This window comes from Molossus molossus, unplaced genomic scaffold, assembly GCF_014108415.1.
Source record: "Molossus molossus isolate mMolMol1 unplaced genomic scaffold, mMolMol1.p scaffold_m16_p_1, whole genome shotgun sequence".
NCBI lineage: Eukaryota > Metazoa > Chordata > Mammalia > Chiroptera > Molossidae > Molossus > Molossus molossus.
This window is the reverse complement of record NW_023425344.1, coordinates 53,023,197-53,286,017: the sequence shown is the minus strand read 5'-3', so window position 1 is coordinate 53,286,017 and position 262,821 is coordinate 53,023,197. Positions and strand designations below refer to the sequence as shown.

Sequence of the window (262,821 nt, the reverse complement as noted above, 5' to 3'; positions counted from 1 at the left end):
TCAGGAGGGAAACCTCAGCTGGGAAGGTCCTCCCTGAGGAGTGAGGGGTCCCTGTCCCACACCAGGTACCCAGCTCAGGGTTCCAGTGCCAGGAAGAGAAGTCCCCATAACTTCTGGCTAGAAAAACCAGTGGGAACAGACTGAGGAAGGCTGAGGCAGCTGGAGCCCCAGGCAGCTCCTCTTACAGGGCCCGTGCACGGACTTACTCGGACTCACACCCTCCAGGCTCCAGCAGGGGGAGGTAGCTTGAAAGGCACCGGAGACACACAGGGAAGAACTGAGTTGTTTGACATTGGAGCCAGGGCTGGAGAGGAAGCTTTCCCCTGGACAGACATGCTCTCAGAGGCCTTTGTTCCTGCAGTGAGTCCTTCCCTGGGGGGGGCAGACAGCCACCACATCTGCGACTCCAGCAACTTGGTTAACACTGTTTGCCCCACCCTAGTGATTCCCTGAGGCCCTGCCCCACCCAACTTTCAGGCACACCCAAACTGTTGCCAGTTGCTTTACCATAGGATTGACCTGTCTCTGATCCGGCTTCAAGTTTTCTTAAATTCTTTCAAATGAGCAGTATCTGGTCTCAGCTAGCTCCATACCTCTCATTAAGTAATATATAGAAACAAACACAGGAAGGCAGCCGAAATGAGGAGACAAAGAAACGTGTCCCATGTGAAAGAACAGAACAAAACTCCAGGAAAAGAACTAAGAGAAATAAAGATAAGCAACCTAACAGATGCTGAGTTCAAAACACTGCTTATAAGGATGCTCAATGGACTTAGTGAGAACTTCAGTGAAAAAATATCAAAAAAAAATGTCCTCAAGTAAGGATTAAAAAAAAAAAATTACCTTACCTGATTACAATAAAGAAGTGATGTAAATGAGATAAAATTTGGTAGTCATTAATAAAAAATTCTGCCCTTCAGTTAAAAAATGCAGTCTCAGAAATATAGAATAATGATCATGTGAAAAAGATTAGAGGGTTTTAGTGGATCCCAGGCTCACAAAGAGCTAAAATATTATGTGAGTGCTTAAAAAAGAGCTAATATAATCCCAGATTGCATTAACATAAATATAAATCCAGTTCATAGAGATATATAACCTCAAAAGTACTCTACATTAGTCAGTCAACACATGGAATATCTTAACAAGGACATTAGTGAAACAACACATGGAGTATCTTAACATGGATCATTTAAAAACTGTCTGGAGCCCTGGCTGGTTTGGTTTAGTGGTTAGAGCGTCAGCCAGCAGTCCAGAGAGACCCGGGTTCAGTTCCCGCTAAGGGCATGAACCTCGGTTGCAGTTTGACACTGTCCCTGGTTGGGTGGTGCAGGAGGCAGCCACTGGATGTATCTCTTTCACGTCGATGTCTCTCTCTCTCTCCCCCTCTCTCTCCTTCCCACTCTATCTGAACAAAAATAGAAAAATGTCCTCAGGTGAGGATTAAAAAAAATAAAAACTGTCTGGAAACTATAAAAAAGGCTTTTGTTTATTTCAATGGAAAATATTTTTTAATGTATTTTCTTAACTAATTGCAAGATATACTTTTTTTAATCACATGATAAGTGGAACCACTAGTCTCCAAAGCTATGCATTTTATCTATATGAATCTTTCTCCATATTTTTACATAATTCTTCCTGTGATGTCTATTTGTATTTATAACATGTTTACATTTTTCTTCCTGTTTTCTTTCCATGTGTAATCAAAGGGAAGGGAAAGACACCCAAGCCCTTACCTGTGTTTGTTTATGGAGGTGGGAAAGTCCGTGTATTTAAGAGTAATATCTTCTATAACTTCCTGAAATTGGGTCTATCTCTGTTTACCTATATTTGCATAAGCTGTACACTTCTGTGCCTACAAATATATCTTAGAGGTTTGAGGTAAAAGTCACTGCAGAAACTTGAAAAAGAAGACCAAAGTAGGAGGGATCACATTACCAGATTTCAGGTTATGCTACAAAGCCAATCTAATCAAAACAAGAATAGGCAGATAGATCAATGGAACAAAACAGAGAACCCAGAAATGGACCCAAGACAAGATGCTCAATTAATATTTGACAAAGTGGCAAGAGCATACAGTGGAGTCAAGACAGTCTCTTCAATAAATGGTGTTGAAAGAATTGGACAACTATTTGCAAAAAATGAAGCTATAACACCAAATTACACCATACATGAGAATAAACTCAAAATGGATAAAAGACTTAAATGTAACTTGTGGATCCATAAAAATTCTAGAAGAAAATGTAGGCAACAAAATCTCAGATATCATACGCAGCAGAATTTTTACTGATACAACACCTAAGGCAAGAGAAATAAAGGAAAAAATGAACACATGGAACTACATCAAACTTAAAAGCTTCTGCACAGCAAAAGAAACAACCATCAAAACAGAAAGGGATCTCACTATACGGGAGACCATACTCGCCAATGATGCATCAGATAAGGGGTTAATTTACAAAATATATAGAGTGCTCATACAACTTAACAAAAGGAAGACAAAGAACCCAATTAAAAAATGGGCAGAGGACCTAAATAGACACCTCTCCAAACAGGACATACAAATGGCCAAGAGGCATATAAAGAAATGCTCAACATCACTAATCATCAGAGAGATGCAAATTAAAACAACAATGAGGTATCACTTCACACCTGTCAGAATGGCCGCCATCAACAAATCATCAAACAACAAGTGTTGGTGAGGGTGTGGAGAAAAGGGGACACAAGTACACTGCTGGTGGGAATGCAGACTGGTGCAGCCACTATGGAAAAGACTATGGTGTTACTCAAAAAATTAAAAATTGAACTGCCATTTGACCCAGTAATCTCACTTCTAGGAATATACTCTAAGAAACCTGAAACACCAGCCAGAAAGAATATATGTTCCCCTATGTTCATAGCAGCACTATTTATAATAGCTAAGATCTGGAAACAACTCAAGTGTCCATCAGTAGATGAATGGGTTAAAAAGTTGTGGTACATATACACAATGGAATACTATGCAGCTGTAAGAAAGAAAGATCTCTTATCCTTTGAGATGGCATGGAAGGACCTGGAGAGTATTATCCTAAGTGAAACAAGCCAAGCAGAGAAAGACAAATATCACATGATCTCACTTATTTGTGGAATATAATGAACTAAACAAACTGCCGAACAAAATTAACCCAGACACATGGAGGTGGGGTACAGACTGACAAGCCTCAGAGGAGGGGGTGTTTGTGGGGGAAGAGATAAACCACAGAACTTACATGCACGTATGCATGACCAATGATCATAGACAACAAAGCTGGGGATTGGGGGGGGGGGGGGGAGGAAGGTGTCAATGGGGGGGAAATGAGAAACATCTGTAACAAAAACAAATTAATAAATAAAAAATTAATTAATTTTTTTTCAAAAGTCACTGCAGGAAAAAAATGCCTGTAGAAACAAACAAAAAGCAGTTAATTTTAAACTAGTTCTAAATTCACTTTTATCCATGTTATAAATGATAAGCATAGAGACTAACCAGATGTTTTAACTTATTTGAGTTCAAAGTGTATTTTGTTTTATTGTTGGAAGTATTACAGATGTCTCCCTTTTTTCCCCATTGACCCCCTTCAAAGTGTTTTTTAACCAAAATGGGTTAAAGACTTAAATGTAAGACTTAAAACCATAAAAATCCTAGAGGAGCCCTGGCCAGTTTGACTCAGCCGTTGGAGCATCAGCCTGCGGACCAGAGAGTCCCACGTTTGGTTCCCGCTAGGGAAACATACCAAAAAAAAAAAAATCCTAGAGGAAAACATAGGCATTAAAATCTCAAACATCTCTCATAGCAATATTTTTTTCTGATATATCTCCTTGGGCAAGGGAAACAAAATGAAACATAAACAAATGGGAATATATCAAACAAAAAAGTGTTTGTACAGCATAGAAACCAACAAAATGAATGGGAGAACATCCTCACCAATGATACATCTGAACAAGAAGTTAATATCCAAAATTTATAGAACTTATAAAACGCAACACCAAAAAATCCAATCCAATTTTATTTATTTATTTATTTATTTTTTATTTTTTTTTTTTAATCCTCACCCGAGGATATTTTTCCATTTTTTGTACAGATAGAATGGGAGGGAGAGAGAGGAAGGGAGAGAGAGTGAGAAACATCGACGTGAAGGGACACATCGAGTGGCCGCCACCCGCACGACCAACCAGGGCCGGGGACAAACTGCAACCGAAGTACGTGCCCTTAGCGGGAACCGAACCCGGGTCTCTCCGGACCGCAGGCCGACGCTCTAACCGCTGAGCCAAACTGGCCAGGGCTCCAATCCAATTTTAAAATGGGCACAAGACATGAATCAACATGTCTCCAATAAGGACATACAAATGGCCAATGGACATATGAAAAGATGCTCAACATCAGCTAATTATTAGAGAAATGAAAATTAAAACCACAATCAGATACCACATCTCATACCAGTGAGAATGACTATCACCAAAAATCAACAAACAACAAGTGTTGGTCGGGATGTAAAGAAAAGGGAACCCTCATGCACTGTTGGTGGGAATGCAGATTGGTGCAGTCACTGTAGAAAGTAGTATGAAGTTACCTCAGAAAATTAAAAATGGAAACTATGACCCACGATTCTATTTCTAGGAATTTATCCATAGAAACCCAGATCAGTAATTCAAAAGAATATATTTACTCTTATGTTCATTGCAGTGTTATTTACAATAACCAAGATTTGGAAGCAGTCTAAGTGCCCATCAGTAGATGAATGGATAAAAAAGCTGCAGTACAGCCCTGGCCGGTTTTGCTCAGAGCTTCAAGCATAGGCCCACAGACCAATAAGTCACTGGGTTGATTCAGGTCAAGGGCACGTACCTGGGTTGCGGTTCACCCCTGGCCCTGGTTGGAGTCATATGGGAGGCAACCAGTTGATGTGTCCCTCTCACGAAAATATTTCTCTCTCTTCCTTTCTCTCTCTCTCTCCCATCCTCCCACTCTATCTGAAAATAAATAGAAAAATATCCTCAGGTGAGGATTAAAAAAAAGCTGTGGTACATTCATGCAATGGAATACTACTACTTGGCCATAAAAAAAAAAAAAAAAAAAAAAGGAAGGAAATCTGACCTTTTGCAATAGCATGGATGTACCTAGAGAGTATTATACTAAGTGAAATAAGCCCGTCAGAGAAAGAATGACCATATAATTTCACTTATTCGTGGAATCTAATGAACAAAATGAACTAACAAGCAAAATAGTGACAGACCCATAGATACAGAGAAGAGACTAACAGCTGTCAGAGGGGTGGAAGGTTGGGCTGGGTGAAAAAGGTAAAGGGATTAAGCAAAAACAAACAAATAAATTCATAGATACAGAATGGTGATTACCAGAGGTTAAGAGGGGTGGGGGAGGTAGAAGAAGATCAAGCTGGGACAAATATTGATGGAAGACTTGATTTAGGATTGTGAAAACACACTGCAATATTCAGATCATGTATTATGGAATTATACACCTGAAACCTATGTAATTTTATTGATTAAATAAATCAATATCACCCCAATCAGTTCAATAAAAATAAATAAATACACTAGTGTTTTTGACGACTTAAGAGAGACGCAATTAGCTTAATTCATTCCTTACGTACTATAAAATCTACTCTCTCATTGTTTTTCTAGAAAGCTACTGCAGGTTATTTTACCCTTTTAGTCCAGGATTCCTTGTTGTTTACTGTTATCTCTGAGAAATTGTTCTGATTGTGGTAAGCAGTGACTGACTAAGATCCAGCGGCTTCTTCAGCTTCCATACCAGCCAGAGGGAATACAATCAGGGAGGAACAGTGATAAGAATAGCCTTTGATGCTAAACTGTTGGAAACAGAACTGTGGTGGCACTAACAAAATTCTTGTTGGGTAGGGTATTTCCTCCTCAACATGAGTACATTCAACATGAGAGAAAAGTGGCTGCTATTTTAACTCTAAAGAAGATGCAGACTTTCACTAAGTTGACTCAATGGTGAGAAAACACAAAGGAAAAAATAGGAGTGATAACACTTCTGCTTATATTAAATTACTATTTGAATGAAACCACTTAAATACTTAAGATAAATTTAAATCTCAAACATATATTTGTGTAATGCTCACATTTGATTATATATATTTAAAATAATTTTTTAATTGATTTTAGAGAGAGAAGAAGGGAGAGGGAGAGAGGTAAAGACATCTATGAGAGAGAACATTGGTTAGCTGCCTCCTGCATGTTCCCACTGGGGACTGGGGACTGGCCCACAACCTAGGCATGTGCCCTGACTGGGAATTGAACTGGTGACCTCTTGGTGCATGGATCAGTGCTCTATCACTGAATCACACCAGCAATACTGGTAGCCCTCAACAATAAACTTCATTTAATATTTAAATCATACATCATAATACTGTATAAAAACTTTTAACTGCTAAGGGTATTGATGGAAATCATCATTATGATAAGCTTCTTAATTATGAGTATCTCCAGCCCTGGCTGGTTTGGCTCAGTGGTTGGAGCGTCAGCCTGAGGACCAGAGAGTCCCGTGTTCAGTTCCTGCTAGGGGCACGTACCAAAAAAAAAAAATATATATGAGCATCTCCATAAAAAAAGTTATTTCTTATAACTTTGACTGAGAACTAGGAGATGAAAAAAATGCTTTTAAATTGTAATAACTTAAGGGAAAAGAAGAGAAAACCAGGAATAAAATAAACTGGTAAATTAACCAGCTTGCTAAAAAGGAAATTATAAACATATTGTACATGGCCAGCCTTTCTATTTATATATGTATTACAAAGTAATTTACCAGAAATTATTCAAAGTGAATGATTAGAAGATGACTAAATGCTCAATATACTTTCACTTGTCTGAGAATTGGAAAGCTACATGTCCAGAAAATATTCTTTCTGATATGAAGTATACAGTTATGTGCCAACTGCACCTTAATTTTGAATTTGAGTTTTTTGTGTTACCATGTATTGGCCATAACAGATACATGGGTCAGCAAGAAATGAAAATGCCTATAGAATTAGTATTGTTTGACATATAATTTATCATTTAATTATTATCATATATACTATTATTTACATTATTCAATATCTTTATTATAAAATTTTATATACATATAGTGCATATAATTCCTTTATTTTTCTCCTGATTTTATGAAGTAAACAAACAAAATGGCAATAAAGAAAAACAAATACTATTGACATGCCCCTCTCATACAGTCACTCTGTTCCTTTGTTCCCTTATGAATGTGCCCATATCCATGTATATTTTAAATGGTTGCTTTCATGATAGACAAAATGTTATGCTTTAACTTTTTCACTTGAAATTATATCAAAATTGGTTTACTACTTGCTACAAGGATTCATAATTATCATCTTAATGTGTAGATACTCAAAGACTTTGAAAAATTTCCCTGGCCAGTTTGGCTCAGCAGTTAGAGCGTCAGCCTGTGGACCAAAGGGTTGCGTGTTTGATTATGGTCAAGAGGATATACCTTGGTTGCAGTTTGATCCCCAGCCCTGTTTGGGGTCCTGTAGGAGGCAGCCAGCCAGTGTGTCTTTCTCATAATGATGTTTTTCTCTCTCTCCCCCTCCCTCCCATTCTATTTTAAAATCAATAGAAAGGTATCCTTGGGTGAGAATTTTAAAAAGAAAAGAAAAAAGCCCAGCTGGTGTGGCTCAGTGCTTGAGCATCAATCACTCAAGATGTTTCCAGTTCGATTCCCAGTCAGGTCACATGCCCAGGCTGTGGGCCAAATCCCCAGTGCGGGGTATGCAGGAGATGACCAATCGATGTTCTCTCTCATTGATGTTTCTAGCTCTCTTTTTCTCTCTCCCTCTTCCTTCCTCTATCTCTAAAAATCAATAATGGCAAAAAAAAAAAAAATTTTTTTAAAGACTTTGTAAAATAGGATATGGTATCACCTATGGGAGACCAGGTGACTAATCATGTCCACAGGTGCCACTTACCTTGGTAAATTCCTCAGTGTCCCCTCATTTTCCAGACTGGGATACTGAATTTGTTCCTTGTCCTAGAATGGATTGAATACAGGATATCAATTCATTCTAACAAACCTCAAATAGGTTGACATATGATGAAACTAAGATAGCAATACATTAATTTACAATAAGAAATAAAGGTACAAGCCTGCATCCCTGTGTTTGCATTGACCAGACTATCACATTGTATACCTCTAGGCATGCTACATGGTATGGCTAATGGCAGGGAGGTTGCCTGATTAGAATAAACTACTTACAAACAGAAAGGCTCCCTAATGTAATCTGAGTGCCTATCCCATAATAGCTTCAAGCACTCCTAAAAAACAGGTAAGGTCCTAATCAGTAGAGGATAAGCACACCTGTTTTGTCTTCAAACCTTCTTTATTTGTTGTTTCCATTGCTGAGCTGCCCTATCCCCAGTTAACACATTTTTCATTAAAGGTGTCAATAAGTTCATTCTGTTACAGTTATTATACTATGGGCCTGGGAACCATTCTCCTCTTCTGCCTTGATCCATTAAGCTTTGATTATACTGCCTCACTATTGCAAAAAATATATATTTTTTCTTAAATCTTAGTTATTGAGAAACACCTTACTGTTGTCCCCATGTACCTCAAGTATCCTTACAAATGGCAACATAGCATTCCATTGAGTTCCTAGACCATAACTTATTTAAGCAATTCTCTAGCATTAGGTATCAGTTTTTCATCTTCAGAATTTTTCTCTAACATTCATAGAATAAGTTCTTATGACTATAAGAGACTCAAAGGGAGAAGATATTTTACAACTTTTTATATTTACTGCCTGGTAATTTTACAAAATGGTTTGAGCAATTTATACTAGTACCAGAAAAATATAAATACTTCAAAATAATTTCACCTTTACTCATTGTAATTTCTCTGAAAATTTTAGTATAGGAATAAAATTATAATATGTTGCTATTTCAAGTTACATTTTTAATTACTACTGAAAATAGTCGTTTTTCCATGTCTCATTATTAATTTTTTGTTGTTAAATGAATCAAATTATAGTCTTTGTTCATTTTTTTTGAGAATGTGCTATCTAGCTTATCACTTTATATGAACTCTTTATATGATATAGAAGCTAATATTTTCCCAATTTATTGTTTTACTTTAAAATATCCAGATATATTCTATGTTTTATAAACCTCTTCAAATTGTGTTCAGGTCACCTAATATATTTTAATGTTTGCTTTTTAAATTATTTTTATTGAGATTTTAGAGAAAGGAAGGGAAAAAAAGATAGAAACATCAATGTGAGAGAGAGAAACATCGATTTGCTGCCTCCTGCATGCCCCCTACAGGGAATCGAGCCCACAACCTGAGCATGTGCCCTGACCAACAATCAAACTGGGACCTCTCAGTCCATGGGATGATGCTCAATCCATTGAGCCATAGCAGCCAGGCAAATATTTCCTTTTTTGATAAAACTTCCTCATTAACTTCCCCATTGTTTCAAAATACATGATTTGTCAAATGTTAAAATAATACATAATTACATAGAGCTACTTTTCTTCCCAGTATTTCTTAGGAGATTCATCAACCATCCTTAATAATGAATAAATCCCTACAGCCTCACATTCCACCACACACTACATAGAGATGCCCATAAGAGAAGCAACTCAATTGCAAATCAATGTCGAAAATCAAAATTACACCCTGGACAGTTTGGCTCAGCGGTTGGACTGTCGGCCTGCAGACCAGAGAGGCCTGGGTTTGGTTCCTGCTAGGGGCACGTGCCAAAAAATAAATGAATGAATGAATGAATGAATAAATAAATAAATAAATAAATAAAACAAAAATCAAAATTACTTCCTTTGAGAATTTTGACTGAGGCTTAAAGTCTTGTCTGTTCTTTTTGTTTAGTGTGTTTTAGTATATAAAACCTATCTCTCACAACTAAAGTATCACAGGCCTCAATTTTAGTTTTTTTTGTTTGTTTATTTGTTTTTTTATCCTCACCCAAGGACATTTTTTGATAATTTGTTCAGATAGAGTGGGAGGGGGAGAGAGAGAGAGAGAAACATCGACGTGAAAGGTACATATCGAGTGGCTGCCACCACATAACCCAACCAGGGTCAAGGACAAACTACAACCGAGGTATGTGCCCTTAATGGGAACCAAACCTGGGTCTCTCTGGACCGCATGCCGACGCTCCAACAGCTGAGCCAAACCGGCCAGGGCTCAATTTCAGTTTTTTCAGGCAATTATGGCCTATTTTTTAAAAAATGCTTTTCATAAAGAGAATTACAGGTGCTCCTTGACTTGTGATGGGGTTATATCCTGACATATCTATCATAAGTTGAAAATATCATAAGTGAAAAATGCATTTAATACACCTAAACTACTGAATATCATAGCATATTATATGTGTGCATCTCATGGCATAGACTATGTGTGCCATGAGATGAAAAAGGTTGAAAATTGCTGCTGTAGAGTATAAGATGTTTACCCTTGTGATCACATGGCTGATAGGGAGCTGTGGCTCGCTGCCAAAGCCCAGCATCACGACAGAATGTTGTACTACTTATCACTAGCTCCAGAAAAGATCTAAACTAAAATTCTGACGTACAGTTTCTACTGTACTTCAAATGCATAAATAAAAATACATTTAATACACCTAACCTACCAGAAATGTATTCGGAACACAATATCCAAAAAACACTGGCAACGGGGTATAGTATAGAACCGTGATTTTTCAACCAGTATGCCACAAAAGGCACACTGGTGTGCCACAAGAATTTTTAAGATTAAGCGACTGAGCCCTGGCCAGTTTTGCTCAGCAGTTAGAGCATTGGCTGGTGGACCAGAGAATCCTGGGTTTGATTTCCACTAGGGCACATACCTCGATTGCAGTTTTTCCGAACCCCGGCTGGAGTCGTGTGGGTGGTAACCAGTCAATATGTCTCTTTCACATCGATATTTCTCTATCTCTTCCCCCTCTCTCTACCTCCCGCTCTATCTGAAGATAAATGCAAAAATGTCCTTGGATGAGGAATAAAAAAAAAGATTAAGTGACAGAGACTAAAAATCAGCCTGCAAGCAGATGTGGATCTCTGGGGTATTTGAATCTTTGCCTGACCTGAGACTCTACCCTGAACAATAAGACAAGACATTGGTATTCAGCTTGGTCCCTTCCATAAGCATCCAAACCCAGCAGAGGCAGCCACAATCTCTAAAACACTGATATCACCAGGGAGATTTTGGCTGGCTCCCAACCCTGCTGAGACAGCCAAAATGGTGAAACAAACAAGTCCCAAATGAAAGAACAAAAGAATTCTCCAGCCCTGGCCAGTTTGGCTCAGTGGTTAAAGCGTCGGCCTGCGGTCCTAAGAGACCCGGGTTCGGTTCCTGCTAAGGGCGCGTACCTCGGTTGCAGTTTGTCCCCGGCTCTGGTCAGTCATGCGGGTGGCAGCCACTCAATGTGTCCCTTTCACATCGATGTTTCTCTCTCTCTCTCTCTGTTCCTCTCTCTCTCCCTCCCACTCTACCTGAACAAAAAATGGAAAAATGTTCTCGGGTGAGGATTAAAAAAAAAAAAAAAGAATTCTCCAGAAGAAGGCTAAATAAAATGGAGATAAGCAAGTTATCAGATATAGAATTCAGAGTAATGATTATAAGAATGTTCAAAAGTATGACAAAAGATAAAGAAGCAATGAAAAACAACCAATCAGAAATCAAGAATGATAGGGCAGAAATAAAGAACACATTGGAAAGACTAACCAGTAGATTAGAGGAAGCCATGCATCAGATCAGCAAATTAAAAGAAAGACAAAAATCACTCAATCAGAGAACCAAAAAAAAAACAATTAAAAAAACAGTAGGACAATATGAAATGTCACAACATCAGCATCATAGGAGTACAAACAGAAGAAAGTGACCAGGGTTACAAAATCTTATTGAAGAAATAGTGGCAGAAAACTTCCCTAACATGGTAAAGGGAAAAGGCATACAAGTTCAGGAAGCACAGAGAGTCCCAAGTAAAAAGAACCCAAAGAGGCTCACACCAAGACATATCATAATTAAAATGCCAAAAATGAAAGACAAAGAGAATCTTTTTTATTTTTAATTGATTTTAGAGAGGGAGAGAGATAGAAACATCCATGAGCGAGAACATCACTTGGCCGCCTTCTGCATGCCCACCACTGGGAATCGGGCCCAGAACCTGGGCATGTGCCCTGACCGGGAATTAAACCAGTAACTTCTTGGTGCATGGGACCATGCTCAACCACTGAGCCACATTGGCCAGAACGAAGAGAGAATCTTAAAGGCAGCAAGAGAAAAGCAACAAGTTACCTACAAAGGAGCTCCCATAAGGCTATTAGCTGATTTCTCAACAGAAACACTACAGGCCAGAAGGGAATGGAATGAAGTATTCAAGGTAATGAAGAACAAGGATCTGAAACTAAGACTACTCTCTCCATTAAGGCTATAATTCCAAATAGAAGATGAGAAAAGAGCTTCTCAGACAAATAAAGGCTAAAGGAATATATCACCACCAAACCAGCATTGCAAGAAATGTTAAAGAGACTGCAGTAATCCGCAGAAGAAATAGAGAGAGAGAGAGTAATATAAGCATACTCAATTAAAGTGGAAATACAATAAGCACATACCAATAATACCCTTGAATGTAAGTGGATTAAATGCTCCAATCAAAACACACAGAGTAGCTGAATGGATAAGAAAGCAAGACCAAGCCCAGCTGGTGTGGCTCAGTGGTTGAGCATCAACCCATGCACCAAGAGGTCACCAGTTTGATTCCCAATCAAGGCACATGTGGGCCAAGTCCTCAAAGGGGAGCATGCAGGAGGCAGCCAATTGATGTTCTCTGTCATCGATGTTTCTATCTCTCTCTCCCTCCTTCTCTCTCTAAAATCAATTTTAAAAATAACGAAAGCTCCCCTGGCTGGTTTGGCTCAGCGGTTAGAGCATCGGCCTGCAGTTCAGAGAGACCTGGGTTTGGTTCCCGCTAAGGGCATGTACCTCGATTGCAGTTTGTCCCTGGCCCTGGTTTGTCATGCAGGTGGCAACCACTCAATGTGTCCCTTTCACGTTGATGTTTCTCTCTCTCTTCCTCTCTCTCCCTCCCACTCTATCTGAACAAAAAACAAAAAAAATTTCCTCAGGTGAGGATTAAAAAATAAAATAAAATAAAAATAAATAAATAAAATAAAAATAATGAAAGCATAACCGAAAAATATGCAGTTTACAAGAAACACATTTAAAAACAGAAGACTAACAGGATGAAAATGAAGGGATGGAAAAAAATATTCCAAATGAATGGAAACAGACCAAAAAAAAGCTGAGGTAGCATTCTCATATTTGATAAAATAAACTTCAAAATGAAGGCCATAACAAGAGACAAAGAAGGCCACTACATAATATTAAAAGGATCGATCTAACAGGAAGATATAACCTTGGTAAACATATGCACCTAATAGCGAAGAAGCAAAATATACTTAAAAACTTCTGGAGGACTTCAAGGGAGAGAGTGACAGCAATACAATCACAGTAGGGGATTTCAACACCCCACTAACATCATGGATATATACTCTGGACCAAAAATTAACAAGAAAACAGAGATCCTAAATGACACACTAAATCAGATGGATTTAATTGATATTTACAGAGAATTATACCCAAAACTGCATAATATATTCTTCTCAAATGCACATGGGACATTCTCAAAGATAGATCACATGTTAGGACACCAACTAAAGTCTCTACAAGTTTAAGAAGATTGAAATCATATCAAGCATCTTCTCAGATCACAATAGCATGAAACTAGAAATTAATTACAATAAAAATATACAAAAGCATTACATAGAGGCTAAATAGCATGGTAATAAACAAGTAATAGGTGACTAAGGAGATAAAGAAGAAATTTTAAAAACCTTCCTGGAAATCAATGAAAATGAATACACAAAAACACAAAATCTATAGGAGGCAGTGAAAGCAGTCCTGAGAGGTAATTCATGGCATTACAGGTTTATCTCAAGAAATGAGAAAAATTTTAATAGACTATCTAACCTTACAACTTAAAGAACTAGAAAGTGAACAAAAAGAAAAAAACCAGAGTAAATAGAAGAAAAGAAATAATAAAGGTCAGTGCAGAAATAAATGACATAGAGACTAAAAAAACAATACAAAAGAATAATGAGACCAAGAGCTGGTTCCTTGAAAAGATAAACAAGATTGGTCAACTTTTAACCAGACTCACCAAGAAACAAAGAAAGGGGACACAAATAAACAAAATCAGAAACAACTGACACCACAGAAATACAAGGGATTGTTAAAAAAATACTATGAACAATTATATGCCAACAAATTGAACAACCTAGGTAAAATGAACAAATTTCTGGAATCATACAGTGTTCCAAAACTCAACCAGGAAGAGTCAGAAAACCTGAACAGACCAATAACAACCAAGGAAATTGAAGTAGTAATCATTAAACTTCCAGCAAACAAAAGCCTATGTGTTTGGACATCTTCACAGGGAAGTTTTACTGAACAGTCAACAACTAACACTTATTCCCTCAGATGATTCCAAAATATTCAAGAGAAAGAAAGACTTCCAAGATCTTTTTATGAAGCCAGCATAACCTATTTTCAAAACTAGATTAAGACACTACAAAGAAAGAAAATTACAGGCTAATATCCCTGATGAACAGAAATGCCAAAATCCTTAACAAAATATTAGCAAATTGGATCCAGCAATATATTTAAAACATTATTCACCACAACCAAGTGGGATTTACCCCAGGAATGCAAGGCTAGTATAATATTTGCAAATCAATAAATGTGATACACTACATAAACAAAATGAAAGATAAAAATCATATAATCATATCAATAAACACTGAAAAAGCATTTGACAAAATCCAGCACCCATTTCTGATAAAAATGCTCAATAAAGCAGGAATAGAGGGATCATATCTCACCATAATAAAGGCCATATATGAAAAATCTACAGCCAACGTCATACTCATTGGGAAAAAACTAAAAGCATTTCCTTTAAGAACAGGAACAAGACAGAGATGTCCACTTTCACCACTCTTATTCAACATGGTATGGGAAGTCTTAGCCACAGCTATTAGACAAAAAGAAAAAAAAATAAAAGGCATCCAAAGTGGAAAAGAGGAAGTGAAACTGTCATTATTCACAGATGACATGATATTTTACATAGAAAACACTAAAGCCTCCATCAAAAAACTTCTAGATTTAATATATGAATTTGGCAAAGTAGCAAGATACAAAATTAACATCCAGAAATTGATGGCATTCTTATACACCAATAATGAACACTCAGAAATGTAAACTAGAAAAAACAATCCTGCCCTGGCTAGTTTGGCTCAGCTATAAAGCGTCGGCCCATGGACCAATGACTCACAGGTTTGATTCCAGTTCAGGGCATGTACCTTGCTTGTGGTTTCTCCCCAGCCCTGATAGGGGTCATGCATGAGGCAACTCTCATGGTGGTGTTTCTCTCTCCCTTTCCTTCTCTCTCCCTCCCACTCTATCTGAGGATAAATGGGAAAATACCCTCAGGTGAGGATTAAAAACTAAAACAAAACAATCCCATTTACCACTGTAGCAAAAAAATTAAGACACCTAGTGTTGGGAGCCGGCTGTGTCTGACAAAGTCCAGGGAGCCTGGAGATCTTCAGTCAAGATTCAACCTTCTCCCCAATCTCAAGGAATTAGGCTTGCATTGTGTTTATGCAGCTCAGGACTAAGTGTGACCCAATGTACCTTGAAATACCTGAGTTAACAGACTGGGTGTTCCTGGGTGGGCCTGGGTGTTCTGGGTGTTCCTGTTATCTGCAAGGCGAACTAATTCTGTAAAGCATTGTTGTAGCCCTGGGCATTATATCAAGAAGATCCTATTTTCTTTTATCACTAAGCTTTTGCTGTAAGGTATAAAAGGCATGTAATAAAGCATATTGAGGCTGATCCTGCTGAGGACAGTCCTCCTGATCCCATATCCATGTCATTGTCTTCATTCCCATGACTCGAATTCAGGGATTCTGCTCTCCAGGTTGGTTCCTGGCAACCTAGGAATAAACTTACCCAAGGAAGTAAAAGACCTGTTCTCAGAAAACTACAGGACATTGAGAAAAGAAAGATAGCAGAAGATATTAAAAAAAAAGGAAACATATACTATGTTCATGAATTGGAAGAATCAACATTATTAAAATGTCCATACTACTCAAAGCAATCTATATATTCAATGCAATCCCTATTAAAGTACCAATGGCATATTTCATAGATCTAGAACAAATACTCCAAAAGTTTATATAGACCAAAAAGACCCCAAATAGACTCAGCAATCTTCAAAAAAGAACAACAAAGTGGGATGGATCACAATACCAGATATCAAGTTATAATCAAAACAGCCTTATCCTGGCCAATTTGGCTTAGCGGTTGGAGCATTGGCTTGTGGACCAGAGTAACTTGGGTTCGGTTCCCACTAGGGACACATACCAAAAAAACAAAATAACGTCCTTGTACAGGCACAAGAACAGGCATATAGATCAATGAAACAGAACAGAGAACCCATAAATTGACCGAGGACATTATGTGTAATTAATAATTAATAATCAATAATAAAGGCAACAGCATACAATGAAGAAAATACAGTCTCTTCAATAAATGGTGTTGGGAGAACTGGACAGGTACATGCAAAAAATGAAACTAGGACTTCCGGTCAAGATGGCGGCATAGGTCCTCCCACAACCACATCAAAGTTACAACTAAACTACAGAACAACCATCATTCAAAACTGCCTGAAATCAAGCTGATGGAAGTCCTACAACTACGGAATTAAAGCAGCAGCCACATCCAGACTGGTAGGAGGGGCAGAGGTGCGAGGGGCTGGTCCCACACCCAAGTTTGGCGGATAAAAATCAGGAGGATACCTCGGATGGGAAGGTCCTTCCTGAGGACTGAGGGGTCCCCGTCCCACACCAGGTGCCCCGCTCAGGGTTCCAGTGCCAGGAAGAGAAGTCCTCGTAACTTCTGGCTGGAAAAACAAGCGGGAACTGAGGCTCAGAAAAGTTGAAGCTGCTGGAGCCCCAGGCAGCTCCTTAAAGGGCCAGCGCACAAACTTATCGGGCTCTCTCCTTCTAAGCTTGGAGGGGAGGCAGCTTGAGGGGCGCCAGAGACATACAGGGAAGAACTGAGCTGTTTGGCAGTGGATTGAGGGCTGGAGAGGGGGCTTTCTCGGGGACAAACGTGCTGTCAGTGACCTTTGTTCCTTTGGTGAGCCCTTCCCTGGGGCAGCAGACAGCCGCCATATCTGGGACTCCAGCAACTTGGCTCACACTGGTAGCCCCACCCTACCCAACTTTCAGGCCGCTTGCTTAACCATAGGATTGGCCTGTCTTGGATCCTGCTTCAGGTTTTTCCTAAATTCTTTCAAATGAGCAGCATCTGGTCTCAGCTAGCCCCATACCTCTCATTAAGTAATACACTGAAACACAGGGAGGCAGCCAAAATGAGGAGACAAAGTAACAGGTCCCAAATGAAAGAACAGAACAAAACCCCAAGAAAAGAACTAAGCAAAATGGAGACAAGCAACCTAACAGATACTGAGTTCAAAATACTGCTTATAAGGATGCTCAATGAACTTAGTGAGAACCTCAGTGAAATTAGTGAGGGCCTCAAGAGCATAAAAAAGGACCAGTCAGAAATCATGGATGCACAATTAGAATTGAAGGAGGCATTAAGTGAAATAAAGAATAATTTACACAGATTCAATAGTAGAGAAGGTAAATCCAAGGAGCAAACCATTGACTTGGAGTATAAGGAAGCAAAAAATGCCCAATCAGAACAGCAAAAAGAAAAAAGAATACAAAAAAATGAGGATAGTGTAAAGAGCCTCTGGGACAACTTCAAGCGTGCCAACATTCGCATCTTGGGGGTGCCAGAAGGAGAAGAGAGAGAATAAGAAATCGAAAACCTGTTTGAAACAATAATGGCAGAAAACTTGCCTAACTTGGTGAAGGAAACAGACATACAAGTCCAGGAAGCACAGAGAGTCCCAAACAAGATGAACCCCAAGAGGCCCACACCAAGACACATCGTCATCAAAATGCAAAAGGTTCAAGACAGAGAGAATCTTAAAAACAGCAAGAGAAAGGCAGCTAGTTACCTACAAGGGAGTTCCCATAAGACTGTCAAGTGATTTCTCAAAAGAAACTTTGCAGGCCTGAAGGGAGTGGCAAGAAATATTCAGAGTGATGAAAAGCAAGAACCTACAATCAAGATTACTCTATCCTGCAAAGCTGTCATTTAGAATCGATGACCATATAAAGACTTTCCCAGACAAGAAAAAGTTAAAGGAGTTCATCACCACCAAACCGCTATTATATGAAATGATGAACGGTTTTTTTGAAGAAAAAGATAAAATAGCCCTGGCCGGTTTGGCTCAGCGGTTGGAGCATCGGCCTGTGGTACAAAGAGACCCAGGTCCAGTTCCCTCTAAGGGCACATACCTCGGTTGCAGTTTGTCCCGGCCCTGGTTGGTCGTGTGGGTGGCAGCCACTCGATGTGTCCCTTCACATTAATGTTTCTCTCTCTCTCTTTCTCCCTCTCTCTCCCTCCCGCTCTATCTGAACAAAAAATGGAAAAATGTCCTCGGGTGAGGATAAAAAAAAAAAAAGAAAAAGAAAAATATATGAACAAACAAAATGGCAATGAATACATATCTATCAACAATGGAATCTACAAACAAAATAAACAGGTAGAACAGAAACATTCTCATAGATATAGAGAACATCTTGTTGGTTGCCAGTTGGGAGGGGGGTTGGGGGAATGGGTGAAAAGGTGAAGAGATTAAGAAGTACAAATTCATTGCTAGACTGACAAACCTCAAAGGGAAAGGGGTTGGCGGGGGGGGGGAGAGAAATAAACCAAAGAACTTATATGCATAACCAATGGACACAGACAATAGTGTGGGAAAAGGTGGGAGGGGAGCTGGAGTGGGGAGGAGGGGGTCAATGGGGGAAAAATGTGGAACATCTGTAATACATTTTACATTCAACAATAAAGATTTTTTTTTTAAATGAAAGTAGACCACCAACTTTCACCACACACAAGAATAAACTCAAAATGGATAAATACTTAAATCTGGGTTGTGAAACCATAAAAATTCTAGAAGAAAATGTAGGCAACAAAATCTTACATCACATATAGCAGAATTTTCACCAATACCTTGGCTAGGGCAAGAGAAGCAAAGGAAAAAATTAATAAATGGGACTACATCAAACTAATAAGCTTCTTCACAGCAAAAGAAACCAGCACCAAAATGAAAAGGGAACCCACTCTCTGGGAGAACATATTTGCCAATGATACATAGGATAAGGGGTTTAATATCCAAAATATATAAAGTACTCATACAGCTTAACAAAAGGAAGACAAACAATCCAATTAAAAATTGGGCTCTTCTGCTCTGGCCTGTTTGGCTCAGCGGTTGGAGCGTCGGCCTGCGGTACAGAGAGACCTGGGTTCGGTTCCCGCTAAGGGCACGTACCTCAGTTGCAGTTTGTCCCCGTCCTTGGTTGGTCGTGCGGGTGGCAGCCACTCGATGTGTCCCTTCACATCGATGTTTCTCTCTCTCTCTCTTCCTCTCTCTCCCTCCCGCTCTATCTGAACAAAAAATGTCCTCAAGTGAGGATTAAAAAAAAAAAAAAATTGGGCACTTCTCCAAACAGGATATACAAATGGCCAAGAGACATGAAAAAGTGTTCAATGTCACTAATCATCAGAGACATGTAAATTTAAATGACTCTGAGTTATCACCTCACACCTGCCAGAATGGCCGCCATCAACAAATCATCAAACAAGTACTGGCGAGGGTGTGAAGAAAAGGGGACTCTAGTACACTGCTGGTGGGAATGCAGACTGGTGCTGCCACTACGGAAAACAATATGATGTTTCCTCAAAAAATTAAAAATGGAACTGCCAGTTGACCCAGGTATCCCACTCCTCGGAATATATCCTAAGAAGCCTGAAACACCAATCAGAAAGAATGTAATGCACCCTATGTTCCTAACAGCACTATTTATAATAGCTAATATCTGGAAGCAGCCCAAGCGCCCACCAGTAGATGAGTGGAAAAAAAGTTGTGGTACATTTACACAATAGAATACTATGCAGCAGTAAAAAAAAAAAAAAAAAAAAAAAAAGATTTCTTACCCTTTGAGACGACATGGAGGGACATGGAGATCAATATGCTAAGTGAAATAAGCCAGTAAGAGAAATACAAGTACCATATGATCTTACTTATTTATGGAATATAATGAACAAAATAAGCTGATGATCAAACTAGATCCAAAGACATCGAAGTAAGGAACAGACTGACAAACCTCAGAGGGAAGTGGGATGGGAGATTGGGAAGAGATAAACCAAAGAACTTATATGCATACATGCATAATCAATGGACATAAATAATAGTATGGGGAAAAGAGGAGGGGGGTGGGAGCAGAGAGGAGGGGGACAATGGGGGAAAAAAAAGAGGGAACATCTGTAATACTTGCAATAATAAAGATAAAAAATTAAAAATAAAATGTCTTTTTCCATTTAAGCATTGTATTTTATATCATTATCACACAACACTGTACTTTGAAAAAAGAAAAGAATTTTTAAAACATGCAATACCTGACTGTTTAGTCTAGGGCACTAACGGACCTCTTTTGCCTTAGATAGTTAGATTGAACAATGACAATGTGCCCTGGACAGTTTTGCTCAGCGGTTGTTAGAGCATTGGCCTGTGGATGAGAGTCATGGGTTCAATTTCAGTCAAGGGCACATAACTTAGTTGTGGTTCATCCTCGGCCCTGGTCGGGGTCGTTTGAGAGGCAACCAGTTGATGTGTCTCTCTCACATCAGTGTTTCTCTCTCTCTTTCTCTACCCCCCCCAACACACACACACACACACACACACACACACACACACACACACACACTCTATCTGAAAATAAATGAAAAAATATCCTCGGGTGAGGATTAAAAAAAAAAAAAAACATGACAACAGCCAACACAACAATAGCCATTTGGTGTGAATGAATCAAAATTATACCTATTTGTTTTGTCAGATTGGCAAAAAACATATTTTTTGGTGGGCTGCAGAATTTTAATATTTAGTTTATGTGTGCCATAAGATGAAAAAGGTTGAACATTGCAGCTATAGAATATAGGTTGCTTACCCTTGTGATCATGTGGCTGACTAGCTCCAGAAAAGATCTAAACTCAAATTCTGAAGTACAGTTTCTACTGACTGCTGTCACTTTTGCACCATTTAGACTGGGTATTCCTGGGCTTCTTTTTCTGAGTACATATCATATCGTATTTATTATATCATCTTATATATTACATTTTTGGTCACTTCATTCTTTTGCGTTTTGATTTGCATCTCAACAGTCTAAGGGTATCCTAAAACTAATCATTACATATATTGAAATAGGTTAAAAATAATATTCTTCAAAGTATAATAAACACTCTCTGTTACATTAGCTATCAAACTCTGCAAATAGAAAAATAAAGAAAAGGAGAGAATAGAGGGAGCAAGAGCAAATGAGAATTTACAGTTATAGTCAGCTAACATTTTTTAGCATATAAATGAAAGCACAAACTCTATTTCTTATATTATTTGTAAATGACAGCTATTTTAACTTCCAAGATGCAAGGTTCTCTATAATTCCTGAGAATAAATACTATCCTGGGTTTCAGGAACATTTAGACATTCTGTAAGGTATGATTGTGTATATCTTTCAACCTTTGTATTCCTAAATTCTAAAAACAGGAATGTATAGATTTTAGATATATACTGCCCAGGGCAAAAAAGAGAACCTTTCAGCTATGCAGACAAGTTTTTTCCTGTTAGTCTGGTGTCATCTGTTTCACTAAAACTTTAATGTGTATTTCTACATTGTCAAAATGTTCATCAGTGATGTATGGGAACACTGAAAGTTAAAAAAAAAAAAAAAAAAAAAGTAGTGCATAAGACCCTGGATTAAGGGCTCTGAAATAATTAAGGCACATTGGGGGTAATAACAACTAGTATTTATAAGAGGAAGAGAGTGTTACAATTTTTCTCTTAGTATGAGTAAAAAGGGGAAGATGGGGTGGAGAAAAAAATCAAATATTAAGATGCTTACACTACTCTTGGGTAAGCCCCATGACTATGTTTAAATGATCCCTGATATTCACCCAATGTATTCACATCACTCTGGAGGATAATAATTTTTAAATCTTTACTACCCTCAACAAACATACTTAAAGGTGGAATTTAACACTTAGAGATTAACAACAAAGTTTTCCAGTTAAGACATTTGGGCCAATAGATGGTTTTGCTTGCAACAAAAAATATTATCTGCCATTTGAACGTGAAACCAACCGAAAGTATTAAAAGTTATAGACAATCACAATTGATTTTTTTTCAATAACAGTTTACATTCAATATTATTTTTAGTTTCCACAGTTGATTTTAATATTTTGGGTTTAACATAAACCATAAAACCCTAACTGAAAAATAAGTTTTTTAAAGAAGAATCTGTCATATAGATATAAAAATCTTTGGTAAGGACATCTAATTTAAATTCTCAAAATGATATTATTTGCCCCTATATACATCTTATAGAAAGGAAGTGATTTTTTAAAATCTATTTATGTTTTTAAAATATAAAATCTTTTTTATTGATTTTGAGAGGGAGAGAGAGAGGAAGAGAGAGACAGAGATATTGATTTGTTTTTCCACTTACTTATGCTTTCATTGGTTGATTCTTGAATGTGCCCTGATTGGGGATCAAACCTGTAACCTTGGTGCATTGGGACAATAATCTAGCCAATTGAGCAACCCAGCCATGGCTAAAATTTTAATTATGCCATAAAGTATATGAAGATAATTTCTGCATCTTTAAATGTATATGACTTAAGATTTTAATGCACTGTTGATTTTTTTTCTATTAATGTGTCATCATGCCCCTTTTTACATGTTCTAACTTCTAGCTAAAGGTTGAAGTAGAAGGCACAGAGTAGAAGTTACACAAATTGTTGCCAATCTAACCTCCTTTTAAAAAGGGTTTTCAGCAGAGTCCCTATTCTCAGCTAACTCCAGTCTAATCTATTTCTCTGAGTCCCCACCCTTTCCTTCACTTCCAAACTTTAGTAAAGACTCCTAAACAACTGCCAGTTATCCCCAAAACTCCACTCTATCCTTAGAAACTTCTCTGAGCTCTCACTTTACTTACCCTTGTTGTGATTGAAATCTGGCTGTCCCCTGAAGATACTTCTCCTAAGCTCTGTAGTGCATGCTTGCTGGCAGGTAAATGAGAAAGTTCTTGTCTAATGGCTTCTATTTTCTTAGTAAAATAGGAGATAAGATCATCTTCTAAAAGTGACCAAAGAGGTATTGGGGTGTGGTTAGAGACTGGATAAAATACTGTCCTTCATTTCCAGTTCATCAACAAGTTTTATTTGCTCTGATTTCAAAATATATTTCAAATCCAACCCCTTCCAGCTACCTCCACCACAAACACAGTAGTCTAAGCCAGCATTACACCTTGCCTAAATATACTAAATCAGCATTCTGACTGGTCTCCCTTTATCCTTTTTGTCTCCTCCACTTATATAACTAAGATGATCTTTTCAAAACACAGATCATAGCACTCTCTGGCTTAATACTTTTCAATGGCATCCCATCTTTCTTTGGGAAAAGACAGAAATCCTTATAATGGGCCCTCTATGATTGGCCTTTACTTGCTTCCTAGACTCATCTGGCAACATGCTTTTTACATGCTTTCTGACACAATGGCAACAGAAGTGTTTTTTTCAGCTACTTGAACTCCACCATAATTACTTTTACCACAGGGACTTTGGTTGGATATAGTTCATCCCTTCTTTACCTATTTAGTTCCTACTTTTCCTTAAGATCTCAGATCAACCATAATTTCTCAGGACAGCACTATTATATTCTCTTATAGTATCATGTACTTCTTCCTTATAACATTATAACATAATTATAATTTTCTCTTAATTATAGTTATATTATTATATTTATATTTGGTTAAATAGGATGGTTATATTATATTTAGTAATAATTTTCATTAAATAATTTTTGGATTAATGTAAAATATCTTTCCCCAATTTAGCTTGTATGCTCAGCAACAATGGGGACCATGTCTGCTTTTGTTCACCATTGTATCCCCAAGTTCTAGCCCAGTGCCTAGTATATACATGGTCAGTGCTCAATAAGAATCTGTTAAAGCCCTGGCCGGTTTGGCTCAGCGGTTAGAGTGTCTGCCTGCGGTCCTGAGAGACCCGGGTTCGGTTCCCGCTGAGGGCGCGTACCTCGGATGCAGTTTGTCCCCGGCCCTGGTCGGTTGTGCGGGTGGCAACCACTCGATGTGTCCCTTCACATCGATGTTTCTCTCTCTCTGTTTCTCTCTCTCTCTCCCACTCTACCTGAACAAAAAATGGAAAAATGTCCTCGGGTGAGGATTAAAAAAAAAAAAAAAAAGAATATGTTAAAAAAAAAAATGAAAGCTTAAGCTGACAGTCTGGAACACTGAACAAGCAGATTCTGTAGCTCTTCTCATAATAGCTGTGTATTACCCATCACTACTTTCTAGCCTACAAGGAACAAGGTTCTTGATTCATGAAGTACAGATCTTCCACTTCTAGATTTACCATCCTTGCCTCCTAAATTCATTTTTATTAATCTCTGTGCACATGGTCCTAGAACTCCACTTTGAAAGCAATACATTCGCAACTTACCCCAAATGCCAGAGACAAGGAGCCAAAATACACAGTAGGGAATGATCTGGACTTTGCCATCATTATAGCTAGCCCTGGTATTTCATCTGGTGGAGACAGTACTTAGTAGAAAAAAAAACACATATAAACAACCACTGACGTGATTCCCTCAGGTAAGGTCCAGTGGTTTTGGTTGAGGCACTACTCCATAACCAGAAATTGGGGTTATGGTCCCTATAGAAATGGGGTTGAATTGCTACAGAATAATGAAGATAAAGTAATTTGAAGTGGGAATTATCATTAGAACACTTTTTTGGGAGCAAGCCGAGAATCAGAAAGAGGAAACCAAATACCAAGTCTAGTTCAAAGGAAAGGAGCAGGACTATAAATTGGGAATGGAGCCACTGTCAAAGGTCAGATGGACTATGGAATGAATGAGTGCAGATCAGACACCAGGAAGTTGTGTAGACAATAATTACAGTGAACAGATCAGAGCAGGCAAATGCCTGGGGCCATGGCCATGAATGACTGAGTTAAGACATATAGGTGGAATAGAACTTCAGACCAAAGAAAATGATACCTTCCAGGGCAAGCCCTGAGGAAGTCTTCCCTTCTTTGAGAGGGCAAGCCTGGGTGTGTGTAAAGGTCAGAGGGAAAATCCCCCTAACCAGTTTCCTTTAATTCAGGACCCTCATACACTCAGCATGTGACCCATACCCAAGCTTCTCTGGTAACTACAGGGAGCTTCACATAATCTAACCCTTCTCACATCTAGAGTACTAAATACTCTAGCCTCATTGCCATCTTGCTCTTTTCTCCCTCTGTATTCTGGTGTTGACACAACTCATGACTGACTTGTTTTCTGGCTTTGGCCCAATATCCATTCCTTACTTCTGACGACAGATTCAATTTCATCAACTTGTTCTCTAGCTTCTTACCTTGGGCAATGCATTATACTTATTCTTTCCTCCTTTTGCTTCTAGCTACTCCAGATAATCACCTAAACTACCTGATATTACCTCTGGAGTCCCTTATCTAGCTTAAACTTGAGTGGCTGATTTTTCTCATCATGTCCTAAACCTTCCCATTCCCAGAGCAGCAAGGGCAGGACTTTTAGAATATACAACTTAATATGCATTTAGTTATTGTCTTTTATTTTATTTTATTATTATTATCATTATTTTTTAATGGAAGGGCCTTTGGAGCTTGGGAGCGAGGGTAATGCATGGGGGTGGGAGGGTGCTCCTGGGAGGGAGTGTGAGCTGGGTGTTCTAGTTATTGTCTTTTAAATAATTGGCCAATCCCTTTTGTTTCCTGTGTATAGGTGTTATTTCACTAAATAAACATTAACTTTCTTGAGGAATGAGAGAGATTTTATATTGCCTCTCTGAGTACCTAGTCAATATGTTGAATTTGAAAATAACAAATTGTAGGTGAGGTATAATGGGTTTGACAATGTTAAGCCTAAGTTCAAAGCTACCAGATCTCACTCAACACTTCTACAATCAAATTCAGCGAAACACAATAGTCTTAATCAGTAAGATAGTTTTCAAAATGATGAGTTTGTTTTTAAAGAATATACATTATAAGCCCTGGCCAGGTAGCTCAGTTGGTTAGATCATCATCCCCATACAGCAAGGTTTTGGTTTTGATCCCCAGTCAGGACACACACAAGAAATAACCAATAATGCATAAATAAGTGGAACAACAAATCAATCTCTCTCTCAAATCAATTTTTTAAAGGAATGTACAAGGAATTCTGGTCAAGATGGCAGCGTGGGTAAACGCGGTCTCATGTCCTCCCACAACCACATCACAATTACAACTAAACTATGAACAACCATCATTCAAAACCACCTGAAATCAAGCTGAATGGAAGTCCTACAACTACGTAATTAAAGAAGAGGCTACATGAAGCCTGGTAGGAGGGGCAGAGGTGCTGACGGGTTGGTCCCACATCCACATGTGGCAGATAAAAATCAGGAGGATACCTCATCTGGGAAGGTCCTCCCTGAGGAGTGAGGGTCCCCATCCCACACCAGGCGCCCAGCTCAGGGTTCCAGTGCCAGGAAGAGAAGTCCCCATCACTTCTGGATGTAAAAACCACTGGAATCTGAGGCTGAGGGAGGCTGCGACTGCTGGAGCCCCAGCAGTTCCTTTTAAAGGGCCCATGCACAGACTTACTCAGACTTGCTCCCTCGGAGCTCTAGCATAGGGGAGGCAGCTCAAAAGGCAACAGAGACCTACGGGGAAGAACTGAGTCGTTTGGCATTGGGGCGAGGGCAGCTTTCTCCTGAACAGACGTACTATTGGAGGCCTTTGTTTATTTGGTGAGCCCTTCCTCCCATGAGTTTGGCAGATGGCCACCATATCTGGGACTCCAACAACCTGGCTTACACTATTTGCCCCACCCTGGTGATTCCCTGAGGCCTTGCCTTACCCAACTTCCAGGCCCACCCAAGCTGTTACCAATTGCTTTACTATAGGATTGGCCTGTTTTGGATCCTGCTTCATATTTTCCTAAATTCTCTCAGACAAGCAGCATCTGGTCTCAGTGATGCTGAGACTCATACTTCTCATTAAGTGGCCCCAGGCCTGGCACTAGAAGCAGCCAGCCTTGGTTCACAACTTGGCTTTTCCTGGGCACCTCCAAGCCCAGCACAAGAAACAGCCATTAGCAAACAGCTTTGTAACTTATGCCTGGTGGCCCTGGGTAGAACACAGGCAGTGGCTGACCTTGCCCCAGACCCAGCAACACCTAGTGGACAGCTTCAGACTACATCAAAACACCACCACCCAACCACCTCCACAAGTGACACACTCGAGGAATGGACTCAGTGTGTACCAAAGACTTGCTAAAATAAGTCTTTCTCTGTGTGGTGGGCCCCTGCACAGCTGATCATCCAAAGTGGTCAGAGGTTGGTGGATAGTGGGCACAGCCAGTCCTTGCATCTGATCAGCCTGAGTAAAACCGTCTCATTGATGTGCCAACTGCAATCAAGACTCAATTACAGCCCTGGCCAGTTTGGCTCAGCGGTTAGAGCATCAGCCTGCGGTCCAGAGAGACTCGGGTTCGGTTCCTGTTAAGGGCACATAGCTCAGGTGCAGTTTGTCCCTGGATCTGGTTGGTCGTGTGGGTGGCAGCCACTCGATGTGTCCCTTTAAGGTTGATGTTTCTCTCTCTCTTCCTCTCTCTCCCTCTCACTCTATCTGAACAAAAAAATGGAAAAATGTCCTCGGGTGAAGATAAAAAAAAAAAGACTCAATTACAGCAGAAGTGTAAGTTCACACAACGGGTGCACACCGAAGGCCCAGATGGGAGACCAGGGAGGCTGTGCCACTGGACCCTACAGGACATCTACTACAATACACCACCCTAGGAAGCTTAGGAGACACAGTAACTCTACCTAATACATAGAAACAAACACAGGGAGGCAGCCGAAATGAGGAGACAAAGAAACATGTCCCAAGTGAAAGAACAGAACAAAACTCCAGAAAAAGAACTAAAAGTAATAGAGATAAGCAATCTAACAGGTACAGAGTTCAAAACACTGCTCATAAGGATGCTCAATGAAATTAGTGAGAACTTCAATGATCTTAGTGAGGGTCTCAAGAGGGTAAAAAAAGGTCCAGTCAGAAATGAAGGAGGCACTAACTGAAATAAAGAATAATTTACAGAGATTCAATAGTAGAGTAGGTAAAGCCAAGAAGCAAACCATTGATTTGGAATATAAGGAAGCAAAAAACACCTAATCAGAACAGCAAAAAGAAAAAAGAATCTAAAAAAATGAGGATAGTGTAAGGAGCCTCTGGGACAACTTCAAGCGTGCCAACATTCACATCATAGGGGTGCCAGAAGGAGAAGAGAGAGAGCAGGAAATTGAAAACCTATTTGAAACAATAATGGCAGAAAACTTCCCCAGGAAACAGACATACAAGTCCAGGGAGCACACAGAGTCCCAAACAAGATGAACCCCAAGAGGCCCACACCAAGATACATCATAATCAAAATGCAAAAGATTCAAGACAAAGAGAGAATCTTAAAAGCAGCAAGAGAAAAGCAGTTAGTTACCTACAAGGGTGTTCCCATCAGACTGTCAGCTGATTTCTCAAAAGAAACTTTGCAGGCCAGAAGGGAGTGGCAAGAAATATTCAGAGTGATGAAAAGTAAGAACCTACAACCAAAATTATGCTATGCAAAGCTGTCATTTAGAATCAATGGCCATATAAAGAGTTTCCCAGACAAGAAAAAGCTAAAGGAGTTCATCACCACCAAACTATTATTATATGAAATGCTGAAGGGTCTTCTTGAAGAAAAAAATAAAAAATATGAACAAACAAAATGGCAATACATACATATCTATTGACAAGTGATTCTACAAACACAATGAACAAGCAGAAGAGAAATATTCTCATAGATACAGAGAACATTTTGTTGGTTGCCAAATGGGTGGGTGGTTGAGAGAATGGGTGAAAAAAGTGAAGAGATTAAGAAGTACAAATTGGTTGTTAGGTTGACAAACCTCAAAGGGAAGGGGGGGGTGGAAAGAAATAAATCAAAGAACTTATATGCATATATGCATAAGCAATGGACACAGACAACAGTGTGGGGAACGGCAGAAGCGGGGTGGGAGTGGAAAGGAGGGAGTCAATAGGGGGAAAAGGAGGAAAATATATAATACATTCAACAATAAAGATAAGTTAAAAACAAAGAATGTACATTCTATTAAATCATATACATTTATAATTGGAAAGGCTCTCAGAAATTATTTAACCAAACACTTTGATGTATTACCGAATATCTACTTAATATTAATGTTGATCTCTAAGCTTATGGAAACAATCATGAAAAGATAACTTATTGAGGGAGGCCAAGAATGATTTCCCTGAAAAAGTGACATTCAAGGCAAACTCTAAATTATAGGTATAAGTTACTTTGGTAAATGGGGGTGGGGGTGCACACAGTATGGAGTAAAGCATGGGAGAGGAGAAGCAGAAGTGTCTGCTGAGTTTGAGCTACTGAAAGAAGGCTTGTGTGGCTGAAACAGAAAGAGTAAGAGGAGAGTGGCACAAAAATGAGCTACAGGCAGCCAGATTTTGAAGACCTTCCCAAGAATTACAAACTTCATCTTAAACACAGCAAGAAGACATTGACAAGTTTTATTAGAACAATATACTTAAGTGTTCTCACCATCCACAAAAAAATATTACTATGTAAGGTAATGCATATGTCAATTAGCTCGATTATGGAAATAATCTTACAATGCAGATGTATACAAAACCGTATTGTACACCCTCAACATATAAAATTGTTGTCAATCATACCTCAATAAAGCTAGAAAAGATTTTTTCTTATTATTTAAATGACTTTAAAAGAAAATGGACTCCTTAAAAAAACAAAATTTAATAACATACTGTGGAGTTTATAAAATACATAAATGTAAAATGTAAGGCATAATATTCAAAAGTCAGAAAGAAAAGAGAATTACACTGTTGTAAGATTTTTACACTACACATTAAAGGTAATATAATATATATTATAATAATATAATACTTGAAGGTAGAACAAAATAGTTTAAAGATATATAATATAAACCCAAACTCAACAATTAAAACTATATGTGTATCTTTATTGTGAATAATAGTTATAACTAATAAGCCAACAAAGGAGATAATATGGAATAAAAATTGTACAATTACTCCAAAAGAAAACAGAAAAATAAGAAAATGGGAACAAAGAACAGATAAGACAAGTAGAAAACAAATAGCAAGTCAATGTATTTAAGCCCAAATATATTAATAATCATATTAAATGTAAAGGATCTATACTCTTATTTAAAAACCAGAGATTGTAAGATTGGGTAAAAGCAAGACCCAACAATGTTAACATATAAGTTAAAATGATGAAAAAAATACCCCTGCTAACATTAATCAAAATAAAGCTGGGGTGGTTATATAAATATCAGACAAAGTAGATTTCAGAGCAAATAATATTATTCAAATTGAAAAGGGACATAAATAGACAAATTCCTTGAAATACATAAATTGCTAAAGTTCATTCAAGAAAAAATACGTAACCTAAATATAGCTATTACAGATATTGAGTTTACTGAATTTGTATTAAAAAACTTTCCCATTTAGAAACACTGTGCCCATATAGCTTCACTGGCAAATTCTACCAATCATTTAAATAAGAAACAATACCAATTCTACACAAATTCTTTCAGAAAATTGATGAGAAGGGAATATTTCCTAAATCATTCTGTGAAGACCACATTCCTTGATACAAAAACAAGAAAATGACATCATAAGAACACTGAAGTCCAATATATCTCATGAATATAAATGCAAAACTTCTTAACAAAATGTTATGAAATCAAATGCAATAATATACAAAACAGACAATAAATCATGACTAAGTGGGATTTATCCCAGCAATGTAAAGTAGGTTTAATAGTAAAAAACCGATCAATGTAATTGATTGTAATAACAGACTAAGCGAAAAAAACACATGATCATCTCAATAAATACGAAAAGACATTTGAGAAATATAAAGTGTATGTCTGGTAAAAACTCTCATAAAACTAGAAAGAGAGAGACACTCCCTCCACCTGATAAATGACATATATGAAAAACCTACAACAAAGATCTTATAGTGAAAGACAATGTTTTCTTCCTAAAATCAGGAACAAGGAAATGTTGCCTATCTTACCACTTCCAATCAACACTACTGTACTGCTCCCATGAAATCAGGCAAGAAAAAGCAAAAATCATTCAGACTGGAGAAGAAAAAATGGCAGAGGAATGAATGGAGCTACTCAGACCATCTCCCAGGACCAAACTGGATTTACAACGAAAATAAAGACAAATCTTCAGGAAGGAGCAACCGAAAGGCAGCCTGGAGGACCACATCATCAGGAACACTGACTCAATCCTGGTAGGCTTGCGAGGACGCGAGAGGGGGCCGGGAGCCCATGGCCCGCAGCGGCCTGGGCTGGGTCCAGCGAACTCGGTTGGGACCAGGGGGCTTGGGGGGAAGCTGCTGCCACCTCAGCTGCGAGCAAAGCCCTCGGCTGGTGCCGCACAGACTCAGCTGAGACCAGGGAGCTCAGCAGGAAGCTGCTGCCGCCTCGGCTGGTGCTAAGCCCTTGGCTGGTGCCACACGGACTGGGTGGAGACCAGGGACTCGGCAGGAAGCTGCTGCCGCCTCAGCTGCAACCACGGCTAAGTCCTGCGAACTTGGCTGAGTGCTGCAGACTCGGCTGGTGCCGCAGCATCAGCCGCACTTAGCTGGAAGCAGCGCCATTGGGTTAAAAGTCCCAGGTGGCTCCAGGACACAGAGTCTGGACAGAGGCTAAATTGGCAGTAGCCACTTACCTTGGGCTCCAGCAGAGGGAAGGCAGACTGGACTGGAACTGTGTGGGGACACTCAGGATTTGGAGGGTGCTAAGAGCTTTTGCTGAGTGTAGCCACCCAGGACTGTAGTCATCTTACTCCTTCCCAGGGACCTGGGGAGAGGTGGTGGCCCTCCCTCAGAGATTCAACCCCATCTGGTGGCCATTGAAATGCTAATTGAGGCCCATTAACAACCAGCTACCCCACCCTCGGGAAATCCTCTTACACTGAGCACCTGAGGAAGTTTTTCAGGCAACTCAGAAAACAAGGTTCTTCAGGTGACTTCTACTAATAGCCTCCAGGCAAAAAAAAAAAAAAAAAAAAGCTAGAGGAAAGTTAAGACTTGACCGTGGTGTTTAAAATGGGTCCTACCTGGCTCATCCAAACCCAGGAGAGGGAGCCACAAACAGCAGAACACCAACACCCACAGGGAAAATTTAGCAGACTCCAAAGCCCACTGTGATAGCCAAAATGGTGAAAAACAGAAACAAAAGCCAAATGAAAGAACAAGAGACCTCTAACAAAGAAGAGATAAATGAGGTGCAGTTAAGCAAGTTAACAGAACTAGAATTCAAAGCCATGATCTTGAGGAAGCTCAACAGCATGTGTAAGGACATGAGCACCATGAGTAAAGACATAGAAATGTTGAAAATCAACCAGTTGGAAATTAATAACGACATATCAGAAATGAAAAACACATTGGAAGGTCTAAAAAGCAGAGTAGAAGAAGCTGAGGACTGGATCAGTGAATTAGAAGACAGGGTAGAAAAAATCAACCAATCAGAAAACCAAAAGGAAAAAACGATTAAAAAACAGGAGGACAGCTTAAGAGAACGGTGGGACAACTGGAAACGTAATAATATTCACATCATAGGAATCGCGAAGAAGAAGAAGATGAGCAAGGGTTAGAGAATATATTTGAAGAAATAGTGACAGAAAACGTCTCTAATTTGGTGAGGGAAGAAGGCATTCAAGTTCAAGAGGCAGAGAGAGCCCCAAGTAAGAAGAACCCAAACAGGCCCACACCAAGACACATAGTAATCAAACTGCCAAAAATTAAAGACAAAGACAGAATCCTAAAAGCAGCAAGAGATAAGCAACAGGTTACCTACAAAGGAAACCACATAAGGCTCTCAGCTGACTTCTCACAAGAAACACTACAGGCCAGAAGGGAATGGCATGAAGTAATCAAGATTATGAAAAACAAGGATCTGAATCAAAGACTACTCTACCCAGCAAGGCTATCATTCAAAATGGAAGGTCAAATAAAGAGTTTCCAAGACAAAAAAAAAGGCTAAGGGAATACATTAGCACCAAACCAGCACTGCAAGAAATGTTAAAAGGACTGCTGTAATTAGCAGGAGAAATGGGAAGAAAAATAGAACCACACTAAACAAAAATGGCAATAAATAAGTACATATCTATAATCACCTTAAATGTAAATGGATTGAATGCTCCCATAAAAAAACACAGAATAGCTGATCGGATAAGAAAGCCTGACTCATCTATATGTTGTTTACAAGAGACCCACCTCACAACAAAAGACTCACATAGATTGAAAGTGAAGGACTGGAAAAAAATCTTCCAAGCAAATGCAAAGGGAAAAAAAGGTGGGGTAGCAATACTCATATCTGATAAAATAGACTTCAAAATGAAGGCCATAACTAGAGACAAAGAACACCACTACATAATATTGAAAGGATCTATCCAACAGGAAGATATAACCTTGATGAACATATATGCACCCAATATAGGAGCACCAAAATATATCAAAAATCTTCTGGAGGACTTCACAGGAGAAATCGATAGCAATACAATCATAGCAGGGGACTTCAACACCCAGCTGATATAACTGGATAGATCCTCTAGACAAAAAAATTAGCAAGGAAACAGAGACTCTAAATGAAGCACTAGACCAAATGGATTTAATAGATATCTACAGAGAATTACACCCCAAAACTACAGAATTCACATTCTTCTCAAGTGCACATGGGACATTCTCAAAGATAGACCACATGTTAGGGCACAAACTAAGTTTCTACAAGTTCAAGAAGACTGAAATCATATCAAGCATCTTCTCAGATCACAATGGCATGAAACTAGAAATCAATAGCAACAAGAACATTCAAAGACATTTGAACACATGGAAGCTAAATAGCATGTTATTAAACAATGAATGGGTCACCGAGGAGATCAAGGAAGAAATCAAAAACTTCATGGAAACCAATGAAAATGAAGACACAACAACAAAAATCTATGGGATGCAACGAAAGCACTTCTGAGAGGGAAGTTCATAGCATTACAGGCCTACCTCAAAAAAACAAGAAAAATCTCTAATAGACTATCTAACCTCACAACTTAAAAACTAGAAAGCAAACAAAAAGAAAACCCCAGAGAAAGTAGAAAGAAGGAAATAGTAAAGATCAGAGCAGAAATAAATGACATTGAGACCAAAAAAAAAAAAAAAAATTCAAAGAATCAATGAAACCAAGAACTGGTTTTTCGAAAAGATAAACAATATTGATGGACCCTTAGCTAGACTCACCAAGAAACAAAGAGAGAGAACCCAAATACACAAAATCAGAAATGAAAGAGGAGAAGTAACAACTGACACCACAGAAATACAAAAGATCGTTAACAACTACTATGAACAATTATATGGCAACAAATTTGACATTCTAAGCAAAATGGACAAATTTCTAGAAATGCACAGTCTCCCAAAACTGGACCAGGAAGAAATAGAAAACTTGAACAAACCAGTATCAACAGAAGAAATTGAAGATGTAATCAAGACTCTCCCAGCAAACAAAAGCCCAGGCCCGGACAGCTTCATGGGGGAGTTTTACCGAACATTCAAAAAAGAACTAACACCCATTCTCCTCAAATTATTTCAAAAAATTCAAGAAGAAGGAAGACTTCCAAACTCATTTTATGAAGCCAGCATAATTCTAATCCCAAAACCAGAAAAAGACACTACAAAGAAAGAAAACTACAGGCCAATATCCCTGATGAACATAGACCCAAAATCCTGAACAAAATACTAGCAAATCGGCTCCAGCAATACATCAAAAAAATTATCCAACATGACCAAGTGGGATTCATCCCAGGGATGCAAGGCTGGTACAATATTCACAAATCAATAAATGTGATACACCACATAAATAAAATGAAGAATAAAAACCACATGATCATATCAATAGATGCCGAAAAAGCCTTTGGCAAAATCCAGCATCCATTTCTGATAAAAACGCTCAGCAATGTGGGAATAGAGGGATCATATCTAGACATAATAAAGACCATATATCAAAGACCTACAGCCAACATCATACTCAATGGGCAAAAACTAAAAGCATTTCCCTTAAGAACAGGAACAAGGCAAGGATGGCCACTTTTGCCACTCTTATTTAACATAGTACTGGAAGTCTTAGCCACAGCAATCAGACAGGAAGAGAAAATAAAAGGGATCCAAATTGGAAAGGAGGAAGTGAAACTGTCATTATTTGTAGATGACATGATACTATACATAGAAAACCCCAAAGACTCCATCAAAAATTTACTAGACTTAATAAATGAATTTGGTAAAGTAGTAGGATACAAAATTAATGTCAAGACATATGAAGAAATGCTCAACATCACTAATCATCAGAGAGATGCAAATTAAAACAACAATGAGGTATCACCTCACACCTGTCAGAATGGCCGCCATCAACAAATCATCAAACAACAAGTGTTGGCGAGGGTGTGGAGAAAAGGGGACTCTAATACACTGCTGGTGGGAATGCAGACTGGTGCAGCCACTATGGAAAACAATATGGTGTTACCTTAAAAAAATAAAAATTGAACTTCCATTTGACCCAGTGATCCCACTGCTGGGAATATACCCTAAGAAGCCTGAAAGCCCAATCAGGAAGAATATATGTACCCCCATGTTCATAGCAGCACTATTTACAATAGCTAAGATCTGGAAACAGCCCAAGTGCCCACCAGTAGACGAATGGATAAAAAAGCTGTGGTACATATACACAATGGAGTACTATGCAGTGGTAAGAAAGAAAGATCTCTTATCCTTTGAGACGACATGGAGGGACCTGGAAAGTATTATCCTAAGTGAAAGAAGCCAAGCAGAAAAAGACAAATACCACATGATCTCACTTATATACGGAATATAATGAACATAACAGTCTGAGGAATACAGTAGACCCAGACACATGGAAGTAGGGCACAGACTGACATCCCTCAGAAGAGGGGATGGGGGGTGGGGGGGGTGGGAAGAGATAAACCACAGAACTTATATGCATGTATGCATGACCAATGGACATGGACAACTAAGCCGGGGACAGGGTGGAGGGGGGGTAGGGTGGGGGGTGCCAATGGGGTAAAAAGGTAAAATATCTGTAACAAAAAAATAAATAAATAAATAAAAATTAATGTCAAGAAAACGATGGCATTCTTATACACCAAGGATGAACTCACAGAAAGAGAAACTAAGAAAACAATCCCATTTACCATCGCGGCAAAAAAATTAAGATACCTAGGAATAAACTTAACCAAAGAAATAAAGGACCTATTTGCAGAAAACTACAGGTCATTGAAAAAAGAAATAGAGGAAGATATAAAAAAGTGGAAGCACATACCCTGTTCATGGATTGGGAGAATTAATCATTAAAATGTCCATATTACCCAAAGCAATCTATAGATTCAATACAATCCCCATCAAAATACCAACGGCATACTTCACAGATCTAGAACAAATACTTCAAAAGTTCATATGGAACCAAAAAGACCTTGAATAGCCACAGCAATCTCGAAAAGAAAGAACAAAGTTGGAGGAATTACATTACCAGATTTCAGGTTATACTACAAAGCCACCGTATTCAAAACAGCCTGGTACTAGCACAAGAACAGGCATATAGACCAGTGGAACAGAACTGAGAACCCAGAAATGGACCCAAGGCAATATGCTCAATTAATATTTGACAAAGGTGGCAAGAGCATACAGTGGAATTAGGACAGCCTTTTTAATAAATGGTGCTGGGAAAACTGGACAACTACATGCAGAAAAATGAAACGAGACCATCAACTTACACCCTACACAAGAATAAACTCAAAATGGATAAAAGACTTAAATGTGACTCATGAATCCATAAAAATCCTAGAAGAAACTGTAGGCAACAAAATTTCAGACATTATACGCAGCAGAATTTTCACTGATACATCACCTAAGCAAAAGAAACAAAGGAGAAAATGAACACATGGGACTCCATCAAACTCAAAAGCTTCTGCACAGCGAAAGATACAATCATCAAAACGGAAAGGCTACCCACTGTATGGGAGAGCATAATTGCCAATGATATATCAGATAAGGGGTTAATTTCCAATATATAGAGAGTGCTTATACAACTCCACAAAAGGAAGACAAAGAACCCAATTATAAAATGGGCAGAGGAACTAAATAGACAGCTCTCCAAACAGGACATACAAATGGCTAAGAGACATATGAAGAAATGCTCATCATCACTAATCATCAGAGAGATGTAAATTAAAACAACAATGAGGTATCACCTCACACCTGTCAGAATGGCCACCATCAACAAATCATCAAACAACAAGTGTTGGCGAGGGTGTGGAGAAAAGGGGACTCTAGTACACTGCTGGTGGGAATTCAGACTGGTGCAGCCACTATGGAAAACAGTATGGTGTTACCTCAAAAAAATAAAAATTGAACTTTCATTTGACCCAGTGATCCCACTGCTGGGAATATACCCTAAGAAGCCTGAAACACCAACCAGAAAGAATATATGTACCCCCATGTTTGTAGTAACACTATTTACAATAACTAAGATCTGGAAGCAGCCCAAGTGTCCATCAGTAGATGAATGGATAATAAAGCTGTGGTACATACATACAATGGAGTACTATGCAGCTGTAAGAAAGAAAGACCTCTTATCCTTTGAAACTACATGGAGGGACCTGGAAAGTATCATCCTAAGTGAAGCAAGCCAAACAGAGAAAAACAAGTATCATATCATCTCACTTATTTGTGGAATATAATGAACATAACAGTCTGAGGAATGGGGTAGTCCCAGAGACGTGGAGGTGGGGTACAGACTGACAATCCCCAGAAGAGGGGATGGTGGGGAGAGATAAACTACAGAATTTATATGCATGCATACATGAACAGTGGACATGGACAACAAACTGGGGATAGGGCGGGGAGGGAGGGGGAGAGAGGAATCATTGGGGGGAAAAGGAGAAACATATGTAACTAAAATTAATTAATAAAAATAAACAAAAAACATTCAGACTGGAAAAGACAACATGATTCCTTAAATCCACTTAACATTGTTCACTGGTGAAAACACATTTCAGTCACTCGAGCAAGTGATTATAACCACTCCAAAATAATTATAACTATGTTGAATTGAGAACTATATATCAATAAATTTGACTCTATCTAACATTGTGTTCTTTTCTTCTTCATCTTTATATATATATCCCAGGTTTTTTAAATTAGTAAAATCTTGCCCTTCTTTTGTGCACAGAACTTCACTTAATGGATTATGATCATAGTTATAGATTTGGATGGATACAAGAAGTGGTAGTGGTGTGATAAGAGGTAGCTCCCTCAAGTGAGGTTGCTTCTGGTATTTCAGCATGGAAAGGGCAGTCTCAATATAAAGGGAAGAGGTGCTGCTGGCAAGAAAGACACACTCAGGTTTGATGTTTTGTGGACCATTTAGTTACCTGAATTCACCCAAATGTTCATAAGGTCCCATTATATCCCATACATAGAGTCTTTGCTTTATATATCAGCCCCATAAATCCTGTAAATTCAACTTTCATTTTAATTCTGCAATTTAGAAGCTCAGACTCTATATTTTATTATCAGATATGATTGCTTTGGACCTAAAGATGAAAGAGTTTCATATAGGGTAATTATAGAAGCTCTCTGAATCTGTAATCATGCCTGGAGCCTGAAATGTAAAATCCTGGGTTTGTCATGACCTTTGTTTAAGCGTTCTTGGTACACGTAAGAGCAGACAGTCCACCTTATAAAACTTGTACTCCTCATCCTCACTGTAGTCATATGGTTTTCAAGGCTTGCCTTCAGTAGGACCTTCATTCCTGGCAATCACAAGTAACTAAGTAAAAGATTTCCTGTTTCCTACCTGCTGATGCTAGAGTATTTTTGCTTTCTTAAATCCCACCCAGGTCATGTAAGTAATCACAGGTCCCCATTTTCTTTTCTTTTTTTTTAGGCCCCCATTTTCTTGAGAGGATACTGTCTATAGCAACTTTTGGTACTACTCTATTGGTCAGAGTTAGGTTGAAGAGAGAACATACTGTAGTTTAAGCAGAAAGAGATGTATTACAGGGCAGTAACTGACTTACAGAATTATTTTAGTGGACAAATGAGATTGATTTTAGGTGAGCTTCCAGAATTAATACTTAAGCCCACAACTCAGAATAGGGCCACCAAGGGAGTTACTCCTCCTGCCAAGATTAGGAAGGTGCCTGACAAATTTAAGTCATAGCTGAAGCATCTGGCTCTAAAATCTTTTGTGCCTCTGTCGCTAAAGCTTTTGGGTAAAAATATCATCTTTGTTACAATCAGAAAACTTCCTTCCAAATCTTAAAGTTTATGTTTTTCAAGTTTCTGCCACAATTTGTACCAGCAAAGCACATATCCTACACCCTTTCTCTCCCCTTTTCTCAGTTCTTTGTTCGTGTCTTTCATGATTTGTATGATTGGAGGAACCCATATCAGATATGGACCCCAATTTGCAAGGTAGGCTGGGAAAAGTAGTTTTTACTTTTCCAATGTCTTCTGTATACAAAGACACACTAAGAGGAGATTAGGCCTTTCTATTCCCCTGTATGCAATGCTTGTCCTCCCAAGTACTTGCATTCTTCTCTTGTTCCTCCATTCTTTGTTCAGCTGTCACTTTTAGAGTGCAGCTTCTCCTAACTAACTTGTGGTACATACTAGTCTCCCCCTCATTCAGTGTGCTCTAGCTCCTCCTGCCTTTCTTTTTTTTTTTTTTTATTCCTTTTATGTTTTATTCTCCAACTGGAAAATAACCTAAATACAGGCAGGAGTTTGGTTTATTTTGTTAAAAGCTGAGTCCCCATTGACTAAGTAAATATTCATTATGTGCATGAATTAATGGTGGGCCACCAAATTCACTAGATACATTGTAGGTATCTTTGGTCATGTAAAATGTTTCTTTGGTTAGAGAAATTTATCATATTTTTCCTTATGAATTATGCTCTTTAGTATCTTGCTTAAAAAGTCCTAACTTCCCCTGTGACGTATACATATTTTTAAGTTTCAAACTTTTGCTTTTTTTATTTATTTTTTATTTTTTGTACGTGCCCCTATCAGGAACCGAACCCGGGACTCTCTGATCCGCAGGCCGACGCTCCAACCGCTGAGCCAATCCAGCCAGGGCAAACTTTTGCTTTTTATATTAGGTTTTATGTATGGTATTCAGTGGAGTTCAAATTTTGTTATTTTCCAATTTTGTCCAATTGTCCCATCATTTTATTTAATAGTCTATTTTCTCCCTCTTAGGGAGGATAATTATAATATCCTCTCTTTCATATACCACGTTCCCATATATGTGCTTCTGATTCCGGACTTGCTATTGCATGGGTCTATTTCTTTATTCTTGTTCTATTATTGTACTACACACTTTCTTTGATTTACCCTGACAACCTGTGTACTTTAATTAATATATTAACACCATTGCCCCGCCAGTGTGGATCGAGCATCGACCCATTAACTGAAAGATCCTGGTTTGATTCCTGATCAAGGCACATGCCTGGTTTGTGGACTCAGTTCCCAGTGAGGGCTGTGCAGGAGGCAGCTAATCAACGTTTCTCTCTCACTTGATGTTTCTATCTCTCTCTTCCTTCCTCTCTCTCTAAAAAATCAATAAAAATGTATTTAAATATATATATATATAAACACCATTAACCTTTTATAAATCACATAAAAGTGATTATTGATAAAGTTAAATTAATATGCACATATTTGTTACTATTTTCTCTCCTGTCTTAATATATCCATTATGCTTTTTAAAAACACTTTTAGTGGTTTTCCTAAGATCAGCAATATACATTTACAACCAATCCAAGCCCATTTTCAAATAATACTATATCATATTATACGTTATAAAAGAATATTCCTAATCCCTTCCTACCATCCATTGTATTGTTATTTTTTTTACTTATACATAAGCATGTATAGGCATACTTCATTTTATTGCATTTAATTTTATTGTGCTTTGCAAATATTGCATTTTTTTTTTTTTTTTTACAAATTGAAGGTTCGTGGCAATCCTGCATCTTGAAAGTCTATCAATATCATTTTCCTTATAATATTTGCTTACTTAATGTCTCTATGACATTGTAAAATATTCTTAAAATATTTTAAATTTTTTTCATTATTATTATATTTTTAATGATGATCTGTGACAGAAAAATCTTTGATGTTACGATTGTAACTGTTTTGGGCAACCACAAATTGCACCCATATAAAATAGTGACCTTAATCAATAAATGTGTGTATTCTGACAGCTCCACAGATTAGCAGTTTTCCCATCTCTCTCCCTCTTGTTGGGCTTTCCTATTCCCAGAGACACAAAAATATTGAAACTATGCCAATTAATAACACTACAAGGGCCTCAAAGTATTCAACTGAAAGGAAGACTCCCACATCTCTCACTGTACCTCAAAACCTAGAAATGATTAAGCTTAATGAGGAAGGCATGTCAAAAGCTGAAACTGCCTAAAAGATAGGCCACTTGTATCAAACAGATTGCCTAGTTGTGAATGCAAAAAGTTCTTAAAGGATGTTAAAAGTGTCACTGCGGTGAACACACAAAAGATAATAAAGCAAAACAGCGTTATTATTGACATGGGTACGTTTATAATGACCTAGATAGATCAAACCAACCACAACACTTCTTTAAGCCATAGGCTAATCCAGAGCAAGACCCTAACTCTTCAATTCTGTGAAGACTGGGAGAGGTAAAGGAGCAGCAGAGGACAAGTTTGAGGCTAGCACAGGATGGTTCATGAGGTTTCAGGAAAGAAGCCATCTCCATAACGTAAAAGTACAAGGTGAAACAGCAAGTGCTGATGAAGAAGCTGTAGCAAGTTATCCAGAAGATCTATCTAAGATAATTAATGAAGAGCTCTGATGGGATGTATGATGAATTGATTTTTTTTTTCATGCCTGCTAATAAAACATCCATTCTGCAGCCCATGGATCAAGGCATAATTCTGACTTTCAAGTCTTATTATTGAAGAATATACATTTTGTGAGGCTAGAGCTGCAATAGATAGTGATTTGTCTGATTATTCTGGGTAAAAGAAACTGTGGTAAATAGGTCTTTAGTTGTAATGGTAAGATGTGGGGAGAGGGGAAAGATTTTATTGTCCTATATAGGTCTCAATTTCTGGTGAGTTTGTGCCCCTAGACCAGTGATTTTCAACCTTTTTCATCTCATGGCACACATAAACTAATTACTAAAATCTGCTGCACACACAAAAATATATTTTTTGCCGATCTGACAAAAATAGTTGTAAATTTGATTGAGTTACAAAAAAAATAATAATAGTAGTAATTACCTACATTTTTTTTGCTGAAAAGTAATATTTAAAAAAATCAGGTGCCTATATTCGCATAAAAAGATTTCTGGTAACAAGAATTAACAAATTAGACACAACCTTATTATGCAATATGATCAACAACATGTAACTCTATTACATGACCTATATATTTATGGTTTAAGACAGGGCATTCACATCAGAGGGCTGCTGTGTTGACTTTTGTCATTTTTTAAATTTGACAATCTAAGGGAAGAGAGGTCAGTTCCCCCTACTAAGTAGTCAAGTATTGCATGTTTTAAAAATTCTTACCACACACATGTTGAAAATCACTCCCCTAGACTGAATTTCAACAAGCCTTCTCAGTCTTCTTCCCTTCCCTCTTCCAGGCCTCGTAGGAGGGGCAGGATGGTTAGAGGGACGAGGTTTGGGTAATACCCTTCCCCCAGGAAGGTTAGACTGATAAAATTCCAGCAGGTTAGGCTTTAGTAAAAGTTTCTTTTCAGGGCAGGCCTTGTTAAGAACACAGTGCTCTGGCATATTTTATTAATTTTATTTTATTTTATATTATTTTTTTATCCTCACCCGAGGACATTTTTTTGATATTTTGTTCAGATAGAGTGGGAGGGAGAGAGAGAAAGAGAAACATCAACGTAAAAGGGACACATCACACATTGAGTGGTTGCCACCCGCCCAACCCAACCAGGGCCGGGGACAAACTGCAACCGAGGTACGTGACTTTAGCGGGAACCAAACCCGGGTCTCTCCAGACCGCAGGCCAAGGCTCTAACCACTGAGCTAAACTGGCCAGGGCGATTTTAAAATGATTGCTTTTCCCCTCCTCTTGCCAGAAATATGAACATACAATTTTCCTCCAGTATTCACTGTTAGGACTTAATAGGGCTCCTGAAGGTAAAACCCACTAAAGAAAGCATAGGGCCCCTCTTTGATTAGATCTTCCTGGGGTCTCTAACTCTCAGGCTTATCCACACTAAGCCTATAGCATTTTTTTTTTAATTACAGTTCAGGTTTCCCTACCCCAGCACTGGTTCTCATGGAGGTTTCTGCTCTAATAATTGCAATTCTGTGTCTATTTGTCTGTTTATCCAATTTTGGGCTAATGGTTTGTTCTGTGACCTCCCTTCCTTGATAGATCTATGAAGAGTTGTTTTTCGTTTGTTCAGTTTTTAGTTGTTGTGAGGATGGAATGGCAACTTCTAAGCTGCTTACATGCCAGACCAGAAACTGCATTTTAAAATTTACATGTGTGAAAATATCAAAGATTAGTTATAATTACTCTATTTTCTGGATTAAATTATATAAAATATTTACATATTTGAAGACTTAAGGTCATTGGGAGAATCCCTTGAGTGTATGTCAAGAGTCTATTATACTATTTCCTGCAGAAAATGCATTCATAGCCCTGGCCACTTTGGCTCAGTGGTTAGAGCGTCGGCCTGCGGTCTGGAGAGACCCGGGTTCGGTTCCCGCTAAGGGCACGTACTTCGGTTACAGTTTGTCCCCGGCCCTGGTTGGTCGTGCGGGTGGCAGCCACTCGATGTGTCCCTTCATGTCAATGTTTCTCTCTCTCTCTCCCTTCCTCTCTCTCCCTCCTACTCTATCTGTACAAAAAATGGAAAAATATCCTCGGGTGAGGATAAAAAAAAAAAAATGCATTCACAAACTTTGCACTTTTCTATTAGCTATAGTACTCTGTGCCCTAAATAGTGCATATCACACAGGAGATATTTAATAAACATTTGTGGGATAATCAATAAATGAATGAATAAAAGATTTCCTTGGGAATCCCCAACTTTCTAATGGATTTGTTTTGTCCTGAGAAAGAAATAAGCTAGAAATAGTTCTAACTTGTGATATTGCTGCTAGTTGTTAATATACTTGCTTGCTCTAAATCTGAACTCTACAAATGTTTCTCTTAATGTTCAATTTGAAAGTAACAAATTTAAGAACTCACTAATCTCTTTGTAGGAGTTGTTCTATGCAGTAACTACTTTAAATCTTCTAAATAAACAAAAGGACAAAAATGATCAAACTAACATAAAATGGAATACAAAAATTAAATGTCGGTTGCTTATTTGTTTAATAACCAAGAGCTAATGCGTATTACTAGTGGTAGATTATCCTTGGCATTTTTTTTTTCTTTATTGATATTAGAGACAGAGAGGAAGGAGAGGGAGAGAGAGCATCGATTGGCTACCTCCTGCATGCCCCCCCACTAGGGAGTTGGCCCACAATCTGGACTCGTGCCCTGACTGGGAATCAAACCGGCAACCTCTTAGTGCATGGGTCGAAGCTCCACTGAGCCACACAGGCCAGGCTTTTTTTTTTTTTTTTTTTAAATCGCGGACTGGGTTTCTCTTGCTATACGGGAATCTCTGTTTTTCCATTCAAATTTATTTCCCTCTTTGTTCAACCTACGAGTATGAACAGAAAAACAATGCTGATTTTAAATGTAATTTATGTGAAATTTAAGAGACACATTTTTAAAACAAATTTACATTTAAAATAAAATATATATTCTTTACTCAATAATATTTAATTGATTATGAATTATGTAGTAACTGGGTTCTACCAAAGTGGCCAGTAATTCATTAGTATTTGTGTTAGATTGTCATCCACTCTGCTTAACTATTTCTTACTTGGCCCTTTTCAACTCAAATGTAAAACAAAAACAACAACCGACAAACAAAAAACCCACCAAAACACAACAGCAACAGTAAAATAATAACAGGTAGGTGACCAAAACGAGTGAATATACTGGGAATAAAACAATAGGCATTCATAGAATTGTGGAAACCATGGGGAATTGAAGAGAGTTGCTTTTATGTAAAGGCATTCAAAATTCAAACAACTTTGAAATGCTATGATGACAAAACGTAGCCATGTCCATATACCAGTTTTGGTTATGGTCTGCAAGTTTGTAATGCTTATCTTAAATAAATTGATACATTCATTATATGTTCAGTACAAATAATATTCTAGAGGACATTTAATGCCATGAGAATATGCCCCCATAGTTTTAAAAAGCAGCAGCAGCATTCTCATTTTAATTAAAATGCACTGAAAATTTCTGCATTAAAATGTCATCAGTGGCAGGCCTGGATGGGTGACTCAGTTGGCTAGAGCATCACCCCATATACCAAAAGGTTGTGGGTTCAATTCCCAGTCAGGATGGACTTGCAAAATGGCGGTGGAGTGAAAGGAAGCTACACAGACCGTCTCCCAGAACCAAACTGGAATTACAACTATAACAGACAAATCGACATGAAAAAGCAATAAAAAAACAGCTTGCAAGGACACTGACTTGATCCTGGTAGGATTGCGGTGCAAGAGAGGGGCTGGGAGCCCACAGACAGCAGCGGCCTTAGCTGTGAGCAGCGCCTGCAGGTTAAACTACCAAGCGGCTCCACAGCACAGAGCAGGGACACAGGCTAAAAAAGCCACAGCCACTCACCTTGGGCTCCAGCAGAGGAAGGGCAGACTGGTCTGGAACTGTGTGGGGACACACGAGATCTGGAGGGTGCTCAGAGCTTTTGCTGAGTTGCTGCCACACAGGACGGTGGCCCTCATGCTCCTTCCCAGGGCTCTGGGGAGAGGCAGCAGGCCCTCCCTCGGAGATCCAACCCCACCCCATGGGCATTTGAAATGCTAATTGAGGCTCACCAACAACCAGCATCTGTCCCACCCTTGGGAAAGCCCCTTACGCTGAGCACCTGAGGGAGTTTTTCAATCAACTGACAACACAAAACTCTTCAAGTAACCTCGACTGCTATCCTCCAGGCAAAAAGCTAGAGGATAACAATACCTTTCCTGGACTAGCAACTTTAACCAGGAAAGTAAAACTTGACAGAGGTGTTTAACGTGGGTTCTCCCTCGCTCACTGAAACCTAGGAGAGGGAGCCACAAACAGAAGAACACCAACACCCACAGAGAAAATTTGACAGACTCCAAAGCCCACTGGGATAGCCAAAATGGTGAAACACAGAAACAGAAGCCAAATGAAAGAACAAGAGACCTCCACCGAAGATGAGATCAATGTGGAGCAGTTAGGCAAGGTAACAGAGCTAGAATTCAGAGCCATGATCTTGAGGAAGCTCAACAGCATGAGTAAGGATATAGAGAAGCTGAAAATAAACCAATTGGAAATTAAAAACCATCAAGAAGAGATCAAAAACGACATATCAGAAATAAAGAACACACTGGAAGGTCTAAAAAGCAGAGTAGAGGAAGCTGAGGACCGAATCACTGAATTAGAAGACAGTAGAAAAAATCATCCAATCAGAAAACCGGAAGGAAAAAAAGATTAAAAAACAGGAAGACAGCTTAAGAGAACTGTGGAACAACTGGAAACGTAATGATATTCGCATCATAGGAGTCCCCAAAGAAGAAGAAAATGAGCAAGGGTTAGAGAATATATTAAAAAAAATAGCGACAGAAAACTTCCCTAATTTGGTGAAGGAAGAAGGCATTCAAGTTCAAAAAGCACAGAGAGCCCCAAGTAAGAAGAATCCAAACAGGCTTACACCAAGACACATAGTAATAAAAACGCCAAAAATTAAAGACAAAGAGACAATCCTAAATGCAGCAAGAGATAAGCAACAGGTTACCTACAAAGGAAACCACATAAGGCTAACAGCTGACTTCTCACAAGAAACACTACAGGCCAGAAGGGAATGGCATGAAGTAATCAAGGTCATAAAAACCAAGGATCTAAATACAAGACTACTCTACCCAGCAAGGCTGTCATTCAAAATAGAAGGTCAAATAAAGAGCTTCCCAGACAAAAAAAGGCTAAGGGAATACATTAGCATCAAACCAGCACTGCAAGAAATGTTAAAAGGACTGTTGTAATTAGTAGAAGAAATAGGAAGAAAAATATAACCAAACTGAACAAAAATGGCAACAAATAAGCACATATCAATAATCACCTTGAATGTAAATGGATTGAATGCTCTGATAAAAAGACACGGAATAGCTGATTGAATAAGAAAGCATGACTCATCTATATGTTGTTTACAAGAGACCCACCTCAAAACAAAAGACTTACATAGGCTGAAAGTGAAGGGATGGGAAAAAATCTTCCAAGCAAACAGAAAGCAAAAAAAAGCTGGGGCAGCAATACTCATATCTGATCAAATAAATTTCAAAATGAAGGCCATAACTAGAGACAAAGAAGGCCACTACATAATATTGAACGGATCTATCCAACAGGAAGATATAACCTTGATAAACATATATGCACCCAATATAGGAGCACCAAAATATATTAAAAATCTTCTGGACTTCCGGTCAAGATGGCAGCGTAGGTAAATGCGGTATCGCATCCTCCCACAACCACATCAAAGTTACAATTAAACTACAGAACAACCATCATTCAAAACCCCCTGAAATCATCCTGAATGGAAGTCCTACAACTACGGAATTAAAGCAGCAGCCACATCCAGCTGGGTAGAAGGGGCGAAGGCACGAGGGCCGGTGGCGAGACGGGTTGGTCCCACACACACGTGTGGTGGATAAAAGTCAGGAGGATACCTCGGATGGGAAGGTCCTTCCTGAGGACTGAGGGGTCCCTGTCCCACACCAGGTGCCCCGCTCAGGGTTCCAGTGCCAGGAAGAGAAGTCCCCATAACTTCTGGCTTGAAAAACCAGCAGGTACTGAGGCTTAGGGAAGCTGACGCGGCTGGAGCCCCAGGCAGCTCCTTAAAGGGCCCGCGCACAGACTTATCAGACTCTTTCCCCCTAAGCTTGGAGGGGAGACAGCTCGAGGAGTGCCCGAGACATACAGGGAAGAACTGAGCTGTTTGGCACTGGAGCGAGGGCTGGAGAGGGGGCTTCCTCCAGGACAAACGTGCTATCAGAGGCCTTTGTTTCTTTGGTGAGCCCTTCCCTAGGGCGGCAGACAGCCGCCATATCTGGAACTCCAGCAACCTGGCTCACACTGGTAGCCCCACCCTGGTGACTTTCTGAGGCCCCGCCTTGCCCCACCCAACTTTCAGGGCCACCCAAGCTGTTGCCACTTGCTGAACCATTGGATTGGCCTGTCTTGGATCCTGCTTCAGGTTTTTCCTAAATTCTTTCAAACGAGCAGCATCTGGTCTCAGCTAGCCCCATACCTCTTGTTAAGTAATACACAGAAACAAAAACAGGGAGGCAGCCAAAATGAGGAGACAAAGAAACAGGTCCCAAATGAAAGAACAGAACAAAACCCCAAGAAAAGAACTAAGTGAAATGGAGATAAGCAACCTAACAGATGCTGAGTTCAAAATACTGTTTATAAGGATGCTCAATGAACTTAGTGAGGGCCTCAAGAGCATAAAAAAGGACCAGTCAGAAATTATGGGTGCACAGTCAGAATTGAAGGAGGCATTAACTGAAATAAAGAATAATTTACACAGCTTCAATAGTAGAGTACGTAAATCCAACAAGCAAACCATCAATTTGGAATATAAGGAAGCAAAAAAAAAACGCTCAATCAGAACAGCAAAAAGAAAAAAGAATCTAAAAAAATGAGGATAGTGTAAGGAGCCTCTGGGACAACTTCAAGCATGCCAACATTCACATCTTGAGGGTGCCAGAAGGAGAAGAGCGAGAACAAAAAATTGAAAACCTGTTTGAAACAATAGTGGCAGAAAACTTTCCTAACTTGGTGAAGGAAACAGACATACAAGTCCAGGAAGCACAGAGAGTCCCAAACAAGATGAACCCCAAGAGGCCCACACCAAGACACATCATTGCCAAAATGCAAAAGGTTCAAGACAAAGAGAGAATCTTAAAAGCAGCAAGAGAAAGGCAGCTAGTTAACTACAAGGGAGTTCCCATAAGGCTGTCAGCTGATTTCTCAAAAGAAACTTTGCAGGCCAGAAGGGAGTGGCAAGAAATATTCAGAATGATGAAAAGCAAGAACCTACAACCAAGATTACTCTATCCTGCAAAGCTGTCATTTAGAATTGATGGCCATATAAAAACTTTCCCAGACAAGAAAAAGTTAAAGGAGTTCATCACCACCAAACCGTTATTATATGAAATGATGAAGGGTCTTTTCGAAGAAAAAGATAAAATATAGGAACAAACAAAATGGCAATGAATATATATCTATCAACAATGGAATCTACAAACAAAATGAACAGGTAGAACAGAAACATTCTCATAGATACAGAGAACATTTTGTTGGTTGCCAAATGGGAGGGGGGTTGGGGGAATGGGTGAAAAAGGTGAAGAGATTAAGAAGTACAAATTCATTGCTAGACTGACAAATCTCAAAGGAAAATGGGTTGGGGGGGGGAATAAACCAAAGAACGTATATGCATAAGCAATGGACACAGACAACAGTGTGGGAAAAGGCAGAAGGGGGGCGAGAGTGGGGAGGAGGGGGTCAATGGGGGAAAAAATGTGGAACATCTGTAATACATTTTACATTCAACAATAAAGATTTAATAATAATAATAACAATAAATCTTCTGGAGGACTTCAAAGGAGAAATCGACAGCAATACATTCATAGCAGGAAACTTCAACACCCCGTTGACACCATGGGATAGATCCTCTAGACAAAAAATCAGCAAGGAAACAGAGACTCTAAATGAAGCACTACACCAAATGAACTTAATAGATATCTACAGAGAATTACACCCCAAAACTACAGAATTCACATTCTTCTCAAGTGCACATGGGACATTCTCAAAGATAGACCACATGATAGGACACAAACTAAATCTCTACAAGTTCAAGAAGATTGAAATCATATCAAGCATCTTCTCAGATCACAATGGTATGAAACTAGAAATCAATTTCAACAAGAACATGCAAAGACATTTAAACACATGAATGCTAAATAGCATGTTATTAAACAATGAATGGGTTACCGAGGAAATCAAGGAAGAAATTAAAACTTCCTGGAAACCAATGTAGATGAACACAAAACAACACAAAATCTATGGGATGCAGCAAAAGCCATTCTAAGAGGGTAGTTCATAGCACTACAGGTCTACCTCAAGAAACAAAACAAATTTCTAATTGACTGTCTTACCTCACAACTTAAAGAATTAGAAAGCAAACAAAAAGAAAACCCCAGAGCAAGTGGAAGGAAGGAACTAGTAAAGATCAGAGCCGAAATAAATGACATGGAGACCAAAAAAAACAATTCAAAGGATCAATGAAACAAAGAGCTGGTTTTTCGGAAAGATAAATAAGATTGATGGACCCTTAGCCAGACTCCCCAAGAAACAAAGAGAGAGAACCCAAATACACAAAATCAGAAATGAAAGAGGAGAAGTAACAACTGACACCACAGAAATACAAAAGATCGTTAACAGCTACTATGAACAACTATATGGCAACAATTTGACAATCTAAGCGAAATGGACAGATTTCTAGAAATGCACAGTCTTCCAAAACTTGACCGGAAGGGATAGAAAACTTGCACAGACCAATAACAACTAAGGAAATTGAAGAGGTAATCAAGACTCTCCCAGCAATCAAAAGCCCAGGCCCAGATGGCTTCTCGGGGGAGTTTTACCGAACATTCAAAGAAGAACTAACACCCATTCTCCTCAAATTATTTCAAAAAATTCAAGAAGAAGGAAGACTTCCAAACTCGTTCTATGAAGCCAGCATAATTCTAATTTCAAAACCAGAAAAAGACATGACAAAGAAAGAAAACTACAGACCAATATCCCTGATGAACATAGACGCCAAAATCCTGAACAAAATACTAGCAAATCAGATCCAGCAATACATCAAAAAAATTATTCACCATGACCAAGTAGGATTCATTCCAGGGATGCAAGGCTGGCACAATATTCACAAATCAATAAATGTGATACACCACATAAATAAAATGAAGAATTAGAACCATATGATCATATCAATAGATGCTGAAAAAGCATTCTACAAAATCCAGCATCCATTTCTGATAAAAACACTCAGCAATGTGGGAATAGAGGGATCATATCTAGACATAATAAAGGTCATATATGAAAGACCTACAGCCAACATCATACTCAATGGGCAGAAACTAAAAGGGATCATATCTAGACATAATAAAGGTCATATATGAAAGACCTACAGCCAACATCATACTCAATGGGCAGAAACTAAAAGTATTTCCCTTAAGAACAGGAACAAGACAGGGATGTCTACTTTCGCCACTCTTATTTAACATAGTACTGGAAGTCTTAGCCACAGCAATCAGACAGGAAGAAAAAATAAAAGGGATCCAAATTGGAAAGGAGGAAGTGAAACTGTCATTATTTGCAGATGACATGATATTATACATAGAAAACCCTAAAGACTCCATCACAAATCTACTAGACTTAATAAATACATTTGGCAAAGTAGCAGGATTCAAAATTAATGTCAAGAAATTGACAGCATTCTTATACACCAATGACGAACTCACAGAAAGAGAAACTGAAAAAACAATCCCATTTACCATTGCGGCAAAAAAATTAAGATACCTAGGAATAAACTTAACCAAAGAAGTAAAGGACCTATTTGCAGAAAACTAGAGGACATTGAAAAAAGAAATAGAGAAAGATATATAAAAGTGGAATCACATACCTTGTTCATGGATTGGAAGAATTAACATCATTAAAATGTCAATACTACACAAAGCAATCTATAAATTCAATGCAATCCCCGTGAAAATACCAACGACATATTTCACAGAACTAGAACAAATGCCTCAAAAGTTCATATCGAACGAAAAAAGGCCCTGAATAGCCATAGCAATTTTGAAAAAGAAGGACAAAGTAGGTGGGATCACAATACCAGATATCAGGTTATACTACAAAGCGACTGTAATCAAAACAGCCTGGTCCTGGCACAAGAACAGGCATATAGACCAGTGGAACAGAATTGAAAACCCAGAAATGGACCCAAGGCAATATGTCAATTAATATTTGACAAAGGTGGCAAGAGCATACAGTGGAGTAAAGACAGCCTCTTTAACAAATAGTGTTGGAAAAATTGGAGAGCTACATGCAAAAAAAAAAATGAAACTAGACCATCAACTTACACCGTACACAAAAATAAACTCAAAATGGATAAAAGACTTAAATGTGACCCGTGAATCCATAAAAATTCTAGAAGAAAATGTAGGCATCAAAATTTCAGACATCATACGCAGCAGAATTTTCACTGATACATCACCTAATGTGACAGAAACAAAGGGAAAAATGAACACATGGGACTCCATCAAACTAAAAATCTTCTTCACAGCAAAAGAAATAATCATCAAAAATGGAAAGGCAACCCACTGTATGGGAGAACATCATTGCCAATGACACATCAGATAAGGGGTTAATTTCCAAAATATAGAGAGTACTCATACAACTCAACAAAAGGAAGACAAAGAACCCAATTATAAAATGGGCAGAGGAGCTGAATAGACGCCTCTCCAAAAAGGACATACAAATGGCCTAGAGACATATGAAGAAATGCTCAACATCACTAATCATCAGAGAGATGCAAATTAAAACAATGAGGTATTACCTCACACCTGCCAGAATGGCCGCCATCAACAAATCATCAAACAAGTGTTGGCGAGTGTGTGGAGAAAAGGGGACTCTAGTACACTCCTGGTGGGAATGCAGACTGGTGCAGCCACTATGGAAAACAGTATGGTGTTACCTCAAAAAATTAAAAATTGAACTTCCATTTGACCCAGTGATCCCATTTCTAGGAATATACCCTAAGAAGCCTGAAACACCAACCAGAAAGAATATATGTACCCCGATGTTCATAGCAGCACTATTTACAATAGCTAAGCTCTGGAAACAGCCCAAGTGTCCATCAGTAGACGAATGGATAAAAAAGCAGTGGTACATATACGCAATAGAGTATTATGCAGCTGTAAGAAAGAAAGATCTCTTATCCTTTGAGATGACATGGAGGGACCTGGAAAGTATTATCCTAAGTGAAACAAGCCAAGCAGAAAAAGACAAATACCACATGATCTCACTTATATATGGAATATAAGGAATATAACAGTCTGAGAAATATCATAGACCCAGAAACATGGAAGTAGGGTATAGAGTGACAACCCTCAAAAGAGAGGGTGGTGGGCATGGGAAGAGATAAACCACAGAAGTTATATGCATGTATGCATAACCAATGGACATGGACAACAAAGCCGGGGACGGGGCGGTTGGGGGGGGGGGGGATGCGGAGGAGGGTTCCAATGGGGTAAAAAAGGAGAAACATCTGTAACAAAAATAAAATAAAATAAAATAATAATAATAAAAAAAAAATTCCCAGTCAGGGGACATACCTAGGTTGCAGGATCGATTCTCGATTGGGGCACATACGAGAGGCAAACCATCGATGTTTCTTTCTCTCTCTCTCAAATCAATCAAGACATGTCTTGGGTGAGGATGTGTGTGTGTGTGTATATATATATATATATATATATATATATATATATATATGTCATCAGTGACTATATCTAGCTGATGGAATTATATGTTCTTCTGTATGTTTTTCTGTATTTTCTTAATGTTCTACAATGAACATGTATTGTTTTTGCATTCGGAAATACATTATTTTACAAGGTTATGTGGCAATATGGAACATAAAATGGAGTAGAGTAGAATCAGAAGCAGAGAGATTAAGACTACTGTAATAATATGAATGAAAGATGGTAGAAGCCAAATTAAGGCAATAGTTATAAGAACAAAGAAAGTAATTTAATATGAGGACATAGAAAGAACAGGATTTGCTAATCTTGTGTCTGTTTAGGGTAAAGATAAAAGTTTAGAAAACATTAGCTTACACATGGTATTTCCATTGGTAATACTGGATCTATATGGATTGGATATAAGGGTTATAAATTCATTACCTTTAAACATGGTAATTGAAATTGTGAACCTAAATGAGATTCCTTAGGGAGAATATATAAAATAGAAATAGGGCAATGGCCTAAATCATGGTAAACTCTTAACATTTAAGAGCCAGATAGAGGAATAAAGGTCTATAAAGAAAACTAAGTGAGAATGATTAGAGAGATAAAGCAACTAGGTTATTTTGGAAACTAAAGGGAGTAGGTTTCAAGTAGGATTTGGTCCATGATGCTAGTAGAGAGAGCATCTTGCTTGCTTCTGATGTTTGCTTCCTATGAAAGGACCTCAACTAATTCCAGGTCTTTCTCTACACTTTAGGAGATTGAGTGACTCATATTAGTAAAATTGTGAAGAATCTGATTTAGATTTGTCCTCCAGCCTCCTGAAACAAGGTTGTCTAGATATTGATTTCTCACTTGATCCTCCGTGCTGTCCTTGTCAAGTGTTGTTAGGAACTGGAAATCAGTTGGCAGGCCTATTTGGTGTTCACACTAAGCAACATCGACCAAATTAGTTTTATCAGTAATAAAGTGATATTTTAGCTCCCATTTCTACCCTTTGCTTTATTTCCCAAATAGTTCAGAACCTAGGCAAGAACCGGGAAATTAGTTTATTGCGATCTCCTTGTAAACTGCAATAGTTGTCAAATTCCACAAGGTAAAGTAGGGGCTGAAGAAACTAATGACCACTATTTTCCTTAACAAAGTTATTTTCTCTAAGGAAGGCAATTGAGGAATGTCTCCATAGTGGTGTTGGTGGGACAGCTATAATTACTGTCCCAATCCTTGGTCTGTAAGATTCTCTAAGAATGGGACTCTGTCACCCAGGGGAACAATATCAGTCAGGGCTATTTTGGTTGCAAATTAATCAAATCTACTTGAAAATGGCTTAAAGGAGGGTGGCAGGGGTGGTTTGGAGAAAAGGCAGAACTTAGTGGCCAATTAATTAATGAAGAACAATTTCTGAGTCTATAATCCTGGATGTCAAATGATATCATCTGGACTCTACTTTCTACTGTTCATCCTTGCTTTCTTCTGCTCTTGCTAACTGGTAAGAGAGGCTTGTTCCATGTGTGTCAAAGATAGTCAACTGCAGATCTAGACTCAGTAAAATTTTCATAGATGACTCTGAAAAGATTGGTTTGGCTCATATGCCTATCTTTAGGGCAGGGGGGAAAGTTACATATTGACAGCTTTATCAGGTAGGAGAAAAGCATTTCCTGAAAGGTGGACATACAAAAATTAAGTTTTGTCTACTACATTCTACCCTTTGGCTACTAGCACCTATATTTGTGCTTCTCTCAGTACAAATAATTTTTCAAATGACCTAGCCCAAGACAACGTAATTATCCCATGAACAACTCTTCTCCCCAGTGGAAGACATGCCAAATTCTCATCCAATTATTTCATCTTGCTTGAAACCAAGAGTATTGGATAATGTGCATTTCTTTTGGTCAGATCTGGATGTAACTCAGCATGGTGGAGCAGAATAAAGATAATTTTAAATAGTGGCATATACTTAACAAGAGCAAGAGCACACTAATTACCTAGTAGATGAGGTGTTTGGTCACTTAATATAATGGTCTTGAGTTTGCTCTCTGGAAGGGTACTTTTTTACCTCTTGCCCACACATAAAGGGTACTGGAATTAAGCAATCATAGGTCTTTGTTTGCAAGGCTTCATGTTTCTGTCAATAAAATTCTCTTGGAATTTTAGTTGCCTGGTGGTCACTTTGCTCTGTGCTAACTCTGTGGTTTAGAAACCAAAAACAGAGATGGTATGTGAATGGTTTCTATCCCTTAGCAATGGGTTTCAGGTTGGAATGTAATGCTTATCCTCCAGCCAACTAAACTTAACTAAGTATTTTCATTTTGACCTTTGGAACCAAAATTATAAGCTAAAGAATGAGTTTAAAGGAAATACAGCTAGGTTTCATATCTGTTTCCTTGCCCCCAAGTTCCATCTCACAATAGGACCAATTTGACAATCTTTGTCAAACAGGAAATATACAGCAAGAGATGCATGAGGTGATTATGATCAGGCTCTTTTTCCAGGGTTCAAATGACATCATTACTGTGTTTCCAACTCCCTACATTTGTTTGTATTACCTTTAGCTCAGGAGAGATAATGTGGTTTTTCCAAATTTGCAAGCTGCAGGTTTATTTGGTTCTCAGCCACATGGCTTACTGAGTTCGTGCAGAAAGGGAGGTGCCAGAAGTATATTTTTTCTTTTGCTTTCAGTTAGCTAGCTTGACTTGAAGTGTATCTCTTTCTTGTAGGACCTCACTAATGGACACACACCAAAATCCTGACGTTTTTCTACCAAATTCCCTAAAACTTCAATCTTGACATAGACAGTCTTAAGACCTAAAATTCAACAGCGTTGCTTGCTTGTTACAACATAGTAAATATTGCTAAATCTTCCAGCCAGTGCCAAGAAGTTCTTATTACTGTGCATACCATCTAGACTCACCAGTTTTACATTACAAAGGGTATCTCCTTTGTGGACATGGGTACCATTTTATGTAATTGTGAGGAATAAAAATCTAAATCTTGCTATTTTTTAAAAAAAGTTTTTGATTTTTTTTTTTGAGAGCAAGGAAGTGAGAGATAGAAACATCCATGTCAGAAACATCAATCAGTGGCCTCCTGCACGCCCCCAACTGGGTATCGAGCCCAAAACCTGGGCACATGCCCTGACTGGGCATGGAAGCAGGACCACTCAGTGCATGGGATAACGCTCAATCAACTGAGCCACACCAGCAGGACTAAACCTTGTTATTTTGAGATTTCTTACTCTCTTCCAGTTTAATAGTCTGTTTCGAATTTCACATCAATTTTAGATTCAAGTTTGGGAATTTAAAGTTTAAGGTATTATTAGGCTCTTTTCACCTAAGATTTTGTCTGGTTGCTAAAGATAAGTTCTTCACCATTATGACATTGGCAGAGGGGCATCTGGTCTGCATGCTAACTGAATTTGTTGCTGAAAGGCCCATTGTTGCTACAACTTGCAATCTATTCTCAAGGTGCGACTGTTTTCCCTCTACCCTTACCACAGAACTTAGGGATGTGAGTGTCCTCTCAATAGGATCCTCTATCCAACATACAAATTCACATCATAGCATATGCCAGGAGTTTCTATCACCCTGTAGTGCAGCAAACCCCTGGAAAGCGATTGGCCTTACTGTGAGTCACATTTACATACCTCTTAAGGAATTCCGTATTTCCTTTCAGTCCACTGTAGTGCAGTAAGACACAGGAGTGGTTTTCAATGCTGCCCGGTCCACTCAGCTTAAACATACTATGCTGCCATTTCTACTTGATTGTAGTTGCCTCCATGAGGCAAATTTCTAGGTGGGATGATGAGCACAAGCCATATATTCCCTGTTTTTGTTTTTGTTTTGTTTTTGCATTTATCTTTAGATAGAGTGGGAGGAAAGGGAGAGAGAGATCGATGTGAAAGAGACACTTCGACTGGTTGCCACCCACACAACCCCAACTGGAGCCGGAAACCGAGGTAAGTGCCCTTAGCAGGAACTGAATCCGGGTCTCTCTGGACCACAGGTCGACACTCTAACCGCTGAGCCAAACTGGCCAGGGCTATTCCCTGTTTTTGAATTCCAAAGTCTTCCTGGCTGTACCTATCCCTTACCCCTTAGGGTTTCAAATCAGGAAAGAGCCAGAAAATGTGTCTCAACCCTTGGGCTCTTTTCCCTTCCTATAATACCATTGACACTGCCTCCATTTCCTTCTAATGATTTCATTCTCAGGCAGTTTCATTCTGCATGCTGGCCAAAGCCATAGTTAAAGTTTTTGGTTAATTCCAGAGTGAGCTATTTTTTTCCCAACAGTGCTAGAACAAATGATGAGACTGTCTCTGATTAGTTTCTGATTAGTTTCATTTTGTGTTTTGTTTTTTTTTTAATCCTCACACGAGGACATTTTTTCCATTTTTTGTACAGACAGAGTGGGAGGGAGAGAGAGGAAGAGAGAGAGAGGGAAATATCGATGTGAAAGGGACACATTGCGTGGCTGCCACCCGCACGACCAACCAGGGCTGGGGACAAACTGCAACCGAGGTACGTGCCCTTAGCGGGAACCGAACCCGGGTCTCTCCGGACCGCAGGCGGACGCTCTAACCGCTGAGCCAAACTGGCCAGGGCTAGTTTCTTTTTTTTTTTTTTTTATCCTCACCCGAGGCCATTCTTCCATTTTTTGTTCAGGTAGAGTGGGAGGGAGAGAGAGGAACAGAGAAAGAGAGAGAAACATCGATGTGAAAGGGACACATCGAGTGGCTGCCACCCGCACAACCGACCAGGGCCGGGGACAAACTGCAACCGAGGTACGTGCCCTTAGCGGGAACCGAACCCGGGTCTCTCCGGACCGCAGGCGGACGCTCTAACCGCTGAGCCAAACTGGCCAGGGCTAGTTTCATTTTGTTAATTAACCTGCCCACTCCTGAGCCAATCATTATAACTGAGGAATAGGGTACTTTGGCTGGCCTGATTCATGGTCCCAACCTGTGGTATGGGAGTTAGGACCAGATAATGAATGGTTGTACCTGGGGAAAGAAGGGTAGGTCTGTACTAGAATAAATTCTTGTTTCAGTGGCTTAATACAAAAGGATGCATATGAATTCTAATAAAAGTATTCTAATAGGCAGGCAGCTATCCTCCAAGTGATGATTCAGGAAACCCGAGTACTCCCACACCATGGTTTCGCCATCTTCAATATATGGCTTCCAGTACAAATGTGTTCATCTTCCTCAAGTTGGTAGGGAATGGGAAGATCTTGGAGGACTTTTCATGTGATATTTTATTGGACCAGAGCTTCAACAGGAGCACATCACTTCTACTCATATTCCTAGTTAGATCCTAACTGGCACAACTAACTAGTTAGCCTAATTGCAAGGGAGACTGGGAAACAGAATCTGTGTGCCAAGAAAAATAACCTAGTGTCCGCAAGAGATCACTAATAGTGGATACTTGCAGACACTCTTCATACACATAGAACACATCCTACTCCAATGGACACAACCTAAAGTTCTGACCAGTTACTAAGTCAGGCTTAAAGTCTTCATTTTCAGATAGAGTAGTCTTCTTCATTAGATCCAGATGTATGTAACCTATGAATTAAAAACAAGTTCTCTCTCCTATCACCTCATGTCCCAGGAAACACAATGTATAGAGAAGATCAGGAACAGGTAACTACAAAATGCTCTCACTTAGGAAAAAATGTGACACTAAGCAATACACATGCATAGCAATAATGAAATATTGCACAGGCATTTTTTGATCTATCACTCTTAAGAGTGGAGAAAGTGTTTTGCTTTTTAAAAAAAATTTTTTTTTCTTTATTGATTTTAGAGAGAGAGGGAGAAGGAGAGATAGAAACATTGATGAGAGAGAACATCAATTGGCCGCCTCCTGCATGCCCCCCACTGGGGGTTGGCCCACAACTTGGGCATGTGCCCTGACCAGGAATCGAACCGGAGACCTCTTGGTGTATGGGTCGACACTCAACCAACTGAGCGACACCGGCCAGGCAAGAAAGTTTTTGTTTTGTTTTTTTAAATATTTTTTATTGATTTTTAAATAAAGAGAAACATCGACCGATCTGTTGCTTACTACACGACCCCCCATTGGGGATTGAGCCCACAACCAGGGTAAGTGCCCTGACCAGGAGTCAGAGTCTAACTGGCAACTTTTCAGTTCCAGGGATGATGCCCAACCAACTGTGCCACACCAGCCAGGGTAGGAGGAGTTGTGATGAAACCTAAATCTAGTCATTGGGAAGAACTTTCTTGTCATCCTGTCTCTGTATGGACCTGATACCAGCTTCTGAAATGCTCTTTGTCCACCATTCTCCATGGCCACATCCTATGTAGGTATTGGGGAGCTGTAAAGCATGTATGCCTCATTTTCTACATAGGCAAGTTTGGGTTTGAACAGTTGCTTTACTGTTTTTACAACTGAACAATATTTGAACCAGGTTCATGATTTGATTAGTAATAAAATTTCTTCAGAAATTTAGTCTTATGATCTATTTGCTTTCAGTAACTACACCCAAAGTTCTTTCTTACATATTTGGCAAATCTGAATTTCTTCTTTGCTTCCTTGCCCCCATGTCAGTTTCTTTAAAATGTCATCCCAGCTAGAATACTAGTCTTGGATGAGAAGGCCAAAGCTTTCATCTGATCTTTGTTCCAGAACCAAATCTTAAAGAAACTCTGCTCAAGGCCTTTTCATTTCATATTTTCACCATTTAAGGTTTAGAAAAACTCATCTTTTCCAATCTTTTCAAGTATTCCCATGCACTTTAATTTCTGCAATTATTTCCAGAGCTTATCTCTTTAGTAAAATCTATCTAAAAGTAAAATGCGAAATTCAAAATATACTATTGTTTTTATTCTTTTGAACTACTTCCTCTGGACTTAACAGATGGGTGATAATGCTTTTCAAATAGTGCAGGTAAGTTTTACCAATTATTTTGTCACTACAAAGCATGGGTCTCCTTTTTCCAGCCTCTGTAAACATTTGCTTTATCATCACCAAGCCAATATAACATATTTTAGGTTACTATCTTAGAGTACCCCACTTCTGATACCAATTTCTGGGTTAGTTATGGTTATTCTAGTTCCTAAACATATAAACTCTCAAATATCAATTTTCTCTCCTATAAGAAGTCCAAAAAGAAGTGTTTTCTAATTTGGAGGCAGCTGTCTTCCAAGCAGTGATTTAGCCACTCATGCTCCTCCTCTCTTCTGGCTCTGACATCTCCAACATATAGGTTACCATACTCAAGGTTACCATATTCTCTACCTTCAAGCTGATGGAGGAAGATGAAGGGAAGGGAGGAAGGACCCCATTAAGCCTGGAAATGAGCTTATCACGTCCATTCATATTTCATTGACTAAAAGTCAACCACATGGACACAACTGCAAGGGAAATTGTGAAATTTACTCTAGCTCTATGTCCAGGAAGAAGAAATGAGTCTCTCGATTGGCTGGTCAAGTTTCTGCCGCAAGGCTCTAAAAGGAAAAAAAAAATGCTAGATAAAAATAACTGAAAGTCACTCCATTCTAATAAGTTTGACCTTAACCTACTAGTCCCACCAAGATAATTTCACTATTATATAAAAGAGTAATAGCTAATTTTCTTCTAAGTAATGAAATTACTTTAGAGTATTTTTGATAGTGTAACAGGTACAGAATTTAGACTGTAGAGACTTAATAAATAAAAATCAGATAAGAACAAGACAATGAACATAGAAAACTCTTTAAAGCTTGACTGTGAAGGAAATAGAGTGGAACCAGAAATATGAAAGATTAAAGGTAGAAAAGATAGTAAGTGGAAGAGAAAGATGGAATGGAATGAGGGTAAAGATGAATAACTCATCTTGTATAAGAATAGGAAGTGTTGCCCTGGCCGGTTTCGCTCAGCGGTTAGAGCGTCAGCCTGCGGTCCACAGAGACCCGGGTTCGGTTTCCGCTAAGGGCATGTACCTTGGCTGCAGTTTGTCCCCGGCCCTGGTTGGGTCGTGTGGGTGGCGGCCACTCGATGTGTCCCTTTCACATCGATGTTTCTCTCTCTTCCTCCCTCTCCTTCCCGCTCTATCTGAGTAAAAAATGGAAAAATGTCCTCGGGTGAGGATAAAAAAAAAAAAAAAAAGAATACGAAGTGTCTCATTCCTCCAATACTGGAGAAAAGCAAAGTATCTAATTTTCTAGCATTTGGAAGATTGAAGGAGTTTGTGCCTAACACCATTGTCTTGTAAAGTTATCTGAGGATATTTTTTCCATTTATCTTCAGATAGAATGGGAGGGAAGCGGGGGACGGCAAGAGAGAAGAGAGAAACGTCCATATGAGAGACATACATGGACTGGCTGCCTCTGGCAGGACCCTGACCAGGCCCAAGGACAAACCAAAACCTTTCGAGCCCTTGATCCAATGGAACTTGCCACCCTTGGTCTGTGGGCGATGCTCTAATGCTCTAATGGCTGAGTCAAACAGACCAGAGCTCTTGTAAAGTTTGAAGTAAAGTCATACAATGAAATGTGGCCAGAATTTAAAGTCGGCAAGAAGTATTCCAGTGGGAAGGGAGACAAAGGTGCTGAAGGATATCTAAAGTAGGAGGAAGAAATCCAGCTGTTAACAGAACATAAATCCGTAGGGGTAAGATAAACAATGTTGCCTACTGTTCTGCACAGGAACTCAGCAACCATTGCAGGAGGAACAAGCAGATGGTTAATACTTTGTGTGTAAATATACTAGAGCACTTATACTGTAAAGCACCTGGAAGCTGATTTTGGTTTCCTAAACGATGCACACAGTAGGCACATGGTTAATTTTTTGCCCGAATGGATTCAGTCATTGCCAATTCTGCCACAGTACTCAGTAAGAGTATTGGCAACTGCCCACATTTACTTCAGTATGCCAATGCTAAAAAGAAACAAAATGCCCCAAATATTCAGGCATATGCAGCTAAAGTTAGCAGTCTTAAGATGGCAAGTATGTAAGCTGAGACATACTTTTTATATTTTGCCTCTGATGTTTGCTTTATTTTTCTTATGCCACTGTGCTCTTATTGGATTAGAAAGCGATATTTCTGAATTTAATAAGCCGCGCTATGATTTCGAAAGTACTGGAGGTTCACAGACCCCATCAAAATATTCCTTCAAAGAGATGCACAGATAAGGTTGACTGTTTATGATGCATGCTTCACAAATAAAAGCTGAGTCGGTAAGGGGTGGAAGAACTAAACTGGGGTCCTTCAGTGAATCGTCTGTAAATCTGACACAGATCCTGTTTCCTTCTCTCCTTTGGAAAACTTTAGCGTTGTAGTGACGAGATATTACCTAATCAAACTCCTTCACATTACACAAGCATAAACTCAGGTTCAGAAAGTCTATTACCCAAGACTTAAACTAGGCAAAGATGGATCTTTCCCTTACACTGGGCCATCTCTCAAGATCCAAAGCCCTAATTTACGATTTGGCATAGAGAAAAAAATGGCCAGGAATAGAAACTACGTACAACAGTGCAAAACGAGGCCCCACCTCCCGGATCTGGCGGTCCCGGGTTCCCGCTAACAAAGTGGCCCGCGCTTCCGCACTGGCTTCCCACCCGGCCCGGAGCCGCTCTCCGCTGCCTGCCCCACGCACCGAAGCACTGCCGGCCCGCGGAAGCCCGACACGGGCCCTTGAAACTTCACTTTCGTCCACCCGCGCGCCGCCGTCCCGGCGACGGCTGATGGCGTCACGTGTACTTCCGCCTGCGGCTGCGTTCTGGTCTCAAGTGGGGAAGGAAGAAGGGACCGCTGAGGGCTGTGAGTGTGGAAAATAGTGAGGAAAAGGAAGAAACCGGGGCACTCCCGGGCGCTACGGCAGTCACCGCGGCTCTCCTCTGTTCCCACTGTCCCCCCATCGGAAGTCGCCCTAGGCACACTCCTCTCGCTTCTTCGGAGTCTCCCCTCATCCGAGTCTCCGGACACCCAGGTCTTCCTGTACGTCTCACCCACCCCGCCTTGCTCCCTTACGCTCTCCCCTCCCTCCCTTCGCTAGGCTCCCCGCCCTTAGTATCGCGAGACGAGGTGAGAGCTGGCGGAGCGGCGGCGGCGGCGGCGGCGGCAGTAGAGGTGACCGAGGCGGTGGCGGTGGAGGCGGCACCGAGCGCTGTGTTGGCCCCGGTGCGGCCGAAGTCGCGGTAGAGCGTAGCCCCCACGCCCCTCCCCCGTCCGCGCCCTCCCTCTTTCCCTGGGGATGGAGAAGGCGACGGTTCCGGTGGCGGCGACGGCGACTGCTGAAGGAGAAGGGAGCCCCCCGGCGGCGGCGGCGGCTGTGGCGGGCCCCCCCGCGGCGGCGGCGGCGGAGGTCGGCGGCGGCGTTGGCGGCGGCAGCGGGGCTCGCTCGGCCTCGTCTCCTCGTGGGATGGTGCGAGTCTGCGACCTGCTCCTGAAGAAGAAGCCGCCGCCGCAGCAGCAGCAACACCACAAGGCCAAGCGAAACCGGACTTGCCGACCCCCCAGCAGCAGCGAAAGCAGCAGCGACAGCGACAACAGCGGCGGCGGCGGCGGCGGCGGAGGCGGTGGTGGCACCAGCAGCAACAACAGCGAGGAAGAAGAGGACGACGACGACGAGGAAGAGGAGGTTTCTGAGGCAAGGGCTCGCTTTAAAGGGTCGCGGGAGGAAGGGGCCGTCAAGGGTAGGGGCCGAAGGTGGGAGGGCGCTTGCGGTGGGACAGATTCCTGTGGGGTGATTTATCTTAGGGGCCAGGCTTCCACTGCCCTTGTTCTTTCCCCGGCCTAAATCGTGAGGTGTGGGGGTGTGGGGGAGGGTAGCTGACACGTGGGGGTGGAAGGACCAGAGCGTCCACGGAGTTGGTGAACTGTTACCGGGGATGGAGGGAATTGGTTAGCGTCCCTATTTGCAACACCTGGTGGGGTCGGCCTGGGCGGGTCGGGTCATCTTATTTCCGGGGCCGGGGGTGGGAGCAAATCGGCCGGGGTAAGATAATGGGGAGTACGTGAGTCTCTTGGGGAACGACTGGGAGTTGGTAAATTTCTGCCAATGGTGAGGTTCGAGGAGCAGTTTTGGGGGAGGTAAGGTGGTAATGGATTCAGAGTTAAGTATTTGTGTATGTGAGAGACACGTGAGAAGCTGTACTTTTCCATACTGTTCTGCTGCAGGTTTTTTTCATAATTGTAGCTGCCAAAGTAACCTTCGCTTCCTCCATCTTTCAAGAATTTTGCATGAAGTGAGCTTAAATCATTACACATTTATATAAAATACATTTGATTCTTACATGTACATTCACATACATCTTCGAGTACTTCCTTAGTGAGGAAGTATGATGTTAGGTTCTGTTGTTTTCCAGATGATATGGGGCAGCTAAAGTGTATGCTTGGAGTCAGCCTTGGTTGTGGTGAGTTGGAATAGGAAGGCCTCTTGGTTTGTCCTACTGATCTGGTTTCATAACTGATTATAATTTTTCCTGGGTCCACAGACAGGCGGCGTTGCAGGACCTCGTTCTTCACAGAAGGCCATATAACCCAAAAGCTCAGTAAAACATACCATGCTGACAGCAAATTAAGGGTTAGCCTTACTAGTCATCAGGGTTTTTGTTTAGTTTTGTTAGCTTTTTGGTAATTCTCTTGTCCACTCTCTGAAATGGAAGCTAGGACATTTTGATATGGGTAAAGAAGTTGTAACTTAAGGCAGCTGAAGGAAAACAGCTTTAAACGATGATTATAAATTTAATTATGAGAGAATAAGTTATCCAGAAGTACCATTTGCCATTTATTCTCTTCCACAAACACGTAGCTTAACTTGGTGTAAGGCTGGTTTTTTGAAAATTGCATTATGGAATCTTGGGTTCTGTTCAAATAGAGAAATACTTTTTAAAGAATTTGAAACTTGTCTATTAGTAAAAGACCAGATTCTCTTTTACCTCAGACTGGATGATGTCATATAAGTAGAGATGTAATAGTTAACCTGTGTATACCAAAAAGATGGACACTTATATTCCACTAACCTATTGAATTCTATGGATAGGTTTGTGATGATAGATACTGTATCGAACTTGTTGGATGTTTCAGAATAGTTGTTGCTCTGGCTGCATTTGAAGCATTGAAGAGAGGAATGTGATGGGATCCTTATTTCAAATAAAATTTGTTACAATAGGTAGAATTTTTCAATTGCATGTTTCTTCACAGAGATGAGAAACATTGTAGAGAAATCTAGTCCAGCCTTTTTGTTTTAAACATGAAGAAAACAAAGCATAGAGGAAACTGGTTGTGGTGGGTAGCAGCAAAAGGAGAAAAGTTTTCCAGTGGTTCAGACCAGTACACTTTTTATTGATTTCCTTGTATTCCCTTCTTGACCTCTTTCAAAAAGTAGGCAGTGAATTGTGTGGTAACACAGTCATGCAGCTATGGGTAAAATACTAATGTTAAGATCATAAACTCTCCGACAAAATATCAAACTCTGGAACTCAATGTCAAATTGAGTGAATTTCTTACTGGAATATTATGCTGTAAACTTTACGTACGTAAGTAGTTTAGTCCATTGTATTTTGGCCTTATAAGAAAAACTTTTAGTTGTTTTTTAAATTATGTAGGAAAGTCTTAAGTTTGTAAGTGTGTTAATTTTGTGAGTCAAGTTGGTTTTCCTTGAAAAACAGGAATGGTATATTTTGAATTTGATCAACTAGGGGAGTGTTCTTGTTTTTAATTTACTTTATTCTGTCTTTTGCACAGTGGTGTAAACAGTGGGTTTGTCATTTGTTATGAGTCAAAAGATATAAGTGTAAGACAGTACGACCATTAAAAATAAATCTATATAGATACATGTTGAGGTATGAACCAGCAGAAATGAGTACAGTAGGTCTACACCTGCCTCCATCCTTGACCTAAATAAAGAAAGAAATAAACCTCATGGTCACTGTATATTATAAGCCAAATGGATTACTTGTGCAATGTTTTTCACTTCATTACCATTTTATTGACATGTCAGCAGAAGTTTAAATTTCCAGTGCCAGTAAATCTTTTGGCTAATACTTTGTATTTAAGTCCCTTTTCTAATTCATTATGTTATTAGCTATATAATGAAAAATGTGGATAACATGATCCTTGAGGTTATCCTTACATTAAAAATTGTCACAAGATTAAAGAGGAATATGAAAGAGTATGGTTTTGGGGAATTTAACCTGAAAAGGTAGAGGATAACTTAACAACAATGTACCTTTTCTGTGAAGAAATGGTATCTTGATATTCTCTATATGTGCTGAAAGAGGAAAAGTTGGAAAGAAAGGAGATGCAATTGAAACAAGAGCTTTATTTGAATGGTGAAGAAAAAAATCTAAATCTTATTAAATGTTAGAACAGGTTATTGAAATGGCATTTTTCTGTTTAGTATTTCAGAATAGAATAATCATGTTTTAGATAATTTGTGTAACTTTGGATATACCTGGAGAAAAAATATAAGACCAAGAGCTCTCTCCCCCTCCCTGCAATTTGACACAATATCTTAGATCAAAATGGAAAAATGATTAATTATCTTGCCTTTCAGTGGGTGAATGACCAATATGGAAAATAGAAGTGTATTTTCTAACAGCTTTTCTATTTTCCATATTTCTGTGATGCACTTCTTTTCAAATTAGTGAACTAGATTAAATTATTAACCCGAATATTACAAAGAATATTGAAATTGCAGGTGTTGATTCTCCATTTCAGAAATAACATTGCATTCTACTAATTGCATTTTTAAATGTAATTGAATGCATCAGAGTTTTCTAAAGGAGAATTCAAACAGAAAAAACTTGTTAAAAGTAGGACTCATGCAAAAGTAACATTTTTTTTTTTTTAATCCTCACCCGAGGACATTTCTCCATTTTTTGTACAGATAGAGTGGGAGGGAGAGAGAGGAAGAGAGAGAGAGAGAGAAACATCGATGTGAAAGGGACACATCGAGTGGCTGCCACCCGCACAACCCAACCAGGGCCGGGGAAAAACTGCAACCGAAGTACGTGCCCTTAGCGGGAACCGAACCCGGGTCTCTCCGGACCGCAGGCCGACGCTCTAACCGCTGAGCCAAACCGGCCAGGGCAAGTAACATTTTTTTTTGATATGTGCCCCTAGCTGGAACTGAACCGGGGACTCTCTGGTCCGCAGGTCGACGCTCCAACCGCAGAGCCAAACTGGCCATGGCCAAAAGTAACATTTTTGTGTGCATAAAATGGAAATGCAGCAGAAGTTGATTACGATTCCATATATTTTTATAGGTAACTTAAGGCCTTTAAATTTAATGAACAAACCTAGTAAAGATATTTTAGACAAGGGGAGCCAGTAAATAAATCAGTACTAACTTTATTTTTTGAGAGAGAGAGAGAAACATCAGTGTGAGAGAGAAACATTGATCAGCTGCCTCCTGTATACCTCTTACCAGGGATCGAGCCCAAAACCCTGGTGGGGAATCAAACCCCGACCTCTCAGTCCATGGATGCTACTCAGTCCACTGAGCCACACTGGCTGGGCAGTACTGACTTACTTTCAGAAGGATTTGGGAGAATCTGTTTATTGACATTGAAGAGGTAGGTTTGAGAATGAGGGAGAAAGGAAAGTAATTTCAGAAGTAGATTATGATTCTTCAAGTTCACTTCCAAATCTTTTTTTCTTTGTTTTTTACTGAAAAAATGTCATTTAAGTTCCTCTGTTGTAATGGCAGAATCCCAAATAGCCCAGAGAAGCCTACTTGTTTCTCATTTTCATCTTCTAATTGATGAAGCAGTATTTGTAAACCAGATGTTAAGCTCTTGGAAGCTTTAGTTTTGTCATAATTATCTTGTCTCCTGCTTAAGCACAGTACTTGATAAACATTTTCCATGAATTCATTTAGTAAACCAGGAGAAGGAATAATGTTTCTCTTTCTTGGATCTAGGGTTGCTGAATAGTTGAAGTTTGGATTTCAACATTTTTCAATTACTTAATTACCTCTCTTAGTGATGGTGATCCTCCAGAGGTATTAGGGGGAAAGCCAGTTAAACCAATAGACATTGATTGTTGAATGTGTGATAAGTACGTTAAGCCACCTAGGTATATATACATTTAAAAAAAACAAAAAAAATTATTACTTATTCAGTGCCTCTTGTGTGTCAGGTCTAACATAATGGTTAAGAGCATGCCCTGGAGCTTGTAATCAAATCATTGATCCATTGCCTTGATCTTGGACAAGTTAGTTAATCTCTCTCCACCTGTTTTCTTATATGTAAATGGTGATAATAGTAGATCCTACCTTATAGCATTGATATTTAAATGATTTAATACAGTTTTCATGTATTCTCATTTTATTTTCACCATAACCCTATGAGATAGGTGCCATCATATTTGTTTCATTATTCAGTAAAAGTTTGGAGTTCCTACTACATGCCAGGCATTTTGCTATGCTGGGTAAGCAGTGGTGAGCAAGACGATTTTAAGACACATTGATTTGAAAATGTACCAATGATTAAATGTAGGTTTGGGAAGGTATGACAGATACATTAAATGGTTAAATATATATGCCAGCCCTGGCTTGTTTGGATCAACGGTTAGAGCATTAACCTTCAGACTAAAGGGCTCTGGTTTGATTCAGCTTAAGGGCATATTCCTGGCTTGCTGGTTCGATCCCTGGCCCTGGTCTGTATTGTGAGAGGCAACCAATGTATGTGTCTCTCTCACATCGAAGTTCTCCCTCCCCCCCCTCCTTCCCTTCCATTCTCTCAAAATCAATGGAAAAATATCCTTGGGTGAGGATTAATCCCCCCCCTCCCCCCAAAACAAGTTTATACCAAATAATTTCAGAAATAAACAAATGTTGGGAGGGGATATTTATTGTAGAGGCAGAGATGCTACTTTAGAAGGATTTTAGGTAACTTCATTCGTGTCACAGGGCTAATATGTGGCATAGTGGGGCTTAACCTGTTTCTAGTTGATTCAAGGCCTGCTCATTCATTCACTCATTCACTTACTCATTCTCATGTTCTGTATGCTGTATGATGCTGACTATAAATTAATATCTTTGATGTTCACATTTCAGATAATGTTAAGATAAATTTAGATAGTATAGGGTAATATACTTTTTGGCAGTGGGGCCACCATGGAAGACAAGTTGACTATCCTTGAGTTTTACTTTTCTTGTTCTGAAAAACTCATTGGAAAAAAGAAATACAGAAAAGTGCAGAGAAATATATCCATATACACAGAATTAACCGTTGTTAACAAAATGAAACTTTATAGTGAAAACTACCCTCTCTAAAAATCTGTTGCTTCTCCTTGCCTTTCAAGACTTTTACTTTTAAGGTTATCTTTATTTATTAAGCTAAAAAAAAAAAAAAAAACCCTTTAAAAATTAACTTATCTATTCATTTATTGTTACAGATGTCCCTCTAGTTGTTGTTAACTTGGGGTCATGATATGTTGTGAATACCCTGAAATTAAACACAAGATTTGTTGAAGATGTTTATAATTTTTTTTCTTTCTTCCCTGCCTCCAAAATGTGTGTGCAAAACTTACATTGAGATCTTTGGCTGAGTCCTCCCTCCCTCCCACCATGTTATTTTGAAACATTCTTATTGCAGGGGTAGGGGAATCAGGCAGTCATTTGTGTGGATAGTGTGGAATTGGGAAACTACTTCTGAGGTAATGTGGTAACAAAGAAGACCTACTTTCTGGTAAAGTAGCCCTATACCTATCCTCTCTTCTCTTAAATTCTCATATTTTGCCTTTTAATTGATGAAGTCTAGTCTGCTATAGACTGTCACATCTGACCACAGAAACCTTGTCTTATACATCTTTGTATCTCCTACTGCACTGTACCATGTTTTTCTTTAAGTCTTAGTGTCTTTTCTGTTAGGTTTCCATCAAGTCAGATCTCTGAAGTAAAAGCATCTCATAAATATTTCTTCTTTAGCCACTTACTGCAGAAATATTTGGAACCTCCAGTCTTAAGGTATCCAAACTTGGTTGCAGCTGTTTATGGTGGACCTCTGTCAGATGTTTTAATTGGACTCTACACAATTTAGTCTAGTCATCATTAAACCTCACCAACCTAATTGGAGTGTTATAAAAATTTTTATTATTGAATAATCATCAAAGCAGCACATTGTGACTCTTACTAGACTGCTTCTGTTGACGTACAGTTGATTCTAGGAGGTTGATTTAAAAAAAAAATTTTTTTCTTTATTGATTCTAGAGAGAGAGGAAGGGAGAAGGAGAGAGAGATAGAAACATCCATTAGAGAAAAACGTTGATTGGCTGCCTCCTGCAGCTCCCCACTGGGGATTGGGCCCACAACCTGGGCGTGTGTATGACCAGGAATAGAACCGGCGACCTCTTGGTGCATGGGTCAACCCTCATCAACTAAGCCACACTGGCCAGGCTGATTTTTTTTTTAATACTCACCCAAGGATATGTATTTTTTTCCATTGATTTTTTAGATAGCGTGGGAAGGAGGGAGGCAGCGAGAAAGGGAGAGGGAGAGAGAGAGAAACATCAATGTGAGAGAGAGATGTCAATTGGTTGCCTCCTGCTAGACCCAGACCAGGGCGGGGTATCATATCTGCAACCAAGAAGAATTGACCCCAAGACTCTTCAGTCTGAGGGCCAATGCTCTAACCATTGTCACTGTTGAGCCAGACTGGCTAGTGCTGATTTTTTTTTTTTTGGTATGTGCCCCTGGCAGAAACCGAACCCAGGACTCTGGTCCACAGGCCAATACTCCAACCGCTGAGCCAAACCGGCCAGGACTGATTTTTTTTTTTTTAAGTACTTAAAGCAGTGCATTTGCATTTATAACGGTATTTGCATTTTTATAAAGATAATGTAGCCCTGGCCTATTTGGCTCAGCAGTTGGCTCAGAGCGATGGACTCATGGGTTTGATTCCTGGTCAAGGGCACATTCCTAGGTTGGGAGTTTTGGGAGGCAGTCAGTTGATGTGTCTTTTTCTTATTGATGTTTCTTTTCTCTTTTTCTCCCCCCTCCACTTCCCTTCCTGTCTATCTAAAAACAAGACCAAAAAAACAAACAAACAAAAAAATGGAAAATATTAAAAAAATAGATATCTAGATAGACAGACCGACATATATATAATTTAGTGGGTTAGAGAAAGTGGATGTAGTGAACTTCCTTATAATTTTTTCATACTTGACCATAGATCAGCCGTTCTCAACCTGTGGGTTGCGACCCCTTTGGGGGTCAAACAACCCTTTCACAGGGGTCGCCTAAGACCATCAGAAAACACATATTTCCGATGGCGATTCATAACAGTAGCAAAATTACAGTTATGAAGTAGCAATGAAAATAATTTTATGGTTGGGCGTCACCACAACATGAGGAACTGTATTAAAGGGTCGTGGCATTAGGAAGGTCGTGGCATGAGGGTTGACCCATGCACCGAGAGGTCGCCGGTTCTATTTCTGGTCAGACACATGCCCAGGTTGTGGGCCCAATCCCCAGTGGGGAGCATGCAGGCGGCAGCCAATCAACGTTTTTCTCTCATGGATGTTTCTAGATGAAAAGGAGTTTTTACTTCATAATGGTATGTGAAGTAGTGCTTGCTGGTACCATTTATATTTTTTGTTAGGACCAGTAGGGGGCACCGTTATCCTTGATAAACTCTGCCTAATCTGACTAACTTCTTTCAACTTTAAGCTTTTGGAAGAAACAAGTCTTTGGGGAGCTGAGTGTGATGGGTAAATATGAATACCCTTCTAGTTCTTGGAACTGTTTCTATCTGTTAGAGTTATGCATTTATCTAGTTGTCATCCAGAAGCAAAATACCCTTCCTGGCTTACAGTGCTTAATTTATTAACCATTTTTTTTTTTTGTCTTTAGAAACTGTTCTTATCCAGTCATGAGGGGAAGTGGAATTGTAGAGCAGTATAATTATCATTTATCCTGATTTATAATTTGGGATTTTAATTATTGAAAGCAACATGTTGGATTTTCTTTTCATCAAGAATTTAATACAGACCTAATTATTGAAGGCAAAACTGAGGTTGCTTTCTGTCATCCTAGAGAACTCATAAACATTACCTGGTCTATTAGAGAGTTGACAATTTAAGTTTACTTCTGGATGAGACTAGAGATAAAAGAAAATTAGGTAGAAAAAAATGGGAATCACAGTACATAAGAAATTCCTTAAGGACTTGGAGCCAATATTATTTAATATTTTTATAAAACAAGTTTTTTATATGATGCAATCTCTCTCCAAGTGTGCAGATAGATCATATTGAATTGTGGTGATGGGAATGAACAACAAGATTGTTGGGAATAGATTGAAAATGTTAAATAGGTTTTTTGAGTCATGGGTAAAAAATTTTCCTTTTTGGGCAAGTGGTCTGGAATAAAGCATGCTTTTTCAGGAGGAGTTCAGCATAATACTGAATAAGATTAAATAAGATATTGGAGATAATCAAAATCGTAATCCTTATTTAAATTTATGCTATGATACAGCTATACAAAAATACATGTGTGTGTGTATATATATATACACAGTGTACACATATATATGTATATTTCTGCCTGTTATACTATGAACATGATCACTAAAATTAGGAAAGTTCTAGAGAGATAGTTTAAAAATGGTTGGAGGTTAAGGGATGGAAACTGAACGAGGAGGACTGCAGATTATGCTTAATTATATTCTTATTGTGGGGTAATTAATGTTCAAATTAACCAGTTACTCAAACTGAATCATAATATGGAGAAAAATGTGAGGTATATTAGATAGTAATATTTCAGTTTTCAAAATAAATCAACTCATTTCTCATTTTTTCATCTCCAGCAGGGCATATCCCCTTTCTAGGCTGTCATTTGGTCTCATTTAATCTTTTATTATATTTATTTTTCCCTCCTAACCCCTCCAAACTACTACTAATAAAAAGAATGGAAAAGAAAAAGAGATAACTAGCCTGGCCAGTGTGGCTCAGTCGATTGAATAGTGTTCCATGGACTGAGAGGTCCTGGTTTGATTCCTGGTCAGGGTACAAGCCTGGGTTGTGAGCTCGATCCCCAGTAGGGGGCATGCAGGAGGTAGCTGATTGATGTTTCGCTCTCACATTGATGTTTCTCTCCCTCCTTTCTCTAAAAAAATTCAATAAAAACATGTTCTAAAAAAATTTTTTAAAGACAAGTAAAACAATCATAATAAATAAAAATTAAAAAGCTATTCTAAAGTTAATAATTGGTCTGGGTTTTTCGTCATGGATTGTCTTTTAATTAAAGAACCTTTGACTGAAAAATATTCTGAGCTTTGGGAAAATTGGTTTTATCAGTTCTGAATTTGGAATAAATAACATCAAATTCTATTTTTCTTTCCCTCTTTCATATCATGATAAATACGAAACCTGATCAGAAAAGGAAGTCTTCTTGTTTGTGTTATACCATGTCTATTTCCAGTTCAGTCTTTGACCCCATTATTATCTCTTTCCTTCTCTATGCCATGTTTCCTTCTTATTTTTTATTTCAAATTATTAACAGGAGTACGTAGTTCTATTGCAAAGCCTCTGATTATATATATTTATATGCAGGTATAGGAGTCAATTCTTTTAGTTGACAAACATCAATATTGGTTATTTCTTATGTGTGGCTGTTTTCAGTATACTATAATAATCTCAGTCATTTCCCTCTCAGTTAATTTGAAAAAGCTAGCTATATTTAAAATCATAGCCATATGTGTTGAGTTCAATTATTTTGTACATACTGTAGTCAGTAAAACTTTTGAACTTATATACCTAAAACTTAGCACAACCAACTTACACCATACACAAGAATAAACTCAAAATGGATAAAAGACTTAAATGTGAGTTGTGAGTACATAAAAATTCTAGAAGAAAATGTAGGCAGCAAAATCTGACATCACACGCAGCTGAATTTTCACTGATAACACCTAATGCAAGAGAAACAAACAAATAAAAATTAATAAATGGAACTACATCAAACTACAAAAAGCTTCTGCACAGCAAAAGAAACAAGAATCAAAATGGAAAGGGAACCCACTGTATTATGGGAGAACATAATTGCCAATGATACATCAGATTAGGGGTTAATTTCCAAAATATATAGAGTACACATACAACTCAACAAACGTAAGACAAAGAATCCAATTAAGGCTGGCCAGTGTGGCTGAGTGGTTGAGAACCAACCCATGCACTAAGAGGTCACTGGTTCGATTCCTGGTCAGGACCCATGCCCAGGTTGTGAGCCCGATCCCCAGTGGGGGGCATGTAGGAGGTGGCCAGTCAGTGTTCTTTCTCATTGATGTTGCTTGCTCCTTCTCCCTTCCTCTCTTTCTAAAATCAGTAAAGAAAAAAATATTGTTAAAAAATGTTTTAAGAATCCAATTAAAAAATGGGCAGAGGACCTAAATAGACACCTCTCCAAACAGGACATACAGATGGCCAAAAGACATGAAAAAATGCTCAACCTCACTAATCATCAGAGGGATGCAAATTAAAATGACTCTGATGTATCACCTCACATCCGGCAGGATGACTACCATCAACAAATCATCAAACAACAAGTGCTGGCGAGGGTGTGGAGAAAAGGGGACTCTTGTACCATACTGGTGGGAATGCAGACTGTTGCAGCCACTGTGGAAAACAATACGGTGTTTTCTCAAAACATTAAAAATTGAACTGCCATTTGATCCAGTGATCCCACTTCTAGAAATATATCCTAAGAAGCCTGAAACACCAATCAGTAAGAATATATGTACCCCTATGTTCATAGCAGCACTATTTACAATTGCTAAGATCTAGAAACAGCCCAAGTGTCCATCAATAGATGAATGGATAAAAAAGCTGTGGTACATACACACAATGGAATACTATGCAGCTGTAAGAAAGAAAGATCTCTTATCCTTTGAGATGACATGGAAGGACCTGGAGAGTATTATGCTAAGTGAAATAAGCCAGTCAGAGAAAGACAAGTATCACATAGTCTCACTTACTTGTGGAATATAATGAACAAAACAAACTGATGAACAAAATAGACCCCAAGACATAGAGGTAGGGTACAGACTGACAAACCTCAGAAGAGGGGGTGGTGGGATAGGGAAAAGATAAACTGCAGAACTTATATGCACATATTCGTAACCAATGGGCATAGGCAACAAAGCTGGAGATGGGTAGGGTGGGGAAAGAGGTAAAACAAAGAACTTATATGCATATAAGCATAACCAATGGACATAGTTCTGTGAGCGGGAATGGTGGGATTGGGAGGAAGGGGTGGGGGGGTGGGGGGGGAAACATCTGTAACAAAAATTAATTAATTTAAATTTTAAAAAAACAACTAAAAATTCAGCTCCTCACTCTCACTATCACATTTCAAGTGCTCAATAGCCTCATGGCTGGGGGCTACAATATGAGTCAGTGCAGATATGCACCGTTTCCATCATGTTGGAAAGTTCTGTTGGATAGTATTGCTCTAGTCTAGATCATGACTGGGCCTCTGCAAACTGGTATGGAACTAACTGGTCTTTTGTGAGTTTCATGGAGGTTCTAGGGCAATGTGGGCACTGACAACCTGTATCTTCCAGTGTGTCCTTTGAGGTGTTGAGCTTGGCTTTCTACTGATACCCACAGTTCTGAGAAGGGTTGGGTCAATTCAGTATGATTTGTTGAGCATCTTCATTGTACTGGGCCTCATGCCAGGTGCTAGAAGTCTAATGATGAGAAAAGGGCTGTGCCCTGGAGGAGCCCACTGTCTAGGTTGGAAGGCAGGTAACCACATCATGGACACCAGGCAGAGGAAAGAGCACCTGGTAGCACAAAGGAGCAGTGATTATTGCTGGCAGGGGAGCTGGGCAAGATTTAGAAAATAGTCCATGTCCAAGTAATTTCTGAATGATAAATGGAGTTCACCCAGTGGTCCTTACAAAGAAGGGCAATTCAGGACAAATAAACAGCATGTTCAGAAGCAAAGAAGCAAGAGAGAGCACAATGTATTGGAAAGCTACAAGCCAGGTGCCTTTGGTAGATGCAGAGTAGCCTACCATCGCGTCTCAACACCCACACAAAACTTGGCATGGGTTAACTGCTCAGTAAACATGTGAATAACATGGATGTTAGTTCTGAAACTCAGGTATGTAAAACTGTAATGTTAGACCTCAATTGAATTTCTCTTTTGGGCTCTGTTTATGCCAGGATGTCAGAAGCTCAAAATAAAGGGATCCTAGGTGACATTGTTTGAGGTGCTGGATCAGGCCTCGCCAGAAGGTACTTCTATCTGGATTTTGATTATGTGGAACATTAAATTTTTGTTTTCTAGCAAAAAACAAACAAAAAACTTAGCACAATGATGGAATTCTGTTATTTTTTATTATTATTTTTAGATGGTAGGTGTCACTATTAGTATACTCTTCTAACTAAATTTACTTAAGAAGCATTATTGAGACCCAGCAAAATTGCTTAGGGATTGTGAGGGATTTGAAGAAAATGAGACAGTGTTTCTAGCTTTATAAAATTTAAATCTTGCTGAGATAAAATAATTTAAAACTATGAAGATGATTAAAAAATAATTTTATTGATTTTTTTTGAGAGAGAGAGAGAGACATTGATGTGAGAAAGACACATCGATCAGCTGCCTCCTGCACGCCCCCCAAAGGGAATCGAACCCACAACTCTGGTATGTGCCCTGACCAGGAATTGAACTGGGACCTCTCAGTCCATGGGAAGATGCTCAGTCGCCATGCCAAAGATGATTTTTATCCTGTATAATTACTTGGGAGTCTATGTTAGTTTTCAGTGTAACTGTGTGTCTTTAGAATTGGTCTCATTATAGGGATTGTTTTGTTTCTGTTTTAGAATACTGATAAGGTACACTTTACATCTTTTATGAGTGTCTTTAGGAATACTCCATAATTTTTGGTATTTTTTTTTTAAGATGAGGTCTGTATGTGATATATTTGAGTGTCCTTGACAACTAAAGTACAGCAAAGAATTATCTTTTCTAATTTTTATCCTGAAGATTTGTAGTAAGAAAAGAGGTAGCTATATTAGTATATTTGTGGTTGCTGTAGAAAGAGATGTGTTAAAATATGAGAAATTGAGTTACAACAGTGGTAGAATGCAATGTTAAGTAGCTTTTAAATTAGATTTTCAGTACACTGTTTCTGTTAAATATTATTAAATAGTATTAAGTAGATATACATATTTATAGAAATATATACATACATATTTATAGAAATTTGACAAAAATGTAACGGACTTAAAGGATACAAAATCGCCTTATAATACTACTCTCTAGAATTAATCATTATTATTTGAAAGTGTCTTTTCATGCTTTTTCCTTGTTGTGTATTAATCAAATTACCACACAGAGGAGAGCTGTCACTTAGAAATTATGTCTTCTAGAAGTTTCGTTGATGAGCTTTCTTAAAATATATTGCCTGAGGACCAAAGAGTCATGGGTTCGATTCCAGTCAAGGGCACACACACTTCATTTGTGGCTTAGTTCCTAGCCCTGGTGAGGGTCGTGTGGGAGGCATCCAATTGATGTATCTCTTTCACATCGATGTTTCTCCTCCCCCAACTCTATCTGAAGATAAATGGAAAAATATCCTCGGGTGAGGATTTAAAAATAAAAATCAGCTGAAGAGATGAGTCTTCAGATAACGATTATATGTTTATTTAACTATAAAATCTAATAAATGCATTCATATTTCTAAAAAATAAAGAGTCTTCCGTTACATTAAGTTTTTCTTTTTTAAATTGATGTTAGAGGAAGGGAGAGGGAGGGGGAGAGAGAGAGAGAGAGAGAGAGAGAGAGAGAGAGAGAGAGAGAGAAACATCCATAAGAAAGAACATCAGTTGACTAACTCCTGCACGTCCCCCACTGGGGATTGGGCCCACAACCTGGGCATGCACCCTGACTAGAAATTGAACCAGTGAACTCTTGGTGCATGGGTCGATGCTCAACCACTGACACACACCGGCTGGGCCCAATACATGACGCTTTTATTGCACTCTTTCTCAGGGTAAATGATGCTAATGGTTGGTGTATGTCAAACATTCCATTTTCTCTCTTGGTGGAAGTACCTGCATGTACGCGTGTGTTTGCGTGTGTGTGTGTGTGTGTGTGTGTAAGAGTATATTAGGATTTGCCTCATTGTTTTCATTTATTATGAATGTTCTATAGTATGGATGTGCATAATTTACTTAATCTTTTATGTTGGTAGACATTTATGTTTTTTCAATACATTGATATTGTGCTTACAGTGCTGAATTGAACATCCTTTTATGGTATTTTTGAGTATAAAAATATTTCTTTGGGATGGATTCCGGAAATGGAATTGCTGAACCAGAGGTTATGGCACATGTTAAATTTGAGGAATACTCTCAAGTATTACTTCTATCAACAGTGTATAAGAATGGTGTTGGACATGATCAGTCTTGTTTTTTTTTAAATCCTTTAAAGACAGTGTTTTGTTTTGCTTTCAATTACTATTGACATTGAGTAAATTTTCATGTTTATTTTTCATTTGGGTTTTTTTTTTTTTTTTTAATTTACTGTTTTATCCTTTACTTATTCTATTAGAGTCCTTTCTTCCAACACAGTTCTCTTCCTTTTTCAAGAGCATCAATCCAAAGTCCCATCCAGTTACTCATATACAAGTGATACCTCGGTTCTCGAACGCCTTGACTTTCGACCAAATCGGTATTCGACCAGGAGATTCGAGAAACTTTTGTCTTGGAATCCGAACAAATATTTGGAACTCGAACTTCCGAGATGAGCCGAGTTGAGCCGAATGGCGTTCATTCGGCCCAGCGCGCCTTGCTTACGTCATCAGTGTGAGTGCAGAGAGTGAGTCACGCTTTGTGGAGAGAGTCACGCTTTACACTGAATTTAACCCTTAGACATACTGTACACTTTTATTTCTTGTTGAGACTTATGTTTTTCTACATATTATATACAAATTAGGCCAGTAAATAGGCATTTTCTGGGGCTTGGAACGAATTAATCCAGTTTCCATTATTTCCTATTGGGTTTCATTGCTTCGGTTCTCGAACAATTTGGTTCTCGACCGTCCTCCTGGAACGAATTATGTTCGAGAACCGAGGTATCACTATAGCTCAAAGTAAGAAATACCTACATAATGCTTTTCCTTCTTATTTAGTGCAGCAGCCTGTAAAATAATAACCTATCTGTCTCTCTTTTGCCCAACCAATTGTACATTGGTGTATAGGAATAGCATAATGATAAAGCTTCTTTGAAGAAGGGAAGAGTGGAAAGTAGACAGACAGTCATTGGTTCTTATTAATAATGATATCCTTGTGGGCAGAATACTTTGTCCTGGCAATTGTGTAAATTTCTTGGTTAAACTCTGATTTTGCTGTATGGGGAGATTGTATGTGCCTTTAGCTTTGTTCTTAGGTAATTCTTCCTTGTTATCTTCTTTTGCCACGTTGGAAGTAGTAGGCATTAGAGTATGACATCCCTAGGAATTGCACAACTTTTGTAGCTCCCTACCAGTGGTATAGATTTAGGGGCTGCAGGATTGAAGGTCAAATATAGCTTTTCACAGGCCAGTAGTATAGTTTGGTGGTAAAGCACTTTCAGAAGCTTCATAGATTTCTGTTGTCAGTACCATATAACTGTAACTACAGCAAGATTTCTTCATAATTTTTGAAAATCTCATTCTTTCTCTTACTAATCTCTGTGCTAGGCCCCTTCCTTCTTTCCTTCCTCCCTCCCTCTCTCCCTCTCGTTCTCTGAGTTACCTGGCTACCTTTGAAATTTGAAATTATAGGCTTGAATGGTATATCAGTTAGGGTTTAATGAAAGAAGCAGAATAGGCAGGAAGGAGATCTCTAAAATGATAGTTGGGAGTGTATTAAAATATTTATTACAAGAAATTGGTAAAGTGGGAAGGGAAGATCTCAGGCAGGTTGGAATCCATGGGCAGGTGCTGTTCTCCATAGGCAGTCAAGAAAGGAGGATCCAGGAAGGGAGAGCAGTTGTAGACTCAGCTGCTTTTTGGAGTCTGATTTGCCAGGAAGAATCCATTCTTTTTAAGAGTTGGACTAGGTCAGGACTTCCGGTCATGATGGCGATGTAGGTAACTGTGGTATCATGTCTTCCCACAACCACGTCAAAATTACAACTAAACTACAGAACAACCATCATTCAGAACCGCCTGAAATCAAGCTGAGTGGAAGTCTTTCAACTACGAAATTAAAGAAGAAGCCACATTGAGACTAGTAGGAGGAGCAGGGGCGCCAGGGCTGGCCCTACACCCACGTGTCGCGGATAAAAATTAGCGTACCTTGGCTGGGGAGGTCCTCCCTGAGGACTGAGGGGGTCCCCGTCCCACACCAGGTGTCCGGCTCAGCATTCCAGTGCTGGAAGAGAAGTCCCCATAACTTCTGGCTGGAAAAATCAGCCGGAACTGAGGCTCAGGGAGGCTGAGGCGGCCGGAGTCCCAGGCAGCTCCTTTTAAAGGGCCCACACACGGATTTATCAGACTCATTCCCTCTTAAGGTTGGAGGGGAGGCAGCTTGAGGGGCGCCGGAGATATACAGGGAACAACTGAGCCGTTTGGCATTGGAGCAAGGGTTGGAGAAGGGGCTTTCTCTGGGACAGACCTGTTGTCAGAGGTCTTTGTTCCTTTGGTGAGCCCTTCCCTGGGGCTGCAGACAGCGGCCATATCTGGACTCTAGCAACCTGGCTCACACTGGTTGCCCCACCGTGGTGATTTCCTGAGGCCCCGCCCCACCCAACTTTCAGGCCCACCCAAGCTGTTGCCACTTGCTTAACCATAGGATTGGCCGGTCTTGGATCCTGCTTCAGGTTTTCCTAAATTATTTCAAACAAGCAGGTTCTGGTCTCAGCTAGCCCCATGCCTCTCCTTAAGTAATACATAGAAACAAAAACAGGGAGGCAGCCAAAATGAGGAGACAAAGAAACAGGTCCCAAATGAAAGAACAGAACAGAACCCCAGGAAAAGAACTAAGAGAAATAAAGATAAACAACCTAACAGATGCTGAGTTCAAAATACTGCTTATAAGGATGCTCAATGAACTTAGTGAGAACCTCAACGAACTTAGTGAGGGCCTCAAGAATATAAAAAAGGACCAGTCAGAAATGAAGGATGCACAGTCAGAAATGAAGGAGGCACTAATTGAAATAAAGAATTCACAAAGATTCAATAATAGAGTAGGTAAAGCCAAGAAGCAAACCATCGATTTGGAATATAAGGAAGCAAAAAACACCTAAGCAGAACAGCAAAAAGAAAAAAGAATCCCAAAAAAATGAGGTTAGTGTAAGAAGTCTCTGGGACAAATTCAAGAGTGCCAACATTCGCATTTTGGGGGTGCCAGAAGAAGAGAGAGAACAAGAATTTGAAAACCTATTTGAAACAATAATGGCAGAAAACTTTTCTAACTTGGTGGAGGAAACAGACATATAAGTCTAGGAAACACAGAGTCCCAAACAAGATGAACCCCAATCGGCCCAAATCAAGACACATCATCATCAAAATGCAAATGGTTCAAGACAAAGAGAGAATCTTAAAAGCAGCAAGAGAAAAGCAGTTAGTTACCTATAAGGGAGTTCCCTTTAGACTGTTGGCTGATTTCTCAAAAGAAACTTTGCAGACCCGAAGGGAGTGTCAAGAAATATTCAGAGTGATGAGAAGCAGGAACCTACAACCAAGATTACTCTGTCCTGCAAAGCTGTCATTTAGAATCGATGGCCATATAAAGAGTTTCCCAGACAAAAAGTTAATGGAGTTCATCACCACCAAACCATTATTATATGAAATGCTGAAGGGTCTTCTTGAAGAAAAAGATAAAAAATTCGAACAAACAAAATGGCGATGAATACATATCTATCGACAATTGAATCTACAAACAAAATGAACAAAACAGAAACATTCTTATAGCTATAGAGAACATTTTGTTGGTTGCCAGATGGGAGGAGGATTGGGGGAATGGGTGAAAAAGGTGAAGGGATTAAGAAGTACAAATTGGTTGGTAGACTGATGAACCTCAAAGGGAAGGGGGGGTTGGAGGGTGGGAATAAATAAACCAAAGAACTTATATGCATATATGCATAAGCAATGGACACAGACAACAGTGTGGGAAAGTCAGGAGGGAACCGGGAGTGGGGATAAGGGGATTAATGGGGGGAAATGAGGATCATCTGTAATACATTCAACAATAAAGATAAGAAAAAAAAAAGTAAATTTGTAGAGGTCAAAGAAGAGCCAAGAATCTAAAGCCACTGACAACAGTACTTGAACCAGATGATGTCTTGACTATGGAGCATTTGATGTTTCTTGTATTTTTTTTTTTCCACCTTTGGCTAATAACTAACATTTAGTACAACTTCTTTTGTAGGAGCTATGCTTATAGGCCAAGAAACTGATGGAAACGGGCCACAGCCATTGGTGCTATAAAAGTCATGTCTGCAAACCTCAGAAGGAAGGGTGGTGGGAGGGTGGGTAGAGATAAACCGAAGAACTTCTATGCATATAAGTATAACCAATGGACACAGACAGTAGTTCGGGGGAAGCAGGAGGGGTGTGGAAGTGGGGAGGAGGCGGTCAGTGGGGGAAAAAGCGGGGAAAATCTGTAATACTTTCAACAGTAAAGATAAAAAATAAAAGTCATGTCTGCTATGGCTAAAAAAATAAATAAAAGAGTTGGACTAGGTCAGCCTCACTAAAGATTATCACCCTAAGGTAAAAGTAAAGTGATTAGGGACTTCAATTACATCTGCAAAAGCCCCCTACACCAGCATCTAGATGAGTATTTGAATAACTGAGAGAAGGTTATTTACAAAATGGCTGCTGCCCTTCCTTCCTCTTATTTTATCCTAACCAAGTTGACACATAAAAAACTATCAAGAGTGGGAAAGCAATACTCTTAACCTGATCTTTGTTACTATCTGGCAAAGAACCCTTGAGATTAGAAAGTTATCTATCTCCTTGTATTTGGAACGCAGAAGCAGCTGCCTTTTCCAACCTTAGAGGTCCCAAATTACTAAACTCTTACAGGTTAGGCTTTTCTACTACAGTAAATGGCATTGTTTTTCTGTCTGTTGCTGTTTGCAAACCTTATTTATTTATTTATTTATTTATTTATTTATTTAGAATAGTTTATTGATTTTTAGAGAGAGAGGAAGGGAGAGAACCATCAATGTGAGACGGCAACATTGGTTGGCTGCCTTCTGCACTCCCCCTAACCAGGATCAAGCCCACAACACCGGCATGTGCCCTGACTGGAAATCGAACCAGCAACCTTTCAGTACATGGGACAATGCCCAGCCAACTGAGTCACACCCAGGTTGCAAACCACCTTATTTTTAGTTGAATTGTTCCTTCTGGTTTTTCTTTAAGCAGCCAGCACACACCAATATTCTGAGTTTTTCTAACTGCTTTTCTTAGAGGTACACATTCGGTAGTCATGTGATACACCTTCCAGGCAAGAGTTGTATTAAATGTTTTGCTACTGTACAACTGAGGTCATTAGCTTTCCAATATGAGTTATGTTCTTTGCTATCTGTCCTCCAAGCCTTATCAGTTTTTAGGAATTTGTTACAGTAGCACTCCACTTCTAATTTTTTGTTAGTTAAGGTATAGGATCAGTTGTTTGAACAAAGAGATTTTTAAAACACATGTGGTTCAAGCAGGATAGATTATGTGATACTCTGGAGTTAGAGTCCTCAGGTCATGTGTAGATCTAAGTTTCTACTGTTTTGTTACACTACCCCTTAAATTGTGCTATCCAATATAGTAGCCACTAGCCACATACAGCTACTGAGCACTTGAAATATGGCTAGTATAACTGAGTATCTGGATTTTTGATTGTATTTAATTTTAATTAAATAGTCCCATGTGGCTAGCGACTACTATATTGGACAGTGCAGATATAGAACATTTGCATCATCACAGGAAGTTTATTGGAGAGCCCTGTTTTAGGGTGTTAACTTTATGAGGTCTAACTAATCTGGCTCATCAGCATCACATCTGTTTTTCAGCCTATTATGGGCAAAATTGTTTTCCCTCAAAATTCATATTGAAGCCCTAACTGCCCTGGCTGGTTTGGCTCAGCCGTTGGAGCATTGGCCTGCAGACCAGAGAGTCCTGGGGTTCGGTTACCGCTAGGGGCACATACTCAAAAAAGAAAATTGAAGCCCTAACCCCCAGTGTCTCAGAATGTGACTGTATATTGAGATAGAGCCTTTGAAAGGTAATTAAGGTTAAATCAAGTGATGTGGGTGGGCCCTAATTCAATCTGACAGGTGTCCTTATAAGAGGAAATTTGGACACGAGGGTAGCATGCACACAGAGATGAGGTCATGTGAAGGACATAATGAGAAGGTGGCCATCTGCAAGCCAAAAAGAGAGTCCTCAAAAGAAACCAAACCTGATGACACCTTGATCTTGGACTTCTAACCTCAAGAACTGTGAGAATAAATTTCTATTGTTTAAGCTACTCAGTGAGCAACACCTTGTTTAAGCCACTCAGAGAGCAACAACCTTGTTTAAGCCACTCAGCAACACCGGTTGGGCTCAGATAGCTTTTGTAAACTGCTGTAAAATGTCCCCATTGAGATTTTGATTAGAATTACATTAAAATTTGGATTAATTTGGGGAGTAATAGATTTGTAACACTGAGCATTCTCATCCAGAAACATGACATGCCTCTCATTTTTTTCCAGGCCCTTCATCTCTTTAATGAAATCTTATAGTTTTCATATACGTTTTGCACATTTCTTATGAAGTTCATTCTAGATTATTTTGTAGTTCTCATTGCTATTATGAATGTTATTTTTTTCCCCTTACACTTTTTAATTAGTTGTGATTTTGGACCTTAGGAACCTATTGATCTTGTGTATATGTTAATTCTCATGTTAAGTCAGTTAATTCTGTGTGTTTATCTGGCTAAACTGTTGTATTAACTTCAATAAATGATTCAGTCTTTTGTCTCTCCTTTTTCAGCATTTATACCTCTTGTTTTCTTTTATTGAATCAGTTTTGAACACTCTCTAAATGTTGAATAAAGGTGGTAGTAAGTCTATTAGAGTCTATCTTTCTTTTCTTTGTTTTAATGGGAGTGCTGTTGTGTCACTGTAAGTATGGTGTAAATAGCCTGTGACAATTTAGTGTATCTCTTTTAGCTTACTAAGGTTTATCAGAAATATATACTGAATTTTATAAAATATATTTTTGGCATCTATTAAAAGGATTTTTTCCTCCCCTTCCCCTGCAGTCTATTCATATAATAAATTGCAATAATAAATTTCCTAATGTTAATGTGTTTGAAGTATCTCCTATGATGTAGTAATTATTTCAACACACAGTTGGATTTGATTTCAATATCATTTAAATTTATATTTTCTGTTAAGATTATTCATTTTATATTAGATTTTCAAAGTTGTTGGAAGAAAATGAAAATCATTTTCTTCCTTACATCAGTCTTATAAAGATTAGTGATTTATAGGTTCAATTTATATGCATCCTATTTCCTTTTAATCTTATATGTTACATTTTTAATTATATTTGCCACTGAGAAGTTAGAAAGGAATTTGATCAAGTACTTTATCTGATCTCTTTATAGTTCAGTAATTTTTAAGTGGTTTATGTGATTTGGTGTATACTTCTTATTTTTTAATAATTAAATTTAATTGTGATAAACAACACAAAAATTACAATTTTTAACTATTTAAATGTACAGTTCACTAGCATTAAGTATACTTATATTGTTGTGCAACCAATCTTCAGAATATTTTCTCTTGCAAAACTGAAACACCCTTTTTCTCTAACTCCTGGAAACCATATTCTGTTTTCTGTTTCTATGAATTTGACTACTTTAAATAACCTTGTACAAGTGTAATCATACAGTATTTTTCTTTTTGTGACTGGCTTATTTCACTTAGCTTAATGTCCTTGAGATTAGTATTAAGTAGGCTTTCTTTGGCCTTGGATGTTTCTATATACTATTAGGACAGCACCTATGAACTCTGTGAATATGTTTTAGTTCTCTTGCATTCCAGTGTTCTTTAGTTTTGTTTCCATGTTTTTAAAATATATTTTAAATAAACTAGAAATAATTTAAAACTGACATAGTTGCTATTCAGGAAAGGCCTGAATAAAATCGAAGAGCTGGGCCCTGGCCTGTTTGGCTCAGCGGTTAGAGTATCGGCCTGTGGACCAGAGAGTCCAGGTTTTGGTTCCCGCTAAGGGCACGTACCTCGGTTGCAGTTTGTCCCCAGCCCCAGGGTCGTGTGGGTGGCAACCAGTTGATGTGTCCCTCTCATGTTGATGTTTCTCTCTCTCTTCCCTCCTCTCTCCTTCCCACTGTATCTGAAGATAAATGCAAAAATGTCCTCGGGGGAGGATTAAAAAAAAAATAGAAGAACTGCTATAAGGTAGATGAGTTTTAATTCTCTTGTAAGGATGACATCTTTTAAATGAAACCTATTCTAAGATATGCAGCAATGATATTAAACTGTTGCTGGTGTTTTATTTCTGCTTATTTTAATTTTTTTATGTGGGAGGAATTTTAAAGGGAGATTGCATTTTTTTCTGTTCTTTTAAAACATGTAGTAAATGTAAACTGTAAAAAACTTAAAACAGTAAAAAACTTAAACAGTAAAAGAAGAAAAGCAATAAGAATTGAAAATATTCTTTATTTTATTTATTTATTTTTTTTATCCTCACCTGAGGACATTTTTCCATTTTTTGTACAGATAGAGTGGGAGGGAGAGAGAGGAAGAGAGAGAGAGAGAGAAACATCGACAAGTGGCTGCCACCTGCACAACCAACCAGGGCCGGGGACAAACTGCAACCGAAGTACGTTCCCTTAGCGGCAACCGAACCCGGGTCTCACTGTACCTCAGGCCGACGCTCTAACCGCTGAGCCAAACCGGCCAGGGCGAAAATATTCTTTATTTTTTATCCTAAGGTATAAATTTTAAGTGTACATAATTTTATTCCCCCCCTTTTTTTAAGTTTTCACATATATATCCACATGCATATTTATGTAAACAAATTGTTTTGCATAAAATGGGGTCAGGATAAACATATTCTGAAACTTTCTTTTTAAATTAGTAGTTCTGATGTCATAGATTCTGACCATATAAATACACATGTTTATACATATCTTCTTAATGGTGGTGGAGCAGTTCCTTGTCAGTTATCATGACTTCCCTGGTTTTATCCACTCTTTGTAGCCAGTGTTTTGTTAGTATTCAGTGTTTTGCCATTACAAACAATATTGCCGTGCATTCTTTATGACATATATATTTGTGTATGTGTTTCTGTATTTTGGTAAGATATATTCCAGTTATGAAGGTGATAGACCAAAAGTGCATGGGGCTTCTGTAATTCCCATTTTATTATGTATGTCAGTGCCATATTTTTAAAACTACAATGATTTTTGAGTGGTTTAGGATGTGCTAGGTCTATTGTCAGCTTTCAAGCCCTATTAATATCTATTTTCTCTGGATGTCACTCTCTTTTGACTGCTAATTTGTCCATAAAGAGCCAGATAAAATATAACCTGGCGGGTTTGGCTCAGAGGTTGGAGCATCGGCCTGCGGACCAGAGAGTCCTGGGTTCAGTTCTCGCTAGGGGCACGTACCAAAAATAAATAAATAAATAACTTCTTCCCTGAGATGTTCATAACACTTAGCATATTGGGTAATTATAACTTTAATAACTAATATTTTAATAATATTTTCATGAATGCTAACTATATGCCAGACAAGTTATATTTGCTTTATATATAGTACCTCAATTTTATGACAACTCTAAGGTAGATATTATTATTATCATCTATATTTTAGAGTTAAAAAATCAGGGTAAAGAATAACTTGCTCAGGGTCACAGAAATGATGAAAATGAAATAAAACATGGATAGTTTTACATCAAATTCATTTTTAATTCCTGAAATCCACTGCCTCCTCACTATTCTTTATGGCCTTCTAATAATTGCTCAAGAAATATGTTTTGTGTGAGTTGTAGAGCTTACTAGCTCCTTTCATCTTGCATCTAGTCCTCTTTATAGACCTGTGTAAATAACATCTTTCTCTCATTTAGGATCTGCCTCTAGATCATTAAACTTAAGTAGTAATAGTCCTGGAACATTTTAAGAGTTGGTTAGAATACCAGAGTCACACACACACACCTATACACCCACCCACACCCACGCCCCAAAAAGAAACACATAACACAACTTTATCAGAGTGTAGCTAGTTAATGTTGCTCTGTTCTATTACATCTTGTTTTACTGATCTCGTCCATTGATCTTGAAATGAATTTCATAGACTGAGTGAATGGTGTACTACTGTTCTTCACATTTTCTAGATCATCAACTCAAAATACTTATCTTCTAGATGACCTCTTTTATAGCAAGGTCTCAAAAATGTGAAGTGAGAAGAATGCTGTTTTAGACCCTATTACATCTCTTCATGTTGTCAAGTAAGTATGATATGCAAGCTGAATCTCAGAGCCCCACATAAAAGGGACATAACAATACCTTCTTTAGGTGGGGGTCAGATGAGATAATGTATGTGAAAACATTTTTTTTGTTGTTGTTGTTATTGTTAATCCTCGTCTGAGGATATTTTTTCATTGATTATTAGTGGGAGGGGGGAGGGGAGAAAGAAAAAGAGAGAGAAACATTGATGTTCGAGAGACACATCAACTGGTTACCTCCTGCACAACCCTGACCAGGGCTGGGATCGAACTTGCAACCCACATATGTGCCCTTGACCCAGAATCAAACCCACAACCCTTCGGTCTGTGGGCTGACCTTCTAACCGCTGTGCTGAACCAGCCAGGGCTTAATCTGTAAGGGTTTCCATAAATATTAGCTTTTAAAGCTGAAGTTATGAGGAATAATGGAGAACTTTATGAAAATGGGGTTTCTGGCCAGCAAGATGTTTTGGCTATTTTTAAAAAATAGAATTAAGCCCTGGCCGGTTTGGTTCAGCGGTTAGAGCGTCAGCCTGTGGTCCAGAGAGACCCGGGTTCGGTTCCTGCTAAGGGCACGTACCTGGGTTACAGTTTGTCCCCAGCCCTGGTTGGTCGTGCGGGTGGCAGCCACTCGATGTGTCCCTTCATGTCGATGTTTCTCTCTCTCTCTCTCCCTTCCTCTCTCTCCCTCCCTCCCTATCTGTACAAAAAATGGAAAAATATCCTCGGGTGAGGATAAAAAAAAAAGAAAAAAATTAAGTACATATAGTATTTTATCATACTTTTAATAAAGAGAAACAGATAAGATTAATGGAAAAAGATAAATTCATTTTTGTTTGTTTTTTTATCCTCACCTGAGGACATTTTTCCATTTTTTGTTCAGATAGAGTGGGAAGGAGGGAGGGGGAGAGAGAGAGAGAGAGAGAGAGAGAAACATTGACGTGAAAGGGACACATCGAGTGGCTGCTACCCGCACAACCAAACCAGGGCTGGGGACAAACTGCAACTGAGGTATGGGCCCTTAGCGGGAACTGAACCCGGGTCTCTCTGGACCGTAGGCCGATGCTCTAACAGCTGAGCCAAACTGACCAGGGCAAGAGATTAATACTTTTTCTGGGAATCATGAAGCAAATCATATTTTTGTGACTTCTCTGCTGTGAGCTTAGCAGTTGAATCTGTGGTTCTAGATAAAATGGCAAAGCATCAAAGCAAAAATTTGACCATGCTCATTTCTAAATGTCAGAACCAAACTTGCTGTGGGTTGCTTTTTTACTTGTACCTTTTCTGTATTTCTTTTCTTACTCTTCCCCCATATAACCACCTGATAGTATAAAAGTCTTCTCTGCCATTCGACCCAGCTTTTTGGCTCCAACCCAGACTCTAGTACTTGAGTTCTCTTGGCTATACCCAAGTATTGGAATATGTTTTAAGTGGTGAGTGTGTCTTAGAATGTCACCAGATCCTTGCCTTCTCTTCCAAGACATAAAATACACAAGTTTAGTATTGCAGTTTTTGTGTTACATGTATGAGCAACTATGTTTTGTGTTTCATGGAGTCCAAAGAACAGCTTTGCTTACAAGAGGACCCATTCATTGGCTTAGGCAGCCTTGAACATTAGTAAGATTAATTCATCTTAATCAAATTCTAAGGTCCTTCTGACTTCACTACCAGAAGCAGAAGTTTCACTGAAAATCTTAAAGGCCAATTAGGAAGAAGATTCATACTCCATTTTCATTAAACCCAGGCATGTGAGTGCTCGATCGTTTCTATGCCTGACATAAAATTACATTCATTATGAAATAATCCATTGCCTTTGTATTTCTTTTCTTACTAGTATTTCTCCTGGAAAAAGCATTGTATGAAAAGAGTTTGAAATCAGACTGGGAAACTTGCTTTTGAATCCTGCTTTAACACTTTGTGACTTTGGGAAGTTACTATTTAGCTTCATTTTCTTTATTCATATTGGAGCCGGTAATATTTTACTGACAGTTTTTCTAAAGAATGGAGTATCTATATGTCAAATATACTGTTGTCTTATATGTTGGAGGTATTCATTTCTTAGATATTTTTCTGGATTTAATTGTTACATATAATTCTTGAATGAAGTTGTCTTTTTTTTTTGTACTCAGTAGCAGTTTACCTTTTTTATGTTGTGGATTTTAGTTGGATTCTAATGAAAATTGTGGACCTATCTTCTCTTAGAATGTACTTAAATGTATACATAGAGCATTTTATAAATGGTTTCAGGAGGATTATAGAGTTCTTGAGGCATGGGTCTATGAACCGTGGATTATGAACCTCAGGTGACGAGTACTAGATTTCATCTTCTATTCATTGAGGAGTTCAGTGACCTTCTGTGCTTTTTATCATTTCCAAAATTAAAAATTAACCTTTTTCCTATGTATGCCCCAATAATCACACCAATAGCTACAGAATTTTTTTTCCCAGGGGTTGCCACTGTATGACCATTCAGAGAGTTTTAGATAAAAGTAAATTAGAAAATTTTAAATCACTACTACCCTTCCTCTTTTTGAAACCATTGGAATCTTGACTCAAAAAAAACTAAGAGATAATTGTATTTTATATCTGCTCCCTCCCCCCAGTGGTGTGAAGGCTGCCTTATGCAACTATAAGATGTACTTAGTAAAGTACATCTATTTATTCATTATATGTTTAATGCCAAACTATAAAGCTTTAATTTCATTTTTTCAGGTTATTTTACAGTTATTTTCCTAACTTTTCTTTTAAAATATGGTGGATTGAGCAAATTTCTCTTTAATGTTTGTGTATTGATTTTTAGAGAGAAAGAGGAAGCACAGAGGGAGGGAGGGAAAGAGAGAGAGAAAAGGAAGCAAGGAAGGAAGAAAAGAAGGAAAGGAAGGAAGGGAAAGACTCATCAATTTGTTGTTCTACTTATTTATTTATACATTGGTTGTGCCCTAATCAGAGATCAAACCCACAACCTTGGCATATCAGATGATGCTCTAACCAACTGTCCTACCTGGCCAGGGCAGCAAATTTCTTTAACTTCCTTCTTTTGACTATCCCGCTGAGATTGTTTAAAGATTCAATTAAATTATAGTTCTGAAAAGGAGGAACAGATGTTATTATATTGGTCAAACTACTATAAAGAGGAGAAAAAGGACCTCATTAGCTTTGTAACTTGAATGTGTGTTTGCATGTGTGTGGGCAAGGAGAGGCGAAATCCAACTTAAGCATGGATAAATCCAGATTTGAATAATGTCATCAGTACTGTTTTTCTCTCAGTATTTTTAGTCTTTCTTTTCTTCTGTATTAGTTTTATTTTCAACCAGGCAAAGATGGCTACCAAAGGAGAGGGGGATGGGATAGTCCAGCCAGACCTGGGTCAAGTGACCACTCCTGTGGTGATTGGAAAGAATCACCTCCACCCAAATCACATGGAATATTTTTCCTACAGACAAGAGGGATTATGTTACTAGAAAAAGGGAGCGGGGAAAAAGCATGTTGAGCAGTAAAATTACAGTTCACAGTCCACTACAGGTACCATCAGAGGACCAGAAATTTTGAAGAAGATAGAAAGTTCACGGATCGGATTGACAGCAAAATCTCAGACGAAACTGGAACCCAAGATAACAGAGGTAAGCTCAGGTTTTCCTAGGGGAATCTCAAAAAGGCTCCAAGCTTGGAGTCAACAAATACAAAGAACAGTAGTGGGCAATTGGGTAATAATCAAGAATTTTTAAAAGAATTATATTCCAAAGTGCTAGGTTAGGTGGACCTCCTTCCTGCCCTTTTTTTCAGTCTAAACAGCTCCAGTGGTATCGGTGCCTGTACCTGGGCCTGAAGTCTAAAAACCAGTCTCTTAAAAAAGTATACCAACAGTTCAGTAGGACAGCTACTGAGGTGTTGAAACCTGGGAGAGAAGCAGAGGCACTAAAGCATGCTCCTCCAGGGAAAACAGCAGTTTTAGCGGTACCCAGCAAGCTCGACTTCATATCTGGGTACCTTTCTGGGATGCCTGCTTATCTATATCCCCTGTTTAAATAGTGCTACATTCCCATTTAAGGGAGAAGGCAGTTTGGAAAACAAACCTGAACAACCTCAGAGAAAGCCAACATTCACTTTCTATACTCATGAAAGTAATCATTAATTCACCAGTATAAACAGGGATAATGAGAAAATTGAGGAGAATCACAATGGAAGAGGATTAAGATAATAAAAAGAACTGACCTCAGATATAATTAAGAAGAAAACGTCAAAAAGTATAATTGTATTTCATTTAAGATTTAGGAACCTGTAATGATTAAACAAAGTTTCACCAAAAAAGGGTCAGAGAATCAGAAAAGATTTAGAAAATTATAAAGAAAAAAATGTAATGGTTGAGCTAAATTAACAAGTTAGCATGAATGAAGACTGAATTGTTGATTTGGAACTAAAGAGGAGGAACTCTCTGTGTGTATGCAGCAACAACAACAAAAAATAGATCTGGAAAAACAAAAAGAGGTATGGAAAATACATCACATCTATAAATATGAGTTCTTTAAGCAGAGAACAGGAACACTGGGAAGGAGAAAATACTGAAAACAACTGAAGAAAAGTTCATGAGTTGGAGAAAGATAATGAATTTCAGACTGAAAGAGCCATCTAGTACCAAGGAAGATGACTGGAAAAAGATCTATATATAGACACATCTGATATAATTTCAGAACTCTAAGGATAAAAGGAAAAGCCCCAGTTATTTCCAGAGAGGGGGAATAAATGGAAAATCAAATGACTAAGTTCTTAGCAGCCTTGCTGAATGTTTGAAGACGCTGGAGCATTGTGTTCATCATTTGGAGGGTAATAGATTTGGGCCTAAATTTTCTGTATTAGCCACATTATCACATGTAGACAAGTACATTTTTTACATTTGGAGAAACCGTGTGCTTCATATGAAAATGTTTATAATCTAAGATAAGAGGACGTGGTGATAGGGCAGTGTGGAGGGGAGGAAACAGTGGTAGCTACAGTGTCAATCATGGACCTTCATAATGAACTAAAGAAAGCTAGAAGAAAATTTGAGTGTTACCACAATTCTCATTCTCTCTCTCTCTCTCTTTAATCCTGAAAAATATCTGGAGATACTTTTTTCATTGATTTTTAGAGAGAATAGAAGGGAGGGAGTGTGTGTGTGTGTGGAGGGTGGAGGGAGGAAACATCGATGTGAGAGAAATACATTGATTAGTTGCCTCCTGCATGACCCTGACTGGGGCTGGGGAATCAAACCTGCAACCCAGGTATGTGCCCTTGACTAGGAATCGAACCTGCAGTCCTTCGTTGTGCTGGCTGATGTTCTAATCACTAAGCACACCAGCTAGGGCTGGATGGTAATGTCTGCATTTTCCTAGTTAGATAATACTTTTATTTATAATATGACATATAAGACCTGGATTAGAAGCCTGGCTTATCCATAGGAAGAAGTCATGTGGTCAAAGAGAGCCACAGACACTGGAGGGTTGGGTGTGCCTTCCTGAAGACCTGGAAGAAGGAAGATGGAAGTAGAAATGATCTTTTTTTATCTTTCTAAAGAAGGAGCTGATTATGTGGCCATAGCCAGACAATATTTATTGAATGAAAGAATTTTATTTTGATGCCACTTCAATTTAAAGGCAGGTTGGCATCCTATTTATGCTCCACGTAGGTAAAATGTTTTTTGGAAGCTTAGTTTTAAGAGTGTTGCATCAGAAACAATTTTTTTGGGAAGCATATTTCTATGTTTGTTATATTTTGTTTTTATTTGTATTTATTTATTTGTTTATTTTTTGGTACGTGCCCCTAGCGGGAACCGAATCTGGGACTCTCTGGTCCACAGGCCAACGCTCCAACCCCTGAGCCAAACCGGCTAGGGCTAGATTTTATGTTTAAAAATACAAAATCTTACGATATCATACACCTTTAAGTATTGAAAATGTAAACTGGAAAAGACCCTACAACCTAGGTACACTATAATAACTGTACTTAAATTGTATATCGTTTCTAAGCAAGCTGGAGTGCTTAAAAATCAAATTATACAAATGTCTACCTTTAAAATAACTTTATTATGAGAAATACTTTAAAAACTAAGTATTTTACTGGAAATTGTGGAATTTTTTTGTGTAAGAGGGAGGTGGTTTCCTCAAGAACAAATTATTAAGTATAAAGTTATGTTTGGCAGTTCAGTTATGCTTTTAAACATTTTATAAGCTATTATTCGGTGGCCTGCCCTTTAAATAATATTACTGAGAGACATGACTACATGTATTTGAAGAGGATGGGAGTCAATAGACTTTATAAAAAAATTCTTAACTCTGATAAGAAATTGGTGCTAGAGGAGTTGAAATGTATGAATGTGGGTTAAATTTGGCTTCATAAAGTATACTAATGAGGTAGCTATTACACACATAAAAGTTAGTAGATATTGTCTTTAGGGTTTTTTAAAAAATATATTAGATTTTGTTGGAGGTTTGGTAGTAAAACTGGATGTCTGAAATTTGGAGGGGTTGGTGTTGAAACTAATGGTAACATTGCTTCTAACAGCTGTGTTGGGAGATATTCTCATGATAACTAAGGAGGTAGTTCACAGTTAGTGTGTGTGTGTGTTTTGTTATATGGGAGTCCTGTCTATCTATATATCTACCTTGGGAATGTTGGAGTGTTAGTAACGTTCTGAGATTTTCTTCATGCGAAGACCCCTCAAGATTAGGTTAGTGGAAAAGGGAATGATGACCCATTTTGTAATTTTTGGCCTAGACCTTGGTAGATAGAGACAACTTAATGTAGTATATTTCTTAGGAGATGCAATTATGAGTCTGAAAGAGTAATCTTTTGGTACTTACAGGCATACCATTCAAAATTTGGTGTAAATAAATAGCATAGTAGTAACAGGCATTTTGAGAGAACAGACAGATTGGATCTTGTTATCAGCAAACCTAGACCTTCAAGGAACCAGAGGAAAGCCAGTGACAGTGTTTGGATTCCAAGGTACTTGGGTAGTTTTTGCATCCTGATTATTCTCTATGCTTTTGATACTGTCTTGAGTGGCTTACCTGGAGCTTCTTTTTTAGTCCCCTAGGGTAGGACAGTTGTTTTTTAGAAGGGTGGTAGAAATTGGTGACTCTAAAAAATTGGCTTTGGACCTAAGTATTTTTTTGTAATTTGTGTTTTTATTCCCAGCCCCTTGACTCTCCACCATTGTGCATGTGTGAGGTGTGGCAAGGGAGGAGGTTGTGGGTATGCGTGGTGTATTTGTAGATACTTGTTGCTTTGGAGCAAAGGACAGTGGATGTATTGCTGACCAAATGGAGAGTGCTATACTATGAATAGATATAGGCTATTTAAAGCAAAATCAAAAAACATTAAGTAATTTCTATTATACGTGTACTTGTTTTATTTTTTATTTGAAAATGTTGTACAGTACAGACAGAATTCAGGGGTGAGTGCAATCTAAAAACAATAAGCATGTTTTATCAATTTGTATACATAGAACCTATTGTGATATACAGTACTAGGAAAAAGAATGAATTCATGGGTAGAGACAACAAATGCAAGTGTCCAACAGATACAACTATTATTGGAGATGTGAAAAGACGGTCAAGCTGCTTTATTTCTTACTTTGCTTATTTAATATGTTACTTATATTTGGACAAGATGGCTTGTATTGCATTGTGTTCATAGGACACATCTGGATGAAATATTTTGTTTATAATAATTTTGTACTGTTCAAGTGGAGTTTTGAGTTTTATTTACTAGTTGGATTATAGGAAAATGAAAAGGTCCATAAATCAGAGAAGAGAAAAAATTTATTGAAGATTTTGATATTAAACTTTGTCTAGAATCAGGATCAAGTTTTTCTAGATTATGAACTCTTTGAGGTATACTAATTTTATTTGCCATTCTGTATCTGTCGTGTAGTATAAAGCTTGTAAACTAGTAAGCACTCAGTAAATACTTGTATAAATGAATGATCAAAAGTGATAATTGTGATCTTTCAAAAAAAAAAGTTTATTAGGGCTTATAATAATAGTAGCCTTGAGGAAAACTTTTTTATCTAAGCAATTAAGTAAATTGTTATAAAATAATTCACACCCATCCTCACATTTAGAATATACTACATGGTGGCCTTTGTATTATTTTATTTATGAAGTTACAGTTTTATATATCGTTATCTAATTCTTTGTTACCTAAGCCTTTTAGTTATTTGTACACATATCTAAAAAGAGTGTCCAACTGTTAACATTTAATTTGAAGGTTCTGGTGAAGGTTTATATATAGATTGATTTCAGAAAGAGGAAGGAAAGGAGAGGGAGAGAGATAGAAACATTGATGTGAGAGAGAACATAGATTGGCAGCCTCTTGTATGTCCTCCACTGGAGATTGAGCCTGTAATCTGGCATGTGCCCCTACCAAGAATCAAACCCGTGACCTCTTGGTGCAAGGGTCAACACTCAACCACTAAGGCACACTGGCCAGACTAATTATTGTTAATTTCAAATATTTTCAAAATTAGACCTGGGATATATATGAAGAAACTGAGAGAAATTGTTTAGAGATCTTTGTGTTAATAAAAATTGCTTATGTGTGATCCTGTCTTAGTATACATTTGATTTTAGAAGGGTTACTTTAGAATTTTATACTTTAAAAATGAATAGTATGCCCTGGCATGTTTGGCTCGGCGGTTTAGAGCATTGGCCTGAGGTCCAGAGATACCCGGGTTCGATTCCTGCTGAGGGCACGTTCCTTGGTTGCAGTTTGTCCCCAGCCCAGGTTGGGGTTGTGCGGAAGGCAGCCACTTGGTGTGTCTCTTTCACATCAATGTTTCTCTCTCTCTCTCCCTCCTACTCTGCCCGAACAAAAATGGAAAAATATCCTTCGGTGAGGATTAAATAAATAAATAAATAAGAACAAAATAATGCTAAATTTCTTCTAGGGTTATTTATTTATTTATTTATTTTATCCTCACCCGAGGATATTTTTCCATTTTTTGTTCAGGTAGAGCGGGAGGGAGAGAGAGGAACAGAGAGAGAGAAACATCAATGTGAAAGGAACACATCGAGTGGCTGCCACCTGCACGACCAACCAGGGCCGGGGACAAACTGCAACCGAGGTACGCGCCCTTAGCGGGAACCGAACCCAGGTCTCTCCAGACCGCAGGCCGATGCTCTAACCGCTGAGCCAAACCGGCCAGGGCTCTTCTAGGGTTATTTAAAAATAAATAAATAAATGAAAATGAATAGTATGAAATAAATATGGAAGGTAAGCAAATTAATATATGTAACAATACAGTATTTTATTTACTTTAGTGAGAATATACCCAAAGAATTCTGGATCTTTAGAATACTCTATTGCGGCAGAAACTTTAAAAAATTACTCCTAAGTTAAAAAAACTCATTGAACTCAGGACTTCATTTTAGCAGAAGTAGATATATTTTTTAAAGGACAGATTATTTAACTCCACCCACATACATAGAGTATACATGGAGTCTGCATTGTGGCTTTTTTCTTCTTCTTGTAAATAATTGAAGTTTTTAATCAGGGAATGAATTTATGTAATTTATTTATTTTGATAAGGTGCAAAAGTTAGATAAGAGGAGGTGTAACTTTCACTTTCTATTTCTTGAATAATGGAAGTGATGAGGAATTAAAAAGAAATCTAGATACGTGTTTTAAAAATGATTCTGTGGCCCTGGCCGGTTTGTCCCAGCGGTTAGAGCGTCAGCCTATGGTTCTGAGAGACCTGGGTTCGGTTCCCGCTAAGGGCATGTACCTTGGTTGCAGTTTGTCCCCATCCCTGGTTGGGTCGTGCAGGTGGCAACCACTCGATGTGTACCTTTCACATCGATGTTTCTCTCTCTCTCTCTCCCCCCTTTTCACTCTACCTGAACAAAAAATGGAAAAATGTCCTCGAGTAAGGAATAAAAAATAATAATAAAAAAATAAAAAATAAAAATGATTCTTTGGCCCTGGCTGGTTTTGCCCAGTGGTTAGAGCGTCGGCCCACAGACCAAAGAGTCACGGGTTTGACTCTGGTCCAGGGAATGTACCTCAGTTGTTGTTTGTCCCTGGCCCTGGTCGGGGTTGTGTGGGAGGCAACCAATTGATGTTTCTGTCTCCCTCCCTCTCCTTCCCTCCCACTCTGAACAAAAATGGTAAAATATCCTTGGGTGAGGATTTAAAAAAAAAGAAGAAGAAGATGATGCTGTGCCCGGTCAGTGTGGCTCAGTGCTTGAACGTAGACCGATGCACCAAGAAGTTGCTGCTTCAATTCCTTGTCAGGACACATGCGCAGGTTGTGGGCCCAATCCCCAATGAGGGACATGCAGGAGGCCACCTGTCGATGTTCTCTCTCATCAGTGTTCTCTCTCATCGATGTTTCTCTCTCTCTGTTCCTTCTTTCTCTTTAATATCAGTAAAGGAAAAAAAAAAAAAAGATGCTGTTTCCTAGTCTGGGTTTTTAAATAGACTTGTATCATTAATACTTAATATTTGTAGAGAAGCAGACAGTCTTTCTTCACTGTCAGAGTATACATTAATTCAAGTTTTTAATTTGGTAACAGAATTTTAAATATATACATACAGCAGTCAAGAAAGTTACCATATAGTAATATTGAGGCATGTGCAGGGTATGTGTGCCCTTTCATTGGGCCTGTTTATTGCAGCATTATGAAATGTTAGAAACAACACAAGTGCCCATAGATGGAGAATGATTAAATAAATTGTAGTACAACTCTGAAGTGAAAATTTAAGCAGCTGTCAAAGAGATCTGCATGTGCTAATCTGAAGCAATTGGGGAGTATTAAATTTTTTAAATGGTGATGCAAGAAAGTATGTGTAATATGCTTCCATTTGTAAAAATAATTTACACTAAGACATGCTTCATATGTGGGTTATTTCTGGAAGAATATACTAACTCATTGTGTCTTTTAGGAGTTGTGAGAGGTTGGGTTCTTTTTTCCTGTATAATTTTTTTCATGAGCATGTATTACTTGCGGATAAAAACCATAATTATTATGGAGGTAATGAAAGAATAATACTGTCTTACATTAGCCATGTATATAGAACCCTCAGTCATATTATAGCATGATTGATTCAGTAGAGCTAAATGGTAAAATCTTAGGGATAGTATTGTTTGAAAAATGTACAGGATTTCAGAAATTTCACCAGATTTTATTGTTAGCCTTTAACTTTAAATTTTGTTTAATTCTTTCATACCTCTATCTCATTTATGTTTTGTCCAGCCTGTTTTACAGTTGGGGTTTTATATATCTGCTAAAATATAATATAAACAGTAAAAAAGAGAAACATAGATGTTACCAAGTAATGACTATATTTCATATATTTTGTTTGAGAGGTGACATGGGTTCAGATTTTGTTTTTATGTAGGTTGGTGAAAGCATTACATTCATCCTACCACCAATTATCTGTCCTTGTTTGAAAATATGGATTTTGAAAAAGTTTTGTCCTTCTCTAGAATGAAAAAAGTTTGATTGGAACAGAACTTTACAAGGAATGTTTGATTTAAAAAAGTTTTATGTTGGGGAACAAATATCAGCAGTATGTTAAATCTTACAAAATAGGGTTGCTTGCTTGTAAGTACATTTCTGTATCTGTGGTGTGTGTGTTTGGTTTTCTTGTTCCTTGTTCAAAAACCCTGTGCTGGTCTTACAAGGTTGTAAATTTTAGAGGATTCTTTTATCTAGCGTCTTCTTTCCTTTCCCCCCATTTTCTATGGCAGACTTTTCTCTTCACTTTGGACATTTGAATCTTATTTTAATATTTTCTTTTATGATTTAAATAATTTGTATGTATTGGTTTTTGTTTGCATAACTGTTAGTGTTAATTGCTATTTACACTTTAATGCTTTTGCCATTGGCATAAATAAAAGATCTTGTAACACTGAAATTCATTTTAGGCAAATGAAAGGCGTGTTTTTTTGCCTACAAAATAAAATTGAAGGAAGGTGGCTCACTTTTACACACTGTGTCCATAGTATCTTATGCTGTGGCATAGGTTACATATTAACAAAAAGGACCAGAAAATAAAATTAAGAGGAAATAATTATTGTATAACAGAATTATAGAAATTCTGAAATACAAATTTTCTGAAGTGTAAATTCTGTCTATATGAACTATTTATTTTGTTGTTGTTGTTGTTAATCCTCACTGGAGGATATTTTTTTCATTGATTTTTAGATCCAGTGGAAGGAAGGGAGGGATATTTTTTTCATTGATTTTTAGATCCAGTGGAAGGAAGGGAGGGATATTTTTTTCATTGATTTTTAGATCCAGTGGAAGGAAGGGAGGGAGGGAGAGAGACAGAGATTGACATAGATTTGCCTCTGCAGGAGCCTGGTCAGAGTTGGGGATCAAACCGGCAACCCAGGTATGTGCCCTTGACCAGGAATCGAACCGATGACCCTTGGGTCCAAGGGCTGATTGTTTAACCATTGAGCTAAGCTGGCCAGGGCTTTTGACTGTTTCTTATTGTGACCTATAGGTAGTAGTCATAGAACAAATGTTTTTGTCATTAGAAATTATTCTGGCCCTGGCTGGTTTGGCTCAGAGGTAGAACATCTCCTGCCGACCAATGAGTCCCAGGTTCAGCTGTGGCCAAGGGCACATACCTTGATTGCAGTTCGTCCTGGCCCTGGTTGAGGTCATGCAGGAGGCAGCCAGTCGATGTGTCCCTCTCATGTTGATTTTTCTCTCTCTCCATTTCTCCCCTCTCCTTCCCACTCTATCTGAAGATAAATAGAAAAATATCCTTGGGTGAGAGTTAAAAAAAAGGAAAGAAATTATTCTGATGACAAAAATAATTTAAAAGGAATTAGTATGCGTTACTGGATATCAAGTGATTCTTTTATTCGTGCATTTGTTATTTAATCAACAAATGCTTAAGTTCCTGGCCTATGCCAGAGACTGCTGGCCTTGGCTATATATACATTGGTTAGCAAAGTGTTGCTTACTTTCATCAAGCTTCCTTTCGTTCTGTCAGGAAGTGAGATGACAGTGGTACATAAATACCCATAATTCTATAGAAAATCCATAATTATATATTTATTGTTAAAAAAAAAAAACTAGTCAGAAAACATAAGAGAAGTGCCCTAATATTCCTCGAGCATAAGAGAAGAAGAGAGTGAATGGTATGATTGACTTGAGCCTTAGGGGGCTAGATTTCTTGTCATATGAAGTTAGCCGGTTTTTGGCTTATGGAAAACAGTTGCTCCAATGTGAGAATTCTTTGAACTCAAATCTATCTGCTTGCTTATGTTAGAGGAAGGTTCAAAAAAAGAGAAACTTTATTGATGACTTAGTCTAAGGATGAAGCAGTTTATTTGAAGCATAAACATAATTTTTTACCTGGAAGGTAGGAAATAGTAAAAGCCAGTTTGCTAGTTTTTTGTAAGCTGGGTCTTAACAGTGGAAATTATTTTGTTTGAGAACACTTCAAATGCCAGACATAGCATTATATATGGTCTGAAGAAAAACATTATTTTTAATACCATTTGTGTTCCATTAATTTCACACAGCCTTTGGAATCTGATCATTTTGGTTTGAATCCTGACTCTGCCATGTAACTGTGTGTATTATCTGAGACTTGATTTTCTCATCTGTAAAATAAGAATAATCATCTGGAAGAAGTATAGCAGATGATTCAGAGGATGGACTCTGGAACCAACTACCTAGATTCAGATATTAGCTTCTCAACTTAATTAGCCCAGTTGGGAGTAAGTTGGGCAAGTTACTTAACCTCTCTGTGCCTCAGTTTTCACATAGGTAGAATTGAAATAATAGTCCCTTCCTTTCTTTTAGGATTATTTTGAGGATTAAATGGGTTAATATAATATGATGGCATATGACAGATAGTAATAAGCGCAATGTAATTATTAATGTTATTCTTTTAAATCATCATTTAGAGTTATTGTGAGGATTAAATAACATGTTTATTGGGGAAAAAACATATTGCCTGACACAGTATGGGTGCCTCTCAATATCAGAAACTGAGTAGTAGATACTTTATCTCATTTGATCTTCATGTAAACCTGCAAAAAGAAATTTTATCTGTCTTATTGACTATACCTAGAACAGTTTCTGATAAATAGTAGATGTTTCATGTTGAATGAATATTACCTCATTTTACAGATTAATAAATTGAAGCCCAAGAAAACTGCACAATTTCTTTCCACTAAAATGTGGCATCACTCTGGGGAGATGTTATGGGCATTGTCATTCATATAATCACTTTCTCAGCTTAGATTTGGCCATATGTGTTAATAACTTCTTTTTCTACTAATTTTTTTCCTTTTTTAAAAACAAAATTTGTGTTTTTCTTTTTCCTTTTTGTGTATGTGTGGTTAGGAAATTTTAGACCAGAACAACTCTTCATTTTAGAACTATAATTAGATTAGTTATTCTGCACTTAAAAGGATCACTTCAAATTCAGTTTGTGTGGCACTCCTACAAGTGCAGTGTTATGTTATTAATACCACAGAGCATAAAACATAGTTCCTTTCCCATTGAATTTTTTAATATTCCAGATTACGTTGGGAAGAAATTTGACAAAGTAACAAATTTTACTAAACTGAGAAGCATTTACGTAATTAATATAATATTAATTAGCTATACTATCACTCACTTTTGCTGTTTAATGATCCAGATTCAGTGTTTCTGAATTTCAGTTTTCCAAAATATCTTCGTCTCTTCTAATATTTTTTATAGGGGAGGGGAACGGTGTTTGATTATTAAATGAAGTAAAAGGCATTTCTAGAAAATGAATATAACTGTGTGTTATGTCTTGTTTTAGTATTTGTAAATCAGTTGAATGTTAATCTTATTCTTGTAGATAGTTTCAAACATACTAGTTTATAGAAAATCATTTTACCATTTAAAAAATCTATATTAAGATAATTTTTGACACCCTTAAGTCAACACCTGTAATATTATATATGTTATATAATGCATTTATCTGATGTAGCAAATTCCTAATTTGGTGTTAACCTTGCCTCCATTGTGTATGTAATACAGCCATTAATCTTACTACACGGCTTTACTAAGGATAAATTGCTACGTAACCCACTTCAACCTCTTTTGTTCAACCAGGAAGCCAGGCGTGTTAAATAGCTTTTAAAAATATATATAGTTATGTCTTTTTTGAAATTTTAGGGTTTTAAGTTTTGAAATGGTAAAATAAGAGACTTTATCAATTTTGTCTGTTGAAATTACTTGACAGAAGTTTGCTTTGGAATAGAGCTTCTGTATCTTTAAAAAAATACACAGTGAGTCACCCCTGCTCTTTTGGTAGATGCCTGGCTAGTGAACAGCTAAGCTGCTTTAGGCATGTAATAGAACATTCCATTTCCTGTTCCCTTGCTGACACAGAGGAGTGTTCCTGCTGGCAATGATCTAATCATAGTGCAGTAAGAAACATGGCAGTTTGATAAAACATGGTGGAGACAGCGGCTGAAATGGAAGCATATGTTCTAGAAGACATTCTTGAGGTAGGGCTAGGTTTGTAAATGAAATGAAAGTGAAATCTAAACAAAGAAATCTTATCTGTCTGAATTATTTTTCAGATGAATAGATTCCAGGAGAGAGCGAAGAGAGGCAGAGCATAAAAGCAAGATACGATCAGACCTTATTCCGTGTGGGAATGTGCCAGTCAGATTCATGTGTTTACTAAACAAGTCTAGAATTATTTTGTCTCAACTTCATGTTTCATAAATTGTAAGATATTTTTGATAAGACATTAAAAAAAAACCTGGCTTTGGACTTAATAAAAAGCCTGTGCTTGTAGTGACCTTTAGATTAACTCATTAGAAGGTGGGGTCTGAAAAGCAGCTTTGAGTAGATTTAGTATCATATGTCTCAGAATTCATTTACATATGTAAGCCTAAAGCTCTGCTTGCAGTTAACTATTAAAAACTGCTGGTTATTTTAGTTTTGAGGATAAAATCTGGTACAATCTGGTGCTAGGTTTTTCATGTGACTTTGACTATTATAAAATAAATTATTAAATACAAATTAAAGGATCTTAATATTTAAGGCACTAAAGCTTCAAAGCTCACAATGAAAACCTGCATTTTGAGTCATGAGCATTTTAAATTATATTTTCTTTTTTTTTCTTGGTTGTATCAATTTTATAAGAACCTAATTGAGTATGTAAATCAGTTCAAGGAAATACATGTCAGAGTGAAACTATAATTGGTTTTGGATTTGGATGTAGTATATTGTCAAACATTTGTATTTATAGTTATAGATAGTTAAAACCCATTTTCTTATCTTTAGGTTTTAGGTTCATCCCTGCCCCCCATTAAGAAAAGACTGGCTAATTCAAATATAAAGAGGTTTCATGATGGTGAATGGTATTCCTAATACTCAGGCTGTTAATATAATTTATTAAATATTTTCCTATCTTCTGGAAGAGATTTGATTAGGGGGAGAGGGCTTGAGAGAATAAGCTGCAAAAGGAAGCTAGGCGGGGTTAGCAGGAGAAAAAAGCCTATGCGCATTATAAAGTGCTGCATGATCAATGAGCATTTTCTGGAGTCCCTCAGTGTGTGTGCTTGGAGCTGACATTGCAGCAAGTCTCATGGTTGTTCTGCAGAATGAAAACTGATTCCCTTGTATTATCTAGCTTCTTGCAGACACCTGCCAACATACTCCTTACTCCTCTCCTATGGGCTTATTGTCTGAATTGAATTCTCTGGTTAATTTCTGTTATTTCCTTAAATTTTTTTTTTTTTTTTTACTTTGATACTGTTAGTGAGTTTCCTTAGAAATGGTATGGTGAATTATCTACTTAGAAATAGTGGAATATACACTTTCATCAAGAAACTTAAGTAAATAGGAGTGGTTACATGACTTTAGTGGTTGAGTATAAACAAGTCTAATTATTTAGATTATGAGGTTCCAGTGCTAAATTTTCATTTGCTTTTTTAATTTTTTGCTTTGGATTTTTAAAAATTATACTTAATAGTGTACTCAATAGATCTATTTAACTTGTTTGGCCATTAAAAATTGCAGTATGTAACGGGTTTTAAAAGTCTTTTTTATTTTCTAGGAAAACCCACTTGAGCATAGTTTTATACCTTAAGTGTAGGTTCTAATGGTATTTTAGAAATTTGTTTTATGATTTTCACTAAAATTGTTTAATATCATGTTAAGATTTTACCATACCTCATTTGTTCATTGTTAGTAGTTATTAAAATAACCTGAAATTTTAATTATTTGTCCTAATTTTCAGTCTCTCTTAATTTGGTTCCTGTATACCTGTTGCATTAAACTATACTGAGTAGCTTTCTCTTTATTTAATATTATTTGATTTAACTGAGTACTTTTCCATAATTGTCAGGCCAGATGTAAAAATTTTCCAAGTAGTAATAAAATATGCTTTTATTCCCCAAATTATAAGTATTCATAATGACCTAATGCTAAAAATAAAAGTTCAAAGAAGATAAACTTGCTAACTCTTTGAAGCTAAGTGTACCATTTTCTAAAACATCTCATATTGCAAGTGAAAAGATACAATTACACAAGGAGCTTTCCAGAAAAATATTTTTATTTGTTTATAGGATTAACTCCTTGTACAAATGTCCAATAATAAATAATGAAGTTTGTCTTTATACCACAGTGACAATTATATTTTCATACCTAATATTGAGTTATTTTAAGTTTGTCACCCTAATTTTCATCTTTGTGACTTTATTGAACACCTGGAAGTTTATGTAGATTTCTGCTTATTTACATTAAACATTGCACCTCTTTGATTTTTTTTCAGAAAAATAGAAGTGTAGCTTGGTTCTTTAAATCATAAGATTTTAAAAGGTGCTCTTCTTGAATCAAAATCATCAAAATTTTAAGTAAAATATTTTAAGTTTCTAAAACTTATACAACTGGAAGAGATTGATTTTAACTTATATTATTGCTTCTCAGGTACCCCAAGGTAATAGATTAAATAGAAAAGCTTAGTTACTTAAATTATCCAAATAACCTATTCAGTAATTTTTTCCTCCAAAGCAAAATAGCTAGAGTATGACTGTTCCTTTTGTTCACCTTAACTAATACTAAGGGAAATAGTCAAATACAAATGATAGAAAAGGGCTTTGAACCTGTTTATATATTGTCTTTTATTGCTGAGACATTATAAATTTAGAATTTTGATACTTTTCTTTTGTCATATGTGATAATAGATCATAGTACTTTCGAAAGATCAATGAGAAGAGAAAGTCCTCCAAACTTTTCTTGTTTGTGTGTGTTCCAAGTTTGTGTGACCAAGTGCTGTGTATATAAATCTGAAATTTAGCCCGGCCGGTGTGGCTCAGTGGTTGAGCATTGACCCCATGCACCAAGAGTTCGCCAGTTTGATTCCTGGTCAGGGCACATGCCCAGGTTGTGGGCCAAATCCCCAGTGGGGCATGCAGGAGGTGGCCAATCGATGTACTCTCTCATCAGTGTTTCTATCCCTCTCCCTTCCTCTTTCTCTAAAACCAAAAAAGGAAAAAAAAAACAAAAAACCTGAAGTTTATATGTAAGCTTTTTAAAATATATATATTTATTTTATTTTTTAAATCCCCAGCAGAGGATATTTTTCTGTTTATCTTCAAATAGAGTGGGGGGTGGGAGAGAGAAACATCAATGTGAGAGAGATACATTGACTGGTTGCCTCCCATATGACCCCAACCAGGGCCAGGGACTGAACTGCAACCAGGGCACATACCCTTGACCAGAATCCAACCCATGACTCTTTGGTCTGTGGGCTGACGCTCAAACCGCTGAGCCAAACTGGCCAAGGCTATTTGTAAGCTTTTTTTTTTTTTGTAGAAATACATGAAACATAGGAGAGGTCATTTCAGAAACGTAATTATTTTATATTCTAGATGTATTTATAATTGAACTGATTTTAGTAGTTTTCTGTAAGAATTGTTTTAGAAATGAGAAATTTTCACAGATATTTTTATCTTTTTATTTGAATTAAGTTCCAAATGCTTTGTTCAGGGTACAGCGTTTTATATACTTTTGCTTTTTGTTAATTCTCACCCAAGGATATTTTTTCATTGATAATCCAGATTGAGTGGGAGGGGAGAAGAGGAGGGGGGAGATAGAGAGAGAGAGAAAAAGAAATATTGATGTGAGAGAGATGCATCAATTGGTTGCCTCTTGCATGACCCCAACCAGGGCTGAGGATGAGCCCAAAGCCCAGGTACACGCTCTTGAACAGGAATCAGACCCATGACCTTCAGTCTGCAGGCTGATGCTCGCAACTGCTGAGCCAAAACAGCCAGGACAATATACTTTTACTTTAAAAAAGGAGCAATTTTTCTAAAAAATATTTACAGTTAAGAGTGACAGCTCTCAAGCCCAGTTTTCTTGCTTTGTCAGCTAAAGGCATGGTTTCTATCTCTACTTGATTTTACAGGTTATAATATATATGATAAAAGTCTCAAATCTTTATGGTTGTTGTTTAGAGATACAGTGGTGAAGGGTTTGGTTGGACCCTTTTACATTTATTATGGAACTATGTCTTGCTCTGTGTTTATCTTGACACCAGAGGGTTTTTTAAAAATTAGATTGAGAGAGTCACAGGAAAGTTATTGTTTCGTTTTTATTTGTCAGTATTGTGGGCTAATGGTACTGCCTTCTAGTTCAAGTAGAGGAAATGCTATTATTTTAGTACTGGTATAAAGTTACTTTTAGTAATGATATAAAATCTCCATGAAGCAGACTCTTTTTTTTTACATCCTCCCCTGAGGATATTTTTCCATTGATGTTCAGGTAGATTGGGAGGGAGAGTGGGAGGGAGAAACGTTGATTTGAGAGAGACACATCTATTGGTTGTCTCCCGCACAGCCTCAACCAGGACTGGGTGGGGATCGAATTGAAATTGAGGTAGGTGCCCTTGACCAGACTCGAACCTGCAACTCTCTGGTCTGAGTGCCGACATGCTAACCGCTGAGCGAAACTGGCTAGGGCATGAAGTAGACTCTTTTGACAGATACTTGCTATATTTCTTTTATTCTGTAAAATGTATATACTTATATAATACACATATATATTATATCAGTAAATCTGTGGATTTCTAAAGTTAAAGTCCTATATTAAGTATAACCATGGTGACATTTTTCACTAGGAAATGTTGTAGTACCTCTTAGGACAACATAAGTGTATAAGTTGATCTAGAGACAGAAAAGTTTAGGTAATATGTAAATTATTTGAATTGATATTAGTAACATTTTCAATTTACTAAAAGATTTTGGAAAGCTTAGACATGTTGGGTACATTGATTCTTACAGTTTTACTCCAGTAGTTAATTGAGCACCTTCAATGTTCTAGGCACTTGAAAATTTCAGAAGATAAAATGTCTAACATTGGTAATGAAACATTCTTGAATTTAGGATGCCTACAGATGTGTATTTGAATACTAATATCTTTGTTTACCTGAAGAGTGAAATCTATGCTTTCAGCATTCTGAATTTATCAGTGAACGTATTTTTCTTTAAGCACTGTTAGGTTGTATTTTTTATGCTTATATTTGTAATTGTCATGAATGCTGGGCTATCTAGAAGGTTTCTTTTTTTTTTTTTTTTTACCTTTTTGTCCTTAAAGATTTTTCTATTAACATTTAAGTTAGTATACAGAATATATGTGTGTATGTATATATATACATGCATACAATAAATTCATGTGTATGCTTATACTCTTCATACACATATTCATGTGCCTGCTATTTTATGCGTTATGAATATGTACTCTTATTTGAAAGTGGAGTTTATCTTGGAGGGAATGGGTAGAAGTTGTAACACTGCTTTCACACCCCAACTTTAGGGGAATGCAGGGGAATTAGTAGAAGAGACTTATGATAGCTAATAATCCCTGTTAAGAAGACCGATATTTTAGTGGAGTATGAAGGCTCCAAACAGCTTTCAAAATATAGTGCCACTAGACATCTGTGAATTAATCTGTTACTAGTATATGAAAGTAAAGGCCAGGTTGTCCAAATGCCACTAATCCCACATTAATTCATCCTAGTTCAGTGGTTAATGCATGCTGGAGAGAATGAATTAGGAAAGGTCATCTGCATCATGTATTATCTTCAAATACATGCAACAACATTGGCACTTTCCTGGTTCTAAATTGTTCGGGACCTTGTCTAAAAACTTATTCTGATATAAAGTGACTTGACCACTACAAAGTTGATAAGCATCAAAATCTTGCTTAGCCACTGGTTTGGTTTAGTATATAGTTTCCAGATTTGCCAAGCCAAAGGTCTTTTAGGAGGTATTTATAAATGTTAAATATCTGTTAAGATAACTTTTGTTTAATGGGTGGTTATATTGGCCCTTAATAATTTGGTCTTGGGTATGGAATCTGGCTTCTAACTAGCTGGCTATATATGTTGTACATAAGATGCCCACATAGTTTTATGGTGGCAGTAGTAATTGAGCACATTAGTTGCCATTTATTGAAATTGAAGTTGCACAGAGAGACTGTGCCAGGTGCTTCATAGGCATTGTTTTTTAATCCTCTAAATGACTCCATGAAGACATGGGTATCCCATTTTCTAGAATGTTTGTAAGGAAAAATTGTATAATCTGTGTAAATACTCAGCACCGTACTTAAGCACATAGTAAATACTAAACTGTTGGCTATTTTTAATTGATGATAACCCTCATATACTATTTTATGCTTATAAGTATCATTCCCCATTTGATAGAACAAGAAAATTTTAGCCTCACAGATGATTGGAGTAGCAGTTCTCAAATTCTTTGATATCAGGACTCTTACACTCTTAAAAATATTGAGGACTCAAAAGAGTTTTTATTTATGAGAGTTAGATTTATCAATAATTGGTAATTATAATGAAAAATTTAAAACATTTACATATTTATTTTAAAATAATATTAAAATCATTACATGGGTCTGATAACATTATATCGTAACATACCTTTATAAAAAATAGCTATTTTCCAAAAAGAAAAATACTATGAGAAGAGTGGCATTGTTTTACACTTTTCCAAATATCTTTGGAGATAATTAGACTCACATATCTGCTTTTACATTCAATCTGTTGCAGTAGATTATTTTGGAGGAAGTCTAAGAAGAAAATCTGGTCTCACTTATATGAGGATAAAAAAGGAAAGAATATTTTTTAATAACTCTTTGAGATATTTGTGGATATTCTTCTTTGATACTACTCCTAAAACTACTCAAATGTTAGTTGCATAGAGGTTATAGTGTGGAATCTTAAACATTATCAGTGAATTTTCTGAATTTTGTTAGGTTAAAATTCATTGGTTTATTGCACATTTTGAATGGATCTTCGACCCATGCTTAATTTCTAACATCATACATTGGTCATTTGGAAAATACTGGTTTACTTACTGATTTCCCAATACTTCTGCATTTTATTCTACAAAATGTTCTTTAAAAATCACATTTGCTAATACCACCACTGATCTCCTTAGAAAAGTAAAAATCTCACAGAAAGAGAATGTCTGCCAAATAAGTCTGAACTCTGTCTTAAGTAAAAATTATATTCCATGAAGAAAAGCTACTGATTTAGCTCACATTTACACAACTGTTATTGTAGCGACAGCTATGTATTTAGGTATGCAGTAAAAATGTTTTTATTTTGTTAAGAGAGAATATTAAGTCACATACTCATGGTTAAAATTTTTATGTTAGTATTTTTTACTGCTTTTTTTTTCTTTAAATTATGAGTGTGTGGCAGAGAACAGTATGATGATCAGTGCCCTGGCCTTGACCTTGATTTGTATTAAGGGGCCAGCAGTTTTATCCACCATTACTTTTGTATCATCAATATAAATGTCAACATAGTGAAACACAAATAATGTCTTGGGATTATAAAAATGTTTTGACCTCATAGATCCTCTGACAGAGTCTTGAGAGATCCCTGTGGATTTCTTTCCTTCAAGTACAATGTAGCAGGTTTAAAAGGTGAGAAAAACTTAGTGTAAGAATTTGAATATTGCTTCTTTTCAATATCCTGTCATAGATGCCTACTGGTTTTCATTCATTCAAGAATTTTTTTTTTCTCTGAGACTAAGTAGCTTTTATATTGTATATAAAATGAAAAATAAGATTCTAGTAATGTATATCTTGGTTATTCAAAGACTAAGCTATTTCAAATTCCTTTGCTTTGTAGCAAAATTGAATCATTTAAAACCTATACCTCTTGTATTTATATTTATATAAATATGTATACTTATTTCTATATTTTTACCATAATTTGAAATTGGCATTATAATCATGCGTTTCTATAGGAAAAGAGAAATGTCAGTAACATCTGTACATCAATTTCTACTTCTCAAATGCTAACCCTTCCCAACTTCAAGTTCTAAGCAACTGTTGAGATGAGGAAAGTATTGAGCCAGTATTAAACTGCGTGTTGGTTTTTTCTCCTGTCTGAATTTTTTTTTTTTTTTATCCTCACCCGAGGACATTTTTCCATTTTTTGTTCAGGTAGAGTGGGGGGGGGGGGGTGGAGAGGAACAGAGAGAGAGAGAGAAACATCGATGTGAAAGGAACACATCGAGTGGCTGCCACCCGCACAACCGACCAGGGCCGGGGACAAACTGCAACCGAGGTACGTGCCCTTAGTGGGAACCGAACCCTGGTCTCTCCGGACCGCAGGCCGACGCTCTAACCGCTGAGCCAAACCGGCCAGGGCTTTTAGTCTCTGACCTTTTATCATTTAGCCTCTTTCTCTGAGTTTTGATACCTGCTGCCAACTTCATTTTGATTTCTTTCTTTTTCCTGCTATAGATTGTCTGGATTCTAATCCTTTACTTGATGTTTGGATGTTGTGATCAGCCTAACTCCTTGCTTTCACACAGCCTTCATTTGTTGACCTTCTCATTTCATCTAACTAGTGTTTATTCTTAGCTGGTTCTAACCTTGAATTTATCCACTTCCCCAGTCCTTGTCACATGTTCTGCATTTGTAATTTATGCCCTGTCATCATAACAAAGACTAACATATATTTGTGTGAAATGTTTAAACAAGTGTGAGAAATAGAGTTTCTAAATTTCTGTATTTCATAAGGAAATACTATTTAAGATTTTCCAAAAACATGTGCTGGTGTTTTCAATGTTTATACACATATTAGAAATTTTTTTCTTTTTAATATTTGAAAATATTTGTATAATATTTTATCTTCTCAAGATATTTTTCTGAGTATCTCTTTCCTTTTGTTTATAGTATTCTTCATGAAGTAAATGAGATAAGAGTAGATAGAAAGGTTTCTCTTCTATAAAACTATATCCACTTAAAGAACCAAAATATTAACAAAATATTAAGCCTATGTATGTCATTTAATAAATCTTGTCAGGTTGACCATCATTTTATATTTTACGAATTATAAAGAATATATCTTTTATAAAATTATAGGTAAGTGAGACTGCTAAATTATGTTGACATTAATTTTTATGATTTCTAGATTATACTTAATGGGATTCCTTTTAAATTGTCTTGAGCTTTCAGTGTTATTTTATGATTTTATTTTATTCTTGGTGTATTCAGTGACTTAACATTGTATCTCAAACACAGTAAATGCTTGTTTTTCATTTTACTTAAAAAATGTTTTTATTGATCTTTTAGAGAGATAGAAACATCACTGTGAGAGAGAAAAACATCACTGTGAGAGAGAAACATCGATTGTCTGCCTTCTGCACATCCCCCACTGGGGATCCTGCCTGCAACCCAGGCATGTGCTGTATCCAGGAATCAAACCTGGACCACTTGGTCCACTGAGCCATGCTGGCCAGGCTTGTTTTCATTTTAATTTGAGGTAGTGTGTAATGAAGGAATCACCTTTTGATCTTTTTCTTTGAACTCTTAGCTCTGGTTAGGTGTATACATGGAACTAGAAAGGAGAACTAAAAATCATTCTTGTTACTCAAATCAACTCAGGTGAATAGTAGGTTGGAATTTAAGGCTCAAAATCTTTGTATGTTATTTGAAATAAGTATTTTTAAATTTTTTCTTAATCTCTGAAGTTGACTTGTACCGTATAGTTTCTCTAGGATTCCTTCTAGATATAAAACTGTATAACTAGATCACTTAAGATGATGGTTTTAATAACTTCGAGATGTTCTTATGGATCTCCATGTATTTCAAAAGGTTTACAATTTGTTTTACAGTGTAGTTGCACATTTAAGAATCAAATCCAAGCTCACTTTTGTACCTGACCCATTATATGACTTCCTTCTACCCACCCAACTTTCTTTACATATTTAATCTGAATCATTTGCTTTTCATTGTATTCTTATAATCTGTTATTGCTCACATTGTCTACCTACTGCCCTCTTTACCATCTATTCATGTATTCACTATTCAAAGTCCAACTCTTTATACTTGGGTTCTCCCTAGTTTTTTATTTTTCATGTTCATTATATCCCACCATTTTCTGCTTTTAAAAAGTAATGTAAGACTACGTCCATTTAAAATAATGTTATGGTCTCTGTTAGGTCCTTGATTAATGGTGAATTCTTTAATATGGGTACTCTTTTTTTTTTTTATCCTCACCCGAGGACATTTTTCCATTTTTTGTTCAGGTAGAGTGGGAGGGAGAGAGAGGAACAGAGAGAGAGAGAGAGAAACATCCATGTGAAAGGGATACATCGAGTGGCTGCCACCCGCACGACTGACCAGAGCCGGGGACAAACTGCAACCGAGGTACGCACCCTTAGCGGGAACAGAACCCAGGTCTCTCAGGACCGCAGGCCAACGCTTTAACCGCTGAGCCAAACCGGCCAGGGCGGGGTACTCTTTAAAAACATTTATATATTTATGTAAAAGATATTTTATCCTGCAAAAGAATTTGAAGTAGAGTATACACTATAATACACACACACACACACACACACACACACACACAAAAGACAATATTAGTAAATTAAGACCAGAGGTAAAAGTGAATACAGAAATGCATATACAATATACAAGTGCTAAACTTAGATCAAATTAACTAGCAACCAGAGCCAAATTAGAAACTTGAGTTAGTGTTGTACACAAACTCCACGGGCATACTAGATGATGTGAAGAACTGATGTGCAATATAGATCTCAGAAAAAAATTTCCTTTGGGCCCCTATGATGAGGTACTGCATTGTTATACCAAATAACTTCTTCAGTGTCCTAAAAATAAACAAGCTTTATATTGTTTTTACAGAATGTAAGTGAAGCATTTACTAATAGAATGCAGTTGGGTTAAAAATTATATAGCCTGAGCCTTAGCCAGTTTGGCTGAGCAGTAGAGATCAGCCCGAGGACCAGTGAGTCACAGGTTCAATTCTGGCCAAGGGCATGTATCTCGGTTGCAGTTCAGACCTGGCCTTGATCCTGGTCAGGGTCGTGCAGGAGGCAAACAGTCCATGTGTCCCTCTCACATCGATATTTCTCTCTCTCCCTCCCTCCACTCTATCTGAAGATAAATAGAAAAATATCCTCGATTGAGGATTAAAAAAAAAATTTCTTTTTGTAGTCTGAATACTCAATTTTCTGATGGTTGTTTTTGTTCCAAAGATAACATTTAGAATATTCAGAGCAGAGTTTGCAAACTAGTGGCTTAGTAGACTTAGAAATATATTTTGTTTAGCAGGCATAATGTTGGTCCACATGATGACCATTTATTTATATTTTCTGGTTTTTTTTTAATCCTCACCCTAGGATTTTTTTTTTTTTTTAATCCTCACCCGAGGACAATTTCTTGGTTTTTCTTTTTTTTTTTTTTTTTTGCTTTTATCTTCAGAGCGGAAGGGAGAGAGTAAGGAAGAGAGAAAGAGAAACATTGATGTGAGAGAGAAACATCGAGCGGCCACCACCCACACCACCCCAATTGGGGCTGGGGACAAACTGCAACTGAGGTATATGCCCTTAGCGATAACCAAACTCAGGACTTTCTGGTCCAACGCTCTAACCGCTGAGCCAAACTGGCCAGGGCTCACCCTATGATATTTTTACATTGATTTTCAGATAGAGTAGGAGGGAGGGAGGGTGGGAGAGAGAGACACATTGATTGCCTCCTGCACAACCCCAACCAGGGTTCGGGATTGAACCTGTAATTGAGGTATTTGCTCTTGACCGCATATAGAACCCAGGACTCTTTGGTCCACTGGTGGACATTCTAACTTTTGGGCCAAACTGACCAGGGCTTAAAGTATGTTTCTTGTAGACAACATGTATGTAGTTCTTACCTTTTTATCTGTAATGTCAATCTCTGATTTTTAATTAATGTATTTAGTCCATTTTCCCTTAGTGTAATGATCAATATTTTATTCATTAGTTTACCATCTTGTTCATTGTTTTCTATTTGTCCCAGTTGTTATTGCTCCTGTTCCCTTGGTTCATGCCTTTTATTTGATTATTTTTAGTATTCCATTTTATTACCTCTGTTGCCTAATTGCCTCTTTTTATTTTTTGGGTGGAGGTTTTGGGGTTTATAGTATACATGTTTAATTTATAGCTATCTTCACATAATAATATACTAATCCACATACAATGTTAGGAATCTTACACTTGTATATTATATTTTTCCCCTTAAATCTCTGGTTGGATTATTATTATATATTTTATTTCTACATATACTGACAATATCCAAAATAGATTATTATTTAAAAATATTTTCTTAAATGAGGAAAAAGAGGACATATATTTTTATATCATTTCTGGTGATCTTCATTTTGTTGTGTGACTTTAGTTTCACTGGGCACATAATTTCCATTCACTGGAATCATTTCCCTTCATTTTTTTATAGTGAAGGTCTGTAGGCAACAAAATTTCTCAGATACTGTCTGCAAATGTCTGTTTCCCCTTATGTTTGTAGTGTATTTTCACTGCATGTAGTATTCTTGGTTGAAGGATTTTTTTCTTTTCAGTACTTTAGAAGTGTCTTCCTTTGGTCTGCTGGTTTCCATTTTTTCTAATGAGAAGTCAGCAGTCATTCTTACTTTTCTTCCTTTGTACATAGTGTCCATTTTTCTCTGGCTTTTTAAAAGATATTTTTTGTTATTACTGATTTTCAGTAGTTCTATTGTGACATGCCTTGGTATAGATTTCTTTGTGGTTATCCTGCTTGAAGTTTGTTGAATTTATTGGATTTGTGAGTTTATATTTTTCTGTCCAATTTTGAGAATTTCCAGGCATTATTTCTTCAGATGTTTTTTCTATTTTTCACCTCTTCTCTTCCTGGGATTTCAACTAAACAGTGTAATATTCTTCTAAAGGTAATGTTGCATCAGTACTTTTTTTTTTTTTTTCAGTCTCTTCTCTCTTCATGCTTTAGTTTGGATAATTTCTGTGTTCTTTCTCAAGTTCACTGGTCTTTTAAAGTGCCATCCAGTGAATTTTGGTAACAAATACTGTAATTTTTCAACTATGAAAATTCTGTTTAATCCTCCATTTTTATAGATTTCATTCATGTCTTCATTATGTTTACATTTTTCCTTGTTTCATCCCTGTTTACAGAACATTTTCTTGCTTCTTTGCAAGTCTAATAATTTTTATGGTGGACATTGTAATATTACAGTGTTGAATATCTGAGTGTTATTCTCCTTGTTTGAAGAGTATTTGATTTTTGTTTTTGTCTAGCAGAATGAATCAGCTTCATTCTTTTCAAGTATTTTTATAGCATCTTTGTAGTAGCCTGTACTGTACAGTTAGGTAGCCCTACTTTTATATGTAGCCTTTCTGCATTCTCTACCAAATGCTCCCAAAGTGTTTAGTGTAATCCTCCTTCTTTGGCTTGTTGGATCTTGATACATCCCAACCCTGTAGAACACCTATAGTTTATCTTACAGTTCTGTAGTAGTTCTTTTCCCAGTTCTTCTCTCCAGTAGTCTGCCCCACAGTTTTTAGCTTCCTCAGCTTCTGCAATTTCTTATCTTCATCTCCTGAACTAAGTAAAACTTCACTTCTCTGCTCTGTTTTCCTCAATTAATGCTGGATATGGCAGGAAGATGGGGAAGTAGTAGGGTTTATGTCTTTGTTTCTTTTGAGTTTTGTTATTGTAACACCTGTTTTATCTGTTGTTCATTGTCTGAAAAGTGACAGGACACCTAGTCAAGTACCAGTTACTTTGCCATGACTATGAACCATATAGTCACTATGTTTAAACTACTGGATTGTGGAGAGAATTACAATAAAACAGGCTGAGTAAATTGTGGCAAATATGCAATGAAATATTTTTCATGGCTAATAGAGTGTCATATCCATTTAATTCTAGCTTTAATCCATTTAATTATAAAGTCAATCCACATCATGTACCTGCAGCATGTACTCAACAGATACAGTGTCATGCAATTCCATTGCAGATGCTCCTACCACAGATGACTGCTATAGTTTGATTGTTGATAGCATACCATATTTGTATAGCAGCATCAGATATACTTGTTTTATAGTACATTGTAAGGAGGCCTAAACATATTTAGTGGAATTTGAAGCAATTTAAAATAAACTGTGTTATTACTAATGGCATTTACTCTATTGTCAGCTCTGTAGAGATGGGATGGAAAACTTGATTAATTATATGCTCTCATAGAAAACTTGGAAATTACAGAATGGTTCAAAGAAAGTAAAAATGGCCCTGGCCTGTTTGGCTCAGCGGTTAGAGCTTCGGCCTGCGGTCCAGAGGGACCCGGGTTCGGTTCCCGCTGAGGGCACGAGCCTCGGTTGCAGTCTGTCTTTGGCCCTGGTTGGGTCGTGCGGGTGGCAACTACTCGATGTGTCCCTTTCACGTCGATGTTTCTCTCTCTCTCTCTCTCTCCTTCCCACTCTATCTGAACAGAATATCAAAAAAAAAAAAAAAGAAAGTAAAAATGAACGATGTTATATTTTGGTATTTTTATTTTAGTCCATTCTCTATGCAAGTACAGATAAGTGCAAAATTTTAACATTGGTACCGTATTATATAAAAATATTACATATCTTAATATTTTCTCACAGACTTATATTTTCTGTATCGTTTAATATTTGCTGAAAGTATTCAGTTAAATATGCCAAATTATTTTTTTTTCTTTTGCTATTACAAGTAATACTGCAATAAGTATTTTTCTGCGGATTTGAAAAAAATTCTAGTAGATTTCTAGATCAATGGATATTGGTTTTGAAGCTTTCTGTTAATTACATAAATACTTACTGTAAAGATTTTGTAGCATAAAGGAAATACATGCTTTTTTTGGGGGGAGGGGCTAATCCTCACTCCATGATATTTTTCCATTGATTCTTAGAGTGGAAGGGGGTGCAGAATGAGAGAGGTGTGAGAATGACACATCAATTGATTGCCTCCCTTACCCGCATGTGCTCTGATGCGGGGATTGAACTTGCAACCCAGGTGTGTGCCCTGGACCCTGAATTAAGCCTACTACCCTTCGGTCTGCAGGCCAACACACTAACCACTGAGTCAAATCAGCCAGGGGTGAAATACACGAATATTTTAATATTTGTATCCATCTTTATGCTCACATCTAAAATACGTTTACTAGGCTTGAGAACTTGATGTTCTAACTTTTAATATATGTATGTCTTGAGCTTTTTCTGTTTTATTAATTTTTTTTAAAATAATTTTTCTGGTGATTGCATAAATTTATATCTTGAGAATGTAAGTTACTGTGCATTTATATTGTTGGATATCTGGGTTACTTACAGTTTTTCTGTTGGTAAAACCTTATTTGTTTGTTTATTTTTTAATCCTCACTCGAGGATATTTTTACATGATTTTCAGATAGGGAGGGAGGGAGGGGGGGAGAGAGAGAGGAGAAACATTAATATGAGAGAGACACATCGATTGGTTGCCTACTGCAACCAGGGCCAGGGATGGAACTGCAACCAAGGTACGTGTTCTTGATCAGAATCCAACCTGTGACTCTTTGGTCCGCAGGACAATCCTCTTAACTGCTGAGCCAAACTGGCCAGGGTGGAAAAAAATGTTTTTTAAATGTCCTTTGGCCATTTTGCTAATGGAAGTATGGCTTTATTTTTTTGAGAGAATATGTATTGATGTGAATCTTAGTTAAATGTGATAAAACAAATTTTTTCTGCGTTTATAAACCTTTTTTGTTAAGGGTATTTTTGAGAATGTTTTTATATGAGCATGTCTTTTTCTTTTTGATTATTTTCTCGTCTTTTACACTTAGAAAAACCTTTCCCTTCTGTAGATCAGATATTAATCTGTATGTTTTTGATTCAGTCTTGCTAGAATTTAATTTACATTGTAATACATGTGGTGAGATAAGGATCTTAACTTTTTTTTACCCCCTGGCACCATTTAAGCAGGTTAATTAGTGAGGTCATACCTTTTGTATTCTGACATGTCTGTTCCTTACAGAATGAATTTCTTTTTAGGGTTGACTAAATCCTATCAATAATCCTTGAGTGAAAACAGAGCTGAACATTCAACCAATCTGTAGTTAAAACTGAACACTGGTCCCCAAAAGGTTTATGCGTATTTGTCATTGTAGTTATACTCTTGATCTGTTTCAACCCATTATGAAAAGGAGAGTGATCATAGTGGTGGTTGAGGTAGGTACACCTGAAAGGACACAAGAGTACAGGGATCCTGTTTTGTCCATCAGTACCTAGAATAGTGGCATAGTGCTGAGTGCATTATAGGTATTCTCATTTGGTTTTTTATTTTTACTTATTTTTTTATCCTTATTCAAGGGTATTTTTTCATTGATTATTCAGATAGAATGGAAGGGAAGCGGGGAGAGAGAGAGAGAAACATTGATTGGTTGCCTCCTTTACAACCCCAACTGGGGCCACAGATAATACCTGCAACTTTGCTATGTATCCTTGACCAGGGTTTGAACCTGCAGCTCTTCAGTATGCAGGCCTATGCTTTAACTGCTGAGTCAAACTGGCCAGTGTTAATGTTTTTAATTACTAAAAGATAGCATAAAAAAAGTTCTGGTGTCTTTTATGTAACTTATAAAATGTTGGATTATTTTTTAATATAAACCAATCTAATAGCAATTAAAATGACTACATGCCTTTTTTTTTTTTTTATCATCACCCAGGGACATTTTTGCATTTTTCTTCAGATAGAGAGGGAGAGAGGGAGGAAGAGAGAGAGACACACCTGCTGGCTGCCACCCACATGACCCCAACCGGGGCCAGGGACAAACTGCAACCAAGGTACGTGCCCTTAGCGGGAACCAAACCCAGGACTCTGGTTCACGGGCCGGGGTGCTAACTGCTGAGCCACATTGACCCAGGGCTGACTACATGCCTTTTTTTTTGTATCCTCACCCAAGGACATTTTTCCATTTTTTGTTCAGATAGAGTGAGAGGGAGAGAGAGGAAGAGACAGAGAGAGAGAAACATCGATGTGAAAGGGCCACATCGAGTGGCTGCCTCCTGCAGGACCCCAGCCGGGGCCAGGGACAAACTACAACGAAGGCACGTGCCCTTAGTGGGAACTGAACCCGGGTCTCTCTGGACCGCAGGCTGACGCTCTAACCGCTGAGCCAAACTGGCCAGGGCTGACTACATGCCTTTTAAGAGAACTTATTTTTATCTTCATATAATAAACTATTTTCACAGTAGAGCTATTAATTTTTATCTTTTAAGCAGTGGTTTAACCTTGGTCTTAACATTAGTATTACTTAGAAAGCTTTTAAAAATTCTTATTCCCAAACCCACACCCCAGAATTATTAAATCAGGATATCTGAGAATATGACCCAGGTATTAGTACTTTTTCACTTAATTTCAGTATACTGTTAAAATTTAGAGCCACTGCTCTACGACTGAATCAAGAGAATTTAAAGCAATGTGCTCCCAAACTTTCTAAGTGTTTTAGTCAATTTGGGGTGCTATAACTCAGTATCTTAGATTGGGTGGCTTATAAACATAAGAAATTTATGTCTTATAGTTCTGGAGGCTGTTAAGTTTGAGATCTCAGGGTGCCAATGTGGTGTTGAGTTTTGGTGAGGATCCCTTTCCAGGTGGCATACTGCCAATTTAGCCTCATACTCATGTGATGGAGAACAAAGAGAGGAAGCATGCGCTCTCATGAGTTTTATAAGGGCACTGATCCCATTCGTGAGGGCTCTGCCCTCATGACATATAATCCTAATTATTCCCCAAAGGCCCCAGGTAAGATTTCAACATATGAATTTTGGTGGACACAAACATTTAATCTGTAACACTAAGGGAGTAGAATTGTATCTTTATTAAGAGGGGAGGGGCACTGGATGAAAGAAGGTGAAGGGATTAGCTAAAGAATGTATATGCAAAACACACAGACACAGACAACAGCATGGTGATGGCCAGGGGAAGGGGGGGGGGCAGGGGTGGAAGTTGGGTGGAGGTGGGCAAAGGAGGAGAAATCGGGACATCTGTAATAATCAACAATAAAAATCAAATTTATAGTAATAAATAAATAAATGAAAAAGTGAAAAGCAAGGTGGGACTTGGAGATGTAACCAGAAAATGACTGCAAAATACTGATTTATGTGTGATGTTAAATAAAACTGAGTATAGAATGAGAAGGGGGGAAAAGGTGAATGAAAGCAGACCTTTGAACTGGCTGGTGCTTTGTAAAAAAAATTCGGGTGGAGAGATTTATACAGAAGTTTGTCATGGTGGACTTTTTCAGTATTTAAATAATATGGACATAAATGTTTTTGCTGTCTGCATTTTAGTTTGTAGTTCAAACCTATATTATTTCAAATCAGTGCAGAGACAAAAACTCCTGTATTTCTTTTTTGGGATTCTGAAATTCATGATGGATTAAAAATATAAGTAAATCTCTGATAGCACAAGAACATTTTTGGTACCATAAATAACAGGAGCTGAATGCAGAGTATACTACTAACAGTACTATCAGTTGAATACACCAAGTCAAAGAGTAAATAATATATTTAATGTGATGCTCATTTACCTGAATTTCTTTACCTTTGCTCAGCTTGCTAAGTATTCTCTCTTGAAAGTGCTTGTTACAGGGTTCTCTTTTCTTTTGAAAGTTAAGACATAGTTACTGTAGTTTGCTTTTATTTTGGGGAGTTTAATGTCTTTTCGAGTATGCTAGTATATTTAATACAATTGCTGTTTGTTTTTCTTAATATTTTGATTAGAGTTGTATAAGTTTTGGGTGGAATGTCCCAAGTCCAATTTTGTCTAAACCATGTCATTAATGTGCTATTTTGCAGAATGTGAGGATTGTCAGGATGCATTTATTGCATTATAGCATAATTGACTTTGTTGCTGCAAACATTGTGTAGACCTTGATTTCCATAATGTAAGCAGCAGTCACAAGATGAGTTATAGGAATTAAGAACATGAGTGGTATTTGCATAGTAACTGCTCTTCCAGCTTCTACCACAAGAACCCTTTTTTTTTTCCTTTATTGATTTTAGAGAGAGAAAGGGAGAGGGAGAGAAAGATAGAAACATCGATGAGAGAGAACATCAGTTGGTTGCCTCCAGCATGCCCCCCACTGGGGATTTGGCCCACAATCTGGGCATGTGCCCTGACCAGGAATCGAACTGCCAACCTCTTGGTGCATGGATTGACGCTCATCCACTGAGCCACACCAGCCAAGCAATTCTTATTGTAGATGGGCTATGTTAGCAACAAAGGATCTCACAACTGTTTCAGAGCTGCTCAGTTTAGAGTGACTGGTAAGGAGTTGTTGGCCCAAAGAGTACATCCTGAGTTCTAAATAACCAGCAGACAAATAGAACATTTGAGTTAGAGAATGCTTATAAATCTCTTTCTGAAAATTAAATATATTAATTTCTTTCAAACATTTTAAATTCAGGAAATACAGTATGCCATTTATGTTTAATTTAACCAATATTTATGTATGATCTATGTATGAAGTGTGGTAGAAACAGAGATGAGTAAAGACATAGATACTGCCAACTAGGAGTTGCTGATCTCATTTGAGACTCAAGTTCAAATTAATTAGCTAAACAATGTCTGTTGAATTGCCCATGAATTGCCCATAGATTTAATCCTCACCTGAGGATATTTATCTTTAGATAGAGTGGGAGGTAGGGCGGGAGGGGCAGGGAGAGAGAGAGAGAGAGAGAGAGAGAGAGAGAGAGAGAGAGAGAGAGAAACATTGATGTGAAAGAGACAGATGGACTGATTGCCTCCCGCACAACCAGGGCCAGGGATGAACTGCAACCTAGGTACATGTCCTTGACCAGAATCGAACCTGACTCGGTCTGCTGGCCAGTACTCTAACCACTGAGCCAAACTGGCCAGGGAAATGAGATTCTTTTAATAATGCAAATGATAATTAATTTTAATAATTTTTTACTTTTTATTGAATTTATTGGGATAACACTGGTTAACAAAATTATACAGGTTTCAGGTACACAGTTCTGCAACACATCATCTGTACACTGTATTCTTTGTTCACAAGTCAAATCTCTATCCATAACCATTTATACCCCTTGTACTCTCTTCCACCTCACACCCCCACAATTACTGCTCTGTTTGTGTTCATAAATTTTTCTTTCTTCTCAATCCCTCAATGCCACCCTTCCCCCTTTCCCTGACAGCTGTTAGCCTGCTCTCTATGGGACTGTCTTTATTTTGCTTGTTAGTTTAGTTTATTATATGAGTGAAATCATATGGTACTTGTCTTTCTCTCACTGTATTTCACTTAGCATAATACTCTCCAGGTCCATCAATGCTGTCACAAAGGATAAGATTTCCTTCTTTTTTTATAGCAGAGTAATATTCCATTATGTAAATGTATCACAGCTTTTTAATCCACTCATCTACTGATAGACACTTGGGCTGCTGTATGTTAATAATGCTGCAATGAACATAGGGTGCATATATTCTTTCTGATTAGTTTGGTTTCTTTGGATAAATTCCCGGAAGGAATTAAAGATATTTTAATTTCGTATTTGCTTAAGCCAGCAACAAAATACTCCTGTTTGTAGGCTGAAGATAAGACTTGTAATATATGTGAATCTAACTACATGTCTGCTGCTTGTCTGCCAGCAATAACAAAATCACTGATTTCAGAGGAGAAACCAAAACAGGGCAAGTTATGATTAATCCTATAGTTTATGTATTTTTTTCCCTGGGCATGTGTTTTCATGATTGTAATTTCATATAAGTCCAGTAAAAGTATTCCAAAATGAGTTACTTAGTGATAGTTTATAAATAGCAGTATTATTTCCAGGGGCCATTTGAGTAATTTTGTGAACCTTTTGTCAGTCCATGCTAAGTAATTTTGAAAAACATTGATTCTTATTTACTCTGACATTTTATAACATCAGTTTATTCTCATTCTTCATATATACCTTTGACATTAATATCTTGAATTAACATTTTGGTTCCATAGCACAGTTTACCAGAACAAATCTTCCCTTTAAGATTTGTAAGATAAAGTATTTTCACAGGTATATTTAATGATTATATCTCAAATTACAAATACCTATTGTTACAACTTTAAGACAACTTGGGTGTTTTTTTTTGGTTTTTTTTTTGGTACGTGCCCCTCGTGGGAACTGAACCCAGAACTCTCTGGTCCACAGACCAGTGCTCCAACCACTGAGCCAAACTGACCAGGGCACAACTTGGGTTTTCATTTTTCCTCTTTGTAGCTAACTACTCTTAATCTTTACTACTTGGTAGTTTTTTAAAGTGATCATTAAAACCAGTCTTTATAATAACATCTGGCATTTAGAATTGTAGAGCAGGAATACATTTTTAATCTTGTTACATTTCCTTAAAACCATTGCCAAGTAAAATCTATATATACTTATATCATAGGCTTACATTCTTTTAGGCCAGGGGTGGGAAACATCCAGCCCACAGGCCATATAAGGCCCTTAAAATCATTTAAGTCTGGCCTTCCCAAGGCAGCTACAGGCAGGACTTGAAATTCAATTAAGTCTAGGAGCTTTTTTTCATAGTAACATAAATTTATATTAAGTGAAACATAATAATAAATTTTGAGGGACAAGGAAAGATCATCCATTACAGGATAGACAGGACACATACCAGTATATGACGGGACAGACACTTATGCTTCTTGTCAGCTACCTACGGTCCATCTACCTGTATTGAGGTGAATCAGGGGACAGTGAGTGCCAGGGAGGCTGGGAGTGTACTTGTTGCAAAAGTGTTAACACACTGTGATTAAACTGTGGCAAAAGTACGGCGATCTGGTGATGATGAGACGAGATGCTAGGAGATGGTTGCTCATGACATGGATGACCTTGCCTGCGATGATTGACCACAATGTTGACAACTTCTTTGTTGACACAGACAGTACCTCCAATCCAACCTTTATCCATACATCCATGATCAACAATCCTCGCAAAAACTGAATCTCAGATGAAGATTAAGGAAATTATAATACACAGAAAAGACCTCAAGAGTCGATGATGATGAACGTTGGATATGTTCCAATTCCAAGATGCAAGATTAAAACAGCAACCAAAGCAAAATAATAACATTGCTGGTGACACACACACTGGATAGTTATTAAAATTTAAGTGGTGTGAAATAATGATTAGAAGTCCAAATGTGTCTGGATAAAATCAGTGCTCTTCAGCAGAGTTTGGAATCAACAAGCTGGTTTCACTAGGCCTTGTTGTGACAGACAACGTTATTCAGATGAATTAGGTAGTGTGTGAGCTAATCCACAAAGAAACTGAGGCCTCACATAGAGGGAGAGTTTGTGAAAGAGTGCATGGTGGCTGCTGCAGAGTTGTTAGCACCAGACAAAGTAAAATTGTTTCAGAGTGTTAGTCTGACTGGGAGAACCGTCTCAGATTGGATTACTGATTTAACACAAGACATTGAAAAACCCCTAAAGGATTCTGCAGGATTTCCAATTTTTCTCTCTAGCTTGTGACGAGACAATGGACATAACAAATACTGCTCAGACTGGCTGTTTTTGTTTGTGGGATAACTACAGAGTTTGACATGTGAGAGGAACTGCTTTCACTGGAAGCCATGTGTGGCACTATAAGAGGTGAGGACTTGTTTGAGAGTTGTTTTATTGATGAAAAAAGTTAAGCTAACATTTGAAAAGTTAAATGGCCTTCTTACAGATAGAGCTCCAGCCATGGTTGGCTCACAAAAAAGGATGAGTTGTATTTATCAAGAAAGAACTGAATTTTCTCAGTCTGGATCCAAGTGATTTAATGATATGCCACTGCATCATACACCAAGAAAGTCTCTGTTCATAGTTGTTGCAGCTCAACAGTGTGACGTCAACAGTAGTGTCATGCATGAACTTTGTCAGAAGCAGAGGGTTTAACAGCTGCTAGTTTAAGGAGTGACTTAATGACATTGGCTATGAGTATGGTGATCTTGTTTATCACTGTGAAGTATGGTGGCTGAGTTGCAGGAACATGCTCATGAGGTTTTACTAACTGCAGGATGAAGTTAAGCAGTACATAGAGATGAAGGAAAATCTGTCAGGGAGCTCAGGGATCTCATTGATAGCAAGTGGCTGTGTGATTTAGCATTCATGGTGGACATTTTGCTACCTCTCAGAGCTTAGCGTCCAGCTGCAGGGCCCCAACCAGCTTCTCAGCTTCCTGCTTTCAAACATGGAATAATTTGAAGCTAAATTAATGCTGTGGAAAGTGCAACTTGAAAGAATAGCATGGTGCATTTCCCCACTCCTGAATGACAAAAGCTTTCTATGACACTTGAATATGCTAATGAATGTGTGAATCTAATTGAAGCATTTAATGAAAGATTCAAGGATGTGAAAAGTCAACAAATGGAATTGAACATCTTTACTACACCTTTCAATGTGGAACTAACTGGTGTGCCTGATAACCTACAACACGAAATCATTCAGCTGCAAAGCAATGATGAGCTGAAATCTAGGTATAACAACCTCCCACTGCTTGAGTTCTGTAGATGTTCTATAAGCAACGATGGATTTCTAACTTTGAGGAGTCATGCACTGAAATATGCATCTGTGTTCGGAACAACTTACTGCTCTGAGCAGTTCTTTTCAAAACTTACCATCACAAAGAGTCAACTTCACTCCAGACTGATGCAAACCTGGAAAAGCAGTTGCAAGTAGCAACATCATATAAATACTAGCTAGCATCATAGCCTTACCAAAGAGAAGCAACCATTCCAGCCATCATGTTAGGGGCGAGTTAATTAAATGTTTGACCAAATACAGCAGGCTAATTTTTAAGTTGATATTTTTGTATGGCTCTCGAATGGTGTTATAAGTATTCAAATGGCCCTTGGCAGAAAAATGGTTCCCTACCCCTGTTTTAGACTAATGTGTCTTCCCCAAACAAGGAGGTATAAAGGGTTACTACCCCTCTTTTGAAGTATTTTTTTGGGTAGAGGAGGAGGGTAAGCATTGCTTTACACATTTGGTTGTACATTTTGCATCTCTATGTAAAATTCAGATTTCAGGACTATTTTCTATGTAAAATGCAATTAGTTTTTTTATTCATTTTTTATTTGTTTTTATCCTCACCTGAGGACATTTTTTCCATTTTTTGTTCAGATAGAGTGGGAGGGAAAGAGAGGAAGAGAGAGAGAGAGAAACATCGACGTGAAAGGGACACATCGAGTGGCTGCCACCCGCACAACCAACCAGGGCCAGGGACAAACTGCAACCGAGGTACGTGCCCTTAGCGAGAACCGAACCTGGGTCTCTTTGGACCACAGGGCAACAACGCTCTAACCGCTGAGCCAAGCCGGCTAGGGCAAAATGCAATTAGTTTTAAAATTAAAAGTTATTTTTCTGTAATTTTATCTAGGCTGATAATATAGATGTTCTGAAGCCTCACCTAAGAAAATATTACCATTTTTTCCCACTTTAGGATTTTGAAATTTAGTGAAAGTCAAAATCAAGCACGAGTGAAGCTTTTTTCTTAATGCATGACATAAAAATAAATGTACCTTCTTTTAGATACCACCTTTAGTCTCAGATAAAGCAAGAATAATAGTTAGAGAATAGTATTAGTTAAAATAGACAGCTCCCTGGCTGGTTTCACTCAGTGGTTAGAGCGTCGGCCTGCTGACCAAAGAGACACGGGTTTGATTCCAATCAAGGGTACATACCTTGGTTGCAGTTTCATCTGCAGCCCTGGTCGGGTTGTGTGGGAGCAACCAATCTATGTGTTTCTCTCTTCGATGTTTCTCTCTCTCTCTCTCTCTCTCTCTCTCTCTTTTTCTCTCTCTCTCTCTTTCTCTCTCTCTCTCTCTCTCTCCCCCCCCTCCTCCCACTCTATCTGAAGATAAATGGAAAAATATCCTCAAGTGAGGATTAAAAAGAAAAAAAAAGACAGCAATAATTTGTTTTAATAACTATTGAATTTATTGAATATATTACATATGGTACATATATACTTACATCAATTCAGGTGAGCAAGTATATATTGTTCTAATATTACTTCTCATCATTTTTTTATATACTTGGCATATTTTTTCTGTTGGATCTCACCCAAATATTGGAGATTATTTGTTCAGCAACTATTTTATTAAGTATCTATCATATTATTGGTGCTTGGGTTACATAAGTGACTGAATCATAATACTTTACATCTTGAGATGTTGTTAAAAAAAAACCTTGGCATTGATCTCAGTGTAATGGGAGCCATTGTATAGTTTTGAATGAAAAGAGGCAAAATCTAATTAACATTTTAAAGGGAACTGGAATACTTAGAAATCTGACTTCAAATTATTCGAGCTTAAGATTCAGCTTTTTTGGGGGGGGGGGGTATGTGCCCCTAGCGGGAACCGAACCTGGGACCTCTGGTCCGCAGGCCGACGCTCCAACTACTAAGCCAAACCAGCCAGGGCAAGATTTAGCTTTTTATATGTATATATGTGTACACACACACACACACACACACACACACAGATAGGGTTCAGTAATTTATTTGGTTAATGATAATCTATTAGAAATCCCTTGCTGTTGCTGCTCCCTATATAATATTATTTCTGATCAGTGGAGCCAGCGAGATGAAGATAGTAAAGGCCCAAGGCTCTATACTTTCCTCTGGAAAAAAATACAGGGAGAAGTTTTTCTTTTCTTCTTGGAGATGGAGGAGAGAGTACAAAAGGATATCAGTTTAATTGTGGTGTCTATAGCACATCCAGGGAGAGATCTCTAGCAGTTTACATTAATACAGAACTACAACTCAGCAGAGAGTTTGTTTTGGAGAGAGAAATATTTCAAAGTTATCAGTGAAATAGGCTTTAGTTAAAATTTGTGTTTATAGATGATATTATTATTAGTTCAGCAAAGAAACCAAAAGGCTGAAGATGGAATGAAGAGGGCATATCAATATTTAAATGAATTGGCCAAAAAAGAGAAGTTCAGAACGTCCTGATTAGAAAATAGTTGAGAGGCACATTTAATTATAAATTGGACAGGAAAGAAATGATCCAAAAGTCAACAATAGACTGAATGAAAAAGAAAATGTTTAGGGTTCTAGAATCTGTTAAATACAGATTCAATAGATAATAAAGTGACAGAATTAGTGAGGCTAGATATTGAAATGTAAAACTTCAGAGTTAGAAAAATATATAAATCTTCATGGCATAACCACAAGAATAGGCTTTGACAATGTGATCTTTTTTTTTTTTTTTTTTTTTTAAATCCTCACCCAAGGATATTTTCCCACTTACCTTCAGACAGAGTGTGAGGGAGGGAGGAAGAGGGGGAGAGAAAGAAACATTGATGTGAGAGAGACACACTGATTGGTTGGCTCCTGCACCACCCTGACCAGGGCTGGGAACCGAACCACAACCGAAGTACACGCCCTTGACCAGAATCGAACCCGCTATTCTTTGGTCCATGGGCCAACACTCTAACCACTGTGCCAAAACGGCCAGGGCGACAATGTAATCTTTAAGATCCTTTTTCCTTTAACAGTTTAGGATTTTTGGAATGCAGCATTCATATTTTTTCTCTTTGAGAATTTAAAAGAAATATGGATACCAGCAATTTTTTTGTTTAATTGACTTTTTAAGTCTCAGATTTTATGGTTATTGAACAGTAAAATCTGTGAAGCACTAATTATTTTTTTTCTGTTGTGCTGAAATACACATAACAAACTTTACCTTTTTAAGCATTCAGTTTTGGTGTATTTTGCTTTTTTTCAATTATATTTTCATTAACTTTAAAATTTTTATGAACTTCAAAAATATTTTGACTTGGATTTAAAAATTGTATGATTCCAGATCTTCATGGAATTAAAACTAAAATTTTAAAAAAGATCTCTGGAAAATCCCCAAATATTTGGAAGTTATACAACACAACCTAAAAATAATAAATAATACTTGGGTCAGAGGGGAAGCCACATGGGGAATTAGGAAATATTTTAAGTATAATGTTACAGACCAGAATTTGTTGTATCCAGCTAAAGCAGTGCTTAGAGGGAAATTTGTAATACTAAATGCTTATATTTAAAAAGAAGAAACCTTTCAAATAAATGACAAAGTTCTGCATTGAAAAACTAGAAAAAGAAGAGCAAATTAGATCAAATCAGGCAGAATGAAGGCAATAATAAAGATAAAAGCAGAAATCGATGAAATTAAAAACAAAAACGAAAGAAATAAAACTGAAAATTGGTTCTTTGAAAGAATCATTAAAAATCGATAAAGTTCTGTCCTGTTCAGTTTGGCTCAGCGGTTAGAGAGTCAGCCTGGGGTCCAGAGAGACCTGGGTATGGTTCCCGCTAGGGGCAAGTATCTTGGTTGCAGTTTGTCCCTGGCCCTGGTTAGGTTGTGCGGTTGGCAACCACTCTGAGTCCCTTTCACGTTGATGTCTCTCTCTCTCTCTCTCTCTCTTTCTCTCCCCCCCCCCTCTCTATCTGAACAAAATATGGAAAAATGTCTTTGGGTGAGAATTAAAAAAAAAAAAAACTGATAAAGTTTGAATTAAACTGAGAAAGAGACGAGAGAAGTTACTAATATCAGCAGTACTAAAGGGCATTACTTCAGATTTTACCCATGTACATTATAATGTTAGGGACTATTTGAATAACTTTTTCAACAAATTTAACTTAGGTGAAAGGGAAAAATTCTGTAAAAAAAAAAACAACAACAAAAAAAAACTATTGACTCTCACTCAAGAATAAATAAATAACTTGAATAATATTATGTCAATAAGGAATTGTATTTCTAATTAAAAACTCTCCTGCCAAGAAAACTGTATCTTTGGATGGCTTCATCTGTGAATTATATGAAACATTAAAGGAAGGAATAATTCCAATTCTACACAAACATTTCCAGAAAGTAGATGAGGGATTAGTTCTCATCTCACATTATGAGACTAGCGTTGCCATGATACCAAAGACAATATTTGTAAGATAAAATTATATATAGCCCTGACTGGTTTGGTTCAGCGGTTAGAGCATCGGCTCGCAGATCAGAGAATCCTGGATTTGGTTCCTGCTGGGGGCACGTACCTTGGTTGTAGTGTGTCCCAGCCCCTGTTAGGGTTATGTGGGTGGTGGCCACTCCATGTGTCTCTCTCGCATGCATGTTGCTCTCTCTTTCTCCCTCTCTCCCTCCTGCTTTATCTGAACACAAATGCAAAAATGTCCGCGGGGGAGGATGAAAAAAAAAGATAAAATCATACACACACACACACACACACGAATTTGGTTGAAAATTTCTAACAAAATAATGGCAAACAGAATCTAGCTGTATAACAAGATTATACAACATGCACAAATGGTTTGTGTATCAGGAATGCAAAGTTGACTATATTATTTCACTATAATAACACTCAAAAAGTGTGTTATAATCTCAATAGATAAAAAAGAATTTGACAAAATTCAACATGCACTAATAAAAAAGTTCTCAGCAGACTAGGAATATGAAAGAACTTTGTTAACCTGATAAAAGGCATTTATGAAAAATACATATCTAATATCATGCTTAATGGAGAAGATTAATGCTTTCCCTCTAAGATTGAGAGTTGTTCTCATCATTCCTAGTCATCATAGTACCAGAGATTCTAGTTGGGTAAGTTAAAAAAATAAAAAAAAAAAGAGCACAGAGATTGGAAAGAAAGAAAACATCTTCATTCACAGATGACATGAATATGTACAAAATCTTAGGGAACCTACAGAAAAAGATACTAGAACTATTCAGTTTAGCAAGATGTCTCTTATTTCTATGTTTTAGAAATGAACATTTGGAAAATTGAAAATGTTTTAAAGTATCAATTATACCAAAAAACATGAAATACTTAAAGACATTTAAGTATTTTGTAATTTATATACTCCAAGCTATAAAACATTAATAAGAGAAATCACAGATCTAAATAAATTAAAATATGCATAATATATTATTAATGGGTTGGAAGACTCAAAATACTGTTAATGTATAACTCCCCTCACTCTTATCCCCCACAAAATGAATTCAGCATAATCTCAGTCAAAATTCTATGTGAATTTTTTTCTTTTTTCTTTTTTGGTAGAAGTTGCAAAATGCATTTGATAGCTATATAGAAAGGAAAAGACCCTAGACTAGCCAAAACAATTTTGAGAAATAGGAGTAAAGTTAAGGGATTTTAAGACTTACTCTAAAGCTATATTAACCAAGACAGTGTGGTATTGAGGAAAAGAGAGACTTGTAGATTAATAGGACAGAGTAAATTCTCGCAAACATCCATGTCTGTTCAGTTGTTTTTTGACAAAGGTGCCAAGGCACCTTTTCCCAATAGAGAAAACTTAGTGGGGCACAAAAAATACAAACGTAAGAGAAAAAAATGAAAATTTGGACTTAATCAAATTTAAAAACTTGTTCCTCAGAAAATACTGAAAAGTAAAAAGACAAAAGGCATCAGTTTGGAGAAAGTATTTCAAAGCACATCTGCTAAAGGTCTTGAGAATATTTTAAGAGTTTTCACAACTCAATAAGGAAACAAGAGAACAAAAATTGGAGAAAGGTTTTAAATGTACAATTTAAGACAATACACTGGCAATAAACAGAGGGAAATATGCTTGATATCATTCACTATCCATTAAGGAATTGCAGAGTAAAATCACAATATAATTGTATCTCTAGAGTAGAGGGGAGGGATAAAAGAAAGGAAAAGTTGACCATACCAAATGTTTATGAGAATTCAGAGCATCCAGAACTTCAGATTGCTGGTGGGATAGCAAAATGGTACTATCATTTAGAAAAGTGGCAGTTTCTTACAAATTTAAATATTCACTTGTCATATGACAAGCCCTTCTCATGTATTTACCCAAGGGAAAACATGCCTACATAAAGCTTGGTACATCCACATTATAGAATATTATTCAGCAATAAAAAGGAATGAACTACTGATGCACATTACAGCTTGGATGAATCTGAAAGGCATTGTGCATTTGTGAAAAAAGATGCACTCAAAAGTCTGGATGAAAAAAAAAATAAACCACGAAACCAATTGATTGCATATATACAGATTGCATATAAATATATCACTTAAATCCAAACCTTTTTTATTTTTATTTTTTTACCAATTTTTTGATAGAATTATTTAAGCGGTTACTTTTAACTTCACTATCCTTGAGTATCTATTGTTATATTATGATAAAAGAATAATTTCTATTACTGTGAATACTGTTATAACTAGTATTTATTCATAAACAGTTGGAAGAATTGTAGTTCATCTCTTTTTCTCATAGACATTTAAGGTCCAGTAGTGTTTCTACATCTATGGCAGAAAAAGATTGATTCATATATTGTTCATACATAAAACGCTTTTGCCCTGGCTGGTTTGGCTCAGCTGTTAGAACGTCGGCCTGTGGTTCAGAGAGACCCGGGTTTGGATCCCGCTAAGGGCACGTACCTTGGTTGCAGTTTGTCCCCGGCCCTGGTTGGTTGTGTGGGTGGCAGCCACTCAATGTGTCCCTTTCACATCAATATTTCTCTCTCTCTCTCCTTCTCTCTCCCTCCCACTCTATCTGAACAAAAAAATGGAAAAATGTCCTTGGGTGAGGGTAAAAAATAAAAATAAAACACTTTTTGTAACTGTACTTTGTAGTGCTCAGAGTAAAAATACTTTCCTCTCAAAAAGAGTCTACTTCTAAGGAGACTATGCTAAAAAAAGTTTCTTCAATTGAAAGACAAATCTTTAACTTTGAAAAGTAAAATATGATAGTTCATTAAAAATGCAGTTTTTGCCCAGCTGGTGTGGCTCAGTGGTTGAGCATTGACCCATGCACCAAGAGGTTGCCAGTTAGATTCCTGGTCAGGGCACATGTCCAGGTTGAGGACTTGATCTCCAGTGCAGTGCATACAGGAGGCTGTCCGTCAGTGTCCTTGCCCATTGATGTTTCTGTCTCTCTCCTCCTCTTTCTTCCCCTGTTTCTAAAATCAATAAAGAAAAGAAAAAAAAAATTTAATTCAGTTTGTTAAATCTGATTGAAGATTCAGTCCAAAACCACTTTGAAAGACTAGTATTTTAATTTGCATGCTGTGGTTTTTTTGTTATGTATTTTTTTTTAATGCAGCTGTCTTTAATTTTTGTGAAATGCTCAAGCAATTGTTGATAGGTGTGTTGAATTTAGTAAGACTGCCCTCCTTGCTTAAATGATTTATTTCCATTGAACTGCCAATTAAGGATTATCTCATGCTTGGTGACATAATGGAGATATTTCCTTATGCTGTATATTTTGCTTCTTCATATACTATATTGACCTTATTTTCTTTGTCCATTACACAGTTGTTGTTTTTTCGAGGACATAAAATAAATGTTCATAAAAAATCTGGATGATTACCCTGGCCGGTTTGGCTCAGCGGTTAGAGCATCGGCCTGTGGTCCAGAGAGACCCAGGTTTGGTTCCCGCTAAGGGCGTGGGCCTTGGTTGCGGTTTGGGCCCTGGTTGGTCGTGCGGGTGGCAACCACTCGATGTGTCCCTTTCACATCGATGTTTCTCTCTCTCTCTCTTCCTCCCACTCTACCTGAACAAAAAATGACAAATGTCCTCGGGTGAGGATTTAAAAAAAAAATCTTGATGATTGCCCTGGCCAGTTTTGTTCAGTGGTTAGAGCATTGGCCTGTGGTCCAGAGAGACCCGGGTTCGGTTTCCACTAAGGGCACATACCTCGGTTGCAGTTTGTCCCCGGCCCTGGTTGGGTCATGCGAGTGGCAAACCACTCGATGTGTCCCTTTCACATCGATGTTTCTCCCCCCCTCCCCACTCTTACCTGAACAAAATATCAAAAAATGTCCTCCAGTCAGGTTAAAAAAATTTTTTGAATGATTTTATTTCATTCTGGAAAAGAAAAATGAAAGTAACAGAAAACTTCATGGTTTCCAGGGGCAGAGAGTAGTAATAGGGGATTGGATTGCCTACAAAGGAACATGGAAAGTTTTTGGATGTTATAAATACTGTTTATCTTGATTGTGGTAGTGATTACATAACTATTTATGTGTCAAAATTCATAGGTTTGTACAACTAAAAAGGGTAAATTTTATTGTAAATTCTGCTCCAATAAACCTGACTTTCAAAATACAGAAGGAAAAAGAATATAGTTTTCTTATTTTGCTTCTCTTGAGAAAGTAAGTAGTTACTTTGAATCTTAAAGACTTGATTTTGATATCAATATTTTATTTAAAAATAATTAGGTTGCATATGCATACTTATTAATATTGAATTACATATATCAGCAAGTTAATTCTGTATATCTCAAAATAATACAAATTGTTATGATAGCTCTTGGAAATTTCGTTAGAAATATAGAAATGGTGCCCTGGCCAGTTTTGCTTAGTGGTTAGAATGTCGGCCTGCGGACCAGAGAGTCCTGGGTTCGGTTCCCGCTAAGGGCCTGTACCTCAGTTGCAGTTTGTCCCCGCCCCTGGTAGGGGTCATGTGGGTGGCAGCCACTCGATGTGTCTCTCTCTCATCAATGTCTCTCTCATCAATGTCTCTCTCTCTCTCTCTTCTTCCTCCTCTTTCTCCTTCTCTATCTGAAGATAAATGAAAAAAAAAAAAAAGAAATATAGAGATGGTTAGGTTATTCTTTATGTTTTTCTTTGATGGTCTAATAATAAAAAAAAAATTTTTTTCCCCCTAAAATCACACACTAGGGAAGTATGTGGTCTTTTTTTTTTTTTTTTTAGCAGACAAGAAGTAAAAATTTCTCATTGATTTTACTCTTCGATTACCACTGCTAATAACTTGAATTTGTACATTTTGAAAACTTTTGTTTGTATAATTTGCATATACATATATGGTTTTTTTTAAATCAACGTAGATACATCACACCATGTGTGCTTTTTTTGCAGCTTGCATTTTTCACTTAATGTGATGTGGATATATTTCTGCATCATTATTTGCATTAATCCAGAAAATATTTTTAAGTACTTTGTATTTAAGGCTCCATTCTACATGCAAAAGGTAGAGCAAGGAACAAATAAGGTCCTTGCCCAATGAATTTACATTCAAGTAAATTTACATTCAAGCCAATAAACAAATGCGGGGGCAGGGAATGGCACTATTGATAAATTTCATAAAGGTAAATAGTGAAGGCTAAAGGGATGAAAAGTGATGGGACAGAATGAGCAGGACAGGTTCATTAGATAGTTGTGGTATAGACTTTTATATGAAGATCTACTTTATTCTTCAGATAGCTGTTATTTCATAGTATTATTTAATTATTCTGTTGGTAATCATATGGATTATTTGTAATTTTTCCATTATAATCAATATTATAATGAATACCCTTGTGCATTTTTTTCTGTTTACTTATATGTATGTTTGTGTAGACTAAATTAGAAGTCAAATTGCATTTTTAAATGTTGATTTTTGATTCTGCCAAATTATCCTCTAAAACAGTGGTTCTCAATCTGTGGGTCGTGACCCCTTTGGGAGTCGAACGACACTTTCACAGGGGTCGCCTAAGACATAACAGTAGTAAAATTGCAGTTATGAAGTAGCAACAAAAATAATTTTATGGTTGGGGGTCACCACAACATGACGAACTATATTAAAGGGTCATGGCATTAGGAAGGTTGAGAACCACTGCTCTAAAACATTACACATTATCTGTTAATGGATAAAATATAATACCTCAATTTTTTTTGTTAATCCTCACCCAAGGATTTTTTTTTTTTTTTTTTTTTTTTTTTTTTTATCCTCACCCGAGGATATTTTTCCATTTTTTGTACAGATAGAGTGGGAGGGAGAGAGAGTGAGAAACATCGACGTGAAGGGACACATCGAGTGGCTGCCACCCGCACGACCAACCAGGGCCGGGGACAAACTGCAACCGAAGTACGTGCCCCTAGCGGGAACCGAACCCGGGTCTCTCCAGACCGCAGGCCGACACTCTAACCGCTGAGCCAAACTGGCCAGGGCAAGGATATTTTTTTCATTAATTTTTAGAGCGAGTGGAAGGGAAAGGTGGAGTTAGAGACAGATACAGAGAGAGAGATTGATTGGTTGTCTCCAGCATGTGCCCCGACTATGGCCAGGGATGAACCTGCAACCCAGATATGGACCCTTGACCAGGAAGTGAACCCATGACCTTTTGATTCGTGGGTCAACACTCTAACCACTGAACAACACTGGCCAGGGCATATAATACTTCATTTTAATTTGTATTTGCTTGATTCCCGTTGAATTTCACCATGTTGATTGGTCATTTGTGATTTCTCATATAAATTGCCTACTCATTTTGCTCATTGTGTGGTTTGTCATTTTCTTACAGAAATTTTAGGATTTGTTTATAATATATACATTATATTTTATAATATTTTTTTCTAGTCAGTCTCTCAGTTGTCTTACTTTATGTAATCTATGGATTTTTCATTTTTATGTAGTCAAAATCTATCAGTCTTTTTCTACCTAGCTTCTAGGTTTTGTGTCTGGCAGAAAAACCTTCTTAGAGTAATTTGGTCTCTTATACTTTCTTCTTCTTTAGTTTTATTTCATCTGGAAATTTAAAATAATATATTCTGTACTAGGGACTTCACTATAAAAAGTTCACAATATATATATATTCCAGATTTAATACGTCATTGTTTTGATTATTGTCATTTTAGATTTGACATCTGCTAGGGCACCCCTCCAATTGTTTTTTCAAAAATTTTTTGGCAATTTCTGTGTATTTTCTCTTCCAGATGAACTTTAGAATCAACATGTCAAGTTCCATTAAAAATCCCTTTGGGATTTTGATTGGAAGTGCATTGAATTTACAGATTAATTTGGGGAGAATTGACATCTTTACACTATTGAATCTTCCCATCCAGGAACATGGTATGCCTCTCCATTTCTTTAGGTGTTCTTTTATGTCCTTTAGTAAAGTTTTAAAGTTTTTGTTTTGTTTTTCTGTATTTTCATGTAGGTCTTACATTTTTCTTGTTAGGTTTATTCTTGGATATTTTGTATTTTTTGTTGTTGTTGTGAATTACATCTTCTCTTTTACATTTTATTTTTCAATTGGTTATTGCTAGCCTATAGGAAATCTATTGGTTTTTGTATGTTGGTCTTACCATTTACTTAGTTTTCAGTTTATTCTCTTGAAATTTCAAAAAGGATGATTTATGTTTTTTGCAAATGATGGCATTTTTTTTTTGTTTCTCTTTTCTAGTATTTATAGTGCTCTGGTGTTTTTTTTTGTTTGTTTGTTCTTTCTGGTCGTGTTGCATCGATTAGGTTTCCAGATCTGATTTGGGCATCTTTCCTGATTTAAATGAAATGCTTCTAATTTTTAAACTTTTATATTTATATATGCCTTAGATTTCTGGTAGAATACATTATCAGGAACAGAAGTTTTGTTCTTGGCTTAACAAGTATTTTCATGGTAATGGATATTATATTGTGTGTGTTTGCTGAGACGATCCATATTGTTTATCACCTCTAATAATTTAATGTAAAGAATGACATAATACATTTACCTAATATTGGTCATGATGTTTTCATTTTTAGTATTTATTAAGCTATTGGTCATGATGTTTTCATTTTTTTCCCTTTATTGATTTTTTTTTTTTTAGAGGGAGAAAGAAATAGAAATATCAATGAGAGAGAACATTGATTGTCCGCCTCCAGCATGCCCCACACTGGGGATCTGGCCCACACCTGGGCATGTGTCCTGACCAGGAATTGAACCGGTGACCTCCTGGTACATGGGTCGACGCTCAACCACTGAGCCACACTGGCCAGACAATGTTTGCATTTTTGATATTTATTCAGCTGGTATTTATTTGGATATTGTATTGTATTAGGAATTTGATCACATACTGGTGAGAGCTCTAAGTCCGAATGGTTCCTCTCTTTTTTTTTTTTTTTATATGGAGAAGAGAGAAAATAAGCAAGTACCCAAGAACAAGATAATTTTAGGCTATGATAGTACTGTGGAGGAAACAAACAGGATGGTGTGGTAGAGAGGTGAAGAGAGGACCTCCTTTTATAGTGTCATCTGATAAGGTAAAATATAAACAATAAGACCCGAAGAAAGAAGACATTGGGAAAAGCATTCCAGGCAGGGGAAGATCAGTATTTCTTTATGTACAGTTAATTGCATTTCTGAGTATTCTCTTTAAAGTCATCCCTTGCCACATCACGGATAGAGCGAAGCTGCGTAATCGAAGCGCGAAGTGGCGAGGGACAACTGTATAAATAAAGAATCCTACTTCGTGGAAATTCTTTTATCGCGGTAGAGTCTGGAACTGATTAACCTCGATAAATGAGGCCTACTGTATCCCTTGTCTTGTATGTGCTGTATGATAGTCTTTTATACAATTGCCAAGTTAAATTTTAAATTTTCTAATGGTTTGTTTTAAGTTTTTGTTTATTTTTTTGTTTTGTGCTATTCCTTTTGAGGTTTGATAATAGTATTATTTATGCTATGGGATAGGGAATTTTCTCAACTGTTCTCTGGGCTCTGTAAATAACATAATGCCCTGTTCCTTTTTTGAAGTAGATCTGTGACTACCCTTAAGATACCTTCTGTAGACATATTGTTATATTTCTACATTTTCTTTAGTTCATTTTTATAATTCTTTTTCTTAGAAAATCATCCAGTTTGGTTAGACTTTCACATTTATTGATTTATAGTATTCAGTTTTCAAATTTTAATAGTTTTCTTTCTCTCATTTTCATATCAGATTTGCCACAACTTCTCTTTTTTTTTTTTTTTATCCTCACCCGAGGACATTTTTTCATTTTTTGTTCAGGTAGAGTGGGAGGGAGAGAGAGGAACTGAGAGAGAGAGAGAAACATCGATGTGAAAGGAACACATCGAATGGTTGCCACCCGCACAACCGACCAGGGCCGGGGACAAACTGCAACCGAGGTACGCGCCCCCAGCGGGAACCGAACCCGGGTCACTCAGGACCGCAGGCCGACGCTCTAACCGCTGAGCCAAACCGGCCAGGGCACAACTTCTCTTTCTTGCTAGAGTTACCTAAGAAACAGTTTTTGTTTTAAATAATTACTTCTGTGCCTCTTCAATTTCTTCATTTCTATTTTTATTGCAAATTATATTGATATATTTTGATTTGTGTTTTATTTTGTAAACTTTTTATTTTATGTATTTCAAATGTTTCTTACGTTGTAATGAATACAGTTGAGGCTCAGTTTTTTTCTTTAAGGACAACTATGGCCAAATCTCATAGGAGACATGTTCATAATTTAAATTCTCATTTTCTCTCTACCCTGAGAGTTAATTAGTAGGCTTTTTGCTCTTATTTTTAAATTTTCAAGTTAATATTATCTTTTTATTGCTACTTTTTAGTTTCTTTTAGCTTTATGGACTAAGACTATAACCTATATTATTATTTTTAATTTGCTGAGACTTTGCTTAAGATATGGTCAGGTTTTTGTTTGTTTTCAACGACTGTATTCTCTATTCATAATATACGAAGCTCCGTGTCACTGTGAAATAGAACTATAGCTCATTAATTTGTTTCTGAATCCTCCGTATCCTTGCATAATCTACATGTTCTCATTTTCTGAGATAGGTATGTAGAGCATGCCCATTAAGTTGTATGAATTTTCTAGTTGCTTATATTTTTAGCATTTTTACTTTATATGTTTCTGTGTTGTATTATTAGGTGCATAAAAGTTGAGTTCTTACATACTTTTGGTGTATAATGTCTATAATCATTATAAAATATTCTTTTTACTATTTAATACTTTTTGCACTTAATTCTAGACTCATATCAGTAATGGTACCCTTTACTGGAATTGCTTTCTTGTGCCTGTATTTTCAACTTGTATGACTAAAAATTTTAGATACTTCTCTCTTTTTTTTTTTTATCCTCACCCGAGGATATTTTTCCATTTTTTTTGTACAGATAGAGTAGGAGGGAGAGAGAGAGAAACATCGACGTGAAGGGACACATCGAGTGGCTGCCACCCGCACGACCAACCAGGGCCGGGGACAAACTGCAACCGAAGTACGTGCCCTTAGCGGGAACTGAACCCGGGTCTCTCTGGACCGCAGGCCGACGCTCTAACCGCTGAGCCAAACTGGCCAGGGCTAAATACTTCTCTTATAATAGCACATAGTTGTTTCCCTTTTTTCTTTTCAGCACTAATCTATGTCCCGTTTTTTAAAATAAGAGAAATTTTTCTACTCACTTTTATATTTACTTGGTCTTTTTCCTAACATTGAAGTTTATGGAAAACATGCTGTATTTTCTTTTATTTTCTTTATTTTTTTTAATTTATTTTTGTTAACAGATATTTCTCCTTTTTTTTCCCCATTGACACCCCTCCCACCCCGTCCCCAGCTTTGCGGTCCATGTCCATCGGTTATGTGTATTTACATATAAGTTCTGTGGTTTATCTCTTCCCTCCCCCACTCATCCCCTCTTCTGAGGGTTGTCAATCTGTACCCTACTCCCACGTCTCTGGGTCTACCCTGTTCCTCAGACTGTTATGTTCATTATATTCCACAAATGAGTGAGATCATATGATATTTGTCTTTCTCTGCTTGACTTGTTTCACTTAGGATAATACTCTCCAGGTCCCTCCATGTCATCTCAAAGGATAAGAGATCTTTCTTTCTTACAACTGCGTAGTACTCCATTGTGTATATGTACCACAGCTTTTTTATCCATTCATCTACTAATGGACACTTGGGCTGTTTCCAGATCTTAGCTACTGTAAATAGTGCTGCTTTGATCTAGGGGTACATATATTCTTTCTGTTTGGTGCTTCAGGCTTCTTAGGGCATATTCCTAGAAGTGGGATCACTGGATCAAATGGCAGTTCAGTTTTTAATTTTTTGAGGCAACACCATAGTGATTTCCATAGTGGCTGCAACAGTCTGCATTCCCACCAGCAGTGTACTAGAGCCCTTTTCTCCACACCCTCGCCAACACTTGTTGTTTGATGATTTGTTGATGGTGGTCATTCTGACAGGTGTGAGGTAATACCTCCTTGTTGTTTTAATTTGCATTTCTCTGATGATTATTGATGTTGAGCATTTCTTCATATGTCTCTTGGCCATTTGTATTACATGTTTGGAGAGGTGTCTCTTTATCTCCTCTGCTCATTTTTTAATTGGGTTCTTTGTCTTCCTTTTGTTGAGTTGTATGAGCACTCTATATATTTTGGAAATGCTCTCCCATACAGTGGGTTGTCTTTCTATTTTGATGCTTGTTTCTTTTGCTGTGCAGGTATTTTCTTACTATCCTCTATTCTCACCCCTTGCCTTTAGCGGAATTTCTTGAATTTTCTTTAATTTGTTTCATTTCTAATTAGGAAAACGTGTGTTTTGCTCCAGTTTTTCTGCAGGCATTAAATTGAATTAAACAGTATTTGTAACTAGTTGCTCCCTTCCTCTGAAAATAGACTTTTGGCATTATTTCCTTTGGTCCTATTTTCTATTTTTTAAAAATAATAACTACTGCCCTGGCCGGTTTGGCTCAGCAGTTGGAGCGTCGGCCTGCGGTACAGAGAGACCCGGGTTCGGTTCCCGCTAAGGGCACGTACCTTGGATGCAGTTTGTCCCCGGCCCTGGTTGGTCATGCGGGTGGCAGCCACTCGATGTGTCCCTTCACATAGATGTTTCTCTCTCTCTCTCTACCTCTCTCTCCCTCCCGCTCTATCTGAACAAAAAATGGAAAAATATCCTCGGGTAAGAATTAAAAATAATAATAATAATAATAACTACCTGAGATATTAAAGATAGTATTATTCTAGCTTCTTTTGTATCTGCTTAGTCTTATTATTCCAAGGCTGCCCTTTCTGCGAGTATTTTTTTTTTGTTGTCTAAATTTCGAATTCACATTTTTCATTAGATGGAGTTTGAGTGTGTTTTTATTTTATCGCAGTTCAGTGTATACATAGATCAGTGTCCAGTGACTCTACTGAAGATTTTATCTTAATATGATTATATAGAAAAATATATTAATTTTGGAATAACTTACTCTTTATTAAGAATCGTAGTATTTTAGCTGAAGTTTATTTAAGAGCAAATCATCCCTGGCTGGTTTGGCTCAGGGGTTAGAGCTTTGGCCCACATACCATGGATTGAGGGTTTGATTCCCAGTCAAGGGCACATGTACCTGGATTGCAGGTTTGATGCCCAGCCCACTTCGGGGTCATACGGGAGGCAACCAGTTGATGTGTCTCTTTCTTTCTCCCTCCCTCTCTCTCTCTCTTTCTCTCCTTTTCCCCCTGTTTCCCTCTTCCCTCTCTTCCACTCTAAAAAAAAAATCAATGGAAAATAATCCTTGGGTGATGATTAACAACAACAAAAAGACCAAAGAAGTTATTAGGTTTCAGGGCCATGTGAAAAAGAGAATAAATTATTACCACTATCATTATGAATGTCTTATTTTACATATAATAAATCTGTGTTTGAGGAAGAGCAAATACCTTATTTTTGGGGGCTTGTTTGAGAGACTTAATGTAAACTAAGAATCTATTCAGTCAATAATAATACATTGACTAAAGTTCCTCAACTTTTTAATATCAAATTTTGTATATACATCTTTTTAATATATTTTATATGCAACATATTTTCATAGTATGTAATATTAGGATTCAGAAACCATTGTTGCTTTGAATAATGTTTACATAGGCTGTTCTCTGAATATCAGTGAATAAGTGATGATACTTCAGTTATGTAAATCTTTAGGTCCATGATGATGACCTTAAGTCAAGTTGTTCTAATGAACTTTTATTTTTTGTAGGTAAGTGGTATCAAGTATGATCACTATAAAATCACTTTATGTTATGGAAATGACAAAATTGGTTTTAAAAATCAAAACATTAACATTTACTCAAAGGAAAAATCATGATAAAAAACATTAAACATCCCTGGCCAGTTTGGCTCAGCGGTTAGAGCATCGGCCTGCGGTCCTGAGAGACCCGGGTTCGGTTCCCGCCAGGGGCACATACCTTGGTTGCAGTTTGTCCCCAGCCCTGGTTGGGTCGTGTGGGTGGCAGCCACCTGATGTGTCGCTTTCACGTCGATGTTTCTCTCTCTCTCTCTCCCTCTCCCTCTATCTGAACAAAATATCGAAAAATGTCCTCGGGTGAGGATTGAAAAAAAAAACAAAAGAAAAAAAAACAACATTAAACATTCTTTCGGAGAGATTTTCCTGCACTGACCTGGAGTAAGAGATCTTCACATTTTAAGCATGGTGAATTTTGGATTGGAATATTTGTTATTTTAAAAATGTGTAATATAGGTAAGATCTAGACAACCTTTCTTGAAATATAGGTTAGCATCCTGAAATTCACATTATGCGCTTGAAATTCATTGGTAAAGGTACAGGGCAGTTCCTAGGACAGCAGAAGCAATAATGCATTGATAGATAGGGGTGGGATGGGAGGATGGGGAGTGTTGAAGGTCAAGAAGTCCAAATTCTGGAGTTACTGGATTGTCATTTTCTAAAGTATATTTATTCAGAGGCTGACCCTTTGTCCCATCCCCACCTCGCATAATAGTCATTTGACATATTGAAGTAAGTTCCTAATAGATTTTATTTGTCATCATATTTATCCAAAACCATCTTTCACAAACACTGATTATGTATCTTACTACAGCATTCCTGGGAGATATTGCGAGTTTGGTTCCAGACCGCTGCAATACAGTGAATATCGCAAGTCACATGAATTTTTTGGTTTCTCAGTACATATATTTACACTAGCATTTTGTCTAAAAAAAAAACAAACTTAAAAATACTTTATTGCTAAAAAATATTAACCATTATTTAAACCATCAGCTAGTCAATCTTTTTGCTGGTGAAAGGTCTTGTTGCTGACTGATCAGAATGGTGGTTGCTGAAGGTTGGGGTGGTTATGGCAATTTCTAAAAATAAGACAGCAATTTAGTGTGACTCATTGATTGACTCTTCCTTTTGCGAATGATTTCTCTGTAGCATGCAATGCTGTTTGATAGCATTTAACCCACAGTAGAACTTTTCAAAATTGAAGTTGATACTCTCAAACCCTCCTGCTGCCCTGTCAACAGTTTATGTAATATTTTAAATCCTTTTGTCATTTCAGTAGTCTTCACAGCATCTTCACCAGTACAATGCATCTCAAGAAACCAATTTTTTTGCTCATCTATAAGAAGCAACTCTTCATCTGTTAAAGTTTTATCATGAGATTGCAACATCTTTAGGCTCATCTTCAGTCTTCATTTCTAATTCTAATTCTCTCACTGATTCCATGTCTACGGTCATCCATGAGGATTGGAATCAGCTTCTTCCAAACTCCTGTTAATGTTGATATTTTGACCTCTTCCCATGTATCATGAATGTTCTTAATGTCATCTAGAATGGTGAATCATTTACAGAAGCTTTTATGTTTACTTTGCCCAGAATCATCAGAGGAATCATTATTGAAGGTGGCTATAGCCTTACAAAATGTATATTCTTAATAAGACTTGAAAGTCAGAATTACTCCTTGATGCATGGGTTTCAGAATGGATGTTTTGTTAGCAGACTTGAAAACAAAATCAGTCTTATCAGAACTCTTTGGTGACCAGGTGCATTGTCAGTAAGTAATATTTTGAAAGGAATCTTTTTTTTTTCTGAGCAGTAGGTCTCACCAGTTTAAAAGTTTGAGTAAACCATGTTGTAAACAGATGTGCTGTTATCCAGTCTTTGTTGTTCTGTTAATAGAGCATGGGCAGAGTAGGTTTCATCTTTTTTTTTTTTTTTAAATCCTCCTCACCCCAGGACATTTTTGCATTTATCTTCAGATAGAGCAGGAGGAAGAGAGTGAGGAAGAGAAAAAAGAGAAACTTCAATGTGAGAGAGAGAAATCAACTGGCTGCCACCCACATGACCCCAATCAGGGCTGGGGACAAAATGCAACCAAGGCACGTGCCCTTAGTGGGAACCGAACCCGGGTCTCTCTGGTCCATGGGCCAACGCTCTAACTGCTGAGTCATACCGGCCAGAGCTTTACCTAATTCTTAAGAATGGTAGGACTGCCCTGGCCAGTTTGCTCAGTGGGTGGCAGCCACTCGATGTGTCCCTTTCATGTCAATGTTTCTCTCTCTCTCTCTCTCTCTGTCCCTCTCTCTCTCTTCCTCTATCTCCTTCCTGCTCTGTCTGAACAAAAAAATGAAAAAATGTCCTCGGGTGAGGATAAAAAAAAAAAAGAATGCTAGTAGCATTGGCTTCAGCTTAAAGTAACTAACTGCATCAGCTCCTAACAAGGGAGTCAGCCTGTCCTTTGAAGTTTTGAAGTCAGGCATTGACTTTTCCTTTCTAGCTATGAAAGTTTTTGATAGAGTCTGCTTCCAATATAAGGCTGTTTTTTTTTTTGTTTTATCTACATTGAAAAATAAGTTGTTTAGAGTAGCAACCTCCATTAGTTATCTTAGCTAGATCTTCTGGATAACTTGCTGCACCTTCTACGTCAGCACTTGCTGTTTCACCTTGCACTTTTATGTTATGGAGGTGGCTTCTTTCCTGAAATCTTACGAACCATCCTGTGCTAGCTTCAAACTTGTCTTCTGTAGCTTCCTCACCTCTTGCAGCCTTCATAGAATTGAAGAGAGTTAGGGCCTTGCTGTGAATTAGGCTTGGCTTAAGGGAATATTATGGCTGGTTTAATCTTCTATCACTATAACTTTCTCCACGTCAACAGTTAGGCTGTTTCACATTCTTATTATTTGTGTATTCACTGAAGTGGTACTTTTGATTTCCTTCAAGAACTTTTCCTTTGCAGTCACAACTTGGCTGTTTGGCACAAGAGGCCTAGCTTTCAGCCTATCTCAGCTTTTTTGACATGCCTTCCTCACTAAGTTTAATCATTTCTAGCTTTTGATTTAAAGTAAGAGATATAGGACTCTTTCAGTTGAACACTTAGAGGCCATTGTAGGGTTATTAATTGGCCAAGTTTCAATATTGTTATGTCTCATTGAATAGGGAGGCCCAGTGAGAGGGAGAGAAAGGGGACAGCTGGTTGGTAGAGCAGTCATAATACACATGACATTTTTTAAAAAATACAATTTTATTGAATTTTAGAGAGAGAAAGGTAGGGGAGAGAGAGGGAAACATTGATGTTAAAGTGAAATACTGATTGTCTTTCTCCTGCCTATCCCCTACTGGGGATTGAGCCCACAGCCTGGACATGTGCCCTGACCGGAAATTGAACACGCAACCTTTCAGTGCACGGTATGACACCCAACCAATTGAGCCAGTTTGGTGAGGACACACATGACATTTATTGAATAAGTTCTCCCATTTATATAGATGCAGTTCATGGTGCCCCAAAACAATTACAATCATAACATCAAAGATCACCATAACAAATATAATAATAATGAAAATGTTTGAAATGTTGCAAGAATGATCAAAATTTGATATAGAGACACATGGAGTGATCAAATGCTGTTGGAAAAATTGCACTGATGGACTTGCTTGACACAGGGTTGCCACAAATATTTGACTTGTACAAAATGCAGTATCTGCAAAGTGCAATTAAATGAAGGTCAGTAAAACAAGTATGCCTATACTTAACTCCTTCAGTAACCTACCATATACATTCTAAGCTTATTGGCACAGTATTAAAAGGTCCCATCTTTCTTAAGCATTATTCTTTTTACCACTCTTATTCAGATTGTTTTTTCTGTGTAATCACTTAGTATCTATTTAGTGCTATTTTAAAATCTTGTTTGATATAGTTAGAGTTGCCTTTCTAGCCTTTCTATGTTGTATATTTTTGAAAAGCATTGATTATAATGAAACCTTTATATTTCCATTCTCCTTTGGCTATCTTATTTCTCTGAACATAAGATGTAATTGGTGATGGATATTTGGTAAATTGAAGAAGTTTGTATATATGGTTAATCAGAGTATACCATATCTTTATGCTTTGAAATAAATAATAGGTTATTACTTTACAAAATGTACTGCTCTTTCGTAATAGCAATGGTAATTTATCGTTTGAAAAGGAGTTAGTTTAAAATGTAATGCTAGTATTCACTGTTGGTCCAGATGAATATACATGCATTTCTAAATTTCCATATGACTTTTTGTTTTCAATATAGAAGTGTACCATTAATGGCATAAATAAATCCAGACCTTGGCTTACATTTATTTAGGGAAGAAAGTAAAAAGAGAAAAAAAAATTTAATTACTTTGTTAATCTAAATAATATTACTGTTAAAAAATAATTTATTTTTTAATCCTCACTTGAGGATATTTTTCTAATTATCTTCAGATAAAGTGGGAGGGAGGGGGAGAGAGAGAAGGAGACAGAAACATTGATGTGAGAGGGGCACATCGACTGGTTGCCTCCCATAGAACCCCAAACCAGGGCTGAGGATGAACCACAATGTCTATCAAGGTACGTGCCCTAGACCAGGATCGAACCCATGACTCATTGGTCCATGGATCAACCCTGTAACTGCTAAGCCAAACTGGCCAAGGCAAGACTAATTTTCTTAAACAAAAGCAATCTCTGCAGTGAAACATCACCTTTATTCTTTCAAGGGGTTTAATATGTATATAACTAAACTATAGACGCTAGTGTAATCAATCCTCTATAAATAATAAGTCAATAAAGATAGCATTTTGCTTTACGTGCTACCGAATGTACAGTTTTTCTATATTTATAAATATATCTTTAAATTTATTTTTTAAAATGTAGCTAACTATGCCTTCTCCAAATGCATTTACAGTCTTTCATAATCTGAAAGGGAAGGATCTCCAAACCACCTTTTATTATTCTAGAATTATTTAAGTACTAACAATGTGGTGACTTCTGGTCAAGATGGTGGTGTAGGTAAACGCGGTATCGTGTCCTCCCACAACCACATCAAAGTTACAACTAAAGTACAGAACGACCATCATTCAAAACAGCCTGAAATCAAGCTGAATGGAGGGGCAGAGGCAGATGGGCTGGTCCTGCACCCACGTGTGGCAGATAAAAATCAGGAGGATGCCTTAGCTGGGAAGGTCCTCCCTGAGGACTGAGGGGTCCCCGTCCCATACCAGGCGCCCCGCTCAGGGTTCCAGTGCCAGGAAGAGAAGTCCCCATAACTTATGGCTGGAAAAACCAATGGGAACTGAGGCTTAGGGAGGCTGAAGTGGCTGGAGCCCCAGACAGCTCCTCTTAAAGGGCCCACACACGGACTTATCAGACTTTCTCCCTCTAAGCTTGGAGGGGAGGCAGCTTGAGGGGCACCAGAGACATTCAGTGAAGAACTGAGCTGTTTGGCACTGGAGTGAGGGCTGGAGAGGGGGCTTTCTCCAGGACAGATGTGCTGTCGGAGGCCTTTGTTCCTTTGGTGAGCCCTTCCCTGGGGTGGCAGACAGCCACCATATCTGGGACTCCAACAACCTGGCTCCCCCTGGTTGCCCCGCCCTGGTGATTCCCTGAGGCCTTGCCCCACCCAACTTTCAGGCCCACCCAAGCTGTTGCCAGTTGCTTAGCAATAGGATTGGCCTGTCTTGGATCCTGCTTCAGGTTTTCCTAAATTCTTTCAAACAAGCAGCATCTGGTCTCAGCTAGCTCCATACCTCTTGTTAAGTAATACATAGAAACAAACACAAGGAGGCAGCCACAATGAGGAGACAAAGAAACAGATCTTAAATGAAAGAACAGAACAAAATCCTAGGAAAAGAACTAAGTGAAGTGTAGATAAGCAACCTAACAGATGCTGAGTTCAAAGTACTGCTTATAAGGATGCTCAGTGAACTTAGTAAGAACTTCAGTGAACTTAGTGAGGGCCTCAAGAGCATAAAAAAGGACCAGTCAGAAATGAAGGAGGCACTAACTGAAATAAAGAATAATTTACACAGATTCAATAGTAGAGTAGGTAAAGCCAAGAAGCAAACCATCGATTTGGAATATAAGGAAGCAAAAAACACCCAATCAGAACAGCAGAAAGAAAAAGAATCCAAAAAAATGAGGATATAGTGTAAGGAGCCTCTGGGACAACTTCAAGCGTGCCAACATTCACATCCTGAGGGTGCCAGAAGGAGAAGAGAGAGAACAAGAAATCAAAAACCTATTTGAAACAATAATGGCAGAAAACTTTCCTAACTTGGTGAAGGAAACAGACATACAAGTCCAGGAAGCACAGAGAGTCCGAAACAAGAAGAACCCCAAGAGGCCCACACCAAGACACATCATTGTCAAAATGCAAAAAGTTCAAGACAAAGAGAGAATCTTAAAAGCAGCAAGAGAAAGGCAGCTAGTTACCTACAAGGGAGTTCCCATAAGGCTGTCAGCTGATTTCTCAAAAGAATCTTTGCAGGCCAGAAGGGAGTGGCAAGAAATATTCAGAATGATAAAAAGCAAGAACCTACAACCAAGATTAGTCTATCCTGCAAAGCTGTCATTTAGAATCGATGGCCATATAGTTTCTCAGACAAGAAAAAGTTAAAGGAGTTCATCACCACCAAACCGTTGTTATACGAAATGTTGAAGTGTCTTTTTGAATAAAAAGATAAAATATATGAACAAACAAAATGTCAGTGAATACATATCTGTTGACAATTGAATCTACAAACAAAATGAACAAGTAGAACAGAAAAATTCTCATAGATACTGAGAACATTCTTTGGTTGCCAGATGGGAGGGGGTTTGGGGGAATGGGTGAAAAAGGTGAAGGGAATAAAAAGTACAAATTGGTTGCTAGACTGACAAACCTCAAGGGGAAGGGGGTTGGGGGTGGGAGGAGATAAGCTAAAGAACTTATATTTATAACCAATGGACACAGACAACAGTGTGGGAAAAGGCAGGAGGGGGCGAGAGTAGGGAGGAGGGAGTCAACAGGGGAATAATGAGGCATATCTGTAATACATTTAACAATAAAGATAAAAAAAAAAAAAAAAAGTACTAACAATGTGATGCCTATAGTTCTAGTTGCTACTTATATATTAGTAAACCAAACAAGTTCCTGTTTCTATGAAGGTTAGAAAGGCAATAAATATATATAATAAGTCATATGTGATAAATCTGAAAAATTGTGCAAAATAAAAATCTAGAGATGTCTGAGAGACTTGTTTAGATCTTATAGGAAGCAGCTGAAGCAGTTTTGGTACCTGGGTCTTTAGATTCAAATAGTATCCTTGAAATTAGTTTTCTTCATTAATCTTAAACTGGTAGTGGGGAAGATATAATAAATATTCATTCCTAAATTTTTTTTTAATCCTCATACCTTTAAAAAATCTATATATAGAATTTACAAGTAATTTAAATTTACTGATTTTTATTACCACATTTTTCACATTGTGAGAATAGTATACTGAAAAAAAACAACGTTAAGAGTCCTGGCCAGTTTAGCTCAGCTCATAGAGTATTGGCCTGTGGACCAAAGAGTCTCAGGTTCAGTTTTGGTCAAGGGCACCTACCTTGGTTGAGGTTTGGTCCCTGGCCCTGGTTGGGTTGTGGGGGTGGCAACAATTGATGTGTCTCTCACATGGATGTCTCTGTCTGTCTCTCCCCCCACCCTCCTCTTTCCCTCTTTCGCACTCTGACTGAAGATAAATGGAAAAAATATCCTCGGGTGAGGATTAAATGACAACAACAAAAAAACAATGTGAGAGTTTATGGAGAAGTTTTAATTAAGTCAGTTAGAAATCTTAATATCCCTCATGAAGATATTGACATGCATTTTTCTTAGTAAATTTTACCAAGCCTAGTTCAGATACAACCTGACATAGGGGACTTTGTGTCTGCAAATCACTTGTGATTGAAATTTAATGTATGATTTAACAGTTAACTTTCTGACTTCTCTTATAGTAATCCCTCTGTTCATACATACAGAAATTTTATACTTGTCTACCAGTGACACATTCTTTCTTCTTTTCTTCTCTTAACCAATTAGTTATTTCATTCAAAATCCTGTCATATTATTTTTCTGCATGTATTATCTTCTTGGAACAGTTCTAATACTTCTGATCTGTACTTTTAATTTGGCACTAACTGCACTATTTGAGATCCTATGTTTTCTAAAAGTATAAAATAGTATATATGTTTTTATTTGTTTATTTTACCTGTTTATTTTCTTTTTTTTTTTCTTTTAATATAGAGTGGGAGGGGGAAGAGAGGGAGAGAGAAAGACATTCATATGAGACAGACACATTGATTGGTTGCTTCCCACACAACCCTGACCGTGGTGAGGAGCAATGCAACAGCGATATGTGCCCTTGACCAGAAATGGAACTGAACACTCTTTGCTTGGTCTTGGGGCTGATGCTCTCCACTGTGCAGAACCAGTCAGGGCTCCTTTATTTTCTTTATTCTGTCTTCTCCTATTGGATTGAAGAACTGGAATATTGTTTAACAGAAAATTTAATTACTAAGCCAGTTTTCTTTAGAAACTCATCTTCTTAACTCTCTTGCATCTTGACAATTGTTACTAATTGGTTGAAGTTAAACATACTGTAAAACTTTTAAAATATTTACTGAGATCATTTTCAGAGTGTTTTGTGTCTATTTGTATTTAAAATATTAGAAACCTGAAATGTTATTTCATGTTAAACTGCATTAGGTTAGGAAATTTAGAGAGGAACATTAGTTTCTCCAATTTTAATAACCTTTAGTAGTAAATGTGTTGATTAAATATAGCAGTTATACCTGTTTACAAGACAGGTGACTTTCAAAGAGGGAACAATACAGGATTTCTGATATGAACGCTGAGAATATATTCCTTAAGATTTTTTTCTTTTCTTATTTCTGACATCTAAATACTAGGCATGAATGTAATTGTGTTCTAGGTTAGTAATTACTTTTTTACCTGTTTTAGATAGTGCAGGGTTAAGAATACCTTAGATTTTCTAAATAAATTTTTCCTGATTATGTCAGATAGTAACATTTTATATATAATAATTATCAACTTTTTTTAAATGGGAAAGTATATTGTAGTACCTATTTGTAAGTAGCATTGTGATAAAAAATGTCAAAACAAACAAACTTTTCTCTGTGTCTTTGGAGTTGGCTATTTTCTGATTCTTTAAACTAACTGTACTACTATCATTGTATTCTTCATTGCCATGTACTCTGTTTTCAAAAGGCCAGTTTCACCTTAAGCAATAAGTGTTAATTTTATGAAATCTCCACTTTTGAATATGTCCTTTTAATATTGTGTGTGACAAAATGGGAAATATACATAAAGCACTTTTGCTTCATATGAAAGTATGGTGTTTGCAGGAAAAGCATTTGTGTTCTTTTTAGGTGTCAGGTGAATTAGCTCCTCTTTTTTTTTTTTTTCATGAAATGCCATTTTTGCTGGAAAATATAACTGACAGATACATTATACTGATTATACTTGGCTGTTTGGCAATAGTTCTCGAAGTGAGCCTGTCACTTGAAGGAAAATGACTGGCCATTATTTTTGCCAGTGTTAAAATTAAGTTTTCAAGCACAAATTAGGATTTTGGAAATGTATTTACCTGAGTTTAAAACCTTTTCAGAATTTAGAAACTTTTCTGATAAAATTGTGGTGATGTTAATGAAGATGATTTTTTTTTGAGATTGTAGTTTAATTTCTAATATGATAAATATTTATAAATTTAATCTTTATATATAAAGTCCTTGGGGCTGCAGTACTTTAGATGTGTAATAAAGGGATGCTGAGAGCAAAAATTCTAAGAACTGCTGATTTAGATACTCTGCCTAAGTCAAAGTTTTACAGTCTAACCTTATAACCTTCCCTCTACCCAACCCTCACCCCACCAAATTAAAATAGAAAAGAATACATATGATTTTTGTTTAAAATCTAGACTGCATTTTAATAATATGTTCTTAAATTTTTCTACAACTGTAATTTTCTCTTTTAGAAACATTGGGCTTATATAATCCCATTGAATTTGTTTAATATTGCACTGAATTTGTTATCATTGATATTTGTGTTAAAATATTTTTTCTCTCTTCCTTTTTCTTCTGTTTATTTCTCTTCTCATTTTCCCCATCTTCTTTTATTCCTCCCTTCCTTTCTGTTTGTATTTGTTTTCTAGGTGGAATCTTTCATTTTGGATCAGGATGATCTGGAAAATCCAATGCTGGAAACGGCTTCTAAGTTGCTCTTGTCAGGTACTGCTGATGGTGCAGACCTCAGGACAGTAGATCCAGAAACACAAGCTAGACTGGAAGCTTTACTAGAAGCTGCAGGTAAGTCTGCAAACTCCACATCTATAATAAGTCTACCTAATTATCTAAAGTTACAGTAAACCTAAAAAATTTCTGTTACCAATGTATGATCTTGGATATTTAGTATCATACTATTTATAAAGGTTAATGTATTATTTTTTAGATAATTACATGGAACATTTCATTAAATAATATTTTTATTGCCAAAGTAAAATATAAGGTTGCTGTCAACCTTTTTATACAGAGGGACTTCTTATACAGTCGATTTTCCTTAGTCCCGAATTCCATATTTGTGAATTTGCCTACTTGATAAAATGTATTTGTACCCCAAAATTAGTACTCACAGCACTTTCTCAGTCTTTCATAGAAATGCACAGAATGGTGAAAATTTTGAGTCGTCCTACACACATGTTCCCCGCTGAGGTGGAATAAGGTGATGTTCTACCTTCTTGTTTCAGCTGTCATACTGTAAACAAGTGTCCTTTTCACGATCTCTTTAGTGCCACATTTTTCAAATTTTTGTGCCTTTTGTTGGTAATATCACTGTTTAAAATGGCCCCCAAGTATAATGCTAAAATGCTACCAAGTGTTTCTAAATGTGAGAAGGCTGTGATGTGCCTTAAGAAAAATACAAGTTTGATAAGCTGCTTTCAGGCATGAATTATAGTGCTGTTAGTCATGATTTAAATGTTAGTGAATCAACTATATATTAAATAAGGTTGCCTTTAAACAAAAATACACATAAAACAAACCTATATATTGAGTGGTTAATCGAAATGATGTGACCAGAGGCTTGAAAGAACCTAATCCTGTTTTCCTGTAGAAGCAATGGTTCAGTGTTCATTAATTCAGTGTTCCCAGCAGCTCTGCAGAACATAAATACTATGAATAACGAGAATCGACTGTATATAATTCCCCCCCACTTTTTTTGTCATAAACTGTCTCTTGAAACCCTGGAAAGTGAATTATCATTGTATTTTTGAAAAGTGGACCATTATCATATTGTCTCTATAGGAACAGTGTTTTAATTAAAGATTACATGACATAGTCAAAGATTTAGCATCATATATATATATATTTTTTTTTTTTCTTTTCAAAGTAGACGTAAATATACTATGTTTGTGGTTTGAGCACCTTAATGTGCTATGTATTGTACATGCAATGCATGTAAACTGCTACTTAATTACAGAATAAAACTGACCTATTACTGTTTGATAACCCTTTCAGTAAATAACTTTAAACACAGCATCTAAATATTTGGAGGACTCATGGTTAAGTTTGATTTCTGTCCAGAGTGGATTATTCTAGAATGGATTATCAGAGGGATGAAAACATAGTAGGGCCACATGCAAGGTCCTGTCCTTGAGTATAGAAACCTCTTTGTTACAGAATAGTAAAGATATGGTTTAGCATTTGCCAGAAATTTGATGTTGCTGTAGAAGTTTGTGTGAGGGAAACAGGTATTGTAAAATAATTTGAAAACATTTCATAAGAGGAACAGGGAATGTTTCTCCTGAAGATGAGAAGACTCAGGTTGAGTACAAGAGGGATGTTTTTTTTTCTGTGGCAGAACCAGATTTAAAAATACTGCTATATAAAAGTAGATTTCAGCCAAAAAAAAGCTACTTTTGGAGGTAGAGTTAGTTCCATTTTATTTTCATTATAGACGCTAACAAGCAATCCTGCTTCCTCTCTTCATTTCTCTCGTTCTCCTCTCCCTCCCTCATTTATCTCTTTCCTTTTTTTTTTGGTTAATCCTTACCCAAGAATATTGTTTCATTGAATTTTTAAAGAGAGTGAAAGAGAAGGGGGTGAGGTAAGGAGAAAGAGAGAAGTGCGAGAGATGTTTGAGAGACACATTGATGGGTTGCCTACTGAACGACCCTAACTGGAGCATGCCCTTGACCAGAATCAAACCCAAGATACTGTGGTCCTCAGGGCAGTGCTCTAACTGCTGAGCCAAACTGGCCAGGGCTTTCTCCTTCCCTTTTTTAAATGAAAATTTTCACATACAAACCCAGAAGGAATAGCATAATGAACTCTTGGCATATCCATCATCCAGCTTCAACAGCCATCAGTGTATGGACGTTTTTGTTTTGTTTTGTTTTTATACTCACCCGAGGACATTTTTCAATAATTTGTTCAGACAGAATGGGAGGGAGGGAGGGAGAGAGAGAAACATCAACGTTTGGGACACATCGAGTGACTGCCACCCACACGACCCAGCCAGGGCCGGGGACAAACTGCAACCGAGGTACGTGCCCTTAGCGGGAACTGAATCTGGGTCTCTCCAGACCGCAGGCCAATGCTCTAACCACTGAGCCAAACCGGCCAGGGCTGTATGGATGTTTTTGTTTCATCTTTATACATTACCACCTCACTAACTCCCCACCCCACATGTTAATTTAAAGCAAATCTAAGCATCATATTATTTCATATATAAATACTTCACTATGTACCTCTAACTTAAGAACTTCTTAAAAAATAAATATAACTATAATACCGTTACATAGCTTAAAAAAAATAATAGTAATTTCTTAATATTGCAAGATATCCTGTCAGTGTTGAGATTTTTCCAATTGTTTTATAATGGTCATTTTTACATCTGGTGTGTTTGAATTAGCACTCAAACAAGTTTTACATTATTTTTTATGTTAATGATTTTTTTAATGGTCTTTTAGTCATAACAGTTCCTTTATCCTTTTTACCCCCCTGCTTATTTTTGAAGAAATGAGCCATTTGTCTCACTCTATGAATTTTACCACTTGTACCTCTGTATGTTGTCATTTCCTGAATCAGAATTCAGATCCAGTTATTTGACTAGGTTTCGGTTTATTTTGTTTTTAGCAAGAATGGTCATTCTTGGTGTTTATATTTCCTTATATATCACATAGGTACTCTGGTTGTTTCTCTTTTAACGATGTTCAGATTGATTACAGCTTAGGCATCTTGAGAAAAGGTGCTTGAGAAATGTTTTTGAGACCTTGTCTAAAAATGCCTTTTGTACTATCCTCATACTTGATAGTTTGACTAGGTATAGAAGACTAGTTTAAAAATCACTTTTCTTTCATACTTTTGAAGTTATTGCTCCTTTGTCTCCTAATTTTTGGTGTTGCATTTCATAAGTTTGACACCACACTTATTTAGGATATTCTCCTTATCTCTGCTACTTTTCCTTACCCTTCCTTCTCCAAAGTGTTCCAGTTTTTGACATTTTAAGATTTTGAGCCCTGGCCAGTTTGGTTCAGCGGTTAGAGCGTCGGCCTGCGGTCCGGAGACCCGGGTTCAGTTCCCGCTAAGGGCACGTACCTCGGTTGCAGTTTGTCCCCGGCCCTGGTTGGTCATGCGGGTGGCAGCCACTCGATGTGTCCCTTCACATCGATGTTTCTCTCTCTCCTTCCTCTCTCTCCCTCCCACTCTATCTGTACAAAAAATGGGAAAATATCCTCGGGTGAGGATAAAAAACAAACAAACAAAAAAAAAAGATTTTGATCTTATTTTGAATATTTTTGGCTATCTTTCACACTTAAGATTTCAGATGCTTGGTAAACCCTGGGTTTTGTTTGTAGTCAGTAACAATGCCATTAAAAGCTAAATTCAAAGTGTACATTCATGTGCTGTCAACTGGTGGATTTTACTACATAGTGCTTATTATTCAGTATATATAATATATATTATATATGTAATGTAACTAGTTTCCTATTGCAGTGTAACAATTTATAATAAACAGCAGTGTAACACAATACTCATTTACTATCATTTAGTTTCTGTAGATAAGATGTCAGGGCATACGGCGAGGGTAGATTCTTTTGCTCAGGGTCTTATGGACTGAACTCAAGGTGTCACCTGACTTGAGTTCTCATCTGTAGGCTGTAGTGAGAAAGTTCACTTCTAAGTTTATTGTTAGTAGCAGAATTCAGTTCCTTGGGATTTTAGGGCTGAGGTTCCAACTTCCTCATAGACTGTTAGCTAGGGCTGCTTTCATTTCCTTGAGGTTGCCCACATTCTTTGATATGTGGTGCCCTGTAGCTTTGACTCCTTCTCGTGCTTTGCATCTCTGTCTGTCTTTTCTCTAGTCAGTCAAAGAAATCTCTTTATGGGTCATGTGATGAGGTCAGGCCCACCCAGATAACCTTCCTATCTTCTGTGCCATGTAACATATCCTAATTATAGGGATAAAAAATCTGTCAAATTCACAGTCCCAAGGATTATACCAGAGCTAGTAATGGTGGGAACATTTTAGAATTCCTAGAAAACACTGATTGGACAGAGACTCTTCCATGGAGCCGCCAAATGTCAGTATCTTTAAGCCTTTTCTCTGTGGTGTTCACATTCTTAAGAGACGCACCTGCCAGTTTTTGTGTGGTCAATTATAAATCTGGCTGCCAGCATTTTGAATTTTGATCTCTTTATTGATTTTTAGAGAGACAGGAAGGGAGGGAGGGAGGGAGGGAGGGAGAGAGAGAGAGAGAGAGAGAGAGAGAGAGAGAGAGAACATTGATTAGCTACCTTCTGCATGTCCCCCATTGGGGATTTGCCCCACAACTCGGGCATGTGCCCTGACTGGGGATCGAACTCGTGACCTCTTGGTGCATGGGCCGATGCTCAACCAATGAGCCACACCAGCGGGCACTGCCAGCATTTTGAAAGCAAAAAGTGGAAAGGGGACTGATGATCTCACTGTTTATCATGCATGTTTACTTAAGCACCTCAATTTCAGTTTAGTATTTCGTCTCCTCCTCCTATACATGGTGTCCTGGTGTCTCCTAGTCCAAGGTCTTTCTGGTTTGTTTGTTTGCTTTTTAGAGAATAATCACCTGGCTGTGCAGTTTAGTTATGTATAGAGTCTTAAGTGTCTGCTTCTCAGAGGTGTTCAGTCTCTCTGTTTGCCGATCCAAGCCTCACCTCTGTATCTGGCACCTGTAATTCCTGAGTCCTGTTGCAGCGATAACCTTGTTTCTCTGTTATCTGTGTTTTCATTTCTTTTGTTCCTTACTTTGTCTTCATAAGTATTAGCTTATTTTACAAATGTCTTTTACTTTTATTAAAGATGGAGTTTCTGTTGGATTTAATTGTCCTTTGAATAAGTTATAAGAGGAAAAAGGGGGGAAATAATTACCTTAAAATTATCTTAAAATCAGAAATGTAGATAATCTTTTAGTATATCTTTCTGAAGTCATAGGATTCTGCTGTTCAATTGATTAACTGTTAGAATTTGAGAAGAATAAATCGGTCATCACACGTTTTTGTTTTTGTTTTTTTTTTCACAGACTAATATCTAATAACTGGATATGACTAGTTAAAAAGGACTATCATAATCCAGAGTAGATAGAATAAATTAAGCTTCCATCACTGTGTATTCATTTGAGAGGTTACCACGTATTTCTTAGTTTACCTCCTAGTTATCCTTGCTAAAATAGTTTACTTTTGAAAATATGAGAATTTCATAAAAATTTAATATGGAGTAGTATATTTTTTCTGTGTGTGTTTTTTCATATTTGTTTTTTTTATCTTCACTGAGGACACTTTTGCATTTATCTTCAGATAGAGTGGGAGGGAGACGGGAGGTAGAGAGAGAGAGAGAAAAAATATCGATGTGGGACATATCAAGAGAGACATATCAAGTGGTTGCCATCCACATGACTCCAACCGGGGCCAGGGACAAACTGCAACCAAGGTACGTGCTCTTAGCGGGAACTGAACCCGGGACTCTCCAGTTCGCGGGCCGATGCTCTAACAGCTGAGCCAAACTGGCCAGGGACTGTGTGTTGTTGTTGTTTTTTTGTTTTTTTGTTTTTTTTCTTTTTTTAAATCTAAGTGATCCAGGTATATCCTCATGCCTAGTTCTGTTTCTAACACTGAGAAAAATAGCTTCTCTGAGTTGGCTACAAAAAATGGAGCTAGTTCTCGCCTATGATAATGCATATGTAACCTTGGTCTCAGTAGTGCCTTAGGATTGATATGTTGTTTTTTTTAATCCTTACCCAAGGATATCTTTTGATTGATGAAAGGGAAAGTAGGGTGGGGGGAGAGAAAGAGATATCAATGTGAGAGAGACACATCAATTAGTTGCCTCCCATGTGACCCTGGCCTGGCCAGGGATCAAACATACAGGTACATGCCCTTGACCGGAATCAAACCCTGAACCCTTTGGTCAACAGATGGATACTCTAACTGCTGAGCCCAACTGGCCAGGACAGTGTTGGTATCTGTTTTAAGAAATATTACTAGAGCAGATTCTGTCTACAGTTGGCTTTTAATATAATTGACACAAATTATATAGTTTGTACCAGTCTTATTAGACCAAAAGTGCTTTTATCTTTTGCACATCTTGATTGAAGTAGATACTAAATTTGACTGCTCTGAACGCATCATATCTAAAATCATAAAGGCTTCTTTCCAGATTTATTTTTGGTTCCATATGTACAATATTTGATATTTTAGATTTCTCAAAATAAAAGGTAAACATATATATATATATATTTTTTTTAACACAAACTTTTAGCTCTACTGTTATGAGAAAGCTGCATAGATAACTTTTATTATTTCTAGTTGGGTGGTCTTTTTAGTCTATGTCTTAGTTAAATATGTTTGAAAAAAATTCATAATAGTATTTCTTAAACTTTAATGTGCATTAAGTCACTTGGGTATCTCTTTTAAAAAATGCAGGTTTTGGATCAGTAAATCTTAGGGCCTGAGATTCTGCATTTCTAATAAGATCTCAAGTGATAGCAATGCTTCTAGTTCATGGACCACATATTGAGTAGTGGGGAATTCTCTAATATCTGTCTTAATATCAGATGTTTATCGTCAAGTTGGAGTAAAGGTTCTTAATCTTGGCTGTGTGTCAGACTCTTCTTAGAACTTTTAAAATATATGGATGCCTAGGCCCCACTTCTGACTTAACTGAATTACATATTTAGATATGGGAGAGCTCTAGCATCTATATTTTTATAAAGCTCCACTTCTTGATGGACAACCTGGATTAAGCACTGCTGAGTTAGAATAATAAAGGTTAGAGATCAGCTTTTTTTTAATAATGATATCTGGAAGAGAACAAATTCTGTTTCATGCAGATGGTTACTAACCATTTCTGCTTTTGAAATATTTTTTTTCTGAATTTTTAAAATATGGTACATTTAGATAGGATATTGAGTATAAGTTGCAGTCATAATTTGAAATAAATAGGTATTCAAATATAGGTTATCTTTTATATAGACCATAATGTTTTGTTAGGGCATTTCTGGTCACAAGTGATAGTAGTCCAACTAAACATTCTTAAATAAAAGTGAGCCTTTGCCAAAAGTATAGGGTTGGTGCTGGCTTCTGGCACTGCTGGTGTCTGAGTTAAAAATAACTTTATCAGCCCTGGCCAGTTTGGCTCAGCAGTTAGAGCATCGGCCCGTGGACCTGGGAGTGTCCCAGGTTTGGTTCCTGCTAAGGGCACATACCTCGGTTGCAGTTTGTCTCTAGCCCTGATTGGGGTCGTGTGGGTGGCAACCAGTCAATGTGTCTCTCTCGCATCGATGTTTTTCTCTCTCTCCTTCCCTCTCTCTCTCCCGCTCTATCTGAAGATAAAGGGAAAAATGTCCTCGGGTGAGGATTAAAAATCAGTAAATAACTTTACCGGCCTGACCAGTGTGACTCATTGGTTAAGCATCAACCCATGCACCAAGAGATTACAGGTTTGATTCCCGGTCAGGGCATGTGCCCAGGTTGTGGGCCTGATCCTTAGTGAGGGGCATGCAGGAGGTGGCCAATGTTCTCTCTCATTGATGTTTCTCTCTCTCCCTCTCCTTTCCTCTCTAATATCAATAAGGAAATTTTTTTTTTTTAAATAACTTTATCAGAACTCTATCTCCTTTCTATTTCTCTGTTCTTTTGTCCTGTCTTGAATTATTTTTGGGGTAGTCTTTTTCATTTGTGGTGATATAAGTGGCCAAATAGCTCGACTCAAATCTTAGCAATTTAGCAACCTTTGAACATAGGTTCTTTTTTCAAACCTATGGCAGTGGTTCTTTTTTCAAACCTGTGGCAAAACTCTGGGTGAGGATTCCTGATTGTCTCAGTATAGCCAAAGACCCATTTCTGGCACCAGTCGTGGGATCAAGCAGTTGTAGATTAATTGGAAGAAATGAGATTATCAGAGAACTGGGGAGAAGGGTGATTTCCGAAAAGAGTCAGGACAGACAGTATCAATTTATAGTGTAGCATTTGTAGATTATTTGATAACATATATGGAGTTCAGTAACTTGAATTTTGCTTTATTTCTCCTTTTGGGTGCATTCATTTTGGTATGAAAATATTATAGGAATAGGCAAATTATCCACGGCTGATGGTAAAGCCTTTGCAGATCCTGAAGTGCTTCGGAGGTTGACATCATCTGTTAGTTGTGCGTTGGATGAAGCTGCTGCTGCACTTACCCGTATGAGAGCTGAAAGCACAGCAAATGCAGGGCAGTCGGACAAGTAAGTACATTTTCACTGAGATCAATATAAAAAACATTTTCTTAAAAATAATTTAAAAATAGCTAACATTCATATTTTGCCTGGAACTTGACCTGCTACTTTATATGTATTATCTTATTGATACTCAGAAAAAGCCTTAGGCATGGATTTTGTTTTATACCAATTTTACTCATGAAAAGCTTAAGAGAAGTGAGTAACTTAAACAAGTTTAAATAGATGACAGGTGGCAGAGCTGGGACACCAGTGTCTGACTTAGCAGATATGTTATAAAAGACCTTTCAGTGATTTAGGTTTTGTTTTCTTTTAATGTTTTGGAAATAAAGAAGTAAATGCTCTTTAATTAGTCATGCCATTTTCCAGTTCATGTACATAGTTCTGACTCTTTTAAAGGGCAAAGTTTTTATTTGTTTTATGAATGTACAAAAAAATGTCTAGTTCCCATTACTTGAATGTAAGTGCTACATTCAAGCACATTGTAGTACATACATTTATTTGTGTATGTGCTACAATTCCTTTTATATAATATAGTCAGGGTTCATTCACTAAATATTTTGTGACTTAGCTTTTTAAGTTTTTCTGATGATATGCAATAAAAATTACACTATCTTGTATATGAAAATAATTATGTATGTAGTATATTGAAAAATGGACGTAAACTCCAAAGAAGTGGCTGGGGGAGAAATCACTAATACATGTTACTTTTTACACTATTCAGAAGCTTTATTTTTTTATTGATTTTAGAGAGAGAGAGAGGGGAAGGAGAGAGAGAGATAGAAACATCGATGTGAGAGAGACACATCGATCAGCTGCTTCCTGCACATGGTGACTGAGCCCGCAACCTGGGCACATGCCCTAACTGGGAATTGAACCAGGACCTCTCAGTCCATGGGATGACTCTCAGTCCACAGTGGCAGGGCCTTTTTTTTAAAAAAAGATATGTTTTGGCCCTGGCCGGTTTTGCTCAGTGGTTAGAGCGTCAGCCTGCGGTCCAGAGAGACCCGGGTTCAGTTCCTACTAGGGGTATGTACCTCAGTTGTGGTTTGTCCCCAGCTCTGGTTGGGTCGTGCAGGTGGCAGCCACTCGATGTGTCCCTTATGTTTTGTTTAGTTTAGCAGTTGCCTTTAAACATTTGAGAAAATGGGAATATTTTTTTATATGTGGGTTTGGAGAATTGAAAATAGCATTTAAGAATTGGCTTTTATTATAATAGTGTTTTTTAGACAACAGTTTTTAAGAACATGAAAGAGAGGTTATATAGTATTAATAAGAGTATGAATTTGCTGTTTCTCTTGTCTCTGTATTATCTTTTTGTAGATTTTTATGTTCTTATTTTATAAATCTTCTCATACATTGATTCTTCTTTAGCTAACTTCTGTAGTTAACAGTTCAGTTTTTCTGGCCAAATGTTATTGTTCTCCAAATATTTTTTAATGTGGTGCTGTGCCTGCTGAGACTGTGGCAAGAGAGAAAATTAAAAACACTTTGGAGAGTGTATTAGAGCTCATTCAAACTGGAAATAGAATAGAAAAAAAAAATATCATAGATTCTTTGGCACAGAAAATACTGGAAGTTATCAGCAATACAGTAGAACATGTTTGTGACAGTCATTTATTCATCAAGGTTTGAGAAATATAGTGGAGTACAGTGAATGCTATGTTTCATATTTTACATTAGTTAAGGTGCAGTATCGTGGGAGATTTAGTGTGCCCTTTGCTCATAAGTTTTTAGGTTCAACTATTGCTGAAGTAGTTCCTATAAGATTGTTTTAAATCAAGCATACACATGTGGAAATTGAATGAAAGTCTAAATGGGAAGGTAGAGGACGTTGTGTGTGCCTAAGGTGGAGAGAGAGAGAGTGAGAGAACACTTGAAAGAGAGGTGAGTATGTTCTCATGCAGGAAATGTCTTGTAGGAAGGATTTGTTCTAAACTTGTTTGAAGATGGTAGAGAACACTGACAGTTTAGGAACAGGAACAGTCAGTATCCTGTGAAATGGAAAATAAGAGACAAACTTACTAAACTGCTATTCAAGACTGACTTTGGTAAGGAGATAATACAATTAACAAAGGTAAAAGATGTAGTATGGCACACAATGGTAAGAATTATGGGGGAGAAAATTGAATGGGGGTGTGCTAGGGCAGTGTTTGGGGTTGGAGGTTGTGTTGCATTTTTTTTTTTTATCCTCACCCGAGGACATTTTTCGTTCAGGTAGAGTGGGAGGGAGAGAGAGGAACAGAGAGAGACAAACATCGATGTGCAGGGACACATCGAGCGGTTGCCACCTGCACAACCGACCAGGGCCGGGGACAAACTGCAACCGAGGTATGTGCCCTTAGCGGGAACCGAACCCGGGTCTCTCAGGACCGCAGGCCGACACTCTAACCGCTGAGCCAAACCGGGCAGGGCATGTTGCATTTTTTAATAGGGTGGCTTTTTAGCAATGATCTGATAGGAATGAGCTGTATCTGAGAGAGGCACTGTCTTGGTAAGAGGGACAGCAAATACATATATCTTGGCATTGGAGCTTAATTAGCACTTTTGATAAAAAGCAGGAAAGTCAATGTGGCCAAATTGGAAAGAGCAAGAGAGAATAGTGATGAAACCAGAGGTAAAAAAGGAAGAGTTGTGGGATGCTACCACTAGACAGATCTTGTAGGGATTTTGGCCCTTTTTTGTGAGTGAAATTAGAGTCCATTGGAAGATTCTGAGCAGAATAGTGACATGATCTACTTTTCTTTAAACAAGATCTCTCTGGCTTCCTCATTGAAAAGAACCAGAAGGACATCAAGGGTAAAAGCAGGGAGATTGCTTAGGAGACTTTGCATAATCTGGGCTAAGGATGGTATTCTGAATCTAGCACATAATAGAGATATAGAAAAGATGTTATCCATGGATACCTGTAGTATCTGAAGTGACAGGGTGATGTTTCAAAAGGATGATATATGAATTGAGTTTAATTTGAAATAATATTTATTAACATCCCTGTATTTAGTGTTTTTCTTAGAATGAACTTTATTCAAAAATGAGAGAATTGTCTATAGTTGGAATTGTTTAGGAGGTTTATAGGACAGACACTTTATTCTCAATCTAATTTCCTGTTCCACTTTTTCCACTCTCCTTTTGCTTGACTTCAGCCTTTGCCTTGCTAGATATTTTTCAGGCTTCCTCAAAACATGATGGCATAAATAAACACTTTTTAAAAAGATTATTTTCTTATCAGTTATTCATATATTAGTCAAAATTACGTGCTCACATATTTTCCTGCCTAATTTCTCTTTACAAATTTTACTCATTTTAGTAAATTTTTTAAATTAAATTTTGTTGTTGTTGTTGTTGTTAATCCCACCTGAGGACATATTTTCCACTAATTCTTAGAAAGAGTGGAAGGGACCAGAGGGAGGGATGGGGGATGGAGGGGCGAGGGAGAGCAAGAAAGAAACATCCCTGAGAAAGAGACACATTGATTGGTTGCCTCTCCATCTGCGGGCTGTATTCTAACCACTGAGCAACCTGGCTTATTAAATTTTGTAAAAATTTTCCATTCCAGGTGGACTGGCTCAGTTGGTTGAGTATTGTCCTGTGCATCAAAAGGTTGCTAGTTTGATTCCCAGTCAGGGCACATACTTTGGTTGCGGGTTTGATCCTTGGTTGGGGCATGTTCAGAAGGCAACCAGTTGATGTTTCTATCTCTTGCATTAATGTTTCTCTTTCAAAGCATGTCCTCAGGTGAGGATTAAAAATTTTTTTTTTTTCAGTAACCAAACACATTGAAGTATAAATTGTAACCTGTATTTTATTCATGTGATATTCTGTAGTTTTTTATGTTTTAAAATTTTGGTTTCTTTACACTTACAGTAAGTTGGACTTTGTTTTTGCAAAACGGAAAACAGTTTGTAATATTAAAATTCTTAATTCATGACTTTTATATGTATAACTGAATTATTATTATTTTTTTTGCTATGGATCCTATTGAAATAATTATTCTTGCTTAGCACTACTGTTCAGTACTTAGTTTTATAATATCATATCCCGATACTGAGATATTTTTCCTCTAATAGCCGCAGTTTGGCAGAAGCCTGTTCAGAAGGAGATGTAAATGCTGTGCGAAAGTTACTCATTGAAGGGAGAAGTGTAAATGAACACACCGAGGAAGGAGAGAGCCTCCTTTGTTTAGCTTGTTCTGCTGGATACTATGAGCTTGCACAGGTTTGTATTATCAAAATAAAGCTCATGAGTTTTTAAATTTTGTTTTGTTTTTAATCTGGCCTGCTTAGTAAGGAAATAAGGCAACCATTAGGCTCATTTCAACCAGTAGTTTTGTTAGCTATATTTTGTGTTTATTGACTCTTCTAATTATAGTATGTTTATGTAGGTGTTACATATGTTCAGATTTTTTTTAATGAAATTATTATTTTCTAATATTTTTTAAACTTTTTTTTCATAAGGTTTTGTTGGCAATGCATGCAAATGTGGAAGATAGGGGAATCAAAGGTGACATTACACCTTTAATGGCTGCTGCTAATGGAGGACATGTCAAAATTGTGAAGTTGCTGCTAGCTCATAAAGCTGATGTCAATGCACAGTCTTCAACAGGTTATGCATATTTCTTTTTTTAGTTTTAAGTATGAATACTGTTTGGTAATTATTTCACAAAGAGATCATTAGATGCTTTTGCAATTCTCTTATAAGTCGTGCTGCATGTTTGCATAAGTCTATGCATTAGCTATAAACTATATAGAGTATATTTTGAATGAAATTTCACCTGTTTTGTGTATGAGGGCAGTTACTTGACCTTTAAAGATTCTTTTATATTAAACTCTGGTCCAGTTAGAAGGGCCACTCTTTTGGAAATGGAGGAGGTGTGAGCTCTGGCTCAAAAAACTCAGGCTTTCTATTTTTCGGGGATAAGGTAAGAGAAGATATGGAGAACAGGAAGGGTATGGAATGACAGGCAGGTTTTGCATTACCTATTCTTACTAAACTGTGGCCTATAAAAGAGAGTATATGAAAGCACTGTGTCCCACAGGGACATACTTTAGCCTTAATTAATTTTTTTCCTTTTAATTTTGAGCATAGATAGATTTGTATAAAAGCTCTAAAATCATTTGAAAGTATATTTTGTGCATTTTTTTCATGCAAGATTTTCAAAATTATTAAATATTTTAAATGATTTTTAATGTCTATACATTAAGTTTGAAGGAGTTTTAGAAATCCTTATTTTACCCAGAAAGTTGATTATTTTTCCCTGTAACATGGGAGAAGGAATATTTTTGAAGTTACTTTTATTTTGATCAGTTAACTGATATTTGAAATTGTAGAGAAAACAATATGTATGATGAAAAGGAACAGTATGAGGTGTACCTATATACAATGAATAATTACAATCCAACAAAATAAAGCTTGTGAAGTGTTTCTCTGATTACAGTTAGAATGAATATAACCTTTTTGTCATCTGGAAAGACTTTCAGAATTGCTCAGTTCTTTTATAACTATAATTGTAGTGAGTGTATCTGATTTTCCACATGTATTTGATTATGATTTTAAATGGAAAGAGCGGCAAATTGATTTCAGTAAGATAGAATACAGTGAGGGAAGGAAATATATCTAAGAATGTTATCTGAATGTATTAAGGTTATAGTCTCTTATTTCAGTTTCTTTTTTATATTAAATTAGATTGTGTTATTTTGATATTTTATGTTATTGTCTTTTTGTTTTTCTTCTCTAAAATAGGCAATACAGCACTTACATATGCTTGTGCTGGAGGCTATGTAGATGTTGTAAAGGTGCTCTTGGAATCCGGTGCTAGTATTGAGGACCATAATGAAAATGGTCATACTCCTCTTATGGAAGCTGGAAGTGCTGGACATGTGGAAGTAGCCAGATTGCTGCTAGAAAATGGGGCTGGCATTAATACGCATTCCAATGAATTTAAAGAGAGTGCCCTTACATTAGCTTGTTATAAAGGTACAGTATAAAAGATCTTTTCAAAACAAAGTTTTAAACACTGCCCTGGCCAGTTTGGCTCAGCGGTTGAGCATCGACCTGCGGACCAGAGAGTCCCGGGTTCGGTTCTTGCTAGGGACACGTACCACAAAGTTTTAAACACCTGAAATGACAGTTTATATATTTTAATTAAAATTAAATGTAAAATTAAAATGTAATAGTATATAGCATTAATTAACGTAAATAAGTGTTTAAAGTCTTTGAAGTGAAAGTCTAATATGTAAACTTTTAAAATATAAACTCAATATTATAAATGTTGTCAATGAAAAATGACTATTGCTCCAGTTACTTTATCAGAAAGTTATTTAATTTTAGTAATCACTTTTAAATGGTGTTGCATGTTAGAATATTTTTCCTGGTTCAAACAAAAGAATCTTATTTAATCCAGAAGCATTCAGCCTATAAGTTTAAAAGAAAATACAATAAAAGTAGCCAGAATAATCTACTAACAAGAAGGTGCTTAAGGTATTTCTTAAGGTGCCAAGAAGAAAAGAGAGAAATTGAAGAAAAAGGAAGATATAAGAGAAGAAAAATGAAAAGTGACATGGAGGGAGTTTGAATTCAAAAGAACAATTTTGGAGTATCATCAACACATTTAGTAAAGTTAGAAGTAAGAGCTGATCGAAATTGAGAATGCCTACCCATATATAGCTTTACAAATGGGGTGCATAATATTTTAAGTGATGTAAACCAACTGGAAAATATTGATAATACAGAAAAATATTTTGGGGGGTAAGGCAAGATAATTGTCTAAAAAAATGATTTGGTCTTCAGCTCTAGATTCTACATTCTAAAAAGAAAGCCACAGAGGCAGATATTTTTCAAATTTCTCCTTTATGACAGATAAATGGCTATAAACTAAGGAACTTTTTAAAAAAGCAAATTACATGCAACTGTATGTCTGCATAGCCATTCAAGTCAATGTTTCATATCATCAGCTGTACCATATTTTTTGTCATAAAATAAATGATGAATTTTGGACACTGAGGCATCAAGAAAAAGCTCTTGCAAGGCGAGTATAAAACTTGAGATACTCTCAGTGGCTGAATCTTCATTTACCCAAGCTTGCGAGTGAATACCTCCTAAAATTTTGCTCCCAGGACTTTGTTGCCTCACCCTAGTCCTGTCCCTGGTGTGTTTTGTTTCATTCTCTTTCAGAGTGACCAAGGTTGTGAGAGTTCTTTTGGAATAATTTTCTTAAAAACATGGTTAAAATAATGCTTAGATACAAGAATGACTAAAATTTAAGTTAAAAATGGTCTATCTAAAGTGTATTTATTATCCGATGTTAACAGATTTTCGGGTACAGGGTGATTAAGAAGCACAGCTGAGGTCCATTAGTTCCCCAGTTTGGTTGGGTAATTAGGCAGAGGCTGATATTCTGGAAGGAGAAGAATTAAGCCTTGGGCCAGCATCTCCAAGGCAGATTGACCTTTTCACAATACTTCTTGATTCTTGAACCTGGCTGCATTTTACTACTGAGTCCCAGCTAGCCAGAAGAGCATTAAGATGAGCTACATATAGGTACTCTTCCCTCTCTCCTTTGCTTGTAGCACCACCCTGCTTTCCAAATTGGGCATCTGAAGTTGGAGCTTGCAGGCTTTAATTAGAAACTAAATACAGAACTGAGCTAGTGGAGAGCTGTCTCTAGTATCTTCATGGATCCAAGGGCTCTCTCCTTTTCCTCTATTTCTGGTGAGGTCTCCTAGGCCATAGACTGACAAGGAGGAGATGGGGAAGGGATAGAACTTAGGCTGAGGCTGAACACTGATGAGGCTCTTTGGGAAGGAGAATCACAGAGGAAAGGGAGGCTGGAAGGTAGGTAACAAAAACAAGACATGGCAGATGCTACCCTTCCTCAGCAAAGGTAGTTTTATTTTAAGTCTTTATCAGTGATTCCACCATCTATTCCTCCCTAGTCCCAGTTGATTGAATATAAGCATGTGTATAGGTGTATGTATATTTATATCTAAATAAATGAATAAATATTGACTAAATGGTATTGTTTCAAGGATATTTTTATATATCCAGTTCTCAACTTACATGCACATTGTTCCCAAAAAGTTTTAGTTACTGAAATTTAAAAACACATTTTCTCACAGAATATCTTCAATGATAATAATCTTCCAAGGCTACTAGTTCATGATAGTTAATTTATTCCACACCATAAATAAAATAACTATAGCATGCCTGGGCTCTTAAAAGGTTGTAGAGGGGATATTCTGGGTATTGGATTTTAGTGGCATCTTTGCTCACCTGCAGCAAGGATTCTAGTAGCAACAGTGGTAGAGCAACAGGATAAGGAGTAGAACAGCAAAGATAACTTGTATTCAGTAGCTGAGGGTAGCTTGTAGTTGACGTTAGTATTATACTTAAATTTTTAATGCTGTAATTTATATGAAACTACTAAATATTATAATTTGTTTTACATCTTTTGGAATACGATTTTTAAGTAATCTTAATACACTTTTGGTTTAGGACACCTAGAGATGGTGCGATTTCTTTTGGAAGCAGGCGCAGATCAAGAACATAAAACAGATGAAATGCACACTGCTCTAATGGAGGCTTGTATGGTAAGATTGGTGAAATACATGAAATATATTTACATATTATATAGTGTACATTGAGTGCCTTTTCCTTTGGCTCAAAAATTCTGTCTGTTATAGCCTTATTATAGAGAAGAATTTCTGCTATCTTGAATTATTATTAGTTTTCAGAGACAGTTGTATAACATTGACTTTTATTAGATGTACTTTCTGAAGCTTTATAGCACTACCTTCATTTTCTTAGTCTCACATAATTATACTAGTTTTACATAGTTGGCACAAAATGATTTTTAAAAAGGTTGACCAAGAATATTAAAGGAGGGAACTATAATTCACAGAATACACACATATTACTAAGCATAACATGTTTATCAAACCAATATTTATAAAAATTTGAGCCCTGGCCAGTTTGGCTCAGTGGTTGAGTGTTGGCCTGTGGACCTGAGAGACCCGGGTTCGGTTCTTGCAAGGGGCACGTACCACCAAAAAAAGAAAAGAAAAATTTGAAGTTAGAATATTATTTGTGTTACATAATTCCCTCTCTGTCATGGTCTTTTCTGAGCCCTGAGTTCCTTTTGTAAGGACTCTGTTTTAGAGTTTGTACGTGGAAATGGGTAATAATAGTACTCTTAAACTTTTTGTATCTCAGTGATTTGTGGCACAGAAATGGATCAGAGTAACATTATAGACAGATACATGACAAAGATAGATAAAGGCCCCAAATGAATTTGAGATTTCTGGTTGCAACTTTCCTTCAGTGAATAATAAAGGATGTTAATTTTTAATTAGTAATTTAAAAAATAGGTAGCCACTTAAGACCTGAATTTTCTTTGTTTGTATTTTTAGTGCCATGCCAGTGTTTGCTTTAGTAAATTATATTTTTTAAACAAACATAAGTTTTCTCCAAAGGTTTTGAGTTTCCCCATCTTTTAAGATGAGGAATAATATCCTCTGGGGTTTTGTTGTGAAGATTAAATGAGATAGTGTGTGGAAAACACATCAGTAATATCCTCATGATAAGGAACTTAAAACATTTGTAAACTCCGCCCCCCCCCCCCCCCCCCCAAGAAACAACCCGTAAGTAAATTAAGAAATTAAATGGAATATTTTATAGATTTAACCAGTATGCACTGGAAGTGTTATAAGTAGATGAAAGATATTTTTAGTAGGGGCCAGGAAATACAGGATTTGGCTATGGAGGGAGAAAATTCTGAGCTAGAGGAATACCTAAGTAATCTTTTAGTCATAAGACATTAAAGTGGTGGTATATGGCAAACACAGAGGCAAAAATGAGCATGACATGTTAAAAAGATGAAGTGCCTGTGATACAATATATAAAAGGTAAAATATATCAAAGGAAAAAAATCGAATGCAAAAAGGGGCCTTGGCATTGCTAATAGTGAGTAAAGCTGTGGTAAAGGGGAGGGAAGATAATAAGAGTACTTCTTTTTTTCTCTTTCTTAATGTTCATTGGCATTTGAATGTTGAACAATAAAAGAAGTACCATGTGCATATTGTGTTCCCCTTCCCCTAACACATCATTCACAGTTCTCCCAATCCTAACTAACATTATCGTCTTTGTTTTTTTCTACCTAATCAAAAGTTTACTTGTTCTTAAGGTTTCTTACAACAAATTCCAACTTTTGCTTTCTAACCCTTTTCCTTTTAATAAGTTTATGCCATGCAGTGTTGATGTTATCTTATAATAGTCTCTTGTTTCATGTACTTATTACTGTTTTCTTTTTCCTGATGGTTAATAAACTTCTTGATTGAAGGCATCATTTTTCTGTGTTTTATATTCTCAATCTCTGTTTCCTCCTCTGTACTGAAGAAATATAGATAGGTCTTAATAATACTTGCTTACTCAACTGTTAGTGTAGATTTATTAGTTCTTATTTGAATGGAGATTGGTAGCTTTATTTGTATAATAATTGAGAAATCTTCATATTTTTAAAGATTTTTTTTTTTAATGATGCTGATTTACTTTTTTAATTGCATTCTAATTAGGATGGCCATGTTGAAGTAGCTAGGTTACTTCTTGACAGTGGTGCCCAAGTGAACATGCCTGCTGATTCATTTGAGTCACCATTGACTTTGGCTGCATGTGGTGGGCATGTGGAACTTGCGGCCTTACTTATTGAAAGAGGAGCTAGCCTGGAAGAGGTGAATGATGAAGGTTATACACCATTGATGGAAGCAGCTCGTGAAGGACATGAAGAAATGGTTGCGTTACTTCTAGGCCAAGGTAACCATTCCAATCAAGACACTAAAGCATAAATGTATAAAATGTAAGATTTAAATTTTAAAAATTAAATTCAGTATTTCATCTTTCTAATAGATTTATAATGAGAGTTTTCACAAAAACTAATAAAATATTTGCTTTGAAAATGAATTTCATACTGTGCTAAACAAAATCAAATAAACTTCTTGAATATAGAGCTTTAGAGCTATCATGTGCTACATGATTAAAAACAGAACTGGCCAAGCTGGTGTGGCTCAGTGGATTGAGTGTCATCCCATGTACTGAGAGTTCTGGGTTCGATTCCTGGTCAGGGCACGTGTCCGGGTTTCGGGGTCGATCCCCAGTAGGGGGTGTGCAGAGCAGCCGATCCATGTTTCTATTTCTTCCTTCCTCCACCTCTAAAATAATCAGTAAAAACAGAACTGGCCCTGACTAGTGTGGCTCAGTTGGTTGGAGCTTCATCCCATACACCAAAAGATTGTGGGTTCAGTTCCCGGTTGGTGCACATACCCAAGTTGTGGGTTTGATCCCTGGTTGGTGTGTGTAGAAGAGACAGCCTATCAGTGTTTCTCTCTCTCTCTTCCTCTGTAAAATCAATAAAAACATTTCCTTGAGTGAAGATTAAAAAATAATAAAAAAAAACAGAGAACTGGAGGTCAGGTAGGGATGTAGATTACGTAGGAGCATATATGAGATTCAACACTTCTTAACTTAATATCTAATGTTTCATGAAACGCATATGAGAAATCTTGCCCTAAGGATTAACTTGATGAGAGTGCTAGAATGCACATATAAGAAGCTGTGAAAGAGCCCAGTACACATGGAGTTTTCTTTTGGGAAAATGAGTTACTTTATTAAGATACCTTAAATTGAGAAGTGATCTCTCATTTCCATCCATATTTGTAGTCTAATTTTTATATCTGTCTTAATAGTAAAGTTTTTGTTTAGACAAATTTAAGAGGAATGGCACATTTTAATAAAACCTTTTTACTGAGAGGTAATAATGACTAGAATTTTAAAAGAATAATTTTGGAGCAGACTTCTTAGGTTTGAATCACAATTCTACTGCTTGTCAACTTTGTAGTTTAAGGCAAGTTTCTAACCTGTGCCCTAATTTTTTCATCTGTAGGGTTTTTGTGAGAAAATACATAGATACAGATTTTAGAAAACTATCATATAGTACCTGTTAAGTGTTAGCTGTGTTGATGGTAATAGTGATGATGATGATGTTATGACTTTGGTCAAGTTTTTTAAACTTCAGTTTACACCTTTCTTAGGTGTAAAATGGAGCTGATAGTAACATGTAGAATGCTTTCGATACTGTGTGGGAAATAGTACTAGCATATTAAACATTAGGTGTTAATAATTAATCAACATCTTTTTCATCATTATTTTTCAATCTTATAAGGAGGGAATGTAATTTATTTTTCTAAGCTCTTTTATCACCTTATTTGTACCCTCTGGCTGAATAAATCTTACTTCAGCTATGTACATCAAATACAATTAGTGGATATGGTTTTGATAGTTTATTTTTAACTGCCTCTCAGAGTAGGGGAGAGACACTGTTATTTTGTAAAGTGATACAAATACTCATTTTTGAAGTATAATTTACTAGGAAATAATCTTGTTTTTTATTTCTGTAATAATTTAATGACTTCCTTTAAATTTTAGGAGCAAATATCAATGCACAGACAGAAGAAACTCAAGAAACTGCCTTAACTCTGGCTTGCTGTGGAGGTTTTCTGGAAGTGGCAGACTTTCTTATTAAGGCAGGAGCTGATATAGAACTAGGGTGTTCTACCCCTTTAATGGAAGCTGCTCAAGAGGGTCATTTGGAGTTAGTTAAATACTTATTAGCAGCAGGTAGGCATTTTTGCATTTGGAAGTTTTTTTTACATAATTTAAGTAAAAATGTTTATAGTACAAATAATTTTTCTGGTGTTATGGCACACTGAATGTGAAAAGGTCATGTGATAAAATTTGTGTGTATTCTGCATAAATAATTTTTCTTATTGCTGTTTGAAGTATCTGCAGCTTAAATTTCAAGCAGTTATCTAGTTCTGTTGTTTTTTTCTCTTTTGCTTTGAAAGATGCTGACAGTATTCTCTTTCTAGAAATGGATAAGGATATTTTGTCTAATTTGAGGAGATATGGCTTATCTAGAAGAAGTTTCTGTGTCCATCATTTGTGTCTTATGATTGTTTTTTTAAGTCTGTGCATTGTTCTACTGTTGCAGGAGCTAATGTGCATGCAACAACAGCAACAGGGGATACAGCACTAACATATGCCTGTGAAAATGGTCATACTGATGTAGCGGATGTTTTACTTCAGGCAGGAGCAGATCTGGTAAGCTATGTCACTTTTTAAATCCAAATACAAGGAATTAATTTAAAATTACATGGAGAATATAAGCAAAAGGTATTTCTTTATTTCTGATTGGACTTTTTACCATTATTATCTCATTTAGTCATGTTTTTCTTTTCTATACCATTTGGTGCCCATTAGTATTTTCCTTGTTAGCAGGACTATCAAATCTACTCCTCATTCCCCACCAAAGAAAAGGAAAAACTTTGTGTTAGATATATTAAAACAAAATTATTTTCTCTTAGATACTTAGCTATTTTTAGAATTTCCTGATTTGGTATAAAAAGGCAAATATGGCTTAGAGGCATTTCACTGAACTTAGGAAATGAATTGTTCTAATACTGTTCAAAGCATTTTTGAATAAAATAAGTTTAAAAGATGAGTACTTAATAAATAATTTTTTTCCTTCATTTACCTTTTAATTTAGTAAGAAGGAGGAAATACTGAGGTCATTATAAGGAAGATTGTAAAGAAATGTCAGGGAAATTACAGAGAGTAAACAAGGTCAGAAGAGGTAAAGATGTCATCTGAGATTATATTTTGGGCTGGGTAACATTTAGAAAGGTAGATGTGGCAGTGTTGTGACAAAAAGATATTCTAGTTGGACGAAATAGTATAGGGTGGGTATAGCCTGAGAGATAGGGAAGCATAAGCAAATGTGTGTGGGGAAAATAACTAGTCTTCCAGTTTAGACTGTGAGGTAGTAGGAGTAAAAGGTGGTTTTAGTTTAGTTGAAATATAAGCACTCATAATTTCTTGGGACTGAGATTAACAAATAAATGGGTTTTCCTGAAGTTCATAGTTTATGACAAATTCACGTACAGGCAGAAATAGGCTCCTACATAAACTAGTTTTTTAAGCTTGATTTAACTTATTTATGAAAGGAGAGGGTTGAATTACATTATTATTGTGGTCTCTTGCAGCTCTGCATGTGTTGGCACAATTCTTGAAGCACTTATGACACACATATTCTAATTGTGTGTGTATTACTTTCTTACTAGATTTTGAGCTTCTTCAGTTTAAGAACTATATTTTCAGTATTTACCACAGTGGCTATGAAACACGCAACAATGTAATATTGCTTAGTTAACTGCAATTAGAATAGCCTAATGTATGGCTTAAGAGAAAAATCAGAAGTTGTTCATCAGATGTGAGTGTTAAAAATACATTCATAAAAGGTATTTTTTTTTCAAACCTATATATTCTAAGATCTGACAACTTTTCTAGTAGTGTTCTCAAATACCCAGTAATCACAAGACCGCAATAGATTCTTCATCCATCCTTTTGAGATCTAGATATCTCTGGTAATATTTTATAATCAGTGGTTTAGAGTTAAGTAATCACTAGCCTTTTGTTTTTATATAAGGTAAAATAAAGATAATGAAAGAGAGTGATGTGCTTACAGAAAGTCATACAGATAGGATATAAACTTACAAAATGAAAATCACTTGGAGTGGATGAGATTAATGCTAATAATGTGATCATTTCAAGAGGGCTACACTAGAGTGCCATTCGCTGTTCAAGTTTCACAATTCTTTTTGTAAAGAGCGAAGGTAAAAGGATCCAGATGAATTTGGATGAGGGCATCACAACCACAGGGATATATTTCTAGTTCTTAAATTATTTCTGTAGGACATGTTTCTAAATTTAGATTTCTAAAATTGAAAGACGTATTGCTAAATTTCCTTCAAAGAATGATGTTTATGATATGTTTAGATTCAGAAATTAGTCCCATTGTTTTCCTTTTGATTTTCACGAGAAAGAATAATTGTTCAATAGCAATTAAATATCAATTAAGTCTGTGTTTTTTAAATAGGAGCATGAATCTGAAGGTGGAAGAACTCCTTTAATGAAAGCTGCAAGAGCTGGTCATGTTTGTACTGTTCAGTTCTTAATTAGTAAAGGTAGGTTTGTGTAAAATAATAGGGTTGTGTTTGTTTTGTTTTTAATGAAAGGTATCTGTTCCCTGAACTCAGGTATTTATTTATTTATGTTTAATTAATTAAAATGGGAAGGGGAGGGTCAATCCTCACCGGAGGATATTTGCCATTGATTTTTGTTAGAGTAGACGGGAATGAGGGAGGGAGGAGGAGAGAGAGACACACACACATTGGTTGGTTGTCCTTGCATGACCCTGACCAGGACTGGAGATCGAACCTGGAATCAAACCTGCAACCCTTCAGTCTGAGGGCCAGTGCTCTAACCACTGAGCAAAACTGGCCAGGGCTGCACTCAGATATTGAAAGATTAAGGGATAAGAGGACATTTTTTTGGTATCATATGCTGAGATTTTGTGAGTGGGTAGTTGATAAACATCCTGCTATACATAGAACAGTTCCAAGCTATAAAGAATTGTCATACAAAGTACCACCTTGTCAAGAAACACTTTTGAAAAAATATTTCTCTGTATAAAACTTTGAGGATTTAGATAACTGAAACCTGGATTTTTATGTTTATAACCCTGATTAACTTGGTAAAAGAGAAAGACTGTGTGTGAAAAGACTGTATACAATTAAAAAGGCAATTTATGGCATTTTCTTCTTATCAAAAATAACTAAAGAAATGTACAGTTTGCAATTGTTTATATGTAAATAAATCAGAAATGTTTTACTGATTAAATTATTTGAACACTCACTTGTGATGTATGTTTCTACCAAAGTATTTTCAAGAATGAAATTATTTACATACTCACTATACTCTGTTTTTTTAAAATATGTATTTATTGATTTTTTTTTTTTTTTAGACAGGAAGAGAGAGAGAGAAAGAAACATCCATGTGAGAGAGATACATCAGTTGGTTGCTTCCTGCACTCCCCCTTATGGGGATCAAGCCCGAAACCCAAGCATGTGCCCTTATTGGGAATCCAATCAGGACCTCTCAGTCCATGGGGTGACACTCAATCTACTGAGCCACACTGGCCAGGCCTCTTGCTTCTTTGTTAATTTTAATGAATTCGATTTCATTTTCTTTCTGCCATTTTATTTTCAATTTTCACATTGCTTAGCACAGTGCTTCAAATCTAAGACGAATACTTGTTTTCATTCTCTACATACTTAGTCCATGGGGATCAGTGTGAATTTTTTTCATTGGTTTTTAGTCCACTTTTCTACTGAATAACTTAAAATGTAAATAAAATTTTATATTTTACTTTTTAAAAACAGTGATTACATTAGTAGTATATTCTTTTATTCTTATTTTTTACTGGCACATACTGAAGTATTTATAGATGAAATTATATCACATTTGTCTGAAATGTGTTTCAGAATAATTCAAGATGGGAGAGGGAAAGTGATGTGGATATATGTGAAACAAGATTGACTGTTTATAATCATTCAAACTGGGTAATGGCTATTTGGGACTTTATTATACTGTTATCTTCTATTTTTATGATTTTGAAATTTATCATAATTTGAGAAACTACACTCTAATAACATGATTTTCTCTGCCTTGTCTGTTTCAGGAGCGAATGTAAATAGAACTACAGCTAATAATGACCATACTGTACTGTCCCTGGCTTGTGCAGGGGGTCATCTGGCCGTGGTGGAACTACTTCTGGCTCATGGGGCAGATCCTACTCATCGTTTAAAAGTATGTAATTCATATGTTTCAGGTTGCACTGTGGATTCTTTATTCTTGAATACTAGAAAATACCATCTACAAGTTTCATCTATAATGGTATTCTAAGTGTATTCATTTTCTTCTGTTTTATTAGAGGAAAGTATTCTTTACTCAACCTATGGTTTTGATGATGTATATGGGCCTTTTGGCTTTATCTTTCTTAATGGTTCTGGAAATTAGCTTATTAAAAAAAAATTTTTTTTCCTTCCATATCCATTCTTTTAGGATGGCTCAACTATGTTGATAGAAGCAGCAAAAGGTGGCCATACAAGTGTTGTTTGCTATCTTTTGGACTATCCTAATAACTTGCTTTCAGCTCCTCCACCAGATGTCACTCAGTTAACCCCCCCATCCCACGATTTAAATAGGGTAAGATTGAAAACTAAAACATTTTATATCTTCTTTCTTCCCCCTTTGCTTAGAATTTCAGTTTAAACTAGATTATTTTTTGTTATAATATGTAGTTCTCTTTGTCAGTGTACTTGATGTGGTTAATGAATATCTGGTATAATATTCAGATTCTAGATTGATAGGTCTTTGCTTTGCTCTCTTATGGTCAGAATAACCATTTGAATTCAAAGTTCATAAAAAAAAGTGGGAAATAATTAGGTACCAACATATTTTAAGTAAATATGTTATTGTCTGAGAGTAACGCCATATTAGAAATATCTTGAATAAGTCTTTGTAACTTGTTGTTCAGTTAAAGCACATTATTTAATGGAGTGTGTAGAAAAGCAGAAATATAATTACTTTCCTTTGTCTTAGGCTCCTCGTGTACCAGTTCAAGCACTGCCCATGGTTGTCCCACCTCAGGAGCCTGACAAACCACCTGCCAATGTTGCCACTACACTTCCCATCAGGAATAAAGGTCAGTTATACTTCTAAAGACAGTTTCTAACATGTTGTCCAGGTAAAGATGATAAGATTATAAAAACCTAGCCATTTAAAGTTATTTTTCCACAAAAATTGAATTTTATTAAGTTGGCATAATTAATTTTTTACCTATGGAAAAAGCATGTTATTGGGAGAAAAGATAGTGTATAGCACTAATTTGTGCTAGAATTAGAAGTATTTTCAAGAGAAATTCAGATGTTCATCTTTGATGCAATTCAAATTATCCATGATTTCCTCTAATAACTGGTCATTTCTATTTATGTTAAAATGATAGGCTGGTTATAGTTGGGTAACTTTTTTTTTTTGTAAATTAAATTTCTGTAGTGATAGCATATAATTAACAAATTAGATTAAAATTAAATTTATTTTATAATAACTGGTATAATATGCATTTTATATCTGGGATACCTTTTCTCGATCAATAACAAAGTTACTTCAGATATACTTGTTTGTTTCTCTAGAATTCTGGAGGTCCATATGTGACTTGCATGTTCATAAGCTATGTCCCAAAACATTACAGCTACCAGTTTTAATCAGGTTTTTCTTTTTAAAAAGTTTTACCTGAAGAACCAGTGTGATTTAAATTTTTGGTTTTTGGCTACCTATATTATTTTACCAACAAGAATACTAAGTATTTCTACCAGCTCTTTCCAATCACTACTACCAATCCAAAGCCTTGGCACCTTTTTCAGTTGGTATAGCAAACAACTGATTGCTGTACTTGTAGCCAGATCTTGTTTTTTCATCTGGCTATCAGAAGATACAGTGGATGGTGTAGTTCAACATCTTTTCTTCCGGGATCCAAATTCTCTACTGGCCAGGTAGCTGTGTGAATATGTGAATTTATATCTTGCCTTTATGAGTCTTGAAGACGGTAGGCCCCAACAAAGACATATTTTAGATGGATTTTAATTTCCTGGTACTTTTCAGTGGTTTGGGTACTCTATGTGTGTATGTGTGTGTGTTTAAAAGGCACAGACTATTAAATGTGGAAAAACCTTGACTTAGAGGTCTAAGTTTTCCCTGCATCTTAATAGTTTAGCATTATTTTTTATTCTTTTGATAAATTTTTACATCATTATGACCAGATTACACATAGCCTTAGATTTTACTTTAATTGCACCTCTTAAATATCACAAACCTGCATCCCTCTAATGTCTAATTTTAGCCATGTGATATTTTTAAAATTCTGAAATTAATTTCCCAAAGATGACTCTATGCACATAAAATACATACATTTTATGTTTATGATAAAGAAGGTGAGTTTGTTTTTAACTCTTTACAGTACATTTTCACCTTCTATGGCTATGATAACTTGGTGCATAACTGTTGGCACTAAACCTCCCAACAGTAACTCTGTAATGAGGATGCCATTCATGTGCACTTCTGAGGGGGTTTCTTTTTCACACAGCTGCTTCTAAACAAAAGTCCAGCAGCCATTTGCCAGCAAACAGCCAGGATGTACAGGGTTACATCACCAATCAGTCTCCAGAGAGCATTGTAGAAGAGGCTCAGGGAAAGTTAACAGAACTGGAACAGAGGATAAAAGAAGCCATAGAAAAGAATGCACAGCTGCAGTCCTTGGAACTGGCTCATGCTGATCAACTTACCAAGGAGAAGATCGAGGAGCTGAACAAAACAAGGGAGGAACAAATTCAGAAGAAACAAAAGATTTTGGAGGAACTACAGAAAGTAGAGCGAGAGTTACAACTGAAAACTCAGCAGCAGCTAAAAAAGCAGTATCTAGAGGTTAAAGCTCAAAGAATTCAACTTCAGCAGCAACAGCAACAATCTTGCCAACATCTGGGACTACTTAGTCCTGTTGGGGTTGGAGAACAACTTTCTGAAGGAGACTATGCACGATTACAGCAAGTGGATCCCGTTTTGCTTAAAGATGAACCCCAGCAGACTGCTGCTCAGATGGGTTTTGCACCAATCCAGCCTCTGGCCATGCCTCAAGCTTTGCCTCTGGCGGCAGGTCCCTTGCCTCCAGGGTCCATCGCAAATCTTACAGAACTTCAAGGAGTGATAGTTGGACAGCCAGTACTGGGCCAAGCACAGTTGGCAGGGCTGGGGCAAGGAATTCTGACAGAAACACAACAAGGGTTAATGGTAGCCAGCCCTGCTCAGACCCTCAATGACACGCTGGATGACATCATGGCAGGTGGGTTTATATTGTTACGAGCAGGTATCAAAATATGATTTGCTTAAGGCGACTAAGTGTACCAGAATTTTTTGCCATTGCCCAACTTGAGAACTACTTTTGGACTCTTGACCCATGTATATCTTTAGAAATATTAGTTCAATCTCAGAAGTTCTCAGATGGATACAGGTCAAATGAAAGATTAGCTCGTTCAATACAAGTGACTGAAACTTTCTGGCTTAGCTGATTAGGCTGGGAATCTAGGTTTTTCCTTAGCGGGTTGATGTTTGATTTTTTTTATTTTTTTTTTATTTTTGTTTTTTCTCTTTAAGTTCAGAATACTAAGATTGAATTTTGTCTTTTTTGCTTCTGTATTCACACCAATAAACTGGGAAATTGATAGAAGTTGAAGTGCAAAACTTAATAGGACATCAGGAATCTTATTGGTAAACAGAAATACTTTATACCCTAATGAATCAGACTTTAAACCTGATGGATATTTTAAAGTAGTTTTTTTAAACACCTTACAACAGTAATAAAGTACCAAACCAAATAGGGTTTGATTATATTGTATGTCAGTGATTTTATCTCCTGTGAATGTTAATGTGTAGTCTCTTTCTAATTGTATTATGGGAAGGTATGGCCCCCTCACAGTACCATAAATATCTCTTTAAATGTGTAGTCAGAGAAATTTTATTTCATTATAATTAGTTTTATTGACAAGAAAAAATAGAAAGTTACTTTAATGGTTTTAGTTTTGGCACATATTTTTCCATAAATTCTGTAAAAAAGTAGTACAATGACATTTTACGGGATTATAAGTCATAAAAATATTATACTGAGAAGGATCATTTTCTTCATTTAAAAAAGCTAATGTAAAAGAGAAAATTTGAAGAAGAAGGAAAGGGGAAAAACAAAGAATTAAATAGTTCTCTCCCCCTCTGTTTTTTACTTTTTGGTCTATACTTAAAAGATGATTGAATTTTTCTCATTTTGAAATTATGTTTAGTAGTATTATATATTTATGATGAGATTATATGTAGTTGAACATTCACCTATTAAAAGAATATACTAAATTGTATAGTGTTGATGTATTTAGCTAATATTAAGAAACCAGCTAATGAGATGGATTTTCTATAATTAAAAATTGCTCTAAAGTTTCCCACTCTTCCCCTCCCCCCCACTCTTTTAATATCACCTCAATAATACTATATGGAGTGAAAGTCTCTGCTAATCTTATAGGGTACAATAGTTATCTTGGGAAAAATGCTATTAATCATTAGTAAGAACTGTAAAGATTCTCATGGATAAGTATGACATTATTGCTAATCACCATTAGCTGGTTATAATAATTGGGAATACAATTTAAAAGAATTGGATATCTTCTTGGAGCACAGTAACGAAAAATTCCAAATTTGATCATTACTTCCATGGCCATTAATCTAGATAATAATGGTGTTCTATTATGTCAGTTGATCTATCAAATAATGTATAGAGTTAAGTGTTATTTATCCAATTAAATGAAGAATGGACATTCCATACCAATGAATATTTAATATTTTGTTGATATGCTATCAAAATTTACCTGATGTTCTTGGGCATAGTTATCAACAATGATTTGTCAGACAGTTGTTGTATGGTGTTTGTGCTGATCAAAATTATCAGGGGTTTGTAAAATAGTTTTCCTGTTGATTCATTTACCAAACAAAAACATTAAGTTTCTGCCTATGTGTTCCAGGTGTTTTAATATATAAACATTTTTTTAAATGCATAACTTTTGAGGATATACGGCATATATTTGTCTTATGAAAATATTTTGCCTTTTTATATGGATAGGAGAGATAGCCAGAAGGAAGAACAGGATTTTTAAAAATCCAACTACTTATATAAAACCTTTCCCTATCATCATGAATGTTCACATGCATGAATACTCATGCACTCACTTATGCAACCTTTTCTTTACTTTAAACTTCTGTGGTTGTACTTGTTCTTTCAGTTGACTAATGGCCATTTTTGTTTCTTTGGGGTTTTTAATGTCTTTCAACCTCATTAGGCTCAGTCGTCCTTCCCTCCTACAGCATAAAACTTGTTCTTTACCCCTATCTCCCATTTATTAGACTGCTTTTACAAGATTCGGTATCTTTTTCCCTAGTACCTGGCTGACCAAAATCTATCTTACCTGTTTTACGTACTTGCCAAAGCAAAATCAGTTCTTTGTTTAACCAATCTTACTACCTTGCCATTGCTGTGCTCTCAGGTTCCTCCTTTTGTTACCCGATGTTAAAAGTTTCCTGAGCATCTGGTTCTCCCTCTCTAAAATCTAACCCCAAGTGATGTCCCACATGTAAAGATCTGTACCAGGTTTCCTCTTCACATTCATACATATTTATAGTTACTTTTAATTATAGAGAATGGATGAGTGACAGGCAGTTATTTAGTTTTAAATAAGGAAATGAAATGAGGGAATTAACTTTTCCTATCTCCTTTTAAATAAGGTGATAAGAACAACCAATTTGACCAAAAATAAGAAAACTAATTTTAATATGTTCTTTAAAAGAACTTACTCCAATTTAAGGGTAAATTGTATTTTAGTCATTTAAAGCTTAAATTTTTTTTTTTGTTTAGTGTCATGAAATAAAAATAAGTTCTTTGAACAGATTCGTGGTCATTTTGTTTAAGCAAATTTTTGTATTTAACATTTTCATTTGGAAAAACAATCCAATTAAAAAAGAATATGGACTCTATTAAAAGTCATACATTTTATAATTTTGAAATTTATGGATAGAATATGTACATTTAAATTATCTTTATTTTTCATTAATGTACAAGCTATCATTATGGAGTGATAATATCAAGGTCATTTGATGATCAATTTAATATATTAGTGTGAGCCCTTTTCCATTGATCTGAGTCTGTAAGGCTTCAATGTTTTGATTTGTTTTGTTTTATTCCCTTTGTTTTTCTTTGGCTTTTAAAGGGACTTAAAAATGTGTTATTTATAGAATGTGTGTCGCTATAATGTATAGTGTATGTTTGTGCCTGAACTAAGAATTTTATGTAAAACAGATTTTTTTAATGACAATCATGTTTATATGATTGTTATAATAAGTCAATTTTAGTTTTGTTCTTGGCAGGATTATAACCTCTTGCCTGGTTTCAGATCCAGTTGTGAATCATGATTGTTTTCTGTCTGATGTAGTTGATAACTACGTTGGTAACTTACATCTACACTATTGTTGACCATTCAAAGATTAATGCCCAGACTTTAGTGCTGTAGCATTTTTAATAGGGGAAAAAAGGATTGGTGTTTACATATCAACTCCAGAAGTGAGTCAATGGTGGGAATCAAGTACTCTGAACTGCTACCACCTTTGGAGTTCTCCCACTTCAAGTACTGACCTAATTAGCCCCTTCTCAATTTGCATATTTTGGTGAAAATATCATGGTAAAATTATACTTAGAAGAACTAACAATATGTATATGAATGTGTGCATACATTTATTTCTACCCTAATCTTTTAATTTTGTCCTCACATGTCAGTGTGATTGCTGGATTGATTGGTGGATATTTTACCCCCCTCAAAGTACTTCTACATGTGAGAAACTGTATTTCTGTGTGAGGATTAAATTTTTATATTTGATTATGCTGTCATACTGAGGGCTACAATACAGAATATAATTACCCCCTGTCTGCAGTTAAATAGTAGGAGGGTTTTTAAATGATTGGATAGCAAGGTTCTCCCCAACATTGATATTACTTATATTAGTTATAGAATATAAGGTGTGGAATTGGCAGGTAAAAATTACATTTTTCTCCTTCTGAACATGACTATTTTACCTTTTATTCCTTTTCTCATTAAGAAGATATAATGGGCAACTTATCCATTTGCATTTATATTTCATTTTAATTCGTAAAAAATTTTTGTTTTCAGGGTTATTTTGAATTAAGGTTTTATGATTACATACCATGAGAGAGGAATTTGTTACTCAGATGAATTATTAATTAGAAAATGGATTACTCTCAGTATACATTATAATTTTGGACTATTGTCCAAAGCCAGAAATAACCAGGATAATGAGTTAATACTGGTGGTATGGCAGTCTACCTGTAGACATTCTATTTATTAAGAAGTCTTTAAATATTTTCTAATAATTATTTCTTACTGTTACCTAACAATGTTTTATCCTTATTAAGTGCAGTTATTTTGTTCAACAGCAGTCAGTGGAAGAGCATCTGCAATGTCAAACACTCCTACCCACAGTATTGCTGCTTCCATTTCCCAACCTCAGACTCCAACTCCAAGTCCCATCATCTCTCCTTCAGCCATGCTTCCTATCTACCCTGCCATTGATATCGATGCACAGGTAAGGTTCAAATTCAGGTGTGGTGGATTTTAACTGGGATTATATCATCATTAACAACATTAATCAGTGATTTAAATCATCTTAGACTGCTTTGTCTTTGGTCAGAGACTTGAGCCACACTTAGAAATAAATGAGAATCTATAATTTTTAAAATAAAATACCAAATATGATTTTTTACTAATAATTATGTGATGGTGTAATTTCTAAGGTTTTTAAATGCTCTTTTTGAAAACTTCAGAAGAGGATATAAAAAGAAATAACTTATTTAAGATTTGTGCGATATAAAGCACTCTTAAAAGATATGCTTTAAAATTCATAATGGATTGTATGTAAAAGAAAAAATTGAGTGTGGTGATGGTGGGGGTGGGTGGGAGTGGAGTGGAAGAGGGCACAGAGGAGATAAATGGTATTGGGAAAATAAAATAGTAAAAAAAAATTGTTCAATTTATATGTCATATATACTCAATAGCACTTATATCATCTTTGAAAAATGTGGTCTTGCTGACTGACATGTAGTGAGTTTGTTTCTGTTGAACATTGTTAGATAAAAAAATAATAAAATCTCAGTTCTTTAAAAAGATAGTTTACTATGAAATCTCAAGGCAAAGTGAGGTTAGAGAGGAGAGGATAGCTTGCATTTCGTCATAAAGAAATGCTGAGACCCAGCTTAGAAGACAGTTGAACAAGGTAAGGTATATGGCCTTCTTTATGACTAAGAAATGTTTACAAGTTTATGTAGTTTTTTTTGTTTTGTTTTGCTTTTTTGACAGGGTGTGTGTGTGTTGGTGTTGGGAGGAGTTGTACATTATAAAACTTTTAGTTTTGTAAATAAAGAGTTAGTTCTTTACAAATTTGACTTTCAGGAAGTGTGTGTGTGTTGTTGGACCAGTACTCAACCTATTTAAAATATAACCTGTCATTAACATGTTTCTTAGTAATACCGTGAAAAAAGAATTTCATTTCCATTTTTACTTCCCAAATGTTTCTTTATTGTTTTATATGTACTAACTTTTTTTATTTAGCACTTAAAATTACTAGGAACTGTTTTTCAGGTAGTTATCTAATCTTCAGATCACATATATGAGGTAGCTACTCTTAAATACCCATTTCCCTGATGAAGAAACTGAGACTAAGATTATTCATTTTGCTTACAATAATTTCATTTAGCTAAGAAATGGTAGGTGTGGGGGTCAAACTTAGATCAGTTTGACTTCATAGGCAACCTTCTTAAATAACATACTGTACAGCCTTCTATTTTTTTTAAATTTATTTTTGTTACAGGTGTTTTTTCTTTTTCCCCCATTGAAACCCTTCTCCCATTCTCCCCGCAACCCCATTCCCAGCATTGTTGTTTATGTTCATTGGTTATGCATAAATACATATAAGTTCTACATCCAGCCTTCTTTTAAAATATGAGGCATTACTTGATGAACTAAAATGGCTTACATTTAATATTAATAACATTGTAGAATTGGATTGTACTTGGTGTCGAATATGTATTATTTCCCCCTAATCTTATTTGTTCTTGAGGCTGTTACATTTTAGCCACAAGTATATTTTCTAGTTTTTGTGGGATCAAGAATGATCCATAAGCAAAAGTAAAACCTTAACTAAAATGTAAAAGGATTTTATTTTTTAAATGTTTTTCAGTAAAACAGTCACAGGAAAAGTTCCTCCATGGTGTGATCATGATTTTATTGAATTTGAAATTATTGTAGTGACAGTGGAATTTTACCTGACTACACCACTCAACCAATCATCAATGCATTATAAATTAATCTCTGAAAAGTTATACATAAATATTTTTAAAGTGTCTTTTATAGCCCTGGCTGGTTTGCTAAGTGGTTAGAGCATTGACCTGTGGACCAGAGAGTCCCGGGTTCAGTTTCTGCCAAGGATGACACGTATCTTGGTTGCAGTTTGTCCCTGCCCGTGTTGGGGTCATGTGGGTAGCAACCAGTTGATGGGTCTCTCTCACATCTATGTTTCTCTCTTTCTCTTCCCCACTCTCTCCCTCCAGCTCTATCTGAAGATAAATGCAAAAATGCCCTTGGGTGAGGATAAAATAAATAAATACAGTGCCTTTTTTAATTTAAAAAAGCAATTTATATTTTAAATGTAGTAGACATCCTTATGTAAAAAGATTTGACTGTGGTTCCTTAAAAATATGCTCCTCCTTTACCTGGTCTCTACATCGAGGTTTTTCTATTGGGTTAGCCTAACATGAGTTAACACTACTTTTCATGAACTGTACCATAACTGCTTAGTATTAGACATCAGAAAGTTTCATTATGTTTTCATAATATAAAATAAATATTCAGAAATAATTGTTCACCTTTTTCTTTACATTTTAATGTTTTTGTAATTTACTAATTTTTATGATAGTGAGCAGTACGTTAAGTGATAAAAATAAAAATTCTTTTGTACTCAGTTTATCTGAAATTTTTTCTAGATTCTAAAATGAAAAGTTCTTGAGATTTTAATTACTGGATATTTTGGCTTCTGTGTGCAAGTACTGTGCCATAACAAACAAGTGATATGATAAAAAAAAAATTAGTACCAAGTTTCTTCCTCTGTTTTGTAAGATTAAACATTCTCTAATAATTGAGTCCTTTATTTGTTTATTTCCTAAGCCTTGACATGTACGTTTTTAAGACTTTATAACTTTTCATCTAGACTAATATTTATAACCCTGTCAAATAGATACTACTATTATTCACATGTTGCATGTGAGAAAAGTGAGACTTAGGAGATACTGTCTTGCCCAACAGCAATTTGTGGTAGAGTTGGCTTTCAAATAACCCCATCCCTCAGGCTTTAGAATCTGTGCTTTTAACTTCTGCCTATGCTACCTGTTTTCTCAATTTTTATTTTAGGTGCAAACATTGAATTATATTAACCTGGTAAATTAAAGAAAATGAGTCCTCCACCTAGATAATTGTGTCCTTCATCATTGCATCTTTTCAGCATGTTCCCTTGCCATACTGCATATTTACATCAAATCTTAATTTAAGGAAAAACAAAATAAATGTTAATTTTTTTGAAGCCTCAGTATATGTCTCCTTTTTAAAATGCTAATAAGCCACCTGGTCTCTGTGGCTCAGTGGTTTGAGCTTCGATACATGCACCAAGAGATCGTTGGTTAAAGTCCCAGTCAGGGCACATACCCAGGTTGTGGGCCCTATCCCCAGTTGGGGCATGCAGTAGGCGGCCAGTCGATGTTCTCTCTCCCTCTGCCTTCTGTTCTCTCTAAAAATCAATAGAGAAAAAAAAAATTTTTTTAATGCTAATGAGTCTGGCCTGGGCCTCCCATGGCCAGATAATTCTCTAGTCAGGGCACATGACTGGGTTGCAGAGCTCGATTCCCAGTAGGGGGCATGCAGAAGGCAGCCTATCTATGTATCTCTCTCACATTGATGTTTCTATCTCTTTCTCCCTTCCTGTCTCTAAAAAAATCAAAAACATTTAAAAATAATAATTAAATGCTAATGATTCTTAAAATGGTCATACCTTAAACTCCTTTAATTGATGATGATGATAGGAACTAATATTTTTAACAAAGATTGGCAGGAATCCTGTTTAATTTCTGGACACTGAAGAATGCTTTATATGAGAGTTTACATTCTTGCCCTGGCCGGTTTGGCTCAGCAGTTAGAGCATCGGCTTGTTGTCCAGAGAGACGCAGGTTTGATTCCCGCTAAGGGCATGTATCTCGGTTGCAGTTTGTCCCCGGCCCTGGTTGGGTCGTGCAGGAGGCAGCCACTTGATATGGCCCTTTCACATTGATGTTTTTCTCTCTCTCTTCCTCTCTCTCCCTTCTATTCTATCTGAAACAAATGTAGGATTTTTTAAAAAAAGTTTACATTCTTTATAAGGTTCCTCAAATCTTATATAACTAGAAGTCACTTTTTTTTTTTTAATCCTCACCCAAGGATATTTTTCCATTTTTTTGTTCCAGTAGAGTGGGAGGGAGGGAAAGGAAGAGAGAGAGAAACATCGACATGAAAGAGACACATCGAGTGGTTGCCACTCGCACCACCCAACCAGGGCCAGGGACAAACTGCAACCGAGGTACGTGCCCCTAGCGGGAACCGAACCCAGGTCTCTCTGGATCGCAGGCCAGTGCTCTAACTGCTGAGCCAAACCGGCCAGGGCTAGAAGTCACTTTTGATGTGCAAGTGTTTATGACAGTCCTTTCACCTCTCATGTAATAATTCTATTGAATCAAGTCTGAGTATTTTCAAAACTTAAGATTAATACCACATTAATTAAAATTTAAGGACACTAATAAATGATAGTTGAAGGAATTATTTGGGACTGTTTCACTATAAGCTCTAGTCCTTATCACTCTGGAACAGGGTAGGTCTCTATTTGGGGTGGGTAGGGTGGAAACCTCACTTCAAAAATTCTTTCATTCTCACCCTGGCTGATGTGGCTCAGTTGGTTGGAAGTTCTCCTGTGCTCTAGGAGGTTACCTGTTCAATTCCCAGTAGGGGCCATGCAGGAGGCAGCCAGTTAATTATGCTTTCACATCATTGTTTCTCTCTCTTCATCCCTCTCTCAACTATTCTTTTAAGAAAAAATTCATTCTTGTCTTAGATTGTCATAAAATGTTAGTTGCTGTAATTTCTCCTTAATGCAGAAATACAATGAAGTTAACCACTCTTAAGTTCCCCAAGGAATTTGACCAACTCTTCTTTCTTAGTTTTAATTATACTCTTTCCTCGATTCTCATACAGTCAGTCGTCCCTCACCACCTCACGCTTTGACTTTTCGTGGCTTCACTCTACCGCGGTTTTTTCAAATGCTATACTGTACTGTATTTGAAAAAACCGCGGTAGAGTGAAGCCACAAAAGTCGAAGTGCTAAGTGGTGAGGGAGGACTGTATATAAATAAAGAATCCTACTTTGCGGAAATTCACTTATCATGGTAGAGTCTAAAACTGACTAACTGCGATAAACGAGGGCCAACTGTAATACATTGTTTATATTTCTCTCATAGTTTGAGCCTAAGTTTGCTCTGCTCAGTAATTGGTACGTTCCTAGTCAGCAGGGTCAACTCTAGCCTACTTAGCAGAGTACTTTGATATAAAAAGTACTTAATAAATGTGAGTTGAAGTGATGTTTTATAATGTGATTAAAAATACAAGCTATTTTACTAATCCACTAAAATTTTTTATGCTTACGTTTTCAAATTTTGTCTCTTTTCTGTTTAAGATTAGCACTTTCTAAATTACTCTTTAACCCCAAGCAGATTTTTAGAAACCTCATAAACTTAATAAAGTTGACTCTTCTGTTTGTTTGTACACTAACATAGAGAGCACATAAGACAGCGAGGCTTAATGTTACAGTGACCTTAGTCTGTTCTGCTTTAAGGCTGCTCTGTGATGTAATGGAAAAGCAGAATTTTATGTGACCATTGGAAGGTTGTTTCTCTGAGTCCTTTTCTCTGAATTCAGACATAATAATTTCTTCCTTATAAACTTGAAATGAAGATCAAATAACTAATGCAGTCAGAAGTGTCACTCATTTTAAGTATTCATGTCCTTCTCCATTGTTGTAGTTGGTGTATCTCTCCCTTGTGGCCATCCCTGATCTGCAGTCAATAGCTCTGCTCTCTGCCAGCCTCTTCTGCAGAGCAGCTTTTGCGGTCTCCCTCTTCATCACTGACTAGTAGGCTTTTCTTATTTCTTGATTCTTTATCAGTTTTGCCTTTTGTTTCTTGTTACTCATTTTTTTTATAATGGAGTTTGATTTTTAGAGCTATTGACCTTCTGGGAGAATATGCCTTTCCTTTTTATATTTATGACATAAATGCAATAAGTATTACATAAATGTATAAATACAGTCAATATAGTGCATTTCATATATTCAGGGTGGGGCAAAGATAGCTTAACAGTTGTGAGTATGTGAAATGCAGAGTTTTTATTTGTATATTAATATTTATTGGTTATCATATTTTCCATACAAATAACTGTAAACCTACTTTTGCCCCACCCTGTGTAATCCTTAGTTTTATTAGGAGCAGTCCTTGAATGTGTGACCCTATTGCCATTCATTTAACTGTTATTATTTTCTAACAAAGCAATTTTAGGTGGAAAGACAAACAATGAATAAGACATGTTTATTACCTTCTAAAAATTTATAGTCCTCTGAGGGTGATAGACATATAACTAATACTAGCATGAGGAAGGTTGGTATTAAATGCTGTAATAGAGGTACATATGTAAAAATAAGGTAAGATGGCTTAGAACAGTGCTGTGTAATAGAAAAATAATGTGAAAAATGTATAATTTAAAATGTTCTAATAGCCACATTTAAAAAAAGCAAATAGGTGGAATGAATTTTAAGAATGCATTTTATTTAACTAAATATATCCATAATACTATTATTTAAATATGTAATCAATATGAAAAAATTGCTTTTACATTTTTATTTCATACTACGTTTTCAAAATTTGGTATGCATGTTATATTTACAGCTTAAAGTGATCAAATAAGTCAGTCCTGAGCAAATCGGGATGTTTTGTCATGCTGTTTAGAAAATATCTCAAGTTGAACTTCATTGGAAGTACTTAATTTGCACTTAGGTTTGATTAAGTAGATTAAGTAGATTTGATTAAGTTGAAGTAGTAGATTCATATACTCACATTGCTCCAGGCATACTAAAAAGCTTTCCAGTGACCAAATCAAATATTAGTTTTAAAATTAATATTAAATAAAATATAAAATTCCATTCCTCAGTCACACTACCCATGTTGCTAGTTACCTTATTTGTATCACGCAAGTTTAGAGTACTGAGAGTATGAGGACTTTGATAGTTCTCTAAATAAGCATTTAAACTATGATAGAGTGTGACCACTGGCGAATCCAGTATTGGTTACTATCATTAGCAGATGTCAGAAATAAATTGTTTATAAACAGTGTCATGTCTCAATTATTATAGTCTATCTTTCCAAATACTCTGTATATTTTGTATGTGTATGTGTGTGTGTGTGTGTGTGTGTGTGAATTTGTTTCTTTAAGTATTTTGGCACTTTGCTCTCGAATGCAGTTATGTGGAAACCATTTTTCATCAGTTTAAGGCTTTATCTTTCAGCTTTTTAAACTGGGTCCAAAACAGCTAATACAGCCTCACTGCTGAGGCTTTTACTTAATATCCTTTGTGTTTCGAAGTCTTTCTACTCTGGCTGGTGGGAACCATACTTTTCGTGGCCCTGTGTAAGCTCTAGGTATTGTTCAGCCTGATCTTCCTGGTGGTCTTTCCCTAGCTTCATGCGTATGTGCTGATCAAAACTCAGCTGTAGACTCCAGGGGAACCCTCTGCAGATCTCCGGAGTACTCGCTCTCTGTAGCACTTTCCTCTCCAGTACTCTGCCCCATGAATTCTAACCACCTGAACCTGTACAAACTGTCTTAATTCAGGGAGACTGCCAGGCTCTCTTCGGGTACCCTCTTTCAGCCCTGCAACCTGGAAACTCTAGGCAGTAAGTTGAGTAAATCATTTCTGTCCTCAGGGATCACTGTCACGTAACTGCCATTAGTGGCTGGAAGCAAAAGTGAGTCAACAGTACTTTTTTTAATCATGTTGAAAACAGCATATGGTTGAAAATCATACTTCTTTTCTTCTTGTTTGCTTCAAGAATTGCCCATAAAATTTAAATATTATTTGTAGCCTTTAAAAAAATCATACGTTGATCACTAATGGATAAAAAAACAACTACCCAAATGGTTGCTTCAGTAGAGTGGTGCATATATATTTGCATGTATTTGGTACATGTACATGTTATGGAATTGATGTTAACATTTTTAAATGAAATAATGAGCTAATCATAAAATTAATTTTTTACAGACTGAAAGTAATCATGACACAGCGCTAACACTTGCCTGTGCTGGTGGTCATGAGGAACTGGTACAAACATTGCTAGAGAGAGGAGCTAGTATTGAGCACCGAGACAAGAAAGGTATGGCCTATGTTTAATTTTTTTCTTCTGGAGTATTTGTGTTCTGTAAAGAAATACTACTGCTAGCCCTCTTTTGATGGAAAATAGTATTGTTCCCTTGCTTAGCATGTAGTGAGATCATTATTTTTCTCCAGGTTTTACTCCACTCATCTTGGCTGCTACAGCTGGACATGTTGGTGTTGTGGAAATATTGCTGGACAATGGTGCAGACATTGAAGCCCAGTCAGAAAGAACCAAGGACACACCACTATCTTTGGCTTGTTCTGGTGGAAGGCAGGAGGTAACATTTTCTCCAGTGTAATTTTTTCCTCCATCTATTTAGCAAATGTATGCCTTAATTTACATGATTTTATTATTAGAGTTGATTGACTTTTAGATTTATCACACTGAAACCTATTATCTATTAGCAAAAAGACAAGTTTTAGTGTTAGCACAAGCAATCTCGCCAGAAAAACCATATCTTATTTCCTGTTCATTTAAAAGTAGTATCTGCCATGAGAATCCCAGTGTGCTACATTCAGGTTGAGAGAATGATTAAGATATTTCCAAATCAAATCAGTAAGCTCTTGATAAGCAGGGCTTATCTATATTCACTCATCTTTCCTATCCTAGAGCATTTTGCATAAGAGGTACTTAAGCTCAGTCACTATTGCTCCCCATGTATTCAATTTTTAATTGTTCTGAGGACTCCTGTCTTTCTATTATTCCCCACTCTTTTTCAACTCTGGAGGAAAGGTTCTCGGATAAGATCACATGACCTTTTAGTTTTAAAAAAGGTAGAACAGCTGGTGTGGGCATGTGGAGGTCCAAGAAAGTATAGTTTACACTCCCTTGTGTATCATCTTCTGGCATTTAATAATGAGCTGGATAACCTAATTTAAAAAATTTCATCCAATGGATTTAAGGCTTTTGATTAGTCAATCATACTGTCTATTTATAGATTGACAACTCATTCTGGGAGTTGTTGAATCTTAGATTTAGGAAGCACTTGAGATCATTCAGGTCAGTTTCGTACTCAGTTTATAATTTTTCTTTTCTTACCCCTACCATCCTAATTTATCATGAAGTTCTCCTACTTATCAAGCCTGAAGTATGCCTTCCTAAAGTTTCCCCACTATTCCTAACTCTGTCCTTGAACTAATAGAAAGAGATTAATATTATCTTGTATCTACAGATATTTGAGTCTGTATTTGCCAGTCACCTATTCTGTTTGTGAACCATAACGCTGTTATTTTTTTTTTTATCCTCACCCGAGGACATTTTTTTTGCATTTATCTTCAGAGAGAGCGGGAGGGACAGAGGGAGGAAAAGAGAGAGAGAAACATCGATGTGAGAGAGACACATTGAGTGGTTGCCACCCACATGATGACCCCAACCGGGGCCGGGGACAAACTGCAACTGAGGTACATGCCCTTAGGAACTGAACCCAGGACTCTCTGGTCTGTGGGCCAATGCTCTAACCGCTGAACAAAACTGGCCAGGTCAACCCTTTTATTTTTATTGTTAGTTTGAGAATACCTTTTCCAGAACCTGGCTATTCCACACACTTTCAGTATTCTTCCTTAAATATAGGCTAAACGTACTCTGAACAGTGAAGTGGTGAACTGTTATTTTTGCATTTTAAACTGGCTTCCCTCTGCCCCTTTGCTAGTCATAGCACATCAAATTATATTGAACTCTAGTCAGTTAAACCCACTAGGATTTTTAATAAACTAGTAAATAAAATTAACAGACAGAATAATTCCTGCACAGAAAGAATGGGATATCTAATAAAATAATATGTGTGGATTCAATCTTACGGATTAAAAAACAATTGGAGCCCTGGCCAGTTTGGCTCAGCGGTTGAGCGTCGGCCTGAGGACCAGAGAGTCCTGAGTTCGGTTCCCGCTAGGGGCATGTACCACAAGAAAAAATAATTGGAGCCCAATGATAATATTGGTATAATTTTTTTCCATACAATTTTTCTTTGGCTATTCCTATAATATTTGCTTTTTTACATTTGGAGTATATATGATACATGTGGCTAGTTAGGTGCAATTGCTAATAGAGATGTTCCACACAAGAGACATATCCCTTCCTACTGTGCTGTTCCTTCTAGTTGATAACATGAATATATTGGTGTCCATTTTACTTCTGTACTCCACAGTGGAGGTGATTGATATAGTAAAAGGATTTTTAACCAAAAAATATTAAGATAGTAAAAAATAAGCTACGTAATTTGATAAATTATTTCTACATAAAAAGAGAGGCTCCATCATTTTTGAAATTTGATGTCAGAAAATTTTGCAATTAAAAAACATTAAAAGAAAATATTGTTAGTCAGAAATATAAATGCTTCTGTTTTGAAATATAATTCAAGTAAAATTCTGATGTAACTGCTTGAAATAATACCTGCTTTATATAGTAACAGATTTTTCAGTTGATTTTATTCCTTTCAATGATATAATAAAGCCTATAGTATACCATAATCTTTGTGTTCTTATTAAAATATAATCAATGAGCCCTGGCCGGTTTGGCTCAGTGGTTAGAGCGTTGACCTGCGGTCCAGAGAGACCCGGGTTTGGTGTCCGTTAAGGGCATGTACCTTGGTTGCAGTTTGTCCCCTGCCCTGGTTGGGTTGTGCGGGTGGCAACCACTCGATGTGTCCCTTTCACGTCGATGTTTCTCTCCCTCTCTCTCTCTCTCTCTCATTATAACCAATGAGGTTATAATAGTATAGAAGACTTTTAGGTTAATAATTTTGCCTGTAACACTATGTTGCTTTGATTTGATGCTGTTAGAGCAGTTAAGTATTTTGAAGTAATTTGTAAAACATTGGAAAGTCATTTTACTATAATGTAAAAGATTGATTTCTTTTCTATTGATTATTATTTTTTCAGGAGTAGGCCCTTCCCTCTGAGAGATAATTAAGATCAGTTATCTGCATAGTGGAATTCAGAAAACTTTAGTATGATTAGGATTTTTTACTTTATTGCTTAAGGAAATTAAAAAAATAACATGGCCTAATGCCATTTTTTTTGTCTTGCTTTTATACTCAAGACTAAGTGGTTTTGATACATATGCTACCGAGTTTATCTGGCTCTAAAAGCAAAAATGTGATAGAAAGTCATATCTAAAATTACTCATCACTTTATTCAAACAAGTGAAATTTTAGCTGGTATGTAAGACAAAACACTGTTTATTAACATATTTTTGTTATTTCCCAGTTAGTATTTAAGATATATTACTAATAGTAAGAGCAAGGTAGAGAGTTATGATCTTAAACAATGCTTAACTTCTCTGTGTCTTATTTGTAAAATACGAAAATACTAGTACTTGTTGTCAGAGTTGTTGGTACATTAAGTGACATAATAGACAAAAGATTTATGAATGTCCAGTAAGCACTTAAATGCTAAATATTTTGGGCTATTAGGGTATACAAATTTAAGATACCACCACACACTCACTAGAATGGCTAAAATTATAAAGACTGACAATACCAAATAGTGCCAAGGATGTGGAGCAACCAGAACTCACTTATTGTTGATGGGAGTGTAAGTAGTACAACCACTTTAGGAAAAGGTTTGCTGATTTCTTACAACTAAACATACACCCATAAATTCTATTACTAGGTGGATCCTGTGAGCAACAAAAATATATTTCCCCAAAATGTTCAGAGCAACCTTATTTAAAATTCTCAAAAACTAGAAACGGCAAAGTTGTTCATCGGTAAGAGAGTAAATAAGCTATCAAATATTCATTTAATAGATTGCTACACAGGACACAAAAATGACTCTCAAATACTGATTTCATGTATATGAAGATCTAGGATAGATGAAACTAATTGTGGGTGTGGTTGACTAGGAAGATGGGCATGTGTAAATAACAGGGATTAAAATTACATTATGTTTATGAATGTGTCAGTATTCAGTGAATGTACACTTAAGTTTTGAGCATTTATTGTTTCACCTAAAAAAAATTAAAGCAAGTACATAATAGTCTAATTAATGATACACATGCTTGATGTACTAAAGGAAGATTGCGGCCTTCTGCAATTTACTTTTGAGGTGAAATGCATCAAAAATGAAGAAATGGCCCTTGCCGGTTTGGCTCAGCGGTTGGAGCATCGGCCTGTAGACCAGAGAGTCCCAGGTTCAGTTCCTGCTAGGCCCTAGCGGCTAGGGGCCTGTACCAAAAAAAAACAAAAAACAAAAACAAATGATGAAGAAATGTGAAAGAGTATAATAGAATATTAATTGTAGAATCTAGGTGATGAGTATATATTATATCTTCTTGAACTTTTCTGTAAGTTTGAAAATTTTCATAATAAAATGTTGGGAAAAAAGAAGTGTTAGCTTTATTCCAAAAAAATGTTTTAACATTTAGTTATTGATTTGTAAGTTTTTAAAAAATATTTTAAAGACATTCACATGTTTAAATGAAAAAATAAATTATATTCTATTTTACCACTATGTGGTGGAATAACACAAAAGTACTATTTCCAAAATGTCACTGTACAACAGCACATGAGATCCAGATCTTTAATGAAGACACAGTCATTTCAGCAGATTCCAAAGTGAATTTTACTTGAAAAACTGTCTCTTTATTGGTTTCTAAGACTTCTTGCTATCATCTTAGGCTGAGTTTGTACAAAAGATTAAAGAAGAACTTTTCCTTCTATTGTTATGCGATATACCAGAACAAAAAAGAAATTAAAAATTGTCTCACTATAAGGAGAAAACATATTTATTCCTTTTTTTCTTTCCCCCAGGTGGTGGAGCTATTATTAGCTCGAGGGGCAAATAAAGAGCACAGGAATGTTTCTGATTACACACCTCTGAGCCTGGCTGCTTCTGGCGGCTATGTGAACATTATCAAAATATTACTAAATGCAGGAGCCGAAATTAATTCTAGGCAAGTTTTATTTTCTCTCTATAAGCTCCTTAAACGTGTTATGTTAAAATGGTATTTGTAGAACAGTTATCTTTTTAATGCCATATTCAGGAAATGGCTTCATTACAAATTTAGAATCCAGATTGTTAGTGATTTTTAAGATTAATTTTATGTACATATTTAAAACTGTTGACATAGAACTTGAAAAACTATTGCCCTGGCTGGTTTTGCTCAGTGGTTAGAGTATCGGCCTGCGGACCATAGAGTCCTGGGTTCGATTCCTGCTAAGGGCATATACCTTGGTTGCAGTTTGTCCCCAGCCTCGGTTGGGGTCGTGTGGGTGGCAACCAGTCGATGTGTCTCTCTCACATCGATGTTTCTCTCTTTCTCACTTCTACTCTTTCTCCCTCTGCTCTGAAGAAGATAAATGCAAAAATGCCATCGGGTGAGGACTTAAAAAAAAAAAAAGAAGAACTTGAAAAACTATCAATTGCTCTGTTTCTTATGGTACTGAAAGTAATCACATCTTTCACATGAGTTCTTAAGTATGTGCTTTATTTATTTATTTATTTATTTGTTAACCCTCACCCAAGGATATTTTTTTATAGATTTTTGGAGAGAGTGAAAGGGAGAGCAGGAGGTAGAGAGAGAGAAACATCAGTGTGAGAGACACAATGATTGGTTGCCTCCCACATGACTCTGACCGTGGCTGGGGATTGAACCCGCAATGCAGGTACTTACCCTTGAATGGAATAGAACCCTTGACCCTTTGGTTTATGGTCTGACACTTTTTTTTTTTTTTTCTTTATTGATTTTTCGAGATAGAGGAATGGGGAGGGAGAGAGAGATAGAAAGATCAGTGAGAGAGAACATCGATTGGCCACCTCCTGCACACCCCTCACTAGGGATCAGGCCCACAAACTGGGCATTGAACTGGCGCCCTCTTGTTGCATGGGTCGAATCTCAACCACTGAGCCACACCAGCCAGTGGTTCGACCTTTTTTTTATTATTTTTATCCTCTCCCAAGGACATTTTTCCATTTTAAGTGGGAGGAAGAGAGAGAGAGAGGGAAACATTGACGTGAAAGGGACACATCGAATGGTTGCCACCTGCATGACCAAACCAGGGCTGGGGACAAACTGCAACCGAGGTACATGCCCTTAGCGGGAACCGAACCCTGGTCTCTCTGGACTGCGGGCCGACACTCTAACCACTGAGCAAACTGGCCAGGGTTGGTCTGACACTCTTAATGGCTGAGCCAAAATGGCCAGGGCAACAAGTGTGTGCTTTAAAATGGAAAGTCCATCTTAATAGCCTAGTAATTTAATTATTTTTCAACCCAACTCATTATGTTGAATGAGATACAGAAAGTGTTCTAGTTCTAGGTGGTAAAATATTTTTAATGGAGTTATGGTATTATCTCAAATACTTACTAGACTAGGGCTGAGAAAAATTATTTTAAATAATCTTGCAGAATTAAGAATCTTAAATATATCCTGAAATAGAATTTTATATTGTTACCCCATTTTTCTGGGACATTTAAAATGTGTCTTTTTCCTTTGTTCTCCTCATACCTCCACCCCCAGAACTGGTAGCAAATTGGGCATTTCTCCTCTGATGTTAGCAGCTATGAATGGGCACACAGCTGCAGTTAAACTCCTGTTAGACATGGGCTCTGACATAAATGCTCAAATAGAAACCAATCGGAACACTGCCCTTACCTTAGCCTGCTTCCAAGGAAGAACTGAAGTGGTTAGTCTTCTGCTTGATAGAAAAGCAAATGTGGAACACAGAGCTAAGGTAAGAAAAAGTTTGAGATTTATATGTGGATTTATTGGTTTGATAATTAAGGTGTATAATAGCAGTATGCTAAGTATAATCTTAATATTTTGTAGTAACATTTATCACTCTGTATTACTCATTCGAACATTAACTCTTGAAAATAACCTCAACAATAAATTTTATACGTATTAATGACATTAGGGTTATCAGCTAAAAGATATGTATCATGACAGAGAAGAGAGGGAACATTTATTAAGTGCCAGTTATATGCCAAATGCTTGCATCTGACAGATTTTTTTTTTTTTACAACAAATTGACTTTAGGTAGAATTATTTTCTTTTCTTTTTTTTAAATATGTTTTTATTGATTTGTTTTTTTGGTTTTTTTTTTATAGAGAGAGGTAGAAACATCGATGTGAGAAACATCGATTGGCTGTCTCCTGCATGCCCCCCACTGGGGATCGAGCCCACAACCCGGGCATGTGCCCTGACGAGGAATCAAACCAGGACCTCTCAGTCTATGGGACGACCCCCAATCCACTGAGCCATACCGGCCAGGCCAATTATCTTTTTTTAATAGATCACATTGTAACTCAGAGAGGTTAGCCATGTTAGCGGTGAAATTTAGTTGTGAGTCTTTGAAAACCATGTTATATTGCTCCTCGAGATTTTTTGTTCTTTAACATTTTAGCTCTTTCCTTTCTCTTATGTGTTGTTTTTATTTTTCACTAAACTTAGACTGGGCTCACACCACTAATGGAAGCTGCCTCTGGTGGATATGCAGAGGTGGGCCGAGTTCTTTTGGATAAAGGTGCTGATGTTAATGCCCCTCCAGTGCCCTCCTCGAGAGATACAGCTTTAACCATAGCAGCAGATAAAGGGCATTATAAATTCTGTGAGCTTCTCATTGGCAGGTATGATGTTACCATACCCTTCATATGTGACCATGGTGTTACTAGTGATTACTGTTCTCTCTGGGCAAATTGTACTGTTAAACAATCAAATATGACTACTTCTATAAACTACATTTTATTTTTTAAACCTACTTCTGGTATTTTCTACCTATCCACAGCTATACAACCTAGAAATGTTTTTCTACCTTTCTTGCGTGTTTATACGCTTTCAGAAGTACTATAAGAAGTTATTGGAACATCCAGCTATTGTTATCCATAGTCATATCTCCCACACAGTTTGAGTTTTACAAAAAGTACCATTTCAAATCCTAACAGTCTGGCAATAATCTAAGTCTTCATTATTGATTTTCTTGTTCTTTATAGTAACTTGGACTTTTATTTTTTATTTAATTTATTTTTATTAATTAAATTTTGTTACAGATGTTTCTCCTTTCCCCCCCACTGATTCCCCCCCTCCACCTCCCTCCCTGCCCTGTCCCCAGTTTGTTGTCCATGTCCACTGTTCATGCATACATGCATATAAGTTCTGTGGTTTATCTCTCCCCCCCCCTCTTCTGGGGATTGTCGGTCTGTACCCCACTTCCACATCTCTGAGACTACCCCATTCCTCAGACTGTTATGTTCATTATATTCCACAAATAAGTGAGAGCATATGATACTTGTCTTTCTCTGTTTGGCTTGTTTCACTTAGGATGATACTCTCCAGGTCCCTCCATGTAGTCTCGAAGGATAAGAGATCTTTCTTTCTTACAGCTGCGTAGTACTCCATTGTGTATATGTACCACAGCTTTTTTATCCATTCATCTACTGATGGACACTTGGGCTGTTTCCAGATCTTAGCTATTGTAAATAGTGCTGCTATGAACATGGGGGTACATATATTCTTTCTGACTGGTGTTTCAGGCTTCTTACGGTATATTCTTAGAAGTGGGATCACTGGGTCAAATGGAAGTTCAATTTTTAATTTTGTGAGGTAACACCATATTGTTTTCCATAGTGGCTGCAACAGTCTGCATTCCCACCAGCAGTGTACTAGAGTCCCCTTTTCTCCACACTGTCGCCAACACTTGTTGTTTGATGATTTGTTGATGGCGGCCATTCTGACAGGTGTGAGGTGATACCTCATTGTTGTTTTAATCTGCATCTCTGATGATTAGTGATGATGAGCATTTCTTCATATGTCTCTTAGCCATTTGTATGTCCTGTTTGGAGAGGTGTCTATTTGTAACTTGGACTTTTAAATGACAGTTAAAGAACTTTTTAAGTTATCAAGCAAGATCCAGGATAGTTTCTGCTGTCAGTCACTTAAAAGTTGCCTGCCAGTTTTTCAAAATGCTTCCCAGCTTAATTGGTTCTAAAGACCTTTGCATGGTGTCCTGAGCAGTAGTATTTAGTATTAGTAGCTACTAACAACTACTGTTATTCACCATGAGTCTTATTTATTATGATGTTCATTGAGTTTTAAACCTGCATGTTATTCTGAAGCCAAATACAAATCATTTAAAACAGATGCAGTTACCTCATAGCATACTATTTGTGTCTCTGGAATACTGGTTATTTAATATAATGATTATGATATTACCAGGATGTACTTTTATTTTTCACTAAATAAAATTTCACATTTTCTCAGGATTTGAAACTACTAATTATATCAAGTCATTATTGCTATAGTGGTTTTGTTTTTTGTTTGTTAATCCTCACTCAAGGTTATGTTTTCATTGATTTTAAGGAAGGGAGGGAGGGAGAGAGAAACACTGATGTAAGAACCATACATTGATTGGTTGCCTTCCGCATGTGCCCCACAGCGGCCAGGGATTGAACCTTCAACCCTGGTATATGTCCTTCATTGGGAATCAAACCCTTGACCCTTCTGTCCAGGGGCCATCGCTCTAACCCCTGAGCCAAACTGGCCAGGAAGGGTGGGTGGAGGGGAGGGAGGGGCAGAGAGAAAGGTGGGGAGAGAGAAAGAGATAGAGAGAAAGAAACATTGATGTGAGAGAGAGACATCGACTGGCTGCCTCCTGTAGGACCTTGGCCTGAGCCAGGGATTGAACCTTTGCAACCCAGGTAGTGCACATGCCTTTGACTTTTTTTTTTTATTCTCACCCGAGGACATTGGACATTTTTCCATCTTTTGTTCGAATAGAGTGGGAGGGAGAGAGAGGAAGAGAGAGAGAGAGAAACATCGACATGAAAGGAACACATCGAGTGGCTGCCACCTGCACGACCAACCAGGGCCGGGGACAAACTGCAACCGAGGCACATGCCCTTAGCGGGAACCGAACCCGGGTCTCTCTGGACCACAGGCCAACACTCTAACCACTGAGCCAAACTGGCCAGGGCAGACTTTTTGTTTTGTTTTTTTTATCCTCACCCGAGGACATGTTTTCGATATTTCTTTCAGATAGAGTAGGAGGGAGGGAGGGAGCGGGAGAGAGAGAGAAGCACCGACATGAAAGGGACACATTGGTTGCCACCCACACGACCAAAGAGAGAGAGGAGAGAGAGAAAGGGGAGAGAGAGAGAAACACCGACGTGAAAGGGACACATTGAGTGGTTGCCACCCACACGACCAAACCAGGGGCGAGGTGTATGTGCCCTGGAGGGAACTGCAACGGAGGTACGTGCCCTTAGCGGGAACAGAACCCCGGTCTCTCTGGACTGCAGGCTGACGCTCTAACTGCTGAGCCAAACCGGCCAGGGCGCCTTTGACTTTTGATTGAACTCATGACCCTTTAGTCCGTGGGTCAACACTAACCACTGAGCAAACTGGCCAGGGCAGTGTACTATTATTTCTTAATTCAACAACTGGAAATTCTTTGTAATGTTGTTTTGAGAGGAAAATGAATTTTAGTTCTTGAATATTAAATGGTTTTTATCCTTTCAGAGTATTTTCACAAATTAATAATTTATTTTCATTGTTAGCTGTGTTTTTCCATTTCATTTTAAACAATGATATCTGTGTCATTCATTTAGGGGAGCTCACATTGACGTTCGTAACAAGAAAGGGAACACTCCATTGTGGCTAGCAGCAAATGGTGGACACCTCGATGTGGTTCAGTTATTGGTGCAAGCAGGTGCAGATGTGGATGCAGCAGATAACCGCAAGATAACTCCCCTTATGGCAGCATTTAGAAAGGTAGAAGTCTTTTATCCTCATTCATGTGGATGTTTTCCAGTTATGCTAGGATATGCATAGTTTAATGATCACAAAAGATTTATTTTAGGATTTAACAGCACTGATGAAAGCAGTAGAATGATAAGCAAGTAAGCACTCTGATGGCAGCATTGAAAGTTAGATATCTCAGAAAAGCTATTAATATAACACATATTGGACATAAAAGAACATTTCTAAAAAGTTCTTCTAAGTAGTATTTTCAGAAACTAGTTACAATCAAGAGTAACAATTTATTTGTTTATGAATGTTTTCTTGTATTAGAACAACAAATAAAAATGTAACAAATTAATTTTATTTTTATCATTGACTTTAATTAAGAATAAAGGAATTAAATGAAAACCCACCTGCCAGTATTTAAACTGAAAAGCAAGTGTACTAATGGAGAAATAGAAATACATTTTTTGAAAGCTGTATATAAGTAATTTAATCATTTGGTTGATCTCTTAATTGTAGTTTGTTGCTGTGAAAATGAGATTAATATTTTAGGGATTATAATTTTGACTTTTGTCATTCTGAGACATGTAGGTAAAATCCCTTGTAGACTACAAATTATTTTGCTGTATTGAGAACTTTTACTGTATAAATTGCAAGAAAGCATCTCTTTTTTCTCTCTCTCTGTTCTAATTACTCTTTCTGACTCTGGCTCTACACCAGTTGGGTATTCTCGACTATCTAGCCACTGACTATTTCTTTTTTCGAAGCAGTCAAACTGATTCTTTCTCACTGGCTACCTGCTTCTTCTCCAAGCAAGCTAGTATGTCATTATCAAGTTAGTCTTAAACTACTATGCTATGTTAGTATCTGTCTCAAGAACCTTCTCCTGTCTCCCCAGTTTCTATAATACTCTGAAATCACTTTCCGTTTGTTATTCAAAGTCCCCACAATCGAGTGCTCTAAGAGTTCAGCTCCCATTATGAGTCCCTAATGTGGAGAGTCTTCTTGCTTGGTCTTTTCCTTGTCCCTGTCTCCCACATCACCTTTGTTCTCATCTCAGGAATACTCGTGTCACTTCTAATTTTTCTACATTTACTCATTCTTTGGATATAGTTTAAATCTCCTCTTCTCCAAAACTCTTCCTATCCTATTTGAGCTTACATTGAAATATCTTATCCTGTAAAAGTTCTAGAAGTTATCCAGTCTGTTATCATCTTTATCATTCAGTTTTACAAATACATATATTTTTTTACTACTCTAATGTCTAACGCATATAATTTATCTTTCCAAATAGACTTAGCTACTTAAGAATAGTGCTTATCTTTTATACGTTTGTATTCCAGTATTTATTTTTTAGTACCTACCATGAGCAACTGTAATGGTTGGGGTATTACATTATACAGTGTGCAGCAGCTACACTTTTTTTAAATGCGATTTAATCAGGGAGATAAGATCCACACAAAGTCAGGTAACTAGGAGTATCCTGTATAAATAATATAAATACTATAGAAATATTGGCAAGATATCAAAGAATGATACAAATGGCATGTGAGCTGTTCATTATAAGATAAGGATAGTTTTAAATGGTGCAGATGAAAAGAAATAGATGAAACTGAGGAACTATACTAAATATAAACAGCTGTTTATCCAGACTGACTAACTTACAGGTTTTGTGGATCGAAGAAAGTGGAAAGACTTTTGAATGCTGGTCTGAAGATTTTGAACTTAGTGAACTGTAGGTCATGCTTTAGGAAAGTGTATTTTCTTTCACACCACCTAGTACTGTGCTATACATTCAGTTTTTATCTGAAAGAAAGAACAAGTTTGTTATTTCTACTCTCTTAATGCTTAGAATTGAACACAGGATGTTCATTTCTACTGAATTAGGGGAATAAATGATGAGTATTTTTTTTTTCTTTCAGACATTTCCCCATTTCAGACTAATTCTTGAGTTTGGCTTTTTTGTTTTATTCAGAGTGATTGAGATTTTAAGTCAGGTTATTCTGTACTTTGTTGGAAAGTGGGATGAGAATGAACAATATAGATTTAACTTATTAGAACCAAAGCCTCTTTTTCATTTACAGTGCAAAAAATACCCAATTAAGTCTTTATTTTGTAGCACGAATACCAAAAGAATCTTACATAAGACAGACTGTAGATTTACTGAATTCTGTTAGAGTGTGTTTTAAATCTGACCGTAATATCTATTTTTTAGGGTCATGTGAAGGTGGTGCGCTACTTAGTCAAAGAAGTCAATCAGTTTCCATCAGATTCTGAATGCATGAGATACATAGCAACCATCACTGATAAGGTAATGATCAAATTCATCCCACTCTGTGAGCTAGGGATTTCATTTTGCTTTATATACATATATCCCACATTAAGAAAAAGGCCTTAGTTTGAGCAGTAATGTGTGGTATATAGCAATTGTCATTTATCTAGTATTTGGGGATGAAGTATGCTATTTCAGAGACTCGTAGGATTATTTACTTAACCTAATGAAGCAGTAAAACATTCTTTGTGATTGATTTGCTTTATCTTTTTAATTTAATTCTATGTGAACACTACACAACTAAAGCAAATGTTATTTTTCATTAGTGCTATAATCTCTATATATTTATCCAGACTGATAATATGTTAAAGGAACAAGCCCAGTGGAGTTTTTTTAATACCTAAACAAAAATGAACATAGTACTCTCAGTTGTGGGGAAAAATTTTAATGTCTTCAATGTAATATAAAAGTTGGAATAACTTAGCTTAAGAATAACTGGTTAGGATTTTTGCAGAAAAAGTAGGGAAGATAAATAAATGATTTTCCTAGAGATCTAACCAAGACCTTCCCCTGGTGGTGTTTTGATTTTGAGTTTATAAGACATACTCTGAAAATCTAAAGAAGTCAACAGATATAAAAATGTCTGTTTCATTTTCTCAGCAGTTATTACATAATAGTGAGCATATTTTCCCCACAGGTTTTATTTAACGTAGGTAATTCACTGTCTTGCCTGCCTCTAGATTTCTCATGATAATTGACATTCCTGGATACCACTAGGTTTTCTTGGAGGGGAGGATAAGATTAAAAATAAGGATTTTTGTCTTAAGAGAGAAATAGCCCTTTCCTGTTAAAAAACAGTATTCTGAGAATGAAATCACTGAGAAAAATCCATAGTACATGTCTATGGTTTTAATCAGTGATTCTTGAACATGAAATTGTAGAAGCAAAGCTTAAATATGTGACAACAGTTCTTATCAATTAAGTACTTCAAAACTCTTTAAATCCATTTTCTTTATTGAAATTAACCTTTTCCTTAAGCCAGTTAACCAGCTGATATAAATTATTGCACTTCCATTTGCTGTATGATTTTTTTATATTCAAATTATAGGGGTAAATAATTTTAGTTTCCAAAGTACCAAATTAATATTATTTTGAAAAACAGTAGAGGCTCTTTCTTATATATTTTTATTTGCATTCTTTTTGCCTCACCACTGATCTTTATACCTTATGTTCATTTGTTCAAGTACCTTAACTGATATCTTCATGTTTTCAGGAATCTCTAAACGTGAATTGTTTTTTGAGGCTGGAAATATCTTAATTTTTCATTTTAGGAGATGCTGAAGAAGTGTCATCTTTGTATGGAATCAATAGTACAAGCCAAAGATAGACAGGCTGCTGAAGCAAACAAAAATGCCAGTATTTTATTAGAGGAGTTAGACTTGGAAAAGGTAATGATAACCTTTACGTGTGAAAATACATACTTTTTTTCTTTCTGCTTTATTCTTTTTTGTTTTGTTTCATTTTGTTGTTGCTTTTGCTTTAAATTATTTATATGGTTTTCTCTTCATGTATGGCTCAATTAGTAGAATTATGAGTATTTTAAATATTAAAATTTTTCTTTGTAATCAAATTAACAAAATTTTATTATAGGAATTGCATTGATCTGGAAGTCAGAAAACCTAGTCTCTAATGCTCAGTTTTAGTCTTATCTCAGCTAATGAGCTCTTAATCACCATCTAAATCTATACTTTATTTGTTGCCCACAGATTTACTAGAAGTACCAAATGCACTACTAAGGCATAATCAGCTAGTGAAATATAACCACTTGGTGAATGTTTAATGAGTACATTTTTTAAATGGATGAATTCTTTTGTACTTTTCTCTTAGGCAGACTACAGCATCATTTCTATCTATTCCCAAGGGGAGTAGAATACTCCAAACAACATATAGTTTGGGCAGTCCCAGTCCCATAGCTCCTTTTTTATCCCCCCTTCCTATCAATATTTTAGAATACACATACTCTACCATCTTTCATAAAAAAGGTTAAAAATGTTGCCCTGGCTGGTTTGGCTCAGCGGTTGGAGCGTCGGCCTGCGGACCAGAGTGTCCTGGGTTCGGTTCCTGCTAAGGGCATGTGTCTCGGTTGCAGTTTGTCCCTGGCTCCAGTTGGGGTCGTGTGGGTGGCAGCCACTCGATGTGTCTCTCTCGTGTAGATGTTTCTCTCCCTCTCTTCCCCCCTCTCTTTTTCCTGTTCTATCTGAAGATAAATGCAAAAATGTCCTCTGGTGAGGATTAAAAAAAAAAGGTTAAAAATGCTATAAAATTTAACATACACTGTTTAAAATTATAAAGGACATAGCCTGGCTGGTGTGGCTCAGTGGTTGAGATTGACCCCCATGCACCAAGAGGTTGCCGGTTCGATTACCAGTCAGGGCACATGCCCAGGTTGTGGGCCAAATCTCCAATCAGGCGTGCTAGAGGCAACCAGTCTGTGTTCTCTCTCATTGATGTTTCTCTCTCTCTCTCTCTCTCCCCTTTTTTCTCTCTGAAGATCAATAAAGAAAAAAAATTTTTTTTTTTTTAAAGAATATATAATTTTCTGGTTCCCTCTCCTCCCTTAATTAAAGGTAACCTACCTCTTAGTTCTTTCTTCAAGTATTTTAATATCCTGTTTTTTAATTATTTTCTTATTATTTCTTTTGCATATTTGTGAATCTAAAACAGTTTTTCTATAGCTGCACATAGATACCTGTTTTTAAATAAAATATTTTCTCACACCTTTGATGTTTATACTTACATGAAATACATTTAGAATGTATTGCATACATGTGGATTACAAAGTAGAAAGCAGCTTTTAAGAGATATCTATTAAGGAGGTCTGTTCTCAATCAACTTCATTGTTTTTGTATTTATTTATCACCATAATGTGTTCAATTTAAACTGAAATATGCAAAGATAACTCAAGAAAAACATACTGTCAGCATTATTAGTTATAAATCAAGTATGGTAACTAAAGTTCTCACTTCTACCCACCCACACTACTCCTTTCACCTCTCTTAATCACCTTTTTTTATTTCTTCCTTTTGGTCACTTTGGTCCATCGTACTGACCATCCTTTTATCTCTCTCTATCATTAGAACATATGCACCACAGAATGGTGCCTGGCATGTTGTGGTACTCAGTAAATATTTGGTGAACAATTAAATCTACATGTATGGAGATTGTATACTTTTAAAAAACAATCATGCAAGCCTAGGCCAATGTGGTTCAGTTAGTAGGGTGTTGTCCCTTGCACCCAAGGGTTGCTGGTTCAATTCTTAGTTCAGGGCACATGCCTGGGCTGCTGGCTTGATTGATGATGGGGTGTACAGGAGGCAGCCAGTCAATGTTTCAGTTTCACATCAGTTTCTCTCCCCTTTCCCCATCTCTCTCTCTCAAATCCAATAAAAAAATCTTAAAAAATAATCATGCAAGAATATTACTCTAATACTTGCTTTACCATCTTCTCAGTAACTGATGAATATTGTCAAATGATAGTGATTTAAATAACTGCAGAGTATACTCCATGGTGAGTTTGTTTCCAGCTTTTTTATTTATTTTTCCTTTATTGATAGAGAACAGGATGTGAGAGGGAGAGAGAGAACATCGATTGGCTGCCTCCTGCATGCCACCCACTGGAGATTATGCCCACAACCTGGGCATGTGCCCTGACCAGGAATCAAACCAGTGACACTCAACCATTGAGCCACACTGGCTGGACTGTTTCCAGCTTTTTGTCACTACAAATAATGTTACAGTAAACATACTTATACATAATTTCTTATATTTTGATGATTTTATTTTTACAGAATAAGTTTCTTTACTTAGGCCAATATATTTTAAATTTGATACTTTCAGAATATTTTCTTACTATACTATCAGCAATACATGAGTGTCAGTGTCTTGAATTCTTGCCAACATTGCTATCTTTCAAGAACTTCAGATTTAAAGCAAGTCAAAAGGAACTTTCAAATTACACATTTTTTCCATAATATTAAAATTCAAAAGTGACAAATTTTAATTATAAACTAATTAGATGTAAATTGATTCTTTCACACTCACTGATACTTTATAAACAGTTTTGAATGGGAGTGGTGCATAGGTAGATTCTAAATTATAGAGAAGGTTCGGTAATTTCAGTATTTAGGAGTTAGGTTCACTATTTTTTAGCAATGATTTACATCTAGGAAAAGAAGAACTTTTTGCCTTCTGAAAAACAGTGCATTCTGGCTTCACAGTTTCTGGTTTGGAAACATCACTGGAATTGGTCTTATCTGGTCTAAGTTGATGTTCTACATGGGTAACTTATTGCTTATATAAAAATGCTCTTTTGATCAGCCTAATTTGAAAATTTTGGTCAATAGGTTTATGAAAACTGCTGCTGAGGATACTCCCCATTATAATTTATCAGATTCATTCTCTTATTATTCAACAGACATTTACTGAGCATTAACTAAGTGATAAGAGTCTCCACTTGGAGCAGTTCATCTGGTCGAACTATGGAATTTTCAGTTAATTGCTTGTTCTCTTAGGACATTAGCAACTAGGTTATGTTCTTTTCTCTTTTTTATCCTCACCTGAGGACATTTTTCCATTTTTTGCTCAGATAGAGTGTGAGGGAGAGAGAGAGAGAGAAACATCGATGTGAAAGGGACACATCAAGTGGTCGCCACCTGCACGACCCAACCAGGGCAGGGACAAACTGCAACCGAGGTACGTGCCCTTAGTGGGAACTGAACCCCGGTCTCTCTGGACCGCAGGCCAACGCTCTAACCGCTGAGCCAAACTGGCCAGGGCTAGGTTATGTTCTTAGCTGGATATTGGTGTACATTTTTATATTTGTTTCACACTTCCATTTTACTACTTACTGTTTCTCTTCCTACCCTTTTCTTTGTAAACGTTCATAACTGTTTAGGGAGGAATATGGGGTATATTTTTTAAATATTCCTAATAGAGCCCTGGCCAGTTTGGCTCAGCGGTTGAGCGTCAGCCTTCGGACCAGAGAGTCCCAGGTTCAGTTCCTGCTAGGGGCACGTACCACAAAAAAAAATAAAAATAAAAATAAATATTCCTAATAGATATTTTCCATTGGTTTTTTTTTTTTTTTTGCCATCACCTAAGGGTATTAATTAGGCCCATCCCACAATCTCAATTTTATAATTTCATTCTCTGATTCAATTTCCTATCTTTTCAGCTTTACTCCTTCCAGAATTCTACTACCAACAATCTTGGCAACACTGTTTACCAATAAAGTACAGGATCCATTTATCCCACCACCCTTTACTGTTTCTTACTCTTTTCTTCCTACTTATTCTCATCTTTATCCTAGTAACTAAATATGTTTAGGAAAAACAAAAACAAATACTCAACCTTGATGACTAATTTTATTTTAAATGTGTATGTGTGGCAACAAACCCTTTAATGTTGCCCCGGAATCATTTTATAGCCATCTACTCCACTATTGATTACTTTCTCCTTTAGATCCTCTCCTTCACCCTTAGTTGATGACCTAGCATCCTACATCAGTGAGAAAATTGAAGCATCAGAAAAATGCCAATACTTTTCCAACCCCGTCTACCTACCCACCAGTCCCTGTACCCATATACTTTCTTCCAGTTACTAAACTTTTTGTAACCAGTCTCTCCATTTGTGAACTGATCCCATCTGTTCTTCCTTACTCAAAACACTGTTGTAGCAATTCTCTTTTCTTCTATATCATTCATCCCCCTCTCCTGAATTACTCTCAGCATCATACAAGCTTATTTTTCCAATCTTAAAAAAAAAAAGACTTTGATTCTTCCAACTCCCCTTTTTAATTTTTAGCTACAAACCCATTTCTTTATTTCCCTTGTATATTTTGTGTACCTCCAATTCTTTCTTGTGGTGGATCTACTCCTGCAGGTTGTCACTCCCATAACTCCACCAAAACAAACTGCTTTTATGGTCTCCAGTGACTTTCATGTAGTTAAATCTAGTGATTACTTCTCTATCATTGTACTAAGCCTAATAAACCTGACATACTCTCTTCACTTGGCCTTCATTACACTAACACTCTTGGTTTATCTCCTACCTCTTCTGTACCTCCTTTGCTAGTTTCTTCTTGTCTCCCCTCTTAGGAGCCCTTTAGTTCATTATGTGTTCTATTTATCTACTGGTCATTTCATCCTACTTCTTAGCTTTAAATACTTACCAGCTAATCCCAAATTTGTATCATTAGCCCAGACACCTTCCTTAAAGACCAATTTCATATATCCAACTTGCTACTCAATATGTCCATTTGGATAGCTAATTAGACATCTCATACTTGTGTCCCAATGTGAACTCCTGATCCTTGCCCACCCCAAACCCACAACTCTATCTTGTAATTGCTCAGGCTAAAAATCTGGATGTCATCCTTGATTGCTGTCTATTCTCTAATGTGTTGGAAAATCTTGTTACCTTTGCCTTAGAACTGTATCTAGAATCTTAATCACTTTTCACCCTGGTTGAAGTAATTAATATTATCTCTTACATGTATTGCCTCAGTAGTTATTTAACTGGTCTCCCTGATTCCATTATTGCTCTTTATTCTCAGCTTAGCACTTAGAGTGATCCTTTTACATCATTTAAATCAAATTGTCACTCTTCTGCTCAAAACCCTCAGAATAAAAGATAAAGTCTTTAAAACACCCTGCCAGGCCTTAGGTGAACAAGCCCCCTGATACTCTTGACAGTCACTTTCTACTATTCTGAGCTACACTGGCCTACTTGAACATTGCAGGACATACTTGAAAATACTTACAGCTCATGTACTGGCTGTTTTCTTTGCCTGATATACTTCATACCTTTAGATGTTTGCTTAAACTTCACTTTCATGAGGCTTACACTAATCATCCTGTTTAAAATCCAAACCTCCTTGGGGGACAGTGTTCAAAATAAATGAATAAAATGAAAACCCCTTACTGTTTCCACATACACACTTCTCTTCCCCCTGCTCTAGTGTTTCTGTTTTACATTGTACCTAATACCTCTTTAAAAACTAGATACAGCCAGCTGGTGTGGCTCAGGGGATTGAGTGCCATCCCATGGAATGAGAGGTCCTGGTTCGATTCTAGCTCAGGGCACATGCCTGGGTATTGCACTCCATCCCCTTTAGGGAGCATGCAGGAGGCAGCGATTGATGTTTCTCTCTCACGTGGATGTTTCTATCTCTCTCTTCCTTTCTCTCTAAAAAATCAATAAAAACATATTTAAAAAAAAAAATAGATGCAGTCAGCGGCAGGTTTTGCATGTGCAAATTCAGCCACTGGATAGAACATATTTGTAGCGGGGATATGTTATATTGTTGCTCACAGGTACTGTGTGTAGCTAGGCCTACCATGGTTGAGTCTAGACCGGACATGTACAGGCTCTTTTTTCTTGTCATTGTTTCCTGAAAATTATAGTGTAACAACTATTTACATAACATTTACATTGTATTAAATATTATAAGTCATCTAGACATGATTTAAAGAATACAGGAAGGCCCTGGCTAGTTTGGCTCAGCAGTTAGAGGTTTGGCCAGTGGAAAAATGTTCTCGGGTGAGGATTAAGAAGGGAGGGAAAGAAGGAATATAAGAGGATGGGTGTAGGTTATATACAAATACTAAGCCATTTTATGTAAGGGACTTAAGCATCCTCAGATGTTATCTGTGGTGGTGATGGGGGTGGGTCCTGGAACCAATCCCCCATGAATTCTGAGGAACAACTGTAATGTGTATATTATGATTATCATGCATGTATCTTTCCAACCCTCCAACTAAATGTTAGCTTTGAGCTTTATGAGGGCAGGGACATTTTTATCTAATTTACTAAAGAGTTCTAAGAGATTAGAACCATGCTCAGTACATAGCAAGTTATCAATAAATTTTTGTTTGATTCTGCTACTCACCTTTTGATTTCTTTTCTGTTGATATCACTACCTATTCAGACTTGATGTTACTTTCAGCCTCTCACTTATCCTTGCATTCCATTCCCTACATCCATTTATTTAATGACTTTGTGTCATAAATTAATTTAATCCAATGCCTGACGCATATTAACCCCCCCAACACACACACACACACACACACATTAACTATATCAGTGTTATTATCATCACTTTCACTGAGCTTTGGCAATCTCTTTATGAGCCTTTGTTCCATCTTTTTGAGTCATTCCCTTCTTACTATTGCAGTAGGCTTCCTAAGTAGTAGTCTCCCTTTTAAATAAATATCTTTGCCTTTGTCACCTTTTGCCTTCAGTCTATTCCTTCCTCATTCTAGTGTAACTCTTCACAGTTCCCTTAGTTTTCTAATACACAAGTAGGATTGATTGCCTTACTCCCATTTCAAAAACCTTCAGTCTCTTTATTGTCTGCATGGGACATTTTAAACATTCAGGTCCTCCTGTCTCAATTTTCCAGGCTCATCACTTACTATGGTTTTCTACTGCACACATCTCTCTCTCTTTTTTAAAGATTTTATTGTTTTTTGGGTTTTTTTTAGAGAGAGAGAGAGAGAAACATAGATGAGAAAGAACATTGATTGGCCACCTCCTGGGGATTTGGCCCACAACCTGGGCATGTGCCCTGACCAGGAATCGAACTGGTGACCTCTTGGTGCATGGGTCGACGCTCAACCACTGAGCCACACTGGCAGGGCTCACATATCTCTTTCACTTTCATATATCTACATTTGCTCAGGTGGTATTTCTTTAGTCTGAACTATCACTTCCTAAATCCTTAAATTCTTATTTAAAAAATCTTAATGGTCAAATGGTACGTTGTTCCAGAACCCTCAATTTAAAAATGCCAGTCGGGTTTGTGTCCTTTCCTTTTCCACAATGAGGTTATTCTACAACTTGCTCTTCTTCAAAGCCTCTACCCTGTCTCACATATACTCCTAGTTCCCCAGTAAGTGAAATCAGGTCCAGCCAGGTTCCTTGTGAACAAATTTAGGATATAGACTGAATTTCTTACCCTGGTTTCCTACACCTCCAGACTTACCTGACTCTTAATGGTTTAATTATTGTTTTCACCTGTTCTCTTTGGGCTCTTATGTCAGTTATTACCACCTCCTCCCATATTCCTTTGTCTGCTATTTCATTAACTACTACCCTCTGCCTACAATTTAATCAAGGTAAGTATTCTAATGAAACGTTACCTCAAACTTAGTATTTCCTTCTCCAAATATTTTAAGAGAATAAATTTACTGACTGTTACCTGAAAGTGTTACTGGAAAGGGGACCTGGCCCTTGACCGGTCTGCCTAGGGCCAGCCGGTAGTGTGTGTTTTTGACTTCGTGTCGTAAAAATATTTCACAATATGAGTCCAGGTGAATTATAGAGGATGTTTATTAAAGCTGAGGACAGTGAAACAAGAAAAGGCTGGTCTGCTTTGGCTCACTAAGCTATCAGAGAAAAGGGGGCCCTGGAACAGGTTCAGGGGTTTGTCTGGGACCAACGGCTGCTGCCCATTGCTGCCCTGGTTGAAAGCCTCATAGTATCCCTTAGAGTTTAGGAGATGTTTAGGGGAATAAAGGGGTGGGGAAGTTTGGCTGGCTCCTGGGTAGGAGACAGTGCTCTGGGACCTTTGTTCTTTGTTTTGAGTTTTATAAACTGGGCGTTTAGGGGAGGATTTCAGAAGAATATTTATCAGGTTTATGCTGATGAACCAAAATGAGATTTATTCTCTCATCTGTCCTTGGGTGTGGTTGTCAAATGGCACTATTTGAATTTCTGCTATCTGTCTCCCTGAGAAGGGTGCTTTAAGCTGTTTACCCCTGGTTAGGGAGAAGTGCAAACCATTTACTCTTTAGGGAAGATAGGATTTACTAGATGGCCGAAAACTGCTGTTTGAATATCTGTCTCAGTTTCTCTACTCCACTTCTCATGACTTATTAGCTGTCTCAACTCTATTTTTTATATTTTGAATCCTCAATCTAGGATCATATGCCTGCTCCCCCATTATTCCAGTGAACCATGGCAGAGATCACAAATGGCATCTTTCCGCTGAATCCTGTTACCACTTTTCAGTTCTTACTGATATTTTGTGATTTGCCTTCCTTGGTGAAAGTCTTTTATTCCTATTGAAGCCACTTTCTTCTGATTGTCTTCCTGTGCCCCATTACGCCTTCCTTAAGTCTTATTTACTTTTCCTTTTAAGTATTTGACCCCCCCCCCAATACACACATATAAATATACACAGGCCTTGTCATAACTTTTTCATTTTTGTAATCTTATTAATTCATTGGATTCAACTAACACCAGCAAATGTATGACACCTCATAAATCTGTATCTATCTTGTTTAATTCTTAAGTTTTACAGAGCTTCGCGCCTTATAAATCATTTGCGAAAACAAGGTTCACTAGGACTTATGAATTTGTGCCTTATTGTTTAGTGAGTCCAAAATTAGTAAGATCTATGAGGTTATCAAAATACTAGCCTTAGAACTTCAAAATTTAGAAACAAGAATAAATACTTTGCCCTTAAGGCTGAGCAGTAAAGTTTGATATCTCAGCTCTTTCTGTTGCCAAAGGGCCAGTTTTCACTGAACTCTATAAAGCCTCAGGCATCAGCATACCAGAGACTCAGCCACACCCCCACACTAAGACCTACTCTAGCATACCCACCCATCTGTGGGTCATATGGGCTTAGTGAAAGCCTGCTTTATGATTTAAACTTTTCTATTTTAAAAAAGTTCTTCCCTTCCTTGGATTCTAGTCACAATTATCTCCTGACACCGGACAAATTTAAAATTTCAGCCAAATGAAACAACCCATCCTGGCTGAGTCAAAAGTCTTGAACTTCACTTGTTATTTTGATCCCCCAAAAGCAATTTCCTGTACCTTTCTCAAGGTTTTTCTGTTCATACAGACATAATATACATTATTATTCCTAATTCTGAATTGGAAAGGCTTTATATCTATAGCCTCAGTTGCTTAGAAAATATTTTTCTGGCACACTTTTCATCACACCCCCCATCCCTCTCCCCATAACACTTACCGGTTCATTCAATGGAAATCAGAGCAATACAGGACAACCTCAGCCTCTCCCACTGGAGCTCAGGCAGACAGAGCACTTTTACTGAGGACTGGCAGGTAGCTCCAGGAAAGTAAGTCTCTTTTTAATGGCCTGAGTTACACATGCTCAGTTCATTCTTTTAAAAGCACCAATCATATATTACTCCTCCTCCCTTACAGTGAACTAGGGAGTGAAAGTCACCAAACAATTACTGTTTTCTTTCTAGTCCTTCTGAAAAGTTAAGTTCCTCGTGGCAAAAATTTCTAGGGGTGCTATTAAGACAATTTCTAGAACTTCAGCTTCCATTTGTATTCTTTTCTGAAGTCTATCTGCCTGAGAAAGTATCAGTTTTCTACAGATTCTCCTTAACTATTTTCCTTTTCAGGAACAAAAGACTTACTCCTACCCCCAAGAGAATGTAATTATGGTGCATTGCCCCAGGGTGTAAAAATTTTTAAAGGTGAGCAAAACCTTTCAGGCACCTAGCAGGTATAATTTGAAAAGGCAGGAGGAATGTCTAATAAAAACCAAAGACTTAAAAAATGAAGTCAGACATTTTTCTGATGAAAAATAAGTCAATTTGGCCTATGATTCGTTTAAGGCTAGTAGGAGGTGGTTCAAGAAATGTTTATTTAGATTAAACAGTACATTAGACATGTATATAAGAAAGTAAAAACATTCGTGGGTATGGATGGATGAGTTCAATTTACATTATTTCTAATGGGAAAAAAATTATTCAGTATTTGAGCAAATTGTTTTTTGACCAACCTTCCAGAATGAATTAAGTTCAAGAACTGAGGTTTCACAGTACATAGTTTGAAAACATTTGTAAGTAAGGGGACATGCAAACAAAGGAGTTTGAAGATTTTTCCCACTTTATGAACCAAAGAGGAAAATTTAATAGTTCAAGTAGATAGATAGAGTGGAAGGTAGGGAGCAGAGGGGAGAGAGAGAGAAGCATCAATGTGTTCACATTGATTGATTGCCTTCTACAGGATCATGACCCTTGGTCCAAGGGCCAGTGCTCTAACTGCTGAGCCAAATCAGTCAAGGCTAAAATAGCTTATTAAGAGTTAATATTGGGCCCTGGCCAGTTTGGCTCAGCGGTTATAGTGTCAGCCCATGGACCAATGAGTTGCAGGTTCGATTCCGGTCAAGGGCATGTACCTGGGTTCATCCCAGCCCTGCTTGGGTTATGCAGGAGGCAACCAGTGGGTGTGGCTCTATCACATTGATGTTTCTCTCTATGTGAGAAACATGTGATGTTTTTTTCTTTTTCTCTCTCTCCCTCCCTCCCACTCTATCTGATAAGTAGAAAAATATCCTCAGGTGAGGAACTAAAAAAAAAAGAGTTAATATTGGAATTTTAAACTTAATTTTTTTTTTTTACTATGAAAGCAATATATATTCATTTTGACAAGTGGAAACAATGTACAGTTATATAAAGTAAAATTGGAAGTCAACATCTTTCAGCTACCTGTCTCCAGTCCCATTCTAGTCATTCTAATAAGCCTTTGATATGTATCCTTAGTCTTTTTTTTTTTACTTCTACAAAGAGATTCACATAAGAGTGGCCTTCCCCTATAAATAGGAGACTTGGTCTTGCAGTATGCCTTTTGTCCTCCTACCAAATGTAAATTGTAAACATTTTCCCAAGAATATATTTAGAATAGGTTTCAAGACTGCCTTCTGTGAAGGTATATTGTTACTTTGTCCCCCCATTGGATGGATTTACCTTTTTTTCCTGTTTACTGCCATAATTAATTTTATAGTGGAAATTATTGAGCCTATATTTTTTCACTAGCGATAGTCATTTTGTAAGAATAAATTCTTAGGCTGAGCAGTTTGCAGTTTTTTTTTTTATCCTCAACTGGGGGACATTTTTTCCATTTATCTTCAGATAGAGCGGGAGGATAGAGAGGGAGGAAGAGAGAGAGAAACATCAATGTGAGAGAGAGACCTCAAGTGTGTAGCCACCCTTACGACCCCAATCTGGGCCGGAGACAAACTGCAACCGAGGTTCACACCCTTAGTGGGAACCGAACCCGGGCTTCTCTGGTCTGCAGGCAACGCTCTAACCGCTGAACCAAACCGGCCAGGGCAAGTTTGTAGTTTTCATAGGAGGCTTTCATATTACCTTTTGCAAAATGTAAATATTTATACCCGTAGCAGTATAGGAAACAATTTATATTTCAAAACTTATGCTGATATGTGATATCTTTTTATTTTTGTCAAATTAATGAATGAAACATGGTACCTTATTATTTCACAATTTAGGTTTCTTTTGTGATTATGAAGCTATGTGTTTCTTTATCATTCATCCATTTTAAAATTAGATTTTATCAGTTTGATTTTGATCCTTTAAAAATATTTTCTCTTTATAATGTTATAAGAGAGTAAGAAGCTAGGAAAAATCCAGGACAAGTGGAATAGGGAAACAAAGACAGTTAAACAGCAGTTTGCTACCACCTAGTAAATCCTATCTTCTCTAAACACTAAGAGTAAATGTTTTGCACTTCTCCTCAACCAGAGTTGGTAAATAACTTAAATCACCCTATTCAGGGATACAGATAACAGAAATCCAATTAGTGACCTTTGACAACCACACCCAAGGACAAATAAAGAGAATAAATCTCATTTTGGTACATCAGCATAAAGCTGATGAATATTCTATTGATCCTCCCCTGAGACCTCCCCTAAATGGCCAGCCTTTAAAACCCCTGAAAAATGAAGGTCCCAGCAAGCTCTTTCTTCAGGAAGTGCAATACCTTTGCATTCCCTTCCCTCTCTCCTTTCCCCACAGGCACATATCTTCTAAACTACAACGGACTAAACTACCTGGGGAGCAGTGGGCAGCAGCAGCTAGTCCTGGGCTAACCCCCAGAACCTGTCTCCAAGGCCCCATTTTCTCTGACTCCCCAGTGAGCTAAAGCAGCCAGCAGCCTAGGCTCTCCTGTTGCTTCTTCTATACACTTCCTTGTTTTTGCTGTGGTCAGTAAATTTCTGCTTGCTTTTCAACACTATGTCTCTTGATTGAAATCTTTCCTTCAAGAAGACAAGAACCAAGGTCTCGTCATCTTGCTGGTAACAATATCTTTTTTATTTTTTCCAAATTAATGAACAAAACATGGTATGTTGTTATTTTAATTTAGATTTTTTTCAGTGGTTATGAAGCTACACATTTCTTTATTGTTTAATTTGATCTTGATCCTTTAAATATTTTCTCTTTACAGTGATTAGAATATGATCTTGAGCAAACAATGAATTGAACTATATAACTTTGAATTTTATGGTATTCCAATTTTCATGTAATAAAATGACATTATATGACAACTTTTTTCCATGGTGAATTCCAGTGTTATCATTCTGTTTTATTGATCCTGTAACAGTTAAGAGAAGAAAGTCGGAGGCTGGCTTTGGCTGCCAAAAGAGAAAAGAGAAAGGAGAAGAGAAGAAAGAAAAAGGAAGAACAAAGAAGAAAACTAGAAGAAATTGAAGCCAAAAATAAAGAGAACTTTGAACTCCAAGCTGCTCAAGAAAAAGAAAAGCATAAAGTTGAAGGTATTTTCTCTAACCATCTAATTTCTTTCATATACTATATTCTATTGAAAATTAAATGTTTAAAAATATCAGCAACTTAGATAAAAATATATTTCTAAGTTATTAAGTCCTTAAAGTATTGATATGCTATTTTTATTTATAGAATTCTCCCTAACTTTATTATGAAGAACTTCAAACCTGAGAGAAATTGAAAGAATGATAAAACAAACACATGAATACACTTTACCTAGATTTTTAAAATAAAAATTTTACCCACTTCATCTTTTCTTCTAATTATGCATAGTTTTTTTTCTAAACCATCTGAAAGTAAATTGCAGACATTCTCACATTGCACCTGTAAAACTTCAACATACATCTGACATTTGCTTACATAATTGTAATACCTAAAAAAACTAACAGTAATTTGATATCATCTATAATTCAGACCATATTCTGATTTTTCTCAAGTGAGGGAATTATTTTTAATGAGGTTCTAATTAAAGGGTATGTTAGCCAGGCAGGTGTGGCTCAGTGGTTGAGCATCGACCCATGCACTAAGAAGTCACTGGTTCAATTCCCGGTCAGGGCACATGCCCAGGTTGTGGGCCAAATCCCCAGCGGGGGCATGTAGGAGCCTGCCAGTCAGTATTCTCCCTCATCGATGTTTCTATCTCTCTCTTCCTTCCTCTCTCTAAAATCAATAAAGAAAAAATAATAAAGGTTATGTTACATAAGGATATTGTGAGGAGGAACCGTTGCTACTAAACTACCAAATATGTATGCATGGTCTCTGTGTGTGTGGACACACATGCATGTTAATTTCTCTCTCTTCCAGGCTTATTTTGAAAAAAATTTGAATTAAAGAAACTTTTAAGGATTAGTATCATGAACACCCAAATGTCACCTAGATTCTTATAACTTTTTGGCACATTTTTTTGTCTTTATTCCTCTCTCTCTTTGTTTTTTAACAGTTTGCATGTAAGATGTATACATCATCATATGAAATTACACCTAAATACTTGAGTATGTTTTCACAGGAAAACAACATATTTTACATAATCACAATAACATTATTACACCCAAGAGATTTAATTATGTGAAATATGTAATATGCAGTATATATTTGTGTTTACAAGATTGTCTCCAAAATAATTTCTTGCCAGTGCCTACTATGCGTTGTTTAGGATGTAGGGGCGGAGAATAGATCAGTCATATCCATCTCATATTAATGAATGCTGAAATGACTGATGACTTTATATCTAATAGTAGCAAAGTAAACTGGTTTTCTTTTTTTTTTTTGATGTGCTTAAAGCAAAATATATTCTAAGAATTCGTAGAATTTGCTAATTCATTATTGCTACTTTTACAGATGAGCCTGAAGTCTTGACAGAGCCTCCAAGTGCCACAACCACTACTACTATAGGTATATCTGCAACCTGGACAACTTTGGCAGGTTCCCATGGTAAAAGAAATAATACCATAACTACAACCAGTTCAAAGAGGAAAAACAGGAAAAATAAAATTTCTTCAGAAAACGTTCAAATTATATTTGATGATCCACTACCAATCTCATACAGTCAGCCAGAGAAGGTGAACGGAGGGGAGTCAAAAAGCAGCAGTACCAGCGAGAGTGGGGACAGTGATAACATGAGGATTTCCAGCTGCAGTGATGAAAGCAGTAACAGCAATAGCAGCCGAAAGAGTGACAATCATTCGCCTGCTGTGGTCACTACCACTGTGACCAACAAGAAACAGCCATCAGTTCTGGTTACATTTCCAAAGGAGGAGAGAAAATCTGTTTCTGGCAAGACTTCAATAAAGTTAGTTCCAATTTTTACTTTTACAATTTATAGTATCACCATGAAATGCTTTGTTGCTGAATTTTTTTGATAAAGCAGTCATAAAGAGTGGCAGAACAAGAATTTGCCTTTGAGCCCTGGCCGGTTTGGCTCAGTGGTTGGAGCGTCGGCCTGCAGTACAGAGAGACCCGGGTTCGGTTCCCGCTAAGGGCATGTACCTCGGTTGCAGTTTGTCCCCGGCCCTGGTTGGTCGTGCGGGTGGCAGCCACTCGATGTGTTCCTTTCACGTTGATGTTTCTCTCTCTCTCTCCCTCCCGCTCTATCTGAACAAAAAATGGAAAAATGTCCTTGGGTGAGGATTAAAAAAAAAAAAGAATTTGCCTTTGTGATAAAAAGGCAAATTTTATTTGAAGAATAAACTACTCTTTAGATTTTGTCTTAATAAGAGATAAAATCATTTTTACTATGTAATTTACTCATTTTGGGTGTTTAATTTAGCCCATGGAAAGCATTGATTATGTATTCTCAGTGTTTATTGCTGTGATTAAACTCTGCTAAATTTTAACTCAGATATCATCTTTTTAATATATATTTTTAGTTTTTTCTCTCTCTCTCTTTTTTTTTTTTTCTCAATCCCTCTACCCCTCCCCAACCCTCAACAGCTGTCAGCCTGCTTTCTCTTGATGGGTTTCATTTTGTTCATTAGAATTCCACATATGAGTGAGATTTATATGGTAGTATCTTTCTCTGACTGGCTTATTTCACTTAGCATAATGTTCGCCAGGTTCATCCATCCTTTTGTAGAGGGTAAGATTTTCTTCTTTTTTATGGCCAAGTAGTATTCCATTGAGTAAATATACCACAGCTTTTTTATGCACTTACCTACTGATGGACACGAGATCTGCTTCCAGATCTTGGTTATTGTAAATAATGCTGCAGTGAACATAGGGGTGCATATATTCTTTTGAGTTAGTGTTTTAGGTTTCTTCAGATAAATTCCCAGAAGTGGAATTGCTGGGTCTTAAGGTAGTTCCATTTTTAATTTTTTGAAGTAACTTTATACAGCTTTTCACAGTGGATGCACCAGTCTGTATTCCTACTAACAGTGCCCAGGGTTCTTTTTTTTTTTTTTTTTTATCCTCACCCGAGGACATTTTTGCATTTTTTGTTCAGACAGAGCGGGAAGGAGAGAGAGGGAGAGAGAGAGAGAGAGAGAGAAACATTGATGTGAAGGGACACATCGAGTGGCTGCCACCCACACGACCAACCAGGGCCGGGGACAAACTGCAACCGAGGTACGTGCCCTTAGCGGGAACCGAACCCGGGTCTCTCTGTACCGCAGGCCGACGCTCTAACCACTGAGCCAAACTGGCCAGGGCCAGGGTTCTTTTGTTTTTTTTACATCCTGGCCAACACTTGTTATTGATTGGTTTATTACTGATGGCTTTTCTAACAGGAGTGAGGTGATACACCGTTGTGGTTTTAATTTGCATTTCTCTAATGATTAATGACCTTTAGTATATTTTCATGTCTGCCTTCTGCATGTCCTTTTTGGAGAAGTGTCTATCCAGATCCTTTGCCCAATTTTTAATTGGATTATTGGTTTTTGAGTGTTGAGTTTTATAAGTTGTTTATAAATTTTGGATATTAACCCTTTATCAGATGTATTGGTGAGCATGTTCTTCTATTCAGTGGGTTATCTTTTTGTTTTGTTGATGGTTTTCTTTGCTGTGCAAAAATCTTAGTTTGATCTAGTTCCATTTGTTAATTTTTCTTTTGCTTTCCTTGCCTTAGGAGACATATCAGAAAAAATATTGCTGTGATACATGTCCAAGATTTTACTGCTTATGTTTTCTTCTAGCATTTTTATGGTTTTAAGTCTAACATTTAAGTCTTTAATAATCTATTTTTAGTTTATTTGTGTGTATGGTGTAAGAAGGTGGTCTTGTTTCATTTCTTTGCAAGTATCTGTGCAGTATTTCCAATACCATTTATTGAATAGATGATCTTTACCCCATTGTATGTTTTTGACTCCTTTGTTAAATATTAATTGACTATAAAGGCATGGGTTTATTTCTGAGCTCTCTATTCCGTTTTATTAATATATGTTTATGTCTGTTTTTACACCAGTACCATGCTGTTTTGATTACTGTGCCTTTGTAGTGCAGTTTGATATTAGGTAGTGTGATTCCTCCAACTTTGTTCTTCTTTCTCAAGATTGCTGTTTAGGGTCTTCTATGGTTCCATATAAATTTTAGGAATATTTGTTCTAGTTCTGTGAAATACGCCTTTGGTTATTTTGTTTCTGGTTTTTGTTTTTGTTTATTTTAATATGTCTTTATTAACTTCTTAGAGAGAGGAGAGGAGAGAGAGATAGAAACATCGATGTGAAAGAGAGAAATCGATCAGCTGCCTCCTGCACGCCCCCCCGACTGGGGATCGAACCTGCAACCCAGGCATATGCCCTCACCAGAAATTGAATCGGACCTCTCAGTCCATGGGACAACACTAAATCCACGCTGGCCAGGCTGCCATTGGTATTTTGATAGGAATTGCATTGAATCTAGAGATTGCTTTGGGTAGTATGGACATTTTAATGATGTTAATTTTCCCTATCCATGAACACGGTATATGCTTCCATTTATTTGTATCTTTAATTTCTTTCTTCATTGTCTTATAATTTTCTGAGTACATGTCTTTCACATCTTGCTTAAATTTATTCTTAGGTATTTTATTCTTTTTGAAGCAATTGTGAATGAGAATGTTTTAGTTTTCTGATAGTTCATTATTGGTGTGTAAAAATACAGTTGAAGCCTGGCCAGTGTGGCTTAGTGGATTGAATCAATAAAAACATGAAAAATAAAAAAATTTAAAATAAAAATACTGTTGATATCTGGAAATTAATTTTGTATCTTACTACTTTACTGAATTTATCAGTTCTTGTAGTTTTTTGGTGGAATCTTGAGGGTCCTATATATACAGTATCATGGCATCTGCAAATAATGACAGTTTTACTTCCTTTACAATTTGGGTGCCTTTTATTTCTTCTTGTCTGATTGCTGTGGCTAGCACTTCCAGTACTATGTTGAATAAGATTGGTGAAAGTGGATATCCCTGTCTTGTAGTTTTTGTCCATTGAGTATGTATGATGTTGGCTGTAGATTTGACGTATATGGCGTTTATTACATTGAGGTCTGTGCCCTCTATTCCCACTTTGCTGAGAGATTTTATCATAACTGGGTGCTGGATTTTATCAAATGCTTTTTCTGCATCAATTGATATGATCATGTGGTTTCATCCTTCATTTTGTTTATATGGTGTGTCACGTTGAGTGATTTGTGGATATTTTACCAGCCTTACATCTCCAGAACAAATCCCACCTGATCATGGTGTATGATCTTTTTAATGTGTTGCTGAGTCCAGTTTGCTAATATTGCTGAGGATTTTAGCATGTATGTTCATCAGGGATATTGACCTATAATTCTCTTGCTTTGCAGTGTCTTTGTCTAGTTTTGGAATTAGGATAATGCTCACCTCGTAAAATGAGCTTGAATTTTTGGAGTAATTTGAGAAGGTTAGGTATTAGTTCTTCTTTTAACGTTTGGTAAAATTCACCTATGAAGCCATCTGGTCCAGGACTTTGGTTTGTTAGGAGTTTTTTTTTTTTACTGCTTCAGTTTCACTAGTTGTACTCTGTCTGTTCAGATGCTCTGATTCTTCCTGATCCAGTTTTGGAAGATTGTATGTTTCTAGGAATTAATTCATTTCTTCCAGACTGTCCAATTTATTGGCATATAGTTCTGTAGAAACTATCTTTTTAAATGTTGTCATTTCACATTATGCTAAGTATTGAAAAGTGAAAAAGTAAGCTCCTCATTTTGTCACCATATTTATTCTTAAAATAAAGCATTAAATGATGTAATAGATTGCTTTTATCAGCTAAAAATTCTACGTCTGCTCTATATTTAGTGTACATTTCTTCCCTCTGTTAAAGATTGTCAGAGACTGTCAGTGAAGTGACCAGCAATTCTCTGTCCACTTGCACAAAATCGGGTCCATCTCCCCTTTCCTCTCCAAATGGTAAATTAACAGTAGCGAGTCCTAAGCGAGGACAAAAGAGGGAAGAAGGATGGAAAGAAGTTGTAAGAAGGTGAGTAATTGTTTACTTGATTGTTTTTCTTAGTTTTTTAATGTGTTCTATTTAATAGTGAAGTGTGGTTCATTACCTTAATTAAATTCCTCCAAGTATTCCAAAGTTTACCAACTGCGGTGGCCCCAGGCTTAATCTAGCTAACAGAGACAGCCTATATCATATTTTAGATGGAGAAAACAAAAAAGGATATGTTAATATTCTTAAAATTGGGAGCCTTTTACATAAAAAGATGACTGATATCTGCTTGATATTTATAGGTACTGGTATTTGGTATAGAACTAATTTCTTTAAAAAATATATTTTTGGGGATCGGGGGTGGGAAGAGATAAACCACAGAACTTATATGCATGTATGCATAACCAATGGACATGGGGGGATGGGAGGGGGAGTGCCAATGGGGTAAAAAAGGAGAAACATCTGTAAATAAATAAATAAAATATACTTTTTTCTTTCTTTTTCTAAAAAATTTTTTTTTCTTTATTGATTATTTTAGAGAGAGAGTTAGAGACATCGGTGAGAGAGAACATCGATTGGCTGCCTCCTGCAAGTCCCCCACTGGGGATTTGGCCCACAACCTGGGCATGTGCCCTGACCGGGAATCTAACCAGCAACCTCTTGGTGTATGGGTTGATGCTCAGCCATTGAGCCACACCGGCTGGGCAAGAGAGAACTAATTTCAAGGTGATAGATTGTATTTTGTCCATATTTGTAATCTTAGAGGCCATTTAATGTCTATTGCATGCTTGTAGAATTTGGAGAATGAATAAATATTGGTTTTAAACTATTCTGATCTTTAAATTATAGAAAACCTTTATTTGAAGGATTTTAGAACTAAAATAGTACTCTATTATATTTTGCTTGGGATTTTTTTAACTAATATGATTCAAAAATTCAGATAGTATTTCTGAAACTATAAAAGGTGGTACATATCCAGAAAGGATGTGATTTGTTATAAATCTCTGATAAAACCTATTTTTTTAAAATTATTTTTTAAAATTATTTTTCTTAATTGATTTTTAGAGAGGGAGGAAGGGAGAAGGAGAGAGAGATAGAAACATTAATGAGAGAGAACATCGATTAGCCGTCTCCTGCATGCCCCCCACTGGGGATGTGGCCCACAACCTGGGCATGTGCCCTGACCGGGAATCAAACTGGCAACCCCCTAGTGCACGGGTTGATGCTCAGCCACTGAGCCACACCAGCCGGGCTCTGATAACCTATTTTAAAGAACTGCCCAGCCCTGGCCAGTTTGGTTCAGCGGTTAGAGCTTCGGCCTGCGGTCCGGAGAGACCCGGGTTCGGTTCCCGCTAAGGGCACATACTTCGGCTGTAGTTTGTCCCCGGCCCTGGTTGGTCGTGCGGGTGGCAGCCACTCGATGTGTCCATTCACATCGATGTTTCTCTCTCTCTCTCCCTTCCTCTCTCTCCCTCCCACTCTATCTGTACAAAAAATGGAAAAATATCCTCGGGTGAGGATAAAATAAAAAAAATAAATAAAAAAAATAAAGAACTGCCCAGAAATTTCATCAAAAGTTAAACTTTTGAGTATTTGAAACAAAAGCTGTCTTTCTCTCTCTCTCTTTGTCCCACACATACACACTAATCTATTCACATACACTATCGAAGTAAGTGAAATCACAATATCAGGGTACTCTCTATACAGAAGTAAGGTAATTCAATTTTTCTATATGCATTTTATATTGATATATGTAAAGGCATCTCTAACTTACTTGAAAATAATCACTGACTCATTATTATTCTCTTTAGGGAGAAAGGATTTATCCAGTAATTTAGTTATGTGTGTAAAAGGACAGGGATAATACCTTTTAAAATATTGCATTTTAATTTAGTATTTAATCAATGATTCTAAGTAATTGTTTATTAAAGCATAATTGACTTACTCCCTTTATTGAAAATTATACTGTATTTCTTATAGAAGTATTCTTTAATTTATACTTACCAGAAATTTGTATATACCTTTTCTGAATCTGAATGTTTAAAATTGTAATTTTGCAAGTGTTAGATGTGTTTTGCTTTTTAGCAGTTCCAGTAGGCTTTTTTTTTTTTTTTTTTTTTCTCACACTACTGAACATCCTTTTAGAAAGTTTCCATATCTGGATAATTTTAGTGCCTCCAGAGGAATGCAGGGAATCCATTTTTAATATCTTTTCAGTTATATATTAGACGATAAAAGGAAGAATGTGAATCAGTCACCCAAATGCACCCACAAGAAACCATTCTTGACTCCTTGGGCTGGATTAGATGCTCCAACCACTGTTTATTTAGTATATTCTATTCAAACACTCATAGCATGGTATTATAGTTCTCTAACTTGGTGTCTACATAGTCAATATACATGTGAGCTGGAATCCATGTCTCTCTTTTTTGCTATTTTATTTGTATTAGCACAGTGCATGTGTACATAGTATGTACTTTACAGATATTTATGAAAGATGAAAGCTAACAAAACAGTCTTTGGTAATGAGATGTAAAGCCATGATAAAGCTTTCTCTCTCTCTCTCTTTCTCTTTTCTCTCCCTCACTTCTCCCTCTCCCTCTCCTTTCTTCCTTTTTTCTGTCATTCCTAGCTGCCTTTTATCACCTAGAGTGAGAATAGATAGAAGATGCTTATTCAACGATAATTTATTCTGTATTTTCAGAAACATTTTAGTAATACCCTCTCTTAGTTTAATCACAACCACTGAGACTAATAATTTGTCTTAATTTACCTTTGCAACTTTTAAACAGGTCAAAGAAAGTATCTGTTCCATCAACTGTGATATCCAGAGTGATTGGAAGAGGAGGCTGTAATATTAATGCTATTCGGGAGTTCACGGGTGCACACATAGATATTGATAAGCAGAAAGACAAGACAGGAGACCGGATTATAACTATAAGGCAAAACTTTGTTTCTTATGTTCTCTTTCTTTGTGTTTTATTACACTATAGTTTAATGAAATACAAGCATTTGCATTTTCAATGGAACTTTGTATCTAACTGCATAATTTTTAAAAATGGGAGTTGGAGAAGATGACCTTTACTGTTTTTTTCCCTGACTTATATGTTCATGTGAAGTATTTCAAAGGGCTTTAAAGACATTTTGTGTGCGTGTGTGGCAAAGCTTTAGATGATCTTTTCCTTAAATTGTTCATATGATATTCTTAAAATTTATTCTGAGACTTTTAAGAAGAAATAGATCTCTCACACTTTTAAACAGTAGGTTTTTTTTTAATTAGCATTTGAGCTTTGTTATTCTGAGATTGTGTCCTTAGAATATGAGCTTAATAATAGGTTTAAACTTGAAGTAGATATTTGTCTTGAATCGAGTATGTCTGTGCCTGAATAACCTTAAAATAAAGATGATATTTTAAGAAATTAAGTAATTTCCCTTTTAGGGTTCCAGTAAGGCTTTCCTTACAAGCAAGTATTTTCCTGAAGATTGAACACTAGGGTTTGACTTTATGACCAGTGTTGGTATTATCAGGATTCCTCTCATTTTGAGACATCATTCTAGAGGAATTATAATTGTTTTACTAATAGAGAAACTACTAATAAATATGTCATAGATGGGGTCATATTAGGTACAGAATTTAAAATAAAATACTATTTTCTTAGTTGTATTATTTTCTTTGTTTACTTGTATTGCTTTTAGTACAGATCAACTGTTTAACTTTCCAGAAACATAGATTAAATAGGCTTATTTAAGTACAGTGGTTTTTCTAAGTGTAATGTATTTTATAGTAGGAAAATTATTTCTTAATCTAAGGAAACAATAGTAAAATGAATTTCTGGAAAACAGATCACTATTCCTTTGGAAAATATAGTGGCATGTCAGGACAGTTTATATCTCTATTTGCAAAATACCTCAAGAGTTAGTTATTGTTCTCTGTGTGTATGTATATATACACACATGAATAAATTTAAGCTGTACATATTAAAAAATAGACCTAATTTTTTTTTTGTCATCTTACAGGGGTGGCACTGAATCAACAAGACAAGCAACTCAGTTGATCAATGCTCTGATCAAGGATCCAGACAAAGAAATTGATGAGCTTATTCCAAAGAATCGTTTGAAAAGCTCCTCAGCAAATTCCAAAATAGGGTCATCAGCGCCTACCACCACTGCTGCTAACAGTTCCTTAATGGGAATAAAAATGACGACTGTAGCTTTGTCATCAACATCTCAAACTGCCACAGCACTCACTGTGCCTGCAATTTCTTCTGCATCTACTCACAAAACCATTAAGAACCCAGTGAATAATGTGAGGCCTGGTTTTCCAGTTTCTCTTCCATTAGCATATCCTCCTCCACAGTTTGCACATGCTTTGCTTGCTGCTCAGACTTTCCAGCAGATCCGTCCACCAAGGTTGCCCATGACCCACTTTGGAGGTACTTTTCCACCAGCTCAATCCACTTGGGGTCCTTTTCCTGTCAGGCCTTTGAGCCCTGCCAGAGCTACTAACTCGCCTAAGCCTCACATGGTGCCTCGCCATAGCAATCAGAATAGCAGTGGTTCTCAGGTGAATTCAGCAGGTTCTTTAACTTCAAGTCCAACAACTACAACCAGTTCATCAGCTTCAACGGTGCCTGGTACATCTACAAATGGCAGTCCAAGTTCACCTTCCGTCAGAAGGCAGCTTTTTGTCACGGTTGTGAAGACATCCAATGCCACCACCACAACAGTCACAACCACAGCAAGCAACAACAACACTGCACCAACAAATGCCACATATCCCATGCCTACTGCCAAAGAACACTACCCAGTATCATCCCCATCTTCCCCATCACCACCAGCCCAGCCAGGAGGGGTTTCTAGAAATAGCCCTTTGGATTGTGGTACAGCATCTCCAAATAAAGGGGCATCTTCCTCTGAACAAGAAGCAGGTAGTCCACCAGTAGTAGAAACAGCAAATAGTAGACCTTCAAACAGCAACAGTTCTTCTGGGAGTTCATCAGTTCATTCTACTCAGCAACAACCTCCAGGATCTGTTTCTCAGGAGCCAAGACCACCTCTTCAGCAGTCTCAGGTTCCTCCCTTGGAAGTTAGAATGACTGTTCCTCCTTTAGCAACAACAAGTTCTGCTCCAGTGGCAGTGCCTTCTACTGCCCCAGTGACTTACCCTATGCCTCAGATGCAAATGGGATGCTCCCAGCCTCCTCCTAAAATGGAAACCCCTGCTATTAGACCATCCTCTCATGGCACAACTGCCCCTCACAAGAATCCAGCTCCAGTGCAAAATTCATCTGTTGCAGTCCTCAGTGTCAATCACATTAAAAGACCTCACAGTGTTCCCTCTTCTGTTCAGCTACCTTCAACCTTAAGTACACAAAGTGCTTGTCAAAATTCAGTACATCCAGCAAATAAGCCTATTGCTCCCAATTTCAGTGCACCCTTGCCATTTGGGCCCTTTAGCACATTGTTTGAAAACAGTCCTACTTCTGCTCATGCCTTCTGGGGAGGATCTGTTGTTTCATCTCAGTCAACACCAGAATCTATGTTATCAGGAAAATCCTCATATTTGCCAAATTCAGATCCTTTACATCAGTCTGATACTTCCAAAGCTCCAGGTTTTAGACCACCATTACAGAGACCTGCTCCAAGTCCCTCAGGTAAGTTTGTATTTTCTGACATTCTGTACCTGCTCATTTACACAAGTAATATGAAAACTCGTAGTCCTTTTCTAATATTTTTGCTCTGGGCCAGATGGACAGAGATTGTTACATTCATTTAACTCAAGTGTTAAACTTTTTAGAAGTACGTTGGATTTTATTTTGAATTTTCCATAGATAAATTTATCAGGTATTTTTTTTTTCTCTAAGTAAAGTCGCTCATGTTTTAATTTAATAAGGTAATGCCATCAAAAGTTTGCTTTTATTTCAAGTAAAATATAATTAACAAAAGAATTTTAAAATTTTATTTTATTTTTAAAATAATGAGAAAAATATACAGGTACATAGTTTAATAGGGTAGCCACTAACCATATATGCTATTTAAATTAAAGTTAAGTAAAATTGAAGATTTATTTTAGTCAAGTTGGCCATATTTCTTTTTACTTTAAGTTTAAGATGTATAGCATAATGGTCTGACTTATATATATTGTGAATGGATTTCTTCTGTAAGCTTAATGTACATCATTTCCTATAGGTACAATAAAAAGCAAAAGCAAAAAAACTTTCGTTTTCTTTGTGATGAGAGCTCTTAGGTTTTACTCTCTTAACAACTTTTATTTACTCTCTTAACAGCACCAAAGTTAACTACAATCATCATGTTGTATGTTACATTCCTAGTACTTATTTATCCTATACTGGAAGTTTGTACCTGTGACCACCTTCCTCCATTCCCCGTCCCCTCCAAATTGAATCTCTTTTTTTTGAGTTTATTTTTAAATTTAAAAAAAAAATTACACGTATAAGTGAGATGCACGGTATTTGTCTTTCTCTCTCTGACTCATTTCACTTTGCATAATTCCCTTAAGGTCCACCTATGTAGTAAAATATGGCAGGATTTTCTTTTTTATGGCTGACTAATATTCCAATATAAACATACCACAACCTCTTTATTCATTTATCTGCTAAATGGACACTTAGGTTGTTTCCATGTCTTGGCTATTGTAAATAATGCTGCTATGAACAATGGTATTGCAGATACATTTTTGAGTTGGTTTTTATTTGTTTCCTTTGGATACATTTCCATAAATGTAATTGCTGGATTTATATGGTAGTTCTGTTTTCAATTGTTTGAGGATCCTCCATACTGTTTTCCTCAGTGACTCTAAGCTGGCCATATTTTAACTGCTTAATAAGCATATCTCTCTAGTGGCTACCATATTGGACTATACAGATATATTTTTGGTATGTGCCTCTAGCGGGAACTGAACCTGGGGACTCTCTGGTCCACAGGCTGAGTCTCCAACCGCTAAGCCAAACCGGCTAGGGTTGGACTGTACAGATACTGAACACACACATTATCATAGAATGTTCTCTTAGACAATGCTGATATTTATAGAGTATATTTGTGAGTGATTATTTTATTTTTTAACTATTTACTTTGAAATAATTTTAGATTTACAGAAGAGTTTTTTTATAATCACCACAGTTTCCCCTTATGTAAACATCTTAATGTAGCCATTGTATGTGTATTAAAACAGAAATTTATATTGGTATAGTATAATTAACTAAACTGCAGGATTTATTCAGATTTAATCAGTTTTTTTTCACTGATACCTTTTTCTGATGCAGTGTCAAATCTGAATGCCAAGTTACATTTTTTTTAATCTTCACCTGAGGATATTTTTCCATTGATTTCCAGATAAAGTGCCAGGGAAGGAGGGAGAGAGAGAGACACATCAACTGGTTGCCTCCCGCACAACTCCAACCAGGGTCAGGGATCTAACCACAACCAAGGTACATGCCCCGAACTGGAATCCAACCCATGACTCTTTGATCTGTGGGCCAATGCTCTAACTGCTGACTCAAACCAGCCAGGGCCCAAGATACATTTTAGAGCTGTGTTTTAATATGAACATTTCAAGCAATTAAAGATAATTTATGTTAGTGATAAAATATGGTCCATGGGCCAAATATGGCCAGCTGCCTGTTTTACATTTATAATTTTTTTAAAACAGCCTGTCCGGTGTACCTCAGTGGTTGAGCATTGACTCCGTGCACCAAGAGGTCACCAGTTTGATTCCTAGTCAGGGCACATGCCCAGGTTGTGAGCCAAATCCCCAGTGGGAAACATGCAGGAGGCAGCCAGTCAATGTTCTTTCTCGTTGATGTTTCTCTCTCTCTCTCTCTCTCTCTTTCTCTCCTCCTCTTACCCTCTCTCTATAAAATCAATAAAGAAAAAAAAATTTGAAAAATAAAATGAACTAAAACAGATATAATGTTCTATAAGATTTTTTTAAATGTACTTTAAAAAAAAAAAACTACGCTGTTTGGCTCAACGGTTGGAGTGTCGGCCTGCAGACCAGAGAGTCCTGGGTTTAGTTCTCACTAGGGACACGTACCAAAAAAAAAACAACTTTTGTCCTGGCCCATTTGGCTCAGCAGTTAGAGCATCGGCCTGCGGTCCAGAGAGACCTGGGTTTGGTTCCCACTAGGGGCATGTACTTCGGTTGCTGGTTGGGTAGTGCGGATGGCAGCCACTCAATGTGTCCCTTTTACATCGATGTTTCTCTCTCTCTCTTCCTCTCTCTCAATAAAAAAATGGGAAAATATCCTTGGGTGAGGATTAAAAAAAAAAACCTTAAAAAAACTAATTAAAAAAACTTTTTTAAAAGGCCCTGGCCTGCCCTGGCCGGTTTGGCTCAGCGGTTAGAGCGTCGGCCTGCGGTCCTGAGAGACCCGGGTTTGGTTCCCGCTAAGGGCATGTACCTCGGTTGTAGTTTGTCCCCGGCCCTGGTCGGTTGTGCGGGTGGCAGCCACTCGATGTGTCCCTTTCACATCGATGTTTCTCTCTCTCTCTCTGTTCCTCTCTCTCCCTCCCACTCGACCTGAACAAAAAATGGAAGAGAGTCCTCGGGTGAGGATTAAAAAAAAATAAAAAAAATAAAAAATAAAAGGCCCTGGCCTGTTTGGCTCAGCAGTTAGAGCGTCAATCCACAGACTAAAGAGTCATGGGTTCGATTCTGGTCAAGGGCACATACCTTGGTTGCAGTTCAGTCCCTGGCCCTGGTTGGGATTGTGTGGGAGGCAACCAATTGGTGTGTCTCTCTCACGTCAATGTCTCTCCCTCCCACTCTATCTGAAGATAAATGGGAAAAATATATCCTCAGGTGAGGATTAATAAAAAAAAATTTTTTTTTAAAGAATAATATTAGTGATACAAAAAGTAGGAAATTCAAATTTTAGTGTTCTTAAAGTTTTATTGAAACACAGCCATGGCCCTTCATTTAATATTGTTATAGCTGTTTTCATGCTGTAATGACAGCCTAAAAATATATACTGTTTAGCCCTTTACAGAAAAGTTGTCATCCTGATCTGTTACTAAAGATAGGACATTCTACAACAAAAAAATTTTTAATTTAGTGGGAACTGAATGTTATTTTTACTTATTTCTATAACATGTAACTATAATGTAGTGAACATTTACTTCAGAAAATATTTCTTTGCTGGGGGTTCATTGAAATATTTATGTGTACTTTTAATAAAAATTTCTCTTGTATCAAAACAATAGACTCTATAATTGATTTTAAAAGATCTTTATATACTAATGCATTGGAAATGCTTTCATATTTCAACTTTAATAGTTGGAATTTAGTAATAATACTTCATCTTTCAGAAAAAAATGTGAAGCCCAGCCAGGGTGGCTTTTGTGGATTGAGCATCGTCCCATGCACCAAGAGGTCATGGGTTCAATTCCTGGTCAGGGCACATTCCCCAGGTTGTGGGTTTGATCCCCAGTAGGGGGCGAGCAGGAGGCAGCCAGTTGATGTTCTGTCATCAATGTTTCTCATGAAAAAAAAAAAAAGCTTCACATTTTCTCATTCAAATAAAAGCTTGATCTTTTGTGATTAAAAACACATTTTTTAAAAATGTGAAAGTCTAGGTGATGAGAAAGAGCAAAGTTAAGATTTAGAGAAAAAGGAAGTAAATTCTTATTTTTGTGGAAAGCATAAGCTCTGTAAGGGAGGCAAGATTTGGAGGGAGGTATATCGTTGATGAGAGCCAAAATTAGTATAGAAGTTTAACTTGAGAGTCCATCAGAAGAAAATTCATTAAATTCAGGTCAAAACAGGCATGTTTACCCAGCTACTCCACTATTACTACACCCAAGAAAATTAACATTAATTCAATAATAGCATCAAATATGCAGCCACACTGGCTAGGGCTCTCCCATGTATATTTTATTTATTTATTTATTTAGTTATTTTTGCTTTATTGATTTTTGAGAGAGAGGAAGGGAGAGAGAGAGAAAAATATCAATGAGAGAGAGCATCGATTGGCCACCTTCTGCATGCCCCTCTCCCACCTCCCCCCCCACTGGGGATCAGGCCCATAGCTTGGATATGTGCCCTGACCGGGAATTGAACCCGTGACCTCTTTGTGCATGGGTTGATGCTCAATCACTGAGCCACACCAGCCAGGCTCCCCTATGTATTTTAAAGATAAAATTTTATGCAACTCCTTGGCCATTAAACTTTTTAAAATTCCAGGGTACATATTAAATGTATATATGTTTTATAATAACTAATAAAATATTAAATGTTAGAATTGTTTTTCTTGATTATTTATTATTTTTGCAGTTATGTTTATAAAATAAAGGGGGAAATGGTGAGTCAATGGACAAAGAAGTAAGCAAGGAGACTCTTTTAGTCTAAAATTTTTTTTGGTATATAGGGGCCTCTTAAAATTTTAAGTTTTTCTCATTGTTTTTCCTGGGATAGGGTAACTTATAAATTATTATTATCTTCTACATTATAGGTATTGTCAATATGGACTCACCATATGGTTCTGTAACACCTTCTTCTACACATTTGGGAAACTTTGCCTCAAACCTTTCAGGAGGCCAGATGTATGGACCTGGGGCACCCCTTGGAGGAGCACCTGCAGCTGCTAACTTTAACAGACAACATTTTTCCCCACTTAGTTTGTTGACCCCATGTTCATCAGCATCAAATGGTGAGTAATATATACTGTAATTCCATAAGAAGAGTTTGCATATATGTTTTATTTTTTTTTCCTTTTGTTTAAAGATTTGAGAGAGAGAGAGAAACATTGATGAGAGAAACATCGATTGCCTAACGTATACCCCCTACTAGAGATGGAGCCTGCAACCCAGACATGTGCCTTGATCAGGAATTGAACCATGGACCTCTCAGTCAACTGAGCCACACTGGCCAGGACAACATACTTGCTTTTTTTTAAAACAGAAGTGTTTAACTTTTTCAAGGTTTAGAATTTTTTCTTAAGGATTATCTTTTTTTAATTTTATTTATTTTTTTAAATATATTTTTATTGGTTTTAGAGAGAGAGGAGGTGAGAAGGGAGAGAGACATAGAAACATCAGTGAGAGAAAAACAACATCGATTGGCTGTCTCCTGCATATCCCCTGTTGGGGATGGAGCTCATAACCTGGTCCTGGGCCGTGATCAGCAACCTCTTGGTCCATGGGTTGACACTCAACCACTGAGCCATACTGGCTGGGAAAAGTTTAGAATTTTTAACTTTTAAACTTTGTCAGTCCTCACCTGAGGATATTTTTCCATTGATTTTTAGAGTGAGAGGGAGAGAGAAACATTGATGTGAAAGAGACACATCAATTGGTTCCCTCTTGCACACCCCCATCAGGGCCAGGGATAGAACCTGCAACCCAGGTACATGCTCTTAACCAGGAATCATACCCACAAGGTCCTTGGGCCAATGATCTAACCACTGAGCAAACTGGCCAGGGCTCATAATTTTAATACTATAAAAATGTAATTGGGCCCTGGCCAGGTAGTTCAGTTTGTTAGAGCGTTATCCTGTACACCAGAAGATTTCTGGTTTAATCCCCACTCAGGGCACATATAGGAGGCAACCAGTGTTCCTCTCTTCCTTCCTGTCTCTCGAAAATCAATAAACATGTCCTCAGTTGAGAATTTTTTTTAAAATGTAATTGATATTCATGGCAATCTATGATAGAAAAAATTTCAGTAACATTTCCAGGTTTTTAAATTACTATAATTAACCTTAGTTATTGCAAACCTAGAATATCTTATTGAAGTTTATTTCAAAGAGGGATCATTTTTTGAGGGAAAACAATCTTACTATACTGCCTATTGATTTACCTTGACTTTGAGTTTTGTTTAAGAACAGCTACCAAGGAGAAAGATGTCTAACCTTAGATGTATCAATATTGCACCCTGGCCGATTTGGCTCAGCAGTTAGAGTGTTGGCTTGTGGACCAAAGAGTCCTGGGTTCAATCCTGGCCAAGGGCACATACATTGGTTGTGGTTCGTCCCTGGCCCCCATTGGGGTCGTGCTGGAGGCAACCAATCGATATGCCTCTGTCTTCCTTCCTCCTTCCCTCCTGCTCTATCTGAAGGTAAATGGAAAAATATTCTTGGGTGAGGATTTAAAAAAAAAAAGGTATAATATCACCCTGGCCGGTGTCATTCAGTTGGTTAGAGTGTTGTCCCATGCACTGAAGGGCCATGGGTTCAATTCCTATCAGGACACATACCCAGATTGCGGTTTCATTCTGCAATGGGAGGCAACCGATGATGTTTCTTTCTCTCTTCCTTTACCTTCCTCTCTGTCTAGAATTAAAAAAAAAAAAACATATCTTCGAGTGAGGATAAAAAGTATAAATATCACATGCTTTTTATCCACCTGTTAATCTCATTTATTGCATTTAACAACACAACTTATTTCACATTATCAGATGTGTATTTTCTACTGTAGTCAGATTTTGGAAGCAGTGATTAGATTTTCACACTAAGGAAGATTAGTCATAAATAGGGAATTCAAGTCTTATTAAGAGAATTCTGGCCTGGCCAGTGTGGCTCAGTGGATTGAGCATTGTCCCATGTACTGAAAGGTCCCAGTTTGATTCTGAGTCAGTGCACATGCCTAGGTTGTGGGCTCTATCCCTGGTGGGGGCGTGCAGGAAGCAGCCAATGGATGTTTCTCGTTCACATCGGTATTTCTATCTATATCTTTCTCCTTTCCTCTCTCTCTAAAAATCAGTAAAAATATATTTTTTACTTTGTTGATTTTAGAGAGAGAGGAAGGGGGGCAGAGAGAGAGAGAGAGAGAGAAACATTGATGAGAGAGAACATCGATTGGCTACCCCCTGTACGCCCCCACTGGGGATTTGGCCTACAACCTGGGCATGTGCTTTGACCAGGAATCAAAACAGTGACCTCTTGGTGCATGGGTTGAAGCTCAACCACTGAACCACACAGGCCGGGCCATATTATTATTATTATTATTATTATTATTATTACTGATTTTTAGAGAGAGAAGAAGGGAGAGGGAGAGAGAAACATCAATGAGAGAGACCATTGATTGGCCGCCTCCAGCATGCCCCCCAGTGGGGATGGGGCCCACAACCCGGTCATGTGCCCTGACTGGGAATTGAACTGGCGACCTCTTGGTGCATGGGTTGACGCCCAACCACTGTGCCACACCAGCTGGGTTTTTTGTTTGTTTTTAACAGGGAATTCGGTAGTGAGAGACACATCAATTGCTTGCTTCCCGAATGCTCTCCAACTGGGCTGGGAATTGAACCCATGTCCCTTTGGTGCATGGGCCAATATCTAACCACTGACTAACACTGGCCAGGGCAGACATTTTTTTAAATTATGAATTTCTTCTATGAGTGTTAGAACCCAGGTAATAGAGTCTGGTTAACTGAATGAAAGAGTTTGTAAAAAATTGCCCTGGCCAGTTTGGCTCAGCGGTTAGAGCGTCAGCCTGCGGTCCGGAGAGACCCGGGTTCGGTTTCCGCTAAGGGCACGTACTTCGGTTGCAGTTTTTCCCCGGCCCTGGTTGGTCGTGCGGGTGGCAGCCACTCGATGTGTCCCTTCACGTCGATGTTTCTCACTCTCTCTCCCTTCCTCTCTCTCCCTGCCACTCTATCTGTACAAAAAATGGAAAAAATATCCTCGGGTGAAAAAAAAAAAAGAGTTTGTAAAAAATTAAATATTTATGAGGTGCGTATAACCATACATTGCTGGACCTGGCCAGGTAGTTCAGTTGCTTAGAGTATTGTCCCGATACACTAGGGTTGTGAGCTCGATCACTGGTCAGGGCACATATAAGAATCAGCCAATGAATGCATAAATAATTGGAACAAGTCCCTCTTTCCCTCTCCTTTCCTCTCTAAAATCAAACAATAAATATTGATTTTTAGAGAGAGGGGAAGGGAGAAGGAGAGAGATATGGAAACATCAATGAGAACATCGATTGGCCACATCTTGCATGCCCCCACTAGGGATCGGGCCCACAACCTGGGCATATGCCCTGACCAGGAATCAGACTGGTGCCCTCTTGGTGCATGGGTTGATGCTCAGCCACTGAGCCACACCGGCCAGACAAAAAAAAAAAAATTTAAGTACATTCCCAGTTAAAGCATGAAGTTGTGAATTTGCATGCTATATAGTTTTTCTTGTGTTTGTCAAATAGTGAGGACTGTCATAAAGAAAATATTGATTATCCTGGCACAGATGTCTTTAAATGAGAAGGAATGGTTTAAGGAAGAATTCAAAGTGATTGTAGTAGAAACATGACAGAAATAATGTAAGAAGTATGAAAATAACGTACCAATATAAAAGGAAAATAACGCACCCTTCAGTCAAAAAACAGATTTCAGACAGATCTTCAATTCTACTTAACATAGTTTTTTTTTAGTAATATTATAGATAAGCTATTCTAAAACTATACGAGATATATTGTAGGATTGAGAAAATGAATAAGTAAGTATACTAATGAGGATGTGATGTAAGGGTTCTCACTGTGAGAAGACAAAAAATGTGGAATTGGGGTAAGGCAAGGAAAACTATACGGAATTAGATTGGCATTAGACTCGAATGATTAGAGGATCAATGTGAACTCCTAATTTTTAAATTACATATGTATAGGATTGAATCATATAAAGTTGCCATTTTCCCTCTAGCTCTGTCTACTGAAAGCAATGCATCTTCAGTAGCATTGAGCATATTCAGTGTCCACATCTTTCTGTTAAATAATTTTTTCCACTAAAAGAAGCTAGAGCTTCTTGGAGAAATAGCTAGGGCATAGAAAGTGTAAGACAAGCTTTATAGTGTCAGAAAGTCTTACAGTGTCAGGGCTCAGAATGATGGGAACATGTCAGAAGGAGACAGCTTGAGGGGGTCCCACTGGCCAAATCCAAAACAATTTGATCACCAAAATGAACAATGGCAGCTCATTGAATAAAGCAATTCTTGAGTTCATAATGATTATAAATAAAACTTTAAAGTGCAGGAGAAGGGAACACTGTTTCTTAGAGTATAGTAACGACTCATAAGTGTACAAGGAATTTATAGTCATCATTTTGCAGCTATTAGAATGATTGATTCAGGCAAGACCCTCAGACATTTACCTTTAATACTGAATTTTTAACTAGTTTTCCTTTTTTTTTGCCTAATGTAAATGTACATATTGTTGCTTTTTAATGACCATTAGGCCTGTTTTTTCTGACTTCAGCTCTTCTCTAGGCAGTCTGTTCACATGGATATAATTTTATATTTTTATGTGTTTATAGTAGTTTTAAAATTTTGATTTTAGTATTTATCTAGATATTTTTCTTAAAAGTTCCATTCTGGATACTGTTGAACTAACTGCAGAAACATGACTTGTTTTTCATAATACATTTAACTGGTTTTATGTACTTGAACAGGTTTATCATTTCTTCAGACATTCTACTCTTCTTTCTTCTCCTCTTTAGGACATCAGTACATTATATTAGGACCCTGGCAAATCAAGCTGGGATATGAGGGACACAGCCTTCCTCCTTTATTTTATTTTATTTTATTTTATTTATTTATTTATTTATTTATTTATTTATTTATTTATTTATTTATTTTTAGAGTGAGGAAGGGAGAGGGAGAGAGAGAAATATTGATGAGAGAGAACATCGATTTGCTGCCCCCCCCACTGGGGATCAGGCCCACAACCTCGGCATGTGCCCTGACTAGGAATTGAACCAGTGACTTCTTGGTGCATGGGTTGACACTCAGCCACTGAGCCACACTGGCCAGGCACGCCTTCCTCCTTAAAAAAATAAATAAAAGAAAGCAAAGAACCCTTTCTTTTTTTTTTTGTTTTTGTTTTTTTTGTTTGTTTGTTTGTTTTTATCCTCACCCGAGGACATTTTTCCATTTTTTGTACAGACAGAGTGGGAGGGAGAGAGAGGAAGAGAGAGAGAGGGAAACATCGATGTGAAAGGGACACATCGAGTGGCTGCCCACCCGCGCGACCAACCAGGGCCGGGGACAAACTGTAACCGAGGTACATGCCCTTAGCGGGAACCGAACCCGGGTCTCTCCGGACCCCAGGTGGACGCTCTAACCGCTGAGCCAAATCGGCCAGGGCCAAAGAACCCTTTCTTGAGGCCCCACAGCAAGATTGGTGATGTCTAAGAACCTTCTGCATAACAGATGGGCAGAGGTCACCTGAGTCCTTATCTTACTCAAACTGCTGAAGTCTATCCTACCAACACCCAGCCAGTTTGTGCATTGATTACTGATCGTTGGCATTGATCTGTGAGTTTTGGTCCTTGGCAGATTTTAGTCAGTGACCCATTTTGACATTCAATTTTTTGAAAAGTGTTGTCAGATCAAAAAGCAATAAAAAGCATTACAATTTTGAAAGGAAGGAATGAATTTTACATTCAGTACACATATACATGTGTGTGTATAGTTGAGATAGTGTATTTGCAAAACAATACTTATCTTTATAATGCATGTTTCACTCTAGTATTTTTCATTCTGTTTTCTTTAACCTTTTAGTACGTTTTTATTGATTTTTTTTTCAAGAGAGAGAAGAGGAGAGAGAGAGAAACATCGAACAGCTACCTCCTACATGCCCCTTACCGGGGATTGAGCCCTCAACCCAGGCATGTGCCCTGACTGGTAATTGGACCAGGACCTCTCAGTCCACTGAGCCATACCTGCTGGACGACCTTTAAAAATTTTTCTGCTGCCCTGGCCAGTTTTGCTCAGTGGTTGGAGCGTCGGCCTGCGGACCAGAGAGTCCCAGGTTCGGTTCCCGCTAGGGACACGTACCAAAAAAAAAAATTGAAAAAAAAAGATTTTTTTATGCTAGTCATGACCAATCACATTCATCTCATGATCTACTGTAATTGAGTAAACACTGAAGGAAGAAAATACAGTGTAATTTTCCTGCAGGGCCACTTTTTCAATTTGTAAGTCACATTACTCTTTTAATTTGAATTCAGGACCCTGTTGTCATTTCAAAACTGAAGTGGATTTACCATGAAGCCTGTGAAGCTTAAGCTTCAGATAACCTCATTTGCAAGGGGCCCTGCCAAGGTCCTGTACCTTATTTTGTATTTTTCTGAAAATGGTTCCCAAAATTGTATAAGGCCCCACAAAACTTCTAAAACCTTTTTTTCCCCTCCAATATATAAGCTGGCATATTTTTAAATAACATGGCTCTTGATTAGATTTTGCTGTTTTCTAATTAAAGAAATTCTAATAGAGATAAGAAAAGAAATTATAATAATAATTAGGCTCTTTTCATGCTAAGGAATATGTATCCACCCAAGGAATCTTGAGGAAAATGGCGTTTACTTTAAGACTATGCAGGGACATTTTCTGGGACAGCTCTCTTTTTTTAGGGGATTTATGGTCTCTCCTGGTGTGTTTCTTGTGAGTCTCCTGTTTACTGTCTTTATACCTAAACTTTCTAATTTTATCTTGTATATTAGAAGATTCAGTTCATAGCTAATTAACCAGTTTCTCTCTGTTTATTAATTGCATCTTCTTGAATGAGGAATATGATTGACTCAGCTTATATGTTGAATTCAGACCATGTCAGTCATAGATTGCTAGCTAGCCTGAAAGAAATCATTCTTTAGTCAGATGCTTGTCGTTAGTCCAGTAAACCTGCAGGGAGAAAGCAGAAAATAGTCATGTGATAACTATGACTAGTGCACTGGCAGAATCTGTGCAAAGGGAAATGTCTAAACGGGGCAGGTCAGCAGGCAAGCCTAGTTATTCTCTTCATTTAAACAGAATGTTAGAGAGTGGCTTTTATTTTGCTTTGCTTTTGTTTTTGGAAGGACACAGGAAAGGAAAGAGAAACTAGATTACACCCAGAGGTTAGGACAGGCTCCCTGAAATGGGCCTGGGGGAAGTTCAGGTTTATGCATCCTCCTTCTGACCATCCTTCCTGCCTGCTTCCTTTGACTGTGTCTTCGTGTTAGTTGTACTGGGTTGATTTTTCACAGGTATGTAATTGTGCCCTTTCACTACATAGTTTAAAAACCAATGAACAGAATTTTGTTTATCCCATCTTGTGTTCCTTGTAGTTGAATTTAGTCTTTTCTGGAGTCTTTCATTTCTAATACTTTCTTGAGTTTTGTCATCTTGTTTCCAGTTTTAGTCATTCTGAATTATACTGTTCTTTTTAAAAAATTTCTTATGGCTCACTTAGGAATTTTCTATTATAGTTTCTTTTCAATGTGCCTTTGGAATATTAGGATATAGCTTTGTTTTTTTGTTTTATTATTTTTTAAATCTTCAGCCAAGGATATTTTTACATTTACCTTCAGACAGAGTGGAAGGGAGGGGGAAGGTGGCGGGAGGGGGGGGAGAGAGAAACATCGATGTGAGAGAGGCACATCAATTGGTTGCCACCCACACAACTCCACAACCGAGGCACATGCCCTTGGCCGGAATCAAATCCGGGACTCTATGGTCCACAGGCTGACGCTCTAACCGCTGAGCCAAACCAGCCAGGGCAGGATATAGCTTTGTTTCTAGGATGCTTTTATTGTCTACATTGTAGACTCTACAAGATACTAAGGATGAAATATGACTGCAATTCTATTGTGTTTTGCAGTTTTAAATGAGTTTTCCTAAACTTACAGAAAGGATATGTGGGTCAGGATATGTTTTCTAGCTTAAAGATGCCAGAATTCCCTCTTTTAGAGAAGTGTGCAAAACTATGGCCTTATACTTCATTAAATCTGCTGGCTTTAGTGTCCTTACCCACCCATCCCTACTCTATCTGCCCTACTTTTTTTTTTAATCTTTATTTTTAAAATTTTTTCTTTAATTTTTATTTTTTGATGAGATGGGGTGAGCAATAGAAAGCAGATTGAAGTAGATCAAGGAACTAAAGAAAAAGAAACCTCAGGTATATTTAATACATTTTTTAATGTTAAGGGTTGAAAATGCAAGGGAAAAAATCTGTAGCTGAAGCTAGTGTCATGCAATTACAAAGGACCATGATGGAAGGAAGTTAAGAATCTTGAAAATGTTTTCATGTTTGGCTGTGAAGCATGAGAGGAAAATAGGAGTCAAGAATGACTATCAGGATCGGGGGAGGACCATACTGCGAAAAGGGATTTGTACCATCCTAGTGAGACTACTTTCAGAATGTTTCAAACGTCCTGCTTTGGCCACTGGTCTCCCCTTTCTTGACAAAGTTGCTGCAGAAAAATAATTCTGGGGATTCCACAATGGCGACAGAGTGAATGGAAGCTACACAGACCATCTCCCAGGACCAAACTTGGGCTCTGGCAGAGGGAGGGCAGACTGGACTGGAACTGTGTGGGGACACTCGGGATTTGGAGGGTGCTCATAGCTTTTGCTGAGTTGCGGCCATGCAGGACTGTGGTCATCTTACTCCTTCCCAGGGCTCTGGGGAGAGGCAGCGGACCCTCCCTCGGAAATTCAACCCCACCCAGTGGCCTTTTAATCTTCAGTTTTTGAAAGTATTACAGATGTCCCTCCTTATTTTCCCCCCTGTTGAAACCCTCCTTCCTGCCTTCACTGCACTGTTGTCTTGAGTCCATTGGTTATACATATATGCATTTAAGTTCTTTGGTTTATCCTATCCCCCCTTCCCTCTGAGGCTTTGTTTTCCTTACCTACTCATCTCTACCCTATCTGACCTACTCTTAACTGGATGTTCTCTATGCTTCTGTTGTCCCTTTCCTGCTCAGTTTGGAATCTGTTCCCAGAACTTTGTTATCACTATGGGGCTTTATCCTGGAAGGAGGTTTCAGTAGGTACTTTTGAGAGTTGTTAGGGCTCTTACTGCACCAGCTTTTTAGACCTATTGTGAATTCTTTGCAATCACCCATACATAGGCAGAACTCTCCCAGTTTCACCTGCTGTTCTCATATTGGCCTGCCCTGCTTTTCTTTGAGTGTTCTGCGGTTCTTATATTCTCCTGTTCTTAGGTCTGGAGAATTGCTTTTTTCCACACAGATGTTGATACTACCTTACAACTGTTTGTGATTTGTCCCCATTCACTTGTATCTTTGGATTCCTTTGGATACCTTGCCTGTTCTGTTTTATATGTTATCCATATTTTTGTTTGTTTGTTTTGGCTTTGCTAACTTAGTGGTTTGTATTTTATGGGAAAAGTTGGGAAGAATCAAAACCTGTGCTGCTGCCACCTTCATCCTAGAATTCCCTGATATGCCAGTATACTTTTTTTAACTTATTGTTGAATGTATTACAGATGTTCCTCATTTTTCACTCATTGACCCCCTCCTGCCCATTCCCACCCCTCTCCTGCCTTACCCACACTGTTGTCTGTGTCCATTGGTTATGCATATAAGTTCTTTGGTTTATTTCTTCCCACGCCTAAACCCCTTTCCCTTTGAGGTTTGTTAGTCTAGCAACCAATTTGTGCTTCTTAATCCCTTCACCTTTTTCACCCATTCCCCCAACTCCCCTCCCATCTGGCAACCAACAAAATGTTCTCTATATCTATGAGAATGTTTCTGTTCTGCTTGTTCATTTTGTTTGTAGATTCCATTGTCGATAGATATGTATTCATTGCCATTTTGTTTGTTCATATTTTTTATCTTTTTCTTCAAGAAGACCCTTCAGCATTTCATATAAAATGGTTTGGTGGTGATGAGCTACTTTCGCTTTTTTTGTCTGGGAAACTCTTTATGTGGCCATCGATTGTAAATGACAGCTTTGTAGGATAGAGTAATCTTGGTTGTAGGTTCTTGCTTTTCATCACTCTGAATATTTCTTGCCACTCCCTTCTGGCCTGCAAAGTTTCTTTTGAGAAATCAGCTGATAGGAATTCCCTTGTAGGTAACTAACTTTTTCTCTAGCTGCTTATAAGATTCTCTCTTTGTCTTGAACCTTTTGCATTTTGACGATGATGTCTTGCTGTGGGCCTCTTGGGGTTCATCTTGTTTGGGACTCTCTGTGCTTCCTGGACTTGTATGTCTGTTTCCTTCACCAAGTTAGGGAAGTTTTCTGCCATTATTGTTTCAAATACGTTTTCGATTTCTTGTTCTCTCTCTTCTCCTTCTGGCACCCCAAGATGCGAATGTTGGCACGCTTGAAGTTGTCCCAGAGGCTCCTTACACTATCCTCATTTTTTTTTGTATTCTTTTTTCTTTTTGCTGTTCTCATGGGGGTGTTTTTTGCTTCCTTATATTCCAAATTGATGGTTTGCTTCTTGGCTTTACTTACTCTACTATTGAATCTGTGTAAATTATTCTTTATTTCACTTAGTGCCTTCTTCGTTTCTGACTGGTCCTTTTTTATGCTCTTGAGGCCCTCACCAAGTTCATTGAAGTTCTCACTAAGTTCAGTGAGCATCCTTTTAAGCAGTATTTTGAACTCAGCATCTGTTAGGTTGCTTATCTCCATATCACTTTAGCTCTTTTCCTGGGGTTTTGTTCTGCTCTTTCATTTGGGACCTGTTTGTCTCCTCATTTTGGCTGCCTCCCTTGTGTTTGTTCTATGTATTACTTAACCAGTGGTATGGGGCTAGCTGAGACCAGATGCTGCTTGTTTGAAAGAATTTAGGAAAACCTGAAGCAGGATCCAAGACAGGCCAATCCTATGGTAAAGCAACTGGCAACAGCCTGAAAGTTGGGTGGGGCGGGGCCTCAGGGAATCACCAGGGCGGGGCAACCAGTGTGAGCCAGGTTGCTGGAGTCCCAGATAGGGTGGCTGTCTGCCGCCCCAGGGAAGAGCTCATAAAAGGAACAAAGGCCTCTGACAGCACTTCTGTCCAGAAGAAAGCTGCCTCTCCAACCTTTGCTCCAAATGCCAAACAGCTCAGTTCTTCCCAGTTCTTTCCTGTATGTGTCTGGCGCCCCTCAAGCTGCCTTCCCTCCAAGGTTAGAGGGAGAGAGTCCGGTAAGGCTGTGCGCAGGCCCTTTAAGAGGAGCTGCCTGGGGCTCCAGCCGCCTCAGCCTCCCTGAACCTCAGATCCCGCTGGTTTTTCCAGCCAGTAGTTATGGGGACTTCTCTTCCTGGCACTAGAACCCTGAGCGGGGTGCCTGGTATGGGACAGGACCCCTCAGTCCTCAGGGAGGACCTTCCCAGCTGAGGTATCCTCCTGATTTTTATCCGCCACATGTGGGTGAGGGACCAGCCTGTCGTGCCTCTGCCCCTCCCCCTCCCCCTCCCCCTCCCACCAGTCTCAATTCGGCCTCTTCTTTAATTCTGTAGTTGTAGGACTTCCATTCAGCTTGATTTCAGATGGTTGTTCTGTAGTTTAGTTGTAACTTGGATGTGGTTGTGGGAGGACGCGATAACACGTTTACCTACGTTGCCATCTTGACCAGAAGTCCCCTGCCAGTATAATTTTAAGATGAATTTTCAAATATGTATGATTGTTTTTAAAGACACTTAGGTGGATTTTTCATTTTATGATTATTCTTTTTTTTAGTACTTGTCCCTAGCAGGAACCGAACTCAGTACTCTCTGGTCCGCAGGCCAACACTCCAACTGCTAAGCCAAACCGACCAGGGCTATTTTCTTATGATAAGTTAAAAGTAAACGTTGGCCCAGCTGGTGTGGATCAGTGGTTGAGCATTGACCCATGCGCCATGAGGCTGCTGGTTCAATTCCTGGTCAGGGCACATGCCCAAGTTGTGCACCTGATCTCCAGTGGGAAGCATGCAGGAGGCAGGCGATCGGTGTTCTCTCTCATCGATGTTTCTATCTCTCTCCCCCTCTCCCTTTCCCTGTCTCTAAAATCAATAAAGGAAAAACAATTATTTTTAATAAAGTAAATGATGTCAGGTAATGCTAGTGGATTCATGACCACAGGAGGTATACTTTAATTTGTCATTAGAGAGTAATAGTTTTCTTGGTTTACTTTTATAGGTAATAAATCCATCATGTTTCATGTTTTTGGTCCCAATAATAACAATATTTGTATAATAACTTGTAGTTTATGAAGGACTTTTACATTCACTCTTTTTAGTTAATAGTCACTAAAACTTATTAATAGCTGGATTCTGTGAAGCCCTGATTTAAAGAAAATTGTTGTTTTTTCCTTCAACTAGTTTTTCCAGTCTTGCTTGATACCTGAATTTCTTTATTTTTTCATCGTAATATACCAAGAGACTTGACAATATAGGCATGATTTCCCCCATCTTCATTTTGTTGGTGTGTGTTTGTTTTGTTTTAATTTAAACATTGTCTTCTCATTACTTTGGTGTTATGTTTTACTCAGTGTCAAGGATTAATTCATTTAAAAATTAATTTAATGGTTTATTACATGTGGAGTTGTAGCATTCACATCTTCACATTCAACTATCATATAATTACATGGAAAAATTGTGCACCATATTAAAATGTGACTACAAAGTCATAAACTCTAACCAGATTTTAATATGCATAACTTATTTTTTAAGCATTATTCTCGTATTTTATTTTTCCTCAGAATGTATATTTAAGGTATCTTTAGAATTTAAGATTTGGTTTTACAAAATTACATGCTCTATAAATGACACGTATACTATTTCAAAATATCTTTTCTTTAGATTCTCCTGCACAGTCAGTATCTTCTGGAGTTCGTGCACCTTCTCCTGCCCCGTCATCAGTACCTTTAGGGTCAGAAAAGCCCAACAACGTCTCTCAGGACAGAAAAGTTCCAGTCCCTATTGGGACTGAACGTTCTGCACGTATCAGGCAAACTGGAACTTCAGCTCCATCTGTTATTGGGAGTAATTTGTCCACATCAGTAGGGCATAGTGGCATCTGGTCCTTTGAAGGGATTGGTGGCAGTCAAGGTATGACACGTTATCCTGCTTACAAGGAATTAAGTTTATGCGTTTAACTAAAATATTGTAAGCAGTGTTTAACATTCATAATCATTCTTAAAAAATGGGTATTCATATCTCTTTGTTTTGACTAATCACTTTTATTTAAGAGTTCAGAACATTTATTGTTCCCATATGCTCTCCCATCGAATTTATCATTGCTTTTTGATAATAGTCTAATGTAAGCATATTCTTTTCTTCATTTCATATTAAGGAGATGTTAATATTTCCTTTGGGGCTCTTTTGCCTTTACCTTAGCATATTTTCTTCTGTTTTGTAACAAAGTGTTTAGGATATTTTATTAGGATATTATATCACTACCTACAGACATAGAAATACTGCAGTAAATATATAAAAATAGGTTATTATTCTGAAGGAATTCACAATTCAAAGTAGAAAGTATTAGAAATATATAAAACATTTTATTTTGCTGTCTTCTGATTTTATATATACCAGTATTTTTTTCTCTGCCTCTTTGTTTTTCCCTCAGACAAAGTAGACTGGTGTAACCCCGGGATGGGAAATCCTATGATTCATAGGCCAATGTCTGATCCAGGAGTATTTTCACAGCATCAAGCAATGGAGCGAGAGAGTACAGGAATTGTAACTCCTTCTGGTACATTCCATCAGCATGTTCCTGCAGGATACATGGATTTTCCTAAAGTTGGGGTAATGGTAATTTGAATAAACATTTTCATTATTTCCAAATGTTTTTCTTATTAACCTTATTTCACTTTCAAGTGGATAAGCATTTATGAAATGAATCTGGGGCTTTGGCCTACAATTATAGGTCAAAATCTGGCTAAAATGTAAATATTTATGAATCCTTATTTTGTCTCAGTTGTTCAGAGAAATATGTTTTGACAAAATATTTTGGATATGGTAGGCTTATGTATAATCTAATGCTAGAAGAAATCATATAATGGAAGTAACTTTTTAAAAATGTTTTTATTGAATTTTTTTTTTTTTTTAGAGTAAGGAAGGGGAGTAGGGAGAGAGAGAAACATCTATGTGAGAGATACATCGATCAGCTGCCTGCTGCATGCCCCCCGCTACCTGGGGATTGAGCCCGAAACCTGGTCATGTGCCCCAACCAGGAATCGAGACCTCTCAGTCCATGGGATGCTGCTCAATCCACTGAGCCGTACCCGCAGGGCTGGAAAGTAATTTTAAGATTACCTAGATAACTTAACTTTTCCAAAGTGAGGTGAAGTTTCATATATTTTAAGGCTATTGAGTATATTGGGCAAAGTAAGCAGTGACTTGAATGTACATAGTATTTGTTTTCTCCTTTCTTAAGGGTATGCCTTTTTCTGTATATGGGAATGCAATGATTCCTCCAGTCGCACCTATCCCTGATGGTGCTGGAGGACCCATATTTAATGGCCCTCATGCTGCAGACCCCTCTTGGAACTCCCTGATAAAGATGGTTTCAAACTCCACAGAAAATAATGGCCCTCAAACGGTAAGACTGATCTTTAAGTGAACATTTATTTAGTGTTTATGAAATTCTAAGACAAATAGGATACAGGTAAATCATGGTAGTGAGAGATTATGGTAAATAAGGGCAGCTGAGGAAATTTAATATACCTGAAAATATAGCAAAGGGATGTAGAAAATGGTCCCAAAGGTAGTGTTTCAGGCTGAAAATTGTGAATGGCGTAACGTATTTCATTGGGCAACAGCTGGTAAGTAAAATATTTTAAGTTGCAAAGTGTTACAGTTTTATACATAAAAATGTAGTACTGTTATGAAAAGGGCCATCTAGAGTTATTTACTGAAGGAGTCATAAATGTCAAAGCCATGTATAATTATAACTGAAATTCATAGACATGTTTGTGTATTTTAGCGTTCGTTTTTTGGAGTATGTTTACTATCTTTGACTCATTTCCCTTCCACAGTCATAAGTCTTTATGTACTCAGGTAATGGTTCTCAAATAATGATAGATTGTGTTGGAGGGATAAGAGGAGAGGCAAGGAAACAATTGGTAAAAGTAATTTATCAATGCTTTTCTTCATTGTTTCCAAGTATGTTGCAAATTAAATGAGATTTAGCTATTTTAGTCTATAGCTAAAGTATAATTTTAATCACATATATGTTAACTACGTATTTAATAAAATTCATATTCTTGAATCATAGGTGTGGACTGGACCCTGGGCACCTCACATGAACAGTGTGCATATGAACCAGCTTGGCTGAGGAGGATCAGCTTGTTAGCCTAAAGATTCCTTTTCATTCAGAGGAAATCACAAGTGGCCAGAAAAAAAAAATTTATGCTCCCAAATCATTCTACTGATGTGCTTGACTGAAGTGTGTAGGCTTTTTGCAGAAGAACTTACTAACTGACCTATTTTCTGTGAACATTTGTGACTGCCCATTCCCCATCATCATCCATTTTACCTTAGTTAGCATTTTTCTTATTTTTCTTTTTTTCTCTCCCTCTTCCCCTTTGGACATAACTTTCTGTTGAAGCTGTTCTTTGGCTGGTTGGTATTAGTACTGTAAACTGCTTCTGAGCAAACACGGAAATTTAGCAAAATTATGTAAACTTGATCCTGAAGTTTTAGAATGGCAAATAAATGTACAATTGTTTACATAACAGAAAAGGCTAAGCAGAAAGTAAATTTCAATATGTCAGTATAGAGGCTCTACTTTATGTAGACTTAAATTAATGTGAGATATGTACCTTCATATTCAGAAATCTGGATGTTTCCTTCATACATTAAACTATTAATAAGCATAACTTTTCTGCTTGTGTAATTTAAGTATAAAGTAAAACAATGGGCATTATCAGTGGATGTTTCCTGACATTGGCTTTTTATATATCCATCTTGCTCTCTTGAATTTGTTTGCAGCAAAGCACATATAGAAGAAAAAATTTATCACTTTTCTATGTCTTTTTATTAACCTGTCACACTTAACTAATACACACACTTCACTCTTTCTTCTCTCCTCACCCTTATCACTAATACCAGTAAAATTCTTTTACTGATCGTGAAATAATTTGTAGATGTTTTTAATGTAATGGCTGCTACAGAGATATGGAATACCTTCATCATCACCTGTGGTTTCTTCTAACCATAAAATGTTTAGCCATTCTGAGAGTTTGAAAGCCACCACTGGTTCTCAGTCAGCATATACAAGCTCTTAATATACTGTTTATAATTAAACAATTCAGTGTACTATTTTATATTGGATAATATTGATTCCTTAACACTGGCTTTCCTAGTCATCAAGAGTCAACATAAAATTCCAATTTTCAGTAATACAGGGGAAAGTATTTTTTCCCCTTTTTAAAGGCTTCATGTTCTTTACACTTGTGTATTATCAGTGAAAGGGATCAACAGCTAACTTGGGGCAAGTAATGAAATAAACTCTGCATCTGTCATGAAGACAGTTTATGGTAGATGTGAATACAGATTACAAAATAAAGTCTTCTTTTAACCTGTTTATATACGATACAGGGCCACACTAAACTATTCAGTGGGATTTATCTATTCCATTCACTTGAAACAATAAACAATAACGTATCCAAGAAGAATGTGTCCTACCCTGTCTCATATGGAAAAATAAATTTGTATGGTTGCAATGTAAAAGAGAGTAATCATAAAAGTGAAGTAATGTATGTATCAATCTCTTTTTTTTTTTTTAAATTAGATACCACAATGGTGAAACAAACATTACTAAAATTCAGATGAATCACCTAGTATTGACAATATTAATAATGGTTCCTTGGCTCTTCAAGTAAATGAAAAGATTTTTTTTTTTTTTACTCTGGTATGAATAAAGAATAAAAAGGAGATTTCTCAAACATCTTGAGGTTTGTAAACAAATATACTTTTATAATTTAGGAGGTGGTTTTAAAATAGATTAATTTGTTTTTCTGACTGTGATTGATAACCAAATTTAAAGGAAAAGTTAAATGAGACCCTACAAATAAATATAGCTATGAAATAAAATTGTTGCACTTTACTAAGAAAGGGGTGTGATGCTATTTAACAGAATGTTTTATATATAACTTTTGCCACTATCCTATAATTTTTTGGTTAATTTTTTTTCCTGTATTAACTAGGGTTATTTTCAAATTAAAATTATCCTGCTAAATAACAGAAAACACCCAGTATTTATTACAACACATGAGTTGTATTGATTCACAAAATTGAATTTTTCTTAAAATGAGTTATCTCACTAAAAAAAAAGAGAAAAAACCCTATATTTTCTTAACTTTAAAACACTGGTACGGGGATATAGATTGGAATGCTCCATATTTAATTTTGGAGATTGGGCTTGTTAAGCACAATGCCATGCATTTAGAAGTCTGTACTAGGAACATTTTTCAAATATTTTATATTTCAGATGTAATGCAGTGCATTTTTATTTGAACAATAAAAAACATTATCTTTTGAGACCATACAATGCCCCCCCCCCACCCTCCTTTGGAAAGTATGTGATATGTGTAATTGCAGATGATACAATGTATTTCTCTTATTATTTTTATCCTCACCCGAGGACATTTTCCCATTTTTGTTCAGATAGGAAGGGGAGAGAGAGAGAGAGAAACATCGACATGAAAGGGTCACATCAAGTGGCTGCCTTCTGCACATGCGACCCAACCAGGGCCGGGGACAAACTGCAACCAAGGTGCGTGCCCTTAACGGGAATGGAACCTGGGTCTCTTGACCGCAGGCCAACACTCTCACTGCTGAGACAAACCGGCCAGGGCTCTTCTCACATTCTTTTAAGAACTGACTTAATTCTTGGAACTAACACTTAGGTTAGTTCACACTTTAAATCCCAAAATAGTTAATATTGAAGTTACTGTGTAATCTGTTTATACTAACCATTTTATTTTAGAAATTATTTTGTTTACTTGTGTCAACAGAATCCCCACTTCATGCCTTTGAAACATATTTCAGCATATTCACAAAAACTGATTTTGGTATTTATTTGAAAGATTATTTTCTCTTCCTGTTTTTCATACTATGAAGTTAAATCACTTTATTACTCATTGAAAATGACAGTCACATCTGCTCAGAAAAAAAAGGGGGTTACAGATAGTTTACTAAATGATCCTGCCTTGTTTTTTATGAAAATATCATTCCATCTTTCTTTTGATTCACATAACCTAAATACATATTTTATAAAAATTGTTTTGCACCCTATATTATTTATTAAAACAATACAAAGTGTCAGACTAAATAGGGAAACTCAAGATCACAAAACCTCTAGTTTATTCCATGTATATTCATTTTGATGTTTGTCAGAAACATGCCCACAGATCTGGCATTATAGAACAGAACATTTAATGCATATCAAAATGTTTATTTAAATAACAAATTTTTAAATCAAAATTATTTTGAAATGATTAAACTATCAGAAACTAATTCACTGATTTAAATCACTATAATATAGAGTCAGTATTCCATTCACTATAAGCCTGTCCAGATTTTTATTTAATATTAATGTTTGGTATTCTTATGTTGCACTTTATAAATTCTGGATGCTCCTGAGTCTCTTTGGAAATACACATCCCATTGATAAAAGCTTGCTTAAACAATTCACAACACTTACCGAGCTAGTGTTATTGTGAATTAACTGGTGTTAATTCCAGGTAACTGGAATTTAGCATGACAGCATCATGTGCTTTAATATAACCCATGTTACACACTTCGATTGATTGCAAAAATACTATCACTTGGATGTGGTAAGTGAATATAGGGAAAAATGGGCCACTGTGGCTTTGACATAAATAAGAGTTTCTTCACAATGTGACCGCTGGAATACAGGACAAATAGATATAAGAGGTTTCATACTACTGCCTTTAAATGAATGCACACTTTTGCCCTGGCTGGTTTGGCTCAGTGGTAGAGTGCTGGCCCATGGACCAATGAATCCCGCAGATCAATGAGTCATGGGCTTGCCCCCAAGGGCATGTACCTTGGTTGCAGTTAGTCTCCACCCTGGGGTCATGCGGGAGGCAGCCATTCGATGTGGCTCTATCACATTGATGTTTCTCTCCCCCTCTCTCTTAAGAAAATAAAATTTTAATGAATTCACACTTTTGAAAGGTAAAAGTCAACTTTGTATGCTGAATGCTTAATCAAGAAAGAAAGAAGTTGAACTATATTAGGTAGCTTTGGTTTTGCAAAAGTAAGGCCTTAAAGAAATAGGAAAGCCTAAATCTGATTCCAGAGATCACTTTAACAATTGCTTGTGAAGATAACTTAAAGTTTCTTTATGTAAAACATTTCATAAAGCATATTGGGGAATGAGAAATTTAAGTGACTGTACATATGCATACAGTTTATAATGGCCTATATTCAAATTTTGAGCTCTACTCCTTTGTTAGCACTGTGATGGATAAGAATTTCAGAAGCTGCAGACAAAATTAAATACATTGTTTTTAAGGAGCTTAAATGATGTTTTAAAGGAGCTTAAATGATGTTTTTAAGGAGCTTAAATGATGACGTTTAAAAGATTAGTTATGTGCCCAGCCGGTGTGGCTCAGTGGTTGAACGTCGACCCTGCAGCAAGAGTTCGCTGATTCCATTCTCGGTCAGGGCACATGCCCAGGTTGTGGGCCTGATCCCCAGTGGGGGGCGTGCAGGAGGTGGCCACTCAGTGTTCTCTCTCATCGATGTTTCTAGCTATCCCTCTTCCTCTCTCTCTCAAAATCAATAAAGAAAAAAATTTTTTAAATGTAAAAAAAAAGCCCTGGCTGGCTTTTCTCAGTGGTTAGAGCGTCGGCCCGCGGACCAGAGAGTCCCAGGTTCAGTTCCCACTAAGGGCATGTACCTTGGTTGCAGTTTGGCCCTGGCCCTGGCCCTGGCCCTGGTTGGGGTCGTGTGGGTGGCAACCAGTCAATGTGTCTCTCTTTGCATCAATGTTTCTCTCTTCCTTCCTCTCTCCCTCCTGCTCTATCTGAAGATAAATGCAAAAATGTCCCCTGGTGAGGTAGGAAAAAAAAAATGTGTAAAAAAAGAAAGATTAGTCATGTGACATAACAGTAATATTAAAGACAGGAATAGGGTAATTATATATGTTGAACTTAAAACACATACTATGTCACACAAGTTCATTAGCAAAGTTTTAGAGTTGACATGATTTTGGTTGGTTTGCTCTAATATTTGTATGGTCATTTTATACTGTACTCTGCAACTGAAAAGATTACAGGGCATCACGCTGTTGGATGACCAGTACGTACATACACATTAATGCTAATACTTTACTTTTGTATTGTGCTTTATAATTGACATTTTTCCCCTAACATTATCTACGAAGTAGATAGCAAGTTCTGATCATCCCCAATGAATTAAGAAATGTATGTTTACATATATGAAATATTCATAAATTTTATTGAGATCACAATATTCAAACAAAACAATAGAATGCTTTAGAAAAGGTGAACCTACACTGTTTGAAGAGGTCCCAATCCTGACCCCTGAAAAAACTCCACAGTAGCAAGTCTTAGGGATCTAAGCAATAGCTTTTAAAACTTGATTTATATTATCTGAACAGTGAATGCATAAATAAGGATTTTTTTGTTGTAGGATATTTTAAAAATCAATTCCGTTTCTCCTGGATATTAAAAGGTTAAATCTTCAGTGCCACTGTGTAAGGGCCAACTCCAATGTCAACAATTTTATGGAAGGAGAGGAATGCAGTGGAAGTCGCTTCCGCAATCCATAGGTGAAGATACTTCTTTTTTCTTTTCTTTTTAAATTAAAATAAGTTTTTATTTATTTATTTTTTTTTTTAGAGAGAGAGGAAGGGTGAGAGAAACACTAATCAGCTGCCTCCCACAAGCCCTCACTGGAGATCAAGCCCGCAACCCGGGCATTTGCCCTGACTAGGAATCGAACCAGGACCTCTCAGTCCATGGGACGATCCTCAGTCCACTGAACCACACTGAGCAAGCACAGATATTTCCGTTTTAAATGTTTCCACTTTTACAACAATACATTAAAAACAAACAAAGGAGGGAAAAAAAGAATGACAAAAAAACTGCAAAAAGAAATGTTTCCACTTGAATCAACAGTAGCAATCGGTTGCTTCTGTTGTGGGTGGTGAGAATGGCACCAGGTGTTAGACCTTCAGGGTGTCAGGCTCAGCCTGAGCTTAACAAACTTACTAATTGAGTTCTGGCTAGGAAAGTATTCAGAGCCAAGACTCAAACTGTAAGAGAACATTTATTTGGAAAATCAGAGAGGTAGAAGTAATACGTCGAAAAAATGGACTTAGGAAACAAGTTATAGAAGTAAAGGAAGGGCCCTTGGAGCTTTGGAATGAGGAAGGTAATGGTAACTCGGCTTGTGGGGAAGGTGAGGGCGAGGGAGAAGGGAGAGGCTCTGACCTCTTTCAGAGAGGAGAGTACTGGGTCCTTTATCTTATGGGTTTTAAGGGTGAACATTTTGGGGGAGGTCTCAGGGGAAGATGTCAGTAGAATATTCAGCAGCTTTCCACGTGTATACTTTCAGGGTCAGGGTCTCCATTGATTGGTTGGCACCAGTACAGGGGGGTCATTCAATGCAGCTGGTCCTGAGGTCAGCCTTGGGATCACTTGTCTGGTTTTGCTGCTTTTCTGGGCCTGGAGCTGAAATACCATGGAAGCCTAGAAGTTACCTCTAGAGAGGTAAGGTCAGAGGGCCAAACCGCATGACTGGGAGATGAGCTAGAGGAGGAAAGGTCACCCTGGGGGCAAGGTCCACCCTACAGTTGTCCTTTGCTAGGCACCTAGGGCTTTTCAACCTGGTGACCTTCTGTACCTGGCCCACTGTCCTGACTCTGCTCAAGTCTGTCCAACTGCCTACCACACTTCTTTTTAAAGCAGCAATTTTCAACCAGTGTGCCATAAGAATTTTTAAAATATGCAATACCTGACTGCTTAGGGGCACTGACTTCTTTTCCCTTAGATTGCCAA

General features: G+C 37.2%; 1 protein-coding gene across 18 annotated transcripts; it reads left to right on the top strand.

Moving 5' to 3' along the window:
• Positions 1-64,275: 64,275 nt before the first annotated feature.
• ANKRD17 (ankyrin repeat domain 17) lies at positions 64,276-257,435 on the top strand. 18 transcript variants are annotated; one of them, XM_036271080.1, is made up of 39 exons: positions 87,499-87,557; positions 89,497-89,610; positions 91,442-91,578; positions 93,120-93,227; positions 139,657-139,792; positions 140,833-140,962; positions 155,926-156,079; positions 164,370-164,526; positions 168,585-168,732; positions 168,972-169,119; positions 170,257-170,490; positions 173,008-173,102; positions 175,083-175,320; positions 176,989-177,180; positions 177,554-177,663; positions 179,498-179,585; positions 181,142-181,269; positions 181,525-181,668; positions 182,065-182,167; positions 183,605-184,357; positions 188,552-188,700; positions 196,552-196,663; positions 196,798-196,943; positions 201,414-201,556; positions 203,123-203,336; positions 204,056-204,231; positions 207,208-207,370; positions 209,559-209,654; positions 210,947-211,063; positions 224,064-224,235; positions 225,584-226,034; positions 230,008-230,163; positions 232,914-233,063; positions 234,139-235,775; positions 240,591-240,788; positions 253,622-253,870; positions 254,391-254,575; positions 255,201-255,365; positions 256,041-257,433. In XM_036271080.1, the coding sequence occupies exons 6-39, from the start codon at positions 140,879-140,881 to the stop codon at positions 256,098-256,100; spliced, it is 7,515 nt and encodes a 2,504-aa protein (XP_036126973.1). In that variant the 5' UTR covers positions 87,499-87,557; positions 89,497-89,610; positions 91,442-91,578; positions 93,120-93,227; positions 139,657-139,792; positions 140,833-140,878; the 3' UTR covers positions 256,101-257,433. The 18 variants fall into 18 exon arrangements, with proteins under 18 accessions (XP_036127011.1, XP_036127015.1, XP_036126928.1 ...); XM_036271085.1 differs by having other exon boundaries at positions 87,530-87,557; positions 89,526-89,610; XM_036271078.1 differs by lacking the exon at positions 91,442-91,578 and having other exon boundaries at positions 140,836-140,962.
• The last annotated feature ends 5,386 nt before the right edge of the window (positions 257,436-262,821 follow it).

Bases quoted from the DNA above. Each gene is read 5' to 3' on its own strand.
- ANKRD17 (XM_036271035.1), top strand. From the start codon at position 64,407: ATGGAGAAGGCGACGGTTCCGGTGGCGGCGACGGCGACTGCTGAAGGA. The intron at 184,358-188,551 runs GTGGGTTTATAT...TTTGTTCAACAG, and splicing joins GCTGGATGACATCATGGCAG to CAGTCAGTGGAAGAGCATCT. The intron at 224,236-225,583 runs GTATTTTCTCTA...CTACTTTTACAG, and splicing joins AGAAAAGCATAAAGTTGAAG to ATGAGCCTGAAGTCTTGACA.